Raw genomic sequence first — 243,793 nt, forward strand, 5'->3', positions numbered from 1 at the left:
TATAACTTTGGATACAATACGAGTCCCGTCAAACCAGGGTCGGGAGGCTCTATGCTTCCCAAAGGGCGGTGTAGATCGGCCTGTAGGCCGGAACGCCTTGGGCTTCTCTCCCTGGGGCAGCTTTGACCCTCACCACCTGAACCATCCAAATAAAGGAAATGCTTGAAAAGATTTTGCTTTAAGATCATCCATTTCTAAACCATTCCTTTGCGGTCTCTGAGGACTGGTTTACTCTGTCGAGTCATCGTTGGTCCTGGGAGATCCATCAGGCAGGGCAAGATCAGCTGCCCACGTGGAGCAGTCCCTGTGGGTAGTGACTCAGGGCGTAGTGGAAGATACCACGCGGTAGTGACAGCGCACGAGTTATGGCAGATCCCAGGGACATGTTCTGAAGGATAACAATTATATAAAGTACTGAATTACGGTTGTGAAAATATATATGTTGGTTGTTAAGTTCTTTTCAAGGGCATTACTCTCTTTTGGTGTTATGATATTTAAACTACAGAAATAGTCTTAATCCAGAACAGATCGGTTTCCAGATTTGGTTTTCTGCCAAGGGACTATCTGCTATAAATCTCTGACATCGTTGGAAAACTAGGAGAGATCCTCCCAACAGAAAAAACAGTGAGGAATTCCTGGAAATGAAATGAGAACAGATGAATGGGGCAACCTCAATAAAAATGAGGACAAATACTCCCCACTGAGCAAAGGAGAGAAGCTCAAAAAAAAAAAGAGTGAATTTTCTGAACAAAACCCTTCATTACCCTGAGATAAGAAGGAAGGACTGTGAGAAGATACACACATGGCCAGTTGGCCAGAAAATTAATTGAGGGATAGCTGGTTGGTCCAGACAGTCCTCTGACATTTAGGCTGAGGCCATGGGTCTTAATCCATTCACGCTGCTAGAACAAACGGAGACTGAGTGCCTTCTAAACAACACAAACAAGTTTATTTCCCACAGTACGAGAGGATGAGAAGTCCAAGATCAAGTGGCCAGCAGATTTGGTGTCTGGTGAGAACCCACTTCCTGGTTCACAGGTGGCCATCTTCTTGCTGTGTCCTCACAGGGCAGAAGGAGTGAGGGAGCTCCCTGGGGTCTCATTTATAAGGGCACGAATCCCAGTCATGAGGGCTCCAGCCTGGTGATCCGATCACCTCCCAAAGGTCTTCCCCTCACCGCCCCCCCATCCTGATACCATCACACTGGAGATTAGAATTTCAGCACATGAATTTGGGGGGGACACAAACATTTAGTCCATTGCACCATGAGAATAGTTCCTGCAAGAGAAAAGCTCAGACACTGAAACAAAACCAGTAAAGAAGACCTACAACAAAGGCACAAATTTCAGCAAAAGGGGAGCCGAACGCCAATGAAACAGTCAATACAATTAAGACACTTGATCAGACACAAGTCAGCAAACCAGGGCCAAATCCAGTCCACCACCTGTTTTTAACAGCCGGAGAAAGCTAAGAATGGTTTTCACACATGACCGTTTGCAATCGATTTGATGATAGGAAAACACCACAACTTTGAACTCCAGTGAAGTGAAATTTACCACTCTCTTCTCCCAAAGAGAATTCTATTCTTCTCATTAGACCTATATTACTATATATATATATATATATATATATATATATATATACTCAATTATGAGTATATATATATATATATTTTTTTTTTTTTTTTTTTTTAAGGAAGATTAGCCCTGAGCTAACTGCTGCCAATCCTCCTCTTTTTGCTGAGGAAGACTGGCCCTGAGCTAACATCCATGCCCATCTTCCTCCACTTTATATGTGGGACGCCTACCACAGCATGGCTTGCCAAGCGGTGCCATGTCCACACCCGGGATCCGAACCGGCGAACCCCAGGCAGCCAAAGCAAAACGTGCATACTTAACCGCTGCGCCACCGGACGGCCTCTATGATTATATTTTTAATTTGGCCAATACAAAAGTTATGGAAATTTGTGGAACTTGTACGCGGCAGAGCCTGGATTTTAACCCAGGAAACCTGACTGTCACACTACTCCTGCCTCCCTGGAAAATAAAGGGCCGCCTTCTGCAGAGACTGGCGCACAGTGTACGCGGTACCCTGACCGCGACGCCCGAGGCCGCCCCGCAGCCCGCTCCGGGCCGGGGAGCTCCTTGCGTCCATCATCATGTACCTCTACCGCCATCTAGTGGAGCCGGCGCTAACCTGGAGCCGGACCGGCCGAGTCCACACCCCGCTGCCGCCAGTCACCCAGACGATGCGCTTACGGGGCTGGCACCGCTGGCTCACAGCAAGTGGTCAGTAGACATCGTCCGCCGGATGAGACTCACCTGCAATGGCTGGTTTCCGAGGCTGGTTCCTTGCGCCCAGGTTCTGCCGAGGGAGATGAATTACCAACAACGGGCATGGTCAGGGCCCCATCGTGGGACGATCTGGCCGCAGCCGCCCCCCACCCTCCCCAGCCTCTGGGGCGTGTGGCCCTTTCCTCCCTCGGCAGGTGGCCCTGCAGCTCCTCAGCTCCTAGAGGGGGTGTTGTCATCCTTTGGCCCTAATGCCCTTCTCCACCCCCACATCCCTTCACCGAGCTCCCTCTGCACAAAACTGGTGACTAAGTCTGTCCAGGTGTCTTTTTTACTGAGAACCAGCCTCTCATTGGCTGAGGGCCAGAACTGGATACATATTTGTGGGGCTCAGTGCAAAAGGAAAATGCGGGTACCCTTGTTGAAAAATTAAGAATTTCAACACAGCTACGGCAGCATTAAACCAACTGTGGGGTCGGTGTGAGCACAGGGGCCCTGGATGGCTGCCCGGGTTTCAGCCCCCGAAGCCGGCCCTCCTGCGTGCAGGACGCCTCCCTAAGAGCCGGGCTGCAGCTCCCCTCGTTGGACCCGCAGAAGAAGCCTGCCTGCTGGGCGGTTTTACCTCACATTTTAAAACAACAGTAGTAAAATACGCATAACATAAAATTTACTATATTGACCATTTTTAAGTGTACAATTCAGTAGTGTTGAGTATATTCACGTTGTTGTGTGACCATCTCCGGAACTATGCAAAACTGAAACTCTGCCCGTCAAATACCAGCTCCCCACTCCCACCCCTCCCCCGCATCCACCGTCCTTTCTGACTGCTCCGGGGACCTCCTACAGGTGAATCCTACCGTGTTCGTCCTTTTGTGACGGGCTTATTTCACTTAGCATTGCGTCCTCAAGGCTCATCTCTATTGTGGAATGCGTCGGAACTTTCTTCCTTTTTAGGGCTGACTAATATTCCATTGTGTGGATGTACCGTTTTGTTTATCCATTCACCAGTCCATGGACGTTTGGACTGTTTCCCCTTTTGGCTGTTGTGAATACTGCTGCTATGAACGTGGGTGTGCAAGTACCTGTTCAAGATCCCACTTTCCCTTCTTTTGGATGCATACCCAGAAGTGGGATTGCTGGATCATACAAAAAATCTGTGTTTAATTTGTTGAGGAAATGCTATGCTGTTTTCTACAGTGGCTGCAGCATTTTACGTTCCCACAACAGGGCACGAAGGTTCCAATTTCTCCACATCCTCACCAATACATGTTATTCTTTGTTTTTTGGTTTTGTTTTTTTTTTCTTAGCAGCCATCCTAATGGATATGATATCCCCACTTTTTAAATGTGGAAACTGAAGCTTGAAGGCAGTAAATAACTTTCCCAAGGCCGCAAAGCCCATTAATATCATCAATTCAGCTGTGATGTGGCACCAAATGCCCCACCCGACTCCTGCGGCCACGGAGGAGGCCCGCCAGCCATCATCAAGCTGCCAGCAAAAGCACACTCGAGGTTTTCCCAGAGCCCCAGCCCGTGCTCCCTGAGGCCGTCACCAACCCCCTGGGGCACCCCATGCTACTGCGGAAGCCAGTGCCCAGCCCAGCCCCAGCTGCTCTTGCCAACCAGCAGGCCTGCCCTGCAGGGTCCACCCTCCCTGTGCTCCACCCAGGCGCTGCCCCACCCCCAGGCCCTGACTTACCAGGGTCTCTGCACCCCACCCCTACCCCTTGTGCATGGAGGCCATGCAGGTGGTGAGGGAACCAGGATCCAGGCTGAGGATCGGGAAGGCACTGGACACTGGGACCCAGCTCTGGCTTTGTCACGGCCATTTCTGGCCCGCGGGCTGAGGCCCAGAGGACAGGCTGCCTGGCTCGGGCCAAAGGAGTGGAGTCCCTGTGGGCTCAGAAATGGGTGAGGACAGAGGGTGGAGAGGCAAGTGAAGCCGGACCACACCCAGGGGAAGAGCCCCTCAGGAGCAGGGTCTTTCTTGACACCGTGTTTCCCCAGGGAGGGAGACGACCCCGTGGTGCACTGTGAACTCTGTTTAGAGGGTTGAGATCCGCATTTAATAAAAGAACAGTTCATTCACAAATAATTATGGAGCGATACTGCTACCCCAGGCTGGCTCCAGTGGGAACAACACATTCCCGAGGAGAAAGGGACTGCAGCGAGCAAAGGAACAGACACCTTCGCCCTGTGTCGTCCACAACAAGACACACAGCCCGCGGGGCCGCCAGCTCCCGCCTCCCGCCAGCGACTGGCTTCCTTCGTTTCACTCCTTTCTCTACCAGTTTCATCTCTCACACCCGCTCTCCTTCCTCCCTTTTCTTCAGAATCGTTGTGTGCCTTCTCGGGCCAAGCCCCTCGCAGACCCATCCTGTCCCCCCTGTCACCTCCTCCATGCTGTCCCCCAAACCTTCACCTCCTCCCCGAGTCCTCCCCACTTTCAACATGGTGGAGCAGAAAAGGCACTGGATCAGGAGTCCCACAGCCTCCCAATAAGGCTCAAACCCCAGTGCTGCCACCTGCTTGCGGGCTGTGTGACCTGGGAGGAATCGCAGCCCCTCAGCGCCCTGCTTTCCCATCTCATGAGCCCCGTCCCAGGCCTGGCCCACAGGAGGGAACCTGGCCGGTGTAGCCACAGGGGCCTGGAAGGCCAGGTCATCCTGTCCAGGGGCCTGGGCTGCTGGGAGCCGGGCTGGCCTCCTCCTCCTGTCCCCAAGGCGGGGCTGGCACGAGGTGGCAGAATGAGGAATCAATGTGAAAGCCCAGGTTTGGGGTCACATTGCCACTTCAGCTACGTGCCCGGGTGGCTCAGGGACCCATCAGAGGGTGGAGACAGATGATCCACCAGAGATGTGAGGCCAAGAGGGCGTTTCAGATGTGAGAACGCTTGTCACCGCACAGAGCTGTGCCGGTGAACGACTCCGGTGTGACGGTCTGGAAAGAATCTTCAACACCCAGGGCTGGTGGGAGGAACTGTGGTTCCTCAAAGAATGGCCTGCAGGTGGGCTGTGTCTGTGGGCGCCCGGCTTTCCATCCCCCCTCCCCCCTCATCCATTTCTGCGCCCACGGGTACCCCACCCCTTCGCCCTCATGCTGGGCTCCCTCCCCACTGTCCCCCAGCCCCGGGGGCCCAGGTGTTCAGACCTCCACCAGGTAAAGCTGAGTAGGTGTTCAGTCAGTGGGTGGCGGAGAAAAGACAATAACAAAAGGACCCACTTCTGTCCCGCAGCTGCCCACAAGCTGTGGCTTTGAATACTTAACCTCTCTGTGCCCGGCTCCTCCTCTTTAAAGCAGCGTTAATAATAGAACCAGCTTCAGGGGGTGTGAACATCAAATGCAGCGATGCAGGGGAGAGTCCAGCAAGGAGGCAGGCACAGAGGGCCGTTTCTATCATTATTGTTGTTATTATGATTCATTATTAATGAGAGAGAAGTACTCAGATGAGGACCACACGTGGAGTGTGTGTGTCTGTGTGTGTGTCTGTGTGTGTGAGGTCTGGTGGGGGTGGGAGGAGGGGCTGGAAGGGGAGCCTGTAGAGTTCAGACCGTCTCTACCAGGCGGATCTCAGATTCACGGGAACCTGCTTTTCCTTCCCTCCCGCTGTGAAAGGCCCCCAGCTCAGACGCAGAGGCCAGCGAGGGAGATGGGCCGATCTCCCCAAGAGTAGGGGTCCTGCACGCCCAGCCCCCAGTGCCCAGTGGGACTCAGGAATGGAGCCCTGCACACACTCTGGTCCCAGCCTCCTCGATATTGCCTGGCTAGGACCACTGCAGGATAGAGGGGCTGGCAGGGAGCCGGGCCCAGGCAGGTGCTCCTGAACCGGCTGCCCTGGGTTTGGTTTCTTCCCTCAGAATCTCCGACCCCGATCCGCAAAGAAGACCTGGCTATCAGAGGACTCTGGTCTCTGTGCCATTTGCTGGATACATTTTTCCCATTTCCAACCGCCCCTCTGGAGGTTGAGTTCCCTGAGAACAGGGGCTGTAGATGCCCAGTGTTGTTCCTAGAGTCACACGGCGCCGGGGAGATGCCATGGGGGGCAGTTCAGGAACGAACAGATGATTGACCTTGAAATTGGGAGTCCAACACACTTGAGTTCAAATTGGGGTTTTGCGGTGTGACTCTGAGCGTGTTGCTGAACCTCTCTGAAGTCAGCTTCCTCATCTGTGAAATGGGCTCATAATGCATGCCTCACTCGATTACAGAGAAGGAGAAATAAAACAGACGCTGCCAGTTCTCCCCAGCCTGTGGGCACCAACATAGGCAGACGTTTGAGCATCTGCTCCCAACCCCCACTGGGTTCCGTGTCCAGGCCTCCTCTCCGGAATCCTCCTTCCTGATGGCTCGTGCACTCGGCTCACTGAGGGCTCAGCCCAGTCCCTGGTGAGGACAGGCGTGTCCTGAAGCCTGGCTTGGCCAGCGGCTCCCTTCTTTCCGAGGCAAAGGGCCAGGATGCTTTTTCTGTCACACTTTGACTTCCCATTGCCTGCACTTTGCTCACTCTGTTCCTTGCAGCAAACTGTCCTTAAGTGAAGCATCTGGTCAAGTACACGCACGTTTGGCCTGTTGTGAGATGCTCGCCGGGCTGCCCTCCGAAAAGCCTGCATCCGGGTGTGTTCCCAGCACAGGGAGGAAGACGGGGCTCCCTATGACTTTGCCAGCACTGTGTGTCAGCAACGCCTTCATTGTTGGGCGGCATCACTGTTGCTTTGATTTGCATTTCTGTCATTATTCTTGGGGACATAGTAACATATAAACTTCCTTGGAAAAAAGGACAGGACTGCAGAACTGCAAATAAAAAGAAATTATTTGCTAGGAAAGAACAAAATCCAAAAACGGCACGGTGTCCCCTGTCCTCCTCACTCTCCGAGGCGGGCGAAGGGGAGTTTGAGATGGTTGTGCTTGGCAGTCTTTTTTTTTTTTTTTTAAAGATTTTATTTTTTTCCTTTTTCTCCCCAAAGTCCCCCAGTACATAGTTGTATATTCTTCGTTGTGGGTCCTTCTAGTTGTGGCACGTGGGACGCTGCCTCAGCGTGGTTTGATGAGCAGTGCCGTGTCCGTGCCCAGGAATCGAACCAACGGAACACTGGGCCGCCTGCAGCGGAGCGTGCGAACTTAACCACTCAACCACGGGCCAGCCCCATTGGCAGTCTTGAGACAGAGAAACGCAGGGGCCCGGGGGGGAGAAACCTGGCCCTGCCTCGGGTGCCCCACTTCACCTGCCTGGCCTCAGCTTCCTCTCCTGCAAAGTGGGAAGCACTTACTTATCTCATAAGGTTGTTGCGAGGACGAAAAGGGATAGTGAAGGGGAAATTCACTCATCTGTGCAGCGCATCTGTTGAGGGTCCACCGTGTGGGGTGCAGGGGAATGAAAGCTTACACGGGCCTTGCCATCTTGGGGCTTACAGACCAGGGGAAGCCAGGCCAGGAGACGTCCTTCCCGGGGTGTCCCCTCCCCCAGAGCAGAGGTGCGGACAGTGGCGGCTGCTGACACCACAGCCAGCCCATCCTGGTTGAGGGTGGGCCTGGAGAGCTGTCAGGACTGCTGTTATTGTTTTGAAAAAATCTGCTATCACACTGATAAACTCAGCCGTCAGAAGGGATGTTATTTCTGGGTGAAAGGAGATTCTGCAGGACTGGGGCTCCTTCCTGCCCGCACCCACGTGGGCCTGGTCCCTCCCGCCCAGACCTGACTTGAGCGATAACCTGGGGCCTTGAACCTGCTCCTGGCAGGGGACAGCGCTGGCCACTGCTGCAGGATGTCCGTGGCCTGCTGCCCAAGGCCTCCACAATGCTTCAGGAGCGTATATCACCTCCTCTCTGACCCCGGATTCCTGGAATTGTCTGATGGAGTGGCGGCCTGCTCTGCATCCCCCTGACAGGTTGCATGAGATTAGGTTATTTCGGTCACACGGGCCGTTTGGTTTCTTGGCCCGAACATGTGTCTATTAAATTGTTGTGGCACTGAGCTGAGTGGCCTGGCTGGTTAAGCCCCCATGATCTGCTCTGAAATGCGCTGGTCCTGTTTTCAATTGTGATATTGTCCTGTCACCAGCCAAGCTGGCCTCTCCGGTTCCACCACCGGCTAGGCCTGTCAAGTACCCCTGGCAGCCATAAATCTGGGTCTGAATTAAAATCCTCTCTCCTGGCTATTTCCAGTCTGATCCATTGTGCTTTAATTTTATTTTGTAGTATCGGGTTTTAATTTACATACCAAAAAGCGCACAAATCTTAAGCGTTCAGCTCAAAGCATGTTTACATATGTACATACCCCTGTGACCACCATCCACAGCACCCCAGAATGTTCCCTCGCGCCCCTTCCCAGCCAATACCCACCCCCACCTTGAGACGTGGCCACAAGTCTCACCTCTGTCACCACAGATCAGTTTTGCCTGTTCTTGAACTTCATATAAATGGAAGCACACAGTGTGTTCTTTGTCGTGCCTGGCTTCTTTCACTCGCCATGATGTCTATAAAACGTTATTGTTTTATGACGAGAAACACAATACATGTTCATGCAAAAATTGCAAATAATGTACAAGAGAAAGAAAAGACCGCTTAACAATATCCACATCTGTTAACCACTCTTGACCTTCTGGTGTGTTCCTTCCTTACAGACCCTTCAAGGCAAAGAAGTAATATTTTTCAACTTAAGTCAACTCACGTTATGCTTATTCTACAGTCCTTTTACTCAGTTAACATGTTAGCACGTGAACATCTGCCTCAGGCATCCAATGGCTGCGTCACATAGCGTTGGCCGTCCCCTGCTGATGGACGTTCGGGTTGCGTCGTCATTGATTTCCTCTTGTTCATCCGTCTCTCACCCTCTTGACAACATGCTTCCTAAGAGCAGACAGCATGTCTGTCCGCCTGTTGCCATCTCCTGAGCACTCAGTGGGGGCTTGGCTGAGCATGCGGACATGTTGCAATGGACATTCTTGTCCACGCACCTGTGCAAATTAGTTTAATTATACGTGCAAGAAGATTCCCCAAACTGGGATTACTGGCCCAAAAGGAATGCACATTCTTAAGTTTTTTGTTATAAATTGCCAAATTACCTTCCAGAAAGACTCATTAATTCCTGTGTTCATTCTACCAATTTTTTTTTTTTTTTGAGGAAGATTAGCCCTGAGCTAACATCTGCTGCCAATCCTCCTCTATTTTTGCTGAGGAAGACGGGCCCTGAGCTAATATCCATGCCCATCTTCCTCCACTTTATATGTGGGATGCCTACCATAGCATGGCTTGCCCAGTGGTGGCATGTCCGCACCTGGGATCCAAACTGGTGAATCCCGGGCCGCCGAAGTGGAACGTGCATACTTAACTGCTGCACCACCAGGCCGGCCCCAATTCTACCAATTTTTACTGAACACCCACCCAGTGACAGGCACTGTCCCAGGTGCTGGGGATACAGTGGTGAAGGGAGCCTCTCTGTCCTCTGGAGCCCACTGTACTGGCCCACGCATGTACACGCCCACACATGCATACGCCATGCCCACACATGCACACACTGGGGTCACTTCCCCACTGTGCTCCCTTCCTCAGTTAACAGTGAGCTCTTGAAATGTTCCCTGTTGGGTGAAAAGGGATATCTCATCAATGCTTTCAATTGCTTTTCTGTAATTAACCCTGAAGTTGAAGATAATTTTATCCATTTTCCAGCCATATTTTATTTACTTTCAACACTTTTTTTTTTTGAGGAAGATTAGCCCTGAGCTAACATCCATGCCCGTCTTCCTTCACTTTATATGTGGGACGCCTCCACAGCACAGCTTGATAAGTGGTGCACAGGTCCACCCCCAGGATCTGAACCAGCGAACCCCGGGACGCCAAAGCAGAACGTGCAAACTTACCTGCTATGCCACCAGGTGGGCCCCTCAACACATTTTTTTAAATGTCTACTACATGTCAAGCATGATTCTAGGCTCTGGGGATACCGCAGTGAAAAATGGGGGACAAAGATTCCTGCCCTTGTGGAGCTTATGTGCCAGTTGGGGGAGATAGAGAATGAACAAAATTCAGAAGTAAACTGTAGCACAAATAGAGGTAATGAATGCGAGGGAGGGTCATAAAGAACTCCAGGGAGCCAAGGATTGAAGTCTTAACTGGGTCTGTCAGGAGGGCCTTTCTGGGAAGGTGACATCTAAGCCAAGACTTACGGAGATGAGAGGACAAAGGTGCAGATATCTGATGGAAGAGCAATCCAGGCAGAGGAAACAGCAGGTGCAAAGGGCCTGCGGCAGCCATGAACCTTTGTTTGAGGAACAGCAAGGTGGCCAGTGTGGCTGGAATGGAATGAGCAATAAGGAGAATAGTAGAAAATGAGGCTAAAAAAGGTAAAATTGGGCTGGATTAGGAAGGGCCTTGAGGACCTCGGCTATGCTCTGTGTAAGATAGAGAGCCCCGGAGGATTTCAGCAATGGAGGAACACAATCGGGGTTTCATTTTAATTCCATCACTGGGGCCGTTGTGTTGAGTACAGACTGGAGAAGGGCAGGAGAGGAAGCAGGAAGACCCGTGAGGAGACTTGCAATAATCCACGTGAGGATGACCTGGAAGTGGCCAGATTCTGGATATATTTTAAAGATAGGGCCAACAGGATTTGCTGGCAAATCAGACATGGGGTATATCGGTTTTCTATCACGGCATAACAAATTATGCAGGGACCCCACCCCACCTCCGACTTCGCCTCCATCCCCACTGCTCCAGGCTGAAGACCCGCCAGACTCCAGGCTCCGGCCATTGGCCTTGCTCTCAGTCATCTTCACAGCTCCCTGGGAGTTCTCAGAGAGGCCAACTGCCCTCAGCTGTCACACAGCCTAGACTGCAGGCCCTGTGCCCTGGGACCCCCATGCTGCATGGGTCACACAGCCCTGGGTAGAGGCAGCCGCCACCTGCCTGGCAGCAATTCCAGGCAGGGCTGGCCTCATCTGGGTCTCTGAACCCCGTTCCCAGCAGAAACTCCGCACAAACTGAGCACAAAGGCTCAGTTCCCCCATCCTGACCACCATGTATGTCATCAGACACCAAGGGGGCCCAACCCCATAGCTTTCCTGTGAATACCCCTCCCCCACAGCTTGGGGACAACAGTGAATATGCACGCCGCCCCGCAGGTTGTCTGGCTGCACCCCTGCCCCCTGCTGCTCCTCACTTACAGAAGAAAAGGAAGCGCTAAGCTGCCACGAAGCCACTTCAAAAGGTCATTCAAGGGGAGAACCGTGTGGGTATTGGAGAAAGGAGGAGGCACAAGAGGGAGGAAATGACGGAAAACAGAGAGTTGCGCGTCCCCAAGGTACTCAGCCTGAGGCGCGCGCTCAGCAGGTATGGACTGAGCACCAACTATCCATCAGTGAACAAGCCAAGTCAGGCTTAGTCTTAACGGGGGCGGGGAGTCAGACCATAGAGAGTAAACAGGTAAATAAACACCAAAGAGCAGCAGGTGCCCTGGAGGGAGACAGTGCAGAAGGCCCCCCCGGCTGAAGAGAGACCTCAGCGGGTAATGATGGTCAGTAGTGACCATCGGCCTGCACTGTCTGCCATCCTCACAGGAGGATGGGCGTCACCAACCCCGTTTCCCAGAAAGGGGGGACACTGAGGCGCGGATGCATTAGTCCGTGCTCGAGCGAGCGCACAGGCCTGGGAAGGGAAGCCCCCGCCCCTCAGCGCCCAGCGTCCTCACCTCTCCACCCTGCAGCTCAGCCAGCCTCTCGGAGCCTCAGTCTCCCTGTCTGTGAAATGGGAATGTAATAAGGTTCCAGGGGCTTCACAAGAGTTCTGTCCGCAGAAGGCCTGGCTACCCGGGGAGTCCAGTGCAGTAGGGGCCAGATGCGCAGAACACAAAGCGAAGGAGGGGCTGCCGGGAGCAGGGAGGGGGCGGCCTGGGCGCTTCCACCAGTGGACGAGGCGGGGATGCCCCGTCAGGAGCCTGGGTGCTCTCAGAGACTCTGGGCATCACTTCCCCTCCAATACCCATCCACGTGGCTGCCACATTCCAGGTCCTGAAGATCGAGTCCCTCTGCTGCTCAAAGACTTTCCATGGTTCCCAGTACCCACAGGACAATAGGGCCAAACCCACCTTTCTGTTCCCATCAAAAGCCAGCCCCTTCTCCAAGCTCTCCAGTCCCTCCGCCTCCAGGAAGCCTTTCCTGATGTGTTCGCAGCTTCTCTCCAGCCTGGCTCTTAATTTTCCATCTTTCCCTCTCCTGAGGCCCAGTGCTTGCTATCTGAGACCCGGTATGTACTCTGTCCGGATTTCATCTCCCACTTGGAGCTAAGCATCTGCCATTGTCTCTGGCTCAGCTCTGGTTTGGGACAAGAGCAGACATGGTTTTCTTCTTCTTCTTTAAAAAAAAATGATGTTTTTCTGATTACCAAATTAATACGTTTATACAGAAATTCAGGAAAATACAGAAGAACACAAGGCAGAAAACTAAACCACTTTATGCACAGAGATGACTGCTAGCCCCATTTTGCTGTGCTATATTTCCTTCCAGATTGTTCAATATGGATTTTTTTAAATGTGAAATTGGGGGCTGGCCTAGTGGCGTAGTGGTTAAGTTCATGTGGTCCGCTTCAGCAGCCCAGGGTTCACAGGTTCAGGTCTCAGGCAAGGACCTGTACACTGCTCATCAAGCCATGCTATGGCAGCATCCCACATACAAAATAGAGGAAGATTGGCATACATGTTAGCTCAGGGCCAATCTTCCTCACCAAAAATAAAATAAAATAAAATGTGGGGCTGGCCCTGTGGCACATCTGTTAAGTTTGCACATTCCACTTCGGTGGCCCGGGGTTCGCCGGTTTGGATCCCGGGTGTGGATATGGCACGCTTGGCAAGCCATGCTGTGGCAGGCGTCCCACATATAAAGCAGAGGAAGACGGGCATGGATGTTAGCTCAGGGCCAGTCTTCCTTAGCAAAAAGAGGAGGATTGACAGCAGATGTTAGCTCAGGGCTGATCTTCCTCAAAAAAAAATTAATAAAAAATAAAAAATAAATAAAATGTGAAATTGTACTGGACACACTGATTTGTTAAGTATGTTATTTCATTTGATAGATGATGGATCTCCAAGATACAGTTTCTTTCGTGAAAATGTTACTCATCACCAGTTCTTGACCAACTCCTTCAATAAGAACCTCTGGGTTTATTGACCACCTACTGTGTGCCAGGCACCATGCTGAGGATTTTGTATGCTTTCATCCTTAGACAGCCCTGGGAGGCAGGGAATTTCACAGAGGATGGGACTGAGGCTCAGAGAGGCCCAGCACTTGCTCAAGGTCACACAAGTTATGGGGGCAGAGTCAGGATTCAACTCAGAACTGAGTGACCCCTGGAGTCCCAGTCCTCAGCCACCAGATTGTGGGGTCCCCCCCCAGAAAAGGCTTATACCCTAACCACACACTTTTGCTTTATTTTAGGGGGTTCACAGACTTTCTGAAGCCTAGCAACGGACCCCCAAGTCAGAAGGGACAGAGCGGCCTGGGTTCAAGCCCCAGCCCTTCAGTCTCTTGGCTGTGTGGCCTCGGACCTGTTAGCACCCCTCTCTGAGGCTGTTTCCTCATCTGTGCAATGGGGAGACCTACCCTGCAGGGGGCCATAAGGAGTACATGAAATCCTCCAGGCAACTCACCCAGCCCACTGGCTCTCGATGGCCTTTGCCCTGCAAAGGTGCCCCCGAGAGGCGTCCAGCTGGCAGGGGCAGGTGAACTGCCCCTGTGAGGAGCTGGCTTCTAGCTCGCCGCCAGGAGCACAGGCCCGATTCAGGAGAAGAGCAAAGCCCTTTGATGGGTCCCTCCTGACATTACAAAGCCTCTCTCAAAGCCGGAGGATTTTCCAGAAAAGGTTTCCCAAGGCTGGGGACAAAAGTTGGGGATAGCAAATGGAAAGACAGGGCCATTTAAAACCCTGTACTGGCACCTGGTTCGCCCAGGTGAGTCCTGGATGCTGAGGCCAGCACTTGGCAAACATGATGGCCAGCCCTCCCGCCCTCACCACCCCTGCCCTCCCCTCCCCGCCTTGGGCATGGGAGTGTACTCGCCTTCGGAAAGCTCAAGTCCTCACTTCTCTGGAGTCTTTGCAGGAAGGTCACATCCTCACGGAGGCTTCTGGCGACCACCTGGCTAAAAGACCCTCCCCTCCCCCGACTCCCCACACACGACAGGCTTTACCCTCCCTCCCTGAGCGCTTGCTGTATGCCCAGCCACCCAGGGCTGTTTTCCTGTCAGCCAGTCTCTCCTCCACTGTCTCCCCTCTCGGATGTGGGCCCCCCACTGGAATGTGTCGTCTCCAGACCCCACCATCTACCACCCTGCCTGGCATGTGGTAGGTGTCAATCAATATTTGTTAAATGAATGATCAAAACAAGTGACATCAAGAACAAAACTCACCCTAAGTTGCTGCCGGAGGGTCTGCTGGGCAGTGGATCCCTAACCCACAGAGAGAAGTGGTCATGGGCTCAGCGGGAGGGGCTGGGCTGGGGCCAGAGCATCTAGAGACCCCTGGGAAGCAGCTCCTTGGGCTGGAGGCCCCCAGGGAAGGAAGAGGCTGCCCCACTGGGTCATGGCATCCCCTTAGAGACCCCGATCCACAGCCCAGAGGCCTTGGGACAGGCCAGAAAATCTCTATGGAGAAGGGGAACCTGAGGCCAGGAGGCTTGGAGGCAGGTGCAGAGGGGTGGAGAGGGCACTGCGGGAGGAGTAGGACCACCTGTGCTTGGATCCGCCTCTGCCGTCCGGCAAGTGGCCTCCTTTTTCTGAGCCTCAGTTTCCTGGCCTGTAAAATGGGGCCACAGGTTCTCTCCCACCTGTGTCAGACCCTCTGTGGGTCTTTGGTGTCTGTCACACGGGGATGGCCGTTCCTGCACCATGGGGCAGCTGCAGGATTGCAGGCGATAATAGAAAGTGTGCAGCCTGAGTTTGGGGGACCTGAACAGGTGGTGGCAGTTGCCATTATTATGGTTATTGCTATTATCATTTGCTGTCTCACCCAGGGCCTTTTTTTTCAGATGTACATCATTGTTTATCAGTTTCTGTATAGACTGCATCGCGCTCACCACCAATAGTCTAGTTTTTATCCATCGTCATACACATGTGCCTGTTTATCCCTTTATACCCACCCACTCTCTTCTCCTCTGGTAACTACTAATCTGTTCTCTTTGTCCATGTGTTTGTTTATCTTCCACATGTGAGTGAAATCATGCAACCTCTGCCTTCTCTGTCTGGCTTATTTCACTTAACATAATACCCTCAAGGTCTACCCATGCTGTTGCAAATGGGACGATTTTATTTTTTTTTTATGGCTGAGTAGTATTCTATTGTATAGATATACCACATCTTCTTTATCCAATCATCAGTTGCTGGGCACTTGGGTTGCTCCCACGTCTTGGCTATTGTGAATAATGCTTTGATGAACATAGGGGTGCATAATCTCTGTGAATTCTTGATTTGAAGTTCCTTGCATAAATACTCAGGGCCTTTTTTGGACTGACAGGAAGCCAAGGCCTTCCACAGGCCCCATTCTTATTCAAAAGGTTTTTGCCTCCTGGTGTCAGTTTGATTGTGTATAATCTTGGGAACTTGCAAGGCAAAAATATCCTCCCCCACCACTTCCCTGGTTACTTCCATCCCCAATCTGTCCCCAACTGTCCTCCACTATCGTTTACTGCACACCTACTGTGTGGCTGGCACTGAGTCTTCAGCCCCGAGGGCCCCCTGGAAGCATTCTCACACACGTCACATCTTTTTTGCCCGTGAGAGCCCGTGTCCCGGCTTTCCCCTCCAAGTCTGTCTCGCATCCACAGAGTGCATTTAGAGGCAGGCCCCTGTGGTGCAGCGCTCCTGCCTGCACGGCACCCTGTGGCTTCCAGCAGCCATCAGGGCCATCCAGCCTTTGCCAGGCTTGGAGTTGATGTGATTTGGGGGGCCCTCAAGGAAAGGATTGCAGAATCAGAAGAGGCCAGAAGAACCCCAAGGGACAGAGGGGCCCTGCGGTTTAAGCTCTGCGGGAGTCTACTCAACATCTCATGTTTATCTCCTCTGGTTGGCCCATGCCCTGCAGGGGGGGGCGGTCTCCGCTGTCAGCCCATTTCACAGATGGGAACACTGAAAGAAACATGGGTATCACCGTTGTCACTCCAGAGGCGGGAAGAAGCGGTAACCAGGACCAACAGGTAGCAAATGGCAGACCTAGCGCGAGGGAGGCCCCCTGGACCCTGCCGCTCTGCCCTCAGAGAGGCAGGACTGGTAAACAAGCCTTGTGTTCCCAGACAATGGTTACTTTGTAATCCCACCTCACAGCTCTGCTCTTCTCCACCTTCAACACCCCAGCGTCTGGGCTTGGGGACTGAGACCCTACCTCTCCCTAACCCACCCCAGGCCTGGAACCTTCCTGATTTCTCCTCCTTCCTGGGGGCTTTGGGGTCCGGCTCTGCCCCCCATCTCTTCCCAGGCCCAGGGGCGCCAGGCAGGGAGGGCTGCCCCCCGTGGATTGTGCTGCTGGAAGGAGGGGGGTTGGGTAGGAGTGGGGCCAGACACCCCAGGCTTAGGTAGGATGCTGTTGATGCTATTTCTACGAAAGCACGAGCCTCAGCTTTCACATTTGTGAAATGGCCTTAAAAATATCTAACTCCAGGACGTCGCCAGGGCCTGGGGAGAGGGGGGAATGGAGCATTATTGTTTAATGGGTACACAGTTTGTTTTACAAGGTGGAAAGTTATGGAGATGGGTGGTGGTGATGGTTGCAAAACATTGTGAATATATTTGATACCACTGAACATACATTTAAAAACATAAAGATGGTAAGTTTTATGTGATGTGTATTTTACTACAATAAAAAAAAATGAAAAAAAAGAAACAAATCATAACCCCGAAGCTGCCAGCACACAGAGCACGAATATTTGAGCGCTGAATTCACGCTATTTAGCAAGTCATTTCGTCTTCCAGGGCCTCAGTTTCCTCATCGGTAAAATGGGCATAAAAAAAAAGCACTGAGCCCTTAGGACTGCTCGGAGGACGAAGTGAGGCGATCCATGTAAAAATTCTGGATTATACACCCAAATTCGGCCAGTGGATTCGTCCACAGATGTGCCTCGGAGCCTACTGTGTGCACGGCCGTGCTGGGAAGGAGCGCACGCGACAAAACAAGCTTGCAAATGCCAGGAGGCAGAGAGACAGTAAGCGAGTAAACAGATCACATCTGTAGCATTATCTGTTGCCATTCGGCCCTGGGTCCTGGACTCGGCGCCGCGGGGCGGGCGAGGCGGCCGAGGCGGCCGGGGGCGGGGCGGGGCGGGGCGGGGCCCGCCGGTTTATATGGGCGCGCGGGCCGCCCGCCGCACGCAATACGCCTCCCAGCTGGAGCGCTGTGGACCCTGCTACCGTCGCCAGCGCCGCCACCGCCGCGAGGTGAGTCCGAGCTCTACCGCCCGTGCCGTGACCCTAGCCCCGGCGCCCTCCGCCCCTCCGCCCAGCCCGAGCCCAGCAGGTGGGCGCCCAGGGGCTGGAAGGTGGGGGATCCAGGTTTTTTCTTCCCGGGCAGCTACTGGGTGTGTCCTTTGCGGGCGATGTCTCGGGCTCCGGGCTCCGAAAAGCCCCCTCTCGGGCGGGGTCTCCGGGTCCCCGCCGGCGATGGTGCCAGTCGCGCCCCCCGCGGGCCTCAGTCTCCACTTCTGTGCAATGGGGCGGTCCCTCTGCGCCCCGCCCGGAGGCCGGATGGCCTGTCGCCCCGCCATGCCCTCCTGCGCCGCCCGGGGCCGGGCTCCCCGGTCCTCGGCGGCCGTGCGCACCGGGCCGCGACGGCACAGCCCGCGCGTCCGCGGAAAAAGGGAAGATGGCGTCGGGCCCTGGTCCCCGCCGGGACCCGGGGCGCCCCGAGTCGCCGCGCACCTGCGAGGGGCCGGAGAAAGGACGGATTCTGGGACGCGAGAGCAGTGGGGACAGGAACTTGTGCGGGCCGCGCTCGGCGCTGGAGGGGCCGCGGGGCGCGTGCCAGCCCGTGACCGCGAGGGTCCCGCCGGCCGCCTCGGCCACCGCCAGCCCAGGGGCCTGGGGCGCGGTAGACTCCGGCCTCCCGGGGGCGAACCGCTTTGTAAACCGTTCATTGTTACTCTAATTTTCGTTAGAATGAGCCCCCCGGGCGGCGGGACGTTGTTGTTGCTGCTGCTGCTGTTGTAACATTTTTGGAGCACCTGCTGTGGCGCGCCCTGGATCGCAGCTTCGCTGTGAGCCTCTCCCCAGCCCCCCGGGAAGGAGGGTTCTCAGCTTGTCCTTCCCGCCTTAGGAAGGGGACAGACCATTGAGCTCTGTGCTGGCCTGCCTCCAAAGCTGGGGGGTGGGAGGGGTCCTCATTTTACAGATGGAGAAACTCAGACCTCAGTTCCAGAAAGCATTGTGAGTGCTGTGCAGCTAAAAGCCCAGAGCCTTTTTCTGGAAGCCAGGCCACAACTCCCCGCAGCCACTTCCCAGCTGTGTTGGGCACCTCCAGCCTGAGCCTCGGTCTGCCCTTTCTTTAAAATGGGTCCACAAGGTTTCCCACCAGGTGTGGAAGACACCGCTCAAGTGTTGGTGATTTGGGTGACTGTTCGTGCCTTCCCTGGAGTTAACACTTAACTTCATTTCTGCTTATTTGGGGCCTGCCTTTGGAAGAAGTCCCCACGAGTGGCACATTTTTAGTGTGTTTTGCACTTGTTCCTTAAAGGGTCTGGCTGAGGGAATAGCTGGGCCTGGATGCTGCTGTCAGCACCCAGCTGCCGCACTTCCCTTTGCATCACCTCTTCTCCACCGGGCTCCTCCCTCTCACTCCAGGATTTGGGGATTTCCCACCATCTTCTGAACCTCAAGGTCACAGGGCTGTTGGCGATTGAGTTAGCTGTGGCGTTTCCAGCCTTCCCAGCCTTAGGTTGTACAAGCTTATTTTTGCTCGTTTTTGGTTTAAGATATCTAAAGCATTTGGGGAGAGTGGCTTCCAGGGTGCCGGCTGTGAGCCAGTGTCCACCAGGGCTGAGTGCATATTGAACCAGCCTAAGATGGTTGCCAGCTGATCTTTTTTTGGTGGAACTGTCTTAGCAGGCCTATTTCTCCAGGAACCAGGGATACCGTGAGGGCTTCCGTGGGATGGCATGAGGTCTGAAACAAGTGGAGTGATATCCTTGCACAATGCCTGTGGGTGTCGCATTCATCTTCCTTCTTTGCTGTCTCAGCTCAGTTGCCACCTCCTCTGAGCAGTCTTCCCTGACTACTCCATCTAAAGCTGCAGCCGCCCCCCCTCCTCCCACCAATTCCTCTGTCCTAGGACCTTGCTTTACTGTCTTTGGGACACTGAAGAGAGTGTGAAATTACCCACTTGTGCTCACTTAGTGTGACTTACAGTAGCCTGCAGCTCCCGGAGAACTGGAGTGTAGCCCCGGGGCCTGTCACAGCCTGGACGTGCTGAGAAGCAGCGGGATAGAGAGCTGAAAGCACGTGGGTTATTGTAAGTTTTAGGTGGTTAGTAGGGTTAGAAGCTGGACTCCCTGAGCCGCAGAGAAACCTGAGCGCAGTGTCTGCCCTTTTCTTCGCTCCTGGTCGTCTCTCTAAGAAGTGGAAGTGGGGTGCGTTGGGGAGGGGCTCCATCCACCCGCAGGGCTTGACGCTGACCTCGGAGGCCTTTTCCCCTCTCCCTGGAAAGCATCCTGTTTTTAGTGAACCTATTAAATTTGTAGACAATTAATGGTTTCTTGCTTCCCCTGCCGGGGACAGAGTGGATCCCACGAGAGTCTGGCTGTTTTTCTCTCTGCTCAAAACAATTCTAAGAGGTTTCAAGGAAGTTCCTGGCACGCTCGGGTTTTGTTGTTGGCGGCCACCAGGAAGCCTGCGGTGGGTCTGGCGTGGACACGGGCGGCCGCTCCCTCATCTCTTTGTCCTGCCATTGGTTGGTTGGGCCCGGGCCCTGGGAGAAATACAGAATGTAAGCAAATAAGTCCTCCGGCCTGAGTTCCTTGTTGGCTCCGAGGTGGGCAGGAGAGGGGCAGGCTGGTGGCCAGGGCACAGGCACTGGCTCAGAGCGGGCAGCTGATTTTCCTAGTGTCAATATTAGGATGTGACAACACAAAACACTCGCTGGGCCTTTCTGGGCGCCGCGTGGTATAAACCTGTTTTTCTGGAGGCGGGAGAAGACACCGGGTCACCTAGACTCTGAGAGGAAGTGCAGCTTCACCGGGGAGGGAGAAGCCCACCTGGCTCCTTGGGGTGAGTCACTGTGGAAAGGATATTTAAGACTGAGAGTTTAAGCTAAAGTTGTGCGTGCTCTGCTTCGGCGGCCTGGGTTCGCAGGTTCGGATCCTGGGTGCTGACCTACTCCGCTCAGCAGCCATGCTGTGGCGGTGTCCCACATACAAAATAGAGGAAGCCTGGCACGGATGTTAGCTCAGGGTGAACCCTTCTCCACCACCACCACAACAGATTGAGAGTTCTTGGTGATTTTTTTTCCCAAAAGATGACATTTGTGTGTCAGTGGGTTGGAGCTCCGAAGAGGGTCTATTTTAAGGCCAGGCCAAGGAGATATGCCCGGTTTCCCGTGCACACTGACGCATCAGGAAAATCCCAGCTGGGACACGAGGTGGTCAGCGTGGGTGTGACCGCTCCTGAGCTCAGGTTCACGGCATGATCGCTTCCTCTTAGCGAGCGCTCTCAGGGCTACCCTCCCGACTGGGCTCTCATCAGGAGAGGGTGCATCCAGTCCAGGGTCCTCCAGCCGGGAACTGCCTGTCACTGTGAGCCCAGCCCTGCCTTCTGTTTTACAGTGTCCTGGCTGCTTCCCCCTGGGCTGTCCCCATTCACTGGGCTCCTGCTCTGAGCTGGGGCAGACAGACAGGTAAACATTTAATGAGACTGTGATGGGCTCAGTGCCCAGTCCAGGTCTGTTTACCTGAGGTGCCGGGACAGTGCAGATGAGGAGCCGTTAATTCTGTCCCGGGGAGATCGGGAGGAGTGGGTTCTGGGCTGGGCTTGAAAGGAAGAAGCAGGTCCCCTGGGCCAGCCTGGGCGAGGCAGAGGGATAGTGTAAAGTCAGGGTTCAGTGTTGGCACAGTGGGGGCCTGAGGACTTTGTCACATGGAGGAAATGGGAGCTCCTAAGGCTGTTGCCCGGAGGGCGTGTCGGGCCGGTGAGTGAGTGAGACCCCTCTGAGAGCACTGAGGGGAGACCCAAAACTGTCTGGAAGGAAGGGGGCCCCAAGGGCCACGTGTCTCTCTGGTCCGCTCAGTGTTTGCGCCCCACAAGTCACGGTCCTTCACTTACTTCAAATACTTATTAAGAGCTTATTTTAAATACATGCTTTTTAGACTTAAAAACTGCAGACCCGGGTGGTGCCTTGGCGCCCTGTTCTTTCCGATGGTGATGGGAAAGCACAGGGGTCCCCTTGGGTCCCCTTTTGGGTGTCAGCAAAGATTTGGGTGATGATTCCCTACGACTCGCAGGATGTGCCCTTCCAGGTTTTCCTTGTCCCGTGTCCCCACCTGTTTTCCGTTCGCGTCGTTGAACCGTGTAGCAGAACAGAATACCACACACTGGGCGGCTCACAGCACGGAAGTTTTTTATTCCTCACAGTTCTGGACACCGGAAGTCCAAGGTCAGGGTGCCACAGGCTCCCTGTGTCCTCGAGTGGGGGACGGGCATGGGGGACGGGCAGGGAGCTCTCCTGGGCCCCTTAGGCAAGCACTGATCCTTTTAGCAGAGCCGTGGGATCTGACCGCCTCCTCAGGCCCCGCCTCCTGGTACCATCACCCCAGGGCAGTCGGTTTCCAACATATGAATTTGGGGGACACACACATTCAGACTACAGCAAACCGCTTTAAAGCCAATTTTAAAGTCAGTGGTCAAGAGAGTTCTTAGTCTGTTTCACTTCCTCTCCCGTGTGGAGTGTTTTCGTAGATATTGGAGCAGGAAAGGACATAAAAGAAAATCTCCCAACGCTGCTTTTACAAACAAGGAATTAGGGGTCCAGAGGGGCTGAGGACTTTCTCAAAAGTCACCCGGCCGAGCCGACCTGGAACCCAGGCCTGCCACCAGCCGAGTGCCCTGAGCGCAGCGTTTCCATTCATGTTTAGTGTCTGTAGCCACTGAAATGGAAACGTTTGCATAGATCACGTCATATCATCGTGCTCCTGTCTGTCACTCAGCTGCCAACTGTGGCGGCTTCCCCTGTCGCTACACACAGACCCACCTCCTTCCTTTTTTGCCGTGGCCAGCCTGCCCAAGTGTGGATTTGGGAGGAAAAGGGGCCCTGGGTTTGCATCATTCTTTCTGCTCACGTTCCCAAGCGTGCTGAGCCGGGCCAGGGCGAGGCCCGGGGACCTGGAGCCGAGTCAGGCCTGAGCAGTTCCTGCCAAACTTTGCCCTAAGCTGTGGTGGCCAAGAAAGTCTGTCCCCAGAGTGGGAGGCCCAGCTTACCGTAGTGCCTCCCCTTGGGTGTGTGACAAGCCCTTCACTGTCTTTAACCTCAGTTTCCTCATCTGTAAATCGGGGAGGATGTTCCGCCCTCCCGTGGGGTGACGTGCCTGATGCGTCCACCCACACCCACAGCTGCCTCTCGGCTCCTGCACTCAGAGGGCGCCGTGCAAACATGGACCGTGCCTGATGGTCGAGCCCTTGCTGTGCCCCGCATGCAGGGCCCCAGCATGTGCCGTCCTGTTGAGTTCAGTGAAAACCATTTGGCATTTCTAGTCCCAGAAAGAGACCTTTGGGAATTGTCAAGGCTGCCTGCCTTATTTTTTCCGCGTCTGTCCACCTGCGTTGCTAGGTGGGTGTGTACGTTTTTAGAGTCTGGAGGTGGGTAGCGTGATGGTATGGGGAAGGGGCTCTGAATTTCCATTCTCAACCCTCCCAGGTCCCGCATCTGTGAAATGGGGCAAACAGTCCCCTCCTTCTGAGGGAGGGAGGGGCTCAGTGGATGCAAATAAAAAGGATGTGGGGCCGCCAAGAGCATTAAGCAGTGGGTGGAGAGGGCGGCCCTTGCCTGAGGCCACAGCAGCCGGAAGCCCAGCCGAGACTGGACTGCTTACCCCCACCCACCCCACCCCGGTGGATGGCTTTTTGGCACCTGAGTTCAGGGTGGATCAGGCCAGCACCTGTGCCGGGGTCAAAGGGGAGGGCCACGGTGCAGGTGGAGTCCCAAGTCTGGATGGCCCTCACTCAGGGGGTCCATTCCAAGCTGCCACTTTCAAAATTACTGAACAACTCCCACCTACTCCCACGGGTGAATTTCCAACTTGCCTTTTGCTTGAAATACCTTTCTCCTCACTTTTCTCTCCCTCCTTTCTCTCCCTCCTTGTCTTTTTTCCCCCCAGTTATTTCTCCATCACTTAAGGGAAGTGAGCCCGGCCCACCTCCGGCAAGGCAAGCTGTTTCGGGCATCTGCAGGTTCACAATGGCAGGTGGGGGTCTGGACTTCCCCCACCCCTGGGCGCTGGGGAGGGAGTGGGAGGAGGTGGCTGCTGGGGTTGGGGGCTCAGCGGGGTTGGGGACTTGATTCCTGAAATAGACCTTTAAGGTAAACATCTCCATGTGGACACATTCAAGCTAGTAACTTGAAACAATTATTCTTTGTATCAGTGATCTCAGCACATGCCTGGTAATGAAAGTTCAAGAGCACAGAAGTGTGTATATAGTAAAAATTGTCTCCCTCCCACCTCTGTCCCGGAGCCCCCCCTTCCCCTCTTTCTCCTGCAGGAGATGATCTCTGCGGGATAGAAGTGTTTGTGTCGTTTATTTGTACACGCGGGGCAGCACAGTTAGAGACCGTTCCTCCTGCCGTGTTGGTGGAGTCTGGTGTGCGGCGCCTACAGACCCGCTGCTTCCCTTCTTCGGGGCTGCCAGGGACGTGCAGGGGTGTCTGCAGGACACATGGCTAGAAATCAGAGGTTGTGTGTATTAGTGACTTTGGTAGATACCCCAGCTGTGCCCCCCTCCCCTCTGGTCTGTTGACTGGTTAACCAGCTTGGGAGCCCCTGCTACCTGCTGGGAGAAGGGCAACAGTTGTATCTTTTTATCTTCCCAGCCCTGGAGGTTGTGCTCCTACCACGCGGGAGGCTGCTCTGAGCTAGAGGTTAGGTGATTGGTCCAGGTCACAAAGCAGTGGCAGAGCGGGGACTGGAACCCAGGTCTGTCCCACAGAGTTAGAGCTTGTGTGTGCGCCCGATGCTTTGAGCACTGGGTGCTCTGTAAACCAGGGTATCACCCCGTCATGGGTGGGGAAGAGCTGGTGACTGGGAGGGGTGTGGGTGGGAAGCCCTGATGGAGAAAGACTGGGGGGTGGGTCCCGTGGCCGAGTGGTTAATTTTGTGTGCTCCACTTCCGTGGCCCAGGGTTTGGTGGTTCTGATCCCAGGCGCAGACCTACACGCTGCTCGTCAAGCCATGCTGTGGCAGCGTCCCATATAGAAGAGCTAGAATGAGCTACAACTAGGATAAACAACTACGTACTGGGGCTTTGGGGAGGGAAAATAAAGAGAAAGATTGGCAATAGATGTTAGCTCAGGGCCAATCTTCTTCAGAAAAAAAAAAAAAAGATTAGGGACTAGGGTTTCCCAGTTGGGTCTGCCCAGCAGCCACTGGCCTGGCACCTGGGACTCCAGTGACCTCTTGGCTTTGTTGGAGTCCCAAAGGTGTCATCACATGCTCCTGATTTGCTGCAGGGCATGTAGGGACATGTGGCAAGGCTGGGAGCAGGAAAGGGAGCGGGCAGGGCTGGGCTTGGGGAGACTAAGGGTCCCTCCTCCAAGGAGGGGCCAGCTGTTTCCATCCCAGTGTGTGTGTGGGAGGGGCACGTCCTGTGAAACTGGCCCCTTGGAAGGAGCATCATCTTTCTCAGCTGAGCCTCCCAGTGACCCGTCTGGTCCCTCCGCCCTCTGCACCTGTTTGCCCGTCTGTGAAATAGAACTTGTTAGAGTCCCGCCTTGGTCTGAGGGTCCCTCACCAGGAGGTTGCCTGCTGCCCCCTCCCCGCCAGTTCCTACAGCCTTGGCCATGTTGTCTTTTGCTGAACATCTCCTGTGCTGTGCTGTCCTGGACACATCTCTGTTCATTCAGGCTGTGATGCAACCCTGGGAGGGAGATGGCATTTCCCCCTTTCCCAGATAAGGAAACCGAGTTTCGGCCAGGAGCTGGTGCTCACACAGCTGAGGGCAGAGCTGTTCCCCGAAAGCAGGCTGTCCGTGTAGAACCCGCCCTCCCGCTCTCCCAAGACCCGCAGGCGTCCTTGTGGCGGTGGGGCGGCTGTGTCTACACAGAGGTGCGATTTGCATGCAGGCCTCTGTGGGGAACAGAGGGTTCCGGCCTCGTTTTTCCACTGAGCGTGTGGGAGGGTGAGTGTGTGGGCCGCCGCCTGGGTGGGGACACATGGCGAGGTGTGCCTTCCTTTCACCAAAGAAGGCTTTTAAGCTACTGGTTTGCAAATCTGCTGGAAAAAATAGATGTTAAAACCAGTGTGGGCTCCTGGATGTGCAGCTGCGGCGACCTCAGAACTGGGCGTCTGCTCTGCGCTGGGTGCCGGGAGCCGGGAATGGCCGCGCCTGTGCTGCTAGCGCTCACCTTAACACAGATCCTGTCCGTCTGTCCTCACCACAGCCCTGGGAAGTAGGTGTGTCTGGTATCCTCTTTTAGAAGTGAGGAAACCTGAGGAGCAGAGAGCTTAACGTACTGGAGGACACCCAACAGCCTGGCTCCAGCGTTCACGCTGTAAGCCACCGTGGACGGAGAAGCAGCGCCGGCCCGTGTGGTTGGATACAGAAAGAAGCAGAGACGGGGGCTGCAGGAGGCCCCCAGCCTGACTCGGAGGATCTGGGAAGGTGATGCTAGACACAAGTTATTTAGGGCCCAGTAGGAATGAGCCAGGCAGAGGAGACTGAGGCTGGCCAGCCAGCGGGCACTGCCCATGCAAAGGCTTGGGGGCTTGACATGTCGGGGCGTGGCTACAGAAGTGCGCGTTCTTTAGTGTGGCAGGAACAGGGTGTGAGATTAGGGTTTCGGGGCTGAGGCTGGTGAGGTGGCCGGAGGGAGAAGGGCCCTGATAGTGGTGTGGCAGGACTCCCGAGGGGCTGGGGGAGCCTAGTGGAGTGGTGACGGGTCCGATCTGAGGCTGCCACGTGGATATCAGATGGGAGAAAGCCCAGCTGGAGACCAGAGACAGCAAGGCAGCTGGAGCGGGGCTGGGCAGGAGGGGACCAGCGCTGGGCCTCCATAGGGTGGTGGGGCAGCTGGGAGGGACCCGAGCTGGGAGGCGGCTGCAGGGACACCAACCCCAGCTTCCCAGCCACGCTCTGAGTGCTCCCATTTAGATCTAGAGCCCCAAGGCCAGCGCAGGCCTGGCTGTGAGCGTTGAGTGAGAATCCGTATACAGGGCTTAAATCAGTGCCTGACCACAGTGGATGCTCGAACAGCGGCCAGGATTGTAACAGGCCGTTAATGCTGGTTCTTGCGTAGAAAAGGAACCCCGTGAGTGCAGGCGCATCATCACCATCTAACAGATGAGGCAACAGTACCTTGCCCAGGGTTGTGCCACAAGTGAGTGGTTGGGTGGGATGTTAACCCGAGACTCCCCTGCCCTGATGGAGTGTCAGTGCTGGAAACCTGGCTCAGACGAGCGACCGTGAACCTGGAGATGCAGGAGACGCTGGTGTCTGTCCCAGGCCGGCGCAGACAGGGAGGTCCAGCAGGGGCTGGGACCCACGGGAAGGTGCCGACGTGGGCCCTGCTCCCAGCAGTTGAGTCTGGTACCACCTCACGGCACGGCTCACCCACCCCTGGAGCTGGTCAGATGCACTCCGGCCTCTACCCTAGCCTGGCCAAGCTGCCGGTGGTCACTGTCCCTGGTCAGGCACCTGCCCGCATAGGACTCAGGGGCCCCTCATCCCATTTGGTGCCCAAGGGTTCTGAGAGTGTCTGCTGGGGGCCGATTTGTTGGGACAGTGGTGATGCTTAGAGGCCATGTGCCCAGCAAAGTCCCTTTGTGGCCCCTTGCCTGTGGGGGAAGCAGGGGCTTCCACAGGAGCACACAGCAGCCTCTGGGGAGAGAATAGCCCCCTGCGGGAGGGGGTCAGGCTGGATGGGAAGGGGGAGCAGGAGAGGCAGACGCAAATGAGGGCTGGCGTTGCTCTCCCTGGGAAATGGCCATTTGCATAGACACTGAGCCCCTGGGGCCTAGAGCCTGGGGCAGCTCAGCTCCTCATCACAGTCCCTTAGGCGCCACCACAGACACACAGACACACAGACACACACACACACACACACACACACTGTTTACCGTCTGTGCACTGTTAAACCATCTCATCCGTGAAAGTTGTTGCCAGATAGCTCTTTTATGTCCTTTAATGGACGTTTAAATTTTTCTTCCTAAAGATTTTAAGCATCCTTTATTAGATTCATTCCTAACCCAAAACCTTAATGTGTATTTAGTTTCTACTATATTTCCTGGTTGCCTTGTAGGGAGGCTGTTGATTTTTGTACGCCGGTCTTGTATCTGGGAGCTCCAGAAGGCGATTCCCTTGGTTTTCCACTTCGATGTTCCTATCTGCTGAAATCTTCCCTTTTCTGTCTTTTATTGAAATGATCAGATCCTTTTCTGCTGGTTGGAATGTTGTCCATGTCTTACTCGTTTAGAGGTTTCCTCTAACTTGCTAAGACTCGTTTATATTTTTCTCCATTTATGTCTAAGTCAAGTCCATTGAAGTCCTCTTGCCTTTTGTGTTAGACCCCCTGTCGTCCAGCCCCCCCACCCCCCTTCTCCTTTGTCTGTTTAAAACAAGCACAATTGAGGAAGTCAGACTCTGCTGATGGTGTGAGTGCCGAGGGGCCTCAGGCTCGAGGTCGGGGCCCCAGGACCCATGTTTGCCCCTTTCAACAACATTCGATTTAAAGGCAAACGGGTGAAACTCAACTCTGGCTACGAAAGTGGCTTCAAACCACACTAGTTTTGTGATCTGCCTTCTTCTAAAGTCTTGTCGAACAGCTGCATCACCGGTGGCTCTGGATTCCCCTCATAGCTTTTACCTGCTACTGGGCGTCCCCTGGAACAAAGGCGTGAAGATGTGTGCGCCCAGCCGGGGCCTGCGCTGGCCTCATGAGGGGAGTCGCTGGGTCTCCGGCCTGCGTGCTTCTTACACTTTGCCTGCAGGTGCCCTCGGCAGGTGACAGCACCCCCCTGGGGGCCGGGGGCCACCCTCCCCCCACCCACCGGGTCTGACCTGACAGCTCCTTTCAGCCCATGGGGGAAGGTGCTCCTGACAGGTGCGGGTGGCATATGTCAGCTGTGGCTTTTGTGGCCATTGTGGCTGTGTTTACACGGCTGCTCCTCCAGCCCCGGCTCCTGCTGGAGCTGCCTTTCACGTCGGGCTTTCATCTGGAACAGATGTAAAACTCTTCTCTTTCCCGCTTAGGAAACCGAAACAGCCCTCTCTCTTTGAGGCAAATTCTGGGCATTTGTTCTCTCTGGAACAATACTGTCCTTATATGGGTTCTTGTCGCAAAGGCCGCAGTGCCCAGACCCTCACATACCTGTCTGGCCCTCGATGACGTCACGGCGCGTCCATCGCTCTGCCTGCGTTTTGGATGCATTGTTGAGAATAACCGGTCCAGACTTGCCCCGAGACACCGGGAGGATCCAGCATTTACCTCTGTGTTCCCATGAGCCCTTGCCTGGTCCTCGTGTGCCCGCCGTCACCCTTTAATGCTGAAAACAGGTGGTGAGCACACTCCTGTCCAGCCTTGTGTCCCCACAGCGCACCCGTGTGCGTCCTGCCTGCAGTCGGCCCCCTTCAGGGATAAACGTTGGTCCACCCTGGCCTGGGCACCCCGGGGACCAGCGGCTCTGGCCCTTCTTGGTTCACTGCAGGCAGATGTGAGGAATTAGAAATTTTTGAAAACCTGAGATGTCGTTGTAAGAATTAGACGTTGAAGTGCAAAGGTCGTAACAGTCAGTGCCTGCTCCTCAGAGTTCCAGGCTCCGCTCAGAGTACTTGAAGGAGATCCCTGCATTTCATCCCCAACAGCCAAGTCGGGACTGCTGATACCCGAAAGATGAGAAAGCGGCGGCGTCACGCAGCTGCTAAGCGGCAGACCTGGGATTCGAACTCAGGCCCTCTGGTTTCAGAGCCGCGTTCTTCATCATCGTATTCTGTACCTAAGGCTGTTTGGTCCAGTGTGGGGTAAATTACAGTGAACAAGGTCACAGAATCCCACCAGCTTTCACAAGTGGTGATGGGAACATTGACTGATGTGAGATTCCCAGTTATAATCGTTAGGAGGACCTGGATGGTGATTTGAACAAGTCGGGTTTTATTTTTGTTACGCAGTTAGGCAGGCAGTGGCTTGTATTTTTTTGGTTGTTCAACAATGCCATCAGAGAGCCAAGCTCTCTGCCTCTCTGCTCTGTAGTCTTAGCGTGTTGGTTATCCTTGTGCTAAACACCTCGGTGTCATAAAATGGCTGCTGTAGTTCCAGCCTTCACTCCTGTGTTGAAGGCAGCAAGGAGGGAGAAGAGCCGCCCAGGCTGTGTCTGCTCCCTTTCAGTCCCCACAGCAGAATTCTGAGGCCTCACTGACCAGGACTGGGTTATATGCCCACCACTAGCTGCATGGCAGGCTGGGCAAGTGAGGAACAGGAGGGTCACGATTGGCATAGAAGAACAAGGATTCAAGGCCACCTCAAAGAAAATTAGTTCTATTAGCAAGGAGCCCCGGGGTAAATAAGGTAAATAACAGCCTTGCCAAGACAGTCGGGTGAAGAAAGGGGCTTATAAAACTCTATGTAAGGAGTGCTCCCATCTTTGAAAATGCGTGTGTGATGCATGTGTGTGTCTAGAAAAAAGACTGGAAGGTTAGCGTGGTCCCTCTGGGGACTGGGATGGTGGCTGACTTTTCCTCGTTTGGCTTATTTGCTGTTTCTGCCCAAGGGAGATGGCAGACGTCGAAAGAAGGCTCTGTGGCCGGGCAGACCCAGGGAACTTGCTCTCCTGGTGGAACCTGGCCTTCATCCACTATTTTGACACCAGACGTTTGGGTTTTTTAGTTTGATTACTGGCCTCCTAAAGGCCAGTATTAGAGCTTCCTTATATTTATTCTCTAGGCAAGGGCCCTTATGAATCATCTCTAAATCCCTGACTTAGAGACGTATGACAGAGAACAGAGAGGCTTGGTGTCTTGCCCAGAGCCACACAGTGAGCGCTGGGCAGGGGTCGTGCTTGGGGAAGCTGGGGTAGGAGGAGGCTGACGATGGCATTGGCAGAGAGAGAGTGGGCTGGGGGCAGAGGTGAAGGGGACACATGAGTGAAACCCAGGTTGCATAGTTCTGGGCATCCGGTCAGCATGTGTCGTTTTCCCCCAGAGAAGAAATGTCTCAAGTAGGACCCGTCTCCAGGGACCTCTTTCTGGACGCCTTCCTGCACGAGCGCAGCCCGGAAGCCCTGGAGGTTCCTGGCATGACCGAGCTCACAGAGTCCTCCCCCGACAGGTAGGTCCCAGCAGCCCTCACGGCCCCGCCCACGCCCATGCCCGTTCCTGGTCAGTGACCTTTACCAGGTGGTTAGGAGAGAGGCCCTCTGGGTTCCCCAGGCATGGTCATGGGGGCAGGTGACCTGGGCTGGGCCGCTTTGCTCTGATACCAGCTCACGGGGGGCCCCTTGGGGCATCCGGCATGTTCACAGTCCCAGGATGGACCTTGGGTGCTGGCCGTCAAAATGGCTCAAGCTTGTGGCCGTAGGACAGGGTGCCTCCTGGCCCTCGTGTCCACGATCACCTACCTCCTCAAGGCCTCTCAAGATGGATCCAGTTTTAGAAAACCGGAAGTAGCCTGAGCAGCTGCTTCAGATGCGGTTCCTGGCCCTGGCTGGCAGGGCAGTGAAGAGGGGGTCTTCCCAGCATCCACTCCAGGGTTCGAGACGCTTCTCTCCTGCTTCAGCCTGAGGATTCTCTTAGTCATTAGGTCCTGGATGTGGGGTTTGGGGTTGGTTGAGATTTTAGGGCTGGAGGGACCCCAAGATCTGCCTCTTCCCCACTCCCTGCTCCATTTGTAGATGACAACAGGGAATGTTCAGCCTGAGGCAGTGTTTTCCTGAGGTCCCAAGGGTGTCAGGGTAGAGATGGGACCTCAGCCCACCACCCTGATTGCCAGTCAACCCTTCCCACCCCGCCATCCTGTCCCCCCAGTGCCCCTGGAATAGAGAGAGCACAGACCCTGGGGAGACTGGGCAGGTAGCCGGGGCAGGGCTGGGAGGGGCCCTGAGTCCTTGGCCCCCGGGAGGCCTGTCTGCCTGGGAATTTCCAGAAGAGCTGCCAGGTCACCGAGATGGAATGTGTGGGCAAACCCCTGCGAGCAGGCAGGGCCGAAGCCGCTCAGACGCCCGGAGGGGAGGGCGAGTGTGGGACCTGGAGGTTGGCTGGGAGCGTGTGAGCCTCCATTTCCAGCCAGCATGCGTTCAGTGCGAGGGGGGGCCCAGGCCCCTCCGTTCTCACAGGGGTGATGACAGCAGAGGTGGTTTCAGGATCGGGGACCAGGGAACAGTTCCCAGAGCCCCTCCCCACAAGGAGAGGGGTAAGTTGAGACCCCTGTGAGAAGCCAGCCTGAGTGATCTGAGGGGCCTCAGAGCCCCCAACCTACCCAGCCTGTTGCCCACCCTTGCCACCAAGCCCACCGTGCCACCCAGGTGGCCTCCAGGGCATCCGCCTACCTTGGAGGGGGAGCAGGGCTGCAGGGGGAGGCTGAGCCGCTGTGCACACGGGCGCTCCCACCCCCATGGGGGCTCAGACCAAACTGAGAAGCACCCCCTCCGCAAGAAGGACTGACCCCGGCTGCACTGGGCAGCCCCTCCCTGGCATCTGGGGCCCACACTTCAGGGAGTCCACCTGTGGGCGGGACCTCGCTGGCTTTTGCTGAAGCAAAGTGGGAACCAGTGGAGGGGTGTGCGAAGGCTCCCTGCCCCTCGCCTCACTCTGCGCCGCCCGTGGACCCCACAAACCTGTGGCCCAATTGGCCAGGTGGGTCTGGGCGTGGGGTCACCAGCACAACCACACTCCTCATTCCCTGTGCCCTTTCCACAGTGACAACCGTGACTCTGTGGCCATGCGGCTGGCCTTCATCGGGGACGAGATGGAAGTGAGATGGTTGCTGCCCCACATCGCTGAGCTGCCTGGGGTGGCCGTGTACAGGTGACCAGCCCTTGCCCAGCCCAGGGCTTCCATAGCGCGGGCCTGGCCCACAGGGGCCCCTGGGAGGAAATGGCTCCGTCCGCTCCAGGCAGCCCTGAGACCTTTATGTCCCTCACCCCCAGGAGGCCCCAGCCCCTGGAGCTGGCCTGCTGCCATCCCGTTCTTCCTGGACTAGGCAGCAGACACAGCAGAACCCAAGCCCCTTTCGCTCTTCCCTCAGCAAGCCCAGTCAGGATCTTTCCAAAATGGTCCTGACTTAAAAAGACGGGAGATGCCGAGTGAGCTCAGACGGAGCTGTCTGTGTCGTCAGCGGGGCCATCTGCATAGAGGCCTCTCTCCTGATGACATTCAGCTTCCATGATTTTCCAGCGTCCCTGCAGGTTCTCAGTACCTCACAGAATTGCTCAGGGTGGGGACATAGAAACCTTACTCTTTGAGACCAGGATGAAGGTTTATGGGGTCTCTTGGTCCCCAGGGAGGCAGCCTTCCTTTGGGGAGCCCGGACCACAATTGGAACAAAGCTGCTCTGGAGTGAGCACCCGCCCCCCTGGACCTGCCTCTTTGGGCCTGTGGGCAGTGGAGCGTTTTCCACGTGGCCAGCTCCAGAACGCAAGGCCGAACCCCCAGCGGGTTGGCCGGCAGGCTGGGGAGGAAACAGGAAATCAGATGAATTTAGGACCAGAAATGGCCGGGGAGAGAGGCCCTCATTGGTGGAGCCACCCAGGGGAGGGGACAGGCCCTCTGCTCACACAGTTGTCACCTAAAACAAAGGCCGTCCTTGCCCCTGTTCCTGCAGTAACGGCCCTGCTCCCCCTCCCATCTGTCTTATAGCTTGGCCTTCACCTACAACCAGACAGGCCTGAGGGGTGTTTTTAGAAGTTTCATGGATGGTCTCACTAACCTCAGGGAGAACATAAGGTTCTGGAGCTTCCTGACCCGCAGGGACAGGGTAAGCCTGAGATTTCATGACCTTGACTCACCTTCCTGCATGTGTAGCCCTCTGGAGCCGTGGAGCAGCTGCCCCGTAGGGCACAGCCTCGCTGGTTGCCACAGTCCCCACCAATCCCTATTGTCTTCTTTTGCCTGCTTCACCCATTCCTCCTCCTGCCTGTTCCCTGGGCCTTTGGGTTTGAGATGGCTGGCTTACTGAGAGAGGATGCACGAGTCCTTGCGTGCGCTAGCTTCCACAGCTGTGCCCGTGCTCCCGCCTGTACCAGGACTGCCTCCACCTGGCAGACGTGACTGGTTATCTGCCCAGGGCAGAGGCCTCTTCTCCTGAGCTGCTTCCCTGACCACTGCTGATCCTCCCCCCCAGCACCGCGGATGGTCCCTCACACCTCTCCACCGTATTGTGCCAGTTCCCGGCAGACGAGCAGCCCGGGTGGGCTGGCCTCCTCTCCTCTGTGTGTCCCAAGGGCCACTCTCCTCTCCTCCCCGTCCTGTGCTCATCTTTCAGGGCACCTTGTTCTAGACCCCTCCAGTTCTGAGTGAGGCGCTTCTGCGTTCCCTTCCTTTACCAGACTCGCTCTTTGCCGGCCCACTGTCACCCACATGTGCTCATCCCATGTCCACAGAGCGCGCACAGGACGGCGAGCTGTGGAATGAGCAAGCCTCTTCCAGGCTGGGGGTCCTCACTTCTCTCCCCTTCATCCCACAGGTGTCCCCCAGTCGGGGGCGCGAGCTGGCGCTGTCCGTGCTGCTGCTGCTGGTGCTGCTGCTGGGCTGGGGGCTCCACCTCCTCCAGTGACGGCCGCTGTGGGGCAGTGCGGGGGCGGGGCTGGTCCCCTCCCCCTGACCGCCACCCTGGAGGTGGCCTTGTTTGTTTAGTTGTCTTTTTAACTGTTTTCTGATGATCCCTTTTTTATATTTAAACTCTGAGTGCTGGGACACTTACTGAGGTTTCATACTAGTTTTTTCTTGTTTTTTGTAAGAGAAATGAATTCATTATACCTCTGGGGTCGTTACTGGTTAACTGCCCATGCCAAGGCCGGGCTGGGCCTGCTCCCCGGGCCCCAGCCCACTCCGCAGCGGCCTGTCCGGGAAGGAGCCTTCCTCTCGTGGTGGGTCATGTGGGGGGCGGGGGGAGTGCTGGTCATGCCCCCGTGTCTGTGATGCCCGTGGCAAAGAGAAAATCTGCTGGAATAGATTTCTGAGGGGTGGGGAGAGCTCAATAAAATGTTGGTTTCCAGCTGGTCTCTGGTTCTCTCTGGGGGTTTGCAGCGTGGGCTCCATCCTGCCCCCTGGAGGGGGATTCAGGCAGTGGGGAACGAGGGGTGGGGTGTGCTCCCAGACACCAGTGTGGCTGCGTGGATCACACAGCCTCCTGGCTCGTCCCAGCACCTGCAAATGCTGTCATGCAGTTTCGCCCAACACAAGCTGGTTTACTCTGTCTCTGTTATGCCTTGGTTTCTAAAGTCTCCCATTAGGGATTATTTCCTTTGGGGTGTTAGTGCCTCTCACAATTGGGGCCTCCCTATGTTTGCTCCTCCAGCACTCCCTGCTGGAGCAGTGGAGCCAGTGGGGCTGCTCACTTATGTGTGGTGGGGACAAGGAGCTGGGAAGGGATACTAGGAGTAGGAGGGGCCAGGCCTCCCATCGTGTGGGCTCAGCCTGCCCCAGACCAGGACCAGTGATATTTCTAGACCCCTCCAAGCCCTCCTCCCAGAACTGGTGCTGCGTGTCTCCCCCACCCCCCAGTCCCCTACCTCAAATACCCACCCTGGGCTGGGGTGAGCCACCTCCGTCCAGCTTCCCCGCCGCAGCATCTTCTGCAGCCTCATCCCCCCGCCCCCTCCAGGGTCCCGAGTTAGAGAGCCTTCCCCGCCCTCCACGCAACCTCAGAGCTGATCCAGCAAATGCAGCTGCTCCCCGCCGGCCAGCCAGCCTGGGCAGACCCTGCCCCCTGCATCCTGCTCACTCCCAGTTGCACCTTCTACCTCTCATGACTGAAGGGACACCCTCCCCCCCTCCTGCCGCCTCGCAGCAGGCCTCCTTATGCGTCAGCTCCCCGAGGTCTGGTCCTTCACAGCTTTGAGGCCTGACTTCCATCTGCAGGAGCAGGGGCAGGGCAAGGGCCCAGCTACCCCCAACTCAGGGCTCCCACAGTGGAGGCGGCGCTCTGCCTGCACCTTTGGGTCCCCTCCTACGGGGCAGCCTCTGCACTGCAGGCAGAGGTGTTGCCAGCTTTCCGAGATCTTCCCTCAGGTGGCCCCATGCGCGCTCTGCTTGCTGTTCTGTCCCCCTCCTGCGGCTGGCAGTAGGATGGACGTGAGAACGCTCCCCCAGACCCTGAGGACACGGGCCGCGCCCACAGGAGCAGTGAGGCCTGCCACGCAGGACTGCCTCCTTCCGCTGCGCCTCCAGCTCCCTTCTAGGGGTCTGTGCCCCTCAGAGCTGAATGTAACTGGTACCCTCCTGCCTGCAGCGCGGCCAGAGACCCGAAGTCCGGATGGAGGGGAGCTCGGTCTCCCACGGGTGCCCATCGCTCACAGCATTCAGCGGAGGGGGTGCAAACAGACTTGGAGTCATTCAAAAGCAATAACAAAAGTCTTTGTAAATGTTTGCAAACCTTTTTTTTTTTATTGCGGTAACATTGATTTATAACATTATTTAAATTTCAGGTGTACCTGGTTATATTTCGATTTCTGTGTAGAGTACATCGTGTTTACCACCCAAAGACTAATTACAGGTCATCACGGCACACCTAAGCCTAATCACCCCTTTCTCCTGTTTCCCTCCCCTTTCCGCTCTGGTAACCACCAATCCAATCTCTGTCTCTATGTGTGTGTGATTGTTTTTATCTTCTACTTAGGAGTGAGATCATATGGTATTTGACTTTCTCCCTGACTTATTTCACGTGGCATAATACCCTCAAGTTCCAAATGGCCGGATTTCATCATTTCTTATGGCTGAGTAGTATTCCATTGTGTATACACCACATCTTTATCCATTCGTCCCTTGATGGGCACCTAGCTTACTTCCAAGCTTTGGCTATTGTGAATAAGGCTGTGATGAACGTGGGGTGCATGTATCTTTAAGTATTCATGTTTTCATGTTCTTTGGATAAATACCCAGCAGTGGAATAGCTGGATCATATGGTAGATCTATTGTTAATTTTTGAGGACTCTCCATACTGTTTTCCATAGTGGCTGCATGAGTTCACACTTCCATCCACAGTGTACGAGGGTTCCCTTCTCTCCACATCCTCTCCCACACTTGTTTCCTGTCTTGTTTTTTTTTGTTTGAGGAAGATTAGCCCTGAGCTAACATCTGCTGCCAATCCTCCTCTTTTTGCTGAGAAAGACTGGCCCTGAGCTAACATCTGTGCCCATCTTCCTTTACTTTATATGTGGGATGTCTAACATAGCATGGCGTGCCAAGTGGTGCCATGTCCACACCCAGGCTCCAAACCAGTGAACCCCGGACCACCGAAGGAGCACGTGTGCACTTAACCACTATGCCACCGGCCGGCCCTTCCTGTCTTTTTAATTATAGCCATTCTGACTGGAGTGAGGTGATATCTCCCTGTAGTTTTGATTTGCATTTCGCTGATAGTTAGTGATGTTGACCATCTTTTCATGTGCCTGTTGGCCATCTGTGTATCTTCTTTGAAGAAATGTCTATGCAGATCTTTTGCCCATTTTTGAATTGGGTTGTTAGTTCTTTGCTGTTGAGATGTATGAGTTCTTTGTATATTTTGGATATTAACCCCTTATCAGATGTATGGTTTGCAAATACCTTCTCCCAGTTGTCAGGTTGTCTTTTCATTTTGTTGATGGTTTCCCTTGCTGTGCAGAAGCTTTGTAGTTTGATGTGGTCCCATTTATTTATTTTTTTCTGTTGTTTCCCTTGCGCAGTCAGACATGATACCTGAAAATATGCTGGTGAGACCAATGCCGAAGAGCGTACTGCCTATGTTTTCTTCTAGAAGTTCAATGGTTACAGGTCTTACATTCAAGTCTATAATCCATTTTCAGTTAATTTTTGTGTATGGTGTGATGGAATGGTCTACTTTCGTTCTTTTGTATGTGGCTGTCCAGTTTTTCCAACACCATTTATTGAAGAGACTTTCCTTTCTCCTTTGTATGTTCTTAGCTCCCTTGTTGAAAATTAGCTGTCCATAGATGTGTGAGTTTATTTCTGGGTGCTCGGTTCTGTTCCATTGATCTTTGCCTCTGTTTTTGTGCCAGTACCATTCTGTTTTGGTTACTATGGCTTTGTAGTAGATTTTGAAATCAGAGAGTGTGATACCTCCAGCTTTGTTGTTTTTTCTCAGGAGTCCTTTAGTTATTTGGGGTCTTTTGTTCCATACAAATTTTAGGATTCTTTGTCCTATTTCCATGAAAAATGTTGGAACTTAGATAAGGATTGCATTGAATCTGTAGATTGCTTTGGGAAGTAGGGATATTTTAATTATGTTAATTCTTCCAATCCAAGAGCACAGACTCTTTCCATTTCTTTGTGTCTTCAGTTTCTTTCAACAATGTTTTATGGTTTTCAGTGTACAGCTCTTTCACTTCTTTGGTTAAGTTTATTCTCAGGTGTTTTATTCTTTTTGTTGCGATTGTAAATGGGATTGTATTCTTGATTTCTCTTTCTGCTACTTCATTATTAGTGTATAAAAATACAACTGATTTTTGTATGTTGATTTTGTATCCTGGAACTTGACCATTTATTATTTCTATAAGTTTTTAAATAGATTCTTTAGGGTTTTCTACATATAAAATCATGTCACCTGCGAATGCTGACAGTTTCACTTCTTCCCTTCCAGTTTGGATCCCTCTTATTTCTTTTTCTTGCCTGATTGCTCTGGCTAAGACTTCCAATACTATGTTACATAAGAGTGGTGAAAGTGGGCATGCTTGTCTGGTTCCTGTTCTTAGAAGGGTAGCTTTCAGTTTTTCTCCATTGAGAATGATATTAGCTGTGGGTTTGTCATATATGGGCTTTTATTATGTTGAGGTACTTTCCTTCTATACCCATTTTATTCAGAGTTTTTATCATTAACGGATGCTGTATTTTGTCAAATGCTTTCTCTGCATCTATTGAGATAATCGTGTGATTTTTATTCTTCATTTTGTTAATGTGTATCACATTCATTTGTGGATGTTGAACCATCCCTGCATCCTGGAATAAATCGCACTTGATCATGGTGTGTGATCTTCTTCATGTATTGTTGTGTTTGATTTGCTAGTATTTTGTTGAGGGTTTTTGTATCGGTGTTCATCAGTGATATTGGCCTGTAATTTTCCTTCTTTGTGTTTTCCTTGTCTGGTTTTGGTATCAGGGTAATGTTGGCTTCGTAGAATGAGTTAGGAAGCTTCCCCTTCTCTTCAATTTTTTGGAAGAGTTTGAGAAGGAGAGGTATTAAATCTTCTTTGAATGTTTGGTAGAATTCACAAGGGACGCCATCTGGCCCTGGACTTTTATTTTTTGGGAGGTTTTTTATTACTATTTTGATCTCCTTACTGGTGATTGGTCTATTCAGATTCTCTATTTCTTCTTGATTCAGTTTTGGAAGGTTGTATGATTCTAAGAATTTGTCCACTCTTCTAGATTATCAAATTTGTTGGCATATAGCTTTTCATAGTATTCTCTTATAATCTTTTGTATTTCTGAGGTGTCTTGTAATTTCTTCTCTTTCATCTGATTTTATTTGAGCCTTCTCTCTCTTTCTCTTGATGAATCTAGCTAAAGGTTTCTCAATTTTGTGTATCTTTTCAAAGAACCAGCTCTTGGTTTCATTGATTTTTTTCCTACTGCTTTTTAGTCTCTACTTCATTTATTTCTGCTCTGATCTTTATTATTTCCTTCCTTCTCCTGATTTGGGGCTCTGTTTGTTTTTCTTTCTCCAGTTTCTTTAGGTGACCTGTTAGATGGTTTATTTGGGATTTTTCTTGTTTGTTGAAGTAGGCCTATACCGCCATATACTTCCCTCTTAGAACAGCTTTTGCTGTATCCCATTGACTTCGGCATGTTGTATTTTCATTTTCATTTGTCTTCTGGAAATTTTTGATTTCTTCGTTGACCCAATCTTTGTTCAGTAGCATTTTGTTTAATCTCTACATATTTGTGACTTTTCTGATTTTCTTCCTGTAACTAATTTCTAGTTTCAGACCTTTGTGGTCAGAAAAGATGCTTGGTATTATTTCAATCTTCTTAAATTTACTGAGACCTGTTTTGTACCCTAATATGTGGTCAGTCCTGGAGAATGTTCCATGTGCATTTGAAAAGAAGGTGTATTCTGCAGTCATTGGATGGAATGTTCTATATATATCTACTAAGTCCATCTGGTCTAATGTATTGTTTAAGGCCAATGTTTCCTTATTGACCTTCTGTTTGGATGATCTGTCCATCTGTCTAAGTGGAATGTTAAAGTCCCCTACTATTATTGTGTTACTATTTCTCCTTTCATGTCTGTTAATAATTCTTTTCTATATTTAGCTGCTCCTATGTCATATCCTCTTGTTGGATTATTCCCTTCATCATTATGTAGTGCCCTTCTTTGTCTCATTACAATTTTTGTTTTAAAGTCTATTTTGTCAAAGTATTGCTACTCCAGCTTTCTTTTATTTGCCATTTGCATGGAATATCTTTTTCCATCCCTTCACTTTCGGTTTGTGTGCCTTTAGGTCTGAAGTGTCTCTCTCGTATGCAGCATATATATGGGTCTTGTTTTTTATCCGGTCAGCAACCCTATGCCTTTTAACTGGAGCATTTAGTCCATTGACATTTAAAGTAGCTATTGATAAATATGTACTTATTGCCATTTTGTTACTTTTTTTCTGGGTGTTTTAGTAGTTCTTTGTTCCTTTCTTCTTCTCTTGCTCTCTTCCCTTGTGGTTTGATGGCTGAAAGCTTTTTTTAAAGATACACTGTTTTTGGTGAGGAAGATTGGCTCTGAGCTAACATCTGTTGCCAACCTTCCTTTTTTTTTTCTCCCGAAATCCCCAGTATGTAGTTGTATATCCCAGTTGTGAGTCATTCTAGTTCTTCTTTGTGGGATGCTACCACAGCATGGCTAGACGAGTAGAGTGTAGGTCCGCGCCCAGGATCCGAACCAGTGAACCATGGGCCACTGAAGCAGAGCATGCAGACTTAACCACTCAGCCACAGGGCCGGCCCCTGAAAACTTCTGAAACAAAATTTTAAGAGAGAGTTCTTCATTGTGCCCCAAGGAACTTTCAGACTCAGTCCGTGGTGAAAATCGGGTTCTCACCTGGGGCCGTGGAAACATGCCTGGGGGTCACACGCCTGGAAGTGCTACTGGCATGTAGTGGAGGAGCCAGGACGGCTGCCCAGAAGTACAGGACGGTCCCACACAATGATGCCCAGTCCTGCCCAAAGGCCAGCAGGGCCCCTCCCCTGCTGAGAATGAGCGTAGAATTGAACATGAGAAACTCTATCCAGGATTGGACACAGGTCTACACAACAGCAACATTTAAAGATGAACTCAGAGCTTTCATTCCCAGTGAGGTTTTCCCACTATCACTGAATAATGAAAAGAACACCCAAAGAGGCTTAGCATTCCTCCCATTTAATATTAATGCAAAGAGTTGCATTTGTAGAGAGCCTGCGTGTGCTCCTGGGGTGGAGCGGCAGAGATGGCTCCATGAGGGTGGGCCTGGCCAGACCAGGTTGTGGGCACAAAGCAGGCACTCAGTAGTCACTGTCTGAGGGGTGACTTGGGGGTGTGGGAGGAAGCAAGGCCCTCAGCCGCCCTTCCCATGTCCCATCCAGCTTGCTAAATAAAGGACACTCTTCCCCACCAGGGCAGAGGTCACTCACTCCCTGGCACACAGCAGGCACTCAATACTCCTGGGTAAGTAAACCAATGTGGGGCTGGGTCTCCCAACAGCTGAGTGTGTTGGGGGGTGTGTGTGCACGCACGAGAATGGCTGCCAAGGCCAACTGGGTCCTAAAGCCCTTTGGATTTCGTGACAAAGGAGCTAAGATTCTGGTGTGGTGGCCAGAGGCTCCCGGAGCAGCGGAGGAGCCTCTGGTACTGGCCTGCCTTGTGGCCACGCCAGTATGCCCACAGCACCCACAAGAAAGGGCATCATGGCAACAGGCCAAGCCCCCAAGGGCCTCAGCACGTACCCACCAGGCGGCTGGTTCGGCCCATCTTAGAGGCGCCACCTGAGCTGGCAGGTGCTCTGCTCTGCCCACGTGGCGGAGCAGGAACTCAGGCTCTCCACATCACCAGCCCGGCACCGCTGCATCCTTATCCCCAGAATTCAAACGCGTTTCAAGGGGGAAAAATGGACAGTGTCATGTGAAGAAATACTCATATTTAGTGCTTTTTATGTGGCATTCCAAGCACTTTGCAAACAGTCCCTCCCAATCACTCAGAGGCGGCTAGACAGGAAGGCAGAGAAGGCACAGGGCAGAGCCACCTCCTGGGGGAGGACAGGCCGTGCTCCGCCCACCGGAGCCTCCACTTGAGCCACCCCCACCCCGTGGCCACCAGGGGGCGCCTACAGGTCCTGGTCCGTGTCCTCAGCCTCCATCGCTTCCACGGGGCTGTAGGCCTTCCAGGCCTGCAGGTTACAGTTCTTCAGGATGGTTCCCAGCTGCTTCCCAGGTCCCACCTCAAACGTCCTGGGGAACTCGGTGCCTTTCCTCCTCTCGTATATGGCATGCATCGTCTGCTCCCACTTCACCGGGGAGACCACCTGCTGGACCAGCAATTTCTGGATGTGTTTCGGATGCATGTATTTGTTCCCATTGACGTTTGAGTGGACGGAAACCAGAGGCTTCTTGACATCAATTGCCTTTAAAACTTGCGCCAGGGGCTCCACGGCTGGCTCCATGAGGCGGGTATGGAAGGCACCGCTCACCGGCAACATCTTGGTGCGTCTGAAGTGATACTTAGAGGAATTCTTCTGGAGAAACTGCAGAGCCTGGAGAAAAAAGAAAGGAGGTTTAAGCCAGGCAGATCTTAGAGGAAGAAACTCCGAGAGGCAGTCACCACTGGCACCGTCATAGTCCTGTGTACAGAATATGCTTCTCTCTTCACATCTGCACACGTAGTTCAGGCTGCAAATGACCTAGAGTGACAGACTCAATCCACCTCTTTATTCCATTAAAATCAGCTGCATATTCAGTGTCCCACAAGTCCTCCTCCGGGGATCTGACCATTCACATGCCCCACCTGGGTAGGTGACTACTGCGTGGCTGAAAGAGATCCGAGGTTGGGAAACACGAGTCCTGTCCCAGCTCCTGTCATTCACTAGCTCGGGGCCCAGAAATATCACTCAACGCCTTGGCATTTTTTTTCACCCATAAAGTGAGCAGAGTTTTGTCTACTTCACAAGGTGCTGGGAAGTGACTGGCAGGAGGTGTGCAAGCATCTATAAACTAACAGTAAGTGTTCATCTTCAATTATAGTTCTGCTACCCTTCATAATGTTTAATAAACCTGTTTTCTTATCACTCCATAATCTTCAAGAAAAAAGTTCAGAAGGAGACTCGAAGCCTCATTTCACCCCGCAGGGTCTTTCCCCTGAGAACTCTCCTCCGCGGTTTCTCTAGAGAAGAACTCTCTCTCTCCCTGAAACCAAAAACCTTCCCCAGGAGGGGCCTCGGCCCAGAAGGGGCCTCTGGGGCTAACAGGCCCAAATTTGGAAGTGTTGGCAAACAGCGTAATTTGCAAATATCTTTAAAATAGTATATTCCTAAGAGACACAGCCCACGGCCTGCCACGCTGACACTGGAGGCCCTTCATGCCTCCACTGGGATCTCAAGGGCTCCCTGTGCACTAAACCCTCTGCTGTGTCCCTTCAACCCGACAGCAGCCACGCACAGCCTGATGAGAGGCTGGGCCAGCTGCTCCCTGGAAGACTGAAGGTAAGCCTTGTGGTCACAGCAGCTGCACGACCTCAGGCAGTGGCACTTTACCTCTCTGTGCCTCAGTTTCCTCATCTATAAAACGGGGATGACAACAGTAGTTGTCTCATGGGGGCATGGATCGAACGCTGCTTAGGCACATGTGCTGTATAAGGGTTAGCAATCATTATCATCTTGTATACCAAGCCCATCCATGTCTACTGGAAAAAACATAACGAGGCAGCTCTTTGTGTCCCCAGAGGGTAGGAGGCACCAGGAGTTTTGGCTGGATGGTGCTCGTCTGTCCATCTCCATGGACCCCTCCCTGCAGGAGGAGCATATCCTGCCCACCCAGGCCCGGCCAGCTGCAGCCTGTGGCTCATCCCATCCAGCCTCCTCTGCCTCCTGTCTGTCAGGACTCCAGAGCCGCTCAGGGCGGGGAGGGAAGTGGAGCAGAGCCCAGCACAGTGAACCACACCACATGTGCACCACACCTGCGGGAACCGTGGAGGTTTGCACTGTCTGTCCCTGCAGCAGTCTACCCTGTCCTGACTGACCAGGTGCTTCATGTCCACTGTCACCTCCAGTCTGTCCCATCACACTGAGGGACAAGCCCCGGGAGCATCTCTGAACCAAGGCCTCTTGCAGTCCCCAGCCCATGCCCTTCCCAGCATGCCTGGGCTGCTCTGACCACCGGCATCCGTGTGGGTGACACTCTGTGGCACCTCCTGTGTCATTTCAGCCGCCTCAAAGTGCTTTCCCTGTAAGGTCTCTGCACTCATCCAACTCGAGGGAAGACCGCAGGAGTCAAGGCCATGGCCTCAGGTCCAGCAGGCTCCTATGCGGCTGGCCCTCGGCCAAGGCACTGGTCTAGCAGAGACCGAGCCTTCTTCGATCAGTTGTTGGATTTGGGCTCTGCTGCTCAGGGGAAGCCCTGTCCTCAGCTCAGCTCTTTGCGGTGGCACTTCCAACAGCACCAAGAGGCCAAACCTGGGAGTCCCAGGAGTCGTCATCTGGACCGGATGCCCACCTGGCTGGGAGCCTGCCCTGGCTGGGGGGAGATTCCTGCCCTGGCTGGGGGCCCCTCCTGGCTCCCTTCTGGGTTACTTTCTAATGGGAGAGAGCAACTGCCTCCGTGAGTAACTTGGGGCCACTGTAACTCATCTTCCCACCATCTCAGAACTGTCACAAGAGGGACCACTCACTGATTCAGAGGAGACACACGAGGTCACCTGGCACAAGGGCCAGGCCTTGAAGGGGAGGATGAACGGAAAAGGTGAGTGGAGGAGACACAGACGCCAGCGTGAGACAGACGAGTTCCAGGTCTCCCTCCACCATCTCCAAGCACTTGCCTCTCCCTCAGCTTCCTCACATCTAAGATGGGACTGAGACCCCCCTCCGCGAGCACAGGACTGCCGCTGGGGCCTGGAGAGGTGTAAGCACTGGCCCTGCGCCGCAGCCCCGCACAGGTCCCCACCCGCACTCCGCCAGCATTCCCAAGCTCAGCCCTCAGGATCTGCCCTTTCCATTGGGCGCGCCCTCCTTCTCTGTGTGGGATGCCCTTCCTCTTGGCAAACTCATCCTCCAGGCCCCACTCCTGGGGCCACCTCCTCAGGCCCCTGCTGTCAGCCTGACCCTGCAACCTGGAGTCATCCGTTCACAGCCGGCCTTCCTGGGAGGGCAGGAGCTCTGGCTGACCAGTCTGTGTCCTCAGTGCTTGCTGCACAGGAGCTGCCCGAGCAATGATTGTGGGGAAGAGAGAAGGGAAGGAAGGGCAGAGGAAAGGAAATTAACTTGGGTGCCAACACAGACCCGGGAGAAAGAGCAGGTAGGAGCAACCCTGTAGGAAGGGCTTTTCCTCTCTGAGGAAGCAACCGGGTCAGCGGCCGTGAGAAGCCCCGAGTGCACCAGGCGAGGGCCTGGAGACCACCTGGTCCAGCCCCTTCACTTTCCATAGGGGGCTGGGCAAGTTGCCCGAGGTCCCGGTCTGTATGAGGTGAGGGGGACAGTATCCCAGCCTCCTGCTCCCTGTGCAGTGCTCGCTCCACCACACACTCCCCAGGCCCTCAAATACTTCCCAAGATCTCGGCTCAGCCGAGAACCCAGCGCACTACTGTGGGCTCACAGGCGTGGAACGGCTCCCCCCTTCTGTAGCGGACTGGGGTCTGTGAGGACTGTGCCCGTCAACACCCACCTCCAGGTGTCCTGAAATCACCCTGCAGTCGGGAAAGAGGTAGTTGGCCACCTCGCACACGGGGCTCTCTATGCCCGCAGCCTTGCAGTGCTCCCGGGCTTCCAAGCAGGCGAAGGAGAACTTGGACTGAGGCCGACCGAGGACAGACAGCATCCCACTGGGGGCAGCTTCCGAGGCTTCCTGCATGGCCTCGGCTCGGACTTTCACTGCATACAGACCTATCCAGAGAGAAGGGCATTTGGAGAAATCAGGGCACGTAATGAAGGAGGGAAGCCCAGACCTGAAAGACAAGGCTAAGGTCCACACTGCGTGCGGGAGACACTCACACTGGTGTCCGCCGCCAGCCCACAAGGCCACAGTTGTATCTGTATCTGCTGCACAGACAGAGATGCCGCCACCACCATGGAAAAGCAGGTGCCGTCCCTGGCACTAACGAATTAACCCATGGCTTCGTGCCTCACAGCGGCTCGGCGCAGGACGGGCTGCTTAACCAGGGGTGACTGTGCCCCCAGGGCAGTGTCTGGAGCCCATTTTTGATTGTTACAACGGGGAAGGGGGTCTGTGCTACTGGCATCTGGTGGGTAGAAGCCAGGGATGCTGCTCCACGTCCTACAATGCACAGCGCCCCTACAACAATGAATTATCTGGTCCAAAACACCCGCAGTGCTGCTTCTGAGAAATCCTGCTGTAGGGTGAGAAGGAACAGACTTTGAGCTACATTGCTTCGGGCAAGTCATGACCTCCCTCCAAGCGAGAGTTTTAGATAGTAAAATGGGGATAATAATATCTAATCTGCCTGGCTTGTTGTGAAAACTGGGATTTATTTCTTTCTTCCTTTTGGTGAGGAAGATTCACCCTGAGCTAACATCCGTTGCCAATCTTCCTTTTTTGCTTGAGGAAGATTGGCCCTGAGCTAACATCTGTGCCAGTCTTCCTGTATTTTGCATGTGGGACACCACCACAGCATGGCTGATGAGCGGTGCATAGGTCCATGCCTGGGATCCGAACCAGTGAACCCCGGCTGCTGAGTAGAGCATGTAAACTTAACCACTACACCACTGGGCTGGCCCTGGGAATTATCAATTTGGTTATTACTTAAGAGAAATCGTGTTGAAGAGGAAAAACAATCAAGAGGCATCAAGATACTTGGAATGATGCACAAACTACAAACTGGTCCCTGACTCGCAGTCTCACAATTACCATAAACCAAGCAGTGCTGCCCTCACTAAGAGCTGGAGAACCTGACGCTGCCAAGGCAGGCCACCCGAAACGCGGGCTCCTGGGTCAGCGTGGCTCCAGCGCAAGGTGAGAGGACAGGGCCGTGCCCAGGCAGGCAGCTCCAATGACCGCCACGTAAGAATGGCCTGTGATGACTGGACACCCCTTGTCCTGGTCCTGGGTCTGCTCCCTCGGGGGGAAGGGCATGAGCAGACCAAGGAGAGGTGAAGGGGCAGCGCAGGTTTGATGGGACAACGGGGAGGGTCTGAGGGGCACTCCTGTCCCCTTTCTCTCTAACACATCTCCATTCACTTGGCAATCACGCACAGCTGTACTGGACTTTCAGCCTCCTTACGCAAGTGGAGCTGTGGAGCAAATGTGTTAAGAGCCTGTGGCAGGAAGTAAGACAACACAGAGGAATGTGGAGAAAGCGTGTGGAAATCCTCCCGTGCAGCCATTAAATAAGTATGCAAGATGCCGAGTGAAAAAACTCAACACAGAATGTACACAGGTTCTAATTCTGCAAATTATGTACACATAAAACTATGTGTAAAATAGTTTTATTAGGATGTGGAACTATGAAACTATTTTCATTTCCTATAATGCTTTTTAAAAAAACACTGAGGTAAAATATAAATATACAATATCAAATTATAAAACATAAAACACCTGTATCCTCTAAGTAACCACTCCCCATTTCTCCTTCCCTCCACCCAGGAACCTCTAATCTGCTGTCTCTATGGATTTGTGTATTCTGGACATTTCATATGAGCGAGATGACACACTACGTGACCTTTTGTGCCTGGCTCCTTTCACTCAGGATGTTTCTGAGGTTCATCCACATTGGAGCAGGTGTCAGTACTTCGCTTCTTTTTATGGCTGAATAGTATTCCATTGTACAGATAGACCACAATTTGTTTATCCACTCATCTGAGGATGGACATGTGGACTGTTTCCATCTTTAGGCTGTTATGAAGAACGCTGTTACAAACATCTGTGTACAAGTTTTCTGCGTGGACATGTTTTCATTTCCTGGTGATACACCTACAGGTGGAACTAGTGAGTCGTACAGTAACTTATGTTTAACTGTTGGAGGAACCACCAAACTGTTTCCCTCAACGGCTGCACTGGTTTACGGTCTCACCAGCCATGTGTGAGGTTCCTGTTTTTCCACAGCCTCGCCAACACTTATTATTTTCTGCTTTTTGTTCCGTCTTTTTAAATTAAAGCCATCCTAGTGGGTATGAAGTGGTACGTCATTGTGGATTTTGTTTTTTTTAATGGCATTTTTTTTTTTTTGAAGAGACAATTTAGATTTTTATTTTTTTTCCTTTTTCTCCCCAAAGCCCCCCAGTACGTAGTTGTATATTCTTAGTTGTGGGCCCTTCTAGTTGTGGCATGTGGGACGCTGCCTCAGCGTGGTTTGATGAGCAGTGCCATGTTCGCGCCCAGGAGTCGAACCAACGAAACCCTGGGCCGCTTACAGCAGAGCGCACGAACTTAACCACTCGGCCACGGGGCCAGCCCCCGTCATTATGGTTTTGATTTGCATTTCCCTAATGATCAGTGATGTTGCATATCTTTTCATGTGCTTATTGGTCATTTGGATATCTTTCTTGGACAAATGTCTATTCAAGTCCTTTGCCCATATTTATCTATAAGCAAAAATGTTGATCTGTTTTAACCATAAACAAAAATCTTAAGAAATGAAACTGATATGGCTCAAGATCAAACATTCAATTACTTTTTCATTTAATGCATATTTACTGAGCTTCTACCAAGCAATAGGCACTGGAAGCATGTGAACAGACTAAGAACACAGGGGATAAGGGAGAGACAGTCAAGCAAGCAGATTTCATGAGATTACCAAAAGAAAGGAAATCCCAGATGAACCCTTCAGGCTTAAAAGGGAATCTAGGTGAAGTCTGGTCCTCGGGTTCCAATGTCATCCCCATCCACGTGCTCCCTTCTTTATCACCCCAGAATGGGTCCACAATCATTTATGGCAATGTCCCTTGGCCCCAGTGAGCCCAGGAAGACAACACCCCTGCACAAAACCAAACCCCTTTCTGTGTACCTTCAGAAAATTCCATGGCTCCGGCAAACACTAGGGCTGCAAATTCTCCCACACTGAATCCAGCAGCAGCAACACAGTTCTCAATAACCTGTGGTGACAGATGCAGAACGTGAGGCCAAGTTCTCAGAGAGCTCCATCCAGGGCTCTGCACTTGAGAGCTGGCAAGGTGCTCAGTGGCTCAGTGAGCCAGGTCCCACTGGCCTGGTGCTCCAGCTAGATGAGGAGACAGAGAAGTGGCTTTGACACTCACTGATGCGGCCCCTTTACTGATGAGGAACTTCCCTGGCAAGGTGAGTTAAACCCAGCTCGCTGACTCTGAGTGGGAGGTGAGACTCCAACCCAGGGCTCTGGATTCCATCGCCTCTGCCCTGGGGCTGCCTCTCAGACCGATGGAGCAGGAGGGAGCTCAGCACCGAAGTCAAGAGCATGACTTTCAGAGTCACAAAGAGCCGGATTCAGTTCTCAGCTTGGGAAAGTTCCCTAATCAACCTGAAGCCTCAGCTGTCTCATCTGTGAAATGGAGAAAGAGCAGGACCTACATCACAGGGCTGCTGAGAGAATCACATGAAGATAATGTCTCTAAAGTGCTTAGCACAGACCTGGCCCAGGGCAAGCACTCAATGTTATTCACGACTCAACAGGACCACATAACTAACCCTTTAATATCACCAAGTCTCCTTTCCCCATCCACAAAATAGCAGTATTTACCTCACGAGGCTGTTACAGGGCGAAATGGGGAAAAGGGTTTAAAGAACTAGCTTAATATTTACTATTTTGATATTATGAAGTATCAACAGCAATCAATTCACACCTTCAAGTGAAGTGACCGTCTCAGATATCATCTTCTCAATGATCATTTAGGGATGAAGCTGAATCCCCCTAAAATCATTTAGCAACTAATTAGATGATTAAGGATCATTTAAAATCACAGCCCGGCCCTCGACTCCCCAGCCTCCTTCTCTGTTCTGTTTTCCTTTCTATAACACTTTCCACCTCTAACACGCTATGTTCTTTACATCGTATATTTATGATGTCTCCTGCCCCGAAGATGCAAGCTCCGCCTGTAGCCCCAGCGCCTAGAACAGGGCCTGGCCCAAAGCGGGTACTCGTGAGAATCGGCCAGGAGTCAGCCGCGGGGACACTCCGGCCGGCCCCGGGGCCTCGGGCCTCACCGCGGGCTGCAGGTGATGCAGCTTCTCGACGGCGGCCAGCGAGGCCACGAAGACGGCGGGCTGGCAGTGCGCGGTGCGGTCCAGGGCCTCCTGCGGCCCGCGCAGGCTCAGCTCCAGCAGGTCGTAGCCCAGCACGCGGCGGGCGGCGGCGTAGAGCTCGCGGACGCGCGGGTAGCGCAGCAGCCCGCGGCCCATGCCCACCACCTGGCTGCCCTGGCCCGGGAAGAGCAGCACGGAGCACTGGCCCGGCAGCCGCCGCGCCGCCGCCGCCCGCGGTTCCTCCACCGCCGCATCGCGCAGCAGCTCCGCCACGTCCACCGCGCCCGGCGGGGGCCGCGGGAAGCTCGAGGCGCCGCAGCCCCGGGCCCACGCAGCCCGCGCCACCCGGACGTTCATGGCGAGGACACGCGAACCCCGCGCGTTACCGCGGCGACCGGGGCCCGACTGCGGCGGCGCGGTCCGTGGCTCATTTCCTGCCGGGCGGGTCAGGGCACCCGAGGGCGGAAGGAAAGGTTCCGCAGTTTCTGGTTCTGCCCTGGGCCCTAGACCCGGCTGCCCTGCGTGCTGGGGGCGCATGCGCTTACGTAAACCTCCACGGGAGGGCAGACGGCGAGGTCCGGCACCACAATGCCCCGGGAAATATCTATTGAATAAACGGCGCGACGCAATGTAGTGTTCACTCTTTCCACCTGGCGTGTGAAACGTGCTTGAGACGCTTCCACGTTCTTTCTCGTCTGTGATTCTCCCACCAACACTGTGCAGTGGGCAAGATAACGCTTCTCTTATAATGCTTCCTGCAAACCGGACACGGTGCCCGGCACAGAAGCATCTAGTAAATAGGTGACCCGTTGAACAAAACCCGGGATATTTTTCAGACATTAGCTTAATTCCTCACAGCAACACTGTGGTGGATAGGTGCTATTATCCTCAGTTTACAGATGAGTAGACAAAGGCTGGAAGATTGAGTGACAGGTGGTTAGTGACAGAAGGGGATTGGAAACTGGGGTTATGCGGCTTCTGAGCGGTGGTGTGAGACTGGGTCAGAAAGAATCCAACTCTGACCTCACCCATGACTACACCCCCTTCCCCTGCTCCTCTCTCGGTTCCTGCCAGCCTCTTCTAAGGAGCCCAGGGGCCTCGCACGTGCACACGCACTACACACCTCGTAATGAGAGAGATCTAGGTGGAATCATGTCAGCAAATCTCCTTCAGTGAGTTTCTGCTAAGAAAAGAATCAAATGAACGGAGATCTCACTCTCAGGACATCCCTGGCAGCCTTGCTTTTGATGAGGAAAAATGGAAATAAGCTGCATATCTAACTAGAGGAGATGAGCTCAACGGATGATGGCAAATCTACTCAACGCCGTGGTCATCCAAGACGTGGAGGAGAGTTTCAGGCTGAGACATGAATAGAGCGCACACAGCCTCCAAAAGCCCGTAAACCCACACTGCAGGAATCTTTTGAAGACAAATCCACAAGGACAGGGACAGCAGAAAAGGAGGGCCTAGCAGCAGGCTCTCTGGAAGCTGGGAAGCAGGAAGACCAGTATTACTGGACTTAGCCCACTCCAGACAGCCAAATTCCTCCTGAAACTGGGGAAAGCTGAGAAGCAACCCTTATTCATGCAACAGAATCCTCGAAAGCTCAGGAACTGACAGCACCAGCTGCCGCTTGATCTGAGGGTGGAAGAAGGTGGAAATAAAGAGGACTATTGGAAGGTGTGTTTGAAGAACACTGAGATCTTTAGATCCCCTCCCTCTCTCCAGTCACTGGCTGATGCTCCTCTCTCATTCTGGCGAACATCGAGGGTTTACCTCTGCAAAGGGCTGGACACACCAGGGACAGCGGTGAATGTGGGTACTCTGCTGAAACAGGTGTAGACTGACTGAGAAAGCGGAGACTACCTCCAGTGCTTCCCCCCAGCTGAGCCCCAGAAACCTCGGGCCAGACCGCTACCCTCCAGGCAAGGGACTGAGGACCTTAGGGAATCTGCCCAGTCCAAGAAGGAAATCCTAAAGATGTTGACACTCCAGGAAGTTCCTAGACAAATGACCCACCAAGTTTAACTTTACAGTAAAGCTAAGCCAACAAATACCATCCGCAGACTTATTTCCCTCCTTTCTTTTAATCACGAGCAGCCAACCAAAGATGCCCAAGCATCTGAGGAAAGCCTCTTACAAATGGGGGTGGGGGAGCCAATGCATGAGATTCAGAGACTATGATGCGAGAAGAAAATAACTGTTGTAAGAAAACTGTCATTGATAGTTGAGAGGTACGAGAAGACACTGCATCCATGAAAAATGAACAGGAAGTTATAAAAAAAAAAAAAGAACACTCGGAAAACAAAAAATAACCCCTTAGAAATTAAAAACAGGATCGCAGAATTGAAAAGCTCAGTAGAAGGCCAGGAAGAGAAAGCTGAGGAAACCACACAGAAGGTAAAGCAAAAAAGCAGAACGTGAGAAGTAGGAGGGAAAAGGAAGTTAGAAGAGCAGGCTAGGGTTCTGAGTAATAGGGGCTCCGGAAAGAGAAGTGAGGAAACAGAGGGAAGGAAATCATCCAAAAGATGGTTCAATTTCCGAAAAATAAAGGCTATGTTTCCCGTATGAAAGGGTCCCCTGAGCACTGGCACAAGGGGTGAAATTAGACCCACATAGAGGAATACCGGTGTGAGATTTCAGAACTCTGGGGACAAAAATCTTAAAATCTTCCAGGAAGAACAAAACAGGTTACATACAAAGGCTCAAAACATGGACTGAGTCCACCCTGCTCATCGGTACCGTGCAGCTGGAGGCCGGCAAGTCTGCATGATGCTCAAGGGCAAGGATCTCCAACTTCGAATTCTTAGCCAAGCATCAGTCAACCATGGATAGAGTGCAGGATTTCAAATGTGACGCCTCCTAAGCAGTCTTTCTCAAGAACTCCTGGAGGATGGGCTCATCACGAACGCAGGGAACCAAGAAAGGCGAGGATGTGCCATGCAGGAAATGAGGAGCCGGCAAGCAGAGGGGTCAAGGGCATCCCTAGGGTGGTGATGAAGAGAGACCCCAGGATGACATGTGCACCAGGCCTGTGAGTGGCCAGTCCAGTTGGGAGAAGTGTGACTCCAAGGATGTACTGAGGGTTGTTGTCACCAAGATGCCAGCTGCCACTGTACTGCCTGTTTAAGAACAGAATCCCTAAGGAGCCCGGCCCAGAATCTTGGCTGAATTTGACAGGTCTTGATCACAGGCTCATGAGACCCTGTTCTCTCCTCCATGCCCTGCTGCCTGTCTCAGCTGAGGACACTGGTTCTCCCTCACAGCAGTGTCCGCCCCTCCTCTTGAGATCGGAGCACAGATACAGTGAGCTCAGAAGCAAGCAGACGGAAGAGCCCACAGCTCTGGCCATTTCCTGCTGAATGCCCATGCCATGGCCCTGCCAGCCATGCGGACAGGGGAGCCTCCCCAACCTTGCCCTCCGACTGCCCCAGAAGGGGCCATGTAATTGCTCGGGGAGGCTGAGGCCAGTCTGTGCCCCAGAGGCTCAGTTCAGTTTGCCCTCCTGGGGGTCGTCCTCTGGTCTGGCCATCAGCTGTTCAATATAGCGCTCGGGGAAACATCCTAGGTGGTGTTAATAAAACTCTAAAGGGAAGCAAGGCCGTTTCCAACCCACAAGTCAAGATGAGGTGACTCCGGGATGGTGGGGAGGAATCCCTGGAGAGGGCACCAGGAGGCCCCAGGGGACCAGGAATCTTCTCTTCATTAACCCAGGGGGCAGACACACGGGTGTCTTTTTATTATTATTTTAAAGGGCACACAAGTGTTTGATACACATTTCCGTTTATATGGAACATCTCACAATTAAGAAAAACAATGTAGGGCGCTGGCCTGGTGGCATAGTGATTAAGTTTGCGTGCTTCACTTCAGTGGCCCAGGTTTCGCGAGTTCGGATCCTGGGTGGGGACAGACACACAGCTTATCAAGCCATGCTGTGGTGGCGCCCCATGTGGAAGAACTAGAATGGCTCACAACAAGATATACAATTATGAACTGGGGCTTTGGGGAGAAAAAAAAAAGAGGAAGATTGGCCACAGATGTTAGCTCAGGGCCAATCTTCCTCACCAAAACAAAAACAAAAACAAAAACAAAAAACAATGTAGACAAATGTTTGTTAATGTAGAAAGAGGTTTCTGATTTATTGTAAGACCATTTACAAATAGCAAAAACATTTACAGCATGAAGACATTCTTGTAAAGGCACGTGTGCACATGCTTAGAGTAAGGCAGGGAAAAGCTCAGGAAGGTGGCGGCAGTGCTTTGCTCTGGGTGATGGGAGAGTGGGTGACTTCATTTTTTCTTTTTTGTCTGTATTTTCCGATTTTACCATAAATATGAATTACTCATGTAATAAAGTAAACACATGAAATATAAGGAGGTACGGTACTTGAGTCACATTGGAATTCAGAGCCGAATGACAGGATAGGTAGGAGTGCAGGCCCTGGACTGCCTGGGTGTGAATCTTGACTCCATCACCAATCAGCTGTGTGACCTCAGGGATGTCCCTTCACCTCTCTGAGCACAGGAGGTGGGCTCAATCCTCTGGGGATTGGGGGGGTTGTTTTCCATGCCTCCTCCTCGGATGGACTGAGGCCAGGGGCTGGGTTTGCTTGTGTTGTATCCTCTGGGGTCCAGCCCAGAGCTGGGCACCCCGAGGTGCTCATTATATGTGTTTCTTGAGGTTGCCATGTGCCAAACGCCCAAGAGAGGCTCCTGTGCTCAGTGCTGTGGAGTTCAGAGGTCACTGCTGTCTTAGAGTTGGGGTGGCAGAGTTGGGGTTCTGGAAGAGCTTCCTGGGGTGATGCTGGAGAGCAGTCCGACTTGGACACATGGAGATGCCCAGGGTGGAGGTGAAGGGTCTGCAGGCAGGGGGGAAGTCTGTGCAAAGGCGTGGGGTGGGAAAGGGTAGGGCAGTTGGGCCCTGATCCCAGCCAGGCAGGGCCTCGAGTAGCAGGGAAAAGGCTCAGGCTGGATCCTGAGGCAGTGAGAGCCGTGGAGGGTCCCCAGCAGAGGAGGGGCATGGAGGGGACAAGAGGGGAGCTGGGGGCCAGCTAGGGGCTGTGGCTGCTGCCCAGGCTCAGGTGGGGTCAGTGGTGCTAGAGAGAAGGGAGGCACAAGTAATGGGCGGCTCCCAGCCCGACAGGATGGGGCGTCCACATCTGTATCCAGACCTGCAGTGCCAACCCCCAGGCAGCAGCCGGCCCGTCTGACTCGCAGGGTCTCGTCTGTGAAAAGGGCGTGAACTGCACGAGGGCAGGGCCTTGTGAGTTTGTTTGCAGCCCCCCCCTTTGGCCCAGGCATGCGGCAGATTCTTAGGGACAGACATCTCTGCCTCCCGGAGGGCCTAGGGCCAGTACAGCAGAGTTGGAGGCAGAGGGAAGCCACACGGCCTCCTCCCCACAGGTCTTCCGGGGGAGGAGAGTTTGCCACATTGCAAAGCCACGGGCACCTCCTTCCAGGAAGAGGATGAGGGCTGGCGGCTGGGGGAGGGGGGGTGCCGGGGGATGGGGTGCCGGGGGATGGGGTGCCGGGGGATGGGGCGCATCCAGATGGACTCCATTAGAACAGCAGCCACAGTGCCTGGGGCCACCATACTCTGAGGGACCCAGGAAAATGTCTTAATTATTTTTAAATATCACAAGAAAAAGATGAACAGAATCCAACCTGGATCATACCTGTCTTTATACCAGTGCAGTCGAAGGAGGAAGGGGCCCACCATGACCAAGATGCCAGGGCCTAGGAAAGTCAGATTGTGGCCCCCGAGGCCGCTGTGCCAGGGGGAGAGGTAGCCGCAGTTCACCTTGGGCCCTGGAGGACCGGTTTGGGCAATGTGGCTCCTGTGGGCTGAGGGGCCCTGCCATGCCAAGTTAGCCCACCGTGGCGGGGACAGGCCCTGGGCTGCAGAAATAAAGCTGAGCAAGATGAGGAAGTGAGGTGGCCATGGCCTGGAGCTGGGCACGCGGGTCCCATCAGGGTGGCCCTGGCAAACTGGAGGCCACCAGGCTGTGATGACCGCAGCCTCCACTCACTGAGCGCCAAGCGTCTGCGAGGCGCCCTGCCTGCGTTACCGCGTGGCATCCTCCTCCTCCTCATCCCCACGAGGCTGTGCCCATTTTACAGATGAGGAGATGGAGGCGGAGAGAACCAGCCTCAACAAAGCGGCTGAGCCAGGACTAAGAGTGCAGCGCTGCCTCCGCGTCCTGGGCAACGGCTGAAGGAACTGGGGTGCTCCTCCCGAGATGGGGGGTCAGGGCTATTGTGTGGGAGGATGCTCACGGCTTTGCTGTCTGCCGTAATTGCCATCCCCGAGGAGGGTCTCTGGTGCCCATTTTACACATGGGAAAAGTGACGCTCGGAAGAGAAGCGACCTGCCTGCCGACAGTCTGCCCCGCGCGCGGCGGTCACCGTGGGAAAGAGCGCGGCGCGGCGGGGCAGAGGCGCGTCCCGCTGGCTGGGCGGCGGGGACCAGCGAGCTCCGGCTCCGGCGGCCCCGGGCTTCCAGCCAAGCGGGGAGGGGCCGGGGGCGGTGCCGGGGCGAGGCCCGGGGCGGGGCGGGGCAGGCCAGGGACCGCGGCCACCATTCCCGGCCGCGCAGTGCCTTTCCCCGGACGGGTTCTCGTCGCTGGTGAGTGGGGACGGGGAGCCGAGGGGGCGGCGGCAAGGGGGCCCCGCGCAGGTGCGACCCCCGACAGCGCCCGCTCGCCGGCGCGGGGCCCGAGGGGAAACTGAGGCAGGCGGGAACTGGTAGGCGGGAGCCGCGGGGAGGGGACCCCAGGGGGCGGCCGGGGGCAGCCCTGGGGCTCGGCTACCGGGTCAGCTGGCGGGGCGGTGGGTGGCCCGGGCCCTGGCTTCCGCGGTCGGGGTCCTGTGCCGCCTGATTCCGGCCGGAGAGGGGGAGACCCGAGGGGAACTTGCGCCACCCCGCCCACCCCGCCCCGCCCTCGCTCGCAGGGTCGCTCGTGCCCCGCGGGTGGCCGGACACCCCTCTCCCGCTCATTCCGCAGATGAATAAACCGTGGCCGGGGAGCGCGGGAGGGGTTGAGCCGGGTACCATGGGGGTCACAAAATGCCTGGGAGACCTCGGGCTCCTGATCCACTTGAGACCCCTCATGTCTACGGGAGGAAACCCAGGCCTAATCGCGGAGGTTATTTACCCAGATAGTTAGGGTCCGGCCAGGCCTTAGAACCGGGTGCCTAGATTCCCAGTCCAGTGCTCAGGTGCTGTGCGCAGAGCATCCTCTAGGACGTGCCTCCCCTGCCCCTCCTGCAAAGGAGCTCGGAGCCCGGGTGGGAGGGGCGTGGGGCTTCCACCTGCAAACACACTGCTGAGTGCTTGAGTCGCCTCGCAGATGCCGGTGGCCTGGCCTGAGCTGGGTGCCTCTCTGGGTCACCTGCTAGGGCACAATGGTAGCTGGTACCAGCCAGGTGCCCTTGGCTTGACAGCCGGAGGGACAAGTGACTGAGGTTGTCATGGACTAAGCCAAAAGGGTCCAAAAGGGTCATGGGCAAGGAGAGGAAGGCAGAGGAGGCTGTGTCCACGAAGCACGCGCCCAGGGTGCTGGCACACAGCAGACATGGACCAGAAGGATGAGCCACCGGGCTGTGGGCTGAGAGCCCCCGGTGCCTCTGTGGGGTGGAGTGGGGAGCCCCGCAGGGCAGCGGGAGCCAGGTGTCCGTTCTCGGCGAGCAACAGCGCTGGCCCACTGGCCGTGAGACAAGCTGAGGAGCACGGGAGGGAGGCAGCAAGCTTCTGTGTGGAGAAGGGATACAGGGTGTCTCCTTCTCAGTCTCCGGAGGGCTGCTCGGCACCCCAGAGGGAGGCTCAGAGGGAACCCTGCATCCCCAAGGGAGCCCTTGGAACTGGGGGAAACTGAGGCTCACCCGGGAAGCTTTGTCCAGGGTCCCAGAGCCACAGTGGTGGAGCCAGGCTTTGAACCAGTGTGGTCTGTTTCGAAAGCGTTGCTTCCTTCCCCATGGCCCGGAGCCCACTTTCTCTGCCTGGTGTGTGTGTGTGTGTGTGTGTGTGTGTGTGTACACATTTGTGCCAGGTCATGACTGAACCATATCCGGCTGATGTGCCAGAAACCGTTGCCGGTGGGTCACTCAGGGGTGGGGCCAGGAGTCTGGGCTCAGAAGGTGGGAACCCACTTTTTACTGCGTACACTTCTGCTTTTCCATTATTTTATTTTTACTTCTGTGTTTCTTTTATTTGTGTTTTCTTTTGCTTCATTCTGATTGTGCAAGCAATGCCTGAAGATGCTCTCTGTGTTTAAAAAGGTAGTCCTCCGTAAAGCAAATTCCCCCTTGTCATCCCCAGCCCCGCCCTCTACCAGACCTCCCCAGTCACCGGGGGGATGTGGATCCTTCCAGACTGTTGTCTGTTCCATTGCATACTTTCATCATGAAAAAGATTCAAAAGTTTATAATGAGGAAGATTACCTGTGAGTCATGAAAAAAAAAAAAAAACAGGAGCCTTAAAACAAGTCCCTAGGACAGTGATGGCTGCGGGAGAGAGGGGACCTGGAGGGCTGGCTACAGCCGGAGAGGGAGGGGGCGAGAGAGATGGCAAAACTCTTCATTCTGTTTCTGGGCAGCAGTTTCCGTCACCTTCTATAGGGTGGTCTCAGAGAACAGGATCCCCCAGAGAGCCACTGGCTCAGCCCCACTTCACAGATGGGGACACGGAGACAGGGGAGGTGAGACCCTAGAGGCAGGAGTGAAGCATCTCAAGGATGGGAGATCCTGGGTCCCATCCTGGGGGCCAGGAGGGTTGAGATCCTCTAACTGCCTCCAGTGGGCTGAGCTGGGGTCTGTTACCCTGTGGGGGCTGGGACATTGGCTCTGGGGCTGGAGAGAGTGAGGGTGTTGGCCCTGACAGAACCTTCTGGCCCTGGGCAGAGGGTGGAATGCTGAGGTGGGGTGGGAGCAGCCTGTGGGCCTGAGCCCGCCCTCAGCCCTGAAGGCCTCTGGGGATGAGACAGGAGGCTGAGAGGGGGAGGCCATCGTGAATGGCTGTGTGGCCCAGAGCTGAGGCCCCCAGACTCCCACCTGAGGAGTGGGGATGTTGTGGGTTTCAGAGTCACACAGACGTGGGAAGTCCTGTGACTCCTTGTGCCTCAGTTTCCTCGTCTGGACAGTGGGAATAGTAATGAGTCCACTGTGGAGGCTGAGGGGGCCGTGTGGCTCGGGGGCCTGAGAAGGGAAGCAGCTGGTCCCCTCCCCTGCGGCCGCTGTGAAGAATAAGTGAAGTAATGACCGTCAGGAGGAGGCTGGCCTGGCCTCCAGCACACGCTCCACCAAGAACCACCCCCACTGCTCATTCCCCAGAAGCCTAGAACCTTCTGCTGACCCCAGGTCCTGAGCCTCTGTTCTGGAGGTGCTCCCCTGTGAGAGGCCCAGGCCACGTGGGGGTGCCTCCTGAGAGACAGTTTCACCCCTGAGGGTCCAGAGGCCGCCTGCCTGACGCCGGCTCAGCCTTGGGTCTGCGCACGGGGCTGCTCTTCCCCCAGAGAAAAGGGGGTGAGTGGCCCCGAACACTGATACTCGCAGCCCCTCACTCGCCTGGTCCTCTCTTGGGTCTCCCCACGACCCCATGAAGCAGGCAGGGCAGGTTATACCCACCTGACATAAGGGAAACTGAGGCCCAGGGAGGAGCTTTGCCTGGGGTCCCCAAACAGATTGGAGGCAAGCCAAGGTCTAGGTTCTGAGTCCCTTTCTGACGGAGATAGAAGTAAAGGGCAGATGGGTGGCCTTGCCCTTCTGCCTGAGTCCCGAGCCCCTTCCCGCCCTGGGGGCTCCTTGGCCCTCCTTGGCCCTCCCTGGGGCCCCATCTCAGAGCGAATCTCTCTCAGCCCTGCCTGGGCCAGCTGCCCAGCCCAGCCCAGCCCAGCCCAGCCCGGCGTGACTCAGCTTGGTGGGTCCCCCAGTCGGATGATTCAGAGCCAGGCAGTCCCCAAGAGGCCCCAGGAAGCTGCCTGCCAGGCACTCTCCACGTGGGCATCTGGCCTCCCTGTTTCCTGGCCCTCGGGCTGGGCAGACCCTCCAATTCCGCAGGCCCCGTGGAGCGTAAGCACAGCCAGGCCCGTGAAGGGGCAGCGTGGGGCGGGGACAGGAGCTCGGGGCTCCACTGACGCCTTGTGGGGAGCCGCCACCTCCTTGTGGGCCTCGCTTTGTTCTGCACAGTGGGGGCCTTGGATGGTGGGCTGCAGGGCCCGGTCAGCTGGCACAGTGGGCGAGTCCTGTGTGGGGACTTCCTGGCCACCAGCTGGGTGCTGTGGCAGGTGACACGAGCGCCCTGCCCACAGCCTTTGGGAAGAAGTATGGACACGCTTCAGTGTGGGTAAACCTGGGACACACGATGCTCAGAGAAAGAAGCCAGACCCAGAAGGCCATGCATGGTATGATTCTGTTCACAGGAAACGTCCAGAAAAGGTAAATCATAGGGACAGAACGTGGACTGGGGGCTAGCAGGGGGAGGGAGGAATGAGGAGGCAGTGCTAATGGGTACGACGGTTCTTTCAGGAGATGGACATGTTTTAGAACTTGATGCGGATGGTGGTGGCACGACGTTGGGGCGCACTGAGCGCCCCTGGATTGTGTACTTCGAATGGTGAATTTTACGTCGTACAGATTTCACCTCAATTAAAGAAACAGAAAACAACTAGACAGGAGCTGCTGAGGGTCTTGGGCGGGGGTGATATGGTGGAAGTGGTGGCTGCGAGGGGCCTGGGGTGGAGCGGGGTCTGGGCCTGGTGTCAGGGACGGATGCGGTGACACATATTGCACGTAAGTAGGGACTGTGCAACTTACTGTCCAAGCCAGGATGCTTCTTTCCTAACACTTTATTTTGAGCTAATTTTAGACTTACGGAAAAGTTACAAAAGTGGTCCAGAGTTTCCGCAGTCCCTTCACCTGGCTTCCCTTTAACCCTGTGCTGGCAACCGCGGACCCCGCTCCAGCCCCTTCAGGCTTCCCAGTGGTGTGTTCGCTCGGCCCCTGACTCCATCTGGGGCCCTCATTGTGTTCTGTGTTATTTCTCCTTAGTCTCCTGCGGTCGGTGACATTTTCTCTGTCTTTCCTGACCTTGACACTTTTGGAGAGCACTAGAGTACTGTCAGGTGTCTTGTAGGATGTTCCTCCATCTGGCACCGTCTGAGGTTTTCTCGTCGTTACACTGGGGATTTGCCTTTTGGGCAAGAAGAGCATAGCAGGCTGTCCACTCTGTGCTCCTGTCAGGGGTTCATGATGCCCACGTGTCTGATGCTGGTGGCGTTAACCTTGATGTCCTGTGAAAGGGACACTTCTGAGAGTGGAGGGGCGCCATTAGTTTAGGACAAAGTGGGCATAAAGTGGGACTGTCCTGGAAAAAGGCACATATGGTCACCCTGAGGAGACCTGAGGTCCTGCCAGTTCAGTGCCTGACCCCCCGGCCCTGGGCCTCAGTTTCCCTATCTGTATGTGAGGGTCAGTATGGTGTGAAGGCCTCTCACCTGCCCAGCCCTTGTCACGTTCCAGGGTGGGCCTAACGCATTGAATACAGCTCACTAAGATTGCCTAAATACTGTCCCCTTGCTGTGGAGTCAACATGTTATGTCCCCATTGCGTAGGTGAGAAAGAGGACTGAGCTGGCCTGGGCTTGCTCAAGGTGACACAGTGATGAGCCCGGCTGGTGGCCAGGTCCCAAGGCTCTGGGGCCAGAGCTCCACACCTACCTGACAGCAGCACAGGGCCAGTGCTCTCCCAGCCCCGGGGGAGGTGGCCCTTCATATTGTGACGGTCACCCCCAGCCCAGGAACAGTTACGTGCACCCTGGAAGCCAGAGGGCTGGGCAGGAGCAAGGGGGAGGGAGAGACAGCCTGGGCCCGTGTCACATGCCCAGCCCTCGGCAGCGTTCATCATCACAGTTCATCCTTGCAGAGACCTTGGGGGTGGGTAACTGTCCCCATTCAACAGGCGAGGAGACAGGCCCAGGGAGGGGGGGATCACAGTCCCTAAATGGCAGAGCTGGAGTCTGCGGGATGCCTGAGACTCTGTTCCATTTAAAATTATGTTCATTCTAGACATTTTGGAAAACAATAATGCTGTAATGAACAGAGCATCATAAATCCCGCTGCCGCATGCGGGCCTCTGAATCCCCAGCTACCCGCTTGCAAGGGGCCCTGGGCGAACGCCCGCCTGCTCTGTGCCTCAGCTCGTCATGGCAGGTGGGATGCGATGGTGGTGTTCCCTCGACGATGTTCAGGTTCAGGCTCTGCCTGCGCCGGGCCTACAGCTGTTCCCCAGGCAATGTTCGGTTTACCATTAGGACGGCTGCTAACATCTTCGTGAATTTGTTACAGTTGTTAAAGTGCATATCTGTTATCTCTTTTTCTTTAAAATTGGGATCATTCTGTAGTCAATTTTATATTCAGCTTTCTTCACTTAACATTGTGTTGACAACACTTTTCACATTATCAGAGTCCTCAGAAGCTGGATTTGGGGGCTGCCCAGCCTTTAATTGTCCCCAGCTGTTGGGCACTGAGGTTGCCTCTGCATTTCATGGAGCTTCGAGGAGCCCCAGGCCCGTGGCAGCCCCTCCCCCGGGCGGCCTTCGACATTTGCTTGAGGCCCTGATGGCTCCCACAGCCGCCAGAGGGAGCACAGCCTCTTCCTTGCATCTGCGCCCCCAGCCACCTCCCCTCCAGCCCACAGCCACACTCACCTGCCTTGTCATTCTCTCCACCCTGACTGCTTTCCCCTCCTGTCCCTGTGGAGAAAGTGCTCACTGTCCTTGCAGCACCGTCTTCTCCCTGATTCTGGGTCAGGGGGCCCTTTCTCAGGGCTGTGTCCCTCTCGGGGCCTCTCCCGCTCCGCCCACCTGGGGTCCCCCGCCCCCACCCCAGCAGGCCATGCTGCAGGTTTGCTGAACTGAATCACTTGTGTGGTATCTTATCTCGGCAGAGGACACCCCAGATTCTCCACCTAGGATCCGAGCATGTCAGAGGGAGCTCAGCCCCCTCGTTTTATGATGGTGAAACTGAGGCCTGGTCAGGGGTGCTGACAGGCTTAGGGTCCTACAGCAGGTCTGGGCAGAGCTGGTCCCAGATGTCCAGCCTAGGATCCGCCTTGCCCTCTCTCTGGACTCTGAGCCCCAATGAGCAACTCAGCTTTCTGGGAGCCTCGCCTTCTGGGCGCCCGGTGGGTCTCAGGGCAGATCTTGGGGCTGCTGGGCAGGGCACATGGCCGACGAGCATGACGGGGAACCTGATGACTGGGTCCCCAGCCCTGGGAGTGGTATCACCCAGGCCTGAGACTGGGGCTTTCCTTGCCCCGAGCCCTGCCAGCCCCTCAGGGCTGCTGAAGGGGCCTCACTAGCCTTGAACTCTTGCTGACTCCTGTCCCTTCCCACCTACCACCTCAGCGGCCCTGAACATCAGGGTGGGAGCAGCTTTTTGACCCGGGCAAAGCCTGGCTCCAGAGTGCTGTGTGATCCCAGGCAGGCTGCTCTCCCTCTCTGGCACAGAGAGATTTTAGAGTAGGCCTGTGGGCCACTGGGCTGGGCCTAGGCAGGCAATGTTAATATCCCATTCTACAGAGGGGGAAACTGAGGCAGGCCCAGAGAGTTGAAGTGATTTTCCTGAAGTCACAGTGAGTCAGTGGGGAGCCGGGGTTTAAGCCAAGCTCTGTCTGATACCAGTTGTTGAATGAATGAATGAATGATGAACGAATGAATGGGAAGTACTAGAACATAAAGTGCAGGGTGTGGGCGCAGGCCTCGCAGAGCCTCCGGCTGGTCGTCAGCCTGGGGAGGAGGGGCTTGGAGGAGGAGACCCAAACTGGCCTTGAATGAGGGGGCAGAGAGAAGGGGTCACTTGCCAGGAGACCCACGGTCAAAGGTGAGAGGGCACAGGACCCTGGCAGCTGGGGGAGGAGCTCAGGTGGAGCCGACTGTGGGGACGGGGTCACCTGAGAGGCTCCTGCCAGCTCGGGCAGCCTCCTGGGGGGGTAGGGGGCAGGGGTTTGGGTGGAATTGTGTCCACTGGACCCTTGGGCTGCAATGGCGGGGCCGCTGGTGTGAACCCAGCCCCCCTGCCTTGTGCATCTTTGCAGCACCTCAATTGATTGATGGATCAGTGAGTGATGAGGCTGGCAACAGACCCTCCCCAGGACGTGCAGTGACGCTGAAGGAGAGGATAGACTTGACCCTGGGTCTGCGCACAGTAGGGCCCCAGGAAATGCTCAGGGAGGCCTCCCCCCAGCTCTGGAGCACCCCCACCTCTCATTCCAGCCCTGTCTTCTCTTTCAGAACTTCTTGGAACAGCAGCCACAGCAGCGATGGTCCTGCCCTGGGTGCCCGCTGTGGCCTTCACGCTGGCGCCCAGCCTGGGGGGCTTCCTGAGCTCCCGCTATGCCCTAGGAGAGGGCCTCCGCTGGTATGCCAGCCTGCAGAAGCCCTGGTGGCACCCGCCCCACTGGACGCTGGGCCCCATCTGGGGCACGCTGTACTCGGCCATGGGGTACGTGAGTCTGGGCAGGGCAGGGCCACCCTCCCCCTTCTCCGGGGGGCGCGGCCTGAGGACAGAGCTTCTCCTCCAGAGTTTTAACTCCTTGGGCAGCGCCCACGGCTTCCCGGCCTCGTTTGGCAAGTGAGGGTGGAGGAAGCTGTGGGACCTGCTGGCTGCACAACTCAGCTTCTTCCTCTGGGGCCTCCTGGGGGTGGGGGTGGAGGGGGGGCCGGCCAGATGGCTTAACCCCGCCCTGGCATCCTGGCTGTTTTCACAACTCCAGGGTGAGGCTGGCTCAGTGTGCAAAGTTCAGACGTGGGCAGCATGGATGCTTCCAAGATCAATAGCGGTGACAACAACTGCAATAATAGTAGCTACCATTTGCTGAGCACCCGCCCAGGGCCAGGCGTTGTCTCGGTTAATCTTCACGACCCTTCATGTGACAAGGGACCTCCCATGGACACAGGGCTGCCTGCCGAGTAGGGCCGCTGCCAGAGTCCCTGAGCCAGTCCCGGGAATTGCCATGCAAGAAAGGTGGTACCACACGGGGAGGGCACCCTCTGGTGGCGCCACTGGGAACAGCTCCCACCCCCCTGGAATGTTCCCGGTCTGCTGGTTCTGCGCCCGCACGGTGCAGGGTGGGCCGCAGGTGCCAGGCACCCAGGGGGCAGGCAGCAGAGGCCAGGCCGGGGGCCCCAGGGTCCTGATGGGAACCAGACAGTCCTCCAAACCCGAGTGTGGCCCGGGCCCCGCCCCCTGCCAGCCCCAGTCAGGCCCCCAGCGCTTCCTGTGTCCTGCTTTCTCCCCCTGGCTGAGACCCTGAGAAAGCAGAGGTGCGACCGCAGCCTCTCTTGCTGGAACCCCGAGGAGGCTTCCTGCGGCCCCGAGGAAGTCAGACCCCCACAGAGTAAAGAGCCCGGATCCGGCCCTGGCCCCCTGGGTTCCAATCCTGACTTTACCTACTAGGAGATCTTAGCCAGTCGCTGCGCCTCTCTGTGCCTCAGTTTCCTCACCTGTGAAATGGAGGTGATGCTGCTGCCCACCTCAGTGTTACCATGAGCATGAAATGAGTCAATGCATGGAAAGAGCTAGAGCAGGGCCTGGCATGTCAGTGCTGGAGGGTGTCAGCTATTATTACTGATGGTGTTATTGTTGCCCTTGTGGTCCTAAGAGCCCCCATGACCAGGCCGCATCTTCTTCTGCGGCCTCACCTCCCTGCAGTCACACAGGCTGACTCAGGGTCCCACACCTGCCTCTAAGTTTTGGCATATCTTTGTTTCTGCCCCCTGGCAAACTCCTACTCATCTTCTAAGGCCCAGCCCAAATGTCCCGTCCTCTTTGCAGTGCCCCTGGCTGGGTTAGCATCCTCCTCTTCACTCAGTCCCCCCTTCACAGCACTGATGATGATAATAATGGAAAATAGTTATGGAGTGTCCCATGTGCCAGGCACCGGCTTAAGCACTGCTGATGTGTTAGCTCGAATCCCCAGAGAGACCCTGTGAGAAATGAAGGCCCAGAGAAGTCAAGCAACTTCCCTGAGGTCACATGGTAGTCCATGGCAGGGCATGCTTGAGCCATCACTGTGTTGTCCCAGAGGTAAGCGTGGCTCCCTGCCCTTCAGGGAGGCTCCTGGCCTCTTCCTCACTGATGCCCTGACCCGTGGCCTTTGTTTCAGGTACGGCTCCTACATGATCTGGAAAGAGCTGGGGGGCTTCTCAGAGGAGGCCCTGGTTCCCCTGGGCCTCTACATTGGGCAGCTGGCTCTGAACTGGGCATGGCCGCCTATCTTCTTTGGCGCCCGACAAATGGGTTGGGTAAGTGGCCTTGGCCTCTCTCCCTGGTCCCTGGAGACGGCCCGTGGAGGGGTGGCCTTCCCTTGGGGACATGGGGCATCACATCCTACACGGGTCAGGGTCTAAGGGTAGGGGCGAGGGAGGCACACAGCTCACGTCAGTGTGTCTTCAGGGGCTCTTGGGGGACCTGTGCCCCCTGGGCGCCCCCCACAGCGGTTTCCCTCCAGTGAAGGCAGCCGTGTGGGCTCTGAGTGAGGCTGGATGGGGTCACCGGCTTGGGTTTAGGGGCCCCTGTAGAGGCAGACCCACATGACACCTGGTGTGCGCTCCCACCCACGGCATGGGTCAGGCAGCGTGATGCTCCCATTTTACAGGGAGGAAACTGAGGCCAAGAGCAGGGGAGGGGCTCGGCTGGGTCACTTAGGGGCAGATGGAGGGCAGCTGGGACACACCCCCATGGGCGCACTGAGCCCCAGGCCTCCGTGTCTCCACAGGCCCTGGTGGACCTCCTGCTGACGGGGGGCATGGCAGCAGCCACGGCCGTGGCCTGGCAGGACGTGAGCCCGCCGGCTGCCCGCCTGCTCTACCCCTACCTGGTCTGGCTGGCTTTTGCGGCCACGCTCAACTACCGCGTGTGGCGGGACAACCAGGGCCAGCGCAGTAGCCGACGGCTCGCGGAATGAAGGTGTCCTGCCCTCTGAGGACTGCGGCCACCGCCAGTCAGGCATTGTCAGTGGTGGTGGCCCTCATGCTTTCATGGCCACCAGGTCGGCTGGTCTGTCTGGGTCTCAGCCCAGGGGAACACCTGTGGCTGCAGCAGGGGTCCAGGCTGAGCCCAGCCGGGGAACGGCGTCCTCTGCTTTCTGCACTGCTCCGAGCTCACTCTCGAACCTGGGATCTTATAAGCCAAATAAAGTTTCTCACCTCTTGGCAGTGGCCTTTTTACTTGGGTGGGACTCCTGGGTGTGGGGAGGGTATGGGTCTCATCCTACTGCTGGATCTGTCTGGGCTGCGTCATCCAGACGAGGCTGGGCCCACCAGGGCTTCCCTACCCCTCGGGCCTCTCCCAAGACCCCGCAGGAGGGGAGGTGGCCAGCCCAGGGTGGAGCAGGGGGAAACTGGTGAGCGAGCGAGGAGCGGCCAGGCTTGACCCGGAGCCTACGCGGCTGTGCTGCTGCCCGGCCGGCACAGACCAGGCTGGGGCCCAGGCTGCAGCTGAGCGAGGAGGGCCTGCCCACGCCCACGCCTCCAGGAAGCTTAGCCCAGGCTGCTCAAGGGCACGGGCCCACAGTCTGACTGGGCCAACATGCAGGCAGGGCCCGCAGCTGGCCGAGGGCAGGATGGTGCTGCGCCCAGAGCTGGGGACACAGACTGACCTGCCAGCACTCACACCAGCCTCACCCTGCCGGGCCAGCCCCACAAACACCCAGTCGGTGGGAGGGGATGTCAGAGGCAATAGGGCCCGCGCCCCCACCCAGGAGACAGCAGCTCCTCCCTGGTCTGGGCCCATCCAGATTTGGAGGTGTCACCCCCAGCTTTGAATTAAGTGACTTACAACCTCTCCAGACGGCTGTTTGGAGGAAGTGAGGCTGGCAGAGGTCTTGCATGAGGCTCTGGCTGGAGTGACAACCGCCTCTCCTGCTGTTAGCCCCCCATCCTGGGCCGCGCTCTGCAGCGCAGCCTCCTGGGACCAGGGCTGGTCCAACCCACTGGCTTTCTCGTTGCCTGTTTATTTTGTTTTTGGTCGTTGAATAAGTTAATTTGAATTAGCAAAATTTTCACATTTAGGGATCTCACAGCTTTCCGGCAGGCCGTGAATTTGCTGCCTCTCTCTGTTGCCGAACACAAACACAGGTTGGCGTACCTGCCACACGGGAGGGCCTCAAACTGGAAATGCCAGGCCTGGGGCAAGGAAAAGCAGCCAGATGAGGAGGTGGGAATTAGAACTCAGGTCACCTCCTGGGAGGGAAAAGGTAGGGGTTTTTATCTGGAGTTTTCGGTAGGGGTAGGGGGCACGTGCCGGGGTTTTAGGTAGGGGTGGGGGCTGTGTGGCCCTGCGGGTTGGTGCCTTCCCACCAGCCTGCGTTTGGCCTTGAAGACTGAATTGCTTTTCCCTTGACTGTCTGGACTTTTCCGGCTAGTTTGCATCTTTAGCCCGCTTTTGGCCTTGTGAGGCTGAATCTTGACATCCGGACCTTGACCTCCTGGGATGACGCTCACTCCCATACTAAGGAGGGACAGAACGACCCGCTTAGTTTTAAACAACAGTTGATTATGCTGAGCGTGCACAGCGGCAGTTAGAAAGCTGTGCCAAGGTTTTGCTCTGTAGAACATTTTTTAACCCTTAGTTCTCGGCTTCGTCCCCTCTCAGTCGGCCTCCTTTGTCCTCCTGTCCTCACATTCGGAGGTGACCCAACGTTACAGAGCTCAGGGAGAAGATGAGCAAAGACGGCTGACTGTGACCTTCAGAGAGAAGGGGCGGCTCTCTCAGGGCCTGTCACCTCCCCTGCCTGCACTCAGCACGCTGGAATTTGATGCCTGATGGAATTTAGGCTCTGCAGGAATCTAGCAGCTTCACAGCAGCCGTGAGCACTTAGCTGAGCCCCCGGCCAGCTCCTCGCGGTTCTGAGGCTCATCAGAGCAGAGGAGTCAGATGGGGGACTCCGCGCATCCTTTTTATCAACTTATTTCTAAAGTTCTCCAAGACGGTCGGGTGCCTTGAAGTGATGCAGGCAGACACCGTACGGGGCGCTTAGGTGTACCCGAGGAGTCTTTTCAGTGGTGCCTGCAGGCTATTGTTTGTCCGTCCCATACACCATGGGTTTGGTTGTGTCCAGCAGTCTCCCACATACATCCTGCAACATGCATGGCCACAAGAATGCATGGGCAAGAGGAGGCATTTTGCTGTTTCGTTTTCTGGCTTCCTTGCGATGCTTTCCCCTGTTCTTCATAACAGGACGGGCTTCTCTCCTTTTCTAAGCTGTCACCATCCACCAGGGACCTTAGGGTTCTGACAGTTTCTACCTTGGTTTAGGAAAATCCATACCTCACAGATTTATCGAGTCCTCCTGGTCTGCACTCTCGCCTGGGGCTGCCTCACGCGGTGGAGGTCGTCTTAAATCCATGCACTTACCTCCCTCTCCGGCCGACTGGCCATAAAGGATGCAAGACAAGGCCGTTCACACAGCCCAGGAGGGCCGGGCCGGTGGCTCGTCAGCACAGAGGCAGCAGTGACTTGGGAGTTTGCTGAGCACTTTTATGTCGTGGTTGGGGACTCCGGACTCAGTGAGGGGACACCTGCACATCCTGCAGTGAGATTCTGCTGTGTGGGTGCCTCTGTGTGAAGGAGCGGCCGTGTGGGTGTCACGTGGCCATGATCATCATTGAGAGCAGTTTCTCAATCTCACCATCAGCATCTCAAGCTCCACCTTTTTGGATTTTTTTGGTGGCCCTGTAGAACTTTGGCACAATTAATTGCACTACTGGGACCCTCCAGTCAACTCCAAATGTCCGACACTTACAAATTCTGGCTTTTGATGAATTTGTAACATATGAAGTGACCAGGTGAAGATGAGTGCCAGGAAGCATTTGGAGGGATAATAACTGTCGCCACTGCGGTGAGCGGTCTGGTCCTCCAGGATGGTGGAGGCCCCGTTTGATGGCCTTCCTTGGGAGGTTGTCTGATTTTTGCTGATCAGAGGCGCAAGGACATCTGGAAGTGGGGAAAAGCTGTTTATAATTAAGGAAAGGCTAATTGTGTGGCCCTCTGACCCTAGTGGCTGGCTGTGCCCACTCGGAGGATCCTATGCAATGGGGTTTTAAGGGACCCAGGAACAAGCAGAAGCACCGTCCCCAGTAGGAGTCTGGATGCACAGCTGGCGTGAGCACCGTCCCGAGGAGCACAGGAAGGCCCCTTGTGGGGCAGCTCCTAGAAGCAGCTGCCTGTCGGGATGCTCTCTCTGCCCCTGCCTGGGTGTGGGGGGCCCTCTGCCTTCCTCACCTTTAAACCTCCAAAACCACCAGGGGTGTCACTGTGCTGGCCAACAGCATCCATGCGTATCATCAGCTGGCTGGACCCTCCGGCTGCCCCGTGAGCAGTCAGGGTCTCCTACCGTCCCCATCCCCAGGATGAGGAGACAGGCCCGGAGAGAATCCATCCCCGAGGCCCCCAGACGTCAGTGCCGGACCGGGATTCAGGGCTCACACGAGGACCCAGCCTCCCGGGCACTGGCTGTGACGATGAGATGGCCTCAGCTCCACGCCTGTCCTCTCTGCGTCCCGCTCTGAAATGGAACCAGCACTGGGAAATCAAACTCTGGGCTGGGGAACTGCTATGGCCTGTTTGTCCCCAAGTTCACATGCTGACATCCTGACCCCAATGAGATGGCTTCAGGAGGCGGGGCCTGTGGGACGTGAACAGGCCTCACCAATGGGATCAGCGCCCTCCCAAGAGAGACCCCAGAGAGCTCCCTCGCATCACGTGAGGACACAGCGAGAAGACGGCTGACTACGAACCAGGAAGAGGACCCTTATCACCCTCACCAGACACCAAGTCTGCTGGCCCCTTGATCTTGGGACCCCCAGCCCCCAGACCATGACAAAGAAATTCGCACAGTGGAAGCCACCCAGTTTATGGTATTTTCTTACAGCAGCCCAAACGGACTAAGATGGGGACCCAGAGGCCCGGACATCTTCTTATTCTCCCTTTTATCAAAGCACACATCTTGATATTTTGGGTTTGTCTGACAACCAGCAGGGAAAGCAGCCGGCACACCGCGCCAGGCCTGTGGCTCCAGGGCCCCCGAGGGAGAGGGAGGCGCACGTCCAGAAGGTAGACTTTATTGCGGCACAAGTGGACCAGAGGAGGGGACGGGAGGCCAGCAGCTCTCCAGGGAGGAAACCAGAGACGAGGGGTCCCGCCCTCTACACCTCCACCTGGCTGAGGCTCTGCTAACCAGTGCGGAGGGACAGACACACCAAACAGACACAGAGATGGGAGGCACACTCCATCCAGTTTTGTCACAAGGATCACTCTTGGCTTCACAATGAAACAAACAACCCCCCCACCCCTCGACACACAGGAGGCTCCACAGGCAGCCCCCCCGGGAGTCAGGCCCGCCCGCTGCCCGTTAGCTGGCCCAGGCGTGCCGTGGTGACATGGAACATGCTGGCATCTGACTCCAAATTTCAGGAACAAAATTAAGAATGAGAATTTTCTATTTTCCTCCCATAAACGAAAAAGTAACAAAGTCCAACATTTTGACTCTAGACTCTGGGGGAAGAGGGCATCTGACTCGAACATAAAGTTCTCCCTGGAATCGTCGTCTTCCGTGGTGTCCACCGCCAGGTGCTCTGCCGCCCATGTGTCCCCTCGCCCTCCTTGCCAAAGTGTCCCAGCCAACCTCGGATGAGGGCGGGAACCACTGCAGTGCCCAGCGAGCAGGGAGGCCACTGGGACCACAGGGACCAAGAGGACGGCCCGCCTTCGCCAAAGGGAAAGGCACCAGCAACAGAAGGCGGTGGCCTTCCTGCCCCGGAACCTCTCAGGTTTGCTGGTGAAGGTTCTGGCCGAGCTTGGAGGGGAGAAGGCTGGGTCTGGCAAGCAGGCTCCCCAGGGCGTTCTGGGACCCTGACCCCGGCTCCGGGGGAGCCACAGTGCACCAGCAGACACTCTGGGGAAGCTGGCCTGCCCCGTTAAGGTTCGGGCTTGGTTCTGAGGATACCTCGCTCCCGGAACCTCGTTTCTGAGGAGGCCTCGTCATGCTCCCCGGTGCCCCTCTTCTGCTGACTCCCTGGGAAACATGGCAGCCCAGGAACCACGCTCTCTGGAATAAAGCCCTTGGCTGAGATGAAGCAATCACCCCAGAGACGGTGGTGAAGGGAGGTGGACCGATCCCTGGCACTCAGCCCCGCGGACACTGTGACTGGCCCTGCTCCTGACCTGGTGGGGAGGAGGACCCTGAGCCTCCAGGGTCTGAAGCTGGGACGATGGCTCAGGCGGGCGAGGCTGCCCATGGAGGGAAGGGGATGGGGACGGTGCAGAAGCAGCTCAGAGAACTGAGGCCGGAATCCAGCCACAAAGCACAGCAGCAGGGCTGGCGAGCGACTAGACGAGGCGGGTGACGTGGCAGTTGCTGGGCTCGTCCAGGTACAAGGTGCTGAAGACGTCGTTGAAGAAGGTCGGGTGGTACCTGCAGGCTCGCTCACAGTCTGGGTTGAAGTTCACCTCCAGAATCTGCGGCTGCATCACCCGCTTCCCTGAGACACGAAAGCACAGGGCATCTCACTCCCGGGAGGGTGGGCTGGGGACCGTGAGGGCCAGGGAGGGCCTCGAACTCAGGTCTCCTGGCTTCTTGGGGGACCTGGCCCGAAGCCTCTCCTCGAGGGGAAAGACTGCAGCTGCCTCCCGCCCAGGAGTACCGTGGGCCACCACATCCAGCTCAGACGTCCAGTTTGGCTGGAAAGAGGCGGCAGAGGTGCAGGGCCGGCAGGGAGTGGGCTCGACGCCCCGACACTCTGGAAGCGAGGGTGGCCCGGCCAGGGCTGCCCACCCCCTCCAACTTTCACACGCGGCTCCTTTCCTCGTGAGTTCTCTCCTCACACCACCCGCGTCCTGCTTGTCCCTGCCCTGCAGGCCCCTTCACAGTGGGCCTCCCCAGACCCCGGTCTCCCGGCTAATTCGAGGCAAAGGGCCACCCGGGCAGTGCTGACTGGGCAAGGAAGCAGTGACGCCCCCCCCCGTCCCCTGCGGGCGCTGGTGTGCGGCGAGCTGGATGATCGGCTTTGAGGGGGGGGGGGGCAGCTTGGATTATGGGGTAGGGGAGCCCCCTCACCATCTGGACGGTTGTCCCACTTCAGCATGAGGTCGATGGCATACACAGCCCTGGACGAGGGATAGTCGCAGAGGCCCAGGGGTGGTGGCTTGGCACATGCCACTTGGAACAGCTCCGTGAAGGCCTGGAAGATTTCGGCCTGGGGGCCGGGGACATGGTGGGGCAGGGTCAGGGGCTGCCTGGCTCTGACGCTGGGACCCGCTCCCCAGAGCAGCTGCCCAACACAGAGCTCACTGCCCCTTCCCGGGCCTCGGCCCCCTCCTTCTCCATCCTCCATGTCTCCAGCCCTGGCCACAGCCACCTCTGTCTGACACCTGCCCTCTCAGTCTGCCTTCGCCTACTGAGAAGTTGCTGTGTGTCCCGCCCGGGAGCCCCCACGGCTCCCCTCCGCACCGAGGGGCGCAGAGCGGCACCTGAGATGCTCGCTCAGGACACGGAGGCCAGCCTGCATCTCCAGTTGTGTCCCTGCCATCCCCTCAGGTTTGCAATTCCTGAGACGGGCAAGGTGTTGCCGTCTGGCTGTCCCAAGGTGCCCTGAATGCCCTGCAGGTCACCCCTGAGGAGCCCTCCCACAATACCCCACACAGGAGCGGGGAGCAGGGTGGGAGGAGGGGGATCTCAGCCCAACCGTCTGCTTCCGCAGCCCCCGAAGGAGGAGCAGGACACCCAGAGGAGGCAGGATCCCCCCAACCACGTCTGCCCACGGGGGAAGCCCCGGCCCCTCCAGCCTTGCTCAGGACTCACCTGGACGCTCTTCCATGGAAATTCTGGGTACTGCTTCTCAAACTCAGGGATGAACTCGTCACAGTGCACCTGCAGCAGACAAGGCCCATCACATGCCGCCTGGGGCCTCCTCTGGGCAGGGAGTGGGGAAGCCTGCCCTGCCTTGACGTGGAGCCTGACACCCGCTGGGGCCACAGGTCAGCGCCAGCAGCCTATCCGGCCCCACCCCTCAGGGCACAAACAGGATGCAGGAGACTGAGTCTGAGCTCTGGATCTCTGTGTGACTCTGGACAAGCAGGTTCATTTCTTAGAGCCTCAGTGCCTTCATCTGTAAAATGGGACAACGCTCCCTGCCCAGCAAACTTACTTTGCAGGGCTGCTGTGACACTCAAGTGAGGCACCCAATGCTGAGGTCTCGGCAGGCTGTGAGGCCCAGGTCTACGTGTCACCACACCTGTCTCAGAACGTGCCCTGGAGGCAGGGCTGGCACCCGCTCAAAGTGCCTCAGGATGGACGAGCTTCTCAGGCCAAACACACCTGAGCGAGCGGGCAGTCAGCTCCGGCTTCTCCCAGAAATGACCGGCTGGGCTCCCTACGGAAGCCCCAGGTTCATGCCCTGCGGGATGTGCCCCCAAGTGCGGGGGCTTCAGAGGAAACGTGACTCGCACACTCGTTTCACAGAGGGTTCCCTGGGGTCCTGGAGAGGACTCGGTGTCCTAGGGACGGGCCTTCAACACAGTCCAGGTTGGGAACACGACAAGCAGCAGCGCCCCTGTGGGGTGCACACGAGCACAGCCACGGAGCCCCCGCCCCAGAGGACGCCTCACACTGGGCACAGCGTCCAGTGCAGCCGCTCACTAAGAGAGAAAAACCAGAGATGACCTAACGTCCATTCCCGAGAGAGCGACAGAAATGACCTGCAGCTACACTTAGCAACAATGACGAATCTGAAAACATGACGTGCAGCAAAAAAAACAAAGCCACAGAAGAATTTGTTCAATAGGATCCTGTTTACACAAGAGCTTAATTATGCAAAACAATCGTTTTGAATTGTTTCGGGACATCCTCAAGCTGAAAAGACTCAGGAGACACCTGGTAAGGACAATCACCATGTTCAGAGAGCCACTACCTGGAGGAAGGGAGGGGAGAGAAGGCCACCTGTGGGCCAGTGTCCAGCAGGGGGGCAGAGGGGGTGCGCCCACTTACTGGTTGCCTGAAACAGCCATTAACCCACCAGCAGGGAAGAGGACTTTTGGGACAATGCCTCAGGTGGCCTGTCTCTCCATTCCTCCTTTCTCCACCCAGAGCCTGCCTCTGCCTCTGCCCAGGCTGTGCCGACGTGTCCCGGGGCAGTGCTGGCCAGTTGGGGTTTGACACCTTCACCTAGAAAGTTCTGTCTTAATGCCCCTTGGCTTGAGGTGCCCAGATGGTGTGGGGAAGACAGAGGATGCTTGATCCAGGCGGGGTCACAGGCTAGCAGCAGCAGCCTACCATGGGGACCATGTGACATGCACCTCTGCGCCTCCCCACCCCCACCTGCACTCATGCTCAGCGAGTGCTGACCAGAAGGCAGTCTGAGCTTCCCGGCTGAGACCCCACTCTGTTCCGACTTGCTGTGGGCCCTGGGGAAGCCTGGGGTCCCCGGTTATCTCAGAGCGTGTGCTCCTCAGAGCTGTGGGGGCGCTGTCTCAGATAACACGGGTAGCAGCAGGCAGCTCCTCTGACCATCTACGCAGCCTGCCCAGGAGACAAGCCGGTGGCGGGGGGTCCGGGTCTGTGCCGGCTTCCACAGGGACTGCTGCCCAGGCCCCGCCAGGCACCCACCTGCTTCAGCACCACTCCCGGGTTGTAGTTCATGACAGTGAAATGCTTCTCATAGTCGTCCAGGTCGTCGAGTGCGAAGGGCCTGCAGGACGAGCAGACAGACACCCAAGTGGGTCCTCGGCATGACCACGTCCGAGCGGGAGAGGTGATGGGGGCTGCCCGGCCGGGAACCGGCTTCCCTGCTGGTGCGAGTAGGGTGGCCCCAGGCCCCCAGGTTTGAGTCGGTGAGTGACGCTCACTGTGAGGACTCCCTGTAGGTCCACACATGTTGTCGCGACTCGCAGGCATTGGTGCCTGTTTTACAAGGACCGCTCATGCCCCTTGTGCGGCGCGACAGGGCAGGGCGAGAATTCCTGCATCTAACAGGACCCGGCTCGGCAGGGGCACCCGCTGGGTGCCTGGTGGGGAAGCGTCTCCAGCTCTATCCTGAATGAGAGAGGGCCCCCCCACAGCCCCCCAGGCCTGGCCGGGGTCCTCAGTTACCGGTTGGAGAACCGCAGCCAGAACACGTCATAGACATACAGCCTCAGGGGCTTCACCGACCGCAGAAGCGCAATGTAGCGGATGTCAAACTTGACTCTCCCCACGTCTTCTCGAAGGAACAGGACAGGGCTTTCAATGTACTTGGACACGACCTGAGGACACAGACGCAGGCTCAGGGCGGCTCTCACCTCCCCCGGGCCAGGACAGAGCCCCCGGAGGCACCGAGCTCGCCCGTCCTCACGGGCTGTGGGACGTCCAGATGGGGTCACAACCCGGGGAGCCAGGTGGTTCCCGCTGCCCGCCCTCCCGCCCGAGGGTCCGCTCCCGTCTTGCTGTCCACAGAGGGACCCACAGCCCGAGCTCTGCTTCCTCCTCTGCCTTCTCACACCCTGCTCTAGGCTCTGACAAGCTCTTTATCTTCAGACCTTCACCTTAGCTGCAGCAAAGAGCCCACCAGTTCTCAGCTCTTGAAAACTGAACACAAACTCTCAGCCGTGGACCCACTGACCGCCCACACCACTGCTGGAAACCCCCCAGTGGTGGGCCCCGGGCACACTTCCCTCGGCCCCTGCCTAGACGCACCATCTCGCATCCTGCAACTCCCCCGGACACAGCCTCTGACCGGCCCCGTGCACCACGGCACTTTCGTCCAGGCCCCAAGGGGCTCCCCGGCCTGGCCACCTCCCTCCTGCTGGGCAGTCATGCAAGGTGCAGCCTGTGTGGGGGCTCTGGGGTCAGACAGACCCAGGACGGGTCTGATTGAGGGTTCCCGCCTCTCACCGGGACTGTCACATGGGACTCCCCACTGGCGAGCACACGGAAGGAGCGGGGGTGGGGGCTGCAGAGTCCCGTGAGCTGAGTGACCTCGAGTCACTGCTGACCCTGAACCTGCCCACACAGGTCCTTGACCCCAGAGTCCCCTTGCCCCGCCTCTTCGTGGCGGCTGGTGCGCTGAGCTGCCCTGGCATGCGAGCCCACCTTGGGGGAGCTCTCTCGGTGCCGGATGACACTGTGGAGGCTCTTGGTGATGTGGGTGTCCAGGCTGCGGGCCAGGTTCCAGGGCTTGCAGATCCAGTGGTTGTCATCACCCCTGGGGGCAGAGAGGACCGCTAGGCTGTGCTCAGGCCACTCACCCAGGCAATGTCTCCCCAGGACTGTGGCAACAAAGGGGAACCCAGAAAACTGAGGGAGGTCACAGAGATGTCAGAGGCGGGGCTGGAGGAATAAGGAGGAGTCTGCCGGAGCCAAGGGAGCCATGCTCCAGGCAGAAGGACCGACCAAGGAGAGACAGGGATGATCGCCACAGCTGGCTGCCAGGCTTGGTGCCCATGGATCCCAGCACAGCGGCCTGCACACAGTAGGTGCTCAGCTAAGGAGCAAGCTGGGCATGTGAGGACAGGTGTAGGTGGGGTGGCAGCCACAGGAGTGTGATGGATGCAGGAGCCTCAGCCCGCACGGCTCCCCAGGGGGCTAGGGTGGCGGCGGGGGGCAGGGGAGGTACTCACCGCCTCTCCCGCTGCTGGAAGTAGCTGACGAACTGGGGCAGCTCGGTGAGCAGGTTGAAGGTGCGGGGCAGCCAGGCCGGGCCCTCAGGGCCTCCTGCCCGGCGTGCGACGGAGGCCAGGCAGTCCTTGACTGTCAGTAGGTTCTCGCAGGGGAACTGGTTCAGCAGCACGTTGGGCCTCTCCTGGCTGAGCCTCCTGTGGGCCGAGCAGCACGATGGGTCAGGGAGTGGCAAGGGGCTCTGTGGCCGGTCACCGAGCCCAGGCTGGGAGACGGCTCACCTGTAATCCTTGAAGTGCGAGAAGTTGTAGAGGATGTCAGCGTCTGCCTCGTTCTGAGTGAAGGTGAAGCGGGGGTGAGTGAGGTGGCTGAGCACCTGCTGGATGTCCGTGTAGACCCTGCCGGGAGAGGCCGGCCTGGAGTCAGACACCAGGCTCAGATGCCAGCCTTCTGCTTGTCTGTGAGTGAGGGGGCCACTTGGACCCTACGACTCCGTAAGATGGGACCACAGGACCCACCTCACACTCGTTAGGATGCAACGGGATAACCTGTATGTTTAACAACCATGGTCTCCTTCCTCCCACACAGAAACAGAGAATGGTTGGCACCACCATCTCCCAGGGACACACTAAGAATGCTGGTCCCTCGGAGAGCCACAGGGGCCGGCAGGGAGCGCGTGGCCAAGGCAAGTGCCCTGGACAAGGCCTCACTCCCTGCTGGTGCTCGCCTTGCCTGGCCCACAGTAGTCCTGCGCAGAGGCGAGGACAGGGCCTGGGAGCCTGTGCGCTGGGGTGGCAGAGACGGCCACACTTTTAAAGCCATGGAGCTGACTATGAGGGCAGGAGGGTGGCCCAACCCGGGACAGTGTTTCAGGGGAGGGAGAGAGGGGAGGCGCTGGTCTGCTCAGGTGGGGCAGGAGGGCAGGGCTAAGCAGGCCTCGTTGAGGCATCGGACCCCGAGGAGCAGGGATGCAGGGCAGCGGCCTCAGGAAAAGCTGCTGGGCTGGGGTGGTGGCCTCAGGAAGGGGAGGAAGGCCGAGAGGAGGGCCCGTGGCGGGGAAAGCCCAGGACCTGGCCGAAGGGGCAGAGGGGAGCATGTTGCCTGTTTCTAGCTGGACCAGGTTTGGGCAGCCAGAGGGCGGGGCTCCCACTGGAGCAGAGGTCAGGCTGCCCTGGCCAGGCTGGGATGCGCCTCTGAGCCTGCTCCACATCTGCTCTACTCCACTTGCTCACCGTAAAATGGAGCATCTGCTTCCACCCGGGGTCCAGCCTGGGCTTGCCCGCCTGGCCTTACGTAACCCGCCAGCCCACACCTGCCGAAGCCTGGGAACAGCCCATCCTGGCAGCCCGGGGCCCGTCCTAGGTGCCCAGCAGGCCGCTGTCAGCACAGGCTCCTGCTTTTGGGACAGGTCAGTGTGCACAGGCCCGACTGTGTTTTCACTCCAGGACCAGATGGACACACCCCCGGCTCGTGCCCTCACTTGTCACAGCGTTCTCTCTGCAATCATAAGGCTCTCCCTGGGCATTTCTATCACTCCAGGCTGCCAGGAGACAGCGGACTCACGGAGTGCCACCCTGAGCCAGGAGCTGTGGGAGCCGGGGGGGTGTGAGGAGAGTCATCAGAGCTCAGAGGGGCTACGCACTTGAAGACGTGGTCCTGGGGATGCGCCACTGGACTGATGGCAAGTGGCAGCTTCTCCTTGTTTTCCTCCAAAATGGCCTAGAAGGAAAACACCGGGGGTGAAACAGACCTCTGAGAAAGGGAGCAAGTGAACACACGCCCCCCTCATCCAGGCATGTCAGGGCTTGAGGATCTCAGGGGCTCCCCCAGACCTAGACCGCAGGCGAGCCTTTCGCAGCGCCCAGAGCCTTCTGACCACCCCACCCCGGGATTCTGGGGCTCGAGGCCCCTCAGGGGCTGAGCAGCTCGTTTTGCGTCAAAAGAAGAATGTAAACATCGTTCTAAATCTTCTCAGTGCTACCTCCGATCACAGGAGGCTGAGAAGGTGCCTAGCCCGTCCTGGGAGGCGGCTGCCGGGTTCTAGGGGAGCCCCAAGGGACTGGTCGTGCCCAGACTCTGACACTTCCTGCGGAAGAAGAAGTTAACTCATTTCCCCTGGAGTGTGGGCTGGACCGAAGCAGCTGCTTCCAACAGACAGAGCAAGTGCAGCGACACTGCTCCTTCCTCAGAGGCCCTGTGCTCCCTCCTGGCTTTCTCGTCCGCTCGCTCTCCCAGAAGTCAGCTGCCACGTCGTGAGCCACTCAACAGCTGTGTGGAGCGGCCCACGTGAGGAACCCAGGCCTCCCGCCAACAGCCAGCGCCACCTTGCAGGCGTGGGAGTGCACCACGTGGAGGCAGGTCCTCGGCCCTAGGGGGCCTCTAAAGCCGCGGCCCTGGCAGGCAGCCTGACTGTGCCTCGGGAGAGGCTGCGAGCCAGAAGCTCCAGCTGAGCCCCACCCGACTCCTGTTCCACGGAAAGTGTGTAAGACAATACACGCTTGCTGTTCTGAGCTGCTAGGTTTGGTACTCCACCTGTTACCTGGTAATAGCTGACTGATACAGGCAACCCCACGGCCCAGGCCGATCCTGATGGACAACCCAACGTTTCAGATAAGCCGAGTTTGTCCTCTCAGCTCCTCTTCCTGCCCAGTAGAGGGCGTCCCAAGGAAAAAGACTAATTTTAATCCTGTGCCTTTAAGGAACCGCCCCAAGATCAGGAAGTCCTTGTCCCCAAGCCTCGCCCCTCTGCGCCTGCTCACGTTCAAATGTCCCCTGGGTGCGGGCACCTGACTCCGGGGCTCCGACACACAGTCTGAGTCAAGAAGGCTGACCACCGAGTTTTCGGCATGGCTAGTTCAGTCACCACTGGCTTAGATGGAATTCACGGGAAAAAGTGCCAACAGGACCACGGCCACAGCCCAGCCTCTCCCGTCAGCAGCACCAGCTAACACTGCTTTGCGCTCCCCACTCCAACTCGAGCTAACTCATTTGCTCCTTCCACAGCCCTCTGAGGCATTCAATGAGCGTCAGATGTGCCAGTGGGGGCAGGGAGCCTCAACACAGTGCAGCAAAGCATATAGCCTCTGCCCACAAACTATCAGGTCCCCCTGGTGTTGGACTCAGCTCTCCCACCAGCTGTGTGACCTTTGGCACATTACTTAACCTCTCTGTGCCTGTTTCCTCAACCTCAATAAAATAAAGGCAAACATAGGACCGTAAGTCCTAACATTGTAAGGATTACAGCAGAGTGTGCCCATAAAGTGCTAAGCACAGGCTCTCATCGACGGGTTTCCCACTGGTACCAGCCAATGGGAAGTGGAGGCAGGAGATCAGAGGGCAGGAGAGGGAGGAGACAGAGGCCGTGGTGTTACTCCCTGCCCAGCCCTAACTACAGGCTCCACTTCCCCCCTGCCCCTGGCCTCACTAACCCCAACTCCCACCACCAGCTGGGCACCTGTGGGTGGGCCAAGTGGGTTCTGCGGGGCCGACTGAAAGGCTGCCCACGGACTGAAAGCACCTTTGTCGTCTATAACAATGTAACACTAATGACAACCACTTGTTGAGGGCCTACTGTGCGCTGGAAGAAGTACCATACAGTGTCTGAACACAGTGACACGAGGTCCCCAGTGAGGAAGGTGTCAGGAGGTAAAGAAACGGGACTGAGCTGGGATTCACGGCCACGCAGTGTGGCCCACTGTCCCCCAGTCCTGGCAAGGAGTCCCCGACCATGAGGAAGAGTACAGTGACGGCCAGCACCCCAGCTCCACCCGGCCTCTGAAAGAACGGTCCCCAGCATCCAGCAGCTGGGGTCTGGGCTGGGGGCCGGCACCCAAGATGTGTGGCCACAGGCAGCTCACGTTCACTCCCTGGGCTCTGAGCCCCTTGTCTCTCAGATGCTCTCAAACTCTTCTCTACCTCCCACAGTAGATGGCTGGCATTCAGTAACATGTGGTGATTGGCTAGAGAACATTCCAGAAGCCACCTGGGCCGGAGGTGGAGGGTCACACCTGGTAGTGCTCATCGGGCGGCTCGGGCGTGGAGGAGCTGAGGTCCAGCATGTCGGCGGGGGCCCAGGGCAGCAGCATGCACTTCCGGATCAGAGGGTCTGCCTCTCCATAGGCAAAGTCCCGGGTCACCTCCTCTGCACCAAGACACGCGTGCCCGTCAGGGGGCGGCCGGAAGCCGGGGCCGGGCCCCTCCTTGGGGTGGGTGGGTGTCTGACTTACCGCCTGTGTCCAGGTCCCTCAGGGGCCACAGTAGCGTGTAGGCCAGCTGCTGGGGCATGTAGAAGAAAGGGGCGGTGGCAAAGCTGGGCACGTCTGCGTGCTGGATGCGCGAGCCGAACTCGTCCATGACGTACCACACCGGCACCTTCTCTTCGGCCGTCTGTGGACAGAGCACACAGCCACCTGTGACCACTGGTCCCCCTCGCTGTCTCTTCCATCCATGCACCTTCCACCCGTCTATACCCAACTCCCTGAGCCTGGGGCATCTCTCACATGCACCCCCAGTCCCCTTAACCCAGGGCCTCGGGGACAGCGGCCCTGCCCTGCAGACCAGGACACAGGCCAGCAGACTGCAGTGTGACCGCCTGTGTGGGAGAGGCACACGGAAACAAGGTCGGCAGCCCAGGAGTGACACAGATGTGTGTGGTTTGTGTATATGGCACAGGGAGGAGGCGGAGACTTTGAGTTCAGGGAAGGTTCCCTGGAGGAGGTGATGTCTAAGCTGAGATCAGGAGAAACTTTTGTATTTTCCCAAATTAAAAGTGGCGAGGGGCTGGACCGCAAGGTTGGTCTGGGGAGGCGGGAGCTGAGGACAGCCTGGGACACGTGCTAAAGGGACACAACTCTTCTCCTGAAGGCAGCGAGGAACCACAGAGGGCTTTTAAGAGGGTGACAGCACCAGAAGTTGTCAGGAAAGAGGCAGCTGAGCCACTGGGCCCAAGTCTAAGGGTCTGAGAGAGGGTTGTGTCCTCTGAGCTCAAAGCCACTCGGACACCTGGGTCCCGGCGCTGACTGCGCCAAGGCGAAGAATAATAGACCCACAATAAAGCCACATGGAACACGTGGGGTTTCCAGGGGCCATGGGAGATGAGTTTGCTCCTTTGTGGGGTAAAGCTCCCCAAGCTGGTTGGGGCTCTCCTGGACCACGCCCCCACCGGCCCTGATGGCACAGGCTGGTGAAGGCCTATGTCCGTGTCTGTCCTCCGCCTCCCCTGGGGCCCAGCTGCCCACTCACCCCATGGGCCAGCTGGTAGGTCTGGTTGAACTTCCACATCTCCTCCAGCACCAGGTCCACGGCCTCGGGGCTGGGCAGCTCGCCGTGGAACTCGACACCCATCAGGTTGGCCATGCGGTGCAGCAGCCCGGGCACCTGCTGCAGCTGCTGGCGGGCGTGCTCCACGCGGCACGTCCAGGCGTGGTCGATGAGGAAGATGCTGCAGGTAGAGGCCACAGCGGGCGTGAGGCTGCCACGCGGGCCCGGCCAGAAGGGAAGAGCAGGAAGAGGGCAGCAGGGGAAACCTGCCTGAGGCAGCGGACGAGGCCTGGGGCCCCCAAGGGAGCCTCAGTTTCCCCAGCACCAGTGGGCGTGGGTGAGGATCCCGGCTCTGCCGACCACTCACTGTGTGGCCCTGGGCACAGTCCTCTCCCTCTTCCAGTTTCTAAAACGGCAACCTACCACCTATGACCGGGCCGACACGAGCAGCAAATGAGACAAAATATACAACGTGCGGACTATACGCCCAGCACTCGTGTAGCCAGTGACTGTACAGCAACCACCATAACGGGAGGTGTCCTCAACGGGATTTCTCACTGCTGGAGGACAGGCCCACACTCAGCAAAAGCCAAGGCTGCTCACACCGGGAGGCCAGTGCCGGGCACATGTGCAAAGGAGCTGCCAGGCAGAGCTCATGCACCCACAGGGTCCGGTTCCTGGAGGAGCCCAGGGGGCCAGCGGCCCAGCTCTTGCACAACCCCGCTGGGGCTGTGGTGGAGGATGAGGCGGTCCCACTGCAGCCTGGGGCCAGGCCTGCTCTCCCAGCACAGGTCAGGGCTGCCCGGATACCGTCCAGAGCCAGGCCGGACTCGGAGGCCCCAAACGCACAGGCAGAGGGGCCCTGGCTGCATCCCCAACCTGAGAGGAACAGCAGACGCTCTGGTCCTCATGTTGGTGGCAAGTTCAGCAGTGCTTACTTTATTGTGCTTAGATGACTTTTTGTTTGTATGTCCTAAAATGAATACAGATTTACTCCTGCCTCGCGCTTACATCTGCGAGGGCGTGCTGCAGTGCACGGAGCAAGGCCTTCAAGGTGGCGCACCCGGGGCGACCCTGGGCGACAGCACCCCAGGCGGGCTGGACTCGGCAGGTGCGTGGGAGGGGAGGAGGCTGGGCCTGCAATCCGGGCAGCCTCATGAAGGCCTGGAGGAGAAGGCTGGCTGTGGAGCCGAAACCAACGCCAGGACTCCCACAGACCCCTCCCCACACCGACTGGGGGTGGTGTGTGGTGAAGCGTGCAGAGGCCTGAGCTCCTTGGGGTGGCCACTGGGCCTGTGCCCCAGGGCAGCCCTGGCGGGAGCACCACAGACACACGTGAAGGGGGCCCGTGAGTTCTGGGTCAGGGCATGCGGGTGGAGGTGCTGCGCTGCCCTCATTCCCTGTGTGGCCACTCCCTCCCCGTCACAGGCTGGGGAAGGAGGCTGGACCCTTCCCTGAAGAGCTAGGGACACAGGGCCGGGTGACCCGCAAGCCAGCAAGTTTCTTCCTCAAGTTCCAGCAAAGTTGGGCAGAGGGCCCTGCAGGCCCGTCCTGGCTGAGGGCAGCCCCTCTCGGCCTGGGGTCCAGTCTTGGCTCTGCCCGGTCTACCCTAGGGCTGCTCCGGGCCTCAGCGTTCTCATCTGAGGACACAGCCTGACCACACTCCTTCCTTCCATGGCATAAAGCCCAGGAAGAACCTGCTAGATACGGTTTCCCAGGCTCCACCCAGACTCAGGGTCCGGGGAGAGGCCCAGGGGTGCTCGGAAAAGCCCGGGCTCAGGAGTAAGATGCCCTGGGCCCAATACCCACACCCTAACCAGCTGTGTGACCTCAGGCAGGTCCTTCCCCTCTGTTTCCTCATCGGCACAATCGGAACTCGTCACACCCCACTGCGGTTAAGTGACACACGGGGAGGCTGCTCTCAGGACGGCACGAAACGCGACTAACATGGGGGTGCCATCAGCAGCGGGCCGACATGACCCTGGAGCCCAGCTGGAAACACCATGGCCTCAAGTACATGTCACCAGGCTGGCTAAGGGACCAGTGCTGGGCACACAGGAAGCACAAGTGTTTGCAATCACGGCTTTTCGCCCACAGGGCTGGCCCCGGGGAACTCTCTCTAAGAGGAAGCCCGGCCCTGAGCATGGCAGACAGACACCCTGCTGCGCTCCTACCTGTTGGGGTCGGCCGCCCGGAGCCCGTTCTCGTTGGTCACAATGACCTTGTAGCAGAGCTCACCGCCCGGGTTCGGCTTCTTCCTCCGCACTTCCCGTGCCGCCTCGTCCTCACTCTCCTCCTCCTCCACTTCTTCCACTTGCATTATCCCAAACATCTCCCCAGCGTCGAAAACCTGGGGGCCACAGGAATGGGAGCTGGCAGGACACCCACCCCACCCCGTTCCCCACAGCCTGGACTCAAGGTCAAACTGAACCCCTTAGAAGCAGGACCTATTTATTGCCCAACTACCCATTTTACAGGTGGGGAAACTGAGGCTCCTAGAGAAATCAGTCAAGAACTGGCATGATCGATGATCCAGGGACCCTAGCCCCACGGGACCCATACTTGGAAGTGGGACTGCGTGTGTGGGTCCAATTATATCTAGTCTGGTCCCTCCCTTCACAGGAAGATGAGTCTCCAAAGGCAGAGAGGTGGCTCTGGGCACGCTGGGAGTGAACGGGAGTCAAGACCTTGGTGACCAGAGACCTGGCCCCAATGTCACTCTCCCTGGAAGAACCAATCCAAGACCAGGGCAGCTGAGGTGCCCCAGAGGGAACAGGTGCCCAAGAGCCTCCTGCAGCCACCGCGCCAGCCCTGGCCCTCATCTCCCGAGGTCTCAGGCCAGGAAGATAAGGGCCTTGGTCCTCGAGTTTCCCTGGCAAAGGACAACTGCCAGCCACGTGCAGCTGGTGAAACAGAGTCAGCAGCCGTTTGTGCGCTCTGGAGCCAGACCGGTCCCCACTCGGCCATCCTCATGCAGTGTGTCTGCCACAAGTCGGCAAGGGGAAGATTCTGGAGCCAGGCCATGTGACTCTGAACAAGTCACTGAACCCCTCTGTGCCTCAGTTTCTCCATCCAGACAATGGGAATATTAGGATGTACCTCAGAGTGCTGTCGGGAGGACTAAACGAGTCATATACATTCAGAGCTCAGAAGAACCTGAGCTCGGCACGTGCTCCGTGAGCACCTGCTACCAGCACTACGCTCCGGACTAGCCTCACCTGGGAAGGGGTCACCCCCCTTCCAGGAGAGCTGCAGGCGTTAAATCAATGAAATAGCGCACACAGCAGGGACTCGGCAAAGGCCAGTTCCCCCTAAAACCTACTTCTCACAGCTCTGTTAAAAACAGAAAAAAAATCCAGCTCAGCAGCTGGAAACCAGCTGTCTATTCAGGTGCAAGCAGCTGTGGGTGCCGGGCAGGGGGGCACCTTGGAGGTGAGAATGGATCGCTCAGGATCTTGCCCAGGGAGCTGAGAGCCAAGCGGCAGAGCCCAGTGAGGCCGGGCCATCAAGGGGCCAGGTGATGGCACTGGGGCCTGGAGGGCCGGGCAGGCTCTATGGAGGCGCCACAATCAGAGGTGAGTGTTGAAGGGATGGGGGATTTAAACACGCGGCCATGGGGTGGTGAAAGCGTGCCAGGCCGGAGGGCTGCGGGGCAGTGGGGGCAGCCCAGGCTCTCCCCGGGACGGAGCCTTGGGCTGGGCTCCCTGTAACCCTCAAAGAGCCCGGGGGAGGCCCCCACCTTCCCCACAGTTTAGAGATCAGGAGAGAGCAACTTGGAGGGCTGGAAACACACCCTAGACTTCAACCCAGGATGCCAAATCCCCAGCCCTCCACCCCCAAAGCTGACGGAGAGAGGGGGCATGGGGGCTACGTAGGGCCTGGGCACAGATGCCTGCACATGCCTGGCTTCTCCCAGCTGCAAAATGGGGCGGGGGGGCAGGGACACCACATCCCTTCATGGCGGGGCTGGAGAAGCCCGTAGTGAGGTAACAAAGGGGAGTGGTCCTACAACTGAGAAGTTAGCTCAGAGAGAACAAGGCCGAAATTTCTTTGAAAACACTCCCGGTCCTCTCCAAGGGAACTTATTTCTTCTGAGGCCAGGTAGCAGGGGCATTGGCTTTGCGGGGGGCGGGGCGGTCGAGGGGCCCAGTTCTCGGCTGGCAGGTGCCTGCTCTGCAGGTGGGTGCCCTCCCCCACACCTGGGCCCCCAGTAGCTGCGGCAGGTCTCACTCAGAACATTGGCTGCAAGTTTGGGTCTGGCAAAGCGGTGACTCACAGGTCTGCCGGTAACCCGTAACGGCAAGGGAGGCCCATGGAAAAACACCGGCTGCCCCTCGCACAGCAACAGCGGCCAGGGCAAAGGGGATGTGCGGGGGCACTGGCTGAAGCTCATCTCATGCCACCCCACCCAATCCCCACAGGTGCCTCGAGAGCCAGGGCTGTTTCCCCTCCCGCTTTCCAGGTGGCGACTTGGGCTCAGACAGGCGGGCGACTTGGGTTTACTGCCCATGGAAGCTGGCAGGCTGGACCTGGGCGTTCCCACATCGTGCTCCTTCCACCCAGCACACGAGGACAAACTGCTGGGGTCCCCTCCCACCCCAGCACAGGCTGGGGACCAGGGCACGTGTTCAGGAAATGCTGGCAGAACAGAGGGCAAGTCATACCCGGAAGGAAATTCACTGTGTTACAAGAGGGAGGCAGGTATCTGTGCCACTGACATTCTATTTTTCTTACGGCAACTATGTGTTTTATGGTACCTGGTCCAAACCCATTTTACAGAGAGAGAAACTGGCAGAGGGCAGGGTTGGTCCAGCAGCCAGGTTCAGGGCTTGGACCTCCTCACCTGCACCGCTGTCTGTTTCCGCTCCAGGAGGCGGTTCCCAGACAGGAGCGGACCCCACTACCTGGCCATGTACGTGCTTCAGCTTCAGCACCCGGGCAAACTACCAAAACCAGGGCCCACCCCTCAGGCAGGACCCACAGGGAGACCCTTGGAGGCCCAGGCCCTTGAGCAGGATGGAGATGTCCCCATGAAAAGGGAGAGAATTTAGAAGCATCGAAGCCCTTTTCACTTTTCTTTAGCTTCCTTCTCCACCTATCACAGCCTCAGTTTTCTTTCATCTGCAAAATGTGGGTGACCCGGCGCTCACACCAAACCCAGAAACATGACAGAATTCTCTGACCCGGACATTTAAAAGGCACACAAATTCACGGGGCATCTCTTCTCCCTGAGGGAGGCAGAGGCTGAGAGCTCCCAGTTCTGAAGGCTGACAGAGTCGAGTCACTTCGTCTTCCTAAACCTCAGTTGCCTTGGCTGTATAATGGGACTGCTCTGGGGCTCAGGCCTGCGGAGAACTCAGCACGGGGCCTGGCACACAACAGGAGCCAAAGTTCATTTTGGTTGCAGTTCCCACCGCAGACCTAGCCCAGCCCAGGTGCTGGGAGGATCCGGGCCACAGCCACAGGGCTCTGGCTGCCACTCAGGCTCCAAACCTAGACGGCCCCAAAAGTGCCAAGGAGGCGAAGTCCAAGTCAGACATCACGACATCCGTGGCCCTCAGCATTAAAGCTCTATCCGCTTCTCCATGCACGCCATCCCCCACGTCCCAGAGGGACACACACCGTTGCGCGTGTCCCCGAGGCCTGCCCACCTGGGCACAGGCTTCTGCCGCCCTGGAGCGCCCTTTCTTTACTTCTCCACGTCGCCAACACCCCCGACACCCTCCTGACCTCATCCGCCCGTGTCCCTCAGGAGGCCTCCCTGCCGCCCCACCCCAGCGGCTCTCGGCTAAGAGCCCGCCGCGAGACCACACCCTTCCCGGTGGAAGGGTCCAGAGCCGTCCGCCCCCGGCGCCTCAGGGCCCGCGGGAACGGGGGATGGAGGTGGGCAGCCTGGGGTGCCCGGGCCCGCCCTCCCCGGCGCCCGCGCGCACCTCGTGCTCCAGCTTGTGCAGGAGGCGGCCCCAGTACCGCTCGGGGACCCCCGAAGCGCGCAGCGCCGTGCCATGCAGGGCCGCGAACTCGGCCCAGGCCCGCGCGCCGTCCTCCGGGTCCGGGCCCTGCGCCGGGCTCGGCGCCGCCTCCGGCGTGGGGCCAGGGCTGCCGAGCTCCGCGGGCCGGCGCTCCAAGCCCGCGTCGGCCTCCATGGCGCCTGCACCCGCGCCGGCGCCCACCCCCGCGCCGCCGCAGCCCGCAGCCCGCCCTCCCGGCCCCGCCCTCCGCCGTCCGCCCCGCCCCCGACCCCGCCGGGCCGCCTCGCCGCGGGCGCGACGCTTGGAGCGGGTCCCCAGAAGCCCGAGGCGGGCCACGCGCGGGGGCGGGAGCGAGGGCGCGTGCGTGAGTGCGTGGGCCCGCGCCGGCGCTGGGCGCGCTCGTGGCCGGGCGCTGCGGGCTTGTGCGCATGCGCACCCGGTGGGGCGGGGTTCTCGCTCACTCTCCGCCGCCCCCCCACCCCGGGCTGCCCCGGGGGATGCCGGGAGTGAGGCCTTACACCGTCCACGTGGTCGCAACAAGGGGAGGCTCCAGAGCGTGTCCAGGACGGGAAACTGAGGCCTAGAGACAAGAGTGTGGCGGAGCTGTTTCCCTGACATGGACCACACTTTGATGCCTTGCGGACCCCTAGGGGTGGGAGAGGATCTCTGATTCTTTTGAAGGCATCGCCAAATTCAGATGTTGCAAAGTAGTGGCCCTTCTCGCTTTTCTTACATTTGGATTTGGAATGTAAAGTTATTCAGTTAAAACTGGGAGGTTTTTCTTACAAGTTGAGGTATTGCAAAGGTATTTCGGAATGCAATTAACAGAATTTTTAAAGTTCTTCTTTTGCTTCTCATGGATGTGATTCACTGTTGTAGGGAAGGAAGACTTCCTCTATCCAAAGTGGGTTCATCTGGCCGGAGAACGAATTAAATTCACATGAGACAGAATAACAGGAGAAAATTAAACAAAGCTTTATGAGGACCATGACCCGGGGCCTTTCTTCCCGCAGGAAGAAAGGGCACCAAAGAAGTGGGGTGCACAGAGTGGTTATATACCCCCAAACAGGGTGTTTCACATATGATTGAAATGTCCCTCCCACAATAGTCACAAGATTGCCCTGTCGGCACAGCGCTTATGGACGCAGCAGGAGGCAAGTCTATTGTCTTGAGCTGGGCGTCACAGGTGAGCGCAGCAATCAGTTCCTAGCCTAAGGAAAGATGCTTAATCCTTAAAGAAATGCCACTGTTGGGAGGCAGAGGGAAGTCAGTTACAGGAGGTTCCAGACAAGCACAATAAACAAATGCAGATTTAAGTCCTTGCCTTTGGCATTGATTAAGAGTTTCTAGAGAGAAGGTCATCTCCTTTCTTCTTCCTGGTACAGAGAGGGAGGCACCTTTACAGATAGAGATTTACCTTACAAACGTAAATGTGTGCTAACAAAGGGCAAGTTCCATTCCTCAGAGCCTCCTTCCCTGTCCCAGTTTATCAAAAGCAATCAGCCTCAGATAATCCTGATGCCAAAGAGACGTATCTTGGGGTGGCCAATTTCAGGTCCCCACACTGTCTTCCCGTTTTGCAACTTTGCAATGATTGTAATTTGCCAAAAAGCTCAAAGGCTAAAGTTTTTTGGTGCTTCAGTTGCTGAAGATTTTGATTAAAAATTTTAAACTGAATTTGAACAGAATGCACTAGTTTAGAGGACTTGCTCAATGCCCCGAGGACATTTAAGTTGGCAGACAAAGGCTCAAACTTCCAAACCCAGGTTGTGAGGGAGGCTGAAGTACCTTTTTTGTACCTAACATCAGCTTTGTCACAAAAGTTTTGTGGTTCAGTTGATGCAGGGTCGGTGAGCCGAGGAGTCGAAAGAAAGATTTCTTAGACTCTTAAGATCTGGCAGTAGTGCTCTTTTATTTAGAGAATAGCGTAGCATGGGGACAGGACCCATGGGCAGTCAGAGCTTCTGCTGCCGCCGCTTCTGCTGCCCCCGCTGGCATGGGGACAGGGCCCATGGGCAGGCAGAGCTCCTGCTGCTGCCCCGAGTTGAGGGTTAGGGCTAAATTTAAGGCATAGGTATGTGAGTCATCTCTTTACGAAGACAAAGGAAAGAACATGAAAAAAAGTTAAAATGGTATCAGTGCAGGTGGGGTCTGGTCGTTGGGTGATCCCATGACTTTTAGACAAGAATCAAATCGGATTAAGTAAAGGTCAGAAGCCAGCACCCTAAATCAGTTACATGAGATTGCCAGACAGCAACCAACTTAAATTCTTGCCTTCTCCATTAAGAGTTTCTAGGGATAAGGTCATCTCTCTTCTTCTTCCTGGTACAGAGGGGGAGGCACCTTTTACAGATAGAGATTTACCTTACAAATGTAAATGTGTCCCAACAAGGGCAAGTTCCATTCCCCAGAGCCTCCTTCCCTGTCCCAGTTTATCAAAAGCAATCAGCCCCAAACAATCCCGATGCCAAAGAGTCATACCTTGGGGTGGCCAATTTCAGGTCCCTACAAGGTCATCCCCCCTTCCTTCACAAATGCAAATGTCTCTCAATAGGGCAAGCAAAATTCCAGTCCTCGGAGCCTGCTTTTCATCTGTAGTTTTAAAAGTAACCAGCCTAAAATCCTCATCACAGTTACTATAATTATGAAAAAATATTTGTAAATTTTCGATGATTATGATTCCTAAGTCAGTTGGTGTAATTTTACAGCTTGTTTAGGTAAAATTATTAACCACATCCACTTCCAAGGGCATTTCTGCTCCGTGGGCTCTTAATTTAGTAGGAACGTTAGTCCCTTTGTGCTGTACCCATTGAACTTTATGAGTATTATCGTCACAAAGAAAAAATGCATTCAGTGTCAACTTTTAAACTGAATTCAGCTGAGTAGCATTTGTAGGGGAGGAGGACATTTCCTCTCCCCAAATGGGGGTTCGTCTGGCTGGAGAATGAATTAAATTCACATGAGACAGAATAGCAAGAGAAAATTAAACAAAGCTTTATGAGGAACCATGGCCCGGGGCCTTTCTTCCCGAAGGAAGAAAGGGCACCGAAGAAGTGGGGTGCACACAGTTGTTATATACCCCCAAACAGGGTGTTTCACATGTGATTGAAATGTCCCTTTTACAACAGTCATGAGGCTGCTCTGTCAGCACAGCGCTTGATGGAGGCAGATAGGTCTGCTGTCCCAGTGAGTGCCCCAAGGTGGCAGGTGTGTTGCCTCGGGCTGGGGGGTCACAGATGAGCGCTGCAATGGGTTCCCAGCCTAAAGAAAGATGCTTAATCTTTAAGGAGATACCAATGTTGGGAGGGGGAGGGAAGTCAGTTACAGGAGGTTAGCAGAGAAGCACAATAAAATGCAGATTTTAAGTCCTTGCCTTTGGCATTGATTAAGAGTTTTTAGAGAGAAGGTCATCTCCTTTCTTCCTGGTACAGAGAGGGAGGCATCTTTACAGATAGAGATTTACCTTACAAACGTAAATGTGTGCTAACAAAGGGCAAGTTCCATTCCTCAGAGCCTCCTTCCCTGTCCCAGTTTATCAAAAGCAATCAGCCTCAAATAATCCTAATGCCAAAGAGACATATCTTGGGGTGGCCAATTCCAGGTCCCCACACATTCGTGATAATGTTACTTTTCCACTCTGGACAGAATGAACTTCCAAAAGCTTAATTTTGATTCCATGGATTGGATGAAAAAAATGGAACCGTCTGACGAGTTTGATGCAAATTGTCATCCACCGTGGAATAATTCCTCAGCCAGCGGGGCCAACACACTAACAGTGATGGCTTTGCTTTTCATAGTGTCGATGAAAATAATCCATAACCAGCCTATAAATGAAAACTTGGGAGAGTTTATTCTGAGCTGAAATCTGAGGACCATGGCCTGGGCCCTTTCTTCCCAAAGGAAGAAAGGGCACCAAGGAAGTGAGGTGTACAGAGTGGTTATAGACCCCCAAACAGGACATTTCACATATGATTGAAATGTCCCTCCCACAATAGTCACAAGATTGCCCTGTCAGCTCTTGATGGACACAGCAGGTAGTGGGTCTGCTGTCTCGGTGGGCGTAGCAGGAGGCAAGTCTATTGTCTGGAGCTGGGCGGTCACAGGTGAGCGCAGCAATCAGTTCCTAGCCTAAGGAAAGATGCTTAATCCTTAAGGAGACGCCAACGTTGGGGGGGGGGGGGGAGGGAAGTTGCACCTTTATCTCAAGGGCCTTTGCTCTTGCCATAGGGAATATCTAAAGCAGATATACAATGCATGCTCAACGGCCATGGTCCGGCCCTTTTGGAAAGACAAGGTCAGGCCGAATTAGGTTTACACCAAATGGCTTCCTCATATTCTCCAATATATGCTATTGCTTGCCATTTTTATTTGTCAATAGGAACACAAGAGAACTTGGACTTAGAAAAATGAGTGAAATTAATGTAGAAAAAGTCATTTGATCTAAATGAAATCATGATTTACAGAGTGATATGGCAACTCACTTCTGCACCGCACAGGTGAATTCATTTCCTGACACAGTCTTCTTAAAATAAGGACTAACTTTTGAAGTAGATGTGATGCCTCTGTGTCAGAGCTGTGTCACCTGGTTTGGTTTGCGGTTAGGGACACCTCTTTGGCCCCGGTGGTGGGAGGTAAAAGTTGACAAACATTCTGTGGAAGTTTCAGTTTCATAATCAACTTTGAGAAATGGAAATTCAGAACCTAATTTTAAGTTAAATGTGGGCTTCTTTTTTTACGTTTATTGCTCCTGGGAAGGTTTATTGCACAATAAGAAAAACTACTAGGCAAAATAAAAATACAAAACGGTGGATTTATACCATCCAAGAGGGGACGTAACCGCTGCCCCGAGTGTCCAGACTTCTCTATGTGCTCTGCAGCAGGACCATGCAGCCTGCATCCCCCACCCGTGTCTCACGCACACCTACCCTGTGACCTCCTCAAAGCCCCATGCAATTTGTAGCCACAGATCAGGAGCCCCTCAGGTGGCAGGCAGCCAGGGGCAGCAGGACCTCGCTGTGAGTATTCGGTATAAAGATGTTATATGGTAATTAGGTCAGAATTATTATCTACTTCACAGACCCGATCATCATGAATAATGTTATATTATTTATCATGCCTTATAGTCTTATGCCTAATAGTATGTATCATTTTTATAATAATTATTTTAGTATGAGCCACCATATGATGCACTAGCTGAAAACCTATCTGTCATCTTTGACACTCCCATCTCCCTCCTCCTGTCTATCAGTCTGGAGTGTAGCTGCTCCAAGGGACAGTAAATCCGAGTCAAACTGGCTTAAGGAAAAAAGGTATTTATTGGCTCACACAATGTTAGGGACTGGATATTTGTGTTCCCTCCAAATTCATATGTTGGGACCCTAAACCCCAGTGTGACTTGTATTTGGAGAGAGAGGCTGTGAGGAGGTGATCAAAGTTAGATGAGGTCAAAGGGTGGGGTCCTAATCCGATAGGGCTGGTGCCCTTACAAGGAGAGGAATAGATGCCAGAGCACTCTCTTTCCACCAAATGAGGACACAGTGAGAAGGTGGTTGTCTGTAAGTCAGGAAGAGAACTCTCAGCAGGAACTGAATGGGCCGGCACCTTGATATTAGACTTCCCAGCCTCCAGAAAATAAATTTCTGCTGTTTAAGCTACCGAGTCTATGGAAGTTTGTTATGGCAGCCAGAACTCCCACATAGCACATCACAAAGGAGTTCATGTGGGTTTCAGGTCCAGCTTGATCAAGGGGCACAAACAACATCACCAGGATCCAGTTTTTCTGTCTTGTCTCTCAGCTCTGCTCTTCTCTCTATTGGCTTCATTCTCCCATAGGCTATCCCCTTGTAGTGATAAAATAGTTGCAACAGCCCCAGCCTACATCCTCCCAGGGATCCGCTCCCACTGGGGAAGGGAGTCTGAGTCTCAGTGGTGCTCTCAGGCACTGGTTCGGTCATGTGAACATACATCCCTGACCCATCCCTCTGACAGGGCCGACCTGTTGAGCATTCTCCTCTCCAAATGCAAATCCACTTGGATCAGATCCCTACTTTTGAGGTTACCCAGTGCCCAGGCATTAAAAACCCAGCCCTTCACGTGCCCTCCAAGGCCGGGCGTGGTCCAGCCTGCTGACCTCTCCAGCCTCCTTTCACCACACGCCTCCCCTCCTTCTTTGAGCCCTGCCTCGCTGGCCTTCTTCAGCTCTTGGAGGGCATCCCATCACTGTCTCAGGGGTCTCGCACGTGCTGTTCCTTCTGCCTTCCCTCACCCTCCTCCCTCCTCCTTAATTCCAACGCATTCTCCAGGTCTCAGCTGAAATGTTACCTCCTTAAGGAGCCAGTGATTGTGCAACTTAATCAACCTAAGATTACATCTCTGCTCCCCGGCCCCCCCTCCCCCCCAGGGAAAAGAGGAGAGAGAAACAGAATGGGGGGGGGGGGGAAGAAGAATTAAAAAAGGACCATTCCGTTCCAAAAATTGGAATCGCAAGCCCAGGGGGACCTTTGGTCTCTGAAAGCTTCTCCTGCCGGGAGCTGTGCTGAGGGTGCTCGTGGCAAATGTGTTTTTCATACACCGTGGAGCCTGAACCCAAGACGATGACTTCACCTGTCCCTCAGCCAGAGATGGCGACCTGCTTCCTCGCTGGGGGAGAAAGCTGGGGGGTTGTCTGACCGAGAGACCGGAGGCTGGTCTCCAACATGGCGTCTTCCTAAGGAAATGTGTTAAGACCCTGCTTCTCCCCTTGTTAGCCTTTAAAATATTGAACTCATCCAGAGTTACAGGTGAAGCTGTGTGTAAGGAGTTAAGCCAAGCAGTGGTACTTTCCTCCCTTTCATCTTCGTCTCCTGTACCTCCATCTCAGCCTTGGACGGGATTGCATGTTTATTATTTCCATGCTTAAAAAAAGTCTTTCATCACACGTGAATGTATTTTTAATTAAACAATATAGTGTTTCGTTTTGCTTGTTTTTGAGATTAAAGATACGGCACGATGATCGTATGGGACTTTTTTTCTTTGCTCCACATTATGGTGTTTTGTTTTGTTTGGATCTGAACTGTTTTTGACACCAAATGTTTGGGTTTTTTCCCCCACACCAATCTTCCGACTATCTATAATTCAGTTCAGCCCTGACACTCTCTACCTGGAGTTAGCGCAGACCCCACTAAGGGCCCAGTCCCCAAGACGGCCCCCACTGCAGATGTCACTCACGCGTCCCGGGTTGTCGCCCTGCTTCTGCCCAAGCTGCTGTAAATTCAGGGGGTTCCCATGGCCTCCTCTTGGCTTTGATAACTCGCTCGAACAGCTCACAGAACTCAGGGAAATGCTTTACTTGCTATTACTGGTTATTATAAAGGATACAACTCGGGAACAGCCAGATGGAGAGACGCACAGGGCAGGGTACGGGGAAGGCGCGGGGCTTCTGTGCCCTTTTGAGGGCACCGCCCTCCCAGCACCTCACCGTGGTGAACCTCTCGGGCCCTCTTTGTTTCGGGGTTTTTAGGGAGACTCCATTGCTTAGGCACGATTGATTAAGTCATTGGCCATAGGGCATGGGTGGAATTGAAAGTTCCACCGCTCCAATCGTGCCTTCGTATTTCTGGTGACCAGCCCACCCTGAAGCTGCCTAGGGGCCGCCAGTCATAGTCAGTCATTCAGGAGCACACAAAGACACACCACGTGGAGACTCCAAGGGTTTTAGGAGCTGTGTTCCAGGAACTGAGACAAAGACCAAATACATATTTCTTATTGTATCACAGAGAATAATTCATATACCATGACATTCGCCCTTTTAAAGTATACGATTCAGTGGTTTCTAATATATTCATAAGGTTACATGGTGTGCAACCACCACCACCATCTAATTCCAGAACATTTCCATCACACCAAAAGGAAACCCTATACTCACTGGCAGTCACTCAACATTTCCTCCCCCAAAACCCCAGCCCTTGGCAACCACTAATCCACTTTCCATCTCTATGGATTTGCCTATTCTGGATGTTCATAAAAATGGAAACATGCACTATACAGCTTTTGTGACCGGCTTCTGTCACTTAGCATAATGTTTTCAAGGGTCATTTGTAGTTAGCAACTATCAGTACCTCATTCATTCATATGGCTGAATAATATTCCGTTGTGTGGGCAGACATTTTTTTGTGTGTTGTTAAGTTGATGGACGTACGGGCTGTTCCACTTTTTGGCCATTATGAATAAAGCTGCTATGACTATTCATGTACAAATTTTTGTGTTAACACATTTTCAACTTTCTTGGATGTATATCTAGGGTTGGAATTGCTGGGTCATATACTAACTCTATTTGAGGAACTGCCAGCCCGTTTTTGTACAAGTTTTACACTTCTTTTGTTAAGTTTATTCCTAAGTATTTTATTCTTTTTGATGCTATTGTGAACGGAATTTTTTCTTAATTTCATTTTCAGGTTATTCACTGTTGGTACATAGAAATATAATTGATTTTTGCACATCAATCTCATACCCTGTAACCTTGCTGATTTCATATATTATCTCTAATAGCTTTTTTGGTGCATTCCTTAGGATTTTCTAGAAACAAGATCAGGCCATCTGCATACAAAGAAAGTTTTACTTCCTTTCCAACCCGGACGTCTTTGATTTCTTTTTCTTGCTTAATTGTCCTGGGTAGGACTCCAGTGCAATTATGGGACCAGACATCCTGGTCTTGTTCCTGCACATTCTAAGACATATCTCTGTTGTTGCATGAAGCAATAGTTAGTGAATTTTCCCTGCTATATATTTAATTGTGTGACTACACCACAACCTTCCACTGATAGACATTTGGGTTACCTGCAGTTTTTTGCTCTCATAAACATGAAGCTACTAATATTGTTGTATGTTTCCCGTGATAAATAAACGAAAAGCAATAGGATATATCCGAGTATATGAGGAAGCCACTTGGTTTAAAACTAATCTGGCCTGACCTTGTTTCTGCAGAAGGGCCTGACGTGGCCTGTTGGGCATGCCTCGTACATCTGCTTTAAACATTCACGATGTCCCAAAGACAAGAATGATGCCCTTAAAGATAGGGATGCAGCTTCCCCCTGTATTGGCATTCCCTTAAGGATAAGCATCTCTTCCTAGAAACTAAGGATTAATTACCCACCTGCTGTGCGCACCTTGTGACCACCGAGCTGCTGTGTTCACTGAACTGCGGTGCCAGCAAAGCGATCTCGTGACTTTTGTAAAAGGGACATTCCTATCATATGTGATGGATGCTCTTTGCTCCAAGACAGTATATAACCACTCTGTACTCCCCATTTCTTTGGTGCCCTTCCTTCCTTGGAGAAAGAAGGCCCCGGGCTATAGTCCTCAGACTTGGCTCATAATAAATTCACCCCAATTTTGATTTATAAATTGATTATAGATGATTTGTATCGACACCTGGCGCATATGTGTAAGAGCTTCTCCATTTATACTTTGTAGAATTGATCCAGATCCTCTCTGACTCTTATTATAATCAGAGCTAATTTTTGCCAACCTAATGCCACAATGGTGTCTCTTTGTTGTCTTCATTTGTATTTCTATTTTTATTAATGAGGCTGAGCAACTTTTCAAATGTTAATTGGCCGTCCTGTTTCTTCCTTTGTAAAATGCCTATACATGACTTTGGTTTTTAAAAAAATTATTATTATTGAGGCATTTGGCTTTTTTCTTGTTTGTAGGAGTTCTTTATCTTCTTTATCTATTCTTTATCTATTCTTATACTTATCCGTTGTCAACTATACTCGTTGCAGGTGTCTTCTGCCAGTTAGCCTCATCTTTTCTCAGTATAATACCTTCTCAAGAATAGAATTTTTAAATTTTAATGTAGTAAAGTTTATTTATCTTTTCTTTCATTGTTGGTACTTCTCATGTCTTGTTTAAGAAATCTTTCCTAGCTTAAAGTCAGAAATATATTTTCCTAGATCTTCTTCTAAAAGTTTTTAAGTTTTCTTTCCATATTTAATTCTTAACACATCTGAGATTGATTTTCTGTGTAAGGTATGGGATAGGGACCCAATTCCACTTTTCTGACATGGATAAGCAATTTTCCCATCACAACTTATTGAAAAGTTAATTGTTCCCTACTGACACGCAATGCCATGCCGTCATTCCAAATATGTGCAGATCTCTCTCTAGGCTCAGTTGTGTTCAGCCGCTCAGTTGCTCATCTCTGCACAGATTCCATCCAGTTTTCATTTCTCTAGATTTTAGCAGCACTAGATACCTGCTTGGGTTAATTCTTTCAAATTATCCTTCTTCTGCAAAAGGGTCTTGGCCCTTTTGAACTACTTGCTTTTCCATATATTCTTATAGGAAAGTTTTACATTATAGATTCAGTCATGAGTCATAAGATTACTCTAATTTTCTATTTCTTCTGTGTCATTTGGTAAATTAGGGGATTTTTTACGGCATTTGTCGATGCCATCTAAATTTTCAATCTATTGGCAAAATATTATTCATGCTCATCCTCCAGAAGCTTGCTTGTTAAGAACAACTGCTTTAAAATGTGAATTTCATTTGTGCAAATATATATTTAATCTCTTGATCTTAAAATGGAAAGAAAAAGCAACAGATGACATCCACACTTTATACACCAAGATGCCTGAATTTGATTGCTGCTGTCAGAATTCAGAGAGAGTCCTGGAATCCTGCAACGTGGAACAGGTGAGCCCCAGGCGGGCCCAGAGGTGGCCTCCTCCTGAATCTCCGCCGTTCAGAGCGAGGCTGGAACAAGCTGCAACGTGGGCCTTCTGCTCTGCGAGGAATCGGGAATTCATCTTGGACTTTGGAATCTGGGCAGTCAGTCAGTCCACACACCCCTCCACATTTCCCTCCCATCTGTGAGCTGGGCTACGCTGCTCCTCAGCTCATTTTCCTGTCCAAAGAGGCCTAATCTTTTGATCCTGTCTTCGTGGGAGCTTTGGTAGAAATTCGGTAGAAATATCAAGCCTGTTGTGTTCTCACAGGACGTCACTGTTGTCTCCTCCTTAGACCTTCTAAAGATTGTGGTAAAGTATACATAACATTTACTATTTTAACCATTAGAAAACCCACAGTTAAATGGCATTAAGTCCATTCACGTTGTTGTGCAACCATCACCGCCATCCACCTCCAGAACTTTTTCATCTTCCCCAACTGAAACTCTGTGCCGACGAAACAACTCCACCCCTCCTCACCCCAGCCCCTGGCAACCACCGTCTTACTTTCTGTCTCTATGAATTTGACTATTTTAGGTACCTCATATAAGTGGAATCATATAATGTTGGTCGTTTGTGACTGGCTTGTTTCACTTAGCGTGATGTCTGTAAGGTTCACCCCCGTTGTGGCACGTGTCGGAACTTCATTCCTTTTTAAGGCCGAGTTATGTTCCATTGCCTGGATAGACCATGTTTTGTTTGTCCAATCAGTCACTGATGGACACCTGGGGTGCTTCCACCTTTTGGCTAATAGAGTGCTGCTGATATGAACGTGGGAACAAACAGCTCTTCAAGACGCTCCTTTCAATTCTTTTGAGTATATTCCCAGAGGTTTCCTTAGACTTTTAAATCGCTGTGTTAAACCAAGAAAAAACCTGGTCTTTATCATCACTTATTTGGAATATTAATTAGTATCATTTAATTAATATCATTTATATCATTAATATCAGTTAATATCATTGATAAATTTTTTTTTTCTCCTGTTGAGTGCCTGATGCCAGAGGGTTCTCCACATTATTGAGGAGCGTAGTGGTTATTAGCCTTTTTGGGGTTCTAGATTTCTTTGAGAATCTGATGAAAGCCATGGATCGTGTTCCCAGAGAAATGGACGCATGTGTGCACACACACAGTATTGGTTGTGCATCCAGTTTCGAGGGGTCCCAGATCCCTGGGGCTCAGCGACCGGCTCCCAGATGGAAGGCCTGGTGTGGAGGACCATCTCCCGCTTCATCAGGCCAGTCAGGAGGAGAAATGGAATTTGAAACACACAAATTTTACTTTCTGCCAGCTCACTGAAGAACACGTCTGTTCCCTAACTTCGGGTGCCCTCCACATGCAGATCACAAGCTCACTGCTCTGCCTTCTGGAAGCTACCGTGGCTCCTTTATTTTCAGCCCTCAGCACAGCCAGGGAATGTCGGAAAAAAATTAGTTTCTTTTCTGATTCCAGGTATCTTTTTCCTTTATATCATGACTTCTGATGAATGAAAGAGCAGTATTTAAGTTCATTTCCTGTTTATTATTAAAGTGATTTTCACAAATGTTTAATTACATGCATATGTATGAACACGATGGAGAAAACAAGACTTTGAATATTCGAGGCAACTAAAAGAAAAACATGGTTACACTGATATCTGTCACTCTTGTGGGCAGAGTGATGGCCAAAGCGCCTGGACAGTCCGGTGCCTTCACGGGCACCCAGAATGAAGGCGCAGGCACAAGGGCTCAGCTCTCTGGTCCCTCACTGCCATCACCCCCCACCAGTGGTCTGCAGATACCCTGTTCCAAGAACAATATGGACGGGGTCTGCTCAGACTGTTTAAGGTTCTGATCTCAGAGGGATACGATGTTTCTCCACAGATCTGTGTGGCTCCTGGACTGAAAAACAAAATACTTGGCATCTGTCAGCTTTCTCTTTCTCGCCCTACTTCCCACCGCACTGTCTGCTGAGGGACACCCACAACTCTGATGTGCGTGTGCTCGAGGCTGAAATAGGGGCAAATGGGGGATAGGCCCCAGCATGTATCCAGGGTTGCACAGGGCCTCGGCTGAAAGCGGTGGGAACCACTCAGCGTGAGTGGGGAGCCGGACTAGCCTACTGCGTGGGCTCCGAGTTGAATGGAAGAGACCTGTCCACCCAGGGAGGAGGCAGAAACCCTTTCTCTGAATGAGTTTTCAGTGCTTGTTCTGGAGGGAGGGAACGTCACGAAGCCCCGCCACCCACAACCCTCCTAGTCCTCCCCTCTCTCTGGCCTTCATCTGCCCGCCCCCGAAGCTCCACTGCCTGAGCTGATCTCCGAGTTTCCCAGTCTGTAAGATTCAGTTACGAACATTTCACAGAGACATTTCCTACTTTGGGATTAGATGGCTTTGGGTTTGACTCTCAATTCCATGAATTACTATTTGCCTTGGGCATGTCACTTGGCCTCCCAGAGCCTCAGTCTCCACAAGTGAAGAACAAGTTTAGCCCCACCCACCTCACAGGGCCTGGAGGATGGTTTGTGCATACGTTAAAGGTTGAGCCCTGCGCCTGGCAAGCAGGCGGACGATGGCCCTTCATTGCTTCCTGCTGAGAGCTGGAATTTCAGAGCCTCACTTTAGAGGGTCATCCCGGGGCTGGGGAGGCCTTAGGGAAACAAAGGGTCCTGTTCTTTGGGGGCCATCTTGCAGGGTGCTGGGAGGGAGCGTGTGGCTGTGCCTGAGTCGTCTGTGCCCGGGGAGGACTCACCCCCTCCTGGTGCCCTCTCCAAGAAGAAAGGCAGGCTGGATAAAGCAGACTCCAGCTCCATGCCAGCCCTGTGCCTGGCACACAGTAGGTGCTCAGGACTTACTCCTAGAGGGGCTGTCGATCTGTAGGTGCTGCAGGGGCAGAGGCAGTTGAAGGAGAATAGGAGCTATCTGCTCTATCTTCATGTGTGGGACAGACAGTGTGTCTCAACCATCAAGTTCATCTGCCTTTGGCCTGAATGATGTCAGCTTGGTGCTGTCATCTGGTCAGAAGGGCTGAGCTGCCACCATGGGTATCTTTGGTGAAGAAAAGGGTCCTTGATATAAGATGCAGTTTACTAGGTTGACTAAACTTCCAAGTATGGAGTAAAGGAGGTAAAAACAGCTGGGGTCCCTGGGTGACAAGGAAGGAACCTCCTTTCTGGAGCACCGGCTGTGCCAGGTGCAGGCAGTGGGCAATGCATGGGGCAGAGACCGCTGTCCTGGGCCTGCTGGCGAGGGTCCCAAGTTCGGCAGTCTTGGCCTCTGTGCATCTCTCTCTGCTGGTGGAGAAGGGCGGCCGCATTGTGACGCTGGGCTGGCTGCAGCTTCTCCTTCCGGACATCGAAATGGAGGTCGGTGACCCTGGCTCTGCTCTGCCCCCTCTGCAGACGCCCTCCCTCCCCACTCAGGGTCCCAGGAGGCGCTGGAGGGAAGGACTGCCTTCTCCTGATGAGAGTGTTGGGCTCTGCTCACCCCCAGGACAGCCTGATCACCTTTATCTCTGTGACAAGAGGGTCTTCCAGGTGATCCCCAGAGCCCCTGGCTGTGGTCTCTGCCTTTCTAGGAGGCGAGCACACAGTAGGTGCTCAGCAAATGCCTGCTAAATGACCTAAGTTAGTTTAGTATCCTACTTTGCTGCTGGGGGTGGGTGGAGGTGCTAGAATAATTACTCAAGTCCCAGGATGTCACGTAGGCACCCACTACAGCTCCTGCAGGCCGGGGGTCTCTTGTCGTGGAAAATGGGTGACCTGGCTGTGTGTCTGGGAGAATGAGGGTTCAGGCAGGACAGGGGTTTTAAGAGGTTGGGGAAAGAGGCTCTCTCTTTCAAAGCCGGCCTCTGGGGCCGTTGCTTTCTGGGTACTTTTTGGCCCAGGTTTTAGTTCTGCTTTCTCTGTGTGTCCCCCACTACCAGAGAGCAGGAAGGAACGCTTCCCGAGGCCGCCACTGCGGGCCCCATGCCTCCTTGAGTCTGTGACCACAGAGGTGGGGGGAGCTGGGGAAGGCCACCCCCTGGGGAGCCAGATCTGGGAGGAAGGAGGTCACTGGCAGATGCGAGCTGGGGGGTGAGGGTGCAGAGGCTGAGTCCACTGTTTGTGAGATTAGACGGAGAGCCCCGGGCAACGAGAGAGGCCAGCACAGGGCTATGGCTGCAAGGCTCTGGCTCAGGCAGGAGAGGAATGTGGGGAAAACAAGCCTGTTTGGGGAAGCAGAGGAGGCCACCTCAACACGCACTCACTGAGGGCGTGGCTGGCCACTAAACCTCAAGGCAGAGTCTTTCCCTTTCCTTGGCATGTTTCCATGGAAGCAGCGAATGCCAGGAGATGCCAGGGACGCACGCAGATGGGCTCCTTCCAGGCCCACCACTTCTGGGTGCCCCGGCGATCGGTGCGGGGGCACCGCGGTCCTCCACTGCCGTCTTCAGAGCTTCTCAGTTGCCCCAGTGCCACGCTCCACTAGAAGCAGAACCGAGCTCATCAGAACCTCCAGGCCTTGGCACCTGCTTTTAGTCCTGGCCAATGGGACAGGCTTTTGCCTCCAGAAGCTTATTACTTTGCTCCTTTCCTTGGAGTTTATTGACTGGCCAGCCACCGAGGGTCCATGTGGGCCAAGGTCAGGGTGGGTCTATGGCAGCTCACGGCCAGTGTCTGGTCCAGGGGTGTGACATGCTCCTTTTGGCTCAGTCTTGCTTGTCCCTTGGGCAGCACAGGACTCCTGCACCACTGTCCTCAGCTTCCATCCTCTTCGGGATTCATCTTGGGGATCCACCCTACCTGGGCCCAGTGCTTGTCAGCATTCCCTTTCTCTCCACCTCCACCTGGAACCAGGTGAAAAGGCCCCCTCGTGTCAGCCAATTTACCATCAGCTTCCACAACATGGAAACATGGAGAAATGTGCTTTGTCGCTGGGTAGATCTCCCAGGACCACAGGCCCCGAGGAATAGGAACAGCTCTGGGATTAACAGGTGGGACCCCCAAGCTCCCCACTGTGGGGCTGGAAGCTGACATGGAAATTGGTGACAGACTGCACCCCTGCACTTGGAGTCCCCCTGCTGGTGTGGGAGGTGGTTTTACTGGGGAAGGAGGGCTGGATGGTGACTGCGTGGGCAGCTGGTGAATTTGGGCTGCAGGCTACCTGGTACACTTGAAGGGCAAGGGGCCACACATCTGAGTCCGCCCTTGTCCTGCTCTGCCCAAGGGACACTGGGCAGGGTCTGACCACAGTGGTGGTGAGAGCTGCAGAACGTGGGTTGACTCCCACTGAAACAGTGGATTACTGGGTATGTGGGTGGCAACTGCCAGAAGCTACTCAAAGGAGCAGCAGGAAGAGTTCAGGAGAGGTGAGGGCTCTTTCTGGTCATCTGTGGGGATTTTGAGGGAATTAAAAACCCTCCCTGGCCCCTCCCCTGGGTAGCCGTTGCTGGGGCTCATTCTGGAGAGCTCATCTAATTTATGGGGATGACCAATGGCTTGACAAGGGAAGATAGGCCCCTTTCTGGAAAGTTAGGCTGGCCTTCAAGGCCCGTGATCAGGGCAGGGGCAGTGTGGCCCTGACAGGGTTCATCAGCTGACACTGACCTACCCACCATGCAGCCCCTTCCAAATTGGGTTGGATTTTGGCAGAGGAGGTGCAGATGGCAGCACCAGCCGGCCTGGGGACTTGCCAGTGCTGATGCAGGTAATGGCTGTGAATGATTCCTGAGTTCCATGCCCTTTTCTGGATTGTAAAATTTGTTATGACCTGCCTTGTCACCAAACCCTGAGTCTCGTCTGCCCTCAATCTCCACGTGCCAGAGGCGCTTCTCAAACTGTGCTCATCTCCAACTGGGTCAGCCTGGGTCTGGGGTGAGGAGAGGAAACCGCCTAGAGGCAGCCACCTAGAAGGGGGGATTGGAGTTCATCTTAAGATTCTCCCATGTTCCTTGGAGTTTTGAATATTTGTTGACCCTAAAAACACAGATCACTTCCTACGCATGTGCTACAGCTGGCAGTCAGCGGTCTGGTGGCAGGCAACACCTCAGCACGTCAGAGGTCTTCGCGAGAGCTAGCCCAGGCGCTGGCTTCCTGAATGAGAGGAACACCATGCAACCTGGTCAAACTCCAGACTTTTCTTTTTTAAAGAGAGACACTGAGAGGGAGGCAACATGGCGCAGCAGAAAGAAGAGTGCACTGGGAGCCAGTCCTCCTGACAGCTGGCCGCCTCTGCCTGGGAGCAGCCACCAGCCCTCCCTGGGCCCGTTTCCTCACCGGTCAACTAAAGGAGTGGCTGATGCTCTCTGAGGCCCCTCGTGGTCACACAGCCTGTGCTCGCATGGGAAAGGCCTGGCCTGCTGGTGGCATGCAGGCACAGCATGGACCCCAAGGTCATGGCCTCCAGGTCAGACATAGGACCTTTCCAAAGTTTACCACTGGCCCCTGCACTCCCAGGAAGGGGTCCAAGGAGAAGCTGCCTTCCATCAAGTTCCATCTGAGGGCAACACTCCAGCAAAGCATTGGAGCCCAGTTCCCAAAGATTTTGCATCCAAAGTGTGTCCAGGGCCAGCCTGCCTTCTCCCCAGGCCTGTGGGCTTGCGGCCTCACGTAAACAGAGGTAGCAAGTGTCTGGAGAGTAGTTTAATCAGTCAGGGAGCTGGCAATAGCTGGGCTCACACTGGCTCGTGGGAGAAGAGGTGGGGCTGCAATTAACATTTACAGTTACTAGAGAGAATTTCCCTAAAGTACCCACAAATAGAAGTATATATATATTTATCTTTATATTTATATATATATATAGTACTTAATTAGATGCTCTATCAAGGGAAAGCACAAATCTACAGGTTCCTCCCCTAGCAGCTCTCTTCTGCCCCATCACAGAATCCTTAGAGCCCAACGACACGGTGCCAGTGTCCTGGGCCTGTGGCCAGGGGTGTTGGCGGGTGTGGACGCCCTGCAGCCATCGGCACCAGCTTATCAAGCCCACCAGACCATCCTTCACACACTCTCCTTGCATGGCTGGGCTTGCCTCCGAGAGCCTCCCCTGAGACAGCGACAGCGGCAGCCACTCTCCTCTCTCCTGAAGCCTCAGGTGGAGTCGCATGCACTTTCCAAATGTGCACTCTGCCCAGACCACCCTTGTGGTGACATGGAGCATCCTGGCCCAGGCAGCATCCACCAGTGCCGGCTCCGGAGAGGGCACTTGGTGTCCTGGAAATGAACAGGCCAAGGGAGAGAGAGGGAGAAAGGCTGCCTTAAGCAATGTTTTCCCAGTGGGGCGGACATCAGAGGAGTGCAGCCGGACCGGGGTCTCTGCCTGGGCATGGTCTCGCCCTCCGTGAGCTGCTCAGGGTTTCCTGAAGGGCAGACGCTGTGGTGATTTCCCAAGGCAACGTGGAGGCGCGCGGAGCCGCCTTTCAGCTCCTACTGTGGAGGGCAGGAGCTCCCAGCCCTCCCCAGGACACCGCCACCCCGGCAGCGCAGCTCCGCCAGCGTTATTTGTAGGGCCGCAGGAACCGGGACACTTTGGACCGCAGCAGTTTGATGAAGGACCGCGGGAACATCTCCTTGGACTCCTGGGCTGTGTACTTGAAGTAGTTTTGGGGGTGGGCCAACACGTCGAAGAGGGCCTTGATCAACTTCTTGTCCTGCAAGATACGTTGAGGCCGGGCTGAGACCAAGGGTGGGGCTGGGGGCGAGGTCAGGGGAAGCAGGCCTGGGGCTAGGCCGGCCCGGGGCCTGCAGGGGCCTGCGGGTGTCTCAGGATGGGGGAGGGGGAGAGGAGGGCTGGCTGGTGGGTTTCAGGACTCCACAAACTCTCTGCCATGAACAGTTTTTTTCATTTTAATAGTTTAATTGGTTTTTAAATAATCTATTGGTTTTAACACTTGGGGTTCCAATATTTTATTTAAAAAGGGTTATGCTTCAAAAATAAAACAAAACCACTTGTTGAAAACCAGAGAACCAGAGCAGGGAGCACAGGTTCTGGAGGCGCCTACACCTTGGCCTAGGGAAGCGGCTCCGCTGCTCTGAAGTTCAGTTTTCATCTGTGCGAGGGGCAACCACCCTCCTCTTAGGGCTGCACGAATGAGAGCAGGCATTCTGGGCCGCAGGGGTGCCCCATCCAGGTGAGCTGGGAGGGTGTGAGCAGCACAGGCGGCCAGAGGCTGGGCTCACAGAACGGCATCTGGAGGGGCAGACGCCATCTATACTCTGTCACTTACTGGCTGGGGCTCCTCTCTGAGTCCAGGGTCATCATCTGTAAAGTGGGGCAAGGCTCCCCTGGAGGAGGACCTGAGGAGCAGGGCTGAGGCCTGGCTGAGGCCTCCTGGAGGAGGAGCTGAGGAGCAGGGCTGAGGCCCCCTGGAGGAGGACCTGAGGAGCAGGGCTGAGGCCTCCTGGAGGAGGACCTGAGGAGCAGGGCTGAGGCCTGGCTGAGGCCTCCTGGAGGAGGAGCTGAGGAGGAGGGCTGAGGCCTCCTGGAGGAGGACCTGAGGAGCAGGGCTGAGGCCTCCTGGAGGAGGACCTGAGGAGCAAGGCTGAGGCCCCCTGGAGGAGGACCTGAGGAGCAGGGCTGAGGCCTCCTGGAGGAGGACCTGAGGAGCAAGGCTGAGGCCCCCTGGAGGAGGACCTGAGGAGCAGGGCTGAGGCCTGGCTGAGGCCTCCTGGAGCCCCAGCAGAGCCCTGCTCACTGTCGCATATCCTCACTGTCCCGCTATCCTCACTGGGACGACCCTCTTGTTCCCGGTAAACAGGTCTGCACCTGAGGAGGGAAGTGAGAAACTTCTCGCTCTGGGACTTTCAGGTCAGCCTGAGCGCAGCAGGAGTGCACCAGGCCTGGGGCTGGAAGCCCCCAACTCTGCGAGCGGTCCCTGTTTCTCAGACGCAGAGGCGCAGCTCAGAGGGCTCGCCCAGGGCCACCTGGCTAGAGCAGGAGTCAGCCGGCTGACTGGCCTAGCCCCGCTCTAGCCCTCTACCCCACCCTTGGCTCCCAGGCTGGGGTGCTGTCTGCCCAGAGCCTGAGCCATGGCCAGAGCCCCAGGGCCCAAGCAAAGCTCTGGATCCAGCCTCTCATGGTGAGAACCCAGGGCCCTAATCTGGCCAGTGCCTGCGGTGTGATGGCCCCAGGCCACCTCGATGACAAGGTGAGGTGGCTCTCCTTCTCAGGGCCAGGAGCAGGATGCGGAGGGAGTCAGTCCCAAAGGCAGCGGTGGAGCCCACTGACTTCACGATACCACCCTGTCAAACTACCCCTACTTCTCAGATGAGGAGAGGGGCTGAGAGCTGGTGAGGAACCTGTCAAGGACACGTCACCGGGTCTGGGCCAGACCCCACCAGACAGCTTGTCTTAGATCTCCTGGTCTAGAAGGACAGATACACTGGACTCAGCCTCCCGGCCCTCTGTCATCTTCTCCTCTCCTGTCACCATCCTCCTCCCCTCACTTCTCTGGGGGGGGGGGGTAGGGGTTGGGGCCAGGGCAAGGATGGCCCTGGAGCATCGCAGGCTGCATGGATCCCTTCCCATGAAGCAGCTCACTCACCTTCAAAATTTCCTGGTGGTTCTCCGAGGCATAGAGCCGCCCATCGCGCACGATATCTTCTATTAATTGCTGGTAGTCCTCTGCGAATCCCCCAGCAGGGGAGGGGGAAGGTGAAGGGCTCCAGACACGTCTGCTTCCCTCTCACCGTCAGCCTTTGCCCGCCCCTGCTCCAGCCTCCGTGCCTTTGTACCCTCCACCCAAACTGTTCTCCTTGAGGTTTGGCTAGCTGGAAAACCCCTACTTAACCTTCAAAACCCTGCTTGGGCAGTGCCTCCTGCTGAAGCCCACAGACACACTAACCGCTCTCTCATCTGCACCACCCGTACCCCTGTCTGCATCTGTGCCAACCCTCGCCCCCACCAGGCTGGAGCTCCCTGAAGCCAGGATGTGTGATTTTTCTGTGTCCCCAGGGCCAGCCTGGGCTGGGCGCAGTGTGGCTACACTCACCGTCATAGGTGACATAGGGCACCTGGAACCCTTTGCCGCTGTTGCCTTCGTTGGATTTGAACTGGATCCAGAGCTTCCGGGAGCGGGAGGTGAAGGCGATGGGCCTCTCGTAGGTCTGGCAGGTCTCATAGGTGGTGATGGACGTGGGTGAGGCTGGGGTGGGGCAGGGGCAGCCATTGCTGAGCTGCGCAGAGCCGCAGCTCCTCACCCGGCCCCGTCCTCCTGCCTCAGGTGGCTCCCTCGTCACCCAGTCAGCCACCCAGCACGCACAACGCCCCGTCCCCCAAATATTCCAGCTCTCCAGTCCATACTTGTTCCCTCTGCTTCAAAAGCCCTTCTCTACCCTCAACCCTAATTCCTACTCATCCTTCTGAGACCAGTTTCTGTGCACCCTCCTCCAGGAAGCCTCCCCGACTGCTCCATCTCCACCCTACTATGTTCCTGCTGTGCTCTGGCGAACCCTTTATTATAGCCCCTCTCTGTAGGGTTGTCACTGTCTCCCTCCAGCCAATTGCTCCTCAAGGACAGGGCTCATGCCTGTACCCAGCACAGGGCAAGGGCTGGGGTGGGGGGTCAGATTTGGGAAGTCCCCTCCCTCTGTGAGCAGATGAACAAGGGTGAGCCTGCTGATCCCTGGGGTGCCTGGGGCTTGCCAAAGGGTGCCCCACCTCCTCACTGCTCCCTGGAGAGCCTCCGTGAGGTCCCCTTGAGATGGGGGAGGCTGGGTCCCCTAGAGCTCAGCCCTGTGGGCAGATGGTGGAGAGGATGTGGGACACTAAGGAGGCTGGTGCCAGAAGGGGCGGGGGATGGTCCCTGGCTGGGCCTGACTGGCTGTGGGATCCCGGGCAGGTGCCTTGCCCTTTCTGGCCCCAGTCCTCCCATTCACACACTGGGGCTTCCCGGCTCTTCAGCGACACTAAGTGGGTGATGACTGCACATGGTAATGAAGCCTAAGCAGAGCAAAGGGGCACAGAGTGGATGGAAGCCCCCCCACCTGCCGCTTCTCTGGCCAGTCTCTGCGTATCAGAGATACTCTAGGCCCAGGTGGGCAGGCACGCTTTTGTGTCTGCCTGTGTCCTCCTCCTTCTTCCCAAACATTCTGACTGGGAGCTTGCTCCATGTGGGCCCTACAATAGCAGTGAGTTGCCCAGCCTAGGCACACACCGTAAGGGATTTAAGCTGGTCCTTGGGGGGACATGGGGCTTTCCTGCCTTGCTTGCTGCTGTGGCATCTGAGCACACTTGTCCTCACCTGCTGCTGAGGGGCCAGTGCTGCCCATCGCCTGAAGTCTCACCATGAGTCCCTGACAGGGTGACGAGCCAGGAGGCTGGGGCTCACGGAGGGGAAGGGACAGCGCTTCTGACCCTGGGGCGTCTTGGGTGCTGCACAGGCTGGCTCTTAGCGCCCCCAAGACTCAGAGCGGGGAGGAGGCCCTGCAGAGTAGGGGGTCGCTCCTGAGGTTTCATTCTGGGCTGTGTGACAGGACACAGTGGGACAACTGGGATGAGAGACTGGCTTGTGGTCAGTGTTGTGATCAGACCTGACCAGGTCCTGATTCCCATGCTGAGGGCGCACCCTCAGCTCTCGGACCCTTCCACAGAGCTCTGTAAAGCCCAGCTCCTGGAGTCAGACAGAAGTGGACTTAGACCCTGCCTCACAGACACACCCTGGCAACCTGCTCCCTGGCCCGCGGAGCTGTGCCGAGGGCATGAGGGGCGTGGCAACATGGCTGAGGCTGTCTCTGGTCCCGCTGCCCCGCTTCCACTGGCACGTACCGCTCTTCCTCATGACCAGGACATCGCCACACTCATCCTCAATGGGCAGGAAGATCTCGGGGACCACGATGAGGATCCTGCGCTTGGGGGGCGGTGAGATGTGCCACACGCACTCGGCATTGGCGGGGTAGTCGCCAGGGTAGTTGGGGGACTCGATGTAGCCCGTATAGTCTCCAAGCTCGCCGCCGCAGTGCTGGTCTGTGGGCACCGTGGCCCGTGGGCCTGCTCAGGCCTGGCTGGAGGGGTGCCCTGGCCGGTGGGCCCTCCACAGCCTTGGAGGCCCAGGGCGGGGCTGGCAGGTGTTCCGTCCCCAGCTTGGCTCACCTCCACCCAGCCCTCCCTGCCTGCTGGCCAGGTCCTGAGCATCTTCTCTTGGGGACCCTGCTTGGGTTGCTCCTCAGCGGGAGGGCAGGGCCCCATTCCCGTGCTGGCTCTCTGAGGCCCAGCCTGGGCGTCCCCTTACAGGGCACCCTCGGCTGCCTCGCCTGACCCTGCACCTGGGCCTGGTCTCCGCCTCCCGCCTGCAGCCGCTCGTCCCTCTGGAAGGCCCGCTCAGCGGCCCCGCAGGTGTCAGCTCTGCCCGCCGGCCCCTGCTCTCCTCCTCGTGTCGCAGCCAAGCTGCAGGTGTGAAAGCCCAGGAACCCCAACTTCCCCTTTCTCTCCACTCACTCTCTGTCCATTCCTTCACCGCCCCCTTCCCTGGGTGCCTGCCAGGCGCCCAGCATGGTCGCCCTCCCCACGGAACAGGAAGGCTGAGGACAAGCAGGCAACACACTGAGGAAACAGACGTGTCTCCCTTTCTTCTCCTTCTTAGCTAAACTGTGTGTCCTGAAGAGGCCAAAAGTGACCTTTTTATGAGCTAAACAGTTCCTAGCCTTAACCCGAGTTCTGCAAATAGAACTGAAGATAAATGTTAAATCAACTTAATTTTTTCATACATTTCATTTAAAGATCTTCTCAAGTCAAAATTTCTGGGAAACGTTTCATGTTCACCTTATTATTCCAGAAACTCCCCTCCCATTTGGTTTCCCTGCTTTTACTCATTAGGACGTGTAAAACCGTGTCTCTACCGAGCTCCACCAGTGCACCTGCTCTCCTGCCCCCGGAGGCCACGAGCCCAGGTGGGAGGCAGCCCTGGGCAGAGGGGATGGCGTCCACCTCCAGGATTAAATCCCTTTCTGCGCCTTTAGGCTGTTCCAGACATGACCGGCAACCCAGGAAAGGGATAACTGGCTGGACACTGATTAGGAAAAGGGCAAAATACCAGAAAATATGCCCCAAAGGACTCTGAAAAATGAATTAAAAATACCTGAAATAAAGAGAGCATCCTCCTTGTTATCCCCAAAGGTCTTGCTAAGTAAGGAGTTGGATATTATCTATTACCCAAACTGTCTTATGCTGTCCACTTTTGTTTTAGCTAAACTGAGCTTGTACACATGAGAAGCCCATCTGATCCTCTTCTTGCACTTCCACACCTTGTACACACTTAGCATCCTGCTTCCCGCAGCTCAGGGTGTCAGTTTGTGCCCAGTTGGCAGTCTAGATGGTGTGGCCTTCAGAGCTGCAGGGCCTGGCCCTTGGCAGCTGCCCCACAAGCCTTCTGCACCCTCCCTGGCACAGGGCCTGGCTTTTCCCTCCAGAGACCCAGAGCTCGAGCAGGGCCTGGCCTGGCACACAGGATGGGTGCAATCATGTCGCTCTGAGGAGCGGGACAGGCCAGGCTGCACCCTTGGTGCCACAGGGCTCTGGATGGATGCAGGATTCCCGTGGGCATCCCACTGAGGGATGCATCGGTATGAGGGAGCAGAGAGGAGTCACAGTCTCCCCTCAGACACCATGTGAGGTCAGGGCTCACCCTGCACCCCCAACCTGCCCCCAAGTGCCTCCCAGCGTTCCCAGTCCCCCGGCTGCGGGAGGAGCAGCACCTACTCTTGCAGTGTGTAACGTTGGTGGAGCCATCGAAGTCCGTGCTGGTGTTGCCTGGACAGGTGATACAGTGGTTCTGGCCAAACTCGGGCTGGTAGGTGCCGACGGGACAGCGGATGCACCGGTGGGTGGTGGTGTTGTAATGGTGGCCCGGGGAGCAGTGCACTGTGGGGGTGTGGTGTTGGTGGGAAAGGGCGACGGGCATTCTCCCCGGGGCCTCCCAGACCTTGAGGTCTGTCTCAGCACAGAGTTCAAGGCCTTCCCCGCCACCCAGTGACCTCTCACCTAGCCCCTGAACAGGCAGACCCCTCTGTGCCCTGATCCCATCCATAACTGCGCACAGTGTGCTGTGGACCACAGGGGACCGAGCAGTGTGCGAACCGGACAAGTCCCTGCCCCTGTGGCTGACCTCCTACTCACACTACACCCCAAGCGGCGTAGTTCGTGTGCTCGGTGGGATGCCTGGGGAGTGAAATGTTCTAAGGCCAGGTGTGGAGTTCTCGAGAGGGAGGCCAGGGAGGGTGGCACTGAGGGGATTCTGAGTGGAGACTGAGCAGTGCAGGGCTAGCTGTGAGGCTATCCGGGGGAGGGAGTGTAAAGCACAGGCCCTCAGGTGGGGTGTGTGTACGTGCCAGGCGTGGCCGGAGTAGAGGGATCGAGGCGGTGCTGGCCGGAGGGGGGTCAGGGGTCATGTGGGTGAGCTCACGGGGTCCTGGGGGCCACAGTGAGGACTAGGCTTTCCTCTGAGTGAGGAGGGCCACCCGGAGCTGCTGCGTGTTCCAGGCTGCTTCCCTGGGAGTGGGCTTTGGGGATGGGGGGCAGAGGTGGACAGGTGGACAGGCAGGACAGGTCAGGGTGATCCTGGGAGTGGTGGTGGTGGCCTGGATCAGAGGGGCAGCAGTGGGGTAGCAAGAAGTCCCTACAGTCTGGGTCTGCTTAGAAAATGGAGCTGGCAGTGGCCGTGGACAGACTGGATGTGAGGGGGGAGGGAATGAGGACTCAGGGTGACTCCAAGGTTCCTGTGAGCACCTGGCAGGATGGAGCTGCCGAGGACCGGAGCGGGGAGACTGTGGGGAGAGGATGAGGGGACTCTGGACATGTGGGGTTGGAGGTGCTTGTGAGACACAACGTGGAGCTGTCTCCTGGTGAGAGGGTGCAAAGTGGAGTTCGGGGGAGAGGCTGGACTGGAGACAGAGACTATTTAAACTGAGCAGATGTTTATCCAGACTCAAGAGCGAGTGCATCCAGCCTGGGACATCCTAGTGGGGTGAGGGAGTGGGGGAGGCTCAGTGGGGGATGCTGAGCGGGGGCCCAGGACAGGTGCTGAAGGGGCCACCGTCATGGGAGATGCGGACTGAGAAGTGACTAGGGCTCCAGCAATGCAGGGATCCTACAGGTGGCTGTGATGGAAGCAACTGCTGGGAGCAGTAGGGGTGACAGTCTGACTGGCTAGTGGGATTCAGGAGAGAGTGGAACCCAGATACTCTTTCTACAAGGTTAACAGGAAAGGGGAGCTGGAGGGGAGGGGGGACTCAAGAGTTAGGGTCTTCATTTTCAGACCAGAGGATTCAGAGCAGTCTGCCTGTTCAGCAGGTGGGGAGAGCTGCCCCAAAGGCTGATGGCTGAGAGGCAGCTTGTGGAAGGGGAAGCAGGGTCATCAGAGGAGAGTGCGGCCTGGGGCAGAGTGGACGCAATGGCTGGACTGCAGGCGCTGAAGGGAGGGTCTCAGTTAAGGTGAGGCCTCTACCTCACCCCACTGCCCCTGCTGCCTCGCGACTTCTTCACAAACCCCCCTCCCCGTGCCAACCTTCCTTCTAGGGTCAGCTCAAAGCCCGCCCCAGTGCTCAGAGGAGCTGGCGGCTCCCCTTATTGCTTCTGGGGCTCAAAGCTCCAGACCGTAACTACTGCGCCCGCCTGGCCCTCTCATCTGGAAGCCTTGGGCCAGCTTGTGTTGGACTCCGTGTTGTCCCTGTCCCAGTGTGTGGAACAGTGCTGGTCACCAGTGTCCACCACCTGAAGGCTCCAGGCTCCTCGACTCTGGAGGTTTGCCAGGGCAGGGCATGAGAGGATTGAGGGAAAAGGTCCCTGAGCAGCCCCGCCCCGCCCCATGGGGTGAGTGGAGGGGTCCTCACCTTTGGCCTCACAGTCTTCGAAGGAGGCAGTGCCCTCGTGCTTGGTGAGCAACCCCCCTCCGCAGGGGAAGCAGCCGGTGCGCCCAGGTTCCGGCTGGTATGTGCCCACGGGGCAGGCCTGGCAGGGCCTGAAGCCGTCGGTGGAGAAAAAGCCTGCAGAGCACTGGCCTGGAAGTCAGAGGTCATGGCTCAGGCTGGCCAGAGGGGTTGCCTCGGTCCATGCTCCGCTCTCAGCCCTCGGGAAAGGCACCAAGGCACCGAGGCTGGGGGTAGGGGGGACCTGGAGGAGGAGGCCTGGGCTGCCCGAGGCCTGGCCCCCAGTCTGGATGCTGCTAGAGGCTCACGGGCTGTGTGGCATTGGCCAGGCCTGGCCTTACTTCTCCCACCAACAAGTAGGGCTGCAGGTTGAAGAACACAGAAGTTGCTCTTTGGGGAAGTGTGGACCCTACAGGTGGAGGTGGGAGGTCATTTATTTCAGAGGGGCTCTCCCTGGGGGGCAGGCACACTGACTCTGCACATGAGGAACTGGGGCCGTTGAGCCCTAGGCTGATGCTGCCTTGTCCATCTGCAGGGCTGGGCCAGAGCAGAGGAGGGGGTTTGTGAGGTCCCCAAGGGCACAGCTGGGACAGAGGGAGGGGACCACACATTCTAGCAGAAAGTCAGGATGCAGAGGGTGTTCTGGTGCTGAGTGAGTGCCCTCAGCTCTGATCCTAGAATCCTCTGCTCCCACCAGCGGCCACTCTGGGCTCCCTAACAGTCACCATCCCCCCTAGGGGCAGAGACCACACTCCTGGAGGGGGTATTGGGTCAGAGGGCTGCCGGCCAGCCTGCAGAGACTCAGGGCTGGGCTCTGATGTCTCCTGTCCCCCAGAAAAGGCTAGCTGTCTTCATCACCCTAAGGATCTGATGCACCCACCCTGCAGGCACACCATTCCCACCCATTCTCTTGGGTGATCCCCACAGTGGCCCGCCAATGGAGGCTGATGGGGGGTGGGGTTTGAGCCCATCTCACAGATGAGGTTAAGTCGGGTAGTAACTGAAAAAGCTCTTTGCAAACCAAATTGAGCTTGGTAAATTGAACAAGGGCTTTCCAAACCCGGTATAGGGCAAGTGTAAAGTTCTTTGTGTAGAGCATGGTCCTGGCCAAGCACATGGCACACTCCATAGAGCATTCTGATGGTGATGGAGTGCTCCATAAAATCTAATGGACTTGACAGAGCACCACGTACCTCCATTATAAACCAAAGCTGACCTGTAAATGATCAGTGTTTGTAACTGTAAAGTCTTTTCCAAACTGCGTGATGCAATTTTAAAGTACAGAGTGCAGCCCAGTGCTTGCTAACTGCCGTGCCCTCTGACACGTGGGTACCGTGGGTCTGCAACACATTTGCAAGTGTAGCTGCATAGAAGTCATGACAGGCTCTGGGGACAGAAAGAGCCTCATGAAGTGTCACGAAGCACCCGGGCCTTTGCTCTGGGAGCCTCAGTGGAGACAGGAGGCGACCCCGTCCCCGCCCCGGCCTCTCCTTCCAGGGTGAGCCCAAACTCGCCTCCACATTCAGATACGTTGCGGGCACCAGCCAGGCCAAGCCCGTCATTGCTGGGGCACGGTGTGCAGCTGAGCTGGCCGTCCCCATCCTGGTAGGTCCCTGCTGTGCATGGCACACACTGGCTGGGCTCTCCGCTGAAGTAGGTCCCAGGCCCACAGGCCACTGTCGGGGCAAAGTGGAGAGATTGCTGGTGGCAGAGGTGGGGAGCTGTGCCAGGCAGTCCACCTCAAGCCCAGGCTCTGTCCTACTAGATAGGGCACAGCCCTCGTCCCTGTGGCTCAAAGGGAGCAGAGGGGCCCAGATTCATCCCAGAAGAGCCAGGGGTAGGAGCCATGTGGCAGCCATCGGTGAGGACCCTGGAGGCCTGACCTTGGTCTTGTGCCCCTTCCTGGCTGCTCTTGCTCAGGGTCCTCTACAGACCCCTCCCCCTCAGCCCTCTCATAAATGTCTGTGTCCCAGGGCTCCATCGGAGCCTTTGTTCTCTCTCCACCCCCCATCCTGCTCTCCAGCCCTGACCCCTCGGCCTATGTATCAACTGCCTCTGGACATCCCACAGTCATTTCATCCAAACCAAGCTCACTCGCCCTCCCCATTCCTTCCCCAAGTGGTGGAGTTGGCACCTTATGAGCTAGGGCTGTGCAGTGGGGTTGGGGGAGTGACAGAGGCATGGGCAGGAAGGCCTGGCTGCTGAGGATGGTGCAGAGACGCTGGGCTGAAGAGCAAGTCAGTGTGGCTGGCTGCACTGAGCAAATAAGCAAGGTGATGAGTAAACAGGAAAACTGACTGAGAAAGTGAGTTAAGGAGAAATGGAGCCAAATGTCTCAGTGGAGAAGCTATTTAGAAACATGGAGAGAGGGAAGGTTAGAAAGAACCATGAGGCAGCTACAGAAACAATACAGGTGCATATGTGGGTATATGTGTGCGGATCTATACTTTCTAGTTCTGTCCAATGGGAGGGCCCAGCCGCAATGATACTCCAGTGGCAGTGTGCACCCCAGCTTTTGGTTTCTACGTGTCACCCTCCTCTAAAAGGAACCAGGGCTCCTTGGAGATGTGGCTGATTCCGGGGCAGAGGCTGGGAAAGCACAAGTTGAGTCTGAAACATCTTTAGTGCCAGACAATAAGAGAATGCTCAACAAGTGAGGGGACACATCAAAGGACACAGAAGCCAGCCTGATGGGGTGCACACTGCCTAATTGGGGACAGTCTGAGCACTGAACGGAATAGTGTTAGGAATGAATCACAATTCAATGAGTAAAAGAGAAATCTATGAGTCCACACTGATATAAATACACAGATACACAGATACACACGTACATGCACACATACACACATAGGTGAGGGGGAAGGGAGAGCTTTCCTACATGCGGACTAATAAACTAGTTAGCGCAGCCCTTGTCAGTGAGCGCGACGGCTGGTGGGTGAAGTTTGATGAGGAGCAGGATGTTGGTGTAAACTCAGAATACAACCCCAGAAAATCCTAATCAGTTGCAGAGGAAAAATGGTGAATAAGGTGGAGGAACGGGTGGCCGGCTGGGTCAAAATCCTGTGCCTGCTGATGGGGGCGCTGAAGAGCGGGCACTGACCAGCTGCCTTCGCTGGGATGCCGCCTGGCCGCCCTACCTGAGCCCCCGCTGTGGCCCTGGCCTCACTGCGTCCCTGCAGCGCCGCCGCACCCCTGGTGGCCCTCAGCCTCACGTGTATCTTCGCTCTGCTCCTCCTCCGGGAGGCCTCCTCTAACCACATGGACTGGTCCCCGTGCTCCTCACACCCCTCCACTGTGGCCCTGCTGGTCTGCTCTCCCTATCCCATCCCTCTTCAGGACTGTGGGCAGGGTCACACGTATAGACGCTGACCCAGTGAGAGCCCTGCCCAGGGCCAGGCGCCAGGGGAGCGCTCTTTGAGTGACAGCCGCTATGATGAGTATACGATGCCTCTTTGTCCCCTCCTGGTCTGTCTCCCTCACGTGCTGTTTCCCCAGGCTGCGGGTGGAAAGGACACAGTAAGTTTGCAGTAGACATCTGAGTGGCTGTGGACAGGGACTCACCGCATTTGCCATCCTGTAGCACCTGGCCTGTGACGCATGCCCCCTGGCCCTCCAGGGCCTTGCTTGGCCGCTGGGCCACCTCGTACTCAGTGCCGGCGAGCTGGACGGAGAAATGCTGCCGGCTAATGGACTTCCGCAGAGTCTTGATGGCAGCCTGCAAGCTCTGCTCGGCTCGCTTCCGCAGGCAGTCCGCTTGGCAGGTCTCTGCAGGGGTGGGAGACACCATAACTGGAAACCCCCCTGGGAGCGGCCTTTTCCCAGAGCCTTCCCCTCTGCCAGGCACTGAGGTGGGCCAAGTCTCTGCCTGGAGCGCATTCTTGCAGCAGCCCTGTGGCGAGGCACCATTGTTGTGTCCATCTGACAGATGAGGAGACTGAGGTTCCGAGAGGTAAGACCTGCTCAAGGCCCTGCAGCAGATCTGAGTAGAGACCTGGCCTCTGCTGCTGCCAACACATCACCTCCCCAGGGCACGACTCGCTGATGGGTGCTCCTCCCTCCACTCAGACCCCTTCGAGGCTGCCACTGTCCTTAGGATAATGTCCAGCTCGCTGGCCTTGAATCCAAGGCCCCTTGTGGTCTGGGCCCTGCCTGCTTCGCCAGCGCTAACCCCCAGCACTGTGACCCTCACTGTAAACTCTTTCTAGCCATGCTGCCCTCCTCACTGCTTCCTGAACACAACCTGCTCTCTCTGACCTCTGTGCTTTTGTCTATTCTTTTTTGTTTGTTTGTTTTTGTAAGATTGGCACCTGAACTAACATCTGCTGCCAACCTTTTCTTCTTCTTCTTCTTCTCCTCCCCAAAGCCCCCCAGTGCATAGTTGTATACTATAGTTGTAGGTCCTTCTGGTTGTGCTATGTGGGACATCACCTTAGTGTGGCCTGATGAGCACTGCCATGTCTGCGCCCAGGATCCGAAGCGGCAAAACCCTGGGCCGCCAAAGCAGAGTGCGAGAACTTAACCACTCGGCCTCGGGGCCGGCCCCTGTTTTTGCCTATTCTATTCCTTCTGCCAGAATGCCACTCACTGCAACCTCTTCTACTTGGTGAACTTTGATTTCAAGTCCTGATTCAAATGGCACCTCCTTTGGGAAGACTTCCTGGGTGTCTCTCTTGGGGAGAGACCTTAGCTCTGTGCCCTGTTTGTTCTCATGCCCCCACCATCCAGAGTCCCCCTTGGCACTGGGTACTTTGTGTGCATGTCTGCCCTTCCAGTGCTGGGAGTGTCACTAGTGCAGGGACCATGGTCTGATCCCCTCTTTCCACAGTGCCCAGGGCTGGGCACATACAGCACACATTTGCTGACAGATCTCAACTCCGGTCACAACTCAACACTCATTTACAGCCAAGAGGAAAGCACCGGTATGAAACACATGCCGCATTACACGCCCCGCTCTGGAACCTGGGAGAGACAGGTCCTTGGCTTGACTGTTCTGGGGACCTGCAGGCGTCAGCGCTTCCAGGCCCCAACGAGGGCATGGGGGGTGGGTGAGGCTGTGTGCCTGTCACTGGGGGGCCCCAGCCCTGCTCCTCTCATTGCCCTGGGCCTCTGCTCCATCCTGGGCTATGGGCAGTGGTGTTATGGACCTACACTGATCCCTGCCAGTTGGCCCACTTGCCTGGCCAGACTCTACTTCCAGTAGCCAGGGCTCGGGTAGGAGCCCAGCTTCATGCCCGGCAGACCCTCGCCAGCCTTCCCAGTCTGCTGGCCTCCCTGAGGCCCTGAGCAGCCCATGAAGGAACCCCTCACCCACCTGAAGCCTCTTCCATCTTTGTCTCAACCTCAAACTCTGCTGTGATGTGAGTCACCTCCTTGGATGGGGACTTTCGGCCACGGCGCCTCTTCTTGGAGGAGTCACACTTGAGGGTCACAAAGGTCACGTGGCAGTTTTCTGGACAAGGAAGGGACCACTGTGGCAAAGGTGGCATAGGGTAGGGAGCAGGGTCCTACCTAGCCCTATCACAGACTGCCGTCAACAAGGGTCCCACCTTGCCTAATGGTCCACGGTGCAGATGAGGAAACTGAGGCTGGAGAAGGCTAGGGCTGGCTTGAGATCTCATGAGGGGTTGGTGGCTGAGCCAGGCCCTGCACCCAGCCCTTCTGAGACCATCGCACTGCTGCATATGGAGGCCCCTTGTGCATATTCCTTAGGGAAGCTGTGCAGCCCAGCTCAGGGCAACTTGGCCCAGGTTAGGCTTGCTGAGTGCTGAGGTTTGTCAGCTTTGCACCAGAACCCTAAGGTGCTCACGAATCTTCACGGAGACCGAGCTGGGATGCTTTCCTGTGGGCCCTTCTCAGCACGCTTTCGTGGTACTGTTCCCCCAGCCCAGAACATCCTTCTTGGCCACCCTCATTTAAGAAAGAGCTGCTGAGTGAGCCCTGTGTTCCCTCCATTTGGACACAAGCAGGCTACGCAGAAAGCCCTTGCTCTGGAGGAGCTCACTTAACCCCCATCAATGCAGGGATGATGGACCCCAGGGATGCTGGGGGACCCAAATTTTCCACCCAATCCCTAGCCTTCTTCCCAAGGGACAATACCACTGTCTACAGTGAACCAGGAGTGGGGCTAAGGAACCATGGTGGTGAGGACAAAGAAAGGCCCTACCCTTGGAAACTCAGCCCCACTGGACCCTGGTCCCCAGGCACGGGGACCCCCCTCCCCATGTCGGTTGGCACCAGGGCAGCCCACTCACCCAGCAGCAGCTGCCTCAGGGCCTCCTTTGCTGGCTCCCGGCTGCGGGCCTGGAGGTGGCATTTGGCATCTCGGATCTTGAAGCGGGCCTTCTGCCTGATGGGAGTGTCGGGGGCACCTGGGGAAAGCCAAAATTCCCCCAAGTGGTGGCCTCTCCTGTAGGCAGGGAGGTGGTGGTGGCCAGGGGCTGCAGAGGGAGTTCCTGAGTATAAGGGGACTCTTGGGGGACAAGTCCCCCAGAAGCTGGGGGTGGGGGAACCTCCGCTGCCTCATTTCTCCCCCTGCAAGGCCTCCACCTCCTACCCATCACCAAAGGCAGATCACACAGCTCGAGCTTTCGGGAAAGGGGGCAGAACAGAAGAGAAAGGGAAGCAAGGAAGGGGAGGGGCTTTGAAACAATACGGATGTCCAGAACCACTAATTCCTTTGAAAGCAAATCACAGTCCCCTGAACTAAAGACCCCTACGATCACAGATGCTCAGAATCATGTTGTGCCTGCTCATCATGCACACATGCGCGCATGTGATACACAAGGCAGCCCTACCACCGGATCCAGCACCCCGAACAGGAAAAGCCGCTGATGACACAGCCTCTTGCTCCTGCCGGCTGGAGAACTGGCTGCTCGGTGCTGACCGGGACCTGGCCAGTCGGTCCCCATGGGACCATGCTCCGGTACTTCTGGGGCAGGGTCTTCCAGGATAGCTCTGACTCTGGGAGCTTTTAGAACCTCACGGCTGCAGCAGATATGGCTCACTCCACTGAAACTGAGTCTGAGACTCATAGACTCATAGCGCTTTAAGGTCACTGAATCGTCTGGAACCGTGGCCCCGAGCCTCAGAGCCAGAAGGGCCCTTCCACGGTCCACTGCCCCTGAGCTTGGACTCAGCCTGCAACCTGCTTGCTTCTAGGTCCCAGCCCTGCTCTTCTCTCCCCAGCACAATGGGCCATGCTGCACAGGCCCCAGGCAGGAAGCTTTTCCCTGGGCATACCCCTCTCTCTCCCCCGAGCATGGTGCTGGATGCAAAGTCAAGGGTTGTCCAGGTGCGTGCGGCATGGACAGGCCAGGGGCTACCTGAGCAGCTGGGCCCGGCGCCGGAGCTGGTGCTGTTGCGTTTCTGTAGCGTCTTGCCCTGGAGACTTGGGACACCGCAGCTCAGGCTATAGCTGTTTTCCGAGTCTGCAGAGAGGCCAGTGATGAAGTGGGCCTGGGTGCCCCTCCCTTCCAGCACCCCCAGAGGCTAGGGGCCTCAGAGGGGTCATGAATTAGATGAAGGTCAGGACTGACCCTTGTGTCAGTTCATTTCTGCCACACGGCTATGGAGTAAGTGGCTGGGCAGGAATGAGCCACTGCACTTGTGGAGAGGGACACTGCAGTCCACAGAGAACCTGACAGCTGCCCAGGATCACTCAGTGATCACCCCTGGGTGGGGCTCTCTCCTGGAGAACAGTAGGGAGCAGGGGTTGGACCCCAGGGAAGGAAGCCCCCTGCCCACCAGGCCAACTCGGGACAGCCTCAGGTTACCTGGCATGAAGAGTGTGTGGGCCGGGCAGGAAAGGAAGCAGCTCTCCACACTGCCCACCTTGCTGCAGGACAGCTGGGCCTGGGGTGAGGCCTTGGCTCGAGAAAAGCACTTGCCTGTCTCTGAGGAGAAGGAAGACACGAGAGGGCTTGAGGAGGCCAGGGCGGAGGCCTTCTGGAGCTGGCAAGGCCCCTGAGCACAGACCAGCAGGGACTCCCACCACACCTCTGTCCTGGGGCCAGACCGTCTTGGTGGAAGGGGCTGGGAGATGGCTGGGTCCACATCCATTTGGACATGTGGGGATGTGGGGCCCAGGGAGCTGGCTTGCTCCCTCCTCCCCTGACACTAGTCCAGGCTGTCTGTGAGAAGGTGCACACCCCACGCCCAGACCCGAGGGCAGGGCTGAGTTCTCCAGAGCAGGTGTCAACACCCATCTGGGGAAAGGAATGGCTGAAATGGACATGGGCTTCTGGGCAGTGACCGACCTCTACGCATGGCAGGGTCACTAGATACACCTCTGTGGGGCAGCCTCCGACACATCCGCCAGGTGCCTGAAGATGTCCCACATTGAGCTCGTCAGAGTTTCTCCTGTGTGTACTTATGTTTTGAGGATTAAAAAATTTCCCAGACTCCTAGGAAGAGCCTGACAGGTGTACAGCATTGGTAATCTTCAGAGCTGGTTTCATGGATGTCTAACTGGTCAATGACAACTGGCTTAAAAGAACACGCCTCTGGAAGCATTGCAATGAGTCTGTCATCAAGGGTGGAGTTACTCCAGTGAACGCACTGAAATAGGGGACTTAGTTGAAAAAATAAGTTGGAGTGGGAAATTGCCAGTTTGGATGATCTTCAAGATGTGGCTGAACATTTTCAAGGAGTCTTTAGAAAGTAAATAATCTAGAAATAAAAGCAAACTTATGGCTCTCCAAATAAAACATCTGATCCCCCCAAATAAATACAAGACCAAAAGTCCTCTGTTCCCAAAGAATCAAGAAACACGAATAAAACACTCGCAGACAATGCAAGCCATGAGGGCCACGGGGAGACCCAGCGTTCGCACTGTTAAGAAAGAGGACAACCATCCACCAATTTCCAAGGGGGACAGCAGCCCCCAAGGGTTCCCTGAATTTTTCTGAATTCCTAAAGGGAACTGTCGATAACTAGATGGACAACAACGCAGCTTTCTTGTTCGCATGGGGGTCACTCATTGGGAGAGGTGAACTGCCGACCCTGAGCAGCCCCGCCCGTCCTTGCTGGGGACACTGAGGGTGCCCTGCTGGCTCTTTCCCCGGGCCACCGCTCAGGGCAGTGCTTGCAGTGAGCAGCTTCTAGGGGATGAGGGAACCCTCCCTCCAGACAAAGAGCAGGCTGGCTTCCGTCCACTCTAAAGCGGCGAGTGTTCCGAGCCGGGTGTTCCTCGGCTCTGATGCAAACCCCCTGCCTGCACAGCACCCGCCGGGATGGATGGGATTGGGGCCGGTGAGAGGCACAGGCGCAAGCGTGCCGCTCTGCTGCTTGCTGTGCTGTCGCACTAAGTCCCCGGTCTCTGATGCAGGCGTCTCAGGACTGCTGCTGCACCCAGGGAACAGCTCAGGCACACCTACTCAGCTTGGACAGCAGGGAAACCTGACCCCACCACATATACCATTAATTCCACCACTGCAGAACATCGGAGCCCTCAAAGAAAAGTTCAAAGGTGCCCGAGAAGCAAGAGGGAAGGCAAATTGACTGATTGTAAGTGAAAAAAAGGAAAAAACATATGTTTGCCTTAAAGCAAAAATATCTAGCTGTGGAAGAATGTGAATGAAGATAGTAAGAGGCAAATTTGAAAATGGACACGAAGTTGTAGGAGGCTTGAGGGGACAGGACTTGATCGGCTTCAGTCTACTAAAACCACTCAAGTGGTGGGACTTTCTAACAGGCCGCAGTTCTTTCCCAAGTTCCAACCTGTATCTGCTCCTTTGGGACTGTTTCAGAGACAACCCTTCCTTCTCCGGGTCAGAGCCCTACACGTGTGGTGGGGAGGGGTCTACTCTGCAAATGGAACTGCCAGTTAAAATATACCTAAGATGTTCTTTTTAGAAGCCCCAGAAAATTCTCCTACACAGATTCAATTACAGCTGAGGAGCCTTAACATATCTACGTTCTGTATGATGCACAATCAGAATCCCTGGGCTGAAGCTTCCACACCAGCAGAACAGCTGCAACAGAGCCAGGAAGAGTCGAGGTTGAGTCTTCCCAGGTTGCCATGAACTTTTCTTTTTTTTTGGAATGATCGTGCCAAGGTTAGGCCATGCTCTCAGGGTACAAACTCAACCACATGGCAAGCACCATGACCAAGGCTTGTCCTCCCTGCCCCAGAGCAACTGTAGCCATGGATAAAGCAGTTGAAGCATCTTCAGATCTTGTTCTAGAATCACCTTTAACTCTGAGGGTACCATATGCAGTATGATCCCTATTGCGAACTGAAAACACCCAGTACTTTTTCTGCTTGTCAATGAACTAATTATGGTGTCTGGTTCCTTTCTGCTTCTCATTACGGATGAGTAACTCTCCTACCCCTTCCTGAGGGAGAAAGTCATCTTTGTGTGTCTGTATTTCAAAAGTGTTCATATTCAGAATAGATCTTTTAGACTTAATATTGTTTGTTGATGGGACTTATCTTAAAAATAAAAGATATCTTAAAATTCATGTGGAAATTTAAGGGAAGTTCAAGAATAGCCAGATAAATCTTGAACATGAAAAACAAAGTTGGAAGATTCGCACTGCATGATTTAAAAATTTACTATAAAGCTACAGTAATCAAGACAGTGAGGTATAGGCATAAGGACAGACAAATACACCAATGGAATAGAACTGAGAGTCCAGAAATAAACCCTCACATTTACAGCCAATTGATTTCAAGAGGATGCCAAGATAATTCAATGGGGGAAAAGAATGGTCTTTTCAACAAATGATGCTATTACAAGTGGATCGCCATACACAAAAGAATGAAGTTGCACTCCTATCTCACAGCACATAAAAAATCAATCCAAAATGGATCAAAGACCTAAATGTAAGAGCCAAGACTATAAAGCTCCTAGAAGAAAATAGGTGTAAATCTTTGGGAGCTTGCTTTAGGCAATGGTTTCTTAGAAATGACACCCAAAACACAAGCAACGAAAGAAACCGCCAGATGAATTCGACTTTATGGAAATGAAAAACTTTTGTGCTTCAAAAGACACCATCGAGAAAGTGAAAAGAGAACTCACAGAATGGGAGAAAATCTGTGCAAATCCTATATCCAATAAGTATCTAGAATATATAAAGAACTCTTACAACCGAATAATAAAGACAAATAACCCAATTAAAAAATTCGCAAAGGAGGGGCTGGCCCCGTGGCCGAGTGGTTAAGTTCGTGTGCTCTGCTGAAGGCGGCCCAGTGTTTCGTTGGTTCGAATCCTGGGCGTGGACATGGCACTGCTCATCAAACCACGCTGAGGCAGCGTCCCACATGCCACAACTAGAAGGACCCACAACGAAGAATATATAACTATGTACCAGGGGGCTTTGGGGAGAAAAAGGAAAAAATAAAATCTTTAAAAAAAAAAATTGGCAAAGGATCTGAGTATTTCCCAAAGAAGATATACAAATGGACAATAAGCATATGAAAAGATGCTCAACGTCATTAGCCATCAGGGAAATACAAACCAAAACCACAATAAGATACCACTTCACACCCACTAAGATGACTATACTCAAAAAGTCAGATAAAACAAGTGTTGGTGAGGAAGTGGAGAAATTGGAACTCACACACTGCTGATGGGAATGTAAAATGATGCAGCCGCTTTGGAGAATAGTCTGGCAGTTTCTCGAAAGTTAAATGCAGTTACCGTATCACCCAGCAATTCTACCCGTAGGTGACTATGCAGGAAAACTGAAAACGTATGTTCACACAGAAACTTGTACATGAATGTTTACAGCAGCATTATTCATAATAGCTCCAAACTGGAAACAACCCAAATGTCCATCAATTGATGAATGGACAAGCACAATGGGATATACAGTGGAATATAATTTGGCAGTAAAAAGGAATGAAGCACTGACACACGCTACAACTTGGGTGAACCTTGAAACTTACGCTAAATAAAATAAGCCAGTCACAAAAGGCCACAGATTGTATGATTCCACTTACATGAAATGTCCAGGATAGGCGAATCCATAGACACAAAAGCAAAGTATGGTTGCCAAGGGCTGGGGGCTTGAGCAGAAATGGGGAGTGACTGCTGTGGGCACAGGGTTTCTTTTTGGAGTAAAGAAAATGCTCTAGAATTGATTTTTGCAGCACAACTCTGTGATTATATGAAAAACCACTGAATTGTACACTAAATGGGTAAATTATATGGCATGTGAATTACATTTCAATAAATATATAAATCTGTTAATAAAAGCAAAAAAAACAAAAAACAAAAGGAAGAGAGACATTACTAGGCTGGGTATGCAAAAATTATCCAGGCTGGAATCAAGCCCCGAGGGACTCAGATTGGCTCTAGTGGCCAAACTAGTGGCCTTCTGTACGGCATGTTCAATTGCTGAAGATAAAAGGGTCAGTATGTACACGGAGCGCTGTAGCATCTGACCCTGGAATGCTTTGGAAACAAAGCGGTTGCCTGCCCATAACCGAAAGCCAGAGGCCCACGGTAGAAGAGCTGGAAGTCAGGGGAACCGTCTCCCACATTGCCACGTTGAACAGGCCGCTCTGACTAAGCCCTCCGGCAAGGACTTCCCCTAGCATGGAGGACAAATCCAGGGCGAGGCCCAAGGGTTCTATCACAGACACGCCATGTTTGGCTTCCTATTTTGCAAAGGAGTCAGGGGAGCAGTCAAGTTGTAAGATCCAGAAGGACGATCTCTGGTGAAGCCTGGACGACCACCTGGAACCACCAGACCACCTCACGTGGACGTTGCTAACATCTTCCCCAAGACAGCTCATCCGGGAGGGACAAACTGGCTGTGATATGAGGCGTCAGTGAGAAACTTTTCCAGGGTAGCCGAGGAAACAACCAGTTCATGGCTCATCTGTAACCAAGGGAACCCTGGGTAAAGCGTCAGAGGGGACAGGAACTGGAACCAGACCCTATGGGACGCTTTGCACACCTCCAAATGGATTTTATGGGTTATAAATATGCACTAGTAACAGTATGCTTACTTCCTGGATGAACTGAAGCAGGCTCCTGTCGAAAAAAATGACAGCACTCATGGGAGCTAAAATATCATTAGAGTTTTGTATTCCTTATTTGGGATATTCCAACTGATTTATTTAGTAATATGTAGAACACTTTACTGTGAGAGTTATTCATAAGCTACTCAGGAATTCAACTTCTTTAATACCCCTAATCTTTTGGAAAAATAGAAATGAACTTTTCAGAACTTACTGTAAAGTCACCATTTAGAGGTCTTCAACCGAGGTTCTTGAGAGACCTCCAGAAGCAGACAGAGTGCAGAAATTGACTGTTACCCGAGCCTCTCTGAACAGGCAGACGACCACATAAGCAGACAGCTTGGCCGCGGACCAATGGCAGAAATCCTAGCTGTCTGCAACCCCTGACTCCCACACGCTCCTTTGCACACTTCTGTTCTTTGTTCTTTGGTCACGTTTTCCCACCTTATTCCTGTAAGGTTACACACTTCCCATTCACCCTACCGTGCTTCCCTTACAAATAACACCCACCTGGATCTAGGCCTTACTAGGGATAGCCACCATCCTATTCTTCAGACTGGTTCTCCCACGCTGTTGCTAGGGAAGCCAACATTGAAAAATGATATAAAGTAGGTTACACAAAGCTTATGAATTAGGATGTCCTGTAGACAATACTTAAAGAAGAAGGACAGTACCCTTGTGCTGGGAGAGGTGGCTTCAGTTGTCTTGCATGGTATCTGACTGTTTATCACAGCAACACCCTCAGACAATGTCCCTATAGCTCCACGGAGGTTGATCCCTTCTCCGATATGGCAACTTGGCTCATCAGCGCCAGCCCAGGACCACGGCTAACTGTTCTGTGGGGCTAACAGACTATTTCAAGTGAAGGACCCCCAATAACCTCGGTGAGTGACGCCTTCTTGCAAGGCTTCTGAAGGATAACACCCTTCTGAGGGACATAACTAGTGCCTGGTGAAGCTGGCAGCGGAGGCCGTCGGTCCCATCCACAGGAACTGGACGGCTCCAAGTGGTCATCAAAACTTCACCGCTCACTTGGGTGCTATAGTAAATACTGCAGCCTAGAGCGTGGTGTGGGCGGCATGACAAACCAGCCGACCTCTTAGTGCAAGTGGTCATGGATGACAGTGTGGCCTTGGATTTTCCTTCGGCCAACCAGGGGCAGTCTGTGCCACTGCCAGCACTTCCTTTTGAACCTGGATTCATAGTGGGGGTAAGGTGCAACTATCTACCTTGCGGGTATGAGGGAAAGCAGCCTGAATACTGAAGATAGACTGAGGGAGTTGGTGGGACCGGTTTTCTTGGTCAGCCCTAGGAATGCAAAGATCATGGTTCAAGAGGGCCTTCCAGCACCTTCTAATAATATTTTCGGTTATAATGGTTTGTCTCAGTCATTCCATGTCTGTTGTCTGGAATATTAATTGCTTTTATGTAGTCACGGTCCCAGCGGATGACTTAGAGACAAAAGTGGGATACAGTCACACTGACTGACAGTGACCTGATGCTCAGACCTCCACCAATGACTCTTCCTGGAGGGTCGGTGGCAGCGGAGAAGATCTGGACAAGCCCTGATGGCCCCTCCTGCAGCTCTGACTGAGGGAGGGACGACCAAAAAGGGGGACTGAGAATAAGAAAACACACCTCCCCACAGCCCTGAGGAAAGCCTGCTGGCCCCACGGGCTCTGGTTAACAAGTAAATGCCAGACCTAGCATGACCCTAAGGAATCAGTGGACACGCCTCCCAAGGCCAGTCAACTGACGACAGCTCCAGGCTTGGAAAGTCAGCCAACTGGTGGCAGATTCACTCAGTGATCAGGCTTCTAAGGCTGGTGTCAACCCTTCTTCCTCAGCACCCAGCAAAGCCATGCTCCTAAGACTGGCGTCACCTCATCCTCCCTCTAACCAACACAGCCCCAAACAAGCTCTTCCCCAAACAACTCTCGACAAGACCAGTGGATTGCTCTGCTCAACGAGACTTTGCTGGAACAGCACAGCAATCCTCACTTAAGGAAGCAATCACTTCAGCTCTCTGACTTCAGATATTAAGTGATGGTGTCCATTCTTCGATACTTTCATTCACTTAGTCAACAAATATTTACTGAGTGTCTACGATTGCCAGGCTCTGTTCTGGATGCTGGCGATAGAGCACTGAACAAGACAGGCAAGAAACACCTGTTCAGCTGTGGAGAGCGTGTATGCTAGCGATGACAGACAGACAAAACCAAACAGGAGTAACAGGAGTACGTAAACATATACCTCACATCTGGGGGTGCAAGGTGTCACGGGAGGAAAAGAAAGCGGGAGCGCAGAGGGGGCGGGCGGAGCGCAGAGCCGGGGGGCGTTGCTGCCCTGGGCTGGTGGTCAGGGAGGCCTCAGGGGGCAGACCTACAGGGAGTGCAGAGCCCTCCAGTCCGAGAGGAGCACACGCAGGGCTGTGTTGAGGTGAGGGGCGGCACCCGTGAGGTCAGCGAGGCTGGTGCGGGCGAATGAGCGTGAGGGCGATCAGGCCAGGGTGTAGTAGTCTGTGGGTTCTGAGGGCTCTGGCTTTGCTTCCACGTAAAGAGGGGTCACTGGAGGGTTCCGAGCAGAGAGGGACATGTTCTGACTTAGATTTAAAAGGCTCCCTCTGGCTGCGCGGGGGATGGGAGAGCATGCAGGGCAAGGCCCTGAGCCATTTCATGGATAGCCCCAGCACCTACAGCTGACTAGCAGGTAGTCGGTATGTGTTGGTGAACCAGTGAAGCTGGGGGACTGTCCAGAACTCAGCCTAGAGGGGCCCTGGGTACCCAGGGCACACCAGCAGAGGGCGTGTGAACCTTGCGCTCTCCAAGAGCCCTGCCCCTGTGGACGCTGTGGGGCTGGTGGCCTTGGCAGAGGGTAGGTTTGCAAAGACCCAGGTGCTCCCTGCTGAGGCTCGGATGCTGCTGCACCCTGTGTAAGCACCCTCTCCACTCCCTCCATCTTTCTTGGCAGGACAAGGGGGAGCTGGGACGCGGAGGCCCCACACCCCGCTCCCTCTGAGCCTCCGGCTCTTCCTGAGCCCACAGCTCCGGCACACTGACCCTCATCTCCACCCATCTCTGCGCCCTCCTGCCCCCGAAGGTCCGTTTCTGCGCCTCTGGCTGACACCAAGTGCACTCGCCCACCTGTGTCCCCTCTGCTGTAAGCCCTCGTCCCCATTAGCCATATCCCAGCAGCGGAGCACCTGCGGAGTAACCCTGAGGCCCACAGGAAGAGGGCGGGCCCACCTTGCTCACCCCACCCAGAGAAATCAGTGCCTTGCCATCCAGGCACCAGGTGGAAGGGGCGGAGCCAGTGACCAGGCCCTCCTTCCAGGGGTCCCAGCGATGGCCACCCCAGGGCACTCACCCACACAATCCTTCTGGTTCCAGTGGAGCCGCCTCCCTGGGGGGCAGACACATTCGTAGCTGCCCTTGGTGTTGACGCAGCCCTGGTCGCAGCTCCCGTTGTTCATGCTGCACTCGTCCACATCTGGAAGCACAGGCGGGAGTAAGGGCAGGAGGGGGCTGGACTGGCCAGCCCAGGCCACACCTGCGGAGCTGGCAGGGCAGGGCCCACCCAGGACGAGAGAGCCAAGAACCCCTGACCCAATCCCAGCCTGACACTGTCACTGGATGCAGACACGTGCCGCACAAGTCACACACACAAGCACATGCACACAGACGTGAGCGCGCACACATGGCTCCTACAGACACCTGCACACATCCCTCCCCGAGGAAACCCCGTGGTTTGCTGCACTGGAGCAGCTGCACCCGAACTGGGGGGAGGGCAGAGAAGTGGCATAAAAGTTCCAATCAGGTCCTGTGGGGTGGGATTGTGAGGCTTATCTCACTGTGGGACTTTGGACAAGCCCCTTCTCAGTCTGATTCCCCTCCTGCAGGACGGCATTCATGCTGGGGCACATGTCTGGGAGCGTCCGGGCCGTGCGCATGCCGGGAGCAGCAGGCCCAGGGGAGCCAGTGCCCAGGTTTTTGGGAGTCCCTCTAGAAGAATCTGCAGCCCACCCCAGGGGCCACCCCCCAGCACCAGCAAGAATGATCACTTCACTGCCTGAGCCCATCCAACCTTCACAGACGCCCAGCAGAGGGAATGTGGCCTCAGGTCACAGGAAAGGAAGAGACACCCAGGACCTTGGGGCCATTCTCGGCTCCCCCACCTTCACTTGCCATGCCCTACATCTCCAGGTCCTATTGTCTGTGGCTCCTAAATACATCTAGAACCTTCTCCCTTCTCCACATCCCTCCCGACCCTGCCTGAGCTCCCCTGGCTCTCACCCCCATGCCTGGAGCTGTCTCCCCACTGGTGCCTAGGGGTCCTCTCCTGAACAGGTGGCAGCCAGAGCAATCTCGTTACATGAACTTGACCATATCATACCCTTAAGTCCTCTGGTGGTTTCTCACTGCATTCGGAATAACCCCCAAGCTCCCCCCGGGGCTCAGGAAGCCCTGCGTCCTCCTTGTTGGCATGTCCCTCCATGCTCCCCTTCTCTCATGGCTCTCACCACATGGCTGCATCTTGGTCCCTCTGTGCTCCCTCTGCCTCAGTGCCTTTGCACACGCTGATCCCTCTGGCGTATTTCCCCTCATCTTGACCCAAACACTCCCCCTTTAGGTTCCCCCCATTGTCTCCATAATCTGCCCTTCTCTGTTGTCACCCTCCCACTGGAATTAATAGTCTGTGGGATTCTCTGTGTAGCCATACCTCTTCTGGACACGTTCCCCTGTCACTGCTGTTACCAGGCCTGTGCCCATAACCTGGCTGAGGCCTGGGCCCAATGGATCCTTGCTGCCCCTCTCCCCTGTCCTCTTGCCTTTCTCTTGGCTGAGCCCCTCTGCCCACCAGTCCCCAGCCTTGCTTAGGTCCCTCCCAGCCCCACCCAAGTCAAGGTCAGGGTCGGGGTGTGGGGTGCAGTGTAGGTGGCCTTGCGGCCAGGCGCGTGCCTCGGGGGGGAGGTGGCCCTGGCGGGCGGGCTGCAGACCTCCGCAGTGGGTTGTTCCATAGAGTATGTAGCCGCGGTGACACAGGCACTGGAAGCTGCCCGGAGAGTTGATACAGATGTGGTCGCAGGTCCGCTCGAAGGAGCACTCGTCAATGTCTGTGTGGCCACAGGGAGACAAAGTGGGGAGAGGAGTTTCAGGGTGAGGCAGCTGGGCAGGGCCTGCCACTCACTCAGTCACTCAGTGTACATCTGTGCATGGACAGCCCCCAGTCCCCTAGGCTCAGTGCACGGGTGATCCACATTCCGTGTTAGACTTCTGGCCGCTGCCCCATTTTCCATTTGGTCTCCATTAACCTCACGTTTCTGGGTTAGAAGTCACCTCACATCTCTTCTGAAGGTGGGCAAGACAGAAATATTCTGAATAGAAGGCATTACTATGACTCTGCCATTTGAATATCTCACAATCAGCTGTGATCAGGAGAGGCATCTAATCCACACCTGCAGGAAACTGACAGGCTTGCCTGAGGAAGCAGCTGAACTGGGACATGAAACCAGGCTGCTTGGATGCTGACCAAAACGTATTTTCCTATCACCCCAAGATGTCTCTTGAAAAAATAAGGAAAACAGCACAAACAGAAAGGGAGGAAGGAGGGAGTAAGCAACCCATAAGGGATAAGAAAGTAGCCTTGATAGTATGTGAAATTTGATTCTGAGCTTCTGGGCAGCCAAGGTAAAAAGGGAAAGGGGGAAGGTCACAGAGTGCTTGTCACTGGAAAGGAGGAGATGGACCCCATACTCACAGGAGACAAGTCTGTCCTGGCCATAAATTCTGAGGAAAATGGCTCCCATGAGAGTTGATGGGGGCTCCAGAGGGCAAGCATACACTGGCCTGCCTCTCCATGGGCACTGTAGTTGGAGTTCATTCTTTGAATATGTTAGCTCATGTGACTGTACACCTAGTCATAACACATGTGTGTTTGTAATAACATGAGCACAGGGAAGGACTCGCACTGTGGATGCTCAAAGGAGGATGTGATCCCTCCTGGGGGGAATGTGGGAAGATCTCCCGGGCTAGAGCTAGCAGGATGGGGCTAGAATGGAATGAAGGAACGAGAGTGGGGCACACGCAGTCCAGGCAAACTGGGAAGTGGCAGCACAGGGAGCCCAGGGGGTTGTGTGGAGCTCAGGCTGCTGGGGAAGTGTCTGGGTCCCCATTCCAAGGGCCCTGAGCACCAGCAAAGGAGGTTAGACCCCTCCCTGTTAGAGCTGGGGAGCCCAGTGTGATGCTGGAGCAAGGGCAGGGCATGGCCAGAGCCCGAAGGCCTCAGAGAGATGAGCCCAAAAGCAGACAGGTCACCTCCTCCTTTTTGGCAGCTGCCTGCCTCTCCCACAGTTCAGTTGGGGAGGCAGAGTCAAGGGCCCTCTCTCGGCCTTCCACAGGGCGCGGCAAGGCAGACGAGAAACAGAGTCCAACTGCAGAGGAGACTTGATGGGGGCCTGGACAGAGGCCCTGCTCCCAAAGGGCCCTCAAGCCCTGAGCGGACGTCAGGGACACCCATCCAGGGATGAAGAGGCTGAGCCAAGGAGGCAAGTGACTGGCCCAAGTCACACGATGAGCCCCAGGATGGACTGGCTCCGTCCTTCATCAGCCTCCTGCCCTGGCCTTTCTCAGGGCCCTTGGGGGAGCGTGTCCCTTGCCCCTCAGGGCTGCACGCTGCCCCAGGGCCAGCCTTGGAGCTGCAGCAGCCGGCAGAGGCTGCAAGTCCCATAGCCAGACCCCCCCATGCGGGGCCTGCAGCTACCAGACCTCCAGGGTCACCAGTCACGAGTCATCAGTGACGAGCCTGAGCCCCTCCCTGCCACACAGGATGCCTGGCCCTTCCTCTGCACTCTCTCCCAAAGCTGGCCCCACAGTGCACCCCTGTCTCCTTCTCAATGCCCTCATCTGGCCCCACGGGGCTCCTTGTGGTCCCCAAACTCCCTCAGCTCAACACTTCCTGGGTGGGTTTGCCTCCCTGGCTCCTCCTGGAAAACGCCTATTCATCCTTCAAGCATTTCATCAATGTCCCCTCCCCCAGGAAGCCTTCCTTGACCACTCTCTCCACTGCTCATCCTTTGGGCTCTCGCTGCATCCTGGCCATCTGCTGGACTTGTCCTGGGCTGTGACCTCTCCTCCCATTACCCCTGCTCCTCGCAAGCACCCAGGGACCCTAAGAAAGGACTGTCAGAGGGCGCCTGCAGTGTGCCATGCCTCCCACCAGGTGGCAGCACGCCATCTCTGAAGCCACTGAAGGAGGCCTGGGGACCACTGGGAGGGGAAGGGTGGGACGGAACTGATGACCTCTGCCGCCTGGGAGCCATGCTCATCCCTCCCTGGGCCTCAGTGTCCCATCTATAAAAGGGACAGGTTGGACTGGATGGCTTCTGAGGGCTCCCAGAGTCAGAAAGGACAGGGAAGACAGGGAGGGCAGGAGCTAAGGACCGAGAAACAACCTCCATTCCCTCAGGCCCAGACCCACGCTCGCCTCCTCGCTTAGGAGCTGTACAAGCCAAGGAGGGGAAGGGCCCTGATGAGGACGGGGATGTCCCCGGCCCGAGAGCTGCCCAGGGCACGCAGCAGGCTCACCTTGGCACGTCCGCTCGTCAGTCAGCAGCTTGTAGCCCTTCCGGCAGCCGCACTCGAAGCTGCCCACGGTGTTGCGGCAGAAGTGGTCACAGCCCCCGTTGTTGACCAGGCACTCGTTGATGTCTGCAGGAGCCAAGTGAGCAGGGCGAGGCAAGGAGAATGGGCTCGGGCCACAAGGTGGGGATGCTGGTCCAGCACCTGCCCTGCCCTGACTTGCCTGCCACCCACTGCCCGGGGCTGGCCCCAGGTCTCCCAGCTGAGCACAGGGGTGGGGGGCCTGGCTCACAGCGGTGGGGGTAAGGAGGGTGGGTTACATGGCTTTCCCCTGAGACTCGGCAAGCCTGGCACTCATGGTGTAGAAGGGAGGGGAACTGATGTCTGGCGTGCCGGGCAAGACAACAGGAGTGAGGACGTCCCCCATGTCCTTTCATCCTCACAGGCTCCTGGCCCCTGGAGCCTTGGCTCCCGTCTGGAAGACCAGGATCAGAAGGGCACCTACGTGGAAGAACACTGTGAGGATTGATAACATTCCAGAGGAGCTGGTGCTCGGTGCTCAGTCAAGTCTTTTTAAAAAGTAGGTTTATTGCCCCTGTTTTACTGATGGGCAGACTGCGGCTTGGAAAGTCAAGTAGCAGGTTGGAGATGCCGCAGCTGGTCGCGGGAAGCTGGGGTGTACCTGGGTCTGACAGGCTTCCAGTCTGGTTCTTCTTGCTGTCTGCCCTCCCCCCAATTTCTGCCTGCTGGTTTGCGCCACCTCTTCCCTCAGCATTTAATGAGTGCACCCAGAAGGTCCCCTGGCCCGACCCCATGCAATAAATGACCTCCTCCGAGCATCGCTGCCAGCTGGCCTCTGTTTGCACACCTCCAGTGATGGGAGCCTTCTCCCTCGCAGCACGGCCTGTTGGCTGACACATCGTAAACTTCTCCCTGACCCCTGTGAGTCCCCTCTCCACTGCCCTGCTCACCTGGACTCTGCTCTCTGGGCCCCAGGCCAGCCTGGCAGACTGTGTCATTGGAGACCCTGTCCCTGAGGTGCCTCCTCTTCCTCCCAAGTTCCTCTTGGGCCCCGACCCCCAGGACCCCATGCTGGTCACCCCGCTCCGGAGATGACCCAGCAACTAGTAACAGAAGTAAGAGATGGCTTTCAGGATGGTGTTCTCACCCTGATTTGGAGGGGGCGAAAAAGAAGCAATGGAAGAGGTCTTCCCAACAGGGAACACAGAAAGGACTTCTCCATGTTGGCCACCAGCCGCATCTCAGCACAGCTGCCAACTCAGATGCCAGCACCTGCTGAACCAGTCCTGAGCCTGAGGGCCTGGATGCCCTAGCCCCTGTAATTGGCACTGCCCTGGGAACAATGTCAATCTGCCCCAATGTACTGAGTCCAGGGGTGGGGGGGGTGATGTGGCCCTAACCCGGCCACTCTAACTACGGGCCGAGCCTCTCTCTACCTGCTGTCACTTCTTTCAAACCAAGTGGACTTGACAGCTGCTGAAAAGTCCTCCGCTGGAGTTCCTACAGAACAATCTCCAACAATAAGACAGAAACCGGGTCTGTGGTCAAGGAAATTAGGAGAAGAGGCAAGGAGAGAGAGGCTGAGATCCCCCCCAGGCAATTCTCGGAAACTTTGGGAGGGGAAGGGGACATGGGGAGTCTGGCAGGGGAGGACGCCCGAGCTACTCTGCTGTGGAGGCCCCCAGGGGGCTGGGCTCTGGGTGTGTCCTTGCATCTTTTGCCCTTGGTGAGCCTCCCCCAGTCACCTCCACCCCCAAAGACCCATGCTGTTTGCACACTGTGGCGACTCTGGCACCAGGGAGGTGGGAAGGGAGGGAACCTGAGGTGTCCCCATAATGGAGGCAGCTGGGGTGCATGCAGTTCACCAGCCTTGGCTGTGGCCCCTGGCTCTGCTGCTCCCTGGCCGGGGGACTTCGCCTCTCTGCACAGGAGGTGCTCCCTGCAAGCACACTGAAACGATTCCTGAAAACCACGGCTTCTCAGCACTGGGAACCCTGCACGCCTTCTGAAGCCCGTGTTTCAGGAACAAAGCTGCCTGAGGGTGATCCTGTGCCCCAGAGTGAGTAGGAGGACACTCTGGTGATCACTGTACCTACTGGGCACCGCCTCGTGTTGGCAACCACGCCAAGCACTTTCGGGCAAGGTCTCATGAGATCTGCAAAACGGCGGGGGGAGCAGATCTCCCACTTTACAGAGGAGGTCATAGCCACGTGCAGGAGCTGGGTTTGAGCTCCAGTCCCAGCTGTCTCCAAAGACAGCCCTTCTCTAGTGTGCTGCGCTGGCTCCATGGCCTCCAGAGAAAGCAGACGTAAAGTCCAGTGAGGGCCTGTCCAGGGCAGAGGCTTGGGCATCTCCATTGTCCCCTCCCCAGGGATTACAGGAAGACAGGGGACTTTCTAGCTAGAAGCCTCTGGCAGGAGCTCAGAGGCCTGGTCAGCTCTGCCCCAGAGAGCTGTGTGATCCTGGGCAGGGACAGGCACCTCTCTGGGCCTCGGGTTGCCCATCTGCAGACAGGGCTGCTGAGGGGTACCCATCAAGCATCACTGGTAAGACTGAAAGCGCAGACGACGCTGGCCTCCTCAGGAACACCGGAGGCCCCCCGTCCCATCCCCTCCCCATTGGGGCCTGTCAGCTAAGGGGCTGCCATAGCAACCAGACAGGGTGGGAGGCATGTTTGCTGGTGACCTGGCTGGGGCAGTGGGCTGCCCTGGGGGTCAGAGTGGTGGAAGCACTCCCCAGCTCTAGCCCAGGATCTAGTGCGGGGGCACTGGGCTCCCACAGACCCTCGACCTTCATTCTGATGAGCTTCGGGTGTGCAGCCTCTGCCCCTCCCCACTTCCTGTCCCTCAAAGACCCTCCTCCTTTCCCACTGCACGCCCCACTACAGGCAGCCAGCAGCCCCCTACCGTTTATAAGGCTTCTGCAGCCTCCTGTGGTCCCAGGATAGAGGCCCAGCCCCTTCTGCAGAGGCTGGTGGCCCTTTCTTTCACAGCCTGGCCTGGCCTGGCTGCCCTGCCCTCCTCTTTCTGCAAGTTTGCCTCCTGCCTTGGCAGCCCTGGCTCTGGTTGCCCCACCTGGTGCAGCCCCTACCCCACCCTGCCCCTGGGAGCAATGCCTCTCTGGGAAGCCTTCGCTGCCGTCCCTCCAGAGTTAGCTTATCCCTTGTCACAGGACCTGCCCTCGGGGGATGAGAGGGCCTCCAGGACAGAGACAGAAATCTGGCTCCTGCTTGGAGCCCCAGGGCCCAATGTGAGGCCTGCACAGAGTGACTGCCCAGGAGTGTTCACTGAATGGATGAATGAATGAGTGAATGAATGAGTTGGTGTGGCTGAGAGAAGGGGAGGGTCCTGGGCCATGAGTGGAACATTCAGAGGCATCAGCTAGTGTTCGAGCATCAGTGTGTGTATGGGGGAAGGGTGCGGGGTGGGCTACAGGCATGCAGAGCGGGACAATTGTTTCTGCTACCCTGCCCACCCCACTGAGGGGGCACAGCCTGGCAGCCCAGGGGCCATGTGGGTGAGGGCTTTTGGGTGGGAGCAGAAGGAGGGATGGGGAAGTGGGCTGGCATCATCCTGGAGCAGCCTAGTTGGGGGGCAAGCTGCTGGGCTGGGCTGGCTGGGCAGAGGGCAGGTGAGGGAGGAGAGCAAACAGCTGGTGGGTGGGGGTTCTCCCAGACTGTTCTGGAAGGTGTTGGGAGGAGGGGCTGGTGTCTCTGAGGAAATCCAGGCTCCGGCTCAGGGAGTTGAGGCCTCAGACCTCCCCTCTGAGAAGGGCCATTAGCAAGGTGCCCACTTCCCAGTATCAAGCCAATGCAGCATCAAACAGGGGACCTTGAGACTGGACCCCTGCACCGTTCACACTTGAAACAAAGTAGGGGCTTCAGACAATCCTCTGGACCCCCCCACCCAGACTTAGTGTTTTAGGTAAAGCATCTCCACTTTCCCATGCCTGCCTCCACCTGCCCACGCTATCCGTGTCTGCCCAGGGTTTTCGGCTCTGGATTTTTTGAGACCTCTGTTACCTCTACCCTCCAGACACTGGTCTTGCTTGACATAGACATTTTGGCTTCTAGAAAACACTAAACCTTTGAAATCACTCCTTTGATATCCTCTTCTGGGCCCTTGCCAAGACCAGGGCATGCACAACGACTGAGAAGCTGAAATGCCAGGGCCAGGGCCTCAAGTTCACTGGGAATCCCCAGTGGGGCTTGCCCTGACCTGCGTCTCTCCAGCCAGGCCCCAGGGAACTCCGGCTGTGAGTCCAAGGCTCTAAGACACCAAACCTGGGGTCTAGAGGTCACTGGCCTGCAGGGTTTCCTGATTTGACGACATTATGACGTTCATATTATGCAGTTCTAGACTAGTCCTATGATCCTTACATTCTAACATCTATGGCAACATCCAGACTGCTTTTCTCCACCTCCACTGCAACCCCCTGGCCCACGCCACTGTCATCTGGAGCCAGGGTGATGGCAGCAGCCACCTCATTGCTCTTCCAGACCCTTCCCAGAGAACCCTGTCCAAGCAACAGCCAGGTATCTTCTCAAAATGAAAAGCTGGGCCTGTGCTGCCCCAGCCCAATAGCATTGGGGGTCTCACCAAGGCTTGAAAGATGAAGGGCCTACTCCTCCCCAGGCCCACAGGCCCTGTACATTCTGGTCTGGCCTCCCCTGTGTCTCCCTAGACCTGGGCACACTGGCTGCCTGTGGGTCCTTGAAGCCCAGGCCTCTGCACAGCAGCCATGTGCTGCTGACCATGCTGCCCTGATTAAGCCCTCTACCTCTGCCCTGCCTGAGCCCCCCAACCCAGCCCAGCCAGGCCCTGGTCCTCACGCTCCTGTCACCTGTACTGCTATCCGGCACCAAGGAGCTTGTGGTACATTTATCTCAGTGATTTTAAAACATGAAAATCTGTCTTCTGCACTTGATGGAAGATCCCCAGGGACAGGGAGTGTCTGTCTCATTCCATCTCCCCAGCACCTGCCCAGAGGAGAAGCCCAGAAAACCCAGCTGGTCCCTGAGTGAACATGACGCCGTCGTGACTGCTGGGCAGTAGGGTGAGGAGGTCTGGCCAAAGGCAAGGGGCAGGCCTGGTCAAGGGCCTGACTGCTTCAAGAGAAACACGGTGCGAGGGCTCTGACCCATGGGCTCGGGGCCATGTGGACAGCGCCCCTAACACTTCCCCCTCCCCCAGAAACGACATTATGACGTTCATATTACGCAGTTCTAGACTAGTCCTATGATCCTTACATTCTAACATCTATGGCAACATCCAGACTGCTTTTCTCCACCTCCACTGCAACCCCCTGGCCCACGCCACCAAGGGATGGGCAGGGGGACGGCAGTCAGAGACCTCTAAGGTGCTCCTCTTGGGTCATGTGACTGCCAAGGCCCCTTTCTGACCCAGACAGGTCAGCTCCCAGTGGCAAGCTCCTGGCCTCACCTCAGGATTTAGACCATGCCCTGCCCTTGGTCCTGGGTCAGTGCTGTGCCTCGGAGGGGAGGAGAGTGGCCTGATTCTACCCTCTTCTGTCTTGCATCCAAGGGCAAGTGGCCAGGCCTGCTGTGACACTGCTGGGCTGAGGACAGCCGGGACTGCGGTGGACCCTTGGCTGCTCCTCCTGGCATGGGGTCCACGTGGCGAGGCCTCAGATACCACCCGCCTGCCTAGAACGCATCTTGGCTCTGAGTGGGCCGAGCGGGGGCTACAGAAGGGCCTTATTTTCAAATAAACAAGCGGAAGAACTGTTATTTCTGTCAAGAATCCCTGGGCTCTTCCCAGCAAAGCGGCCAGGGAGGAGAAGTCATATGCTATCTATTTTTACAGGCTGAAAAAAAGCCCACCGCGGACTATTTAAAATCACCCTAAGCCTCTACCGTCAATACTCCCTGGACTTGGGAGGTTCTGGCTCCTCCCCCTCCCATGCCGCCTTCCAGCCCCGCCCCGCTGCCCAGCACGGGATGGGCGTGGAAGGAGGCCGGCCATGGCAGCAAGGCTATGGAGGGCCGGTCTGGAGGCTGCCCCTCACTCCTTCGCAGGGGATCTTTGAGGTTTGGGCCTGACTTCCTGCCCAAGGGCCACGGCTGCCGAAGGTTCCGGAACACCACAGGCCTCTCCAGACTCCAGTGCTCTGCCAGCTCTCAACTCTAGCCCCCCTTGCTGCTTCTTTCCTGAGGGATCCCCAACGCTGCCGAGCACCCCAAGAGGCACTGGGAGGCTCTGTGGGAGAGTCAGGGAGCAAGCAGGAGGAGAACGCTCCACCTTCTGTCACTTCCGGCAGCAGGCAGACTGGCTGTTCCTGCATCTCCCTCAAGTGCAAGGACCCTCAGGTCCCCCCAGTTCCTCATTTTCTAGTTGCAAACAGAGGTTCTTCTGCCTCCTTAGATCCCCCTAACTTCACTCCTCCAGTGACAAGTGACAAAGACACATAGGGTCCTTATTTTTCTACCAGTGACCAGAAGACAGTCGTATCCTGGTACCAGCAGACCTGCATTCCCAAGCTGCCCTGTGCCATGCTGTGGCCCCAGCTGGCCTGACGTGACAACCAGGGTGACGGTGAGGAGACGGGCCACCCCCCCTTGGGGAGCCGTGGTGGCTCACGGAGGCCTAGACAGTCCCATGGTGAGTCCCCCAGTTGTTTAACCCAGCGTGCAACCAAATCCTTTGCTATCTGAACTCCATTTTTCGCCCAGGAACCTATCCATATATGGTGGAGCCTGTGGTCTCTTGAACCTGGCTCGGAGGCACTGGTGCTGACTCTCCCTCTTCTTGGCCTCCCAACAGAAATGCTGGTGACTGCCAACCATCTGGACCCCTGTGGTCTCCCTTGGCCCAATCACGCAGTCTCTGCTCCTGCCCGCCCCGCCTTGGGCCAAGCCAGTGGAGGTGGGCACGAGCCCACAAGGCTCCGCGCTGACCTTTGCATGTCTTCCCATCAGGCTGCAGTGTGAATCCAACCGGGCAGCTGCATCGCACGCCCGTGGCTGTGTCCTTGCATGTCCGGTCGCAGCCTCCGTTATTTACCGCACACGTCTCTGAGGAGGGAAAGAGACAAAGATGCTCAGTGTCCTTGGACAGAAGCCACCACCTTTCCCCATCCATGGGGGGATCTCCTGAGACAGGAGACCTGAGTTTGAGTTCTGGATCTGATACCCTCTAGCTGGGGGGGCTTCTCTGAGCCTCAGGCTCCCCATCTGTAAAATGGGTGGACACCATTCCTGTGGGGTTGCTGTTGAGGATCCACTGTGATGATGATGGATGGGAAAACTGTTTGCAAACTACAAGGGCTATTCTTGTGTGACAGTTACCAGCAACAGGGTCAACACCACTATTTGGGGCCAGGGCTGAGATCGGCCTGGCTGGTATTTAACTGCCCAGGGAGATTCCTAAACCCATGTCCTGCCTGGACTCAGACTCCAAACCCAGACTTGTGGTTACTGGGACTCGCAAACTCATCTCAGCATGGACTGGCTGCTGGCCCTGGCCGTGGAGTGGCGGGAGAGGCTCCCAAGCCCGCACACCATCCATCACCTTGATGAGGCTCTCAGCCTGACATCTGTTCTCACCGAACGAGAAGCCAAAGGCGGCTGGCTTTTGTCCACTTGAAGCTTGTCTGCTGCTTTTTTTTGCTTTTGCAAATTCAAAGGGGCTGGAGTGGCTGGGCCTAACCGAGGTCGCCGACCCCGTCGTGTGGTGAGAGTGAGCCTTCCCAGGCCTGGAGAAGGGGATGGCAGAGCCGGGTCACCAGGGCGCAGGTGGCCCGCACACGGAGGAGCCAGTTCTCGGGCCCTGAGCCTTTCACCCCCGCTTTCTTCCTGAGCATCTGGCGTGCTTTGATCTTGTGGGAACAGTGCCTGAGTGGAATTCCCTCTTGTCTTTGCTGCTAGGAAGCCAAGAGCCAAGGGCCCCATATTTTATAACCTGAAACCCCTGCCTGCCTGCCTGGCTTCCCCTGGTGCCTGGCCCTGGTGGGCCTTTCCTGTGAAGGTTCTCCCTAACAGGTTTATTCACTCTGTCCTCTGTGGTGTCTGCTTTCCTGCAAGCTGTCTTTGGTTCTCTCTGGGAAGAGCATGGGGATGACGTAGGAGTGATGACTAAATGAACACATACCCCCACTTGCCAGGTGTCCTTGCTGCTAATTAGACCAAAGTCACGATGCCTTTCCTTTGAACTTCAACTTGTAGGGGTGTGTGTGAGTGCGCATCTGCGATTCTGTGGGGCAGCCGTGGTGGGTGTCCTGACCGGCCCTTCTCCTCAAGGCTGATGTCTGCACCATGACGGGCGGAGCCGTAACTACCGCTGCTAGACGAGTCTCCTGGCCCCCTACTCTTCCCGCCTGCCTTTCAGTGCGTCTCCATGAATGTTAGCCCCCAGCTGGGTGTGGGCAACTTCTGGGAGGCCCCTGACTTTCTGTGTGCTGGTCCAGTGGCTTTGAGGTCTCCTGCCTGCTCATGGTTCAAGGCCCAGCTCAAAGACCACCTCCACAAGGAGCCTCCCCAGCCCCAGATGGGAAAGAAGGCCCCTGCCCTGCCCTGTACTCACGCAGGTGGCCTCTCTGTTAGCACCAGCCACACTCTGACTGGCACATGGCCTGCTCATGCTTGCTCGTCTCCCCACAGGACCGTCTACTGGGGCAGTGGAAGTGGGCTGGCCAGCGTGTGAATGCTGGCTCTGTCACCCACGAGTGACCCAGGCAGGCCACCCCTTGGGGCTTGACCTCAGCACCTGCACCTGGTGGATGAGGATGACAAGCCCTCCCTCCCGGGGTGCAGGGGAGGATCAAGCGCATGCCCCATTCAATAGCGCCTGGCCCGGGGCCTGGCATACGTAGTTGCTCAGCCAATGTTCGTTTCCTCTTCTGAGGTTACAGTCAGAGAGGGAAATCCTGCCTCCCACCCCTAAATCAAAGAGTCAATGTACACCCCCAAGCGCCTCTGCACCCTTTCATGCGGGAGAGCCCCTCTCTGGAGAGCGGGGCAGAGAGTGCGCCTGCTTCCCAGGTGCAGGTAATTAGGCTCAGGCCTTGGAGAGGCAGGAGGGGGACACTCGGGAGGAGGGGGCAGCAGCAGGCACTGAGAGCTCAGCTTGGGCACAGCTGGGTGGCATTACTTGGTGACAGCAGGATGACCACTGGGCCTTCCTGTGGTGGGGGTGTGGCTTGGGCCCTGGGGGCTGTGTCCCTGAGAAATGGTCCTGGCCAGGCAGGCTCCAAGGGTCTTGTAGGCCCTTCCTGTCTCTGGAGGCCCTGGTGGGCTCCTCTTGCCCACTGGGGTCAAGCCTGGACAGCCACTCGCTCTCTGGACCTTCAGTGCAGTCCTCTCCCCTGCGCTGTGCACACTTTCAGTCTCCCGTGTCGCCCCAGACAGTGTTTGCTGCCTAAACTTCAGGTTTTGAGTGAGGGGCTCTGGGCCCCTGGGAAGGGGCCTGTGGGCTGTTCTTGGGTGCTGACCACTCCAGCTCCTTGTTGCAGCAGGTCACTTGTGCCAGGCCCCACTCAGCCATCCAAGCCTCATGCCTCCCACACTCACAGCAGCTCTGTGAGACAGCTCCTGCACCCTCCACCTCCCTGACGAGCAACTGATGCAAGTGATTGGAATCTGCCCAGCGCCGTGCGGCTGGTAAGTGGCAGAGCTGGTGGCACCCACATCAAATCTCCATGTCCAGGCAGCCCCAGCCCCAGGCCCTACAGCCAAGCACGCACTCAACTCTCTAGCTCCTCCCATGGCTCCTCTTCCACCCCTCCCTGATGCTGTGAACGCTAGGGCAGCATCCTAGGGGGCCCCCTGCCCCACCTCCCCTGTGGCTCAGGGCCTGGTCCTGCTACCTCATTAACATCTGATTCAGGCCCTGTTCTTACTGCTGCCTTTCTGTGTCAGGCCTCCAGTGTCCTCCTATGTGACCTTCGCAGCCTCCCAAAGGTCCCTCTCCTCCAGACCACTGCCTCACTCTGGGTAGCCAGTGCCTCCAGGCTCGTGATAATGCTGAGAGCCAACATTCACTGAGGGCCTTCTCTTCCAGGCCCTATGCTGGAGTGAGCAACCAGCAATCAGCCTGTCCTCACTGGAGGCCTTGGGCAGGGGCCTTGTGCCTGCCTGGGCCTGCAGCACCCCTGCTACAGCACAGCTTGGTTGTTTCTGCCGCACCCACCTTGGGCGCATGGTTGTGACATTAGCAGAGGTGCACAGTACAGTGTGATACACATGGAAAGGGAGACAATGAAGTCTACTCAGTCCTCTGGGCTACGCTGGGGTTAGGGACTGAAGTCTACAATTACAGGACAAGCTGGCCTGGGGGGACTGGGAGCTTTGTCCCTGGGAGTTTCCAAGCAAAGGCTACTGGGTGCTGCTGAGGGGGCTCCTGGCCTTGGATGGTAGTCAACCTGGGTCACCGGCCCTGGCCCTGTCTCCGAGTGCCTCAAAGAGCAGCCTCACCTCTCTGTGCCCCAAGACCAAAGGCCACCCAGGCCTGGTATTAGGCCACCACTGTCTCAGATTCAGAAACCAGACAGCCGTCTCCTCTTCCTTGACCACGCACCTGTGAAGCTGGCCCTATGTCTTGGGTCACACAGCTGTTGGGAAGAGCCAGTATTTGAACCCAAGACTATGAGACTCCAGGCTGATGAGTGAGCCAGACCAGGCCAGAGAGCCAGGCCTTCAAAAGGGAGCCACAGGGGCGGTTTCAGTGGGGCAGCAGAGCTGGTGGCCTGAGGAAGCAGAGGTGTGCGCCCACTGTGCCCAGCCTCCTCACTCAGGGAGTGCGGAGAACTCTTACCCCTCAGGCTGGGGGCTCTAAAGTAGAAGGGGCCAGGAGTGAACGCCTTTCAGCGGGTGGGAAAACCCTAGATGTGTTAAAGGGCCAGTCTTTGGTCTTTCCCTCTGGGATTCCTGCCTTGGGCCAGGCCCTGTGAGAGGCACTGGCCACACAGAGGCGGAGCAGAAGCTGAGCAGGGGAGGCCAGCCATTCCACTGGACCTGCTGTGCAGCCCAGCTAGGGCTTGGACAGAGAGACAGGGCTCGGATGGCAGTAGGCCCTTTGAGCTGGTGCTGCCTGCTTGCACCACCCTGGGTCTGGGGCAGAGTCTGGCGAGGCCCATGAAGGACCGTCTCAGTCACAGCAGTGGACACAACATGAGCTACAGAGTCAGAAAATGGCTCCATCCGCTGGCCCTGTGAGCTCAGGCAAGTCCCTTCACTTCTCGGAGTCTGAGTTTCCTCATGTTCAATGTGGACATGGTAATATTTACCACGTAGTTCTTGCAAGGCCCAGACAAAACGTGGACATGACAGTGCTTTGTAAACTGTCATAACTGTGACCCCACGCTCACTCTTGGTGCCATATCTTAGAACCTCTGAAGGTGGAGTCTTAGCACCCAAAGTCAGGTGTGGATTCATGTGACAATTGTTTTCTGAGCTCCTGCTCTGCGCTGGGCAGACCTGCCTTGGACAGCGTCTGCTCTTGTGGAGGCCTCAGCCTAGCGGGGCAGCAGATGGGTTCGCTCCTCTGTCCAACCAACAGTTTGGAACGACTCCTTGGTGCTGGGTGGCCATGCGAGAGGAGTTAGAGACAAAGCTGACGCTGACCCAGGCCTCAGGGGTTAATGGTTTACCGGAGACAGAACAGGGCCTGGCCTTGCCCTTCTCACAGGGATCTGGGCCTGCCTCCCACCCCTTGTCCCATCACACCTAGGCGTGGGCTCCACAGGGTCCACAGGCTGGTTCCTGCGGCCCAGCCTCATGCGTCCCTCATGACTCAGGATGTCTGAGTTGGGAACTCCCCTCAGCCCTGTTGCCTCTCTCAGGCCCTGGGCTTTCATTTGTCTGGTGGTCTCTCCAAATGACCACTTACTTTCCAGGCAGAGCTGTCTCAGGGTGATCCTGGGTGCCTGCTGTCAGGAGTCCAGTGCCCAGCACAGGACTGGCACAGTGGAGGGGCCCAATTTCTGTGGAATGACTGGATGAAAGAACAAGACTCTGGAGGCCCCGTGAGGAAGGAGATAAAGTGGAGTGACTGAGCCCCGGCCCCCAGCCAAGCCTGGTAGGGGGAGGACTCCTGAGACGAACCTGGCAGTACAGAGGACCTCTGAATCTACCAGCAACAGCCAGAGTCACGGGCACTGGGAGGGCGAGGTGGGAACTGAGGTGGGCTGGACTGAAGCGCGAGTGGGCTTCACCTGGCTGAGAGGGCAGGAGGGCATCTGGGGCTGGGGAGAGTGTCAGTGAGCAGCACTGCATGCTGTACAACGGAGTGGGGCCACGGTAGCACCTCTGATGACACCTGCACGTGGGTCCAGAGGCCTGAGTGCCACACACAGCTCCCAAAGTGCTGTGGGACTCTGGGCGAAGGATCCTCCCCTCTCTGGGCTGTGGTTTTTCCTCTCACACCTGTGGTGTGCCCGGGAATCACTGAGGCTTGTCAATAGTACAGGTGAATGGTCCCACCCCTAGAGGCCCAGTGACCCACAGAGACCCTGCCAACCCAGACATCTGCCCTGTCCCATGAAGTCCTCACCCTGGTAGTGGGGGCAGCCCAAAGCCCTTTCAGCCAGTTGTCTAGGCCTCAGTCAGGGCTGGTCAACCTGTCTACCTGCCACTAGGATCACCTGAAGCCAGCTGTGAACAGCGGTTAGCCACCGGTTCGCCTGGCCCAGCTGTGGAATCTCTGACCTCCGATCCTCTTCCCTCAGCTGATTCCTGAGCCTCCCATGGCTCCCATCACTTCGGGATAAGAGCCATGCTCCCTGGCAAAGCCCTTACACAGTGGTCCTAGTCTTCCTCACTGCCCTTTCTCCATGTGCTGGCCCCAACGACCTCTGGGTCACCCTGTGGCCCATCATGAGCACTGTCAGCAGGCCCGTGTGCCTCATGGCCTGGCATGGCACAGTGAGGTTGGTCTTCTTCACGAAGTCCCTTTGGCAAGCGAGGAGAGTCAGGCCGAGACAGGAGAAGCGGCTTCCCCAGCCACTCAGCAGGGAGTGGGGAGTTGGGGCTCATCCCCGCTGGCTGAAGTCATTGCCTTGTTCCCTCCCACACTTCCTCTGAGTCCCTGCCTCTCCACCTCTGCCCAGAACCCCCTGCTCTGCCTTGGCTGGGCAGATGTCCACTCCTGAGAGCAGCCTGTGGAGGGTGGCTCTTACTTGCAGGTAGAGACGCGCCACTAGGGTGGGGTGCTGGATGAACGTGCCCCAGGGGTGCCCGGTCCTCTGAGTGGACCTGCTGGTGGCTGATGTGATGGTGACAGTGGGTGTGGAGGGACTGTGGGGGAAGGGAGTCAGTGCAGCTGGGGGCAGAGTGGTTGAAGAGTCCAGGGCTGCAGCCCCAAGCCTGGGTCAGAGGGCAAGTGGGAAAGGAGACCTTGGAAGGCCCCGCTTGGCAGCCAGCACTGCTCTCAGGCATGTCTGAGGCCAGTGGACCCCTTCCGCCCAAGTTCCTCAAAGGGCCAGCTCGGCCTTGAGGCAGCCTCAGTGGATCCTGGCCTCTGCCTTTATAGCACACAGCTGGGCGACTGTGAGGCCCGCTTGGACCCTCAGCTGACTCCGGCCCAGCCGTGTGGAAGGAACAGGCCTGCAGTGCCAGATGATCGTGCAGGCTCCCTCCGCCCAGAAACTCGGCCGTGCTCCGGGGAGTTTGCTGTGAGCTAAGTTTTCCTCAGGGGACTGTCTTCCAGAGGTGCCAGGCAGGTTTAGGATCTCAGGGCCACAGCCTCTCACAGGCCTGTCTGGTGGGCGGGATTTTCACAGCAGGGCCCAGAGCAGAACCCTCCTGGACCTAAGGGCAGGTGCCCTGCAGTTTGCAGCCACGGGGGGCAGGGGTCGAGGGCAGAGAAGAGGCCCCCCCCCAGGAGTAAGAGGAGCAGCCCTTGGGCAGGTTTCCTTGTTTGGTTTGAGGGATCTTGAACGGCCTGTCTACCCAGACGGACAACTGAAGTTTTACATGAAAGCAGGTGTCAGGAGCAGCGACGGTGGCCTCTGACTCCTGCCTTTACTCTGCCTGTGAAGTGGAGGGGGCTGAGGGCAGCCAAAGGGAGCTTGCACGCAGCCTCTCGTCTGAGGCAGTCCTCAGGAGGAGAGGGCAAGATCATTATGCCTGTTCTACAGAAGGCTCAGGAGGCCTGCTCGGTGGGCTGGTGACCCTTCCCTGGCACTATGCTGCCCCTCTAGCCATGTGCAACCAGGAAGGTTTAGGGGTCAGATCCTTCTCCCCAGAACACCCATCAACAGCAGATAACGCTCTCCAAACACTCACAGGCCAGGACCGTCACCTGCCCACGTTCCCCAGGAGGGAGTGTGGTGTGGTGCAGTGGCAAGAGCAGGATGGTGTGATGGTGGGCCAGCCACTACCTCTCTGAGCCTCAGTTTCCTCATCTGTAACACTGAACGGCACCCTTGCAGGTCGCTGGCAATACTAAATATGTCTAGGGACACAAAGACTTAGCCCAGAGGCTGTTCAACAGAGGGGCAGCCTTGTTGCAGATTCCTGATGGCTGCCCTGGGGAGTCAGTGAAGGACAGGTTGGATGACAGCCTCGGGCTGAGGGAGGCAGGGCTTACCGCCTGTGCACAGACCTCTGCGCTTCAGTGGGGACCCTCAGCACTGGTGCACCCCTCCGTGGCTTCCTGGAGCCGGGGCCAGGGCTGGGGTGGCTAAAATCGTGACTGCCCTGTCTCTCTCTGGCCTGTGAGCTGGTCGGGCCTCCTGGAGGAGTCCAGATTGCAGTACCTGGCCAGCCTCTGAAAGGTGCTGCTTTACCCTGCTGGTTCTCTCTCTTACAGCATCAGCCCACCTACGACCTGACCAAGGTCAGGCAGGCCCCTGGCTTCTCGCCTCACTGCCTGGGACTTGCCATCAAGGCGGTATTCCTCACTGGTATTCTGAGTGCCCTGGTAAAAGGCTAGCGCCAGGGGAAGGAGAAGATGGAAGGAATGGAATATCATGGAGCCCTTGCCTCCTGCATACACATGGCCAGGGGCCGCACGTCAAGCACCGCATCTAAGCTGCTTCAGAGTATAGGCTACAATGCCCTTTTTGCAAAACAGAAAACTGAGGCTCAGAGATGTGAGGTGACTCTGGTGAGATGACAGAGGAATGGAACCCAGAGCTGGAGAGGCAGGAAAGAGAACTGTTACCAAAACCGGAAAGAGAAGTCACTGTTAAAATTCCACCCAAGTGCCCCTGCTCTAAGAATAAAGATCCTGGATCCCAAGACCCAGCCCAGCAGAGCAACGTAGAAGCGGCCTGGCTTCCTTGGGACAGACCAGGACATCTCACTGCAGGAGGCCCTGAGCTCTGGCTCCTCTGCGATCACACTCAGCTGCTCGCACTGGGTCTGTAGCCACCACCTGGCCTGCCCTGGGTTGGAGCCAGGTAGACAGAAGCCCTGAGGGAGGCGAGGATGGCCTCAAGGCATGGGCAGCAAGGAGGAGTGGGCCATGGCCTCCCAGGTGGGTGAGGGGAGAGGGAACCAGTGGGCAGGGTGACCGAAAAGCGCCAGTTTCATCTGTTTCTATACACTGGGGCTCTTCCAAAGAGAACAGTTGAAAAAAAGCCAGTATGGTGAAAAAAAGATGCGCTGGGCTCTTTGGGGTGCCTTACATTTGTGGCTACAGCAGACAATCAGTGTTATCACTCCAGGGCCAGCCAGGACCAGCAAGCACATCAGAAAGTGGGCATACGAGAGGGGTGATTAGGAGGCAGGGGGCAATGAGGTCACATTCTGAAGGGCTTTGGGACCCACTAGGACCAAATCTTGACAGGCCAAGAAAACTAGGAAAACGTTGAGGCAGGACAGGGAGGGGCTGGGGGCAGGGAGGGGCTGGGGGCAGGGAGGGGCTGGAGGCAGGGAAGGGGCTGGGGGCAGGGAGGGGCTGGGGAACATGGTCCCTTAGATGAGGTAGGGGCCCAGAACGAGCATGTCTGGGTCAAGGGTGCCCAGCCCCCAGCAGGACGGGGCAGAGTGTGAGGAGCAGTGGGGCAGGGCCACCTTCTATCTGTGGGGCTCATTCCCCCCATCCCCCCTGAGTATGCCCCATCTAGGTGGAAAAGCTGCCGTAGCACGGGGGAAGCTTCTGCTTTGCTGCAGGGTAGGGGCTGACCATGTGGGAGTTGCCCGGGCCCTGGAAGTTGGTGCAGGTTTGGGGATGTTGAGTCACGGGGAGACTTGGGAGGGCCCTGCCACAAACCAGGTGGCATTCTACACAAAACCTGAGAACTGGGCAAACCCCTGGGAATCACCCTTTGATGCTTCTACAAGTCACTCTGATGAAGCACTTGCCCAGGTGTCACCGTCCCAGCAGGTCCTTCTCACAGACCCCAGAGGCTGATGGACTAGGAATTGCTTTTCTACTTTACAGCCCTGAGAGGGGAAGGGGTTTACCAAGGCCATCCAGGGGCAAATGGCAGGGGAGGCCAGGTCCCAATGTGCCATTCACTGACCCCCATGCCCAGCCCCTTGGTCCAAATGTGGATACCCTCCCCCCGACCCAGGGAAGCCCCAAACACCTGCCTCTGAAGAGCCGCGCAACTCTAGCTATTCCCCTCACCTCCCTGGCCGGGCCAGCTCTACCAGGAGACCACGAGGGCACTGTCTCCCTCCAGGTCGTAGGGGTCATCCCCACAGGCCTGTCTGGCCACATCACCTCTCTGTAACACCGTTCTGTGCTCCCCCAGCCCTCTGGCCTGCAGCTGCATTGTCACCCTCCTATCCGTGCTGCCCCAGCTTCAGCCCACTGGGCTCTGCTGGATGCACCCTCCTAAACCGTGGTCCACTGCAAGTTCTCTAAACCCAACAGCTGGGCTTCAGCCCGTACTTCCTGGTAGGTCTCTCTGACCCCACTGCTCACATTAGCAGGAACCTCCTCCCCATCGGTAGTCCTACGTCACAGAACCCACCCTCAGAGCCTGGGGAGGGCGTGCCCACGCTGACAGGTCTCTAAGGGAGCAGAGCACGTCCCCAGTTCCCAGTACCCTGTCCTCGCCCCTACCCTCACTTCTGGAGGCTAAGAAAGTGGCATTCAGAAGCATGCCCTTTGTGAGCTGTGCCCATGGAGGTGAAGTCTCCCATGGCATTTACACTTTATGAGACAGGCCTACAGACTGGCTGAAATCAGGCTCAAATTTCACCCAAGGCCCAGAGAGAGGGGAAAGCTACAGGCCTCAGGCTCCAAAGGAAGTCAAGCGACTTACAGGTGAGTGTTCTGGGCCCTCTCAGGGCAGGTGCTAGACTACTCTCTCCAGCCAGGCTTGGTCCCCAAAAGTGTGAGGGCCCAGGCATCAGGAACCCTGGTTCTGCCCAAAGCATAGGGTGGCTGTGGGTGGGTCATAGCCTCTCTAAGCCTCAGTTTCTCAATCTGGGGCCAGCCAATGTCCTGGCCCTCTACTTTTCTCTAATAAGGTCTGCCTGGCACCCTGCCTCCACCCATACTCTACCCCACAACACAGCTGAGTCAGCATGACCCACCTCCTTCTACCAGCCTGCTATGTGTGTGTGTGTGTGACTGACTGAGGGCAGGAGCTCAGGGCCTTAGCCAGGGGCCCCAGCAGACCAGAGCCCAGTCACAGTTGGGACCATTTCAGAGACAGGGTAAAACCTAAACATGCTGGTTCTTCCTGAACGAGAGCCCAGTGCCTGGAGCTCAGCCCTGTGGGCAGGGAGGCCTGTGTCTGCCCAGGCCCCAAGGTCCATCTACCCTCTCCCTCTGGCCGGGCCTCCTGCTGAGCGCCGGGCCTGGACAACTGCCCCGTGTCACACCTCCCTCGCCTCAGATCTATCTGAGCCCCTTCCCACTGCCAGGCTCATTTGGGCTCCAGGGCCTGCCCGTTCTCTTCCAGCTGGACACCTGGATACCTGCCTGCGTGAAGAGTGAGCAGTGAGGCCCACCCATCCCTAGGCATCTCCTCCAGGAAGCTCTGATTCATGCTGAGCCAACCAGCCTTCCCTGTTCTCTTGCTCTGGGCAAGGCCCTGAGCTGTGCCCCAAGAGGCCATCAGAGGCGGCAAAGACTTGGTCTCTGCTCCCAGTCAGGGGGTCCCAGGCTTGTGACAAAATGGAGTGCTGGTGGAACAGGGAAGAGCAGTGGGCCGCGGGTGTCAAGGAAGGTCCAGCTAGGTCTGGATGAGTCTTTGCCAGGTAGAACTGTCCAAGATGGCACCTGGGTAAAGAGTGGTGGGTGGCATGACCCACTGAGGCAGGAAGCCTGGGACAGGCAGAGGGTGGCTTCCAGGAGGTGACTGAATGTGTGAGTCTGGAATTAGGGGTGGGGGAAGGTGGCCTGGGACACAGGTTGGTGAAATCAGGGGAGATCCAGGGCCCCTGGAGATGGTGGCTGCAGAGAAGAGGCGGCAGGTGGGCAGCCCCTGGGTGGCCAGAGAAACTGGGGGCTGGGGGAGAAGGAGTGTGTGTGGTGAGAGGAGACGTGACACTGGCTGGGCCTCTCAGCATGGCTGTGCGGTTAAATGAGGCTGGGGCAGCATGGGGCTCAGTCTGCGCCACCAAACGTCAGCGATTACTATAATCGCCCCATTCTCCCTGTTCTTCCTGGTCTTCCAGGTCCCAGCCCCTCTTTCTCCCTTCCAAGAACTCCAACGGCTCCCCTTACTGAGCCCTGTCCTGTGTGCCAGGCCCCAGGCACATACATCACAGCACGTCCTCCTTTTCCTCACGTCCACCTCCTCTGAGCCTGGCCAGGAGAAGGGAGCATGCCCATTCCCCGAAGGGAAACCTGGGCTCAGAGGAGGAGAGGTCAGGGAGATGGGCAGGTGCCAGCTGTGGGAGTGCAGGGAGAGAACTTCCTAGCTATCCTTCTGTGCCTCAGTTTCCTCTCTGTAAAATGGGAATCACTTCAGTGCCACTCTCAGGGTGGCTGTGATGTGAGTGAAGGCGGGGAGCAGTGCAAGGCCCAGAGGAAGCCGGGGCTAAGGGTTAACCCTTGCTGTGCTCACTGGGCCTGGAGCTCTGCTCTGTTGAACTCAGGGGCCCCTGGAACGGGCTGGCTGCAAGTCTGCTGTCCAGCACCTTCAGGAGGGAAGAGTCCACCTGGAATGGCTGCTGAGCTACATATCTGAGCCCTGTGCCGACCTCAGGCCTGCCCTGCTCCTGCCTCAGGGCCCTGGACTGGGGCTTCGCAGGTCTCTGCCTGTGGCCCGGACTTGGCTCATGATTGCATGGCCTGGGGTGCGCCTCTGCTCTTCTCAGGGCCTCACTTCTTCCTCTGTAAGTGGGGAGAGCTGCCTGATAGGGCGGTGGGAGGACTCACTGCACAGGGCTGACTGGAAAGCACCCTGCAAACTGTAAAGTGGTGTCACTTATGGTGAGGAGCAACAGGCTGCCAGCGGGAGTGGCCTCAGTGCACTGAGACCCTGAGGAAGCAGGGGATGATCACGGCTGGGGGGACTTAAGGGGACGGCAGAGGCTGGAAGCCCCCCTGAAGGAGGCAGGGCAGGAGTGGGGCTTCCTGTGCCGTCTGGTCCAGGGTCCAGCACATCCCACACTTCTAGCCTCTGCCCTGTGCTATGACACTGGTGGCCCAGGGGATAAGCCAGTGAAGAGGGCAGAGGTGGGCTCTGCCTCAGTAGGGTTCACAGCAACCGGATGACCCGGGAGGTTCCTCACAGCCCAGGTTTGAATCATCTGTGTTCAGCAGACTAACTCCCTAAAATGTCCAGGTCTTAATCCCCTGTGACCCTATGTGGCAAAAGGAACTTTGCAGATGTGACAAATTAAGGATTGTGAGATGAGAGAGCATCCTGGATTATCTGGGTGGGTCCAGTGTGGTCAGAAGGGTCCTTAAAAGTGGAAGAAGGGGGTCAGAGAAAGAGACGTGGTGACAGAAGCAGGGACAGAGAGACATATGCTGTTGGCTTTGAAGATGGATGAAGGGCCACGAGCCGAGGAATGTGGGCGCCTCTAGAAGCTGGAAAAGGCAAGGAAATGGATTCACCCCTAGAGCCTCTGAAAAAAATGCAACCTTTGCCGACACCTTGATTTTAGCCCAGTGAATCTCAAGTCAAATTTCTGACCTACAGAATATAATACATTTATGTTGTTTTAAGGCACCAATACTGTGGTGACTTGTTAACAGCAGCAGCAGGAAATGAAGATGGCATCTACCCTAAGCATACCTGTGGGAGAGGAACTGACTTCAGACCTGGGGTGGGCCAGGTGCCTCGCAGCGTCTCTCCAGTTGCGCTGCGAGTGGGGGCCCGGGGGGCCTGTGGTAAACTCAGCCTAGTACTCAGATGTTTCACACAAGAATGTCAGCCAGATAATGAAACTGATCACTCCAACCCTTAAATCCAAACATTTTAACTGATTTTAATGGGGATCTAAAATTGATGACATATTTTGAGGCTTCTTTAAAGGAAACATAACTGCCTGTTCTCACCTTGTGCTCAGGGACTTGCAGTGATTAGAAACAGCAATGACTGGCTGCAACTGAGACCCCAAGGGTGGGGCAGGGCCACTTGGCCCCGAATGGCCCCAGGCTGAGGCGCTCCGGAGCACCCAGCCCCCCAGCTCTCTGGAGGGTGTTATTCCACCCACACTCTAGACTGACAACAACTGTGTCTACCACCTGCAGCGCTCCGCTCCTGACCCCTGCGGCCCTGTCCCCTTCTGTGGAGCCAGAATCCCGACTGCAGCCTCCTGAGCCACTGCAGGCCTTGAGCGCCTGAGTGACCACTTTACCCCTCGGAGCCCCATGTCCTCCCTGTGCTTTACAGAGACAGCCTTCTCTACCTCCCCGTGCCAACCGGGCTGGAGCCTCCCAGGGCCCCAGGAAAGCAGCCAGTGCCATAATTAGTGGGGGCGACACTGCAGGATTTCAGTCAGTGCTTGTGCTCGTGGTTCCAAACTCGGGAACCAAACACCAGCTCTTGGGTAAACAAGGAGCAGGCAGGTTCTAAGAGAGGAGCAGAGAGGCTCAAATGAGGAAGAGGGCCCAGGTTTCAGTTCATACATCTTGGTTCCTGGCTCGCGGCCGTGTTAAGAGGTGAGGCTGCTGGCAGATGTCTAAGGGACCTGTGCCCTTTGTGGTCTGGGCACAAACTATTTCTGAAATAATTCTGAGTCAAATGGCCTATAATAGCACAAGGCACCTAACTACTCCTCCATTTGGGGGAAGGTAAACTGGAGCACGAAGCCACTTACCCTCCCTGAGAAAGAGAAGGGGTCTCACCCCGAGCCTAGGGCCAGCCTATTGCCGACGTGTGGTCATCATGGAGAGTGGCAATGCGCACGGCTCATGGAACTCCACGGGGCTGGAAGGGCTGCCCTGCAGCCACTCACCTCTGGAGAGGAGAGGGGGCGCTCTCTCAGGCCTTTCCTGCCCACCCTGACAAGCCCCATCAACACAGGGGATAACTGGCGTCCCACGGCTGACAGACATGGGCCAGGCCATCTCAGCCACCAGGGGACTGTAGCACGTGTCCCCTGCTCTGGCGGAACCCTGCCCGTGACTACACGGCACTGCTCTCATCAGATCATTCCGGGCATGCCGGTACCCCAGACTTCTCTCACAACAGTCGCTCGTCCTGGTTCTCTCAGGAGGAGCTGGCCAGCGCAGGAGTCAAGGGCACAGACTCTGGAGCCGGGCGGCCCAGGGTCTGACCTTGCTGGGAAACTCCAGCATCTCACCTTCCTCTTCTGCTACTGGGCCAAAGAACGAGGCCCTTCCCCCTCTGCCTGATCTGCCCCCGTCCCCTCCCAGGACCTAAAACAGGGCTCAAGCGGCCCATCGGTCCCAGGATCCAGTGGGATAAACTGCCTGTGCTCCCTCCCACAGGCCAATGACACTGACCCAACTCTGATTCCCTTCACCATCCAGGCTGCTCTCTCCATGCAGGGGCTGGGCTCTGAGTGCAACGCCCCAGGTGTGATCTGACCAGCACAGCACAGGACGGATATCGTTATCTCCCTTGTTCTCCATTCCTTGCCTATATTAATACAGCCTGGGAGCAGCCAGGCCTCACTGGGGCTACTAGTTAGGGCTTGAAGGCCTAAGTCTGTATCACACGGGCTGCTCTCAGAGGAGACAGGTACTAAGAATTATGAGCTCCTGAGGGAGGGCTCACCTGTGCTCTAGATAGTGCCTTTCACAGAAGCCTCTGAGGATGGTTACCAAGTTCTGGGTGTGGAGCCTTGGCTATTGGCTCTTGTCCCCTGTTCTAAGTATTGTAGGGAGACCAGAGGAGGAGAGGTCTCTTCTGTCTGTAGGCCAGGACAGGCTCTAAGGGGGTGTGGTGGGGATTTCTATAATCAGAAAGGTGGGAACGCAGGGGGCCACGCCTGGGCTCCTTTGAGGTCCATATGAGGACCACGAAGCTAGGTGACCTATCTGGGATGTTCAGGCTCTGACTTCCATGGTCTTGTGACCCCGACAGTTAAGACGGTACACACAGCCACGACCTCTGGGCTAAGCTCAGCTATACAGGGTATTGTATAACCTTGGGCAAGCCAGGGCACCCCAATGAACCTCAGTTTCCTCCTCTGAGACAGGGGAAAGGCACTGCCTGGCCCCTCACTTCCCAAGTGCGAGCTTATTAGAATGCCACAAAGAAGGCTGTGACAATCCCAGGCATCCCTACTCCAGAGGTACTCCAGAGGCCTGGGCAGTTGCCGCCACCCTTGGCCAGCAACCCCAGAACTGTGGGCCGACTGAGGGAGAGAAGAATGAATGAGTGAGGGAGCAGACCTACTTTTCTGTTCTGTAGCCTGAGTGCAGGTGCAGAGCAGACATTTTCTCCTCCTCCTTCCTTTTTCTGCACACTGCCCAGGCTCAGCCATGCCAGCAGGCCTCCTGAGGCACCCTGAGTGGCACCAGGTGTTTCTGGGCGTACCTTCCTAGAGTCTAGATCCAGCCCAGGGACAGTGCTCAGAGCATAGCCAACCTCACACAGACCCACCCAAAGCAAGCGGGTGCCCAAGGAGGGACCATGGAAAAGTGGGCCAAGGCTGTAGCCCAGCAAGCTCAGGCCAGGGTCATTCATGGAGTTGGGAAGCCTTGGGGCCACAAGGGGCTGAGTGAGTCCTGCTTTCACCTGGGCCCGTGAGATGACCTTAACTAGGCTTCCCCACTCTGGGTAGCAGACTTCCCAACTATAAAGTGAGCAGGGCGGATTGGACGTCCCTGAGACCCCCACGCCCCAACCTAGAAGTGGCTTTTTTTCCCTGGATGTGGCTTTTCTCCTAGGTGTGGAGACGGACAAGGCACGTGCCACCTGAATTCCTGTTCTACACTGAGGCCCTCCTTTGCTTCTGTGTCTCAGTGCTGCTGGGCTGATCCTGCGATCCTAACTGCCAGTGTGGGTGTTCCCGCAAGCAGAGGAGGTTTACAGCCACATGCAGAGGCCACCTGACATGGCTCTGGGTTCTCTGCTACAAATACACAAAGAAATACATGTGTTTGATGAAGGGTAAAAACTTTAAAAAGGAAAAAGTGAGTTCACATCTGGAGTGCAGCCCCCCACACTCACACATGGCATGTGTGACCGCACACACAGGGACATACAGACACACACCCTACATGCCAGCACACACACTCACAGCCCGATACACCAGCACATACAAACTCAGATGTCCCACAACCAGGACACACCACACACACACACACAGACACAGACACAGACACACACACGAACAAAGGTGCAAGAACAACAAAGGAAGTGGAAGAAAAGTGTTACCCATGAGTAGCCGCCGTTTCACCCGCTTGTCCACATCAGCTACTGACGTGGCATTGAACTGAGAGCGCTCAATTGCAGCCTCATCCTTCTCTAAAACACAAGTAAGGGACAAACACGGAGCCGGTGGTTAATGAGAGCCCACTTCCCGCGGCCCAAGACAGTCAGCCTCTCGGCGTGGCGCACACAAAGCCAACACAGCATGCTGGGCCAGCGCGGTGTCCTCGCCAAGGGGCTAATCCCAGGAACCTCCAAGGTGGGCGTGTTCAGGGCAGAGCAAAGAGGCAGCAGGGTGGGAGGGGGATGCAGAAAAGGGCATGACCACAAAAAGACACAGATGGGACACAGGGCCCATCTGCAAGCAAATAGAGGAGGCGGCTGAGGTCAGAGTGGACCATCTGCAGAGGGCCACAGAAGCAGACAGCCCCACCTTGGTGCTCAGGAAGACATAAGCCATTATAGACACCCCCGGCTCAAGCTGGAGAGGCAGGCACAGGACAAGGCACAGGACAAGGGGACAGGGCTGCGAGGTCCGGTGATGGATGCGCCTGGACGGCAAATGCCCTGTCTCAAGGGCGTGACAGTGTGTCAAACACTCATGCAAATTAAGAACAAACATACGAAGGAACAAAAGCACACACACAACAGTGGAACCCATCAGACAGACACAGAAAAACCAGGGATCGATTTGGGCAGCGCTGGTTGCCTGCTTGTCTATAGAGGACTAGAGCTAGACATTCAAGTGCTCAACGAGGGGTTGCAAAGAGGGGTCAGTCTGTTGAGGAGCGTGCAGAGGGAGACGGCCAGGCAGGCTGGGGAGCGTTCTGGCCGCTCGGCACGAAGCCACGCCAAGAAGCTTCTTGAGGAGGAGTGCGTGAGGTTAGCTGGTTGTGTATCTTGCTCCGTGGGAGGTGTGTGGAACCTCAGGAGGAGTGAGCAAAGTCAGATGAAGGGTCTCCTGGCCAGCAGGGAGCAACAGCTCAGGAGCTGGTCTGGTCTGGGAAAGGATTCTCAGGGGGGTGGGAGGGAAGTTACATTAGAAAGTAGAGCCAAGCAGGGACCTTCACATGCAGCAGACACTAAAAGATAAAAAACAAGGAAGGATGAGTCAGGTGGACAAAGACAAGATGTGTTAGACGAGGCTGGGGGGGGTGGTCTGGCCCAGCAGCTGTTTGCGCTGGCCCATGGCCGGCAGAGGCTGCAGAGGCAAACACTGAGGGGGACCCCAGCAGACAAGACAGGAAGGGGCTGGTGGGCCTGGGAGAGCCCCCATCAGGACAGCGGAGACAGGCAGAGAGGCGGGACAGGAGGTTCTAGATGGGATCAGGCTGCAATAGAGACACTGGTCTGAGATCGGGTTTTGCTTTGAATTTTTTTTTCGGTTGTTTGGTTTGGTTTGGCTTTTGGCTCTGAAAATAATTAATGAACGTCAGTTATCAGACAAGACAGGCAATCAGGGACCATCACCAGAAAAGCAGGAGGAATGAGATAAAATGAAACCAAAAACGGCTGTCTGAGAGGAGAGACCACACAGAGGAAGGGAGAACCAGGCAGGCAGCAGCTGGGATGACAGCCCTGGACCAGGAGGGGACCGCTGGGGCCCCGCCAGGCGCCTCTGCCCGCCTCCCAGGACACGAGGGAGCAGAGTCACAGGGGACAGGACGCAGCAGCAAACTCTGGGCCTCATGGCTTTGCTCGCTTGCCAACCCCTTTTCTGTTACTTGAAAATCCCTCAAGAAATATCTTCTGAGTTGATAATAAGAAATGGGGCCTTTTGTTTTCTTTTTAATAAATATGATAACTGACCTGTGGATTTCTAAAGTTTTCCAGCATTAAAGAGAAAGAAGAGGATGAACTCTGGGCACCAACTTTGAAATTCCTCTTTTTCTCAGTTAAAAAATTTGCCTATATTTTTGAGTGGGCAAAAAACCTACTCGTGAGTATAGCATGAGATAATCACAAATATTCAAGCTTCCCCTTGGAAATAAGGACCAGGAGGAAGGAGGTATCGAGACTCCATGTAACAGGTGAGGTGACGGGAGAGGGCATCGCTGAGCAGAATGAACTCCAGGAGGGAGAGGAAGTCTGGTGAGAACCCCGTTAGCTCAGGAATGGAAAGCAGTTAACAACCCAGAGCCCCCCAGGACCCACACCAGCCCACGTCCCCTGGTGTTCTAGACAACGAAGACCGAAGGCAGTTTTCTGAGGAAAGCTCCTGGTTTTCCAGATTGCTGCGGGCAGCGCATGTCAGGAATGGGGCCGTTAGGCAGGTTAAATGCATCTGACTGTGTTTCCGTATTAGGGGAGGAAACACCTGTGCTTCAGGAACAGAAGCAGCCCTCCTTAGGCACACACACCTTCCTCCCCGCTATGGACCACGTGCCTGCAACCACCCCCGACGCCAAGGACCAAGACACACAGCAAACCTGCAGTGACACAAAGCAGAGGCCCTTGGTCCTGGTGGCTGAGCGACCCTGACTAAGTCTCCACAGAAAGTTTCCCTTGGGAATGCCTGCCAGCCCCTTTAGTACTGCAAGGCGTTCCTATTCTGTTTCCCTTAAGCTTCCTTCTTGGAAACGGGGACACGGCGGGGTGCTGGCTGATGTCAAGGCCACATGGTACACCCCACGGTGGGCTGGGTGGCACAAGAGCGCTCGTGCACGGCAAGGGCGCCAACTTACCAATGCATGTCCGGCCGTCCGAGTGGAGGGCGTACTTCTGGTGGCAGCCACACATGGGGCCTGTGTCCGTGTCCTCACAGCTGTGCTGGCAGCCTCCGTTTCCATAGTTACAGGTTACTAGTTAGGCCCAAAGTGTACATACGTGTGTATAAACAGAACGATAACAAAAACAATTAGCTTATTGGTGTTGGTTGTGTCTTGTAAGGGATGGGGGAGGGAAGTGAGGGCACAAGATAGTCAGTGACTAGACACACATCTCCCGAGACTTCAGCCCCTCGAGGTCTTGGGTGGAACTGCTCCCTCCCTAGAGGTGAACTGGGGTGGGAAAGAGAATGGACTTTGAGTCATCTGGGCTTCAAGCAGACAGCTGATGACTCAGATGGCGTTAGTTGAAGAAAGGGATAAGTTGGACAATTTTAACCTTCCTAGATTGCAAAAGACACTTTAAAATAGCCTGTCTCGATGCAGCAAATGTCTGTTAATACCCAGTATAGTCAGTAAGGTAAGGGGAGGGCGGGGGCCCGTGGTGAGAGGGGACCCTCGTTTCCTCAGTTCTTGCAGAGCTTTCTTTCCTCTGCTGACGTCCTGTGGTGTGAGGAAGGACATCCCCACGGATGTCCATTCTCTCCAAGTCCCAGCTGCCATCTCAAACTCTATCCCTTCAAAGCCCTAATCCTCCCTAGGCCATGTCCAAACAGACAGAACTTATGCAAATTCATGTCATCTGAGGAGCAGTTTTGAAAATGACCTTTTATTTCAGCATGTTACATAGTTTGTGATGCCTATGGCCTGGAGGAGCTGGTGCCGGTCAGCCCAGAATCTTAAGATGTTTCGCAGCATCAGCAACCTGGGTCGGCTGAAATAGGGCTGAACAAAAAGAAGCCAGTCTGAAGTAGGAAAAATGATAAGTTCAAGTTTATTTAAAAGGAAAGACACTGTCATCACTTTCCAGGCAAGGGCTATCCCTAAGGGAGATGCCCGATCTCTGCAGGAGGGGTTACCGCAGGCCCTGCTCTACTCCGTAAGACAACAGAGAGCCTGTCATCTGTATGCAAATGGCGCACTAGGGCCTCGCGGACAGGGCGTCCTCTTGGATAACAGCCTTTGTCCAGAATTCTATCTACTCTCTTGATTTCCTGGCAAAACTTTAATAACAATCCAATATGCAAAAATAAATCTCAGAGCAACCACAGTCAGAGGGGCTGAGAATTCCAAATTGGCAGAGTCTGAATTAATGATGTTCTAGCAGGTTGACCCATGAGCAGGGCTTGTACCAGAGGGAAGTCATTTGGTGGCAACTCCCTGGTGAATGATTCCAAGCATTTCAGAACTGAGTTCCGCAGCTGCATTTCCCAGGAATGTCTCCTTTCACCCAGAGAGCAGCACGGAGCCTCCAGGGGCACTGTGCGGAGTGACGGTGGCCCTGTCAGCCTGGATACATGCAGTCTCCCTGCCAGCTGAGGAGCAAGGACATAAAGAGAATGGTTCCTGCTCAGTGTCCCAGATGCCGTCCTCGGCAGACAGAGGCTCTAACGGGCTGCCTCTTTCACAGGGAGCTAACGACTGTCCGAAGGAGGGCCTGAACATCCAGGGTGAAATTTCAAGGACCTGCAGAACTCCTTCAAGAAACACAAATGGGGCTTTGAGCACAAAGCCCTCAGCCCCTTCTCCACAGAAGCATCTCTTTTCTTAGCATTCCTGGGAGCCTGGCAGATGGGAGTTCACACTCATCTCTGAAATGGGAAGGGCCCCAGGGAAGCCAAGGGTTCCAGGGGCTGCCACTTAGCATGGATCTCAGGTGAGGGGAGAGACCCAGGCAGACCCCTGCCTTGGGCTGGCCGCCACGTGCCTTTCCAGACTGAGAAAAGCCCCATTTCAGAGTGGGCAGGGGTGGAGCCGGTGAGGAGGTAGTGAGAATGTTCCAGACAGTTCTTCCAAAGCTCTGGGTTCCAGGAGATTGGCTGCACCTGTAAGCGACTCTGAGGACACACCTGTCTGACGCAACTCAAGGGAGGGCCATGCTCAGGGTCCCTCACTCCCTCCACATAGGTGTTTGTGCTCTCACGGCCCCCCGAGGGCGGAGCACGCCAGCACCTGGAAAGCCTGCAGCTTGTAGGCTCTGTGGAAACAGAAATAAACATCTGAGCCCCAAGCTCTGGGAGGATCAAGAGAAGGATGGAGAAACCTCCTCTGGCCCTGGACTAGCCCTGGGCTCTGGAGGGATGAGAGACTTTAGGGCAGAGTCCTGTGGTCCCGCTGGTCCAGGGCGGCTGGCAGGGCCAGGCCTCAGCTCCCAGCCCAAGTCCAGATGCAGAACTTCCTGCACCTCCAGTGCCCGTAAAGGTTAGAATGAAAGTCTCAGGGCTAATGTTCTACTAAGCCCGGCACACTGACCACACAGAAGGAACCGGAGCTGACTGGCCGGACAGTTATCTGTGCAAGCCCTTCACAGGAGCACTGCCGGGCCAAGATTGGCAGCAGACTCTCCGCACGCCTTGGCAGTACCCAGCGCCTAGCGAGGAGGGTGGGGCTGCTGTTTCTCACTCCAGCAAACGTCCAGGCTTAGCTCTTCTTTGTCCGGGTGTCTTACCACTCACGGAGCGCCGCCTGTTGCTGACCTCTCAGACCGTGTTGGCCCCTCAGGAGATGCTCTCTGAACAAACTGTCCCCTTGTAGCACTTGTCCCAGACAGAATTAAAGAAGCAGGTGGCGAGTCAGTCAGTCCAGCCACGTTCCATGGCACGGCTTGAAGCCCTCTTCCCAGCACCCAGCTCAGGGCTTGGCCAAAGCGGGTATCAGCTAGTCTGACTAAAGGGAAGCATCTTCCTTCTGGCCGAGCCTGTCAATGAGCCTGCCCACTTCACATATGCTTGTCCTTGGCCTTTGTCCTGAGGAAGCTTCCCAACAGGGAGGACTGGGAAAGCTGGAATTAATCATTTTCTGTTCTGAAAGTTGCCAGGTGGCAGAAGGTTTCTCTGGAGCTAAAGGAATCCTCCTGGTATAGAGGAGAGGAGGCCTGGCTGGAGTCCTGGGGCTGGGGCTGGGCATTTCTTGGTCAGCACTGTCCCTGTTTGGTCCTGCCCTTGGTGACAGCATACATGTTTCTCTTTGCTATCCCAGAGGAAAGACCAGGAGCAAAGACGAAGGCTGGTTTACATCTTGGACCATACCCGGGCAGAAGGAAGTGTCTTCATTGTGGGGAATGGACAAATCATGAGTGGGGCTGCAGCAGGAGCTCCTGGGAGACAGGGACTGCGTCTGATACACGTGAGCCCTCAAGGCCTTGGAGACAGTTTGAGAAGTCATGAGTTGGGAAAGGTGTGGCGAGTTACCCCAAGAAGAGCTGATGACAACTGAATCACAATGACTAAGGAAGGTGGACCAACAAGGGCCAGCTGTCTCCAGCGAATGAAGGATGGAAAGAAAGGCCATTTTCTTTATGAGAGCTGGTCAGCCTCAGTCTTCCGTTTCAATAGCTGGGTTGGGACCATTTTCTCTATTGAGAGTTGAACTGGACTCCTCCAAACCATTTCCTGCATCAGAAAGTGGGCCTGGCATGAAGCACTTTCTCTGATAGAGATGGGCAGTGCCCACACCAGCCTCCCTCAGCTCCTTGCAGACACAGGGCAAACATTACATCAATCTGCGTATCCCGGCTGCACTGGGCAGAGGCCACATCCCTCATCTCCCTACACAGCTGTTGGGAGGCTGCGCTGGGTCTGAAGCTTCTGAGGACTAGCTGAGTGTGTTTGGCTCCTGTCCTACTTGGTTTGCTGACTCCCATTCCTCCTGGGGAGCTGGGTGACCACGCGAAGAGGTGCATTTCACTCGAGTCCCGCAGGCTGACCTCCAAGCAGGTCCTGAAGTGGTATCTTTGGCCAGAGGCCTCATTGAACATAGATCTTCCAGGATATCACCATTTACAGTGAGCCCTGCAGGGGTAGACTGACAGTTCTGACCTTTGATCCTGGAAATAAAGTCAGCACAGCCCAGACTGGGACACAGCAGAACCAAGCTCCTTTTCTTCTTTATACCATCCTGTTACCAAGGGCTGCCCTGGACCATCAAGAAACCCATAGTCCCTGCATTCCCACTAGAGAGCTTAAGCTCAGGGCCAATGAGTCTCTGGGGTTGGGGGAAGGAAGGGGTTCCAATAAGCACTGGCGGGGCTATCACATGGGACCCTACATAAGATACAGCCCAGCTCTGGGGCCGTGGTGGTTGGTGGTGTTATGCTGGGTGGGGAAAACCCCAAGCCTGGGGTTCACAGGCCCCATCCCTTGTGCCTCCCCAGCCTCCTTCAGGGGCCCTGCCCTTCTTTCCACCTCGAGAGGCTGAGCCCTCCCTGGCTGATGTCCAGTACACTGGACAGCCCCCCCCACAAAGCAATGGTAGGAGACGCGTGGGGATGTCTGACCCATTTGCCTCCATCTACCTACGTGTGCAGTCCTTCTGGTTTGGGGCAAGGTCAAAGCCGGGCCTGCAGTCGCAGGCCACCCCACCTTTGGGCGTCTCTCGGCAGATGTGGGCACAGCCATGGTCTTTGTTCATGCAGTTCATACCCTCTGGGAAGAGAGACAGACAAGAGAGAGGTTGGGGGCCAGGGAGAGAGGGAGAGAGAAAATTTCAGGATGAAAAGAGATAGCAAATGACACGTCACAATCCAATGGTGTGTTCTTGGGCTGCTGTTAGCACAGATACCACACACACACATGGGTGTGCGCCTTGCCATCCAGATGGAGTTCCCCTATGGGAGAGCCCGAGGACATGGTGCCCAGGACTAGAGCCAGGCCTTGCTCTGAGAGCTGCACTGTAAATGACCCCTGGGACTTACAGAGGAAACACTCTTGTCCTGTCAGATTATGGGGTCTGGTCTATGGAAATGCTTTTAGGCCAAGGCTCCAGACAGTTTCCCACTAAAGCAGGTGTGGGTGGCACTGAAACAATTTTCAGTTTGCATAGGGATGCTGCGTGCCCCGTGAGGCAGGCAGAGACTTTTGTTGCTGGCTGGGCCCAGAAGGAAGTGCTGATGGGTCAGGGTGCTGAGTGGGTGGGCTGCAGCCCTGAGCTCACATGCCCTGGCCCACCTCCAGTTGTCATATCTGGAGGCACGGTCAGTCCCACCTAGCCATCTCTGTCAGAGCTGGAAGTCAGGGCAGCAGAGGCTCGTCCTTGCCAGCCCCAGGGCCACCCCCTAAACAGCACATGACCTCCCAGCCGCCAGAGGGGGTCTCAGGATGTATCTGCTCATGGTAGTGCTCCCCAGAACCCACACAACCCTTGTCCCTATGCGCAGAGCCTTGCATGACCTGGCATCAGCCTCCAGCTCCATCCGCACGCCCCTCAGTTCTCAGAGAGCACATGCATCACTTGGCTCCTAATCTTAGCTGGAGATTCCTGCTGGTTGGCAGATGCTACTTTTTAAAGCAAAAATGTTTGCAAACCTCAGGTACCTTTTTCTCTGAGGCCTCATCTGAAAAGGGCAGTCAGTGACTGACCTCTCTGCTGGTTGGGAGATTTCAGGAAGGGGAGATGGCTACAGGGTGCCAGGGCTGGGCCAGCCCACTGCCTGCCGCAGTGCCTCCAGCTGCAGCTGCAGCAAGGCTCTTCCATCGGGAGCCTTGCCCATGTTGGCCTTTCCTGGCAGGCCCTTCCAGCTTGTCCTCCCGCTGGGCTTGGAAGCCCTGTCCTTCTCAAGGCCAGTCGATGCCCTGTCTCCTCTCCTCCCAGAGTCTCCACTGTGGCTTCCAACCCCGGACAGCCACAAGACCCCCTGCACGTTCTGGGGTCCCTTGTCCCCTATGAAGGCCAGTACCCCCTTCAGAGACATCTGCCCAGGGGCCCATGGTGCGCTGAGAGACACCACGAGGACTTGAACCAGAGCCTCGGACTATAAACCCCCGGGGGGCCTTGCTGAGTGCAGAGCTGAGCTGCCCATGGGTTTCAAGGGCAGGGACTACGGACCATTTGCCTCGGGTCTCTGGAGGCCTGGCCTCCACACCCTGCCCAGTCAGTGAACGCCGAGAATTAGGTTGAAACACGTCTGAGGGCACTGGTATGATTGGGGAGAACAAGGGTCCCCTGGGGTGGGCCACTTGGCCCCTGTCCTCAGTCAGCCACAGTTCCCAGGACATCACTCTCCCCACAACGAAGACTTGACCTCTCCTCCCTGACTGCCTGGAGTGGTTTGGACCTCCTTCAGTTGACCCCAGTTGATGTTTATCTTCCTGGTGATTTGTGAGGAGTTTCCAGAATTTATGAGGTCAGGGGTCAAGTGAGAGGTTGTAGGCCACAAGTCCATCAAGAGGCTAACGGCAGATGAAAGGAAGAGCTGCAGGCTGCCCACATCAGCCCTGAGACCTGACTTCCGTGTCCCACCCGAGAAGGGCCGGCCTTGGACAGAGGGAAGGAACCCGCAGACGGGGACTCACAGGCGGCCTCCTTCTCCAGGTGGCTCACTGGCCTCCTGTTCAAGGTGAGGACTAGCTCAATCTTGACCTTGTCCCCTTTAAGCAGGGGCAGGGGGCAACTGAGAATTGACGTTATTTATTTATTTATTTTTACAAGACTGGGTTCAGAACAGCAGAGCAGAAACTTTATTCACTGATCAAGGAATGTGGGAGGAGAGCTTGTGCTCTAAAATGCCTTCTCCTAATTGACATATTTTTAAAAAGACAAACACCTGGCAGCTTCAATAAAGATACGAAAAAGTCTGAAGCCTGCACTTTGCTCAGCAGCCTCACCCCTGGTTCCATCTGACTTTACTAGTCTCATTACTCCTTCACCTTGATTTTCTTACTCATTCTAACCAAACTGCTACACTGACGTTGAGTATGACCAACTAACCGACAGCTGAATAAGCAAAGCGCTCAATGCCATGGCTCCTCACCGGAAGCTACAAGTTCATCTGGAGAGGGCTGCGCTTCCCTCTCACTAAAATCCAAGACGCCATGTGTGCGTGTCTGCAAAGTCGGGTGGGAGAAAGAGAGGGCATGCTGAGAGATGTTTAACAAGTGGCGGGGGCGGGGGGGGGTGGTTGGGGTGGGGACTGATTTGCAACATTTCCCAATTTCTGTGGGGTGAATACTCCAACCGCGTCTGATTTCAAGCTGCCAGGGAGACAACACTGAAGGTGGAGCTGGGAAGAATGTGCACAAGCCAGCCCCAGCACGTGGCTTTCTTAGAAAGGTCACTGTAAAGTCAGGCAGACGTGGGCATGAATCTTCTCAGAGAGGGAAGTGCCATATACGGTAGGTATTCAATCACTGAGACCAAATCTTTCTATGTGGGCACTGACTTCTGAAGGCCGGTGCCTTCTCTTGCAGATCTGGAGAAAGTGTGGCTCCTCATGGGGCCCTAGCTAGGCCAGACAGAGGCACGCTCTCAGGTCACTAAGACATATTCAATCTCTCATCAGGTCTGAGAGACTCTTGCCTGGCGAGGATTTGGCCACTGAGTTGTGGCCACCAAGCAGCCTCTCTGACCTCATCAATGGCTACTGTCAATGGTGGGCTGAGTCCAGGGTCACTCCCCCCCCCCCCCCCACACTCCTTGCTCATTTGGTTTTGCGGCTCCCTGCTGCCCACAAATGCACAAAAGGCTGGTGTTCCAGCTTCTTCCCAGCTTCGTCTCTCACCACCTCCTATACTCCGTTGGCCTGCAATCCCACAATGCCTGCTGAGCATCCCCCAGAAGTGCCCCATCCACCCCTTGCTTCTCCCGTCTTCTACAAACAAAATCCTAGGCCTCTCTTAAACTCCACCACTTCTACAAAGCTTCCTGATTCTTGGGTTATAGTCCCCATGTCTCCCCTATGCCACCATGCCATGTTAATTTCCCAGGGTTGTCCTGTGGCTGGCACAGGACATTGATGCTGAATAAAGCAGATCTGTGCTTTCTTCCTAAGCTAGGAAGAACCCAAGGGCCCCTGATTAAGCTCAGGCTTATACATGATTAAGAAAGGGAGATTGAATTTCCATTCCCAGCCAAAGAATCACAATTTACAAGAAGCCCTGCTAATCATCACCAACCATAAATTTGTCACTGGGGAACTGATGCGGCCCTGAACCTTGGACACTAGATAGAGTACTAAGCTTTAGAAATCACTGTTTTCTCCAATATGATGGATTTCCATCAGGTGATCTTTATTTCTGAGAATCTAGACTTTAATAACGAGCCAAGTTGTCCTTGTTGTTTGCGGGCAAAGGATCACTTGGGGGAGTAATCTAGCATTCTAGTTCAAAGTTGAACGGTACTAAGCAGTGAAACCCGGAGCTGGGAAGGTGGACCCAAGTCCCCACCTGTGATTAGCCCGTTTCAATGGTCTTTACTTCAGTCCCTGCAACAAGTGTGGGAGAGGAGGGCGAGGCCTCCAGCCTCCACCTAAAGACCTGAGCCCAGGTCATGTTCGCGCTCCTCACTCAAGATCCACATAGGCTCTGAACACTTGGTCCCTCACCCAGCGGCCCCCAGAGACCCCTTTCTCTCTCCAGTGGAGGGAAGGTAGGGTGGGGTCACTGGCAGGTAAGCTTCAGGGCCTCTTTACATTCCTACATTACAGAGGAGCCCCAAAAGCTTCTGTTTATGTGCTATAGCTATTAATATTTACAAGCAGGGAAATTTATATTAATTCATTTAAAAATAGAAATTAAAAACTTATTACATGTCAACATTAATATATTTTTTATTAAAAACTACATTTTCCAAAAGAAGGGGCGAGTCAGCTGAGAGAAGAGCCCTTGCAGAGGCAAATGGGGGGGGGGGGGGGTGGGTGGGTATGGATTCTCTTTTTTTGAGGAAGACTGGCCCTGAGTTAACATTCGTGCCCAACTTCCTCTACTTTATATGTGGGACCCCTGCCACAGCATTGCTTGACAAGCGGTGCGCAAATCCACGCCCAGGATCGGAACTGGTGAACCCTGGGCTGCTGAAGTGGAATGTGTGACTTAACCACTACGCCACCAGGCCAGTCCTAACAGATTCTTGTGTATATGGTTTGAACCCGTGGGTGTGCAGCTGGACCTGAAGTCACGGCCCCTGATTCTCCAGGCACTTGTCACCTTTTGCCTCCACCAGGATGAGGGGTGTTTCTGTTGGCTGTGCCTGCTGCAGACCGGATGCTACGGGGGGTGGTGGACTGGTGGTGATGCTCCAGTGGGTGTGCCTCGCTCTGTAAAAGGCTGAATGCCACTGTGTGCCTCCTCCAGGAAGCCCTCCTTGACCCCCATGCCCCAAGGGCCTCTGCACGCCTGTGCTCCCCTTGCCCCCAGCACTGATAGGGTGGCTATGTTGCTCCTCTCTGCTCTCCATGTGATTCAGGCTGAGCTCTGAGCCTTCTCAGTGGCCTCATTGTCTAATACAGGTCCTGCCTGGGAGGGGACATTTTGTGTCTCTGTAGTGAAGGGAGGGAAAGTGGAATAACCTTGCCCCTCCTCCCATGAGGGTCTGGAGCAGAGGTCTGGGTCTCATACCTGAGCAGCCACTGTCCTGGGAGACAGGCTGATGTGGAACTGGCAGCTGAGAAAAGTAGCCACCAGCAGCCAGACTCATGTGAGCCATGCTCACCCCTGTGTAGCCAAGGCTGGAGTGAGACTAGAGTTCTGAGCGCATCCAGAGGCACCTTCTCCCTGAGATGGGTGCTCATCAGAGCATCGCATCGCCATCACATTTTAAAATGACCCCAGCCCCAAAGATGACCACCACTGCCCAGGCTTGGGCTGGTGGAAGTGCAGTTTCCCCTGTGCTGATGACTCAGCTCCTCGTCAGCGGCAGACATGGGAACTGCAACACCGGCCCCTGCACCTGGGGCAGCACTGGCTTCTGCAGCTTCACGGCTGGCAGAACCACGGACGGTCAGGGCTGGATGGAGCCTATAGTCCCTCTTGTCCATCCATCTTACAGGCAGGGAAAATGAGGTCCTGAGACAGGAGTACCTGTCCCAGATCACATGGCACGACTGGAACCCAGGCTGCTGGGCTTCTTAGCCATGGCTCTCCTACCCTAGGGTCACTGTGCTACACTGACTGGCAGCAAGCATTTCCTGGGGTGAACCGAACTAGGAACCCAGCACAGAGTTAGTGCAATAAACGGTGCCTGTACGATTATCGGTCCTCAGAATTAAAAGCCTATTAAAATTCAAGGCTAATTCAGATGCCACCTCCTCTGTGAAGCTCTTTGGGTAGCCCATCAACAAAGCACACAACCCCTGGCTCCTCTCTGACCTTCCACCAGCTGTCACTGGAAGGCCTTGAGCATGAGGACAGAGCCTCAGCTCACCTGCAGAAACATCAAGTTGGCACATGGCCTTGACTCTGCCCACACACCCTCTAGCCTTTCCAAACAGCGTGAGGTTCCTGAGCAGCCATGATTTATGACTGCCTGGGTCTCCGACCTGCTCACGCGCTTGTCCTCCGAGTCTTTGCTATCCCTTTGCGGCCACTGCTGGCTCTCAGCCAGGCTGGAGGCCCTGGGGAGGCCCAAGGCCATGGCAGCTGCTCTGTGAAAGGTTGCAGCCCTCAGCTGAGCAAGGTTGCTCTGGCTGCCTCTCAAGCAAGGGGAGAGCGAAAGGGCCAGCCTAGAGGCCGACAGCTCAGGTGAGCACGGAGCGGAGCCTCCTTTGCAAACTCACTTTCTCTGGGCTCAGTCTGAAAGCTCCCCCTCCTCTGGCTGACTGATGCCTTTATCCTTGCCGCACAGCTCAAGCTCTGACCACAGACCAAGCCTCCTGGCTCTCTGTGCTCTTCCCTCCAGTTGGCAAAGTGTGCTGTGGTAGGAGACAGGGGGTCTCTCTGTTCCCTCCCGTGCATGTCTACCAGCGGGAGCTCCTTGAGGCAGGGAACATGTCTTGTTCCCTGCTGTGTCCTGGTGCCCCGAACCCTGGCTGCACACAGCAGATGCTCAGTACATCCTACCGAGGGAGTGAACGCAAAGCCACCAGATGAAGAGGCCAGCTCCCAGGCCCATAGGATGGCCGGGCCGTGTGCACACCATCACCAAGGCACCCTGAGGAAGACTGCCACTCACAAGAGGGGCTGGGGCCGGAACCCTCCTTTGCCATACCCAAGCCTCTGGTTGGATGCCTTCTCTGGGTCTGTTTTCTCAGCTGGGAAATGGGGTGTCAGAATCTTTGTCTCTGAGGCTTGCTGTGAAGCTCAAATGAGATAACTATGTAATGTGTGTGGCACAGAGCAGATTCCTAAGAAAGCCCAGTTATTAAAACTTTCCACTCCGCTCCCACCTTATTCTGCCTTGTGTTAAACGCTAAGCCATTCTCCCCCGCTAACCATGGGGAACCTGAGGGGAGACCTGAGCTTTATTCTTTTCTGTATCCTAAGTATCCAGCACAGGGCCTGGCACAGGGTTAGGAAGCAGCAAACAGTGGCTGAAAGAAAGAAAGAGAAGAACGAGAGCGAGGAAGAGAGGGAAGGATGGAAGGAGAGAAAGAGGGAGGTAGAAGAAGAGAAGAGAGAAATGAAGGCTCTCCCACCTCAGAACCGATTAAACCCGTGAGGGGGCAAGGCAAGAGAGAGAGAGAATGCTGAAAGCGCTACTGTGGCATTCCCTGTTGTGTGTTCTGTGAAACACAGTGCCTCAAGAAGCCTGATGGAGGGACTTCACAGCACACTCCAAAGGCTCTGAGAAGTCCTGCAGTCACTTGTGCGACAGTCCCCTGCCTTCTCACTTAACACAAAGGGGAGCCTTGCTCTAAGCCCTCTGGGTGGCTCTGGGTTATGAGCTTCAGGATGGCCTACTCCAGCTCCTCACCTTACAGATGAGGTCACAGTGGCTCAGGCACTGGGGTGGCGGAGGCCAGGGCAAGTGACGGTACCCGCTCTACCACCTGGAGCTTGGTGTGGCTTCCTCTGTGCCTCAGAGCCTCAGAGGTAGAGGGGATGGCACTCTCTCTCTGCCCTCTCCCAGGGGGGCTGTCCTGAGGGTAGTGAGCTAGCAGGTAGTATTACTGGGACAGCCACGGCCAAGGGCCGCAGGGCCACATGAAGGTTTGAAGGTGAAAGGTGAATCCTAGGGTATGCAAGGTGCTCAGTGTGCGCTTCTGCTCCAGGAGAATGGTCCTGGGCTCCACACTGGAAAGGACTTAAGGGTCTGCCACTCCTCCCCCCAAGCCTGGGGAGTACCCCTGGCCCCACCCCAGCTCCTCTGAGGCAGCAAGGCCCACTCTGCTCAGCTCCGACTGCAGACTGTCTCTACTGCTGCCGGCCCACAGGCTCCTCCAGAGCAGGCTGAGCCCAGAGCAGGCACAGGGAAGGCTTCTGTGAGCTGGTGGAACTGAAGGGCCCTGGCTCGAACTCTGTCCTCCTGTGGCCTCCTGCTTTAAAACCAAGTCTGCCCTTGGGAGCCACACAACAAGAGAGCTGCCCCTGGGCCAGGCGCTGCCTCTCCTTCAGCCTAGCTGCGTGTCCTGATACTGGGGAGCAACCACAGTGCAGAGTTCAGCAGAAAGCCCTGTTCATCTCCCCTCCTTGAGGGGAAATGGGATGTAATTTCAGAGTTGTTCCCAGAAATCCTGGTCTTCAGGGGCCCAGTGCCAGTCAGGCCACGCTGCCAGCCAGGTTGAATCTAAATTCGATCCAACCCATTCAAATCCAATTACATTCTACAAACCCGAATCCATTGTCTCCTTGGTGCCCAGGATGGGGCGGGGAGCAATGAGGAGACAGACGTTTTGCTGCCACATCATCAGGTCCAAATTTGGACTCTGGCACTTGCTGTGTGAACTTGGGCAATCGCTTCACCTCTCTAAGCCTGTTTCCACCTGTGTAAAAAGAGAGCCGTTGTAGGCCCTGCCTCCTAGGTGCTCACTCAGTGTGCACTCCCCTCCCCCAGCCAGTGAGGCTGGCTAAGGGTGCAGGTAAGGACTCGCAGGACTTCGTCCTGGGCAGGGGAGCCATGGAAAGGCTGTAAAGAGGGCAGTGATGCACTCGTATGTTAGACAGAACTCTGGATGCTGCATGGAAGGCGGCCTGCAGGGCCAAGACTGCAGGCCAGAAGCTGGAGGCTGTTGCTATCACCCTGAGAGGGACGAAGGAGCCTAGATTTGGGATGCATTTAAGAGCCCTTTTCTCTGAATTTCCCAGAAGACATGATGTAGGGACTTGGGCTCTGACCACCCTCTCATTTACTTTAACCTGCACCATAAGTCTGAGAAGTAGGTGTTGCCTACTTCACAAGCAAGCACACGGATTAGGGTCAAGGGGGAAGACGTGCCAGGGCAACACTGTGTGCTCACGCAGGGATAGGGCCTTGGGTCACATCGTCCTCTCTCAGGTGCCCAGTGCTTCCTCTCAATGGGCCCCCTCCCCAGATCCTTGCCTTCTCTAGGCCCTGTGGCGGGCCCCGGCAGTCCTTCCCACCCCGGGCCTATTTTTCCCAAGGCCTTCTCTCATTTCTGGATACTCCACTAGAGCATGCACAGAGGTAAACGATGGCAGAATCTGCCTGCCTCAAACCAGTGTGCACATCTCATCTTCTGCAAAGCAAAGTTCATGGACGCACCTACAGCAGGGCAGCAGGAGGTGGGCCCAATCTGTTCTACTTAGGTGTCACCCCGGCCAGGGATAACAAAGCCAGAATGTGTGCCTCCCAAGGGTCGTTGCTATGGTGACTCCATCAATAACATCATTTTCAAATCCATGTCCCTTAAACACACGGAAGGGAAGGCAAGCTGGGAACTGCAGAGCAGGGAGAAAAGAACAATTACCTTTCTCTGCCCTCCCCGCATTGGGGAGGAAGGCATTCCCTCCCCTTCTACCTCATCAATAGAAACTATGGAGCCCAGAACAAGGCTGGAACCTGCGGGATGATGGGACAAGGCCGCTGCCTTCCCCAACCCAGACTCCAGGCAAGGAAAGACAAATATGGGCTCCCAATGTTTGGACAGGGGCTTAAGAAACACCAGAAAGGTCCTGCCTCAGGGAAGGCGCAGGAACAGCAGCAGGAGGGGCCTGTGGGAGAGGTGACGGTGACAACAGCCATGCTCCTCTCCCTAGAGCTGCCTGTGTGTCGAGCTGCACCATGAGCTTTAGATACGTTTTCTCACTAGTTCTCCCCACAAACCTGGCAGGGCTGTTCTGGCTGGTATTATCCCCGTCTAACAGATGGGCCTCAAGGCCTGCAGTGGCCCTATGTAACAGAGACTCTCTGCTGTCACCTGCACAGCCTACCCTCCCTTCTCACCTTAGCACCTTTGGGAATGTAGTTCCTTCTGCCAGGGACACACTCCCTCCCTCCCTCCTTTGAATGGTGACTTCTGACGAGTCATTTGAGATTCTGTTTGGATGTCACCTCTTTTAGGAAGCCCTCCTTGTTTCCACCCACCCCCTAAATCCCTAAACTGGATTAGGAGCCTGGCCTGGGCCTCCATGGCCCCCTGTACTGCCCCCTCTCAGAGCACCACCACACTAACTGTAACTACTGAGTCTGCACTGTCTCCCCCACGAGACAGCTCCTCGAGGGGACATGGCCCAAGCTTGAGTCACCTCTTTGCCCTGGTCACCTCCATGCCCTGTATAGCGCCTAGCCCTGAGAGAAGGGCCAAGACATGTTCACTGAACCCAACCGTGCAGTGAGGGGCCTGGGCTCAGCCACTTTGGGCTTTGGACTCTGCATCAGAACAGGGGCCAGCACTCAGGCAACAGGAGTGTGTCTGTCTGCAGGCCCAGGCCTGGCTGCTGCCTGCCCGCCTGTCTGGCTCCACGTCGAGCCCCTAATTACACTCTAACAGCATCTATGACTGGATGGTGCTCCAAGAGCCTCTCATTATGAGGCCTGGGCCTTAGCAGAAACACAGGGCTCTGCCTTCCATCCTGCATCCCCAAAATTACATCCTCCTGGGGAATTCCAGGCCTGGCCAGAGCACCAGCAGTCTGCTGCCCCAGATTAGACCCCTACCTGATCAGAAGCTGAGCCCATCCCCGGCTATATCACTAGGGGCAGCCCCACCTGGGAAATGGGAGTGATTAAGACTGTGGGCTTCCACTTATCCAGAGCTGCTCAGTGCCAGGCCCCATGCTGGGCTCTCTGCACGAGTCCCTAATCGAACATTGCCACAACTCTGAGTGCCAGGTAGCATCAGCAGGCCCACCTGAGAGGTGTGGATGCTCAGGCTCAGAGAGAGGTCTCCCGACCTGTGTGGAGGAGCAGGGACCCGACCCCCTAGTGGCCACTCCAACAGCAGGCCCGAAGGGGTCCCAGCCCCTTGGCCAAAGGCTCATCTCATACCCCGCCTGCCCTGGTGCCTACCCAGCTGCCTTGGTGGCCCTCAAGGGAACTTTGCCCCACTCCCTGTTCTTGCCAGTGTCTCACTGCCCTGTCAGCCTGAACTTCTCCTCACCGACCCCAACACCCCACTCCTAGGCCGTCCGACCACCCCCACCCTTCCTTCAGGCTCTTGGCCCCCTGCAGGGCCCCAGGAGGACTGGCCCTTCTGAGTGTGATCCCTGCCGTCTCTCAGCATGTGCCTCCCAGCTGGTCTAGCCACGAAAGTCCAAACCTCGTGTGATCTGAATCCCAATGCCTTCCTCATTCATTTGCTCACACTTGTCGATTCTCTCCATGAATATTTAGGTGGGTCTCCTGTACAACAGGCCTTTCCACAGGACCAGCCCGCTCCTCGCCTGTGCCTCTGTTGCTGCTCTGCTCTCACAGGGTGGCTGGTCAACAGCACGCTGGGTATGAACACAGGGCATGGCTCTGAAAGAAGCTGCCCTGCTTTGAGTTTACATGCAGGCAAGCAGCCAGGATGGTCTGGTTTTCTGGAAAGCTGGAATTGGAAAGGACCTTGGAGAGCATCTAGACGAGCCTCTCCTTCTCCACTGAGGAGGCTGAAGCTCACGGGACAGCGATTACCCTGAGTCATGCAGCAGTCAGCACAGGTCCAAACATAACCTTTTGACTCCCAACGCCCCGGCTCTCGAGCTCAGCGTTCTTTCTGTCACATCAGGAGGCGGCACACAAGGCACTGCTGCCCTTGTTCGGAGGCTGTCAACTGGCCATTAAGCTCACCCATTCAAGCACTCACACTCATTCTATAAACCTTTGCTAAGTACCACTTGTGTGCAGGCCCTGCGCTGAGGCTGCGAGCAGGGCAGCTGGGGCACCCACCCCTCACAGGTGGATTCTCAGCTGAGACCAAGTCCATTGCCATGGCTGTGCACTGGTGGGCAGGCACGGTGTACACGGACAGAAGGATGGGTGGACGGAGAGCTGAGGCTGTGGCTGGCTCCTGGCACCCCAGATAAGAGCAGAGGGGGTGGGCTGGGCCTGCCTTCTTGGAAAGCAGGGATGGACATCAGCCTCTCTTCAGGCCCCCACCCCTGGGGCCTGGACGCATCCTGGCACTGGGAGCCCCTGGAAAGCTGCCTCTTTGGGATGGGAGGGAGCCTGTCTGACAGCTGTGAGGACCATGCGGCAGTCTGTGCAGACACGCATGGACAAACATTTGCAGAGCTGCGGACTGCCAGTCCTCCTCCTGAGGGAGGGTCAGCATGGCTGAGGTGGGGCAGGCCTGGTTTCACCACATCGGCTTCACACATCCAGTCCTGCCAGTTCTAAGGTGTGTGGCCCTGGGACTTGCTCAGTTTCATCCTCTGTGAAGCAGGAGACTAAAATGCTCTTTTGTAAGATCATTAAAGGGCAGTAAAGGGGTGATGGCTCCAGCTCAGGCTCAGGACACAGACGCAGACGGTGCTCAGCACAGGCTGGCCTGTGCCCCCGCCCCCACTGGCTGGCTCAGCAGTGCTGGTCCCTTCAGAGCCGCTCCTGACCTGGCCCTGCCTCCTCCGCTCCCTCTCAGGGCTGACCCTCCCTCCTCTCCCTGCCTCCTGAAGTTCCCCAGATGATCACTAGGCGTCACCACAAGCACGTGAGGCCTCTGTGAGGCGCAGGCTGCTGGGGCCAGAGGCCTGGGGAGGCCCAAATTTAAACTCCGCTGAGGCCCGGGGGGCTGGAGGCGTCCGTCCCTCCCCAGGGCTGTCAGATCTGGGTTTCAGATAAACAACAGGTGCTTCCTGAGTATAAGTATGTCCCAAAAGTTGCATGGGTCACACTTGTATTTTAAAAAAAATTCGTCACTTATCTGAAATCCAAACTTAAATGAGTGTCCTGTATTTTATCCAGCTACCCTATCCCTCCCTCCACAGGGACCCTAAAGGAAGCCATGGGGGGCAGACAACTCACACAGGCTCCAGGCCACGGTCTGGCTGTGACCAGGGAACAAGTCTGTTTCTCCCGTCTTATGGGTGGTCAGACAGAGGGAGCCCAGGTGCAGCAGGGGCCGACGTGTCTGCCTCATGAGTGTTCGCACAGCAGCCCTCGGGGATCCGGAAGGAGAAGCTAACAAGAACTGAGAACACACGAGCAAAAGATTCTCCGAGGACACAAACAGCTCCCTGGCGCCACACCGGTGCCTCTCCCCTCTGTCCACCAGGCGCCGTGGGAAAGAGCACGGGCTCTCGACCTGCAATGCCCTGGGCTCTGACCTGGCTCCGGCCCAAACCAGCTGTGCTGCTGCCCTCCCTGCCCCTCGTTCTCTCCTTTGCACAACAGACTGGCAGCTGTTACTTCCCAGGGTCCTGTGACGATTAAAGGGGACCAAGGGCTTGGTACACAGTAGGAACTCAATAAATGTTGAGTACCTTTCCCTTTCCGGAGAGCTCATGTCAGCGGCAGGTACAACCACCTCTGGGAACTTATGCTGATCCCCACTGTTTATTCTAACTCCAACAGGCTGCTGAGTCATCACTTCATTCGTAAGCAAGCTTGAGGGCACACACCGCGTCAGCTACTGCGACAGGCCCTGGGGAACATGGGGTCAGGGTTCGAGGCAGCAGGGAAGAAAGGCATTCCAGCTGAGGAGTCAGCTCACGCAGAGGCACGGGGGCATGAGTCCGAGGCGGGGTCTTGGGACTTCTCACCAACTTGGGCTATCCTGCCGGAGAGGCCTCGGCAGACCTGCAGGCTGGATGCAGCTGCGGGAGCAGCCCCGGTGCCACCAGTGGCAGCGGCACCAGCCAAACCACAGCACCCAGGGAAGGCCTCCTGACGCTGTGCAAGCTGCTCAGCACCGGCACGGGGTTTCACCACCACAGTCTGGGCATCATCTCCCTTGGCGAGGAGGCCAATCCCCTTTGCGTCCATTCAGCACGTCTCCTCTGCACCCTGCCCCATGTTGGATCCAGGCCCCTAAGAGAGAGCTGAGCCACCAGGAGCCACGCAGTGCACTATGCAGAGGGAGATGTGCCTGCCTAAGAGTCAGAGATGGCTTCACAGAGCAGGGGAAAGCGAGCTGGGTTTTGAAAGACGATGAAGAGTTCTTCAGGGAGTGAGGGGAATGGGGACTCGCATTCGAGGCGGAGGAAATAGCACACGCCAAGGGCCACAGTGGGTGAAGGCACATGTCACAGGGCTCCCTGGTCCCAGGGAGCACAGATGGCAGGTGGGGAGGTGCTGCACTGTGGGAGGCATTGGGAGGCAGTGAAGGCAGAGGTTCTGGTGCAAGAGAGACAGAGTTTGTGTGGCTGCTCACGACACGTGCAGACAGCATGGAGAGGAGCCCGGGGAAGGTCCTGAGTGGGGAAGGACAGGGCGAGAGGGCTGGGTAGGACAGTGGCTGGCTGCCGTCAGCAGGCCAGCTGGGACAGCGAGACCCGGGAGGCAGCTGCTGCACTAACTCAGCAAAAGGGCAGCAGCCTGGCCCCAGGCGGAGGTGGAGAGCAGGGCCGCTGGGCCACAGGGGGCTCCAGGCTGCAACGCAAACCCTGCTCCTGCCTCCTCCATCCGTTTGTTCCTTCAGTATCTTTGGTCCTAGGAGTTGGTTAGACCTGGGTTCAAATCTTGACTATGCTACTTACTCACTATGGACAAATCTCTTTGATTCTCAGCCTTCATTTTCTCACCTGCAAAATGGGGATAACAGTAGCTACATAACAGATTGTTCTCAGGACCTGATTACTAGTGTCAAAATCTGGGCACAGTGCTTGGCACATGGTGATGTCCAGTGACAGCTGAGAGTTTTACTGACCCCAGGGCCAGGTACTCCACTAGGGCCATGGTGTGTATATATTCTCTCATTTTAATCCTCATGGACAATTCTATAATGAAAGATATTAACATTTGCCCCATTTGACAGGTAAGAGACTCCAGGACTTGTAGCCTAGAAGGGAGCCAGCTACCTCTTGGTCTGGTGCTCACTTTCTGCCCTGCAGTGTCCACTCTGGGAGGACCAAGGCTTCTGTGGCATAGGGGAAATGCCTGCAGTAAGGACCAGGGGTCCTGGGCAGGGCTGCCTGGCTGGAGGCCAGGCCAGGGGAAGGGCGTGAAGCTGGGCTCACCAGCCAAGGGAGTTGTTTATGGGGTGGGAGGCTCATAAAAAATAATGGGCTGGATTTATTGTCCCCGCCATGAGGGCCGTTCCAGACTGCACAGGGCCGGGACAGGCCTTCTCCAGCAGCACCATAAATCTTCCCACTAAATGAGAGAGCTGTTTATTCTCCTGCCCACCTGGCGTGCAGCAGGCGGGCAACGAGGAGAACCTGCACACCACGAGTCCCGCCCCTGCACTCCAGCTTGGCTGGTCTGCCCCAGAGAGCAGCCGAACACAGGGGGCAGCCCTGAGGCTGGGGTGGGATTCTCAGGTGTGGCCATACCATCTCTCCTCATTTAAAACAACAAGTTCCCAGCCACATGCACCCACAGGGTCTAGCACCCAGCCAATGACAGAAAGTCCCTCAGGTCAAGGCCGGGCCCAGATCCCACGATGTGGGAATCAGACCTGGGGGCTGTCAGGAGGACGCCCGCCAGGAGCACTGATAGGATCCTGAGCCCTCTGTGGCTGCTCGGGAGGGACTGTGGCTCTGTCCACAGGCTCGTTTATCTGAGTCTGGAGGAGGGTGGAACTAGCTTTGGCATCAGAAATCTGCCCCCCAATGCCGAGCACTGCCCCCCAGCGAGGCCCAGCTTAGTTCCCCTCCTGTGATGGGGATGGCAGTGCTCACCCGCAGTACTTCCCAGGGTAGTGGAGATTGTCACAGTGATCCTGAATGGGGATGGGTCTGGTGAGGACACCTGCTGGCTGAGAGGGGGAGGGCAGGGGTGCGGGGTGAAGGGCAGTGTCCAGTTTGCCTGCAGGCCAAGGGCAAGTGAGACCAGGAGCAACAGGATGTGAGACAAAGACCTGAGGAGGTCAAGGACCAGCCTGGAGGAGCGTGGGGAAGGCCCAGGGCCAAGGCTGGGACGGGGCAGAGGGCTGCTGCCCCCGGAGGCTGCTCCTGCAGGGAGACCCTCTGGCCCTCTGCCCTGACGCAAGTCCAGGGGTCTGCACCGGAACACTCCCCAGTGCCCTTTGCCACGGGGCCCCAGCTGGTCCTGAGGTGGCGTGGGCTTTGAGCAGAGGGCTCAGGTCCCGAGGGCATGGCGTGCGTGGCCTCCTTTAAGGCTCTGGCACAGCTGGCTCGAGTGGGTGTGGCCTGTGGGGCCCTGCTCCACCCACTCAGGAGTCTGGTTGGAAGGAAGCCCCCCACTCAGCAGGCACACAGTCTTTGCTGAGGGAGCGAGGCAGCACCTCCCACCTCCCACGGTCCCGGGACCCCTCTGCCGGCGCCTTCCACACACTGTCCAGGCAGCACCTGTCTTCCGGCGGTCTGCGGGTTCTGGGAGGACCTGACCTGGCACAGAGGTGGGCTTCAGAGGGCTGCCCACCGAGTGGGATGGAGGAGCCCAGCCTGGTCACATGGTCCTTGAGCGCAGCATGGATGGCAGAGTGCTGCTGTCCCCAAGCCCTGGGGACACATGCAGGGAGACCAGAAACTCCACTCAAGTGTCCCAAGCCCCAGATTTCTGAGCTTTTCTTCATGCCGGTCAACTCTCAGTGGTTTACTCAGGCCCCAGGGGGGTTCAGGCCTGGGCCAGCTGACCAGGCGAGAGAGGGTGGGCACCTGCACTGCGCACAGCTGCTCCCGGACACCTGTCACGGCACTGGGTGCCGGCGCCGAGCAAGACCTGTACTTTCAGCCTCATGAAAAGCAGAGACTGGCTGGGCCTGCTTTGAGCCTCCAGCCTCCACTGCAGGGCTCCTTATTCTGAAAAGAACAAGGCCCCGCCTTGTCCAGAGCCAATCGGCACTGAAACAGTCCACCCCTACGTGATGCCGGCGACAGGCCCCTCCAAAGCGTAAACCAGAGGCAGACAGGGCCCTGCAGAAAGTCCTGCCGGCCCCACCTCTCACCTTCCCCCAGCCATCCTCCTGTCACCTTCCCCTCCGCCATCCTCCTGTCACCTTCCCCTCCGCCATCCTCCTGTCACCTTCCCCTCAGCCATCCTCCTGTCATTTTCCTCTCAGCCATCCTCCCGTCACCTTCCCCTTATCCTCCTGTCACCTTCCCCTCAGCTATCCTGTCACCTTCTCCTCAGCCATCCTGTCACCTTCCCCTCAGCCATCCTGTCACCTTGCCCTCAGCCATCCTGTCACCTTGCCCTCAGCCATGCTCCTGTCACCTTCCCCTCAGCCATCCTCCTGTCATTTTCCTCTCAGCCATCCTCCTGTCACCTTCCCCTTATCCTCCTGTCACCTTCCCCTCCACCATCCTGTCACCTTCCCCTCAGCCATCCTCCTGTCATTTTCCTCTCAGCCATCCTCCCATCACCTTCCCCTTATCCTCCTGCCACCTTCCCCTCAGCCATCCTGTCACATTCCCCTCATACTCCTGTCACCTTCCCCCAGCCATCCTCCTGTCACCTTCTCCTCAGCCATCCTGTCACCTTCCCCTCAGCCATGCTCCTGTCACCTTCCCCTTATCCTCCTGTCACCTTCCCCTCATCCTCCTGTCACCTTCCCCTCAGCCATCCTCCTGTCACCTTCCCCTCCGCCATCCTCCTGTCACCTTCCCCTCATACTCCTGTCACCTTCTCCTCATGCTCCTGTCATCTTCCCCTCAGTCATTTCCTGTCACTTTCCCCTCAGCCATCCTCCTGTCACCTTCTCCTCAGCCATCTCCTGTCACCTTCCCCTCAGCCATCCTGTCACCTTCCCCTCATACTCCTGTCACCTTCTCCTCATGCTCCTGTCATCTTCCCCTCAGTCATTTCCTGTCACTTTCCCCTCAGCCATCTCCTGTCACCTTCCCCTCAGCCATCTCCTGTCAGCTTTCCCGTCAAACTCCTATCACCTTCTCCTTCAGCCATCCTCCTGTCACCTTCCCCTTATCCTCCTGACACCTTCTCATCAGCCATCTCCTGTCACCTTCCCCTCAGCCATCCTGTCACCTTCCCCTCAGTCATCCTCCTGTCACCTTTCCCTCATCCTCCTGTCACCTTCCCCCTCAGCCATGCTCCTCTCCACCCACATGCCCCCTGGTGAGTTCCAGACCCCAATGGCTGTCAGTGCCACCTCCCAGCAAACTGCTTCATCACCCTGTCCAACCCAAGGTGGGTGGAGATCTTCCCAAAACATGGATGGCCCCCATCCTCAGGAACGACAAGGTGTCCTGTCGTTCACAGCACAGTCCAAACTCCTGCTAACCAGTTTCCCGACCCTCTCAGTTCCGCCAGCTTAGGGCCTGGTTTCAGCCTCCAGGACCCACTCTCTCCAACAGACAGAGGCCGCTGGGACACCGACTCTTTCCAAGCGGAACAAAGCCGGACTCTTAGACGCCAGAGGCGAGAGGCCAGGCCGGCCGGAGGGCGCAGGCAGTGAAGCCGCTGGATGACCTCAGGGTGGAAGGAAGAGAAGGGAGCTGGGGCAGAGGCCCAGGGGCTGGGCCAGGCTGGCAGTAAAATCAAAAGCAGCCGCACAGGAAAGCGTCAGCGGGGAGGGCTCAAACCCGCGTGCCCCTCCGCCTCCGCGCCTGGACAGGCACGCCTGAGGTCGGGCAAGCACCGCGCCCGCCCGCCGGGCTCCGCGGCCCCGCATCGGGCGGCGCTGCAGGGCGGTGGCGTCTGAGGGCCCCCCACTCAGACGCCTTCCCCCAGCTCGGCCGAGGGCTCTGCATTTGTTCGTGCCACGGCGCCTCCGTCTAGAGTTTCTGCCCTCTGTCTTCACAGCCCCACTCCAGCTGCTCCTCAAGGTCAGCGGCCTCCAATCCACTACTTTCCACCAAGGTCGGAGCCCAGATGACCCCGCCAGCCTCCTGCCCTCTCCTTCCCACCACAGCCCATGCTGCCAGCCAATCTCCGCCCCAATGCCCCCAAAGCTCCACGCCACGCTGGCCCCTCTGCCTGCTGACTGCCCATCGACTCGCCACTCGTTGGCCACCTCAGAGGCCACCTGCTCTCAGGGGCTTCTCGGACCCCTCCCCACCCACCCAGGCTCCCAGCCCCCAGGCAGAGCTAAGTTCCCTCTGACCTGAACAGGCCGCCGGCCGAGCCCCTGCTGCTCAGGGCCCACGCTGACTGCCCAGGAGGCTACACCACGCCATGCCATGTCCAGGGCCCAGACTGTGGCACTGCAACCCCAACCCAGGTTGACCGGCACACTGGGCGAGGAAGCCTCTCCTCTCTTTAGAACTTGGTTTCCATGCCTGACCAAAGAAGGGGTGGACCATGGGATGGCTGTGGTTCCTTTAAACTCTGAGAGGCAGCCACAGGAGGTGGTCATGATTTCAACCCAGACAAACTGGGGCCCAGCCCCAGCACTGCCCCTATGGGCCAGGTGACCCTGGGCACGTTATCTGCCTCTGTTATTTGCCATCTGCACAGGGGAGTAGCTAGTATCTACCTCGTATGGGTCAAGGGATTAAACGCGGTAATATTACGGTGACCATATGTCTCCGTTTGTCTGGGATAGTCCCAGTTTATACCTGCCGCCCTGGCACAATTAACAGTGCCTCCTTCACTCTCAAAAATGTTCTGGTTTGGACATTAACTTATACGGTCCCCCTAGTTAAGACAGGTAAAGTGCTCGTCCTGAGCCTGGCAGAGTGTTCAGTGAGTCCATCATTACTGAAATACTAGTTCTTGACCGCAGAGGCGGTTCTGTGACTCCACAGCAATGAAGGGCACAGAACCACACGCACACACCGCACCAACGTCAGCTTCCTGCTGTCAGTGCTGTTCTCTGGTGATGTAAGGCGCGACTGCTGGGGGAGACGAGACCGGGTGAAGGGTACGCGGGACCGCTCTTTACTCTGCATTTTCTTACGGATCTCTAATTATTTCAAAATAAGAAGTTAAAAAAATCCTATTGTTTTGTCTCCAGTTACACTTGAGTATTTACGCTTACAAACACAAACAAAATGAAGAAATCCTAAAAATACTTCATGCAGCATTCATGTAATAAACAAAATAATTAATTCTAATTTACCCAGAGATCATCTTTGCACAATCCAATCATGCAGAGTATACCTATAAACTCGGAAATAAGTGAAAACAGCTCCCAGGGGGCAAACAGCTGTTGCAAAGGTCAAGTATTTTACCAACTGGCCAGGAGCCCTCAGTCCCTGACCCGCGTGTGCACGTGGAACCGTGTCCGTGAGACAGTGGCAGAGAACCGCCAACAGCAGCAATATCAGAAGAGAAGAGTTACTTTTGGCAAAGGTCTGGGGACATTCAGCATGGCACAAACATTAACAAGTGTTCTCTGGCCCTAAAGGAGTGGCTGTCTTGATAACTGAGTTTGTACCAAAAATCGGGAATTGTAGGGAAAAGAGGCCAGGCTGGCGCAGGCTGTTCCCCTGAAGAGAGAAGGGAAGTGAGTGAGGCATTTCAGAAAATTCCCACCACAAAATGTCTTTTGAACTCCTGGTGCTTAAAGAGGCACACTTGCTATCTGGAACGCTGACAGTGTGGAACCACAGGGGTTGCCAGTCGAGGAGGCATCTCTGCTGTCCCTCAGGGCCTCTCTCGGATCTCACCCCACCTGGCTGGCTATGCAGAGGGGGTCCAAGCCATGTCGGAAGCCTCCACGTAGTTTGCTCAGGCTCCAGGGCCAGACCACCAGAGCATGGGTTCCACCATGCCACTGGCTGCACAACTTTGGGCAAGTTCCCTAATCTCTGTGTGTCTTGGTTTCTTAATCTGTAAAATGGAATCACTGTAAGGATGCAACGTGGTAATGCATGAAAAGTGCTCAGTAACAGTGCCTGGCATGCAGTAAGTGCATGATGCAGCTCTCGCTATCATTATCATTATTATTTAATGCAAAGGAAGCCAAGCTTTTCTATTCCTGGCCCCCTCCTCTGATTTTGGCTGGAACCAGTGTCATCCTTGACACCAAGTCTTGAGCTTTGTGAACGCGGCCCCGAGTACAACATGGAATGCAGTGGTGGGAGGGCAATGTGGTTTCCTAGCATGTTTTACATGTGCACTTAAACAGGCTCAGAAGGACATTAAACGGAAGGTTAAATGCACTCAGGTAAACCCACGGTGCCTCTGCTGAGAGACTGCCAGCCTGGCATCTGCTCTGCGCAGGCCTCAGCTTTGCAGGGCAGATGCTCAGCTGCCCTGTGGCCTGCTCTAGAGAATGAAACATGGGCAAGGAGGCAGCACAGCGGGGCTTCAGTGTGCCATCAACCATGCAGCAGCCTGGTCTCTGCCAGGCGGCTCCACAGAGCCTCTGGCTCCCTGTCACTCGGCCAGCGCCTGGTCCACACCACACCATCCACTAGCACATGCTGACCAGGAATCTGCCTGCACAACCCAAGGATGCAGAGTGCCCAGGCCCAGGGAGCCACTGAGAGCTGAGCATAGTTCTCCTTTCTCCCTTGGTCCTTTCCGAAGGGCCCCACGTCAGCACAAGACGCACACAGCGAAGTAGTCTCGGCCCCCGGGGAGTTCCCAAGCTGCAAGGACACAGGCACCAGGAAGAAAACAGCAACAACAGGCGGCGGGGACAGAGGTGGCCACCAGAGCCTGACAAGTCTCCCTGGGGTAGCTCAGGACAGGCTGTGCCACACTGGGCGCTCTCACTGAGGGCTGAGGGGGGCCCTGTCAGTAGACAGGGTGGGGTGGGGCACCTCAGATCTGGGGAGCAGTGTGAGCAGATAGAGGGCTGGCACACGGCTTGAACCTCTGCAGGGAGGATAGGGGAGGGGCCCTCCTGGAGAGCAGGGCCCTGTGTGACCTCTGCAGCCCAGGCAGGACAGGTCGGGGGTGCTAATGAGCTTGTGTGGGATGAACAAGTGAGGCCAGTCATCTGGACGAGCCCCACGTGTCGGCATGTGCCACCCTGCGCATGAATAAGCCCAGGTGCAAGGGCCACCAGCTCTCCTCTTGGAAGTGAGTTCCTTGGGGATGAGGCCTGACTCCTGAGCTCCCCTCCCCCCTCAGTGGAAGCTCAGGTTGCAGCCAGCACCCAGCACGCGTCAGCAGAGCCTTGCTCAGTGTGCATCCAGGCCCGGTTTGCTGCTGGCTTGCTCTGGGGCCCTGGGGGAGCTCTGCCTTCTCCTGCGGGTTCCTCATCTGTGATAAATAACAATAAGAGCCCACCTTTACTGAATGACCTTTCAACCCTATGAAGTAGTGCCAGGCACAGAGAGGTTGACTTACTCAAGGTCACACAGATAATGAGGGTGGAGCTGAATTCCAGCCTAGGCAGCTGGGCCCCAGAACCTGTGCTCTTAATCAAGGTGTAACCCAGAGTCGACAAGAAGACCAGAGGTGTCAAAGGCCCCCAGAGCTCAGCTTTGACACATGCAGCCCCGAAGCCCTCTTGTGAGCCTGTGGGGACAACGAAATGTTTCCTCTCACTCCAGTGCCTTCCACCACTGCTGCATTCAGCCCAGAGTGGGCGTTTGGTGAGGCTTCAGAGCACAGCTGCGCAGGACAGCTGACCGCGTTGAGGGACACAGACACTTCACACCCACCCCCACGGGCAACAGTGGTGGTGCAGGACCAGTGCCCACGAGAGCAGCAATCTGTTGTCAGGAGATTGCTCTCATTCCATCTCTGCTGTTCAGATGAGGACATGAGAGCCCCTAGGAGCCCCAGACCTTCCCTCCAGAGGGTTTTTTCTCAGCTCATTATTATAATATGGTAACTCCTAGGACCCTTATTCAGCATCTGATCCCTTTTCTAGACTGAAAGCTTCACAGGGGACCATGCCCGCCTTTGCTCACACTGGGATCCCAGGGACTGGCCCTGGACCTGGCACATGAATGAATGATCACATAGCTGGTAAGGTCTACGCCTTTTAGAGCACCTCCTCCTCCCTAAGTCTCTTCTGCTTGGACTGAAAGAACTCTACCTGGGGAAGAAGGGGAAAAGGTCCTCCAGGAGGCAACATCTTCCTGGAGCAGAGACAGGACATAAGGTAAAGAAAACACAGCAAGCACAGGAGAGGGAGGGAGCATGATGGTGCTGGCTCCCCAGCAGCCCGTCCACTCTGGGACTGGAGAGGACCCCGGGTGGCATGACCATGATGCGGGGCAGCAGAGGCTGTGACTGGTCTAGAGCGTCTGCCCGGGGGTCGTGGGGCAGAGGAGCAACTGTTTTTGCTTGCTGGGCCAGAGGCTGAGAGGGAGGCGAGTGTGAACTGTCATAGTGACAGAACCAGCGCCCGGAAATGCTGAGTAGCGGGAGACAGGCCACAGATCCCAACAACTCTGGCTCCCAGTGTGGGGACAGGGGAACAGCCTGTGTCCCCAAACCACGCCTGAGGTCTAAAGACCTGAAGAAGCTGCCTACGTGAGTTGCCACCCTAGGGTAGGCAATGTACTCAACTGCTTCAAAGCATTTCCCCTAACAGATCCCCCACTGGCCTGGGAGGGATTACTGGTCCCCATTTGCACACGAAGAGACCCAGACAGGCAGGAGTGACTGTGCAGAGGCCACATGGCCGGTGGAGACGGAGAATGGCTGAGGACCTACAACTCCCCACTGCGGCCTGGCCAGATCCACATGCCTTGGGCCAGGGTTTGCACTGGAGCTGGGAAGCGGAGCCATTCAGAAAAGCTGAGCCCCACGGCCTTGTTTTTTAGCTAGGAGCCTGAACTGACCTGGGCTGACCTTGCTCGTGCATCTAGCCCCATCTAACCGAAATCAGCCTGTGTGCTAGTCTCCCTGCTCAGGGGAGGCTCCAAAGAGCTGACAGGCATTAGGAAGAGTCAAGTGACACAGGAATCTGTTCTGCCAAATGGCTCTGGACCCATCAGCCCTTCCAGGAGCCACGGGGATCAGAGGCTACTCAGGTATAAAATAGGCTGGGTCTCAGAACCCCAGACAAGCTCTGATTTTGAGCTGTAACAATCATTACTGTGGTTGTCACACAATTGTGGCGGGCAGTTGTGCAACAACTGAATGAGACTCATAGAGGGGGGCCACTTGTCCAGTCACCCAGGCCCCCATCTCCACCCACGGGCATCAACGGACAGCTGGCCTCTTCTTCAGTCCTTCCGCACAGCCTTGGGAAAGCCTGGAAATGCTACCCCTCATCCTTCAGAAGGTGTCCGAGAAGTCATCTGCTGCTTTTTAGATCGATGCATTGCCCAGATTTAAAAATCCTAACGGGAGACGGGACTTCTTTAATCAAGGTGCTGGTTAACACAGATTGGGGGTGAGGACCTCAAATTTGTATTCTGGTTAAATCTGGATTCCTGGCTTCACTTAAAAATTAGGATCTGGCCACCCAGGGCCCTTGGGTGGGGTGAGGCTCATGAATTCAAGGCTCTACTGCACAATTAACTTGAGGCCCAGCGCCTGAAGTATCCGAGTTCCCCTAGAAGTCCTCCACTCTCCCCTCCAGCATCCTTTTCAACCTCTGCCTAACCAGCTTCCCGTGGCTGCCCTCCACACAAAATCTGAACTCCTGCCCAGGGTCCACCAGCCTCACGGGGTCTTGCCTCTGCTAAGCTCCCCTCAACCTGGGCTCCTTGTCCCCTTGGCTCTCCGTGCTCCACCACCTCATCCTTCATTCTGCTTTTCACATGAGCCTGGTCCACTCCCACCTCAGGGCCTTTGCACATACTCTGCCTGGAACACTGCCCCCAACTCCTCCCACAACCACTCTTGCTGTTTGTTCAGTTTCAGCTCATGTGTGGCTTCCTTAAAGAGGCCTTCTGCTCAGGCCTATTCCTGTCCTTTCCACCACCCTATTTCTTTCCTTACCGGTCTTATCATGTTACAGCTAGTGCCCTGGGCTGGAATCTTGACTCTGTCACTTCCCCATGGTGTGACCTTGGGCAGGTCCCCTAACTTGCAAGGGTTCTAATACCCCCACCTCACCAGGCTGCCGTGAGGGCCCGTGTGTGGCTCAGAGTAAGTGCACAGTCCCACAGCAGTCACCGTCACCGCTTCCCACGTCATCATCTCCCCAACCCCATTCCTTTGGCTGATGCAGACATTTGCTCTGTAACATCCTTAGTACAGTGAATGCTTCCAGGCCAAACCAGGAGCCTATTACAAAGGGACACAGTTGCCATCTTGCAGTGTGCTGGCTTCCCCTTCCTGTGCAGCCTCCTTTCAACCAGGGGCCTCACAACTTCTCCTGGAGCCCTGGTTGGGGGAATACCATTTATCAAAAGAACAGAGCACACGCAAGCTGGCTGAAAAAGAGGCTCAGGCCACCCTGGCCTTAGGACTCCACGGCTTCCTCAGGGCAGCTGCCCTGTAAAACCTCCTCTCCTTGATGCAAGCAGGACCGCCCTCCCACCACAAACACTCACTCTCCTCCCCATAAATCAGCTTCTTATAAAACTTGATTTGGGCCCAGGGTCCTCATCTTGGGCAGTCAACCCCGCAGCCCCACAGCTGGGAGGTCTCCTAAGGCACAAGCTGAGCTGCCTGTGTGGGCTGCTGTGGAAGTCTGGATGGTGTGACTCGAGCAAGCCCCCAGGAACCTTGGAGCGTGGCCTTCATGTCCCTGGGGACACGGCAGTGCTGGGGCCATCAGGCCCGCTTGTCTTGGAGGAAACTGCCTAAAAGAACACTAACAATTCTAAGGAGTCTGGTAAAGGAGTTCTGCTTAATTATCCTGGGTTTTGTACTTGTTAAATGTTTTTCTCTTTTATTTCTCAGGAAATGCTTTCAAATAAAATCATGCCCAGGACCCCCAGGTCTCACCTCACACCTTCGTTAGCTTTAGCGTATGCTGGGCACTTCTTACCCAGGATCTCCTTCCATCCTCCAGAGCCCCTGCCAGGTCAACTCCACAGCCCACTTTGTGGATGAAGAAGCTGAGGTTCAGAGTATCGGGGCTGCTGAGGAAGGGCTCCCAGCCAGGGGGCAGAGCTGGACTCACAGCCAGTCTGGAGCCCAGTTCTTTTCGTTCTCTACCTTTCACTGTGAGCCATTCTCCAGCCTCCCGCTAGTGCCCTGGACTGGAGGTGTGGCCCTTAGGGGAGGCCCCTCCACGCTCTTCCAGCACTTCTCCTGTCAAGGTCCGTGAAGGGGGAGGGGCTCAGGCTGGGACCACGGCCATGGGGCTGTTCTGTCCTCCTTCCACATCTATTCCCTTGACCACAAGCATGGCCAGGCCCCAGGAGAGCTGGCCCTCGCCTCTGCCCTCAGCCTGCTCGGCTGCAGCACACAGCCCGCCTTGAGATTCCAGACCTTGCCATTACCTTAAGCAAGATATGCCTCTATGCCTTCGCAGAAGCCATTCCCTCTGCCTGGAAGCCCCTCTCTTCTAAGTACATGAGTCCTGGCTTCTGGACCGCTGTCCTACCTCACAGCCCTGCTGCCTTGGACCCAAACTCTGATCACCACTGCTCTGACACCAAAAACCTTCACCTGCTGGGCTTGGCTGGAGGCCAGTCTCTGTCCCAGTCTGGGCTGTTCCCAGGCTACCCCAGCACTTGGGCTGGCCAGGAGTGTTCCTGGGTCTCTCTATACTGCCCCAGGCTGACCTGCCCTCCTACCTGGCCTCCAGAGGGCAGCAGGAGCCCGATCACAAGGACCCTCCACTGGCTGATGACCCAGTGAACGTGCAGCAGAGAGTTGCTGGTGCTGCCAGACTCAATACTGAGAAATTGGCACTCAGCCTGGGCAGGCCTTGAGTCCCCCTTGGGGAAGGGAACCATGGAGAATGGGGCCCCACTCTTCCTGGCCAGAGCCAGCCCCCAGCCCAGAAAGTAAAACAGCTTTTCTGGTTACATCTGACTATTTGTGGCCTCACCTCACCTCCACACAAAAACGCCAGGAACGCAGACAGCGGAGGCATAGTGGGCGGAGGGAGGGAGCTGGGAGGAGTCCCACGCAGAACCAACACCAGAAGCACAAAATAGCCCTTCTGGCCACCACCCAAATTCCATGCCTGGACCCTGCAGCCCCTGGAATCAAGATGTGGGAAAGGGGTTTCCAGGGGCCACCTGTTCCTGTGGGGCTGGAAGCGCCGCTCGGTCAGCAAGGGCAGTACTCACCGTTGGAGCGGTGGATGCAGGTGTGCTGGTTGTCACTGAGAAAAAAGCCACTGTGGCACTGACACTCGTAGCTGCCCATGGCATTGACGCAGATCTGCTGGCAGCCACCATTGTTGTCCTGACACTCATCCACATCTGTGAGAAGAGGAAGAAAAGAGGAGAAGAGAAATCACATGTGGAGCTGGAAGCGAGGTGTGACTGGCTGGTGGGAAATGGAAGCAATCAGTTTCCCCAGACTGCACGGAAGCAGCTCCAGGGAGGCACTCCACAGAGCTAGACCACAGCGCTGCTCCACAGAGATGCTCCCCAGTGGGACTGCACGGTCCTGCACCACAGCGAGACTCTACGGAGGAACTCTATGGTGCTATACTGCGGGATACTCCACAGAGACGCTCCACGGTGGGACTGCAAGGTAGTTCTCTATGGTAGTACTCCACGAACAGGATCTCACAGAGTTACTCCACAGAGGTAGATAGTTAGAATGGCCGTAATGCTACCCAACCCTGATTTTCCTGTGTGCCTGGCATTGCTCTAAGCGTCTTACCTCTTTAATCCTTTGACCTCTTTAATCCTCACAGCAACCCTTTAAGTCAGATCCAGGTATTAGCCCATTTTATAGATGGGGAAATTGAGGTACAGAGAGGCGAAGTCCAAGGTCCCCCAGAGGCAGGATTCAAATCTGGTGGTTTGACTCCCAAACCTGGGCTCTCACTCATGCCGCCAGACTCTCCCTCTCTAGGAAGATTTTGCAACCTGCACCATCTACCCTCAACACACAGAGCCCCGCCAACCAAATTCCACTGTCCCCTCTTTCTTCAATCACACCTCAGATTTATAACTGCAGTACAAGACCTTGCAGTTTAGGAGAGGCTGGAGGACAAGGCAGCCTGTTAAAACCCCCCTCGCTGGAGGCTTTCTGCCTCGAAAACTGATTTTAAAAGCCCAGAGAACGGGGAGGTTTTTAAAAAGCCCTGACCTCTGGCTGCCGAGACTGCTGCGGAGGGCTGCCAAGTGGTCTTTCCCTCTCTCCGGGAGAGGCAGACCTCGGGGCCGACACTCATTTTTGGCCAGAGGCTGCTGGCACAAAGGGTGCTGTTGGCTGAAAAGAGTCTTTATGGAGCTCTGGTCTTGAACAGAACAGCATGTTTCAATTACCAAAGTCATAACCCCCTACACTGTCAGTTTGTTTAATGAAAGAAGGGCTTCTTAAACCTTAATGTGCCATGTCTGTATTGTCATTTTAATAGGGAAATATATGAAACCACAAAGGCAACGTGAGCTACTGGCTGCTTCTAGCCAAGCCCCCAACCCCAACACACACACACACACACACACACACACACACACGTTCACTTTGGCCTTGAGCTTTTTAACACAGCCATCTTTTACTACTGGGACCAAAAGGATGTGAATAGGTGAAGAATCAGCAGAGCGACCTCACTGAACCGGGAGAGGACTCAGCTCTGGCACGATTTCAGCCGGGTCCTACTTAGGCTCAGGGACAGCAGACCACTTCACCACCCACCGTCACTGCCTTTGAGGCCAACAGTGAGGCAGGTCATTATTCTCCAGCAAGCTCAAATGTCAGCCGTATGGCAGCCAGGAGGGAGGCAGAGCACTGAACTCTAAAAGCCACCAACGGTTACAGCTAAAACGGTAAAGGTGGCTCTTGCTGAGAGGAGCCTGAGAGTCGGGTCCTGGGGGAAGCTGGGAAGGACAGAGAGGGATTATTCTGAAAACCTTTCTCTACTCAATAAAATTTTACTGATGGCTCCCCAAAGGCCCAGTGGCAGCATCACCTTTCCTGGGGCACCTACCCTTCACACCGCCTCTGGCAGGGAGGTTTGTCTCTGGCCTGCACTAGACCATGAACAGCCCTCCGCCAGGCACCATGTCCTGTTCGTCCTATCAACAAGAACACAAGGCTAACACTCCCCAAGTGTTCATTACATGTCAAGCATGGGGTCTCCAGAACACCAACTCACTCGATCCTTGCAGTAACCCTGGGCGACAGGTTGTGTCACTGACTCATTTTATAGGGGAGGACACTGAGGCACAGAGAGTTGAAGTAACTTGAGCAAAGTCACATAGCTGCTCAGAGCGAAGGCAGGACTCAAACCCACTGTCCAGCTCCTGAGCACGTGCCTTTGGCCCCCCAGCCAAGCTGGCCACGCCAGCAAGCGCATTCAGACTAACGCTATGAAGAACCAGCTACTCTTAACCCGAGCTTGAGCTGGGTGTCACCTCGAACATACACTTGTGAACCCCAGGTGCAAATGCAAAACCAGAGCCAGCCTGCCATGAGGAGCATAAGGAATACGCCAGCATACTTGGGCTTACTCCTGTCTCCGGCCCAATAAGACCCTGGAGAGGCACTGACGCCCACCTGCCGGCACACACATAACAGTGAGATTTGTACAAGGGTAGCTGCTCCTGGGACTCAGTCTAGACCCCCTTAAAGTCACGTTCTTTGCTGTTCTCCCCCTGGTTCTCAGATTCTTTGCTCTGTACCTTGGCTTCCCCAGCCCTAGTAAAGGTTCAATTGATAAAACAAAAAAAACCCAGATATACCCCTCAACTGCTGAATTCATGGTGTAGAAACACTACTTCGACCCCACCATGACTGAGCCCCCTCCCTGGTGCCATCCGTCTTGGCTGGCCCACCTCTTCACCTCACTGGAAGCTAGGAACCAGAGGGCAGTTGACGTAACACATCTACAAACTCTGAATGAGCTGGCAGAGTGGCTGGGCCTTGGGACATGGCTGTTTACACTAGCAGGGAACAATGACTCGCCAACGCTGATGAATAATTTGAAACAAATGCAAGGCCATGTAAACATTTCTTGTCCCCACTCCCAAATGATAAAGCCCCGAGATTAAGCAGGAGGGAAGAGGAGGCTGCCCCCTCTGTACCCTTTTTCCACTGTGGTCCAAACACAGGCCTCCCCGCTCCCAAGTTGGGTGGGAAATTATGGCCGCAGAATCCCTTTGGGTAGCCTGTGGCAGTTATCAACTTCTCTAGGAGCTGGATTAAGGGCCTGAGGCCCCATCTCATACATCTCACACCCCCATGTCCCCAGCCCTCCAAACGGGACCCACAGTGAGGTCTGAAGAGTGACCAACCGGAGCAGCTGGTTCTGTGAGATGGGTATTCACTGGCTTAGGACAGACTGGGTTCACCTGGAGGCCCTCACCAGGCCCAGCAGAGCATTATGGGAAATACTCTGCCCTTTGGCTCTCCTGAGCGGGGCAAGCCCAGCACACACTGCTCTTTGGTCCCCCAGGACTTGGCACATTCTGTTCTGACAGGTGCCCTATGGCCAGGAGGGAGCCTACACCTCCTGAGTCAGACAACCTGAGTTCTGCCCATGACCTGTGGCCCATGGAAGGCGCCCAGGCCTCATCCCCAGGAGGGACTGTAGACTGTCCTCCAGGAAGCCCTCCTGGGGTGCTCGAGGTGCACGCCGTCCTCTTCCTTCTCTCCCCGGAACTGACTGTTCCATGTGCTGATGGGCCACTGTGTAGGCATTTCACCCCACTCCCCACGTCCCCCCAGAGATGAGCATCAAGGTTGGCTGGCGGGGCTGGCAGCCTTATTATCATAAATAACAGCACCACTGCCACCCAGGCCCTGGCGTGGCACTCTCAGGCACTATCTTAATAAACCTGCACAAGGGGCCAGCCCTGGCGGCCTAGTGGTTAAGTTTGGCGTGTTCTGCTTCAGCGACCTGGGTTCAGTGCCTGGTCGTGGACGTACACGGCTCTGTTAGCAGCCATGCTGTGCTGGCAGCCCACATACTAAAAAACAGAGCAAGACCGGCACAGACGTTAGCTCAGGGTGAATCTTCCTCAGCAAAACAAAACAAAACAAAACAAAGAAAGAATGAAAAAGCAAATCTGCACAACAGCTCCACATGGCAGACGTTATCCTTATCATTCCAAGTCTCAGAAGAGAAAACTGAGGCCCAGAGAGGGGAAGAGACTTGCACAAGGCTACAAAACACGTGGAATGGGGATTTGAAGCCTCGTGAGTCCAGGTCCAAAGCCCTTACTCTGCTCTTCTGTGATCTGGCTTCTCTGAACGAGGCCACTTCAGGCCCGATCATGGCAGTGAGTCTAAGTTCCCTGGGTATTTATGCTTATAAACCCCCTGACCCCACACGCTCATGTCTCCAGTACCTGGTGCAGAAGCCCCCTCCACTCTGAAGTCCTGGTGCCCAGCAGAATTTGCTTGGCCCTGGCTCCCAGACCAGGTGAACCTTTGCTCTCTACTTCCTTCCCCTGCCCTGGACCTCGGGCTTGGCCAAACTGTCTCTGCTCTGGGCCGAGGACAGACCTGAGTCTCTTCTATATCCTTGCAGAGGGTCAGGCCGAGTGGGTGCTCAAGTTTCAGCAGGATAAACTGAATAGCACACGTGCTTGAACACGCCAGTGACAGGGAGCTCACTACCACACAAGGCCCGTCCACTGGAGCAAAGCACTGTCCCGGCTCCCTCCGGGCATGCAAAGGGGGCTCATTTGAGGCTCCCCATAGCCTGCCCACCTCTCTAGTAGCCCCCTACAGAATTCTGCTGCTCTCTGAACACACCCTCTCAGGCACACTGGCCTTCCTACGCACACGTGCACCTCCTTTTGGGACACTCTCTCCTTCCTTGTCCAGACAGAAGTTCTTCTTGCCTTTCAAATCCACCTGAAATGTTTCTGGTCATTCATTCCCTCCACAAACACTGGGCACCTACCAAGTGCCACATGCTCTGAGGTCCTAGGGCAACAAAGTGAACACCACTGGTTAAGTCCCTGCTCACCAGGCGGCCAGTGTGTTGGACCCGAGCACAGAGGCGGGAGGCTTTGTGGAGAGGGTGATGTGGGAGCTGGGCCTCGGAGAGCTGGGAGATTGGTGACCTGAGGCTGGAAGAGGAGGAGGAGGTGTTCTGGAAATTCTCGTGGAAGGGGCAAGGTGGGGCATAGATGGGGAAGGGCCTATGACCACTCGGGCAGGAGAGGAGTTCTGGAAGCTTTGTGGCCTGCACACCCACACTCAAGAAGACCCCACCAGGGCTCTCACAAACCCTGGCCCTGTCTGGGTGCCCCTGGCCCCCATTCCCACCAGTCCTGCTGGCAGAGTGGACAGTCCTTGAGGAAGATGTCTGTGCAGCCTGACAAGCCAGAGTGTCACCAACCACTGAGGCCTCGGTGGAGGCTGAGCCTGTGAGCAGTGTGGGCCCTGAGCAAGCCTGTTTCCAATCCACGATCCCTGATCCCTGAACAGGCCCAGGGTGGGATGGAGGAGTGCTCCGCCTCTGAGTCCTGCTGGCAGCTCGCGGTCCTTCATCTTTATTTATGGCCACAGCTGAATGTTCCCAGAAGGCAGGGAGCTCCTCAGCACACAGACTTAGCTACAAAGCAGAGAGGAGGCCCCGTGGGTTCTGGGGCAGACTCTAGGAGACTCCTCTCAGGAAACCCTTCTAATTGGCAACAGAACTGAAGGACGTAGCGTGGATAAAGAACCCCAAAGGCCCCCTGTCTGTGAGGGTCGGGCAAGGGCCTTCATCATGGGCTGCCTAGACTAGCCAGATCGCCCTCTGGAAGCACCAGCCTGCAGTCTCCCCAGGTGAATGTGCTCCTTCCAGTAACACACAGATGCACCTTTGACTGTGCCACCAGGGCTGATGGAGCCCCTAACTCTTCTGGGCCAGGGGTGGGGGTGGCAGGCAAGGGTGCTGGGAAGGGAGGGGAAGCTGAACTGTGGCTGGTCCCTGCTCAGGGGGCCCTCAGTTGGTAGGCCTTGGAGACACCCTCCGAAAGAGATCATTCCAGTGCGGTCTGAGATAAAAGACATATGGCCTCTGCTCCTTGAATGCTGCTCCCCAGCCTGAGGCCCAGTGCCTGGTGCACGGGGAGCACTCATTTGTTCAGCCAACAGCCAAGGGAAGACGGAAGATGGGAGGGAGGGAGGTAGATAAGGGCATCAAAGGCGGCAAAAGAGGGGACTCGCTCCACCTCTGCCCTGCCCCCACCCAGCCATCCTGCCTGAGAACTGGCTGGGCTGAGAAGCCCCTCCCCCTTTCCCTCCCACACCCAAGCAGTCACGAAGGCTGTTGACTCCTCAACACCTTGCCCATCTGTCTCGCCTCCACTCCCACAGCCCAGCCCTGGCTTGGGCCTCAGCCTCTCCCTACGGGTGTAGTCTACATGCTCCTCCTGGATCTCCCAGCCTTCAGCCTCTCCCTACCAGTCCCAGCGGCCACTGTGACGACTCTAGTTAGAGCAGGACACAGCACCTTGGCACCAAAGATCAAGTCCAAACAGGGGCTCTGGGGTCAGGTGCTCCCACCTCACTCTGCAGCACCCTGTGCGAGCACAGTCTGCATGCGGGGGTGGGGAGACAGCCCTCAGCTGTGACTCTGCCCAGGTCTGCTTGGTGTGCCCACCACTCACAGGCAGAGGCCACCCCCACCCCCGCCAGCCACCGAAGAGTCTGGGCTGGGCCCATGCACTGTGATGGACACAGTCATTTTCCAGCAAGAAGGGTTTCCAGAGCCGACATCAAAGGGCTGTAGATTGATCTGTTTCCGAAAGGCCTCTGCAGGCAGGACTGAGGTTTGCCCATGAGGTTTGCTTTCTGGCCCAAAGTGCTGGTGTTTGTTTTTATTAATAGCTGGCTGTTCGTCCCACTTTGGACCAAGAATCCAGGTTTGCAGTTATTTATAATAACTAAAAATTACTTCTGGGTCCAGCTTTGGTTGCCTTGTGTTTCCCACGAACGTTTCACGATTTGCAACAGAGACTCTGTGTTCTGCCTGGACCCCACCCATGTTTTCCTGGCTGCCAAGAGCCTACTGTGTGTCAGGCCCTGTGCCTGGCTCCCGCATTCCAGCTCCCACCAAGGGTCCAGGAACAGAGGCAGAGGCACCAGCCCCTCTCAGGAACCAAACTCAACCTCCAGCCCTGAGAGCTCCCTCCTGGTCCCCAAGGGTGGAGGCCCCAGCTCTCCCTGGCTCCTTTCAGAAGGAAAGCTTAGGCAGAAAAGCCGCTTGGCTATCGAGCGACTCTTGCAAAATTGCATTTGATGAGTTAAGTGTAAATAAATGAGAACCAGATGGATTAGATTTCTGGTAAAATACACATGGGTCTTAAAGCTTTGAGGCCTAAGTTCTGCCAGATCCAGGACACTCCTTGAGCTGTTAGAGGTGCTGGCACAGGCAGGCAGGAGGTATGACTGGGGTCTCTCGGGACCTGTCTGTTTCCTGGTCTGGGCATCAGCTGGGGCCTTGTCTGGGGCTCCTGACTCCCCAGCAGGTCGGCTGTGTGTGGGAGACACAGGGTCTCCCAGTGCAGCTCTGCTCTGACACTGAGGCCCTCAGGCTGGGCCTGAGTCCCAGCTCAGGGCTGGGAGGTAAGGCACATGAGTGGTGGGTCAGCTTTCTAGACGGGCAAGCCCACTGCTCACATCTAGACCCAAGGGGCCAGTCCAGGGCAGGCCAGAGCGCTGTTGAAGCTGCTGGCTTTCAGGGTCTGGTCACTGCATTGCTCATCTGGGCCCCACCTTCAATCCCAGCCGCTGCCTTGTGGTCTCCCAGCGATGGCTGAGCAGCACTGAACATCTCTAAGGACCAGGAGTTTGCTGTCTAGCTCTGACTGCTGACTGCTTCTCCTTATAAAAATCCACATGCTGTGTCCCTGCGACTACTACCTATGGGTCCTGGTTCTTGCCCTGCAAGTCACACCAGCTACAGTGCAAGATTCAATGAGTAACTTGCTATGTGACCTTGGGCAGATCCCTTAACCATCTTGGCCCTTGTTTTCCTTCTCTATAAAACAGGAATAACAGTACCTGAATTGTTTTGGGAATTAAAGACCATGAGGGAAGTGAAGCACTCGGCACGGTGCCTGGTGCACACAAGCCACCAATGGATGTTAGCCACTATTGCACAGAGTCACTGCAAGGGCCCAGGGACTCACCCACGTGAACATGCCTGGGGGACAGGAAAGTCCCTTCAAACTGTAAAAGTGACACTAAACCGCATCTGAAGGGAGCACTCAGTCCTGCCTCGGCCTTCCCATCTCCAAGCAGAGCAGCTTCAGCTCCTGGAACTGCTTCCTCCTGACGTACATTCTGTCCTGCTGGCCACTTGAGTCACCCTTCTCGGGGGGCCCAGCCTATGAGACGCTTAATGTTGGCCCATAACTGGACATGGCCCAGAATTGGTCCTGCGTGTGGCCTGCTCGGAGTGCGGGACAAGACCTACCTTCTTATGCTCTGCCCGTGCTACCTCTTTCATTTCGCCAACTACGTACTCTTGTTGAGATATAATTCACATTAGATAAAATTCACCATCTTAAAGGGTATACGTCAATGATTTTTAGTCTATTTACAACGTTGTCAGAACATCACCATGATCTAATTCCAGACCGTTTCCATCATCACAAAAAGACCCCAGGACCCATTATCAATCCCAATTCTCCCCTCCCCCAGCCACTGGCAACCACTGGTAGTCTAGTTTCTGTCTCTACAGATTTGCCTATTCTGGACACTTCATAGTATTGGAATCATACTATATGCAGCCTTTCGTGTCCGGTTTCTTTCACGTAGCTTAACGTTTCCAGGGTTCATCCACGTTGTAGCATGTGTCAGTACTCCATTCCTTTTTATGCCTGAATAATCTTCCGTTGTGTGGATAGACCACATTGCATTTATCCATTCACCAGCTATGGACATCTGGGTTGTTTCCACTCTTCAGCTCTCGTGAATAATGCTGCTATGAACATTTATGTACAAGTTTTGTGTGAACATGTTTTAATTCTCTTGGGTATATACCTAGGAGTGGCACTGTTGGGTCATATGGTAACTCTATTTTAGCTTTTTGAGGAAATGCCAAACTGTTTTTCCTTAGTGGCTACATACCATTTTACATTCCCACCAGCCAAATATAAGGGTTCCAATTTCTCCACATCCTCACCAGTACTTGTTATTTTCCATGGTTTGTTTTTTAAAAAAATTATAACCATCCTAGCAGGTGTCAAGTGGTATCTCATTATGGTTTGATTTGTATTTCTCTCCTAATGATGTCGAGCATCTTTTCATGGCTTAGTGTCCATTTGTATATCTTCTTTGGAGAAATGTCTATTCAAGTCCTTTTTTTAAACCCGCATTTAAAAATGGGGTTATTTGCCTTTTGACTGTTGAGTTGCAAGGGTTCTTTATAGACCCCAGAGACTAGACCCTTACGAGATACATGCTTGACAAACACGTTCTTCCATTCTGTGGACACTACCTCCTTTCGAACAGCCCCGGGAAGCACTAGACCCTGGGAGCTCAGTGCATCTGTGGGGGCCAGGCCAGTGAGGCCTGGGCTCCTCTTTGGCGCTGTTCCCAGGAGATGTCACCTGTCCCACAGCTTTACCAGCCACCTACTTGCCAATGCTACTCAAACCTCCAGGCCTGCCTGCTCCTCCACTCTCCAGATTAGACATCAGTGGCTGAGCCGGTGCCTGCACCTGGATGTCTGATAGGCAGGACAAACTTAACAAGGCCCACGCTGAACTCCTAACTCCGCCTCCCACGAAAACAGAAGAGAATAAAGCCAAGCCTGGTCCTGCCCTCAGCCTTCCCCATCTCAGCCAAAAGCAGCACAATCCACAGTCGCTTCAGCCAGAACCCCCAGTGGTCATCCTTGATACCTCCCTTCCCCACTCCCCACATCTAATCTCCTACTAGGTCCGGTACTGTCAGCTCCATCTGTAAATAAACCCAAGTACCATGACATCTCACCTCCACCCCAGGGATCGCTGGGCCCACTCTCCTCTTCTCCAGCCTGCATTCTTGTGGTGGCCTCCCCACTGGCCTCCCTGCTTTCACCCTTGCCCCGCCATCCCACACAGTGACCTCTAAGTGTCAACCAGCTGTGCTAGTCCTCTCCTTGAAAGCCTCCAGAGGCTTCCTCGCTCACTGTGACTAAAACGCGAACTCCCTTTCCTGCTGACCAGGCCCAAGTGAACTGCTCTGCCCACACCTCCTCCCAGCCTCCTCCGTGCTCATCCGACGGCAGCACACTGTGCCCTGGCTGTCCCTTGACCACAGCTACCTGTTTCCATCTCTGGGCCTTCGCACTTGCTGTTCCTCTGCCTGGAATGTGTTTCCCTGATCTTGGCATGGCTGGTTCCTCCTCATTCAGACCTCAGCTCACATGTCACCTCTTCAGAGATGCTCTCCCTGACCACCAAGCTAAAGCAGCAGTCACCCATCACATCGCCTGCCATCTACCTAGTACTTTCATCTACCTAGTACTTCCATCTAGCCAGTACGCCCATCCACCCAGTACTCTCGTCTACCTGGTACTCACATTTCCCCAGTACTCCTGTCTACCTTATTCTTCCATCTACCTGGTATCTTCTTTGTATTTTTCTCTCTGTCTCCCCAGAGATTACAGAGTCCTTGAGAACAGGGGCTGTGCGTCTGTCTGGAGCATCACTGTATCCCAGGGTTTTAAACAGTGCATGGGGCAAATAATCCATGTTTGTGGACCAAGTAACTGAGTGAGAACTACAAAACATGGTTGGGGGAGGCAGCTGTGGCCTGGAGGCCCTGGCTCATCAGGGATGAGCTGTGTGGCCCCAGAGGGTCTGCCCAGTGAGGTCCTGGAGCTCCAGGAGCCAGTCAAAAAAGGCAGCCCTAGATGAGTGATGGGAGTGAGTGCTGGCCAGTGGGTCTTCAGGGGACAGAGGCCATCAGATTGTCAGGAGGCTAAGTGAGGGCTGGTCAGGGAAGAGCCGTGCCCATCTGTCTGCATCAGCCTTGCCTGGGAGTGAGCCCCATCCTAGGGGGAGCACAGCCCTGCCTGTGGGGAGCCTGTGGAGAGGCCAGGATGGAGGAGGAGGAGATGCCCTCAAATCCTGTCGGCCTGTGAGCTTTGGGGCTCAATGAACGAACGGACCTACCCAGGGCTCCTGTAAGTGAGCACAGGCTGAAGTGTCCTCCTGCTTCATCAGTGCCTTCACTGGGATGCGGACCAAGGTCCAGCTAAAGAAAAGCCATTCTAACTGGACACTGCTTCAGGACGCAGGTAGAGGGTAGGGGTTTGGAGACAGTGTGATGCCCTCCTGAATGACATTTTGTTGACCTCTGTCTATGCCACTTACGACAAGACCAGCCCTTCCTCTAATCTCTCAAGCGTGGGCAGGAGGGGAGGCTGCAGGAGACGGAAGGGAAACCACGGTCCTTGGGCCCCTGCTCTGTGCCAGGCACCCTTGCTCCAGGGTCTCATTCAGTCTCCCCCAGGGCAGCAGCAGTCTTATAGCCAGGAGCTCCGAGTGGGGAGTGGCCTGCTCTGTCACCAATGCATGAGTGACAGAGCCAGGAAGGGTACTGGACACTTTTGTCCCCCACTTCAGGCCTCTGACAGCGCAGCTGTGAACGTGATCCTGGCTGGACATCTGTGAGAGGCACTGGAGTTTTTAAAAATTTCTTTTGATGGGGAGAGGAATGGAGGAGCGGAAAGAGGGAAGGAGAGGAAAACCAAACAAACAAATCATGGACCCAAAGCGAGAAGTTCTAAGAAAAGAGAGGGGAAATGTTCTGACAGGATCCTGAATGAACATCCTCAGAAATAAAACAGGCCACACTGGGTGTGATTACCTGTGGATCGGGCAGGCAGTGCAGTCCTGCTGCCTTGGGAAAAATTCCCCTGAACCAGGCAGGGCCCAGGAGCCCCACGCTGCCCTGGGGACACAGTCCTCCAGCCAGTCCACCACGTCCGACTCCAGCCAGCTCAAAGGACTTATTCCCAGCATAAACTTCCCACCCTCAATACTGCCTGGAATTCTGAGGTTCCAGGAATCAATTCCTCTTGATTGAACGCAGCACTTTTCTCCACCTTCCGAAGCTTTGAGCGTAAAATCCAGATCCTTCCACTTGTTAGGGTACTGTGGGTACTTCATGGTGGCCCGTTCTTTTACTCCTTCCTGCCAGCGCCCTCCACACGGACACCAGTCACCACCTGGGAGTTCTCTCCGAGTGAGAGCCCCCCAGCACACCCCGGGCCCTGTGCCTCCTGCCCCCATCCTACGATGGCTCCTTTACTGGGCTCACTCTGAGGGGCGTGTCCCTTCCTGCTCTCAGCAGTCCCTCGTTGCTGGGGGGGTCATGTGGCCACAAGAAGACTGAAAAATGATTTTGTGCCAACAGTCAACACACTTAAGAAGTAGCAGACTGAAGGGCTGCAGAAAGGCAGAGGTGGAGGCTGCCGGAAAAGGAATGGGGCACTGAGCTTGGATGAAGAGCTGGAAAGACCGCCATGCCTCTCCATGGCCAGCCCCACCCTTGCCAGGCCCAGTTCGTGGCCACTTCCTTTGCATGGCATTCCTCCTTTCAAGAACCTGGCATGGCTCCCTATCACCTGTCCAATAAAACTGTTTTTTATTTAAAAATTTGAATTTACAAGGAATTTTGAAAAACATTAAAAAAAAAAAAAGATAACAAAGCTACACTCTAGCTACCACCACAATCATGAGCATCTATTTTGTCTTTTTCACGTGCTGATTTTCTCCTAGCGGTAGCGAGTCCCTCTGGACATGTCCTTCCCACCCTTCTTCACGGAGAGTTGAGTTAGAGCGTCTTCCGTGCCGGGACTCAGTCCTGACCCTGCCCTTCTTTCCTGCTGCTTGTCCAGTTGGCAAGGGACCCCACCCTGCCCTCGGTGCACTCATCTCCATGTCGCCCCATGAATAAACTCCCCAGTGAGGGACACATCTACGCTGCTAGAGCTCTTTCCATTTTAGGGATTATTCCCTTCAGATGGAGTCCCAGAAGTGGGGTTCCCAGGTCAAAGACTATGAGCTTTTTCTTAACATTCCTCACTGTACGCCTGTGCATCTGCACACGATTTGCTGATTTCCCCCCCAGAGCGCGTGTGCATGAGCAGGTGCCTCATGTGAAGTCACCTTTCAATGCCCACACCTTCCCCCAGAGAACAGCTGTGATGAGTCACATGGGTTTGTTTGTTCAGTCATGCACTCAAGAAGGCACAAGGACCCACCCTGGGGCAGAGACTAAGCAGTGAGCATGAGGTCAAGGCCTGCCCTCGAGGGAGCAGCCCGTCGAGTCGAGGGGGAGAGAGGTGGTGAGCTCAACAGAGATTAACTGCTGCTGGGGTCAGAGCTATGCAGGACAGGCAGAGGGTGCTGTGGAGAGGGATTGGCAGGCCAAACCAAGAGGGAGGGGAGCCTGTCTCTGAGCCGCGTGAGGACCAGTACAGGGAAAGGTACCTTGGTAGTGGGACGGGGGCAGGGCACATGTGTGTGCACACATGTAAGTGCATGTATGTGTGTGTTTCTGGTGAGCCTGGTGCAGCATGTGGGGCCCTGGTGACTGCTGATGAGGGCCTGGGAGGCAGGCTTGAGTCTGTGATGTGCCCAACGTGCAGCCTAAGGTGATCCCCCGACACTCCTAGAAAGCATTTACACTGTTGGCTCTGCCGACAGAGACCAACTTTATACAGACTACCATCTACTCCTGAGCCTGCTCTCCTACCTGGCTGAGCCTGTCCTGCCTCTAGGCTTTGCACATGCTGTTCCCTCCTCCCCTCACCCCATCTCCACCCCTGCCTGGTGATCCTTCACTCACTCCCAGCAGGGTGAGAACTCCTGCCCCAGCCAGTATTCAGTATAGTATCAATTACACCAAGGATGACAGGTTGGGAGTATTTCTGCATAGGGCCTAGAGCCGCCTGAAGGTGGAAGTCACATCTGACTGATCTCAGGATCCCCTGACCTGGCAGATATGTGCACTTGGGGCCCTTGCTGACCCAGAGGTTACAAACTATTTTTCCCAGGCATGTCTGCTGTTCCAATCAGACAGCCACAGCAGCAGCTCTCAGAGCCCACAGGCTGCAGGGCTCCCTACATCCTGGGCTCTGATTCCAGTCCCACATCTCGGCTACGTGATTACACATCGATAGTGGGAAAAGTTCTGATGGAACACTGCGGGGAGCAGCATACAAACCTCAGCGCGTGATCATAACCAAATAAAGTTAGGTCCCACACAGGCAATAGAGGACAAGAACATCAGGATGTGAAAGCTGTTGACCTGTTGGGGTGGGGGAATTATTTCCTGTCTTTTCTATTGATTTCTCTGAGTGTTTCTGTATAATTATTACACGTGTGGAAGATGGGTAAGTAAACAGACCTTTTCAACTCTGCGTGACGAGCACTGTGACTCTGGTCAGTTGCCGCAGAGTGGGGAGCAAGTCCTCACGCTGGGAGGGCCAGGGAATAGGTGCAGAAGGACGAAGGGGAGAGCACTGGGACAGGCAAGGGGAGATGACGGTTCTCCAGGCAGGAGGAAGCTCGGAGGGCATGGGGTGCCTGGGGACAGGCTTAACACTCATACAGAGAGAAGGCAAGGCCGGAGTGACAGGCAGAGCCCAGATCATGAGGGCCAGCTGCCAGGCTGAGGACGCCAGACTACCCCCGTGGCAAGAGCGGCCCCAGGAGCATCCCACTCAGAGAGGCTCCACCAAGGCTTGTCCCAAATGACTCCACTGCTGTCTGACCCCTTGGCCAGCAGATGAGCCAGGGAAGGGGGAGTCGGCCTGTGGGATCCTCTCCTACCATTAAGGTAGCACCTGGGAGGTTACTAAAGACCCCAGACCATGCAGTTGGACGGCTGCCATGGCTACCCACTTCCCACAAACAAGGAGTGCCAGCCGGCCGCAAGGCGCCTCTGCCAGCCGATCTATTTCCAGCTGCATGTGGTTGGGACGAGGTGGGTGACAGGGAGGAGTGCTGGGGCAGGCGATACACGGGGCTGGCTAATGGCCACTGTAAACAGCCAGGGCCTGTCCTGCTGGTGCTGGGGGAGGAGGGTCACTGCGGCATGTGTCCAGACACAGCCAGGCCCAGCAAACGTCCAGGGTGACCCCAAACGCCACCCAGGGCCGAGCTGCTCCAAAATAAGCAAGACTCTTGGCAGAGGAAGTGCTGTATTGGAGCTCTGGGACACCCTTATTTGTTGATAGTGCCCCTTTTTAGGCACAAGGCTCAGTCCTGGTTTGGGGCATGTGTTTTGGTGGTAGAGTATTTTTAAAGAGCCTTCACAAGACACTTATTTTTTGTTTATTTCTCAGAGTTCTGACCAAGCCCTTGGCACATGGACTGCAAACAAGAAAGATGAAGGAAAGTGTCTGCTCGTCTATCCTGTCCTCTGCAGCTGGGTGTTTTTCTTTGCTGTTTATGGACTTGGCATTCTCCATCTGGGACAGAGCAGGACTTCTTCCCCAAGCCACCAAATCCAGACCTATTCAAAGGTGAGGCTGGCACAGGGGGGGTGACAACAGATCAGGGACCACGTCACCACATGAGGCAGCCCAGTCCTGAATGGGGAGGGCAGCCTCATACGGTGAAGTGGTCCCTGACTGACCGTACAACCAAAGGAGAGTGGGAAGGGGGAAGGAAGCGAATGCTCCTGTTGCCCGCCATGTGCCCCCACACTTTCACACAGACCTCCTTGCTAGAATCCTAGAGCCCCCTCCCAGGAACATCACCATGCCTCCTTCCTGGGGACGAAAAGTGAGAGCAGAGAGCTGGCCCCAAACCACCAGCTAGGAAGGGAGCTGGGAGCCAAAGCCCAATGTGTCTGAATCACATGCCCCGCTCTCCCCTCTTGTAGAACAGAGACCAGAAGGAGCTGGGCATGGAGAGAGGACAACCGAGTCTTGAGCCTCGGCCGGCCGCAGGGGGCTGCAGTCACACAGGCTGTAGGAGACTTCCCCAGCACATCTCCACAGTTTCAAGAGCGCTCACGCTCTGCCTCAGAGGCAGGCTTGTGCACTCACCACTGTCAGATCACACTTCTCCGGAGCAAACCTTCTGCCCTCTTCCCCAGCCACCCGCCCATCCCTTCATCACATAAATGAGCCTGTGCTGGGCCCAGGGACAAAGAGTTAAGCGACTCTGGAGCTCAGGCCTCCAGGAGCTCCGGAGGCAGTAGGGGAGACTCACCCCCAGATGGCCAGTGACAAGCCCGGGAGCTCAGTGCTGAGTCAGAGGGAAGCCCGGGGGCCGTGGGACCAGGAAAAGGGTGTGCAACTCAGGGAGGGCTTTCTGGAGGGGCTGATGCCTGAGCCAAGTGCTGAGGGACAAGTAGGGCTCAGTCAAAGTGAAGAGCATGGGGAAGGGCGATTTGGGCAGAAGGAACAGCAGGTGCAAGGACACACCAGAGCAGGAAAGGGTAGCACATTTAGGGAAAGGAAAGCTCTTCCATGTGCTAGAGATGGAAGTTCTGAGAAACAAGGAGAGAGAGGGAGATGGGGATTGCCTCTGGCAGGGACCAAAGGTACACGGCAAAAAGCCTGGCTACTGCCTCTGAGGTTAGACCATGGCTCCAAGTCACTGAGTCACAAGACACCGGAGGGAAAAGGGCTCTGACATGCCAGGGGGTTCCACACAGTGCTCCTGGCTCCCCAGGGACCTTGCAGGAGAGGAGGCAGGCTCCCTGGAGTGCAGGCTCTCCTGCTAGTCTTGCTTCCCATTTCAGCCAGAGCACAACACGACTGCCTGAAATAAAGGGTTCTGCTGCTACAAACAAAACCCCACAAATCTGAAAACCACTGGTCAAATCCCATCCCTTTATTTCACATGTGATGGGAAAACTGAGGCACAGAGAGGCAGGGAGTTCCCCAAGGTCCCCCAGCAATCCATGGCCCAAAGAGCCTGACTCTTGGCCCACTGCCCTTTCACCCCAGCACCTGCCTGGCCCCTTCTGTAAGAAGCATCCGTAAGATGCGCCCCACTGCTCTGTGCCCCCCGCTCCTGGCCTTGATCCCGAGCTGGCCATGGGCATGAGGCTGTAGAAGTCCATTCCATCCCCGAAGTACACCGAGGTCTTGAATAACCCTCCTCTCGGCCCTGCGCTGCAGGATCTCCCTGGTTCTGCAGCGATTTGGGGAAAAGAAGGAATCCCGTTTATAAAGAGGCACACGGCGTCCAGTGTGTTTCTTTTTCTCAGGCCAAAGAATTTCCATCAGATTAACAGTTGTAAAAAGCTGAGAGGAGAAGTGGGCCTGAATCCGACTGGTCCTTCGACAGCAAATCCCTCCAACCAAGCGTGTTTAGATCACCTGAGTGTGGGACACTTGGCGGCAGGGTGCATAAATAAAGAGAACAGGAAGAAACCTCTTGAGTTTACCTTAAAAAATATTGGTGTTTACGGAGTAAGTATAGGACTGTCCGAAGCTGTTTAGTTTTACATTAAAATGGTCAGCATTTTTTTCCCAGCAAGAAATGCAGTTGAGCTGTTGAAGTATAAAGACAAATAAACAGAGGCAACTCGAGCCTTCATTCGGGGTTCAAGGGAGCAACACATTGTCTCCAGCTGTCCTCCAGGATGAGAGGGGGCGCCTTCAAAAGGTCCGAGGCTATGCGGCCCTTTCATCCTGCCGGGGACCAGCCCAGCCCAGCGCAGGGGAAGCTGCGACCGCTGTGCCACTGAGCAGCTGGGCGTCCACGGTGACTTCCTCCCACATGTGCAGCTGGGCTCCTGGGCCCTGTCAGCGGCTCCCAAGCTCCTCTCCTTCTCCTCTTCTCCCTCCACTTGGCAGCCTATGGTGTCACCTGCACATCCACCTCCTCATCTGACCCTAATGGTCAGAGATGGTGCCTACTTTGTAAAGAACAAAACTGAGGCTGAGAAATGAGGTGACATGTGTCCAAGATCACAAAATGAGTATGTGGCAGAGTTGGGATTGGAAGTCTAGATGCCACCTGACCCTCTGTCAAAGGAGAGTAAAAACCAATGCAAGAGGATGGGAGAGGTTTCTGACCCCAGGAGGGTGGTGAGCAGTGGCTCATTTGCAGGAGTACCATGTGGAATACAAGGAGCAGTCCCCAGCCAAAGAGCTTCACACATGGCCCAGGGCCCAGGTGCATCCCCAGCATCTTGGCCAGCTCAGAAAATACATCTATTTTCTTTTAAAATTATTCTGACTTTGCACACTAGGAACAAGTGATAATTAGGTAATCCACACCGGCCCTTGTCATGTGCCAGGCACTGTGGCACATGCTTGACAAAGCTTATCTCATTGGTCTCTGCATCATCCCTGTCAAATAAGCACCGCTATTAGCCCCACCCTACAGATGAGAATACAGAGGCCCAGAAAAGTTACTGCTCAAGGTCACACAGTAAGTAAGTGATGGATCTAGGACTCAAAACGAGGCAAGTCGATTCCCTATGCTGCCGGAGGGCTGAGAACATGTCATCCATCTCCTCACTGTGAGCTTCCAGCCCAGGAAGGTGCTGGAAGGCACAGAGCAGGTGCTCATGACATCTTTATGAAATGAATGCATGCTAAGAGCTCTGGCTTTCAATGCCATCTAGAAGCTCCAGACTCTCACATCCCCCCAAATCCCAGGCCTGACTACCTCACCGACTTCTGAACTTGTACACCATCTCCACTTGGATGGCTGTTGATTATCTCAAACCGAACTTGGTCAAACAGACTCTTGAGTCCACCCCTCTTCCCACTCCAAAACTTGTCCTCGCCTGTCTTCCCCACCTCAGCCCCAGCAGCACAGCCACACAGAGACTCCAGGCAACAGCCCAGCAGTCAGCCTTGATCCCTCTTTCCCTTACCTCTTATATCTCACCCACCAGCAATTCCTGTTGGCTCTGTTTTCAAAACAGTGGATTCAGCCACTTCCCAACACCTCACCAATGTCACTCTGGACTGAGCCATGAACACCTCTGGCCCAGACTACCACAGCAGTCTCTGCCTCTTATTCCCTGTAACACATTCTCTACCTAGCAGCCAGAAAGCAGATCCCTTTTAATTGAAATGTCAATCAGACTACATCAATTCCTGGTTAAAATGTCCCATAGCTTCCCAGCTAATTTCGAATAGAATCACAATTCCCTTCTCCAGCCTATGAGGCCCCACGTGACCCAGCTCTGCCTTCCTCCTGTCTCATCTCTAGTCCCTCACTCCTCATCTTCTAGCCACACTGACCTCTTCCCAAACTCACCCAGCTTCTCCCCATCTCAGGCCACTGTACTTGTCCTCCCGCTTCTGCCTGGAGGGAAGATCTCCCCTAGATCTTTAGATGGCAGCTTCCTCCTCCTGGCGCCCCCTTCCCTTGAATGTGGGTGGACCTTTGTAACTGCCTTGACAGGCAGAGTTTGGGGGAAGTGACTCCTGAGGCGAGTCTATAAAACTTCCATGCATTTGCGTCTTGTTCTCTTGGAACCCAGCTACCATGCTGTGAGGAAGCCCCCACCAGCCCAGTGGAAAGACCACATGGAGAGGCCGCCCATAAGTGTTCTGGCCGACAGCCAACATCAACCACTAGACATCAGCAAAGAAGCCTCCAGATGATTCCAGCCCTCACCATCAAGTCATCCCCAGCTTTCACGTCTTCCTAGCTAAGGCCCTAGATACTGTGGAGCAGAGATGAGCTGTCCCTGTTGTGTCCTGTCTGAATTCTTGACCTTCAGAATCCACAAGCAGAATAAAATGGTGTCTTATGCCACTAAGAGTGGGGTAGGTGGTTTTGATGCAGCAATAGTAACTGGAACCCCCCCTCATCCAACACCACCACTCTTCCCCCATCACGTTCTATTGCATTATTTTGTTTTATGTTTTTCACTGGGATAGACCTGACTGGACCTGCCTGACTGAGTCGCATGTTTACTGGTGTCTTGTCCTCCCCCTGACTATATAAGTTCCAAGCGAGGGGACTTTGTTGCTTTGATCCACCACTCACTGTGTCTTTAGCACTTAAACCAGAGTCTGGCACACAGGAGGTGCTCAGAACAATTTTTTGGAATAATAAATGGATGACTACCAGGTGGAAGGGTTTAGTGTCACTGCTAACACAGCACTTTCTACCTGTCATTCAGGCATGAGCATTTCTGCCTTTCTCATGGACCTGGGGGTCCTGTGACAGGCACCCCATCTAATTTGCCTTGGTTTCTGCCATGTGCCCAGCACGGAGGTTTGCTGAGATTGAGGGCCCAGCTTCCAAGACACTTTTAGAAATTCGTTTATTCATTCATTCTACAAATATTTATTATACGCCTATGATATGCCAGACACTGCACTAGATTCCAAGGCGGAAGATGGAGAGATAAACAAGACAGCTTCTGCTCTTGGGGGAAGAAGAGAGGATCCCAGCACAGAGCTGCAGCAGAGGTATGTATTCCGCAGTCACAGAAGACTTCGGAGCTGGGAGATGCGGGCTGGGTCTTGAATGACGAGCAGGACCTCACCAGGTCCCCGCAGGGGCAGCGGTCACAAAGGAGCAGCTGTAAACAGCAGGAATGTGTAGAAGGACTCTCAGGGTTTAAGGAAGGCTGGGCCAGAGGGCACAGGTGGGCAAGGATGAGAGGTGGGGAGGGGCAGCCGGCAGGGCCCCAGCCTGAGGGGACTTGTGAGCCAGTGGGCAGATGAAGAGGGTGCTACTGTGAAAGCAATGGGAGCCACCAGAGAGGGTTCTGGAAGAACAGGTCTTTATGTGGTCACATGGGGTAAGACCATGTCAAGAAGAAGCTCAAGGGCTTCTACACAGCTCCTGCACAAACGGTAAGCTCCTGCCTTGGCCTGGGGAGGCAGCATAAGCAGTGGGGAAGAGGTCCCCATAAGGTGAACTCTCTGGAGCAAGGGGTGCCCCCTCGCCCTTTAGCATGCCACCCACCAGCCTGGCTTGGCAGATGCCAGCACTTCTCAGTGACTCCCAAACTCTCAGCCCTTCCCTGAACCCACTCATCCTCCCAGAGCTGGCACTGTTCCAGGTGGCATGGACCAGGGGCTGGGCAATGCTTACAGGCTTGAACTGGCAAATGCAGAAACCTGGGCTCTGGCCCCAGCTCCTTCACTTACTGGCTCTGTGACCTTATGTAGGTCACTCCCCCTCTCTAAGCCTTGGTTTCCACATTTGTAAAGAGGGGACACTAATGGCTTCTGCCCATGGATGCTGTGAGGACTAAATGAGAGAAGGTGAGCATAACATCGTGGACAACTCTGGGAGCATGGCCGAGACTCAACCTAAGTTCCCTCATCTCCCCTAAGTGGAACTGTCTACCTAGCACAGGCCAGGCGTATGGTAGGTGCTCAGTAAGTGTTAATGGGAACGTAGTGATCTGGCTAATAAAACAACTTTTCTGCTGGACCTGGCTACAGATGACTTCTCTTCATCAGGTATGAAAAGTGCTGAGAAGCAAGACCAAAACTCAAATTGTGCGCAACTTGAGAAACATATTTTTCAGTGAGTCAAGATAACGATTGGGGTCGAAGAAAACATCTGGCTAAGTGAACTAATGGCTTTAGAGAAAAAGGAGCCTTACTTTGTGGAGACGGGAAAAAGTTGTCTACTGCTGGTTTTAATTTAAGATGAAAAAAATCTTATTCTATTAGCCTAAATATTGCTCTTATGTCCAATTGCATGGAGTTTGGAATAATATTTTTCAAACAGAACTACTGCTATTTCAAGTAATTACAATGCTAAAAGCAGTCATTTGGGGTTGAGCAAGGATCTCATCATGGTTTCAATTCCCTCTAGTGTCATTTTCTGTTATATTTGAGGAATTCCTCAATAAAGATGTCAAACAGAGAAAGGATTTGCTCCCTGGAGGACAGATTTGGCCACCCTCCAGGACACAGTCCCAGGCAAGCCATCTCCACAAGAAAATAACCTCATTTGCTCAAAAGAAAAGGTTCAACTGCGAAAACTCAGGCAAGAAAATGACTCTTAAGCCATCAGCCTCATTTCTCCTAATTAAGTCAGAATGCCTTTCAAACTGTGCTGATGAGGATTTATTCCAGCCATCATCCCTGAGGAATTCAGTGGTGGCTGAGAGAGGAATGTAACAACTGGACAAGACTCTTGACCCGACTTCTGGAGACCAAACAACAAGAGAGGCAAAGGGGCCTAGCTGTCCCCGATGGGTGATGGGTTGTGGGGTGGGGCTCAGAGTGACTGTCCAGAGACGGTCGGGACTGCACAAGGCAGCGAGGACAACAACTCAGTCAGCTTCTCACAGCCACCAAACAGCCACTGGGAGCAGGCCCTGTGCTGGAAGCTTCATCAGCAGCATGAACACAATTCCTAATAATACCCAGCAGGTAGTTACAGGACCAAAGCCAACTGGCTGAGAGCAATGGGGAGGGGTGGGGATTGTGGCAAACAGGCGAGTGGGCACTCCCTCCAAAGGGGGCAGCTGCAGCGCAGCCCCTGCCAGCTGCTATAGGCATCATACTGAGACAAGGGCAAGAGGTGCCCCTGCTCTCAGTCCCATACTTTGGAGGTCCTTGCTCTGCCTCTCCTGGGGCTGCAGCCCTCTCCATGGAGTAAGGAGTCCACAGGAGATCATGTGTACCTAGAACAAATACCCACCCTTCTAGACCACATTCTGGGTATTTGAGACCCTAAAATTCCCTGTCCAAGAGGCCCCAAGCCTATCTGTTCTCAGAGGGACAGATGACAGGATCAAGCAGGAGCAACAGGGAAGGTGGGTAGGGGGCCAATGGCCAGAGGCTGAACATTCAGGTTAGGGTGTCCTCAGGCTCCCTGTGGTGTAGGATGGGGCCAAGGATAAGAAGGAGGGGGCAGGGAGCAGGCATTGCTCATACTACCACTTTCTGGCACAAAACTCCACGGAGTCTCAGAATTCTACATTCCAGTCTAGCCTTCCAGGTCACTAGGAGTGAACATTTGTCAAAGTAGAATAGATTGAATATATTTCAGTTTTGAGGCTTTGTAATGGCTTTTACATATTTGCAGTAGAATATGGGCCTCCATTTGCACTCCTGCCCAAGTCCCACAAATGTCAGGGGCCAGGTAGGTGACTATGGCTAGGCAGGAACAATGCTGGAAATACTGATTTTTATGTGATGCTTTTTGATTTCTAAAAGTTGACAAATAAGTCAAGCATCATCATCAACACTGTGGGGATAAACCAAACATGTCAGCAGGCTGGCTGAGGACCATGGGCTGCCAGCCTGAAGCCTCTGCAGCAATACGACGGCAACATCGAGCACCCGAGCAGAACTTCACATCAGCACGTACAGCCCTCCATATCCGCTTTCCGATTTCATCATCACAGTGACCCTCTGAGACAGTGACCCATTCATGACAGTTAGGGGAACTGAAGCTTGGAGGGTTTGAGCAACTGGTTCCAAACCACAGAACTCATAAGTGGTGGTGGCAGAATCTGTGGCTACATCTTCCAACTCCAAACCCAGCTTCTCCTGCAGCACTGTGTGGTTCGCCAGCAATTATCAAGTCTCCAAGGTCCTGACACCGTGCTGGGCACTTACACTCTTCCAGCACTTGATGGATGAAGACTCGAGGTGGAGAGGTCACGTGGTCATTCTAGGTTGGAGCCGGCTGGAACCAAGGTCTGACTTCTCTAGAGCCGGAGTTTTGTCTTGGGAAGGAAAAAATCCAAACAAAAAGAAGTCTGTTGGGAAAAGTCTGCCCTCAGCTAAAAGCAGAGGAGCAACAGAGACAGCCTTTTCTTGGTGACCATATGTGCGAGTTTGAGCTGTATGAAGCTGCAATCTGTGCGGAGGTGGGGGTGGGGGAACTCTTACCCAGTACTTTAAATTAATCAGTGTAAAAAGAATCCATTGTGAAAATAATTGCATTGAGACAAAGACCTCCAGAGATGCCACCACCAGTCTGGTGGCACGGGTGTACCTGCCACAGCAAGAACAAGGGTGTTCACAAGCAGGTGGTTCTGCACAGGTGGGAGCAGTGTGACTACAAGGGGAGCCCCGCGTGTCAGACATGGCCCAAGGAGGGTGGCAGCAGGCTCTGGCCCCCAAGAAGTCTCAGAGGTATCAAACTAGCCACCTCAATGCATCTCGTCTGAAAGCCGATGACCACCTCCATGCCCATTACATTCTGAGCGCTCAGTGTCAGGCACTCTGCCAGATGCTCTACAGCCATGATCTCGTGAACCCGCCAAGACAGAGACTGTGAATTCTGTTTCAAAGGTGGGGAAACTGAGGTATAGGGGTGAAGGAGCCAAAGGTTACAGCTGATAACAGGCAGAGCCAGGATTTGAGCCCAGACTGGCAGTTCCCAAGGTCTGGCCTCTTCACCACTGGGTGATACCGTCCGTTGTCCCACAGGGACCGTCAGCTCTGCCTTTAGGGACTAATCAATTACTGAAATGTACTCTCTCTGTCATCTGAAAAAGGGGTAAACAACCGATGGAGCTAAGCGCTGACGCTTTGGGAGGATTCAATGAGATGACACTTGAAGGAGACTTCACTTGGCGTCTGGCATAATCACTGCGCAGCCCCACGTCTTTACAATCTAATCAAAGGCTCTGCCCGCCTCCGCAGCCCACCTCCTGCCGTTCCTCCCCGCCCCTGAGCCCGGCCTCAAGGAGCTCCCTACACAGGCTGTGCCCTCACCCCAGCAAACTGCTCCCCAACCTCTGAAGATGCCATTCGATGCTGCCTCCTTACCCCATGCAGGGGTAACTCTTCACAGGCCCCTCTGGGCTTCAACAGCATGCCATCCAGACTTCCGTTTCAGCACTTATTTTTGGTGTAATTACATGTTCACAGATCTGTTTCCTATAACAAGCTCATCTGAGATCCCATATGCATTAAACAAAAACGGGCAGGGAGGGGCGGGCCCCGTGGCCGAGCGGTTAAGTTCGCGTGCTCCGCTTCAGGGGCCCGGGGTTCCACCAGCTCTGGTCCTGGGCACAGACACGGCACCACTCGTCAGCCCATGCTGAGCGGGTGACCCACATAGCATAACCAGAAGGACCTACAGCTAGAATATACAACTATGTACTGGGGGGGCTTTGGGGAGAAGAACAAGAAGAAGGTAAAAAAAAAAAAAAGATTGGTAACAGATGTTACCTAAGGTGCCAATCTTAAAAAAACAAAACAAAAAAACAGGCAGGGAAATCTAAGGCTAACACACCACAAAGAGGAAAGGTTTCAAGTACTTGGAATGTGAAGCATCCTGTGCCATGTACCAACACACCAGCTGGCACGGTGGAAGGTGTGCTGAGCCCCTTCAGAAAGCACCGCCTCAAAAGCCATAAACAATCCCAATGATCCTCTGACCCAGTAGTTCCACTTCTGGGAAGAATTGTGAAGAAGACAATTGGGAAAACAAGAAAAAGAAAGTTTTGTGCCCAGAATCACCTCTGGATTCTGATGCAAAAAACAAACAAACAAGACAAGCAAACAATCTAAATGCCCAAGCACAAAAGGGTGGCTGAGCCACCTAGAGCAAAACCAATGCCTGTTTGTTGATTATTTACATCTACTAAGTGCCTGTCACTTCATGGTGTCATCTCGTCCTCACACACAAGCTGGGGAAGTGGGAGGCACAATTATCCCTGTGTTACAGTGGGGAAGATGGAGCTCAGAGGTCAGGACGATATAGCAGCTACTAGCATTGAGAGCCCGCGCCAGGTGCAGTTCTCAGCCGTCTGGACATTATCTCAGTTACTGCTCACAGCAGCCTGGGAGGGAGCTGCCCTTCACACCCTCCCTTTACCAACAAGAGACTGAGGCCCAAGGCCGGAGGCCGGAGGCTCAGAGATGTTAATAACGCATCCATCCATGGCCACTCTCCTGCCAAGTCCATGGTCTTAGCCCCTAGGCTCCAGGCGGCGTGCCCGAGGTCACTCGGCAGCTGTTAGCAGAAGCAGGCTTGGGGGCCAGGCACAGCTGCCTTGAGACCATGTGCTTTCTACCCTGAGGTCTTCCTCCCGCCACAGACTGCAGACTGCAAACAACCCGTTTCCCACTGTTTCAGGTTAACCTGCGTCCCCTACAAGGTCCTTAATTCCTAACCCCCAGGACCTGCGAATGTAACCTTTTTTGGAGATGGGGTATTTGCAGAGGATCAAGTTAAGATGACGTCAGTAGGGTGAGTGCTAATATAAAGACACATGACTGTGTCCTTATAAAAGGGGGGATTCTGACATACAGACAGACATGCACAGAGCAAGGACAACGTGCAACCACAGCGAGAAGGTGATCTCAAGCAGAGGACGCCTGAGGTGTGGGACACTTTCTCCCTCGAAGCCCTCAGAAGGAGCCAACCCTGCCGACACCTCATTTTGGACTTCTCATCTCCAGACTGTGAGAGAATAATTTCTGCTGTTTAAGCCCCGAGTCTGTTACTTTGTTACAGCAGCCCTGGGTTATTGGTCACTTATCAGACCATGAGGCAACTAGGAAGATGGCAGTAATAGGGGGCAGGAAAGAGCGCCTGAGGTGCACGTGGTGGTAAAGGGAAAATCAAGGGCCAACACCACGCTGACTGCCTGACACTACAGTGAACTCACAGCTGGATGCAGAGAGAAGCCTGAAAGGAAACACACCAGCATAACTAAGATGCCGTCCAACTGGCTCTCCCTGCTCTTCGACATTTTCCCAATTTTATCCAGCAAGCTTGCATTACTTTTATAAATTTTATAAAACTGGTTTAAAAACATATTTTTGAACCATGAGAATCTGGAGGTATATAAGAATCCTTGTTATGGGCTGAACTGTGTTCCCCCAAATTCACATGCTGAAGCTCTAACCCCTAGCACTCCAGAATGTGACTGCATTCAAGACAGGGCCTTTAAAGAGGGAACGAAGTTAAAAATGGGTTGTTAGGATGGGCCCTACTCCAATATGACTGGTGTCCTCGTAAGAGAGGAGATATGACACAGAGAAAAAGAGACCTTAGATACGGGCACGCACAGAGAGAGGCTCATGTGAACATACTCAAGAAGGTGGCCACCTGCAAGCCAAGGAGAGAAGCCTCAGAAAAAACCAAACCCACCTACACCTTGCCCTAGACTTCTAGCCTCCAGAAGCACGGGAAAATAAATTCCTGTTGTTTAAGTCCCCCAACCTGCACTATTTTGTTATGGCAGCCCTAGCAAACTCACACAAGGAACCAAAGGCGGGCAGGCGCTCCCACACCCCCAACACCGCACGCTGGAGCTGTGAAACCAGCAGAGTGTGCCCAGCGGGCAGAGCACGGTGACCTCACTCACCTAAGCAGTTGTGTCCATCGTGTGCCAACATGAAGCCATCAAAGCAGGTGCACCTGTAGTTCCCCGGGATATTGATGCATTCGTGGACACAGCCCCCGTTGTAGTAGTCATTCTCACACTCGTCGATGTCTGCAAAACGAGGGGCACGAGAGGTGTCAGAGGAAGTGCCTGGGGGTCCCCTCTCCCCTCACCACTGAAGCCACCAGGACCTGTGTGGTAAGGGGATGACTCAACAGGTATTCACTAAAGTCCTTGATGGGGGCTGGGGACCCAAAGATCTCAGGGATGAAGATCCTGGTTCTGCAGCAAGGCTGGCCACCACCTTGCAGGGCAGGGCCGGGTGCCTTCCAGCGCCACCACAGTGAAGCAGGCAAGATTCACACCCAGCTCTGCCTCCCTCGAGAGCTTCTCAACAACAGCAGCACGTGGGGACCCTGTCTAAAATCCCCCAAAACTGGCTCTCTTCAGCCTCTTGGAAAGCCTCCCAGAGACAGGGGGCTCACTGTGAAGCAGGAAGGCTCAAATAAAATGAACTTTGCATATCCTAAAAAGCGTAACCTCTGGATCGAGGGAAAAGTCCACACACTTCTCCCAAACAGTTTCCTTCCATGTCAGCGTCTGAAGCCTGAATTTCTACTGCTCCAGCGGCCTTGTTATAACAAAGGCTTCTGTCTCATAAACAATGGCCAACAGCCTTTGTAAAGGTCACGCTTTTGCTGTTTTAAGTCTTTTTCAACATTTCCCATCAGGGGTCAAAGGGCTATCAGTCCTGGAGTTCCAGAGAGATTTGGGAGACCTCGGGGAATAATAGGGACAGCTTAGTTAAGATTCAAGAGCTGCTTCTATACCCGAGTCCCGCTGGGGACAGAACGCTGCATGCCATGATGTCTTCAAGCCCCACGCTAACCCAGCCACGAAGGCACTGTCATCGCTACTCCCATTTTACAAGGTACCGAAGAAGCCGAGGCACAGAGCGGCCGAAACCTCGCCAAGGGTCACACCCGGAGGATGCGGCACAGGCGGGATTCGAACCAGGGCAGCCCAGCTTGGGAGCCCAAGGGGGCCTAACCCTGGGCGTGGTCCGGGAGAGGAGAGCAGGGGGCGGCTCTGGCTCCGGTAGACCCGTCAGCATAGCCTGAGGGCGCTGCCTCAACCCACACCCAGGCCGACCTCCACCAGCTCCGCAGAGAATCAGGAAAGAGGTACTAGGAAGTCCCCCCAACAGCGAAAGCGGAAGTGCTGCCCTCACTGGAACCGGAAGTACCCGGGTTAAGCAGAACCGGAAGTGCCTCACAAGAGGGTTCCGCGGGAAACAGCAATCCGTCCCCTACCTGGTTGAAGAGGGATTTTTGAGGCCAGGTTCCAGCTATGAAAGCCGGAATGGGGTCAACCAGAAGAAGAGCGGGGGCCAAAGGCAAGCCTGGCTGCTCCCTGAAATGCCTGGGGAGCTGGCACAGGGAGAGACACAGCTCCATGCTCTCTCCATGCTTGTCCGGAGGGCAGAGCTACACACACAAGTGGAAAACCATGGGGGCCCATTAAGGGTCACAGGTAGGAATATCCATCTGGAAGACAGAGCCTGTCTCAAAAGGTAATACGCTCCTTGACACCGGAGGTGACCAAGCACTGTCGGGACACCTGACTGCCAGGGACGCTGCCAGCAGAGGGATAACTTCAGTGAAAACAGCAGCAGGAAAGCACCAGAATACAGAGCCTGGCCTGTGTAGCCTACTCCTGGTGCCTACCCACCCCGCCACTATGAGGGAAAAATGAAGTAGCCAGGCTCTCCAAAGGTGCAAGAGAGGGAAGCTACGCCTCACCTGCTGCAGTAGCCATCGGCATCCGCTGGGAAGCGGACACAATTCTGCAAGTTATTTGAGTTGTTTCCAATCATTATATTTAACGCACTTAGAAATTTTAAATGACATTAGAAGAGGATATAAGATTTTATGTTTGAAAGGGCGCATGGTTTATAAAGACTGAGATATTGATTATTTCCCAATCTCCACAGCCCTGATCTTTTGCCAGAGTCCCAGATACATCAATCCAACCACCTCTCCCCCTGGACCTTCCATAAACACTCCAGAGGCAACACGGCCCAACTTTAACTCATTAACCTGCACTTCCTGGGGTTCCCCATCCCAGTGAGGACTATTACCCTTCCACCTCTCCACTGACATCAAATCAGCTACAAAAGCGTAGTTTTCTACACGCTTATACAGTTATAGTGTGCCCACTGGTCAGCTATTTCCACTACCTTCAGCATGAGCATCATTTCTCATCTGATCTGAACCAGCAGTTCCCAAACTGTTCTTCCCTCCTTTCCTTCATTCAAGCAGGTGACTCAGGAGAAGGTCTCAGCGTGGGCATATGACTTAGGTTGCCCAGTCAGACTGAGGAGAAGGACTTCTATTCCATGCTTGGGTAAAAGAATTCTCTCTCTCTCAAGTTGTATCTCAGATGGAAGTATGCAGGAATCTACTCCTGAAGCATACACCAGCCCACTTAATTTCACAGCAACGCTATGGAGCAGGTATTTTAATTCCATTTTACGGTTGGGCAAACTAAAGTGCACAGAGGTGAGGTAATTGCTCAAGGTCACATAGTAAGTGGTAGGGCAAGGATGAGAACAAAGGTTCTACAAAGCCCATGTCTTTTCTAATAAGTTAGAATGCCCATGGCATGCTGGGCATTGGCAAAGTACTTTATTTATGTTATTTCACCCTTAGCCCTCGGCATGTTTAGGCTGTGTACGGAGAAAGTGTTATCCAATCATCCAAACACCCATTCACACATTCATCCTTCCTCTTGCTCCACATCCATCCACATCCACACACACGTACACACTCACAGCCATGCCTATCCATCTACCCAAATAGCCAGTCAGCTATGCATCCATTCATCCACTCACCTAGCCACTTTTTATCCATCCGTCTAGTCACTTCATAAGCCATCCATTCAAATACTCACTCAACCATTCTTCCACTTGTCTATTATGCTAAAATCTATCCATCTAAATATCCAGTCAGCTGACCATCCTTCCATTCATCCAATCACCTATTCACCCATCCATTTATCCAGCCAAACATCCACCCATACATCCAAACATGCATCCATCCATCTAAATATTCACCCAGACACCCATCCTTCCATTCCTCTAAACATCTGTTCATCTAAATATTCATCCATCCAAACATCCATTCACTCATTCATTCATCCAAATGCCTAACCACTCATCCATCTATTCATTGATCCAAACACACACCCACCTATCCAAACTCACACAAACACACACACACACACATCCAAACACCTACCCACTCATCCATCTATCCAGCCATTCATCCATCCTTCCGTCTCAACTTCTATTCATCTACCCAACAATTCCATCAACCATTATCCATCCAGATAGCTTAAAAAATACATACAACACGATTTTCAAAAAGAATAAGATGTTAAGATGAAGAATGAGGGTTGAAGAATAAGAGAAAGCTGGTGAACAACGTATGCAGAAATACATTTGGTAATCCCAGCACAATTACAAAACGTAGCCCACAAATATGGCTCTGAGCTTCCTAGATGCCAAAGCAATAAAGGAAACACAATCAGTTACAGAGTCACTGCATCCTTAACATTCAGTTAAACCAGCTGTTTAAATGGCAGTAAGGTCTGAGGAAAATGTCACTTCTGATTAGGATAATCATATGCCCCAATTTGCCTGGCTTAGTTCCAGTTTATGGCTGTTGTCTGGGTGTAATTAATAACAGCAACCTTTTCATTATCAGAATGGTAAACTGTTTACCATACATGTAAGACATTAGGAAGAGATCACCGAATTGTCAACAAAACAACTCTAGCCTTTTCCTTCCTTTGACTCCCTACAGTGTAGGCAGGTGCCAGTGGGCTAAAGAGTACAGGAATGTTTGCTGCTCGCATCTCTTCCCCTAATCCATCCCCAAAGATTTCCCCGAGATCTGAGCATCTCTTAGAACAACCAGGTCCTCTCCAATCCCCAGGCCTTCAGTGCTCCCACAGGCTTCGGAGGCCAACCTGCTTTTTACCTGCCAGCATTCTGGATGGAGAAAGTCTGCATAAACCAGACCTCCCCGGATTCTGTGTCTTGCCTTGCATTTTTGTTTTTTAAAATCATGTGAACCTCTTCCTTTAATACATAAGAGATAAACACACCAATAAATCTACTAAAAAAAAAATCTCTGCTAAAGCAAGTAGATTTATTATTGTAAGAAACATATCCAAGAGCCACCAGCCCTGGAGGAGGTCCCACAGGCCTCCAAGACACCCATCAGGCTCGGACCACTTTTTAAGGACTGTTAAAGCCAGAGAAGGAAGAACAGGCCAGCGGCGTGGGGAGAGGGTGAAGGAAGAGGGAGGCAGAGCCAAGCCCCCTGGATGTTTATTCTTAAAAAACTGCTGTGAGTTGAATTGTGTGCCCCTAAAAGATGCAGTGATGTCCTAACCCTCAGTACCTATGAACGCGACCTGATTTGGAAGTAAGATCTTTGCATGAGAGGTGAAAACACAGATGCACAGGGAAGATGCCATGTGACCACAGACGCAGAGATCGGAGCCATGAAGCTGTGCTCGTGAAGCAGCGGTGGCTGCTGCTCCCATTTTACTGATGCGGAGGCTGAGGTACAGCATGGCTGAGGACCCTGTCTCCAGCCCCCAGCCAGGGGCTGTGCTCAAATGCAGGCTCTATTCCTGCTGGAGCCACATCCCTGGGGGGCATGAGGTGAATACTTTTTAAAAGGGCTTCATCCTCCAAAAAGTTATTAAGGAGAAAGGAGGGGAGGAGATGTCACATGCATCATTACTTTTACTTCCAAGGTCTGTACCTACCCTTGAGTTGGAGGGGTGGTGACAGGGATGGTTCACACAAGTAGAGAAAGTGGGCAGGACAACAGACTGACCCAGTTGTCGAGGATGAGAAGTTCAACAGCTCGACCTAGACACCCCTGCTTCTTCTCCAGCTTGGATTTTTTATTTTTAATAAAAACTCAATTCTCAACAGAAGACAGCTCCCAACACCCATTAGAGCAGAGAAAAACAGCACGGGGAGCTGCTCATTATAAGATTTTTAAAAGGTCACCCAGTTCCACTTTTCCTACATTAAAACGTCAGCATGCACGCATGATCCCACAGCTGTGGTCCTGTGCCAGCAACACTGGTTTGGAACCCGAGTGAGACGAGTTTGGGTTTTTTTCGCTTAATTCAAAATTGATTCTTGCTGCCCCATAAAATACATATTTATTCTGCGGTGTCTGGATTCTACGAGATTCTATGGCAATGAGTCAGAGCTCCTTCTCCTTTTATTTCAATACTATTTTAGGGCATTTTCCTAAAAATTAGCACTGACTGTAAAGGTCGTCAACATGAGGATTCTTAAAGCACGCCGCTCTCCACTCTCAGAGGTCACTACTGAAAATATCTTCTGGATTCCCCTTGAAATTGGCATTTTTCTCGACATTCCTCGCAGACAGTGGAGACCAAATGCTCTAACAAAGACCCCTTCCCTGGTGGGCGCGAGCACGTCCTCCCCTTTGTCTGGGGGCTTTAGGAAAAGCCATGCACTCCTTAGATCAGGCCACCGTCCTGGGAGAGATGTATGGCTTAGGAAGTTGAGTCCTTATTGGTGAATAAATCTTAATCCGGTTTGTTGCCTAATTACATTTGCGGGAAGGTAGTTTCTCGGGGCTGCCTAGCAGGAAGGATTAAGTCCCCTGTCTCCGGTGGCAGAGGGTTAAGCTCTGGGTTTGTAATGACTGAGTAATGAGACCCGCTCTCCGCGGACCCCTGGCATCCATCGATCAGGTTTCCCTGCTGCTGAGACAATGCCAGAAGTGGGCCCAGCAGTTAATTATGGGAAAGGTCAAAGGTCACACAAAACCAACACAAATCTATATACTTTTTCATTCCCAACTGCACACAATGACCATGGCTCAGCCAGAGGGTGGGAAGGTCCTCCCCAGGCCCAACCCATGATCCGAGATAACCATGGAGCGTGAGCTGCTTGCTGACCTCTCCCCGTGGCCCTCGCGGCTTTAGGCCTCCGCACTTCTGCTCTTGCTGTTCCCTCTGCCTGGAGCTCCTTCCCCTTCACGGACAGTATGCACTGCTGCAGCCTGAGCCCCAGCATCACCACCTGCCTGAAGCTTTTGCTGAAGCCCTGGCAGACATGACTCCCCCGCCCTCTGGGCCCCCTGACCCCCTGAACAGACACTGTCATTACTCTCACATGCTATATAAGTCCTTTGAGGCTGTAAATTCCATGGGGCAAGAACTGTGTTCTGTTCAGCATAAGCCTCAGAAGCAGGGGAGTGTGTTCAATAAAAGTCTGCTCAACGTTGAACGAAGAACTCCTCATCTCGATGGTAGCCTCTGTTGACTGGGCCCTACGATGTGTAGGGCAGTATGCAGGGCCTTCACGTTCCGCACTGAGAAGGGGGCACCCACATCTTTATTTTACAGCAAGGGAAACTGAGGCTCAGAGATGTTACCTGCCTTGCCCAAGATCACACAGCTAACACAAATGGAGCCAGGAAGTGAGCCAGGCCACCTGACTTCAGAGTTAATGATGTCTCAGCCACAAAGGAGCACATATTGTAGGATTCCATGTATATGAAATCTCCAGAAAAGTCAAATCCATTGAGACAGAAAGTACGATGGTGATTTTCTTGAGCTGGGTGGGTGGGGTGGAGAGTGATGGCTAAGGGGTGCAGGTTATGGGGTGCATTATGGGGTAATGGAAAGGTTCTAAAATTGATTGTGGTGATGGAGGCACAACTCTGTAAATACACTAAAAGGCATTGAATTGTATACTTCAAGTGGGTGAATTGTATGGTATGTGAATTATATCTCAATAAAGCTGTTTAAAATGTTTAAAGTTACTGCTGTCGGCGATCTCATCCGCTTGCTGCCTGGGGCTCTGGGCTCTGCCTGGTTGCAAGGAAACCCCAAGGATGCTCCCTCTGAACTGACCTCCAAGGCCACCTGCCCAGTGAGGGCTCCTGGTGTCTCCAAAGCACTAGGCAGGACTTGCTTCCAAACCCAAAGGACCAGTTTTCTGTTTTTCTCCCCCCAAAACACCTGAACCCTTTGCTGGGGGCTGTTCCCAGGCTCCAACATCAGGCCCGTTGGACACCAAAGCAACTTGGTCAGGGGAAAGCTGACCAGTTGGAGTGCTCCAGACGGAAGGGAGGAGGGGCCCCAGGGGCCTGCCAGCCCAGTGTCGAGGCCCCCGCCACCCCCACCAATTACAGGCATGGTTGTGCTCCTGTCCTCTTAGTGAAAGGCAGGGGAGAAGCCCCAGACCCCCAAGCTGCAGGCTCCGAGGGGCTGCTCCACAGCCCAGCCACCTGTGGACTCAGCAGGGGCATAACCAGAAACACTGAGTTACTGAAAGCTGGAGCCGCCACGTGGAGTGGGTGAGCGGGATCCAAGGGCTCGTCCGAGGCCCCCTGGGCTTTCTAAAGGGCTAACTGAGCCAAAGAGGGAACTGAGGAGCTAATCTCAGCAAGTCACAGGCTGACAGTACCTTGAACCCAAGATCCCAGCTCAGGCTTCTTCCCCCAGCTTCACAGGCCACCTCTTGGGCTTTGACCGCGCCAGGGTCTGAGCTGGTCTGGTGCAGCTTGAGTTCCTTCTCTTTCTGTCCACATCCCGGTGGAGTTTCTCTCCAACAGTAATGACAACAGCAGAAGCGGCAACTCCCCACCAGGCCCCGTCTAATGGCAGGTGGTTTAACCCTTACTACAGGCCAGGTAGGAAGGGCTTAACTTCCCTCATCATAGAAAGAGAGACTGAGGCTAGCAGAGCTTAAGTGACTTGCCCAAGATCACCCAGCTAGTATATGGCAAAGCCAAAACTGGAACCCAGGCCAGCTGGTTCCAGCCCCCACTGTCCTAACCTTGACGCAGTTATCTGGAGAATTCCCCACATGTCAGTGACTGGGGGAGCCAGGGCCCAGGGCCCTCGCTGAAGATCACCAAAGCCCTGCCTTCTTGCCTCCTGTCAACACCAACACCAATCCCAGCCTGGCCTCTCACCCTCAGCCCAGACCCTGGCCACACGGAGCTGCCAGCCTGCAGGGGAGAATGATCCAGACACAGGTGAACATACCTCCTGTGAGGGCAGCCTTGCATGCCAACGCGCCGCCCAGGCCCAGGTCTGCCTGCAAGGCTGTCAGTGGGAAGGGACGGGCGGCTAAGGGTCCAGCTGGAGCCCACCTGCCACCCCCAGAGGCTGAGCCAGCACTGGGTGCCACCATGGTGAAGAGCACCCTGAGGGAGGAGGTGCCTCCTGCAGGGGTCCAAGCGGGCCTGGGATCTCCTGGCCCCAGCCCTGCACTTTGCAGTCAGCACACTAAGGCCCAAGAGGTCCACAGACCAGCCCAAGGTCACACAGAGCTGGCACCCAGGTCTCTATGGACCTACCCCCAGCTCTACTCCCCTCGACACAAGGGGCAGGGGGCCCAGATAGAAGGCATGGAGGCTGGTGGAGACAGGAGAGCATCTTGGAGACCGCGGAGGGAGTGGGGAATGATCAGCACCAGCAGCCGTCATCAACCGGGCCAGAAGTCCAAGCAGGCTGGCTGGGGCTTTCAACCACCTCCTCCCAGGGGCTGCAGCCATGGCCCATCTGGAGGACGGTGCAGAGCGCCCCCGAGACCCCCTGACCTTGCCCGCACACACGAGCCCTCCAGCCCTCTTTGTCTCAAGGCCTTGGGGGAAGGCCGTCATCCATTCCAGTAGCATTCAAAGGCCAACAGGCCAGCAGTTTATTTTCTTAGAAATAATGGTTTTTTCTGGTTAGCATTCCTCCCATGGAAAAACAAATACAGCCACTGTAATAAGAAGCGGCCAAGAGGAGGCGAGAGAGCCCAGAGGAAGGGGCAGAGAGGGGCCTGCTGCCTGGGAGCTCGGAGATCCGGGGGCTGGGGTGGGGGCAGAGACCCTCTAACCCTAGGAGAAATGGGGCTTTAGAGAAAAAAGAAAGCTCAACGCACAGGCGCCGGTGCCCCCTCAGCACCCTGCGGGCAGCGAGGCAGCTTCCCTCCTCCCACGTCCACTCAGGCGCCCGTTCTGGGTTCTGGAGGCAGGTGCCGGGCTCCCATTCAATGGATACGGAGCAGGCCTCTGGAAAGTAAAGTCGCTGGCTGGACGTACTGAGCTGGCAAAGACCACAGAGGTCTCTGCATCCCTGCTCCAGGCCGGTCCACGGACCCTCAGAGCCGGGGAGAACGCTGGAGACCCGCTGCGGCTCTGCCTTCCTGACTCAGCCGAGACACGCCTCCCCGGGGAGCCCTCTCTACCTGCTCCCCTCCGCAGGCAGGCGCACACTCCCTGCTCTTCACCCCCACTGACCCTCGTCTGTCATTCCACTGCTGCACTTTCCACACCCTGTTACGCGCACGTCTTTCCCAGTCTGTCTCCCCCGCTAACCAGTGAGATCAGAAAAACATGTCTTGGCCCCTGTACCAAGCTTGGCTGGGAGTTAGGTGCCCAGTGAACATTCTCGATACTAAATTGGATCTAGTCCAGCTGACACATTTTACAGATGGGCAAACTGAGGCTCAGGGAGGCGAACTTGCCTCCAACGCTTAAACGCCAACAGTATGAGCTTTTTATTTTTCCTTCTAAAAACGGACATGGGCCCCAAGAAGCCTAAACTCTGTAGCAGAGCTGCGGCCAGTTGCAAGCCACACTGCCTAATTGCTAGCTGACAGCAACTCGGAATTTTAAGTCACATCCAATTTCTTTCCGCCCGCTGGTCTGCCGGGCTCGAGTGCTTTCATCTTCAGCAGGGCACACGTTAGCATGCATAATTGCACGTTTTAAGACTTCAGGAAGAATTTCCTCTCCTCCCCCCTCCCAGCCCACCTCCTACCGCCTTTCCTGGCCTCCCCCAAAGCCGAATTTTATCTGGAGTTTCAATAAAATGTGCAATAATCATGATGAAAATGATTTAATAAGGTCATAGACATTATTCTCTAAGAAGGACGATTGGTTTTAAGTTGTTTTTTTCTAATGTTAAACTCAATGGATCACCGGGTGTGTTATTAGGAGTTTTGTTAAAACACTTAATAGCATGCCCTGTAATCTACCCAACTTCGGTGACTGACAAGTGGACCCCGGGGATATAAAATGCAGGAAGTGACTATTTACATTCACTACATACATGCTAATTTTGTGATCTCTGATGCCCATAAGGTTGTCATTTTTTTCCTTTTCACAAAAAAAGGGAAAATAGTAATATATTTGATATACTGTGGCCAAAACAAAAATTTATTTCCCCCAAGAGTTTTAATTATAGCATTTTGGAAAAGGCCCGAGTTGGAACTTGCAAGTGGAATAAACCACTTGAATAAATGGTCTAAAAAATTAAGTACACAAAGAAGGGGTGATGTGCACCACTGGTTCAGACTAAACAGTGATTATCAAGAGGGTCTTAGTTATTTAAACAAGCCATTTGAGGGTGGTTTGCTCCTTATTTGGGGCCTGGTCCTGATTATAAACAAGAGCTTTTAATTAAGATTAGTAAGACCCAATTCAAGCTATAATTTGGTCCTTTTCCTTAGCAAATGTCTATGAAAACAAAGTAATTAAGGTTAAATGAGTTGAAGCATTTAAAGGGGATGAAATGCCCCCTCCTCACCCCCAGCCTGCCCCCTCTGCAGAACGAGCACAGACAGATCCAACTAATTCAGACCAGAAGGCCAGCACAGGGCGGGCCTTGGCAGTTCTCTAAAGGCCCACGCACAAGGGGTCTGGTAAGCTGGGGATGCAGAGGATTAGCTAAATGAAGATGGAGAGGGAAACAGAATGTGCAAAGGTCCTGGGGTAGGAAGGAACTGGCAAGTTCGAGGAACTAAAAAAAGACAGTGATGCTGGGATGTGGTTAGGGAGGGAAGGACAGAGAATGACACATCTCATAGTGGTTAGCTAAGGAGTATCTCCCAGTTAAGGGGGTGTGTGACGTGCTTTGAGCCCCTTGCACACACAGGGCCTGGCCCAGATAAGCTAGCAGCAGCAAGGGAGAGGGCATAGAGCGGTAAGGGTCTCTGCAGCCCCCTCTAACACTCCAAAGCTAAGGAACTCCTCCCACTGCACTTGTACGGGCTGCTGGGGGCCTCGCCCACTGCTGGGACCCCATGGCTGACCGGGCTTGGAATCCAGGCCCTGCTGCTTCTCAGCTGGGTGACCAGGCTAGAGGCAGACCTCCCTGGGCCCAGTTTCCTCAACCTAACTCTGCCACTGTCCACATCAGATATCCTTAGACTGGTCCCTTCCCCTCACAGGCTTCTGCTGCCTCATCTACAAAACCGTCAGAGTCCGGGAAGCTCTGGGAGGCCTTTCCTGCTATCCTCGAGATTGATAATGGTCACTCACTGTCCACCGACACCAGCTCTGGGCCCAGGCCTGAGTGAAGTCACAGAGGTCATTGCAACCCAGTGTGACAGGAGCTCTGTAGGAGGGATGGTCAGAGGTGACAGCTCATCTGTCTGGGGAAGCAGGGAAGCCTTCCTGGAGGAGGCGACTGCTGGGACCCAGCCATCCACCCTTCACCCAACAGATGTGTCCTGAGCCCTCTGCCAGGAATGGCCTTGGGGTCCAGGGGCTGGAGCTCAACAGGTCACAGACCCTGCCCTTGAGGAGCACTACATTCCAGGAGACATGGAAACACAAATGCAATGTGACATGGGCCGAAACGGAGGTGCGTACGGGCCACCTGTAAACACGGGGCCGCCCTCATGCTTTTAAAGTTCCGTCACACTCTGCACACCCATGAGTTTACCTTGAGTTACTTCAGATTCTGTCAAGAGGTGAATCATCGAGAAAATACTGCTGTCTCCTCAGCCTTGCCCAGAGCCTTTCCCCACGATCTGAGGCACCTCAGTCTGGCTACAGCAAGCCCCCGCCGGCATTAAGCTGACCACAAGGGCCCAGGCTGCTCCCCGGACACAGAGTGGCTGCACACGTGGCAGGCCAGCCATCAGCACACGGGCACTGGCCACATGGCAGGCAAGATGGCCTTGAAGGTCTGGTAAGAAACTGTCCCCGGAAAGGGGGTGCGGGGGTGGCTTCTGGTGCTGGGTTTGCTAAAGGGGTTTTCCAGCAGGAGTTTCAAGGTGACATGGTGAAGGCTGTCAGAGGCTCAGTCAGCCCCACGTAGGGCTTCCCACAACCTGGGTCTGCTTCCCGTGAAGCACTAAGGAGACTGTGGAAGCCACGTTCTCTGTGCACGCTCTGCTGAGGATCTCTCCTCCCTGCTTATCACGGGAAACAGCAAAGGCTATCAGACCTCTAGGACAGGGGACTCGTTTCCCCCAAAACGCCAACCTCAGCCTCTGCACAACGCCGCACCAGCTCAGGACCTGCAGATAAAGGGGCGCAGTTTCATCTAAAGTGGAAATAGCTGTCCAGAGGGTGCAGTGATTGATTATTGACGTCTGCTACGGGAGAAGGGGCAGCACATTTGCCATCCCTGGAGTAGTTTTAGTGGAAAAAAAGGAAAGCCTTCTGTCACTTGTATTTTTTATTGCACATTCTTGGTAAAGTCATCTGTGAATGGCACACATGTCTGTGTGTCTCTATGTCATATGTGTATGGTTTATCTGAGTAATCAATGAGCCAGAATACCCCATTTCCAAGCCATTTTAGATCTTGGGAATTGTTGGAAAAAGCAAAGCTTCATCCCTTTTTAAATATTGAACAACATTATGATCATCAACATTATCATGATCATCAACATCACTGACATCAACATGATGATGATCATCATCAACATCCTCATTCTTATCAATATCACTATCACCATCATCATGATTTTTATCAACATCACTATCACCGTCAGTACCATCATCACCATCACCATCACCGTCAGTACCATCATCACCATCACCATCACCATCAGTACCATCATCACCATCGCCGTGAGTACCATCATCACCATCACCATCACCGTCAGTACCATCATCACCACCACCATCACCGTCACTACCATCATCACCATCACCATCACCGTCACTACCATCATCATCATCACCATCACCGTCAGTACCATCATCACCATCACCATCACCGTCAGTACCATCATCACCACCACCATCACCGTAAGTACCATCATCACCATCACCATCACCGTCAGTACCATCATCACCATCACCATCACCGTCAGTACCATCATCACCATCACCATCACCGTCAGTACCATCATCACCATCACCATCACCGTCAGTACCATCATCACCATCACCATCACCGTCAGTACCATCATCACCATCACCATCACCGTCAGTACCATCATCACCATCACCGTCAGTACCATCATCACCATCACCATCACCGCCACTACCATCATCACCATCACCATCACCGTCAGTACCATCATCACCATCACCATCACCGCCACTACCATCATCACCATCACCGTCAGTACCATCATCACCATCACCATCACCGTCAGTACCATCATCACCACCACCATCACCGTCACTACCATCATCACCACCACCATCACCGTCAGTACCATCATCACCATCACCATCACCGTCAGTACCATCATCACCATCACCATCACCGTCAGTACCATCATCACCATCACCATCACCGTCAGTACCATCATCACCATCACCATCACCGTCAGTACCATCATCACCATCACCATCACCGCCACTACCATCATCACCATCACCGTCAGTACCATCATCACCATCACCATCACCGTCAGTACCATCATCACCATCACCATCACCGTCAGTACCATCATCACCATCACCATCACCGTCACTACCATCATCACCATCACCGTCAGTACCATCATCACCACCACCATCACCGTCAGTACCATCATCACCATCACCATCACCGTCACTACCATCATCACCATCACCGTCAGTACCATCATCACCATCACCATCACCGTCAGTACCATCATCACCATCACCATCACCGTCAGTACCATCATCACCATCACCATCACCGCCACTACCATCATCACCATCACCGTCAGTACCATCATCACCATCACCATCACCGTCAGTACCATCATCACCATCACCATCACCGTCAGTACCATCATCACCATCACCATCACCGTCAGTACCATCATCACCATCACCATCACCGCCACTACCATCATCACCATCACCGTCAGTACCATCATCACCATCACCATCACCGTCAGTACCATCATCACCATCACCATCACCGTCAGTACCATCATCACCATCACCATCACTGTCACTACCATCATCACCATCACCATCACCATCACCGTCACTACCATCATCACCATCACCGTCACTACCATCATCACCATCACCATCACCGTCAGTACCATCATCACCATCACCATCACCGTCAGTACCATCATCACCATCACCATCAGTACCATCATCACCATCACCATCACCGCCACTACCATCATCACCATCACCATCACCGTCAGTACCATCATCACCATCACCATCACGGTCACTACCATCATCATCACCATTATCATCAGAGTAACAGCAGCTAATGCTTATAGAGTGTGTCCTATTTGCCAGGCCACGTTCCAATGGTTTATATACATTAATTCATTTAACTCTCACACTGTCTCTGTGAAGATAGTTATTATCTTTATTTTACAGATAAACAAAAGGAGGTCAAATGACTTGTCCAGGCTACACAGGCAGGATCTAAACACAAGGAGGCTGGCTCCAAAGTCCCTGTTTTAACCACTGCGCTCAACGGAACACTGACTGTTCATCCCTCTTCTCGGAACATAGAGCAAAGACCACTTGCAGAAATGCAGTGCGGAGAAATGGGCCCAGAAAACCTGGGCTCTAGGCCCAACTTAGATAAGACTCTTGCCTTCTCAGGCCTCCATTCCCCCATCTGTAAACCAAGAAGTGAACATCTGGATGATCCCCAAGCTCCATCAGGCCACCACTGCATATGGCCTGCCTGCCTCTTTAGATCGCAAAGCTTCCAGAAGTCTCTGCACGGTCCTCCTGGGGAAGCCAGTGGGGCTCTGGTGGCCCTTGGGTGAACACTCCAGCAGGCTCCATCAATTCTGACTGATGGCTGCAGGTGGGGCTCCAGGGATGAGAAAACCTCAGTGCAAGGGGGACAGTGTCCACTCAGGTCCCCAGAACCCATGCCAGCACTCACTCACAGAGGGTCTGGGGAGCAAGTGGCCAAATGCACCCTCCTCTCTGTTTCTGACAGATATTCTCCATACTGTTAATATGGCAACTCAACAGGTCCTTATTTACCACCCGAATGCTCTTCACCTGTTCAGTAAGAATTTCCACTGATAGATCCTTTCAGCTCATGCAGCCCAGCTAGGCTGTAAGCTCCTTGAGGGCAGAGACCAGGTTGCACCATAACTATCACCTCTGAGGGATGTGGCATTGAGTGATTTTCAAAGGTCTCCACCATTTATGATGTCATTTGAGCATGAAACTACTGTGAGAGGTAGTGAGGACAGATGCTGATGATGACGACGATGACAGTGGGTGCCATCATCTGTATATTGAGCACATTCTGCATATTGAGTGCCTCCGGTGAACCAAGCACTGAGGCTGGCAGGCCCCAGGTACGCTACACTGCATTCCATTCAAGCTTCAGGATGATCCATGATGCGGGCTATTTTGGGCCCATGTAATGAAAGGAGAAAGGGAGGCTCAGGAGGGCAAATGACCACCCAATTTTCACACTGAGGTGGGCTGCAACCCAGGGCTCCCAAGCAGAGGCCAGGCCCATCCCTGCTTTCCTCTCTCATTAGACAGGGTCAAAACAACACCATGGTGAAAACAAGCCCTCCATGGACCCAGCACCCCACATTTCCCATGCCGTCCTCCTCTCCCGTCTTGGGGCGTCTTACAGGTTGCTCACCTAATGTGAACTCCAGTCTGGGCAAAAGAGGGCCAGCTCAGACTAAACATCTTCCACACACCCTGGCCAGCGCCAGGCCTTGCCCCAGGAGCTGGGAACACAGGGACAAACAGGAAAAGGCTCTCTGCAGTCCAGGAGCTCACTGTGAGGTCCCTGGGGGCAGAGCCCAAGTCTGACAGCTTCAGTGTGGTGGCCCCAACACCAAGCCCATGGCAGACGTTCGACAAATGAGCTCACAGTTCAGTGGGGGAGCAGGACACATAATTATAAGCCAGAGTCAGAAGTGCTGGGATGAAGGGAAGCCAGGGGATTCTGGGAGCAGTAGGTGCTTAATGCAGCTATATGTGTGTGTGTGTGTGTGTGTGTGTGTGTGTATGTAATTGTGTGGAAGTGGAGGTATCACAGAAGGCTTCCTGGAGGAGGAAAAATCTAAAGCATGGTTAGGAATTAGCCAAGATGCAAAGTGAGGGAAAGGAGCTCCAGGCAGGGGGAAAACCTGAGCTGGGTCTCAGAAACATGGAACAGCCTGGTGTGTGTGTGTGTGTGTGTGTGGCCAGGACACAGGTGCTTCAGTGTATCAGGAGGTGAGGAGCAGGAGCTGGAGCCAGGCTGGAGACACAGGGAGGCCCCTGGCAGTTCCTGAAGCACATTCACAAGACTCCTCCTCTCTCATCCTCACGCTGAGGATGTCAGGCCCCCTGAGACAGGGATGTAACTCCCACCCTGGGCCCAGGCAGAGTGGACAGCCAATGTCAGACTCTGAAGGACTTCAGGGAAACAGGCGGGAGACACAGCATGGGCCTCCTGGGCAGGGACAGCAGGAGAGGACCGAAGGAGCTGGGCTGGAGGAAGGACAGGCCAGTCAGTGGCTTAAACCAGCAGAGAGGGGCAGTCACCCTTGGCCCTCATTGGCCAGTGCACTGGTCCTGGCGGGGGGAGCAGGGAGTCAGAAAAGGTTCGCACGTGTCACTTGGAACCACCACGCTAACCTTCAGGCCCTGCCAGCATCCCGGCCAGCCTGTGCCACCAGGCTTCTTGCCCACGACATGGTCTACCTGCCTCCGGCCTGGCCTCCTTCCAGAGGTCTGTGGGTAGCTGCCAGCTCCCCCCACTCAGGATTCTGGGCCCCCAGCAAGGCCAGGGATGTGGCCAAACCAGACATGACCCAGGACGATGTCACCTGCCCAGCACTCAGTCTTAAGTAGATGCCCAACAAATGAGATGGATAAACAATGTCAGCATCCCAGGGAGGCGCAACAGCATCTCCTACAAAACTCCAGCTGCTGTAAACCCTGATACCGAAGGAACAGGCAGCCATTGTGTTCTCACATGTCACTGTCCTAACACAAATCTCACACTTTGAAAGAGTAAGCTGGGGTGGGGCTCAGGGAGAAGACGAGGAGATGCTCGGGACCTGTGGAGAGGGAATGAAGAGACCTGGGTCTGAGTATGGGCCATGCCACACTTTGGACTTTGTAGAAGATGCTTCTCCTCTCTGAGCCTCACTGTTCCTCATCTATAAAGTGGGGACAGATAGTGAAGATCTGAATCAGTGCTCCTTCCCCAGGGCTGCACATCAGCCGTGGAGAGAGCTGTTTCCAGCCTCCGGATGCCAGGCCCTGCCCCAGCCCCTGCAATCAGACCGTCCTGGACAAATGCTCCCAAAGGTCCCATCTGGCCAGGAGAGTCCTAGCTCCAAAGACAGCTGTGGCTGCTCTTCTCTCTCTGACTCTCAGCCTGCCAGGGAGCTGGCCAGGCACTGCAGTTTCTAGTGCCGGATGCTCAGACCCGCACCTCAGGTACAGGGAAGGAAGGCTGGACAGGCAGGCCGACGATACAAATGCACCAGGCTTTGCCCAAGCTCTCCTACTCCACACAGGGAGCTGAGCCAGCCCCACGAGAGCGGTGGACAGCTACTGAGCAGCACGTTGCGGGGAAGCTGCAGGCCACACAGGTCAGTTTCAGATTTGAAGTTAGGGACCTTGGGGGGATATCACTCAAGGCCTTGACCCCTCCCACATCCAGTCAGGGACGGATAGACAAATAGATCATTCAATGCTTCCTTTCAATCTCTTTAAAACAACAAAAAGTTCCAAACCTGGGGAGAGTTAGGTACCCCATGACTCCAAATTCCACTTCCCTGGGAAGTAGCCTGCATTCCCAGGAAGCCCACAGCCCAAGGCTGAGGGGGACCTGTGCTGGCGGCAGTCATGGGGGGCGAGCCCTGGAGATTTAGCCCCCATTGGCATGACAAGGGGCAGGCAGCGGCCACCGATGGCAGCCGTGGCAGCTGCGGGGTCTGGCCAGGAGGGCTGGGCCGGGCTCACCTTCACATTGCCTGCCTTCCCCCTTGTAGCCTGGCTTGCAGAGGCATTTGTAAGACTTGGGTGTGTTCTGGCAGATGGCATCGATGTGGCAGTCGTCCGTGCCCTCTGAGCACTCATCCACATCCACTGCTCCTGTATGGGGAGGGAACAACAGGTGAGCAGTGGCCCGGGCAGCAGGCAGTGACGGTGCAGGCAGGGAGTCCCTCTGCCTCCCGTCTTTCCACTGATCATTGGGGTAATCAGCAGCAACAGCTGGCACATGATAATCTGGTGTGACAAGCAGTGACTGGTAGCATCTTTGGGGCAGCTACTCTGTGCTAGGTACAAAGCTACCAAGATGCTGGCTCTCCTTTATTTTCACAACCATCCCATTAAGTAGAACTACTATTCCCACTAAAAGAATACGAAAACTGAGGCTTAGAAGCACAGCAAGGAAAAGCCTCTCTGTGTGTCTTGCTCTCCCCACAAGCATCGCTCCAACCCTCCTCCACTTTCTTTATTCTAGAATTTAGAGCCAGAAGCATCCTTGGAGGAATTTAAATCCATCCCCTTTGCATTACAGATGGGGACACAGGTTGGCATGGGACAGTGAGCAGAGGCTAAGCAAGCAGGTCTGAACATGGGACCCCACCCAGCTTCCGTGCTGTGGAGATACAGGGTTCTTCGGCTAGCCTTCGCCTCCCCAGACTGGGGGGATCCTCAGTTGGGCTAACCTGGCTCATGGATGGTTCTGACCTCCTGTCCTCTCTCCTCCCCACCTTGGAAATCTCAGTACGAGCCTGGTTCCCATATCCCAACTTCCAGACTCCAGTTTAGTCGAGGTTGTGAGGGCTCCCGGCACTCCCCACCTCCTGCCCCAACACACACATACACACCTTCAGTCTGGACAGCCGTCGGGCAAACAACGCAACACAGATTCCGTATATCCGTGCATACACCTCCGCACACACACTCTCTCTCTCCCTCTCTCTCTCTCTCTCACACACACACACACATGCACACACACAGCTCAGACAGGGAGGGGACCCTCAGGGCACAGGATAGCACAGCCGGAAGATCCTTAGCTGTAATTCAGGTTAATTCCTCAGGTTACAGCTGAGGAAACCAAGGCCGAGAGAGGTTTGGTGAAGTTCAGGAGCTCATTAGGGGCAGAGACTGGTCTCAGACATACGAGAAGCAGGTCCAGGCACTTCTACATGCCAGGTTACTTCCGGCCAGCTATGCATAAAATACAGAGCACAGACAGACAGAAGGACCCAGAAGGGCACCACGAGGAACTCTCAGCAGCCATCCTGAGGGCAGTCACCCAGGGGCCAGCCTGGGGAAGTCCTGGAATGCCCTCCTCTCTTCAAGCCTCCAGGCTCACCCTAGACTGTCCGGTCCTCAAGAATGTCCATTCTGAATGACTCCCTGGCTGACATGTGGGCTCTGAATCTGCATGGGGGGGGGGCTCTCTAAGAGAATCACCCTCCCCGAGGACTCCTCCTCCTTTGCCCCAGTCCCCAAAGGTCCAGCCTGCCCCTAAAGGAAGAGAGGCATCAAAAAGAAGCACAGAGAATCACCTCCCTGCACACAGACATACACATGCACACACGCACACGCGCACAGCAGGTAGCGTCACTTTTCAGGGTGGCTGTATCTGCTCAGGTCAGCAGTCCATCCACAGCCCTGTACAGGTGCCCAAAGGAAGGTGGACTGGGGGCCTGGAGGCAGTCAGTGTCAGAGACCAGAACCAGCCGTCAGGTGGCCAGGGGCCAGTAGGAACATCGGGCCACCGGAACATCCTCTTCTGGGGAGGTGACAACAGAGGGTCCCCCATGCAGGGTTGCCACAGCCTCAAGGGCAGGAAGCCAGGGGCCAGAGAGGGCCACTTGTATTCTTCCACGGGCGAGGACTGGGGACACTTCTGAGACAGGACCAGCAGGGGCACCAGGCCAAGGATGCGGCTCTTTCCACTTCCCAAGGGTCAGTGCACAGGAATGAGGGGAGGGAAACTGCCCAGGGCTCTGGAGCCCCTTGTGCCCCTGAACCCAAACCTCTACCTAGGTAGGTGTCCTTGTGGCGTGGAAATGGGTGGATGTTAGCCAAGGGGTGGTGAGGGCACCTCCCAACACATTTTAAGCATGGCTTTGGGTGGTGGCTGGGGAGAGAGCAGGCGAGCTGGAGGAGAGAGGGAGAGGAGCCACAGGCCACGTGTCCCCACGGCTCCCGGCCTGGGCTGGGACTCCCTCCGTAGGGCAGCCCAGCCCTCCCATCCAGGCTGCTTGCTTTGACTTTAGTTCATTTCAGCACAAGGCTTCCATGGGGTGGGGGTGAGGGGTGGAGACAGACGCAGACCGACACAGAGAAGAGACAGAGAGCTGGAGAGAGGCATGCACAGGAACAACCAAGCAGGGGTGAAGGACCCTAAAGCCGGGGAGAGACACCCACAGTCAGGTGGGGGTGTGGGCAGCAGAGTCCAGCTTCCTGGGGGGGCCACGTGAAAACCAGCTCGGCTCCAATTGTGGAATGGTTTAAATGACCTGACATCCTCACTCAGGGGTGGACTCCCAGGAACAGGCTCCTTTGATGACCAACCCAGACCTCAGGGAGCCCAGCGCTGCAGCCAGGGGTGCCCAGAGAAAGCCAAGGAGAGGGGAGAAGGGGCAGGCAGGACCCTCCCCCCACGGTCCCCATCAAGGAGAGACTGGGAGGAAGCTCCTCTGAGGGACAAGGGACATGGGAGGAGCTCTGTGGGAGAGCCCCTTCTAGACAACCAAGAGAGCAGGAGGGGAAGGGACAGGAATGCCAGGGGTCCTGTGAAACCCATGGGGCATCCCCACCTCGCCTCTACTGCCTGCCCAAACCCATTGATGCCCCATGCCCTATCCCCCCTCTGAAGCCCATTTCCTCCTCCGGCGTCTCCTTCCTCCCCCTCCTGGACCTCCTCAACGACGTCTGGTCTCCCTTCCCTTTGGTTCTCATCCATTCCCTTCCATCTGTGTCTATCTGTCTGTCCTCTCCCTCCTGCCTGACTGTCTATCTGTCCACCGCCCCCCAGACATCTCCATCCTCCTCTCTTTCCCTCTGTCTCCTCCCTCCCCGCCCCCACCCCCAGTTCTCCCGTCTCTTTCTCTGGTGTCCATCTGCCTCAATCGCTCCTCTCTCTCTTCCTTCCCACCCCTTAGTCGTCCCTCAAGTCTCCCTCTTTTCATCTTCTTCCTTCCTGCTGCTCATTTGCCTCCTTCTCCCTCCTTTGGGTTTCCTCCTTTCCCCCTCGATCTTTCTGGTCTCTTCGCTACTCTTCCATGTCTGTCTTTCTCTGGGTTTCTTCCTGCGTCCTTTTGTGTGTTCCCTCTGTGCCTCCTTTTCTGTCCGGACGTCTGTCCCTCCATCTCCTACCTTCCCCCCCTTTCTCTCTGTCCGTCCTTTTTCGCCGCTCACCTCCTCCCGGTCTCCCCTCTGGGTCTCCTTCCGCCCGCGCTCCCTTCTTCCCTGGGGGAGCACCCGTCGGGCTCCCGGGTCCCCACTCCCTCCCGCCCTCGGGCGGCGCTCCGGGCCCCCTGGGCAGGCCGTCGCGCTTTCTTTCTTCCTCCCGCCCTCACCGCCCCTCCCCCGGGGCTTCAGCCCATCCCGCCCTGCTGCAGGGAGGGGTGCCCCGGGCCGCCCGGGCTGCGGGGAGGGGGCGCCCCGCGCCGGCCCCAGAAGTTACTTTGCAAAGAGGCGAGGCGGGGCGCGCGGGCTGCAGCCCTCCCCACGGCGCGGTGCTGGGAGCCAGCCGAGGACCCCGGCGCCGCCGCCCGCGCCCGCCGCCCACCGGGTCGGGGCTTACCTGGGAGCCCGCTGCCCCCCGCCAGCCGCCCGCGCGCGCCCAGGGCGAGCAGCACGCACAAGTGCCAGCGCACGGCCGCCGCGCCCATGCTAGCTGCGGGCCGCGCCGGGCCGGGCCGGGCGTGCGGGCGTGCGGGGCGCGGGGACCCCACCGACCGGCCGCTCGGCGAGCGCTCCTCGCTGCTGGCTCCGCGGCCACCGCTCGGGCTCGCAGCCACCGAGCTGGCGGGGCTGACGAGCTGACAGCCGCGCGTTCATTGGCCCGCGGCCGCCGGGGGCGGGGCGCCGAGTGCGGCCGGCCAATGGGCGCCAGCCGCCAGTCCGGGGGGGCGGGGGGGAGGGGCAGAGGCGGGCGCGGGCGTCCGGGGGCGCCCCCTCCTCTCCAGGCCGCGGCAGGTGGGGGGTGGGGGGTGGGGGCCGGGCCAGCTCGCGCGGCCGCGGGGTGCACGGTCTCGGCCAGGCTGGGGCTTGCTCGGAGGCTGCTCCCTCCCTCCGGCCCCCTGGCCCGGTCGTCTAGGGTGGCCCCCCTCCGGGGGCAACATCCACCCCCCAGCACACACACACCCGGGGAAGGGGGGCCTGCCACCCGGCCCTCGAGGTCGGGACAGGTCGGCGGCATCTATTGGTAAGGTAGGAAACGTAAATGCGCAAAGCGGCATCGTACATTCAGCCTTCGGGAACTGTTTATTGAGCACCTACTGTGTGCCAAGCGCTGGCAATGCGGCGGCGAACAAGGCAGACAGAGAAAAAAATCGTAAAGATAGGTTTAAAATTTACGTTCAAAACAAATGAACTTTTTAGCACTCCCCAATGGACAATGGCCCCTAAGTGTGCTTGTCATAGGACATCCGCAGAATCCGCGTCTGGAGGGGGCGCCAGGGAGGCTCCTCGTGGGGCAGTCCCACTCTGCTGTCAGGCCCGCCGGCGCGGCCCGCTGCGGGGCTGACCTCTCAGCCAGCGAAGTCGGATGTCCCCAGGAGGCGAAGCTTGGGGCCTCCCCAGTGACAGACGCAGCCGGGGCGTGGGCTGGGGGCAGAGGAGCATCCCAGATTCGTCACTGCTCTGGCCTGGCCTGCGGTCCACACCTGACGCCTGTCCGCCTTGGGGGCCTAGTCGGAAGACCCTCGCCAGGGAGGCGCGGCTGGA

At 55.3% G+C, this 243,793-nt stretch overlaps 5 protein-coding genes and 1 long non-coding RNA gene across 16 annotated transcripts; 3 read left to right on the forward strand and 3 right to left on the reverse strand.

The window, feature by feature from the left end:
• Positions 1-17,597: 17,597 nt before the first annotated feature.
• Positions 17,598-34,648, forward strand: BIK (BCL2 interacting killer). Its single transcript, XM_070254329.1, has 5 exons — positions 17,598-17,694; positions 30,641-30,766; positions 32,353-32,460; positions 33,292-33,409; positions 34,118-34,648. The coding sequence occupies exons 2-5, from the start codon at positions 30,648-30,650 to the stop codon at positions 34,205-34,207; spliced, it is 435 nt and encodes a 144-aa protein (XP_070110430.1). The 5' UTR covers positions 17,598-17,694; positions 30,641-30,647; the 3' UTR covers positions 34,208-34,648.
• Positions 34,649-41,735: 7,087 nt separating this feature from the next.
• MCAT (malonyl-CoA-acyl carrier protein transacylase) lies at positions 41,736-50,500 on the reverse strand. Its single transcript, XM_023631148.2, has 4 exons — positions 49,948-50,500; positions 48,776-48,863; positions 45,481-45,698; positions 41,736-42,362 (listed from the first exon to the last, which is right to left on the reverse strand). The coding sequence occupies exons 1-4, from the start codon at positions 50,341-50,343 to the stop codon at positions 41,937-41,939; spliced, it is 1,128 nt and encodes a 375-aa protein (XP_023486916.1). The 5' UTR covers positions 50,344-50,500; the 3' UTR covers positions 41,736-41,936.
• A 6,016-nt stretch (positions 50,501-56,516) lies between these two features.
• Positions 56,517-67,191, forward strand: TSPO (translocator protein). Of its 3 annotated transcripts, none has more exons than XM_070254331.1 (5): positions 56,544-56,610; positions 60,290-60,416; positions 64,270-64,480; positions 66,144-66,282; positions 66,756-67,191. In XM_070254331.1, exons 3-5 carry the CDS (start codon positions 64,299-64,301, stop codon positions 66,942-66,944), a joined length of 510 nt encoding a protein of 169 aa, XP_070110432.1. In that variant the 5' UTR covers positions 56,544-56,610; positions 60,290-60,416; positions 64,270-64,298; the 3' UTR covers positions 66,945-67,191. The 3 variants fall into 3 exon arrangements, with proteins under 3 accessions (XP_001503193.1, XP_070110432.1, XP_070110433.1); XM_070254332.1 differs by lacking the exon at positions 56,544-56,610 and adding an exon at positions 59,918-60,050; XM_001503143.6 differs by lacking the exon at positions 60,290-60,416 and having other exon boundaries at positions 56,517-56,610.
• Positions 67,192-71,084: 3,893 nt separating this feature from the next.
• On the reverse strand, positions 71,085-89,092 carry TTLL12 (tubulin tyrosine ligase like 12). Its single transcript, XM_023631590.2, has 14 exons — positions 88,820-89,092; positions 85,061-85,236; positions 82,869-83,067; positions 81,854-82,013; positions 81,635-81,768; positions 79,270-79,346; positions 77,909-78,025; positions 77,630-77,824; positions 77,103-77,214; positions 76,125-76,276; positions 75,642-75,723; positions 73,839-73,907; positions 73,095-73,233; positions 71,085-72,519 (listed from the first exon to the last, which is right to left on the reverse strand). The coding sequence occupies exons 1-14, from the start codon at positions 89,030-89,032 to the stop codon at positions 72,368-72,370; spliced, it is 1,977 nt and encodes a 658-aa protein (XP_023487358.1). The 5' UTR covers positions 89,033-89,092; the 3' UTR covers positions 71,085-72,367.
• A 17,197-nt stretch (positions 89,093-106,289) lies between these two features.
• On the reverse strand, positions 106,290-242,868 carry SCUBE1 (signal peptide, CUB domain and EGF like domain containing 1). 9 transcript variants are annotated; one of them, XR_011433780.1, is made up of 24 exons: positions 242,649-242,854; positions 238,838-238,969; positions 220,609-220,737; positions 193,593-193,727; positions 166,731-166,856; positions 162,292-162,408; positions 159,614-159,703; positions 142,863-142,979; positions 135,932-136,054; positions 133,345-133,461; positions 131,715-131,837; positions 123,151-123,270; positions 122,701-122,805; positions 121,630-121,746; positions 120,690-120,827; positions 118,940-119,143; positions 116,893-117,054; positions 115,343-115,510; positions 113,214-113,375; positions 111,285-111,482; positions 109,510-109,662; positions 109,063-109,142; positions 108,083-108,284; positions 107,410-107,931 (listed from the first exon to the last, which is right to left on the reverse strand). XR_011433780.1 is itself a non-coding variant. In XM_023631757.2 (23 exons), the coding sequence occupies exons 1-23, from the start codon at positions 242,734-242,736 to the stop codon at positions 107,017-107,019; spliced, it is 3,057 nt and encodes a 1,018-aa protein (XP_023487525.1). In that variant the 5' UTR covers positions 242,737-242,854; the 3' UTR covers positions 106,290-107,016. The 9 variants fall into 9 exon arrangements, 7 of the variants coding, with proteins under 7 accessions (XP_023487525.1, XP_023487526.1, XP_070110657.1 ...); XM_023631757.2 differs by lacking the exons at positions 107,410-107,931; positions 108,083-108,284 and adding an exon at positions 106,290-107,169; XR_011433781.1 differs by lacking the exon at positions 159,614-159,703 and having other exon boundaries at positions 107,343-107,896; positions 242,649-242,868.
• On the forward strand, positions 208,624-213,114 carry LOC138921301 (uncharacterized). The gene is made up of 2 exons (XR_011433783.1): positions 208,624-208,894; positions 212,833-213,114. It is a non-coding gene; the product is annotated as an uncharacterized lncRNA (long non-coding RNA).
• Positions 242,869-243,793: the final 925 nt, after the last annotated feature.

The sequence above is a fragment of the Equus caballus genome, chromosome 28, assembly GCF_041296265.1.
Source record: "Equus caballus isolate H_3958 breed thoroughbred chromosome 28, TB-T2T, whole genome shotgun sequence".
Classification (NCBI taxonomy): Eukaryota; Metazoa; Chordata; class Mammalia; order Perissodactyla; family Equidae; genus Equus; species Equus caballus.

Bases quoted from the DNA above. Each gene is read 5' to 3' on its own strand.
- BIK (XM_070254329.1), top strand. From the start codon at position 30,648: ATGTCTCAAGTAGGACCCGTCTCCAGGGACCTCTTTCTGGACGCCTTC. The intron at 30,767-32,352 runs GTAGGTCCCAGC...CCCTTTCCACAG, and splicing joins ACAGAGTCCTCCCCCGACAG to TGACAACCGTGACTCTGTGG. The intron at 32,461-33,291 runs GTGACCAGCCCT...TCTGTCTTATAG, and splicing joins CCTGGGGTGGCCGTGTACAG to CTTGGCCTTCACCTACAACC.
- MCAT (XM_023631148.2), bottom strand. From the start codon at position 50,343: ATGAACGTCCGGGTGGCGCGGGCTGCGTGGGCCCGGGGCTGCGGCGCC. The intron at 45,699-48,775 runs GTACACAGAAAG...CTCTCTGGATAG, and splicing joins AGCCATGGAATTTTCTGAAG to GTCTGTATGCAGTGAAAGTC. The intron at 42,363-45,480 runs GTGGGTGTTGAC...TTTTTTCTCCAG, and splicing joins TGATTTCAGGACACCTGGAG to GCTCTGCAGTTTCTCCAGAA.
- TTLL12 (XM_023631590.2), bottom strand. From the start codon at position 89,032: ATGGAGGCCGACGCGGGCTTGGAGCGCCGGCCCGCGGAGCTCGGCAGC. The intron at 82,014-82,868 runs GTGAGTGGGCAG...CTCTGTCCACAG, and splicing joins CCTACCAGCTGGCCCATGGG to ACGGCCGAAGAGAAGGTGCC. The intron at 77,215-77,629 runs GTGAGTACCTCC...CTCTGCCCCCAG, and splicing joins TTCCAGCAGCGGGAGAGGCG to GGGTGATGACAACCACTGGA.
- TSPO (XM_001503143.6), top strand. From the start codon at position 64,299: ATGGTCCTGCCCTGGGTGCCCGCTGTGGCCTTCACGCTGGCGCCCAGC. The intron at 64,481-66,143 runs GTACGTGAGTCT...CCTTTGTTTCAG, and splicing joins ACGCTGTACTCGGCCATGGG to GTACGGCTCCTACATGATCT. The intron at 66,283-66,755 runs GTAAGTGGCCTT...GTGTCTCCACAG, and splicing joins GCGCCCGACAAATGGGTTGG to GCCCTGGTGGACCTCCTGCT.
- SCUBE1 (XM_023631757.2), bottom strand. From the start codon at position 242,736: ATGGGCGCGGCGGCCGTGCGCTGGCACTTGTGCGTGCTGCTCGCCCTG. The intron at 238,970-242,648 runs GTAAGCCCCGAC...CTCCCCATACAG, and splicing joins GGGGGGCAGCGGGCTCCCAG to GAGCAGTGGATGTGGATGAG. The intron at 220,738-238,837 runs GTGAGCCCGGCC...CTCGTTTTGCAG, and splicing joins GGAAGGCAGGCAATGTGAAG to ACATCGACGAGTGTGAGAAT.